This window comes from Hypomesus nipponensis, chromosome 9 (assembly GCF_054491055.1).
Source record: "Hypomesus nipponensis isolate SF chromosome 9, ASM5449105v1, whole genome shotgun sequence".
In the NCBI taxonomy this organism is placed as follows: Eukaryota; Metazoa; Chordata; class Actinopteri; order Osmeriformes; family Osmeridae; genus Hypomesus; species Hypomesus nipponensis.
This window is the reverse complement of record NC_140369.1, coordinates 11,370,091-11,634,868: the sequence shown is the minus strand read 5'-3', so window position 1 is coordinate 11,634,868 and position 264,778 is coordinate 11,370,091. Positions and strand designations below refer to the sequence as shown.

The 264,778-nt window shown below is 43.7% G+C and overlaps 10 protein-coding genes and 2 long non-coding RNA genes across 16 annotated transcripts; 6 read left to right on the top strand and 6 right to left on the bottom strand.

Moving 5' to 3' along the window:
• Positions 1-27,319: 27,319 nt before the first annotated feature.
• On the bottom strand, positions 27,320-60,604 carry fbln2 (fibulin 2). 2 transcript variants are annotated; one of them, XM_084705227.1, is made up of 18 exons: positions 60,495-60,604; positions 57,106-58,693; positions 46,087-46,204; positions 45,801-45,930; positions 44,617-44,812; positions 42,951-43,160; positions 41,633-41,743; positions 40,175-40,276; positions 38,705-38,845; positions 35,564-35,698; positions 34,087-34,224; positions 33,435-33,578; positions 33,003-33,131; positions 31,910-32,035; positions 31,135-31,251; positions 30,371-30,499; positions 29,542-29,665; positions 27,320-28,661 (listed from the first exon to the last, which is right to left on the bottom strand). In XM_084705227.1, exons 2-18 carry the CDS (start codon positions 58,595-58,597, stop codon positions 28,304-28,306), a joined length of 3,900 nt encoding a protein of 1,299 aa, XP_084561353.1. In that variant the 5' UTR covers positions 58,598-58,693; positions 60,495-60,604; the 3' UTR covers positions 27,320-28,303. The 2 variants fall into 2 exon arrangements, with proteins under 2 accessions (XP_084561353.1, XP_084561354.1); XM_084705228.1 differs by lacking the exon at positions 38,705-38,845.
• Positions 60,605-71,951: 11,347 nt separating this feature from the next.
• Positions 71,952-86,965, bottom strand: hdac11 (histone deacetylase 11). The gene is made up of 11 exons (XM_084705417.1): positions 86,696-86,965; positions 86,253-86,303; positions 85,935-86,083; positions 85,484-85,584; positions 84,372-84,488; positions 81,823-81,865; positions 78,941-79,017; positions 78,664-78,726; positions 76,221-76,317; positions 74,300-74,478; positions 71,952-73,742 (listed from the first exon to the last, which is right to left on the bottom strand). The coding sequence occupies exons 1-11, from the start codon at positions 86,737-86,739 to the stop codon at positions 73,506-73,508; spliced, it is 1,158 nt and encodes a 385-aa protein (XP_084561543.1). The 5' UTR covers positions 86,740-86,965; the 3' UTR covers positions 71,952-73,505.
• A 14,141-nt stretch (positions 86,966-101,106) lies between these two features.
• iqsec1b (IQ motif and Sec7 domain ArfGEF 1b) lies at positions 101,107-198,922 on the top strand. Of its 2 annotated transcripts, XM_084704709.1 has the most exons (16): positions 101,107-101,494; positions 119,654-119,683; positions 126,466-126,573; positions 185,254-185,512; positions 185,919-187,189; positions 187,802-187,963; positions 188,802-188,924; positions 189,630-189,796; positions 190,281-190,420; positions 191,422-191,451; positions 191,609-191,734; positions 191,847-191,946; positions 192,159-192,320; positions 192,504-192,680; positions 193,899-193,948; positions 195,087-198,922. In XM_084704709.1, the coding sequence occupies exons 1-16, from the start codon at positions 101,214-101,216 to the stop codon at positions 195,657-195,659; spliced, it is 3,759 nt and encodes a 1,252-aa protein (XP_084560835.1). In that variant the 5' UTR covers positions 101,107-101,213; the 3' UTR covers positions 195,660-198,922. The 2 variants fall into 2 exon arrangements, with proteins under 2 accessions (XP_084560835.1, XP_084560836.1); XM_084704710.1 differs by lacking the exon at positions 193,899-193,948 and having other exon boundaries at positions 195,087-195,192.
• A 601-nt stretch (positions 198,923-199,523) lies between these two features.
• acad9 (acyl-CoA dehydrogenase family, member 9) lies at positions 199,524-205,003 on the top strand. Its single transcript, XM_084705611.1, has 18 exons — positions 199,524-199,781; positions 199,966-200,059; positions 200,189-200,290; positions 200,371-200,477; positions 200,558-200,658; positions 200,864-200,942; positions 201,083-201,257; positions 201,377-201,450; positions 201,553-201,628; positions 201,719-201,789; positions 201,885-202,004; positions 202,090-202,218; positions 202,356-202,435; positions 202,528-202,654; positions 202,784-202,861; positions 203,377-203,505; positions 203,910-203,982; positions 204,248-205,003. The coding sequence occupies exons 1-18, from the start codon at positions 199,605-199,607 to the stop codon at positions 204,346-204,348; spliced, it is 1,893 nt and encodes a 630-aa protein (XP_084561737.1). The 5' UTR covers positions 199,524-199,604; the 3' UTR covers positions 204,349-205,003.
• On the bottom strand, positions 204,935-212,519 carry cfap92 (cilia and flagella associated protein 92 (putative)). The gene is made up of 16 exons (XM_084705610.1): positions 212,200-212,519; positions 211,654-211,951; positions 211,311-211,513; positions 210,726-210,945; positions 210,433-210,465; positions 210,047-210,181; positions 209,538-209,693; positions 208,706-208,890; positions 207,656-208,557; positions 207,352-207,546; positions 206,856-207,138; positions 206,608-206,772; positions 206,288-206,500; positions 205,664-205,817; positions 205,296-205,516; positions 204,935-205,153 (listed from the first exon to the last, which is right to left on the bottom strand). The coding sequence occupies exons 2-16, from the start codon at positions 211,937-211,939 to the stop codon at positions 204,935-204,937; spliced, it is 3,570 nt and encodes a 1,189-aa protein (XP_084561736.1). The 5' UTR covers positions 211,940-211,951; positions 212,200-212,519.
• Positions 212,520-212,917: 398 nt separating this feature from the next.
• On the top strand, positions 212,918-224,032 carry efcc1 (EF-hand and coiled-coil domain containing 1). The gene is made up of 8 exons (XM_084706413.1): positions 212,918-214,069; positions 214,223-214,662; positions 221,166-221,308; positions 221,427-221,562; positions 221,749-221,914; positions 222,471-222,629; positions 222,880-222,949; positions 223,147-224,032. Exons 1-8 carry the CDS (start codon positions 213,383-213,385, stop codon positions 223,272-223,274), a joined length of 1,929 nt encoding a protein of 642 aa, XP_084562539.1. The 5' UTR covers positions 212,918-213,382; the 3' UTR covers positions 223,275-224,032.
• A 381-nt stretch (positions 224,033-224,413) lies between these two features.
• ap5b1 (adaptor related protein complex 5 subunit beta 1) lies at positions 224,414-228,218 on the top strand. The gene is made up of 3 exons (XM_084705041.1): positions 224,414-224,771; positions 224,890-225,663; positions 225,780-228,218. The coding sequence occupies exons 1-3, from the start codon at positions 224,631-224,633 to the stop codon at positions 227,718-227,720; spliced, it is 2,856 nt and encodes a 951-aa protein (XP_084561167.1). The 5' UTR covers positions 224,414-224,630; the 3' UTR covers positions 227,721-228,218.
• Positions 228,219-228,492: 274 nt separating this feature from the next.
• c9h1orf50 (chromosome 9 C1orf50 homolog) lies at positions 228,493-230,385 on the bottom strand. Its single transcript, XM_084705044.1, has 5 exons — positions 230,206-230,385; positions 229,830-229,945; positions 229,659-229,745; positions 229,393-229,524; positions 228,493-229,038 (listed from the first exon to the last, which is right to left on the bottom strand). Exons 1-5 carry the CDS (start codon positions 230,252-230,254, stop codon positions 228,853-228,855), a joined length of 570 nt encoding a protein of 189 aa, XP_084561170.1. The 5' UTR covers positions 230,255-230,385; the 3' UTR covers positions 228,493-228,852.
• A 250-nt stretch (positions 230,386-230,635) lies between these two features.
• Positions 230,636-236,490, top strand: p3h1 (prolyl 3-hydroxylase 1). Of its 2 annotated transcripts, none has more exons than XM_084705042.1 (15): positions 230,636-231,524; positions 232,313-232,465; positions 232,587-232,776; positions 233,053-233,184; positions 233,286-233,425; positions 233,584-233,673; positions 233,761-233,813; positions 233,960-234,081; positions 234,164-234,291; positions 234,366-234,461; positions 234,640-234,790; positions 234,959-235,085; positions 235,171-235,246; positions 235,369-235,509; positions 235,629-236,490. In XM_084705042.1, exons 1-15 carry the CDS (start codon positions 231,066-231,068, stop codon positions 236,244-236,246), a joined length of 2,676 nt encoding a protein of 891 aa, XP_084561168.1. In that variant the 5' UTR covers positions 230,636-231,065; the 3' UTR covers positions 236,247-236,490. The 2 variants fall into 2 exon arrangements, with proteins under 2 accessions (XP_084561168.1, XP_084561169.1); XM_084705043.1 differs by having other exon boundaries at positions 230,637-231,524; positions 234,959-235,076.
• LOC146272927 (uncharacterized) lies at positions 233,935-235,514 on the bottom strand. The gene is made up of 3 exons (XR_014766580.1): positions 235,184-235,514; positions 234,090-234,814; positions 233,935-234,005 (listed from the first exon to the last, which is right to left on the bottom strand). It is a non-coding gene; the product is annotated as an uncharacterized LOC146272927 (long non-coding RNA).
• Positions 236,491-245,644: 9,154 nt separating the features above from the next.
• Positions 245,645-256,371, top strand: cldn19 (claudin 19). Of its 2 annotated transcripts, none has more exons than XM_084705586.1 (5): positions 245,645-246,542; positions 251,280-251,444; positions 251,955-252,039; positions 252,118-252,264; positions 255,272-256,371. In XM_084705586.1, exons 1-5 carry the CDS (start codon positions 246,320-246,322, stop codon positions 255,318-255,320), a joined length of 669 nt encoding a protein of 222 aa, XP_084561712.1. In that variant the 5' UTR covers positions 245,645-246,319; the 3' UTR covers positions 255,321-256,371. The 2 variants fall into 2 exon arrangements, with proteins under 2 accessions (XP_084561712.1, XP_084561713.1); XM_084705587.1 differs by lacking the exon at positions 255,272-256,371 and adding an exon at positions 254,706-254,932 and having other exon boundaries at positions 246,190-246,542.
• Positions 256,372-256,730: 359 nt separating this feature from the next.
• LOC146272924 (uncharacterized) lies at positions 256,731-257,829 on the bottom strand. Its single transcript, XR_014766752.1, has 3 exons — positions 257,749-257,829; positions 257,465-257,657; positions 256,731-256,813 (listed from the first exon to the last, which is right to left on the bottom strand). It is a non-coding gene; the product is annotated as an uncharacterized LOC146272924 (long non-coding RNA).
• Between the last annotated feature and the right edge of the window lie 6,949 nt (positions 257,830-264,778).

Here is a 264,778-nt window from a genome sequence, read left to right as displayed (position 1 = left end):
GCATGTATCTAAAATTACACTTCATGTATAAAGAGGCTTAGGATGGCTCCAACACTTGTGTCAACTTGCAATTCCTGCCAATATGTGGAATATGTTGAATAATATATACTTTATTTGTTATTGGAGCTTACATCACAGGAGGAACACAATCATGAGTAGTCCCTACAAAAGTTTACATCTGAAGATATTGCCCCCCCCCCTCTTTAACTGTAAAGGTGGGTGAAGAATGCAATCATGACACACATTGAGTCAAACTCACGATCTCCGGGACTGGTATATGGGAGTTAATAGAAGCTGTGGCCATTTGAACAAGAACATCATGAAAACATCATCCCAGCTCACTACTTCAATCCTTGTGTTCAGAAAAATAATTTTATCAAAGGATTTCTTGACAATTATGAATCAGTCACAGTGGATTATGAAAGAAACACCCATGTGTTTGGCGTAAAGCATGAACTTGTAGATTGAAGACAAGTTAGTCAACAAGTGATGCATTTCCTGTGATTGTTACTCCGTAGTGGTTTCTGGAAAATCCGTTAGTAATCATCGACAACTTATCCAAGGAGGACTGGAAGGTATGTGAATCTTCACAAGGTAGATACAGTACATAAATTAATTAAATTAATTTGCACACTTGTCGGTTTCGTCACCTCACACGATGTACAGTTGATTTAGGATGGGGAATGCAGTCAATCATCATTGACAGGGGAACAGCTAGAGAAACCTAAACATGGACAGAGTAATACTCAGGCATAAAGCATGATGACAGATCAACACTATCAATACCACTAAAACGATTGAGGCCTTTTCAAATGACTTAGGTTGATGAATGAATTGCATTCAGAAGTGCCCTAGTGCCTGAATCCCATTCTGATGGATTGATAAATTCTCATAGCTCACTGGCACTGCCACATGAATCAATACAACACAAATAGCTGATTTAGATGCTTTGACATTGGGAGACAACTGGATTGAGAGCTTAAGACATGAAAAAGTGCATGCATTCCATGCACACTCTACTGACTACACTGTTTACATGTTGCAATTACTGTCTGTGCCAAATGTAATCCATATTGTAGAATTCCTTAGTTTGCATGTATTTTCATAGTATTTTTTGTAACACAATTTATGAGCTCTAGACTTTACATAATTTTTGGCAAAGGAGATGATTCTGATGACCCTTGATGGAGTTCCACCTCCTCGCTGCAGAACTGATACAGTGTGACATGTTGAATGACTGGTAGCAGTCAGCGCTGACCCAGAGTTCACCCTGGTTCATGGCCAAGTGTTTGATTTCCAAACACAGGCACCAGAACAGCCTCAGTCACACATGACAGGTACAGCATCAAGCCAAGACTTTCAAGCCCAAAAGGCTTCAAGGGACTTTTTGTTGCCCCCTCACCTCCCACTGTCTGGTCCACACCCCTGAGATTTAAGAGTGCAGTGGAAACCTGAGCCTTGTTTTCCTCTCTGAGTTATGTGACTGCCCTGGACATGCTTACCTGTGCAATGCCTCTCTCTCAGCCTGATGTTCTGTCTTTCATTTGTGTTTCCATTCATCGACTGCACAATGGTATATAAGGTCCTCATCAAACTTACATTCTGATTTAATTGTAGCAATTGGATGTTGTAACAATTATTTGGGCTCATATAATATTACTAACTTGTACAAATGAGGATCATGATCATCTGCACAGAGGAAACACTTCTAACAAGAACAAGAATTTGTAAAACATGGATGTTTTTGCTGGTGTATATTCTGCAATTTTCTTTTAAAAGAAAATTTAGATAGGGCTTTATTCTCCTTACATTCTTTCACAAGCAATGTCAGAAAGCCCAATTGTTAAATGTGGAAAAAATGTTTCAGATCCTCCTCTTAAAAAAACCTCTTGATTTGTCAATTTGTGGTTCAGGGGCAGGTCACTGGAATGGCACAGCCTGATACAACTGTGGAAATGTGGAGATTAATGGTATAATAAGGATGACTACGTGGCTTAGTCATTGAAACATAGAAGCATCAGCCCAAAGACCGAAGCAATGAACTCAGAGCTCACTCTCTTTCTTTAAGCGGTGTTGCTTAAAAAAACAAGTTCCAACAAGTGACAAGACATGGAGGGATTCTGAAGGGGAAAAAGACTTCAGCCAAATATGCTAAATGTCTTGCTCTGGAAGCAATGGCAGTATTAAGTGGTATAGGTTTGCATCATATTAACACATACATTCTATATATGAGACAATGTGGCACATTAAAGACAGGATCACAAGAGCTCTGACAGGGTAATGATGGGTATTTTCACTAGAGGGAAAACAATACTGGCAAAAGTGTCTGGTTGTAGTCTTCAGCTTTGAAATGACTTTTCATCCACCCTCTGCATCTGATGTTCTGACAACTCTGGCTAGTGTTCTGACAAATCCATAATAGAATTAAACTTTGCTGCTTTGCTCAGGTTGCAATAAATTGTGGTTTACATGACCTGCTGTCTGTGTCAATAGATAAACACTGAACACTCTTTCAATATAATTCTGGCATATTTTGAAAAAACTGGGTTTGAGGTGGGATTGTAATTTATAAGGTATGGTATGGATGTGTACATAGTTTTAAAAGGAGAAAACAAGTATATTAAGTTTCTTTTAAATTAATACATTTAATTACACAATGTCAACAAACAGGAAGAACAGCATGGGCAACACTGGTGCATGACTCTGCACCTGGCACTTCCACAACTCAAGCAAACACATGTGGAATCCAACTTTTCAGGCTAAAGGAAAAAAAGTATATTTCTCTCTCCCCTTCTCTGGGTTAAGCATTCTCCTTTCCCATGGTTGCCTCATGTTGCTTGTTGCTTTCCCCCTTTATTATTGTTTAGACAGCTTGAGGCTTTTTCAAGAAAGGAAAGTTGATATTTGTGTTGAAACTTTCATAGTGACCATGCACAATATTATTAGTACTTGCTTAGGCAGCCTATCATTGATTAAGGTTTTTAATTCCAAGACTTAACATTGAAATGGGCAGTATACCCATACCAGTGCCTAGTTTAACAGCCTAACAGGTGGAACCTTCTCTAAGCTTTTTTGCTGCAGGCATTGTCGAACCAAACCCTCAATCTCTCCACTCTCACATAGTTTCCACAAATATGTTCGGGTGCTACAAGCCAGACCATTGATGTAAAAAGAAATTCCATCCCCTTTTACCCCTTGTGTTCCAGTGATGGTCGGCTGTACGAGCAGATCCCTGCCACAACTTGATTGGTTAAGAAGACAGTTCAGCATGAGGTCAGAGGTGTTGTTGTGTCATCCTCCTGTCAGAAAAACACAGCTGGTCAGACCAGTGATGTCAGACGGAGGATGTTAATTAAATAACCCATGCTACCAAGGCTGACTGACATAGAATTAAAGTGTTCAAGAGAAACAGAAAAATAAGACTTGCTGTAAGGTAATGAAGAGATGAGGGGGAGGAAGATACAGTATGTGAGGCTTGTGGACTCCTGCCGATCACTGGCACCCAACAGTTGGACAGTTGGGCATCATCAAATCAACTCGTCCACTGAATATTCATGTGATACTGAACTTTATTGACAATATATAACACACACATGTACACAAATGCAGTACATATGTAACCCTCTACATCTGATATCCTGTGCCCTTGGGCACACAGTGAAACTGAACAGAGTTCATTCCTGTGCTCCTTCCAACGCAGCACTGTATGCAAGGGTTCCCTGTGGGCCACAGCCACAGGATCAGCTCCAGCAGCATTGTGTCCTTCAGAGGGCCATGCTGTGCTCCCCGTAGAGTCAGTGTAGCAGTCTCCTGGAATGCCTATGGGGTCTTGGAGGCCATTCCCCATTCAGCAAACAATCACTGCCAGGTAATAAAGGAGGCATTTGTGTGATATGTCAGCGGTTTGTGCAAGGCTTAAAGGAAAAGAGATGGTGTGGCAAGATAGCATTCACTGCCTCTCCCGGAGGGGAAAGCTATACTATCATTACTGAAAGCCATTGTCACTGCTACCTCTTTGAAATAAAATGTGGCATGGCACTGTCAGACGATACTTGTGCGATCACAACCACCATAAATTGCTGTTCCACAGGAACATTGATCTCCAGTTACCAGGGCAGCTACAACAGTCAATCGCCTGTGACTAGCATTTACCCAGTAGAAGGAGCATTTGATTGGGTGCAATGAATTAAAAATGATAAATGTCACTGTGGAATGATCTGGTTCTTCAACTAGAAACATTTGCAATACTACAATAATGTACAATAAACATTAACCTCAAGAGGAGAGATGCATAGTACCAGGTTTCAGCTCAAGAGCTCATTTTCACCCGTAGTCCCTGGGCAGGCTGACCTTAACTAAAATACATAATACATCATACATACATGAATAGTGAAATTTACATTGACCAAATAGATCATATAAAAAAAGGTCACATTCACACCTTTCATGTACTCAAATCTACTCTTTTAGACCTCAGAACACACTTACACATGCGCACACATACATTTATCCGGTCACATGTGGGTACAAATTTGATTGGACAACATAAAACACAAACACGCACACCTGAGCACACACACATATTTATCTGCACGATTCTGCAAAACGTGTCATTTGTTTGCAAATGGAAACCTCTGTCATAGTACCACACAGACACATCCTCTATCAGTGGCACTGCCTTCTCTTTACATTAAGTGTCTACAGAGTGGGACTCTGGGCCACAAAGCTACTCTCTACATGTGTGTGGTTTTCATGTGCATTTGAAAACATATGGAAACACACCAGTTTGTTTTGTTTGATCTGTGTGGTGTAACCCTGAGCTACAGACTTATTAAATCCATTTATCATTCAACCTACCACAGACTGTCACGCTGTTGGTAGCTGGAGGATTGCACCAACAATATCTGTGGTTTGGAGCAATCAGTTTTGACTGGGGGCCCCAAGTACTCCCTTTTGTTAGGTCTGGTTTTTGGTGAAGTATTCATTGAGCTCAGTCACTCTTGGGTAGAACTTGCCCAAGTTCTACAACAATAGAGATGAATCAATGTTTCAATCTGATCTATTCTAGAGATCATAGAACTTTTCCCCTACAGTACATTTTTTCCACAAGTAGCACACATGGAATTTCTGTGACCAGCGCATCACAACTCACTACTGAACATTCACATCTGGAGCCTAATTAAGTCTCAATTAACTAATGACCTCATCATTCTGCCTGTACAATTATGGCTTTGGCAGACGAATGGGCGTTCTTGCAAACTAAGTCATCGGCTGAATAACAAACTGATGCTTTCCTTTGTAATGAAGATGGACAAAACCTTTATAGAGAGTAGATCGATGTCAGTGGAACAACCCAAGTGTGACCTTGGAAGAACTAGCACCCACTACATAAGACACCACAACCTGCTGGAGGTCCCTTCCACGTCAGCACATATATCAAGCTGTACTTTTTTCTTCTGTTTTTCCTTCCTGAAAGTTTATTAAGAAGTTTACGTTAAAGAACTCATCAGCAAGTGCACTTTCCCTGGGGAAACTGTCTCTAGTATACTCAAAGGAACCCATATGAATGTATATCCCTGTGTACCACAGTGGTTAGAGTTAATCCTCTTATCCCCCAACCAGCATTAGGCATTGACAATGAAGCTCTAGAATGTGGCCATATGGGCCAATCGCCAAGCAGCAAAGATCCAAACCAGTGTGCTGTGTTGGGTTAGGCCCCCAGAAGTAAAAAGAGGCAATAATTTTCAGATTGTCTGCCTGGTGAACAGTGATAAAGCTGCCTGTCACATTCTTCTCCCTGGCTACAGGGGCTCCCATTCAGAGGGACTGTCAAGCCCTCAGATGCTCACACAAGCCCCCTTCCGGCCTTGTTTGCATTCAAATATAATCAAACTATAGGTGACTTTCCCCCACAGCTAGGCAGAAAAACGGATTAGGTCAAAGTGACAGAGTTCTTGAAGATCCAACCACATCTTCAAGTCAATGTGAAGAGAAGGTTCTGCTGTGTGTAAAGGAGGCCTCACTAAGCTTCTCAGCTTTGGAACTCTAACGGAGGAAACTTGCCATCCCTTTCACACTCTCTGTGTTCCCAATGGCAGGCAGCCAGCTAGCCAGCCACGGTGACCCGCTACCTCACAAGGTTCCTTGGTGAAGTAGAATTCAATCACAATGCTGCCATGGCACTTCCTCTCCCCAATTTGTAATTACTGCGAGTGATTTTATCTAAAGTTACCCGAGGTTGAAGACAAGTTTGCTTTACTTGCATTTAACTGCAGTGGGATTTTTGGATCATCATGTTTCCAGACGGTCATCTCACAAACTTATCAACCAATCATTTTGGAAATAATGATATTGATTCCAGCCATTCAGTTGAATTCAAGGCTTTACTTGGATGTGTTAAAGACATGTTTTCAGGGAGACAGTGAAATGAGTGGCATAGTAGAATAAAGTATTTATTTCCCTCTGAACTGTTCCCTGATTTTTGCAGCTGTTGCCCCCCGATTATAACCAATGGGCCGACACCACAGCAGAGTTTGTTTAGAGGTCAACTCTCTGTTGATGTTGGCTTAATCCAAAGCAAAAGACAGGATGCTTCTATTTGAAAATAAACATGGACAGTTCCATTCACATACTGCGAACATCACAATGTCTACAGATGTACGGGTGACTAATACTAAGTTGGCTGTGTGGTATGTGAATGTTGTTGTGTTCAAGAATAGTATTTTGTATATTTTCCTAGACATACTGTCTTCCTGTGCTGAAAAAATATACGTATTAAATTAAATTAGTTAGTAGCCCACAGCTGAATTCATTAGTAGGTGTGATTCCAAAATCCCAGAAATTAACCAAACAAATCATAGCTCAAGCAAGGCGAAATGCTGAAACAGTCTTTTTGTTGAAGATAGATGTTTGCCAGATGAATTAATTATTGCTGGGCCCAAGAACATGAGTGCCATCTGCAGGCTCACAATACAGTTTTATGAGGTAGTTAAGGGTCCAGAGAGACTCCCCTTCCTGACCTACAAACTGTACAATCTGCTCACCTTACTGATAATAAAGCAGGGGCCAGGCAAGAAATGAGGCCAGGCAAGAAAACACCTGTGTCATTCTCAGAAGACGCCTCTGATTGAGGCTAATTTTGTTTTCAAACAGTATTGTTCCTGCATTTATTGGTGAGAACATGCTAGAGCAGGACAACCAGCACGGCTGTGAAAGACAAGCTGGGACATTAGAGGGTATCAGCCAAAGTTGAGTGCCTACTTTTACATCAGCATGGATCAAGGCACGAACATTGTAATTAATGTGAGATGATATTGAGGTAATGATTGAAATGTTTGGCTTTAGAAGACTTCTCTGCTCAATTATTACTTGGCAGGGAGGGCAAAAACACTGGGGTCAAAAAGAGGTTCTGCCTGTATTTCCTTTGTCTGATGACAGAGATGCCAACTCCAGAAACAGATTGTAAAGTACAGAGCACAGTCTAGTTTGATGATCAAAAAGGGACTGTGGCACTGTAATGGGAATTTTAACAATGGCTAGTCAATATGATAGCTATAACTGCACAATTTTGAAGAATACAGTATAAGCCAACCTAATTAAACAGAGAAAACATGTGAGCAATTTGTATTAGTTTGAGGTTTATACCTCATAATCTCTGCCTACAGTGCCATACCTTATAGATGGTTTTGCCCTGTGTTCACCAGTTTGGCATTAAAATAAACTCTTTGAAGAGGACTTTCAGAGGGCTAAGATATCTGAAGGCTGGTGTGATGTTACCTCACAAACAGTAGTGTGAACCCTCCAGCTGTCTGGCCGTGTGTGTCCCTGTCATCACTCACACGGTACCTGTGTGCTCCTCATACACACTTCACACACAACAAAAACGTGGCAAAGTTCCTCAGTGACCTGAAACATTACGTTTCACAGGCAACTTTGTTGAATAACTATAGTTCTCATCAGTTCTCAAATCTATAATTTCACATTGTAATGAAATACCTAAAAACATTACAATAATGCAATTTAACTTCTGAATTTGCTCTGAAATGAGAATTATAGAGAGAAACATTTTCACTTTTGGAGACAATCATTTTGAAGTATGTTCTTTCCAAATTGCCAAATACCTCAGCCAGGTTTACAAGCAACGCAACTCTAACCTGAGGGTAATTCCTTGTCAGTAATACAGTTCCATGAGCAATGAGAAAGTAGTAAAAATGAGATGATGGTGAGCATGATATATGTGCTGCTGTCAATAAAAACCTTTGCTCATGAAAATGTAGTTTGTGTGGATCAACCTCAGGTTGGTTAACTTGTCATCTGAATAGAGAACAGGGAGTGAAGGGGGAGATGAAAAAGAATCACGATTGACCAAATGTTTGGTTACAGACAGGAATAGCTTAACTGGGCACAACAGTCAACATTCACCAGAAGGGGCATCCTGTTTGTGCACTAGCCTAAATGCTGAAAGATTAATAGTCTTAACTTGAACTTCCCGGCAGGTAAAGTTTGTCAGTCAACAGTTGTAGTAAAAGCCTGCACAGTGCAGCACTGACACCTGAGATCTTTACTTCCATCAACCTTAGCTAGAAGGCCAAGTCTTGGTTACAGCCCTTTGATCCAAAACACGTAAAATGCAAGCATGTAATGTTTCAATAGTATGACTGCTTGTGATTAAAACATTCTTGCAAAGTTAATTTTTTGTTGTTCTAAATCTTGAGTAAAGAGTTGGTGCCCCCTAAATGGAATAGACAAAGAGTACGGGTTGGAGATTCAGAAGGACTATGAATACTATATTTCCTTACATACATCCAGAGCCTGTTGGACAGGTTTGCTGCCTTTGACAAAAAAATATTTCCTATCCCTCAAGGCTTCCACATATCTCCAAAAGATACCACAGAACTACAGTATGGGATTGAACATGCACAGCAACATACAAAAAAGACACATCTCTTCAGTTTGCCCCTAAATCGGTTATTTAAGACTTCACTGAAGATATACACGGACAGCCACTTCCTCTGGTGAATCATGCAAATCCTTACACAATTTCTCATAATATTTTTCTCCACACTTGTTTGAACTCAGAACTGGATGAGCAAAAATCCATACTACTGCAATTTAAACACTGACAACCCAAATCTCATATAATTGACGTTCTTAACTGCTTGAATGTAAAAAGTGCAGTTGAAGTCATGGAAAAATCTGTAGACATCAATTATCTCAAACCAATATAGAGATGTGGCCTCAGAGCGCCACACTGTCTGTCACGGAGGACAAATGCACACTAATTAGTAATTGGTGTTTTAAGGGTGGATTATAAATTGTTGCACTTATCCACACGTATTGAGTAAAATCCATTTTGGCACAATCATTTATGGTAGACGATATCCGAAAATAATGTTTCCCACATGCCTGTATGCATAGTTAGATTTTCTGTGTATTCTGTATTTTCTGTACAGTAGTAGGCTCTGCTCACAGTAGCAAGCCTAACGCACAGATATTGTGTGGGATCTTAGATGAGTTTGGGTGTGAACACATTCTGTCAAGAGCTCACTAACAATCATCTGCTGGCACATGTTTTATCAACTATGCTTTTATGGCTTCAAAAGTGCAACCTTGACAGTAATTATTGTGATTGATGTCCGCTTCTATGAAAGAGAAAAAGGAAAATCGTCATCGTCATCATCACCAGCAGCATCATCATCAACATCATCACAACATCATATAAAGCACGCACGCACACACACAGGCTTGCTGCCACAGTTTGAAAGATTTTTTGTTTACTTTGCAGGGTTCATCTATATATAGGTCTGCAACAGTTAGATACAAAACTACTTCTAAAATGAATAGAGCAAACACAGTATATTGAGTCCACCTGTTCCAGCGCATCAACATTGAAAGCACAGCACAAACATTTCTGAAGTTAATCCTGACATAAAATAAGAAGGCCGTCCTCTAGAGACTGACAATTTTACTAAAGATAAATCAACACCTCAAGACTTATGATGTTAAAAAAAACCTTGTCCCTAGAACATAGACGTAGAACTCCTGAAAACATGCAGCAAAGTAAAATATGATAACCCTCACACAGAGTGTAATACAATACAGATAAGTCCCAGTCCCAAACTGTCTTAAATGTTGCCATGTCCACCTGGATGAAAGGACTTCCACAGGCTCCAGAGGAACAACATGGTCCTCAGTTATTCCCCCTAGGGCTCACAACACAAGTATTCATATCCTCTAGTCTGGTGAAAGGTTTGGAATGGTGCCTCTGCTCTAAAGACTCCATATTATTGATCAAATGACACTCCAGAACGCATGCTAGCACACCAGGAACTGTAGCTATGATGCAACTGACCGTCTCGCCTGGAATGTACTGTACTGCAGGTACTTACTCATGGACTCCTGTGAATAGGCTCGGACAAGTAGAAAAAAAGTGACAGTCACTTGGAATAGTAGTAGTAGTAGTATGATCTAAACAGCCCTGTCATGTGACACAGTGGAGAAGAGCAAGAGCAGGGTCACAGATCACAGGTGCACAGGTGACCTGAAGGTTGATGAGAGCACATCATACTATGAGATCCAGCCATCCCACTTATTCCATCATCACATTTCCATATCTGGCTTTGGAGAGACAGATGCTGTCTCTACTGGTCATGCAGATTGAGCACTTTGATGGATAAAAGTTGACAAATCTCCACAGCTGACAATTAATCAGAATGAGGAATAACATTGATGTCCTGTATTTGTTAGATCGTGAATTTATTTAAATATATCTACTGGTCCGATAAAACACATGTTTCTATTTATATTTGATCCTTTCCACAATTTCCTTGTGTGTCCTTGTTAGAGCTGTCCACTCCATTACTGTAAAGCATGCAACTAATTATGTCTTCAGGAGTCCAGGCAGCAGGGAAATGACTGAGCTGTCCCCATTTGTCAGGGGCTGTCTGAGAGAAAGCACTACATCACTAGTGAGCCAGACAAGCCCTCCTCCTGTTTCCTGTGAGAGGCCAATGAAAGCACTGTCACTTTCCTGAACCCCCTGCCAGCAAAGTGCCTGAGAGATAAGATATATTATAGTGGGGATAAAATTGATACACACTGAGATATCACTGTCCAACTCAATGACAGAGGACAAGCAGAGGTGGTGGTCCCACTTATTAGGTAGACAGTTTCCTGAAATAGCATCAGTGTAGAGATGTACAGCCAAACACTAAAAGATTGAGGGTCATGACATGAATACTTCCTTCATTGGCTTTAAATCAAGCTGTGGTTCACCACAAATGAGTACTTCTGCTGCGTGTTGCAGAGATCAAGGCGTGTCCACACAGTGAGTACTCTGAGGTCGGATATGAGAGGGGTGGGACGGTCTGCGATGGGGAGCAGAGGTGACTGTGGAACTGACTGCACTAGGGAAACCTGCCGGAGGTATTTGGGGCTAATGAGAGGGAGGATGACAACCTCTCACAAACCTGGATAATATCTATATTCAGGATGTCCAACATCTGGTCTGCTTGGTTGGTTTTCAGTACGTTGTGTCTGCAATAGGTATACCAACTACCCGCGTGCCCCTGTCTCCTGAAATTATCACGTCTTCATCAACAGCCGCCCCATGACTGATCTCACGACCACATGTCATTAAGCTCTCAAACTCTCCCCCTGCCCAGGTTATTAATTGATATAATTTGGATTTAATTACAGAATTATAACTCACCACTAATAATAGGGCAGTGTGCTTCACTTTGAACCAAGATCCTAATTGTCTGGAAGATGGATTAGCTCCGGTGCTGGAGATCACATTGATAAGGATCTGCCTTTGAACAGCCTTCATGAGCAATTGGTGAACAACTTGTTCATCTGATTAATTCTGCTGATCTTTATGATGCATGCTACATCATTTACATCGACAGACACATACCAAATTGAATAGACATGTACAACTGGCTTGGTATCTGTCTCCTATTTATTTTCCAAACATTAGTATGACGTATGAAACCAGATATTTGTATTGTGTAAGTTAACTAACGTTTTTGGTGAAGGAGAATCCCATTTTTTCACAGGGTGAGAATACGGCGACTCTTTTGTCCGTGGCTAACTATGTGACACTATAAATGCTGGTAAAAGCCTATATTTCTCAAGTTTCTCCAGCAGGAGTCACTGTCACCAGTTGATGGATTTGATGTCAATGCATTATGAAGGCAGGCATAGTAATACCGTTGTGACTGGGACTACATTAGTTCACTTCCTTTTTGGTTTCATGGTGTGAAATGCTATGCTTATGATGTTGATGATACTGATGCTTCATGTTCCATGAGGTGTTTTATTACAAGGACACATGTTTTAATTAGACTTGTTTCAAAACGATCAATGAAGATTGTGGTTCGTATCCTATTTTCCCAGGAACGAAAGTGCAGTCATATACAAGATTCAAACAGTCTGGAGTTTGGAAGCTGCCTGCTTCTAACAATGTTGCCTTTCTCTCTTCCATAGTGCTCAGGTGAGGGTCTGTCAGCTCCCTCCCTTCACCTCTTTCCTGGCAGTCAGACAGCTACAGGTCACTCTCCCAGGTGAGTCTTACCTGCCACTGAACTTTCCATTACCTCTTGTTGTAGCCAACAGCGCTCTCTCTTATCCACTGAACAAACAGTGAATTCCAGGGACATGCCCCAAGGCACTGGTACTTCCACGGCTCAAAGTTCTAATTTATTTAATCAGTACAATCAGGATTGTTCCTCCACTGCACATCTCTTGGCTGAGATTTTGTTGACAAATTACATTTATCACTTTAAATGAGTCACTTTAATTGATGTAGATTACTCAACCTTGTCTTTTTTTTTTTTTACAGTATATCATTTCAATTTGATTAAGATTGGACACTAAGGGTGAATCTTTTATTTCTCTGTTACAGAAAGGAAAATCAATTTATTTGTCTCACAATTTGTGGAACACATACACACGTCCAGAGAGCCGCAGAATACACACACACCTCTGCCAGGGCGTCCACCGGAGAGTTTGTCCTCTGCATGTTTCCTGATCCTGTTGTCCTTCCTCCCAGGGCAACCAAGAAGACAGCCACAACAGCAGTGCACGGGGACCAAATCCAATGTTCATCCATGTCCTGACCAGGGAAATTGACAGTGAAGGCGATCTGCATGCTTTTATATTGGGTTTGGTGCGGAGGAAGCCTATGTGAGCCTGGGGAGAACATGCCAGCCTCACACAGAAAGACCCGGGAGATAGCCCTCCTGACCACCAACAGGCACCAAGCAAACATTTGATCCTGGACCTTCTTGCTGCAAGGCAATTATCTTAACCATGGAAGAAAAACATTTCTGAATTGTATACATTTTAAAAAGAAGAACAATGCCAGTATCTGCTCAAAGGGCAAATCCCCAGTAGTCCTGAGCTCTGCTTTGATGGGGTGATGGGGACTTGAGGATGCAATCCCCCCTAATCACCAGACAAACAGCAAACCACGTTTCATAGGTTCACTCTATTTACTGTGTTTGTTTCAAAGAGTTTGCCTTTGCATGATGTCAAGTAGACCGTGTAATCACTGATATGCGAGATTAGACGATGCAAGAGCCGACTGCGGAATCTCACATCATGTGTCAACTCAAGCCTGCAGTGCTCTGGAGATCCCCCCTCCTCTCCCCCATGATGCCAGGAGACCAGGATGTGATGTGTGACATCACAAGGAAAAGGGCAGTGATGAAAGTAGATTCCAGTATTGCAGCTGTACTGTATACTCTAGTGAGATAAGATATAAGGACGAGATGCTTAAGGTGGGTCAAGTTTCCCTGCCAGGTCAAGACCTTGGAAAATAAGCTTAGTTTACAGGAATGTGACAGAAAGCCATATAACAAATGGCCAATGAACGTTTGACAAATAATAATAATTACTGGCTGTGTTTGAAATGAAACAGGATCCACATGGTAGTTACACCATCAAAGAGGAAAACTCCATTGCACCTGGATGACGGAGCAACAATCTGAGAAAAAGGCTATGTAATTGTATGTGAGGTAAGCTAGACTGATGTGAAGCAAAACATGGAAAATGGGATAATTGTTTTTGATTCATGAGAGGAACTGTGCTCTTTCTTCAGAGCAAGATGAAAGAATCCACTTGAATGTAAAATGAAGCACTGTCTCATGAGACTTAGTTGCAGACCATGAGTTTGACTGAACCACTACTTAGGTTACCTTACATCAAAGTAGGACCGGAACAGCACAAATAAACAAAGTATAATTTTGAATTTGAATAACAATATCTAAGAGGGGAACGAACATCTAGAATGTACTGTTTTGTGTTGCCTTTCTTCTGTTTCATTCTGCTGTGGAGAAACATCGGGGTGACAGGTAGAGAGACCAAAAAAAACCACACTTACGTCTGTGTGTTCACAACTCCCACCACAGACAATTAAACATGCTGTTGTTTGAGGTTGAAGAACACACAGAAGCAGGTTTTACTAGTGAGGACAGGACCTGGGATGAATTCCTGAGGCGTGCTCTAAGTCCCCAGTAAAAACATGCTGTGGACCCATTCTGGTCTCCCACACACACACAGCTCAGTGTAAAGTGCTCATGCATCCCTAGAGATCTGTCACCAACTGCTTAGTGTGTCCCACAGCCGCTGACGGCCTGGTCCCGGCTCTTTGTCTGCCTGACTGCTGATACACAACAGAAAAGACTCACATTCCCAGGATCCCCGTCACCACTCGACTGCCTCAGAGGTTAGACTACCCTACGATGAACAGCCACACACTTTGTCTCCTCAATTTGTCATTAAATGAATGGGCACTCATTAGCTCCATGAAGGACATCACCTTGGCAGGAAACACCCTTGGCAAGCCTTTTGGAATTGCCAAGGCTGTAGTGCATACAGTACATTTTGACTCAGGATGATCATATGAGAGCTGCTTTTGCTGCTCTTGAGAGTGTAGGGTGTAAATCACCTTGGGAAGACAAGGGCTTCCTCCTCTAATTCACCAGAAGTTGAGCCTATGAAGAGGACATGTTGAAGCACAGTCTGAAACCTGATGAAGATTCCACCTTAAATAAGAAAAATGCTTTTTGTAATAACAAGTACTACATTGTTTTTCTTCAGGCAAGCCCCAACTCTTCATCATTATGAAACTCTGCCCATTACTCAGCGACTGGAAATTTATTACCATAAAATCAATTTACAACAGACAACATGCATTCCTAAGCTGATTTGTTACACAAGACCACAACAACTCACTGCGAGGTTCAGAGGAATGCCCCTGCCCAGCTGAGGAGAGATGAGCTGAATAGGTTTGGTTTTTCTGACTGTAGAACACACTAGTGAGGGAAAGAGAAAAAGAGAGACAGGGAGAGAGATGGAGATGGAGCGGGAGATGTAGTGACAGACACCCAGAAACAAAGACAGACAGACAGACAGACGGACAGACAGAAGGACAGAAAGACAGACAGGAGGACAAAGTAACAGTAACAGTGCAGTGCATAAAAGGTGTATGTGTGGTGAGTCAACAGAACCTTCCTCAACAGACAGGGCTGCTGTCCTCCAACAGTTTAGGAACCTAAAAACAACATCACAACATAAACATGCTGGGATGTTCAGAGTGAGGCATTTCAACAATGCTCTCCTTCCTCTCCTCTCCTGTGGGAACAAGTCTGGAGATAACCTATAAAGGAAGCCCATAGTAGGCTCAATGAGGCAGAGTTGGAGAAAAAAAGCATGATGCAGGTAGAGATTGGCCATCTGTACAGTGAAATTGAAGCTTGTACAGATCTGCAGCATTTCTGTTTGAAAGTTGGTCTCATAAGGTGATACAGATAGTCAGAGATAATCAGATCAACTGTGTGCCTTGAGGGCAATGAATCATAAAACGTACATATACAAAATAAAATGTTTCAGTGTGGCAAAGTTGGACTTCTATAAAGTCTGAATTAAAAATCCTGAGGATGTCAGGGTGAAAGAATGCCTTATCAGGTGTTGAGTAACTCTGCACGGCAACACTTGCTGGAATCGCCAGTCTTCAGTTGAACAGAACCTACAACTGTGAATAATCATGAGCCAGTTCAGTCTGCTTTCCTTTTCACAAACAGGTGAAGAAATCACACGGAAACTGCGTGTGACTCAGCACCATAACAAGCAGCTTTGATTGAGGGCTTAAGAAATGTAGCAGTCTGTGTTTGTGTGCACGTGTGTCAGAGCATTAACGCTCAGACAGACACAGACTGCATGCCACACAGTGAGACAGCACCACGATCCGTCATCAGAACCATTATCCTTTGTTGTAGCCAGACCCACCTACGTCAGACGATGACAGTTTAGGTTAAAGTGCACTTGTCTAAGGGGGGCTCTTGGCCTCTCCGATTTCCTTGATACCCGAATTACTTTGGTTTGATAGAACCTCCGTAAAGAATGGAAATTCTGCATGTTACGATCATTGCGCAGGGACTTTTGAGAAATGTAATTTTTAGCTGACACAGTTGTAGTTTGAGGGAAGATTTTAAAGGTCTGTTTGCTTAAACATAAATGATAAAAAGATGATGTGGAGAGTGTAGGGGTAAACCAAGTCAACTTTCTTGTGAGTTTGCATGTTTTTCTTTCAACCAAGTGCAATTACCACTCCGGTGCTTTCAGATAAAGAAGTACTCAGATCAACAGGTGCAGCTATAGTGGTGGGGATAGCAGAAATGACCACAGAAGAATTCAAACAGACTTCTCCAAGCTTTCTAACCACAAACACACTCTGGGCCACCCACAAAAATGTTTCTCATAACACAGTTCCCATCTCCACTGATAAGCTCTGAGCCAAGGTAAATAAGAACACGCTTCTCTGCCTGCCTCCCAGTTTACATTGTAAATACTGCAGGAGTGCCCAAGGCAGTTGGTCAACATTTCCTCTTTTATCTCTCTCACACCCAGGCCAGGTTTGTAGGTCCTCAACTACTGCCTTGTCACAGCACTCCCCTTTACATCTACGGAAACCTGCCTGGATTCCAATTATTGTATATATCTGTGACAAACTATTTTAAAATCTTATTCATAATCTTGCAAGTCACATTTTTTTTTCTTTAAATATTTGAGAATTTGTGGCATTCTTACAACAATGTGAGAAATGTTGATGTCCATACACATCCAAACAATGACGGCAAAAATACACACATCTTTCACTCTAGTTGAAGTACTATACTCACGTTTAAAACGTAGCCATTACTACAACCTGTTTTAGTGTCATGCTGATAACTGGACCGCACATCATATTAATACATTAACACAAAAATACTATTTATAGACAAGCAGTGCATTCGCAAGGATCCTTTTTGACACTGACAATTTCGAACATCTCCCTCATATATGGCCAGGGGTGATCAGGAATGTCTCTATTCTCAGTCATGCCGACATTGCTAATTCTGTCTCATCCAGAACGTTAGCCATTCTTCTAGTTGCCTTCTGCCTTGCTCTGTGGTAGCTTTGTAGACTAAGATAAGAAATAAACAGTAAAATACTGATACCAGAAAAATCCACTTCAGTACAAATACTTTGTTACTTCCCATCTCTGCACCTAAGGGACATGTTCTTGAGGATTGAGAGGTATGGCATGAAATGGATCCCCTCACTGTTTACTTATGGAACAATGAGGGAGCAGGCGTACCTACCTCTAACTTCTAAAGGGGGAAATTGTCTACCTTTCTTGAAGGAGAATTAAAGGAAACATCAAGTCATGTGTCGAAAGAACCTGAAGGCTCGGAAGCAGAGTACAGCTTTGTAGAGTGGTCGGGTGTCACCTCATCTGTGACCCGCCACTGACCCTGTCATAATCCACTGAGCTTTCAAACAGCCTGCACACCTTTCACTCATTCGAAAATCTGCCACTGGATGGTCATCCTGGTGCTCATCTTATCAATACCATGCCTAATGAATAAACCCTTGAGAAATATTACAATGTTTTGTCTGACCCATGTACAAAGTCTCAAAACATCAACCAGCCGACAATAGTAACCATGAAGAGATAGGCTTGTTGCATTTCATTGTTTATATGTTTATTTAATCCTCTTCTACTTTTTGTTTTCACATTAATACGTTTAGTTTGTTTTTTACTGAGGGTTCAGTCTCCCTGAAAGGCTTCCCTTATCGCCCTCTCATAGGAACACAAGAAAGACTAACCAGTGAATGAAGGGTGGAAGGAAACAGCACAGATAGGTCCATTGAGAGCTGCTCTAACCATGTCACTGTAGTAGATCGCTGTTAAACAATGCCGCCTTTCAATAGCAGCCAGGTTAGAAAACTTGAGGTGAGCAGTGATAGTAGCAAACTCTGGAGCCTGACGTCTAAACTCCGCCGTCCATTGGAGCTTTCAGGGAATGGCACATTGCAGGAAACCCAACATTCCTCATTAGGTTTTCAGCTTCCGAGTTCAAGACATTTTGCTGCAATCATATCTGGCCATAGCAAACTAGCTTGTAGTATAATGTACAGACCGTAAACCGTAACAAAATGTTTCACTTTTCCACAAATAAAAGAGTACGAATATTGAGATGAGTTGTGACTGTACATGTTTCGCTGAGCGTCTGAAAGATGCAGCAGGGCACCTGAGGCCATACTCAGCCAGCCATCACTCAGAGATTCCCCAGAATCTCAGTATGCGAACCTCCTTCCACAATCAACATTTAATATCTGGTTTGCGGGCAGAGACCCCTGAGGTAAATACTTATAGTTAATAGCTCCTAACACCTGAGATACTGCTGGAACAGACAGAAGTTGAAATGAAGAACTGAACGATTGACTGATTGAGGTTTCCAGATGGGAATTCCCTGCTCTGATGATGTTGTCCAGAATAGGCCAACTAATTGAAGTATTTAAAGATCAAGAGGTGCTGAGATGTGCCGGGGGTTTTCACCTATACCAAAGACAAACACCTGAGAAGGATTCAACATTTACTGAATAATTAGAGCTCTAGAAGATCTCAATGGATTTTGAGGACAGATGACATTATGGGAGAACAAATATTTGATTTCAAATATTTGACAACATGATTTCACAGTGTGAACCATTATTGAAGGCTGTCAAATGCCATCTGAGGAAAAAGAGGAAGTGAGACAGATAAAAAGGTTAGACTCAACATTCATGCTTGCATGTTCACATGAACAAGCACAAACAGGCACACACAGTTGCATAGAAGCAACCTTTTATCTTTTCCGTCCTTGGAAACATAGACCCATAGCATTCGCAGTGGGCTAGGTCTCTACAGTATGCTACCGTGATCTTGGGAATGCCCAGACCATTCCTTGTCAAAATCAGTGTCCAGCATAATCTCTAGCATGTGATCAATAGTTTGATTGACACACATGATGTCTGTATTGTGCAGTTTAACATCTTTGAAAATGAGACAAACTAATCTAGCTTTTTCAAATGGAAAAAGTTTAAATTCTAAATAATCTCTTTCAACATCATATGCAACTTGATACCTGTTTATCCTCCATCAGTGTTGTTGAAAACTGAGATATCCTTTGATGATTTGGACCCTTAGGTTTTTCTCACGTTGTGACTTGACAATGCACTTCAACACGTTGCACGCAAGAGTGACAGGCAGAGATATCTGACAAACATCAACATGAAGCTGGCTGTTGCTGTTCAGTGATTACAACACTTCTGTGATGCACAAACTGCCTGGTATGAAGGAAAAACTGACCGCTTCACTCTATCACATCTAACTTCAGTCTGACAGATGGTGTGAGGATGATTCCATTACAATTTCTCAACTCTACCATGCTTGAGATGTAATGGGTGTGTAAAGTGTCCACTAGCCCTCCAAATTTGACTTGTGATTGTAAATAATTCAGACCTATGGTCTCAGAATTATGATACAGTAAATGGGCTGGTCAAACGTGCTTGGTATTAAGCAGAGCAATTGACTGAGAACACACACACACAAACACGCACACATAATCGAACCCTTTTCTGTGAGTGATCTGCAGGAATCTCACATTTCCTAGATGTGATATGCCTGTGGCCTTTCAGAATAATTGATGGTTCACACGCCTGCAGCAGATGAGGAAGATAACGACAATATCTCAGCCTCGAGGAGCGGAATTCCGAAGGCTTGCTAAGGTGAGGCAGAGACAGGGCTTTGAACAACCACCACTGCATATGCAATGCTCTGTTATGCAGGGAGCAAAGAGTTCACTATTTAGACACAGTTCTTTAAATCACAACAGATAAGATGCCCTTCCCATCACGGCTATATTGAGAAGTAAAAATAGTCCCAGGATAGCCTGGACAGCGTCCTGTGCTCGCATGTTCGGCCGCTCCTAACAGGTGGTGGATTTTCCATGAACTGCTTTGGAACACCCCATCCCGAGGTCCTGGGAACAACGCAACTCATGGAAAATAACAAACCACATCTCCCAGGGGAAAACCTACAACTTTCCCTCTGAAAGACCTACAAGGACGAGTACATGGCTCGTCTTTTCATTTTCTCAAACTGGGTCCAATTTTTATTCAGAACTTTCAGTGTTTTCAGTTGGACAGCAGTGTTGGCCTTTGGTTGGTATCAGTATAGCTCCCCCTACTGTTTAACTTTATGACTTGATTCTAAAGGTAAACCTTTAAAGTTAATGATGTCATCCATTCTGTTATCCCATTAGAAAATCTTAATTCCAGCTAGTGCTGCTGCGACATTATGCAGTAGACAATCTGCAGTGGATACCTGAGTGACAACAGAATGAGAATATATACATACACTGTTTTTATAGTGATACAATAGTAGGAAATATTAAAAACCATTCATCATGAGATGGAAAAACTTGATCACAAGTGGTCCGGACATGAAACAGTCACATGGCATTCTTTGAACTTAATTACACTATTCACTTTCACAGAGGGTGTTTACACCACACAATGCATGCAAATTATCTGCCAGATTACCTCACGTAAAAAATGTTTTTTGGCAAAGCAGTTTCCTGATGGCAAGTTCTCATGGTGTGTTGATGCCTCTTCCACTAATTAACCAAGCAAAGTCAAACTTGCCTCATCTCTCAGGTGATTTCTCTACAGATAAGAATCCAGCCAGCCATCTATCAAACTGACAAACCTGACATGCTACGGCACAAAGCATTACACTAGGCCAGGGGAGCTGTTTGTCACCATGAATCAGGTTTGTGCTTGAGTTAAAAGATGCTGAAAATCCCTAGATATTCAAAATGTACATTCAAATCTAAATTAGCAGACTTTTCTGTTTGCCAAAGTGCTAAGGAGCTATGGAGCCGAGGTAATAATACAACCTCCATCAGAAAACTGGTGGGGATGTCCTTACAGAGACAACCACAAGCTTTGCAGGTGTCAACACAAAACAGGGATGTTTGACACAAGACGTACACATAATAAAGGTTATCATGCTACCAGCCAAGGGACAGAGACAGCCAGAATGATCCTACTGCCTTCCAGGTGTGTAGAGTAGAAATAGATTTAAGCCAACAGTAGTTTCATGTTGCCACACAATTATTTAAACACTTTTAATAATTACACCAGTTCACTAAGGGGCATGGAATAGAGAACCAAATTACAGCTGCAAAGTTTCAGCATTAACAAATTATAGTTTTAATTTGATCAAAAATACATTTTGGAATATAAAACATATAGACTATGTGATTGCTCATGTTGAAAAAATACAATAAAATGCTTGATGCCACACACAATACCATATCATATGTGCTGTAATAATATATTTATAGATGATTAACTTTAATGATTAACCTGGCAAAAAACAGTCCTGTCCAGTTTATCTTCTGAACCCTGCCTCTTCAGAGGCTTGAAGTGACCTGTTGGTAATACTCTCAACCCTAAGATCAAAGCACTCCACGGTGTACCTATTTGAGCATCACTTGGTGAGTACAAAGGCCTGTGCTGTCAGACAGAGAGGGCATCCTAGTGACCTCCAGCACCCAGACTGACTCTGGGATGATTTTCTCTGTCCTCACCAGCCCACTGTTGGAACACTTCAAAAACACCAAGCAGCTCTGAAGTACGCAATCCCACCACAGGCTCTCAACTTCATTACCCCACATGAAAGAGCAGAAAAGGACTCATCTTTTCTTCAGGAGCATCAGGCAACCACTGTAGCATGAGCTGGAGACATTGTTTGATGCAGTGAATGTTGGTCAAAAGGTGATATGGATATAAACATATTGGTAATGCTAAATTAAATACACTAACTGACATATAGTTTGGAAGATAAATAAATTACAGCACCCAATCCTTTTATTGACATGTTTAGCTTAAAACAAGTATGACTTTTAAAGTATGACTTCACCTGTGAAGAAGCAGGGAGTAACAGAAAAGAATATGGCTCCTCTTGTCATGGTTTTACTCTGCAACATCCATGTGATTCCAGCTTGTTACTGACCTGAAATGGAGGATAATGGCTATAAAAGGCTCTCCATCTTCATCAAAAATCACTTAGCGAGTGTGGAAAGTAGTTTGTTTTACAGTATCTCATCCTTAAAGGCACTGATCCCACACCTCTTTCCAGTGACTTAGTCAAAGAATGGATGTCTGGAAAGAATGGAAATCATTTTTCTCACTTTAAACATGGCAGGGCAGGGAGCTCTTTGTGCATGTATAGAATGAGGGCATGATGATGTGTCCAACCAAACACATTACACAGCTTCACTTTGTCAAGCCCCCAATCCTTTAACACAAGCTTTTGATTTGTTTTTTGCCAAACAAATAATCAAAAAGATATCACTAGCTGGCTCCAAATATGATGATCGTTCATCTTGGAAGCTGGTTTTATGGTGGTCCGTCAATCCTCACAACAACTTGGCTTTTCCGTCACATTTTCCAGTGGTTCAGGAATATTAGGTCATAAACAACAACAGATAAAGAGATGAAAAAAGAGAGCATCACTGGGTCAACTTTTGATCTTGAACCGAAACACACGGAAGCAGAATGTTCCAAGCTTTAATTAAAGTCCAGCGCACTGGCAGAATGTTAAGGTACATTGGGCAGCAGTGAAGCCTTGCCTCTGAAGTCTACCTCTGGTCAAACCTCTGTGGCTTTGGCATCTACAGCTGCAGACCACAGGAATAGAGGAGACAGAAAGCCACACTGAAGCAGATCCTCCCTCTTAACTGAGAGTTGCCAAGTCTCACCATTAATACACTCCATTACAGTCTGTTAAAGAAAGTCAACTTGGTGGGAAGTCCTGTTCCCTCCAAGGCATGACCAGCACTGTCCCCACTGCAATGACTGTTACCTTACATGGTCAGATTTAGCTGGACTCAAATGAACATTTCTCTAACACCATTTAGTTAAACACCTTGTGGACTCCACAAAGACCTCACCTCAAACCATAAGCTCACTAGGACAAACTCAAACACACACTGCTGCTAAAGTAAGCAAGCCCACCAATGGTGTGCTCACTGTTGATTTTCTGCCGCCCTGTTATTGTGGTGGGTGGCAGTCAGACAAATGTGCAGTTTCAGCCATTAGGTTTTCCACAAGTGGATGCTTCATAGACATGGTGTTTGTTTTTCTTTTCTAATTACATTTTCCAATATGTGTATCTATCCCCGTATAATTACTCCTTGGAGGTCATTATATCAAAAATATGAGGGGATTTTCCATAAATCTCGTTCCAAGAAAAATACCTGATTACTTACAATAGCATTTGCATAATTGCAGCCATGACAAAAATGTTAAATCATAATTTTGATTTCCTTGACACATCAGACAAGTCAGACAATGCATGCAATTGCATGGGTAAAAAGTTGAATGCAACATATTTTCTTTGGCAAAATAGTTTGATTCTTCAGTCCCTATACATATCTCATACAAGAGTTTTGTTGTGGACAATTAAACATAGCACCTCAGCACAGACCACAGGAAGAATACAATTAAAACACTGCCGTAAAATACATTTTGAGAGGGTAGCAGAAATGTTATTAAACAATGATTAGACATGTTGATCCCCAAATGTGTTTAAAAAGCAGAGCTACAATATCATTTTTAAACTTCACTCTGTATACTTTTTAAACTTTTCATTCAATCACTTTGGTTGCATTTTGGTTATCTTTTTTTCAGATCCCAAAGGTATAAAACGAGACTTAGCAATTGTGAAACAACCTGATTGGTCTCCATCCATCAGGTACCATCTTGCAAGTGACAAAACTCGATATATCTTGAGACATCAGGAGTCCATGGGCACAACATTCAAACTTTCACAAACTGCTTCAAGATCCAGGAGGGCGCCTTATGGGTTTTACCATAGCAAGTGATCCTGAAGGATGACACTCATCTTCTGTGGGCCTCATCAATTGTTTTCTCCATTAGAAACACTAGACCTGGGTCGGCTGCGGTTCTCACTTACCTTTCCACATCCTGCCAGGCTAACATGTCTGTCAGCATTTGTGGTATAGTAGGCCTCATGGCCTATGCTTTCAATGTTTAAACTTTTTACCATTGCATACCAAATCGGAAATACAATACTAATAATAACACATTGCACATCACTTTAGTGCAAAGATTTGTCATTTTCCTCAATACAGTCATTGAGCAATTCTTTTTTGAACAGCATTTTATCTAAATGTTTAGTTAAATTTTGTTTGGGGATGAATGAAATGGTGTGTGTTTGCTCCTCAGACATTTAAGTTTTAGGACCTCATGGTCAAACTTGGCTTGCAGCACAACAACACACAATCAATGAACTACTAAGAGTTTTTGGTTCACGGAGAAGTGTTATCGTTAGCCATCCAGCCTGCTGGAACGGAAAATGTGAGCATGTATTTGATGGTTGCGCAAGTGTATTGTGTAAGTGAACATTCTTTCACATACATACTGTAGTGTCTCCATTAGACTGCAACAATCTACTGCCTTCTACAGTTTACCTGGAACTCTCTCCTCATAAAAGAGATGGGGCACCATGAGAACATGCAGGGCTGGGGGGACACTGAAACAACGGATCTGTGATGGGGTTCAGCTCCTGCCCGGTTCCTGGTGCGTGTCCCCACTGTGTCCTGTCCTGGCGAGGGAGCGAGCCCTTACCTGCTACAGCTGAAAACTCACAGAACTGTTCAAGCTCCGGCATCGTCAGTTGGTGACCACCTGAGCTTTTAAGCACAATCAGAAGATAAGACAGACCTACACACCAGAAGATTTCCCTTTCATCACCCCAGTGCACACACACAAGCCTTTTCTCACAAAGACACTTTAGAGTAAATGTATTTGTTTGATTGTATGCTGTATGTATCAATCAGGCTCCAGAAGAGAGTCACTGTATGTACACATACATGAACACATGACCCACTGTACACTTTATAAGCTTGCTGGTGTGACACATTAAAGCAGGGGAGCTTGTTGCTCCAGCATGCCAAATAGACTTCCAGCATTGAAGCAAGATGTATACATGACATTAAATAATTTAGTCATTGTCTAATCAGCATTTAAATAACTAAGGAGACACCATCAAGCATAAGTGAAATGTGTACATCTCTTCACTACACTCCTGGTACTGTGCAGGGAGTTCAGTCGAGTTGTTATTCAGCTTCAGGCTTTTTGAAGTGAATTCAGGTTGATCAACCTAAGACATATTGGGGAGACCATGTTCCATGATGAAAGACTTTCTAGCTTGACCCAGTTCCCTATTCACAGGTAATGATTCTCCTTTTATCTCCATGTAGGATGAAAGCCAGCCAGAGTGAGCAGCATCAAGGTGTATAGTCCTGGGCTGCTAATCCGCTCCCATGATGCCAATGTCTGAGACTTCAAATAGCCTTTTAATTACTACACCTCTTAGCTTTTCTTTAATAACCCTTCGCTAGAATGGGATGGAACAGGCCCAACACATCAATCGACAACACAATGAAAATGCAGATTTGTAACTCAGACTACAAAGAAATAATATTTCATGAAACTTTATAGAAAAAGTCATAAGTCAGCTACTACCTGTAGTCAAACCAGTCTTTGGACACAATGCCAGTGAAGCAGATCTCTGCTAAGAAACAAAAGGCTTACCAAACAAAGACAGCCATAAATCTATGCCCCCTGACATCCCAGACAAATGTCTAACCTCATTCCCTCCTTCCCTTTATCTCCAGGTTCATAGCTTCCTGAGACTCTCTCTGTCATAGGGTCAGTGTTAGTGTGGCCCCTCCATTGGCCAGTGTGTAGGGTTCATCCTTTGGAACAGACTCTCATATATTCAGGGGAGCTGATAAAGCTTTCAAGGGAGGGAAGAGATAATGATGTCACGGGCGGCACACTCTTCCATGTGTGTGGGACGCCACCTCAATGGACGGAAGTGTTTGGGGTCCAGCTCTGTCAGCAGAGAGGAAAGAGGTCCACTCCCACACTACTGTCTACTGTAAACTGGGCGTGGCTGAGCCCTCTGATCATGGAACCACCTACACACACACAGGAGGGGAGACCCTGTGGGTCTCAGTTTGGGTCCTTGGTCAACGTATTGGAGATTTGAATGTGGAATATTGCTCAATTTTCCTAACTTTAACTTAAAAGTCAACTTTACTTTATATTTAATCATATTGGTTGGATGCAGATAAAAACACACATCCCACTCTCTCCCTGACAGTTGGATACTGTAGGTCCCATTATCAATATAGTTTCGTCTTTCAAAGTTTAAAATGTATACACAGTGATAACGGGTATGTATATGTCTTAATTCACTTACAATCAGAGAGAATAATCAAACAGCAATTCAGCTTCTCGAAATAGTAATGGTGTGTAATAGCGGTAAATTTAGCCACTGTGATCTACCAAAGGTTATCTATTGGGATGTCCCGCATGGGTTCATACAGTTGGAGCCAAACAATGCCCACCCTTTCCGTTGGGGAGTGTATCTTAGCTGTGGGTGTAACACACTCTGGACATGATATGAGGCCTATAAGAGGGGGGATGAAAGAAGCTGGGAGACAGTCCATCTGTCTAATCTGTGCTATATCACTTCCAAACAAGAACTATACATTAGTACTGTACTGTAAACAGGTTTTTGTTGAGTGCCTGTATGTTGGTAATACATATAGTGAGTCAACTTCTACACATTTGAAAATATATTCGCCACAAAAACTGCCATTTTCTATAAACCTCTCTTCTTCACCAATAGAGGGTGGTGTTGGTCTTCTATTTAGGCAGATCTACAGCCTACACTGTTTCAGTGCATCTGATGGCAAACCATGATGCTACAGTGTACATGACTCTCAAGTAAAATAAAATAAAAAAACGAATAAAATGGTTTTCTTGACCAGTATTAAAACGATTAATAATAATGGTTAGTATATTCTGCATATACACATTCCAAATAATTTCACATAAGTGCAGATAAAAGGAATTCAGTTTTTATTTAAGTGATAATAATATTATTGCAAAACTTTGTCTGATTGTTGACACAGAACAAAAATTGATTTGTAATCAGGTGTTCATTGTAATGGATTTTACCAGTTGATTAAAATGTTGATGGCTATTCCGGGATTGAGTGAAATAAAACAACGTGGACATGTCATAGGAAGAATAAACTACTCCTACACAGTTCATCATGATGAGTGAAATTATGATTTTGCCCTGAGATCATAATACAAAACAATATTATGTAACATAGAAATAAAACATTCAAAAAGATACATACAAAACAGAACATTGACCGTTGTCAGTGCTGGAATTTAACTCCTGCGAGAGTGAGATATTTTCTGGTATATTTTGCACTGAAATTCAACACACTAAGAAAATAGGCCTTTTAACAATAATATACAGCATTATGTTGTGGAAATGTGTGAAGATATTAGAGAAATCCAGCCAAATGTTTTGTTCCATTTTACAGGTCAGATAGTGGCTATGGACACAAGTGCCCACCCTTGTCTTTAGACTGCAACAGATTCCTCTATTTAGATCCGAGTTAACCCATTAACCACACATGAAATGTGGAAGGTCAAAGAGCAGAAGGCATATAAGAGAGTACATCTAAGCACCAAGCCAGACTTGTGCAGTAACCTGTGTCCCTTGGTCTACTTCAGAATGAAACGCAGCTTTGCTGGAGACATAGTAGAAGCATTGTACATGGAAAGCAGATTAAATCACACTTTTGTGGACAAATACAAATATCCTCAATAACATTGCCATACAGTCTGCCAAAACATCAGCAGCTTGACTACATAAAAGTTACATAAAGGGTATTTGGAAACATTGGTATAGGAAGGCATGAAGTGAAGAGGATTAGGCAGTTATGACTGCTGAATATCTAATACATTGAGAAATGTAGCACCATATGAACGTCTCTCCTTCTCCCTCCTTGTCTCTAACCCATAGGTGCCTAGAGCTTGTTAGATGTGATGAAAACGTAGATCCTGGCCAGAAAGGAGGTGAAAGTCCCTTGTCTCAGCAGCTTCATCTCCACATCCACGAGGAAGTCCTTGGGCTCACGCACCTGTCTCTGAAGGTAGACGGCACCTGTAAAGCTATTGAGCTTCCGTGTGCTGAAGTAGCCTTCCTCGTTGCCCCGTGTAATGCTGATGACGATTTGGTCTCCAGAGTAGGTGGGGGAGGGGCCGATGCGGAAGATCTGGGCAGGGATGATTATGTTGGTTTGAAAGCTGAGCTGGTAGTAGGTGATCCTCAGAGGAGAGCTCTGGCAGTCCAGGGAGCCGGGACAGCTGGTTCTCTCACAGCGCCTGCACGACACAGTCACAGACGGATGCCACAGTTAGACCACTTAGTAACACAAAGGGATGGAAATGAACTGGACCCAAACCACTTCCACATATCTTTCACATTGAAAACACACAATAGAGTCAGGATGCTAAAAGGTACAACGCTTTGGTCAGAATCACACACATTTGAAATGAAAACAAAGCCTGTGTCTCTCAGGTTACCCTTCACATCTGAGGGTGTAATGTGAACCAGTACATAAAACATTTGATCTTGTTTAAGTTCTGTGCCAAGCTGCCAGGCTCCTAATAGTATGATGGAATTCAGTTCAGGTCCACTCTGTAAGGCTGGGACCAAGCGCTTGACAGGGGGCTGTGAGTGTGTGGTGTCTATGCCCACCAGAGCGGAGAAGAAGGAAAATCACAACACCCCAGACATGGCCCTGAGAGCTCCAAACCTGATTAAACCAATCTGACTTCATCTCACTGCTGAATAGGAATCGTGCTTTGTTACAGACCAATCTCAATATCTGAAATGTATTTCCATTAACGAGAGAGTTCTAGGCACGGTCCTGCAACCTCAAGGTCATGTTGGTATAGGATTTCTTGTTACCAGAACACACATGCTGAAAGGCATATGGTCGAGCCCCAGGGTACAGACCCATGGCGGAGCATCAAGGTAGATCCAGCTGCCCACAAGGTCTCTGGTTAACTGGTATACTATTCAGCACTTGCAAGAAGTGAGGCTTCTGCTCTCTGGAACACATTTCACTGAATTGAGTGCAGAGAGCCCCATTTCCAATCGGCAGAGCTTTGATCAGGAATGCTCTGTGGAAACAGTTCTTTCTCTGTAAACAGGGGAGAAACACCAGGTATGAGGAAGAAGCAATGAAGTATTTCTTACGTGTCTGAAACTTTCTTGTAGTTCTGAGGACAGTCGAAAGAGAGGCACCTGAAGCCTCCTTGCAGATTGTAGCAGGTTTGACCTTGTGTACAGTTGTGGCCACCAGTGGTGCATTCGTCAATATCTACAACAGAGAACAGGATGCACACTGTTCTATTTCCATGTATCATTCAGGACAGAAATGACTGTATATTGCATCAGACAACCCCACTATACTCTACAATTGAGCTTTTATGTTTTATCATGGACAGGCAGAGCCAAGATGAACACGAAGGAATATCACAGTGTAGTGGGCGGCAGGATAAATGGCTTAGTCTTTAATAACAACTTTCAGGGACATGTCTGTCAGGGAGTGACAGAGCACTCTGTCTGCTACTGCCACAAGTCAATACTAGTCCCAAAGCCACCATTAATTATGCATCTCATTTTACAGACAAAGCACTCATTATAGCTCACTAGGTCCAGTTCTCCATCTTATTCATCCTGCAAATGTTAACCTTTAAGAATTTAGTCCTACTATCTTTTGGCAGCAATTTCCCCCAGTGCAATCTGGAGAATGTAGTCTATAGGTTATCTGTTCCAGCTTGAAGATAAGTGAGAGGGGCCTTTAACATTGGATGTTGCGTTCTGTCTCAAATTGAAAATAGATTTAAAAAAGATTTACTACAGTAGGCCTATACGGAAATGACAGAGGTTTTGATTCTAGGAGTCTACATCACATTAATATTTATAATAATTCCCTGGAGCGTAAAGAGCCATATGGCATAGTTGCATGTTGTTTGATGGTTGACTGCTCCTACAGTATCCAGAGAGGGGTGTCGGCTCCCACCTCGGCATGTGCGTCCATTGTTGGACATGGTGTATCCATGACGAGGACAGGCACACTGGTAGCTGCCCGGGACGTTGACACACTCGAAGGCACAGAGGTTTCCAATACTCTGGGAGCATTCGTCAATATCTATGAGTCAGACATACCAACAGAAAGACACACAGACAATCAGACACTTGACATTTCAGCCATCACATTGTAGACAGAACCTCTATCATGAAAGGCCACAGGCATAACACAACTATGAAAAGGGAGATTACTCCTGATCTCTGATAGAAATGTGTGTGCAGTATGAGTGTTTGTGTGTGTATGTATTTGTTACTTTATGTGCATGTATGTGTACATTATGTGAGACATACAGTGAGTACTGCACATGCAGGGAGGTGTGTGTGCGTATGTGTGCATGTCTGGGAGTTACTGTCAGAAGCTACCTTTAGGCCCTGTCACCAAGGACAGCAAAAAATCAATCCCTCATGACAAGAATCATGAATCTATCGATTTGCTGTCTGCACTTAGAGAAACATTGTATCATTACTTGGGTCAGTGGACACTGAATCTTTTCCTTCACATGCCTTTGATTTGTAGCCCTGCCTGATCATCATTTATAATGTAGACATACACACTGAGAGGTGACAATATCAGTATGGGATACTGTGGGTTGCACCCTTGAAGAAATAAATGCGTTTTACAAATATATAATTTAATTACATCCTTAACATTATGGAGAACCCTTTCTGTGAAGGGAAATGAGATGCTGCTCTTACCTTCACAGGAGTGTCCATCCTCTTTTAGGTAAAAGCCCTGGCGGCAGTAGCACTGGTAGGATCCATAGATGTTAGCACACTCCTGACTGCAGGGGTTGTTGTCACACTCATTGAAGTCTGTGAAAGGGCAAACCGACACACAAGATTAACCTAGCTTTTCTCAGATATTGTACCCTGAAATGTGCACCTACAGTACAGAAATGATGCCCATTAAGGCACTTGTGTCATTGAAAAGCCAGCGAACCAATGCAGAGAAGCACCCCAGGCCAAGTCTCTAAGCCAAGTCCTTGAACTAAACTCCCATTAATGGATAGCTTTACCTAAGTGTGTGGGATTGACAATGTTAGTGGCTTTATTAAGTTCGTTAAATAAAGCCATTGACAAGCCCAGCACAGTGTGAGCGATACTCCCTCCCAGGTTTGTTCCCTGACACCCACTATGTCCTCTACTCACTGATGATAGACTGCATGAATGTCGGGGCTAGTTACATATGCACCAGGCATCCCCCGACTCCAGAGATTGAGAGTAAATTAAATTCCATCAGAAAACAGTCCTTGTAGATAGCAGATACTTTGAATGCACCTCCTAAATTGTGTGCTATCAGCGTTATCTTATAAGCTACTGAAATGGTAGCTTATAATGAATGGTAAGCTTTTAATGCAGCAATTTGCCTGGAGCATTGTCACAGTTCCTGAATGGAACAGCAACACACAGTGTCTCTGAATAACTGTATACAGTGGTTTAAGAGTATCATTTTCCAAGGGGGTAAGAGCACCTTCACAGTTCTTTCCATCAAATGCAAGGGAAAAGCCCGCCGTGCAGGAACACTGGTAGGAGCCTGGGGTGTTTTCACAAGTCTGAGCACAAAGTCGGCCTGGGTAGCGCCAGCACTCATTCACATCTGTCAGTGGAAAAACAGCAGACATTAGGAGTAGCAGAGGAAACATGTCAGTGCTTCAACTCCGCTCAACAGCCACGTCCTCCCCTCAGGAGCATTCAGGATCATTATCTCTAAGTAACATTAAGAGACAGAGGTAGTTAGGAGAGTGAGGGGGAGTTAGGAGAAGGAGTAAGGAGAGTGAGAGGGAGTAAGGAGAGTGAGAGGGAGTTAGGAGAGGGAGTAAGGAGAGTGAGGGGGAGTTAGGAGAGTGAGGGGGAGTTAGGAGAGTGAGGAGGAGTTAGGAGAATGAGGGGGAGTTAGGAGAGTGAGGGGGAGTAAGGAGAGTGAGAGGGAGTAAGGAGAGTGAGAGGGAGTAAGGAGAGTGAGGGGGAGTTAGGAGAGTGAGGGGGAGTTAGGAGAGTGAGGGGGAGTTAGGAGAGTGAGGGGGAGTTAGGAGAGTGAGGGGGAGTTAGGAGAGTGAGGGGGAGTAAGGAGAGTGAGAGGGAGTAAGGAGAGTGAGAGGGAGTAAGGAGAGTGAGGGGGAGTTAGGAGAGTGAGGGGGAGTTAGGAGAGTGAAGGGGAGTTAGGAGAGTGAGAGGGAGTAAGGAGAGTGAGGGGGAGTTAGGAGAGTGAAGGGGAGTTAGGAGAGTGAGTTAAGAGAGTGACAGGGAGTTGGAAAGGGTGGAGTGATTAAGGGACAGAGAAAGACAGATAAAAAAGTGGATGCTCAGCCACCTTCATTTGCAAGCACAGACCTAACAGGCTCCCCGAAACGGCACTGAGTATCCTTCTTGTTTGTCATTGACCCTGTGTGTTGTAATATGTTGTTGGCTAAATCACTGTAACCACTAGTGGTGCCCCGGGTGCCGGCTGCCGGCTCTGTGGTGATGACATCTTCAGTAATGTTTGACCCTCAGTCATCTCAAAGCACGACTTTACACGTGATCTAGCTCCACAGTTTCTCCTAGCCTGGCGCGGGGGGACCTACCTGTGCACACCTGGCGGATGGCGTCATACTGGTAGCCCGTCTGACAGTCACAGCGGTAGCTGCCGGGCAGGTTGTGACAGATCTGGCCCTCGCCACAGCGGTGGATGCCCGTCTGGCACTCATCCACATCTAGATGGATGGGAGATACAGCTCCTCAGCAGAGGCTTGTGAACAGACAGTCTCTTTACCTTTCCACAACCTCTCTCTCTATCAGCCTCCTGGTCTCTCTTCATCCTATTCTTACCCATCCGCTCTCTCTCTCTTTCTCTCTCACACACTCTCACTCTCTCTCTTTCTCAACCACACACAAACCACCAACCAACCAACCACCCAACACTCACACACTTTTAACAGCATAGCGGGTGAAAATGAGTTGCCTAAGATGGGCAGAGTGGTTGAGTGTGCGCAGTGTTGTGTGTGCTCCGCTCTCACCAACACACTTGACCCCGTCACTGCTAGAGTGGTAGCCCTGGTTGCACACGATGATCTTCCTCTGGCAGGTGTAGGAGCCCACAGTGTTGATGCAATTAAAACCTGAGCTGCAGGGCTCACTAAGACTGCTGCACTCATTAACATCTGCATGGGACAGAGGGGGGAGGGGGGGTGGGGAAGAGAGAGAGGGACGAGAGAGAGAGAGAGAGAGAGAGAGAGAGAGAGAGAGAGAGAGAGAGAGAGAGAGAGAGAGAGAGAGAGAGAGAGAGAGAGAGAGAGAGAGGGAAGGAAGGGGTGATTGTTGGACAGTCACAGATAAGGCTCGATGACAAGTTTATTATTTAAATGGGGGTTTAGTCAAATGTACCCCTCAGGCCTTGGATTTCAATCACGTAATCAAATATTGACACTGGGGCTGATCTATTCAATATGTTGTTGTGACATGCAGTCGCTCCAGTCCTGATGCTACGGTTTCAAACCGGTCATGATCTTTGCGATTTTACTTAATCCTGACCAGTATTTCATACTACTGTATTTACGACCTTGAATATAGCTAGATGCTACCCAGGACAAGACCTGTGAAATATGTCAGGGGTCTACCTGTGTTCCCGCATGTACTTTTCCCAAGGGAGGAACACTGACTGGTTCTTACCAATGCAGTTGCTGTGGGAGTCCTGTGTGAAGCCAGTGAGACACTTCTGTCTGGGGTTACAGAGGAACGAGCCTTCTGTGTTCTCACAGTGAAAGCCAACCCCGCAGTTGTGAGTACGAACCATACACTCATCAATATCTGAAAGAGGAAAGACATGCATCAGGCTGACTCTGCTGTTGGGCAGAAGGATGCACTAAACTGCCTTCATGCACATTGAAGTCATCTTCAGTAGACCACAGACAGGGATGGCACTAGCCCCTTGTGTCTGTCTGTTAAGCAGCAGTTCAGTATAGTAGACAGTGGGTGGCACTGTGGATCAATGGCAGGACAAGCCTCTGAGTTGTGTCAGAGACGTTTCTGCCCTGATCTGTCAAATTTTGACTCTTCAAAACGTGTTGTGGTAAAAATACACTTTTCTGTGACTCAGCTTATTAATGAATCTTCTCAACTTAGTAACATTGTAGTTATTGCTAAACATTTCAAGCTATCATGACCAGGAGTAGTATAATGGAGCTGTGCATCCGCTCAGAAAAGGTTGTTTTATTAAGCCTGCTGAGACTAGTTCTTGGGAGTCTTAAACTCTTAATTTGTAGTTTTCTTGCCCAAACAAAATCCTACGAGCACATGTCCAGCATCAGAGCAGTGATTTCTCCTTGCTTTCATGCAGATCATTCTTTTTTTCCCCTGTAGCCAGTCCTCTAAATATTACCTTCATTATCCAGCTCCATTGATTAGTCGTCCCTGGTGCCAAGTGCTGACATGAGTCAGAGCATTTTACCGCATGCGCAACGTGGCACTTCAGGGTGATTACTGTATCACTTGGAGAACCTGACCAGCCGCTAATGTAGCCTACAACAAACATCTCCGGTGAGTCAGTGTGATGCCAACCATTCTGTCTCCCTGTAGGCTGTCTTATGACCTGCCTGGAGCTAGGGAGGAGCTTATGTTGGGCCTGACCCACTCTGGAGTCTCAAACAAACAAGTGTCTGGAGTCAGTAATACCTGTCTGTGTTTGGTCTTAATGATATCATTGACCATTTTGGGGGGTACGTTATAGAATAGCCATTTGAGGACCAGCAGGCATTTAAGGTTGTCAAGGACACAGTTAGATGTAGTGGAGTTGGGGCCAGATGACATCCTCTTTCTAAGGGTCTGACAGCTTTGTTTCAGAGTCGATTACACAGTGCTACAGTACACTCTGCAGCTGGAGACTTACAAAAGACAGATTTATTTTGGATCCAGCACCTCTAATCGAATTGCTGGGAAACAGGCTATTGAACATCACACACTCTGAGGTTTCATCATCCAACCCTGAGGTATCGCAAATGATGAGAGCAAATGTCAGACCTTATCACAGACGGACATGAATATTGTAATGGTTAATGGGTAATGGCATCAAATATTAAAAAGGGACTCCCTTGGGTACATTGTTCCTATAATGATGCCGTGGTGATGATGTCATTTGTGGTTAACTCACCCTCACAGACGAGGTTGCGAAGCTGGTAGCCTGCTGGACAGGAGATGTGCCTCTCACACACAAACGAACCTACTGTGTTCACACAGCGTTCGCTAGGCTGGCAGCTATGGGTGTTGGTCACACATTCGTTCACATCTGCAAAAGGGCATAAGAGTGGGAGTTTGTGTGTTTATGTTTTTGGAACAAGAAAGAAAGAGAGAGAGCTAAATAGAAAGGGAGTGAGAGAAAGAAAGAGAGCGAGATGGAGTGAAAGAGAGAGGGAGAGAGAGAGATGGTGAGCTGGAGAAAAGAGTGTGATGAAGGAATGATGGCAGCAAGGGTGGCTCCCAGGGTTAGGTTGTGGACAGCCCATGCATTAGGCCCATTTGGGCAGCCCCCGCTCTCCCGCTGTCACCATGACAAAGCAACCTGGGTCAGCAGCAGATGGGCAGAAGCAAATAAACACCCCATGAAACTCATAGGGAAGGCATTCCTACCTCTGTAGGTGCCATGTTTGGGTTTGGGTGGTTGAAAATCATGTGCCCGTTTACTTTACGAGCTGTCTTCCAGTCCCAAGCCAAGATACTCATTATGTCTAAAGATTTATTTGGTGCAATAACGTCAGACAAGGTTGAAACAAGTTATTCTGATGAACACATGAAAAGAGGAGGGTGGGTGGGGGCTTGGGGAGTTGGTGGAAAGGGGGGGGGGGGGCGGGGCATCAGTGGGACATTATTTGAGCTCAGAACAATGAGTGCTTTGTGGTCCATGAGCATAATCCAAAATGTCAGACCTGTGCCAAGAAAAATGATCTTTTGCTTGCTGGATATGTTTACTGGGTCTGTTTGTATGAAAATATTGTTGTAAAACCCCATAAAATCCTTATCAGTTAAACAACGTAACAAAGTGTAAACATCACACAGACCATGTGGATTCAGGATATTAGGGGGGCCCTGCAGATGTGGTGGATTTCATCCCAGCTGAGCATCATTGTTCTACCCTTGCAGTTTTTCCCTTATCGTGTCATCCTCATCACTGTGGATTTGACTGTGCCAGTAAGTGTATGTGCATGGCAAACATCCAGATTTGAAGATCACCCCTAAATGTGGTGCATTCCACTGGGAACCCCACAGAAAGGTCCTCAAATCTGCACAAGGGGTCTAGTGGAAAACAAAAAAGAAAAAAAGAAACCAGATTCTACAGTAGTACTATCTTCAGGCAGCCCTTCTCCTTGTTTTTTCCCCTGTGATTCTTTAGAGCTGGTACCACAGGGAATTCAGCTGAACTGTGAGCCCTGTAACATCTTCTCCAGCAAAGCAGAGACTGATCAGAGATTGTGAAGGTGCAACGGGGCTTTCCTCCCAGATTCAGAGTTTTGTCTTTGAAATGATTCCCCTTCCAAGGCTCCACATTCAGCCTATTTCAAGATTCACATACAGTATCAAAATATACAACCTCTAGAAAACAATATGTGGAACTCAGGCTAGGTAACACAGCATAATTCCCTGACAGTGGAACCATCTCTCACAAAACACAGCTCCCAACAGACGCATGGGCTGTGGCATTTAGAAAAACTATTCCTTTCAGGCAACATTTACAAAGGCTACTGTTGTTCCTAAACATGGACACATGTGTTTTCTTCACTGTGGCAAGTGTATTTCTATCAACAGATAACATTCAGCCCTTGTGTCCTTGGAGCCCTGCAGACTGTAGCCGGCTCCTGCAGGACAGAGACTGGAGATGTGTTTCATCTGAGCGTGTTGGCAGGGGAGGCTCAGTCTTGTTCGACGACCAGGCTTCAGGGACCTGCATTATTTCATTATTTCCATTGAGTCATCAGAGGGGAAAAGAACCCCCAACCCCTCTGCGCCCACCCCTCTGCGCCCACCCCATCCACCCACCCCATCCACCCACCCACCCACCCACCCACCCCATCCACCCACCCCACCTTCCCCGGTCCACTCCCCTCCCCTCTGCACCCACCACACAGACCCAGTCCCCAGGGCCCGCAGATTAAATTGTTGCTGGGAGCAAAGTGCTTCAACACGGGATGGAAATGGATCCTCCGTTTTAGAAAATACAAACCCAATTTGAGCTAACAAGGCGGGAGGAAGTGATGTTGGCAGCCTGTCATGGGGGAGTAGAGGAGGAAGTGGCTGTGTACAGACAGCTGTCCCTGAGGTAGCACAGCAGAACACAGAGGAGAAAGGCATGTTGGAAATATTTAAACACTGTTTCTGAACAAAGAACAGCAGAGAACATTTTCTACACATTGTGTCATTGCACATGTAATGGAGGCCAGATTGAGAGTGGATGGATTCAGCCCTGGTTGGCCAGCTTGTTTGTCTGCGTTACAAGCAGGTGGTTAGGCAGAGGCTGGACAGCGTGACTCAAGTGCAGGCGGTGAGGATTATAGACTGTGAGCATTATTTCTCAATCATCTCTATTACGGGCTGGATGCTGACAGCTGAGACTCAGGGCTCAGATGATCTCAAGTGTATAAAAGTGAGAGGGTTATCTTTGGTTTGCCAGCCTTTGCATCACAACACCTTGTCTTCAACTGTAAACGGCAAGAAAAAACCATTCAACTGTGATGGTGCAATATGGTCAAACAGAGTTAATCAGATTTACACATATTTGTGGATTCAAAATATATTACAGGCTAAGAAGCTTAATCAAGTATTGGTAAGAAGACAACCAAACTGGGGATATGGCAACTCATGGAGTGCTGACAGACTTGAAAGCTATTCGTTGCAGGGACCCATCCAAGATATCTTTCATTAAATAATGTGTGGCATCTGTGTCCTTTCAATTAACTGCAGAAGGCTGATCTTTCCACCATGTTTTGCGTAATGCAGAACAAATCCTCTACAACCCTCTACAGTTTGTTTTGTCCCCTGGGTGATCGAGACAATAGGGACACGTGGCGACCGCATGCATGAGAGCGACAAATCAGTAGGACTCCTGGCTCCGAATGTTCTCGGTGTGTGTGGTTTCTCTCTAGCAAATTGTGAGAATGTTTGTGTGTGCGTGTGACTGTGCGTGGGTGTGAGAGAGAGAGAGGGCTGGCAAACCACAGAATACCTGTTCACAGCTGATGGTGCAAAATAATGATGAGGTGATGGGTAAAAATGATGCCGCGGCACAGCATAACTGTCTTACCCAGACACTCCATATTCATGGTGTGCATGAACCCTTCTTCGCACATCTCATTGAGCGAAACACATTGGAAGGATCCTTCCTTGTTCACACAATAATCCCCACTGGAGCAATTGTGTGTGCCAGTGCTGCACTCATTCACATCTGAACGTTGAAGAGAGAGCCATGGGGAGACATAACAGTCAGGTCGTAAAAACAAACACACCACTCAGGGCTAAAATGCATGCTTGGTTTTGATATGGCAAATCTTCCGGAATATTGTATTATTTAGTTGACCCCGTCATCTGGGTGTTTCAGGGTAGTCAAACATTGACATTCATCCACTCACTTCCCTCCATAATGCTGGAGTGTAACCCAACTCTGGCTGTTTCCTTTGTTTCAGTCCAGACTAAATCAAATTCTGCCCACCCACACATTAACATATGGCAACACTTTATGGGAGAAAGTCTTCATCCAATCTCCTAAATTAACTGACAGTACTGTGGGGAAAATGCTAAGTCAGGAGATTAGTTGGGAGGTATTATGATAGCACTAAAGCTCTCATCATGCTGCCACAGTCTCCCCTAGTCTCCCCTTACTAACATACAGCTTCTACTAACATCACAGATATCCCATACCCTAAGTCACTTCCACCAAACTAGAATATATCCTTGACTACACATTCCTTGAACACACCATCACCACACAAGTGTTTGAGGGGATGGAATTTGAGTTGGTCACTGGACCTTGGGCGTACATCATGTTGTACATCATTTATCAACTAAATGATATAAAGAAACACTCTAGCACACCTGTGTCCATACATGCAGAGGGGATGAGAACAAAGGGGCTGTGTAAAACTGTACATTGAATCCCACCTCAATACTGTAGAAGAAAGAGGGCATATCCCTGTCAACAGTTAAACTCGCAAATCCAAACATCAGTTTACAAACTATTATTGCAGCCACATGTATTACCGGCCATACTGGCAAGAGAATCTTGGCATTGTAAAAAATGTTGGAAGTGGAGGGGAGAGTGTAACTGGAGATTGAGGGGAGGCCAGAGCCCACAGATGTAAAGCTAGTGTTTATTATTGCAGCTATGGCTGATATAAAATAATTGGCTATGGATCAGTCATGCTTCAGGCCATAGAATCTACTAGTAGGAAATTGGAGGCCAATCAGGCTATGCATTGTTAAGTGTCGCAAGACCTGTATTTTTCTCCTTCATGAGTGACTGCATCCAATTAAAAGAAAAAGTCGACAACCCCAGACAAACAGGAGGTTTGTTTTGTTGTTATTTGTGAGGTTGGTTTGAATTGGTGTGCATGTGTGTACATGGGTTTGTTTGTGAGAGAGAGGTGAGGTGTAGAGGACATTTGTTAGCCCTACTGGAGGGCAATAGCTGGAGGGATACACAAGTGATTTGTGAATCGAACCAATTACTGACAGCCTTGTAACACTGGCAACCCTGTCTGACAGAGGAGTCCCTCACCTTCACATGTGTGACTGTCCCTCATCAGAGAGAACCCTGGGAAACAGGAGCAGTGGGCCTTGCCTGCCACCACAGTGCACTGCTGCATACAGGGGCCATTTCCTATAGCAGGAGAGAGAGAAAGTTACCATGAAAACCTTCAAAATTCCTCTGAATACTGACCTGGGCCCTAGAGTAGAAGGACACAAAAAAAAGGCTTTGTTCCAGTTTCCTCTGCCAAGTTCCCCTGGTGTGGTGCTCCCCAGGCATCCCATCCTCAGATTCAAACCTCGTCTGAGCCATCCAGGCCTTATTCTACCCCCCAGCATCACAGCCCTTATGAGTCACTGCATTCTACGTAAGCCGATCAATGTTCCCCCTCTTTAAATGGTTGATACTCCTGACAGAAAGAGAAATGACAGAAGAACTGTTTATTTCCACTCATTCTTTTCCTAAAACCCTGATGGGGAGCTGCCTAGGATCTGATCAATAAATCAATCAGCCCAATCTTACAACTAACAGTCGCCAGCACTTCTATGAATGTGGACCTTAATAGACAGGTTGGGCTTAGAGGTGAGGTATAGGCCCAGCGGGGCATGTTCCTTACTAATGCTTTGAGTCAGTTTTCCACTTCATTGAAAAACATTTCACTCTTAAAGAACCACATTCCACAGTGGCAGGTCATCTCAGTTTAATCTGAAGTATCAGTATGCAGGGTAAGATCAAATATTCATGGCTGTCCCTCAAACAGAGGGACTGTCCCTATTTAATCCTTACACTTAAGGTGCCAGGCGAAATACAGACAGGCTCATTGGTCAAGCCGACCCCAGTCTTAACCTAGCCAAACCATGTTAAATTCAGCCCAGCCCAGTCGGCTAGATTATACCAGCAGGATTTTTTTTTTATAAAAGAAGAGCTGATGTGTTCTCCAGATGTATCCGGCCTACTGACTCCCTGATGTGGGACATAAAAGTGAGCCACCAGGGACAGCAACACAGCAGAGGACGCCTCATGAACCACATGCTCCAATACCATATATAAGACTCCCCTAGCCTTGAATCACTCTTATCACTCTTTCAACCACACAAGCTACTCCACACATGACCCTAGCCAGATGGATGGCTCTGAGGAGATCATGCTGGAGGTGCTACAAGGAGGCCAGTAGCAGACGCATCAATCGTTTTTGAATACTCTGGAACTTAGCTCAAGTACTGTACAGCTGAAGTTTGTTGTTTAACATCAGGTGGTGCTAAAAGCAATTATTTTTGGAAATCTTTGACAACTCCCTTTTGAGAACTGGAGTAGAACATTGGTTTCATAGCATCTGTCTACAGTTTATCCACAGCGCAAACTTAAGTAATTCTGTGGCTGGTGGGGCAGTTAAATGTTTTCAATAACAAGCCTGCAGGGCCACCACAGACAACTTAGTAGTCAGAATGCTGTCGATTGACGGGTATAGTAACAGGAGCAGCATCCTACCTGCACAGCGATTAGGTGGAATTGTAGAGATAGAGGTAGGAGCCGTGGTTGTAGACTGTTCGGTGATTGGTCTGTCATCGTCTCTTACTCGGTTGTCTTCCTCTATACTAGCTAGGAAGATACAAATATACACACATTTACGTGCGCACACACACACACACACACACACATACATTTAGAAGGGTGTCAGATGGCTGAGCGGTTAGGGAATCGGGCTATTAACCAGAAGGTTGCCAGTTCGATTCCCGGCCGTGCCAAATTACATTGTGTCCTTGGGCAAGGCACTTCACCCCACTTGCCTTGGGGGAATGTCCCTGTACTTACTGTAAGTTGCTCTGTATAAGAGCATCTTCTAAATTACTTAATGTAAATCTAGAAGGGAGGTTGATCCCTCCATTCATATATATATAGTGATCTATGTCGTTTTGTTAAGGGTATAATCTAGAGTTAACCATGTCAAAACAAGGCCATGACAGAGATGTCAAGCCTCAACTCACGTCTGACATTTTAAACCCTGTAAAATGAACTTAATGGATTTTGAATAATGTCCAAAGTATCTCTTTGTGAGACAATACAGTATTCACAGGCTTCGGTAAATATCTTATTTTGGTTGGATCTTCTCTCACTGCTGTTTTAAGGCTGTTGAACGTGCCTCCAAAATGCCAGGGATAGTTTCATGGTCTCTATTATAGTATTCATCATCATCATTACAGTCACCACAGCTTAACTGTTTTGAATTGACTATAAAGGGCAGATGATAGAGTCCATAAAACCTTTTGAAATATGGAAAATTAAATGAAAGTTTCATCATACAAGGGTTGTGCCACTGCCTCTCAGAGCAGCTCTGTCAAAGGGTGGTGCCACGTAACCAAGGGAACAGAAAAGACAGGGACACACATACCCAGCCAATGGATGAGTGTGCAGGGAGTAAACACCAGTTGATATATCTGGCAACAGCATCCCTCGTACTATGTCTATGTGTGCAGTTTACATAATGGGATAAGAATGTCAAAATTTAAAACAAAAAAACACCCACTGGAAGCTATTGTATGGGTCTTGTAGGTCTTTTCGAGGTCTAAATCAATCCAGACAATTTAAGAGTTAGAACATTCCACCCTACTACTGCAATTGAGACAGAGCAAGAGATTAAAATGTATAAGTGGTTAAGACATCTTGGTTAACTCTTTAATACATATAGTATTTAAAGTCTCCAAATGCAAAAATGAGCACAATTTTGTTCTGCGGAGAACAGATAACTATTAGGTAAGTAGACAGTACGAGTCAGTCACATGGATAGGTCCAGGTGAGCTTGCGGTACCTGGAGCACAGCTGTGTCTGTCCTGCAGCAGTGTGTAGCCCAGGTGACAGTCACAGCGGTAGGAGCCCCAGGTGTTGACACATGTGTGGTGGCACAGCTGGCCCCGGTACAGCTGACACTCATCCACATCAGGCTGCTCCTCCACCGAGTTCTCAGCCTCGTCTCCTCCTCCAATCGAGAAGGCCTCCTTGGGGAACTTGCTGTCAGAGACTGGCACAGAGAAACGGACAGGACCGGGATGCTCATAAAAGCAGGCTTGTACAGTTACCTCATTAAGATGACTCGAACACAAGACACAACATCTGTTATGCTACCTCTGGCAGCTGTTCCTGGTCCACCTCTGTCTACCACACTGTCAATCAGACCTGTTCATCATGTCATCTCTCACAGCTGAGAGTAATAAAGATCCTGTAGGATCCTAATTAGCCGAGCCCCAGTCAGATAGAACCAGGTCTCTTCTGAAGGGGCTTTGCCCAATTAGCAACCCACACAGTACACATAAACAGCAGCAACAGGGCCACCATCAGCTTTGGGTAAATATTTCTCACAATCATTACCTCGGTCTGGATACTAACCTTCTAAGGAGATTAAATCTTTTCCGCTTGAATTAATTATACTGGGCAGTTGTACGGCTCTAAACATGCACCTAATGGAAACATTTCTTCTTATCAATTTTTCTTAAAGCTCACAGGCTATTGGACACAGTGTTCTACTATAGGTACACATCAGCATCAAGAGAGAGGGGAAGAGAGAGGAAGAGTCAGAACCGAAGACGTTTACAGCCTGTGGTGCTTCTATAGCTCATTGCAGCTTAATTGAAGTTCAGCATGACATCATTTAGTTTCCCCATTATAGTAGAAGAAACTTAGAAGAGCTGTGTGGTAAGAACAGGGCCCATTAAATAGATTCCAAGATTCCTGATATTCACCTCATACAAATGGCGAATTAAAATAACAGAAGGTTATGGGAAGACTTATCCTACTTGACCTCACCATTAGTCTCAACACCAGACAGACAGACATGTCTTCTGAAAGTCTATTTAATGGGGCTGTTTCTATCAACCTGTCCCTTAGTCAACTGTACCGTTCCTTTCATCTAGGAAGGGAATTCAAATCCTTGATGTCCCTTGAGTTTGAAACAATAAAAGAACTAGAGGAAAAAAGCTGGTGCATAGTGTTACGAGAAATATTCATCTTACCCTGGCAGTAAAACTGAATCTATCAATGTAAGATGTCACTGCTATTAGATACTTGATGCATCAGAGACAAAAGAAAACTTTGCTGGCATCGATAGAGAGGCAACAGCCTGCACAACCATCTGGTCCTGATTCATCCCAGCTTGCCGACATCTTCCTCCATTACTCTCAATGGTAACACAACACCTGACGGAGCCGGATAGGGCATCTGTCTCTCTGAGTTTCTATCAGACTTGGCCCATAATCCACCTGTGACATAAACTCGAACAAGAAACAATAGCAATACTTCATCTACAGACGTGCGTCATGCCTCAACTCAGAAACACGGTCATTTTTAAAGATGTGTAAAGCATTTTGATGGTGATTGTAAACACAGTATACACACACACCACAGTTTTAACACGCACAGTAAACTACAACAACATGTTACAGTACATAGACAGTGTCCGTGAAGTCATGTTTCTACTTTACCTTTCTTTGGCAGGGCTGAAGGTTTAGGCATCTCCTTCTGCTTTAGCAAGGGCTGGTGGAGGCCCACCTCCTCATCATCATCCTCGCAGCAGGTGAGGAAGACGTGTCCGCAGGGGTAGCCCAGGTAGTTGTGAGCATCACAGCCGTGTCCCTCAGAGCGCATGCGCAATCCCAGCGCACAGCAGCTGCAGCACACCTGCCCATTCAGACAAAACAGCAGAGCCTATTAGGCCTTTTTTCCCACAAGTGTGCACTTCACCTTCCCACTCGTTCCCACTCTGTGCGGCTCTCCACATTGAGCCGTGTTTAGTAAACATGAGAGGCAGGCAGGCAATACGAGACTAAATAGGTAAGTATGGCTCTGTTACTGAGAGGTATTAGCTGCCAGACTCTGAAGCTGAGACCAAGGCAGAAGAGAAGGCCAAGACTGTCCCTCTGACAGACCCTGCTGGAACAGTGACCCCACCCAATGGTTCTGCTCTGCTGCCCGAAACACATGGAGCCAAATCAACATGTCTTCTCTGTGAGAATTGCAGCTTTTACTTTAACTGACATCAAGAAAAAAAAGTTAACTTTCCTCTCCCCGTATGGAAGTATTCTCAGGTTTCAGCGATGAACAGAGGTCCAATCGAGTATAAGGCCATTCGGCAAATAAAGTAAATTATCTCCAACAAACTCAAATAAACTCTCTGACCTTTCCACAAAACTTTGATACTGGCATCACTATCTGAAATTGAAATCTTACCGAGGCCAAACACCAATGTCTTCCAAGGCATGATTAAACAGTTCAGATTCTTATACTAACCACCTAACTTGTTTTTCATCGCATTCAGTACATTATCCAGAAGGAGCCAAAGAATGTCCAGTGTTTGATTGGACTAAATCAAGGGTGGGACTGCATGGTTGGAATTGTCTATAAGGTTTCCGTTCCATTTAACACAGAGGTTTTAGATAAAATATTGATTTAGTCTATCTTTTCACAGATGGTATGCTTGCCGAGAGACTTGATTGAAGGCAATCATGAGAATATCCACATAGCACAACATATCCAGTTGTCTGCGTTTTTTAAGTACCATATTTCTCTAGACATAACTATTACAGTTCAGTCAGAATGTAGAACTTCACAGTTTCTTTGTGGGCCTGTGGCTTAAGGCATAGCTGGGGGGCTGGAACACGTGACTTGCCTGGTGGGAGTCTTCTGTGCACTGGTCCCCAGTTCCCACCTCACACAAGTCTCCCCCCCTCGCTGCAGTCATTCCAGCTAGACACCTGTTCTCCCTCAGAAACCCTGAGCAGCACTGCTGCTGAGCAACACTGACACACACACACACACACACACACACACACACACAACAACAACAACAGAGTAGACATGTCAGTTTTGATGATTGTAGAACAAAGTGTTTACGTGTCAAAGTTCGCATGAAGCATATTGAATGAATCCAGAAACGGTGAAAAGATCAGACTTACCTACATACTGAGTATTTGTCATGTTTCAGCAGAGCTATGTGATTGCAGTGGTTGTGCTCCGCTGCCCACCTCTGGCCAACCTCACAGCAGCTCTCCACCAGGTCTTTAGCAGAAACACCTGGACCAGTTACACCACAGACACATACTTTCACATACAGCCTGCCGGATTTATGAAATCAAAACACATAAGCAGTAAATCCAACAGCTTGTATCATATTACACCCCAGTGCAGTGTTGCTATACTGCGGGGAGAAGCGAGACACAGTCCACAGGTACAGTGCGCCCTCAGACAGACACCTACTGTACTCTGTCTAGGCGCCACAGGCCTCTCTTCATGAGTTTGACAGCTGAGCGAGAATTCACAGCCTCGATGACAGAAAAATATTTTACAGTCTGTTCCATCCCTTGTATCTTTTTACTCCACACATTCCTAGTTTAAGATGACTGACGTCCAGGGAGGGGGATTTCATATTGCTCACATGAGAGGGATCAGTCCCATGACCAGACTGTCACCACGTAGATTGAGAGAGTATCGGTCTGGCGATGGGTGGTCTGAATCATAAAGGTTATATGCATGCTGCCACATCCTTACTGACAGGATTTCTGACAACTACAGACACATGCAGGGATTAAGGAGAAGAAATAAATGTATTTTGTGGAACTCAGGTTCACGTCTTGATGAATGCTAAATTTAAATGGGAAAAAAAGCTGTCACTGGGCCAAGTATGCTTTCAACCTTTGCTCGCTGTTCATGGAATACAATTTATAAATTGGATACTATTTGTAACCTTTCCAGAAATACCATCTATACTGTCAATGAACAAATGTCCAAAAAAAATGCCAGTAATTATCTAAATCGTTTCCAATTTGCTGCTGGATCTACTCCCTTGTCAACAAAAAGGGGAGCAAATTCAATGTAATCAATTTAGGCAAACGATAAAAGAGTGAGCCGAAAAAAAAGAAGGAAATCATTACATTTGTAATTAAATGAATACCTCCCATTTCTGAACCGTGTTGCTATGAATCACCCGTGTTAGTTTCAATCAGGGCTTATTTGAAGCAGGCACTGCTGACGTCAGCCTCAGCACAGAGGGACAATGACGTGGCTGCCATCCCCGAGCCTTCATCCTGCTGGACTGATCTGTGCCCTGCTGCTCAGGTGCCACCCGGCATGCTGCCCTGTTGGTCATCAGGGGTACAGACACACAGGCTGGTGCAGCGCTGCACTGTGGAGATCCTCACTATCTGTCTTTCTGTGTCACATCACACATGCACACACAGTTCTGTCAATCAACTATCTTAAGACTAGGAGTCAGGAGGAAACATTTTCAAACAATAATGGCAAAATTATGCAAACAGGCCACATTGTACAGGCCCCATTTTACCCTCATTTCAACATGAAAAAGGCAAAACGTCAGCAACGCTGACACCTTAATGCTTAATGGATTTCATTTTGAGCTTGTCTTTGAACATCCTTTTATTCTTCCTGCTCTTTTCAGTTCATTGTACGGCACACTTCCTTTAAAGCCGAGTAAATAATCATCCAGAGCAAAGAAAGTCAGCAGCTTACTTTGCATAATTTATAGGTTCTGTCTTCAGTAAATATGAAAGGCTCTGTAACAAGCACCCATTTCTTATAATTTACAAAAGCACAAGCCACATACTGTATCTTAATACAATAATATATATTACTTTGTTAAACTTAAAAAACTAATATATATTCGGTAAAGTTCACAATTCTCTTTAGCAAGAAAACGTGTATTGTATATTTGTATACAGCTGGAGTGTACATATCTACCAAAGTACATTCTCTATCTAACAGTGAAAGGAAAGACACACTGCCTATCCATCATTCAATAAAGGATGTTTATGGAGATACAGAGATTACAAGAGCAGGTACAGTGTGAGGTTAGAATGTACAAGGCCTCCTTAATGGCCTTCCATTTCATGCTTTTAAAGAGGGCTTTACAGCCTCAGTCCAAATAGATGGAAACATACAGTTCAACTCTCACCTAGGTTCAAAGGTTTTTCTTTGTCAGTTAAACCATGCGAGAGCTGAACCCAGTAGCATTTCCCAGTGCTATGTGAAGTATGTTCCAGGAGGGCTTGCCAGAGACCAAACATGAGGTTCAACCGGAGGGTCAGTTGCAGCTTAACATTCAGGAACAGTCCACTAATTACCAGAGAAACAATGGACATCTATTTATAGCTGAGACACCAGACTTTTGTCAATAACTTAATTTATGAGATACTAAAGTAAACAAAGAGCACATTTTTGATATATTTTCTGCTTCTGAAATGACCAGCAGGATTACTAACCATGTAGTTTCACCAAACCAAATCAGTATGTCTTTGAACGTCCTTGTCGTTATGTTACCTACAGCTAGATCACTTCTAGCTCTTACAGGCCTGGTCTAGAGCATGCTCACATTTATAATCATCTATTCATTCCAAGAGTGAAAACAAAGCATACTTACTATGTTACTATGTGTGACTATAACCATTTTGGTCGCCACAAAATGTACCATACAGTATGCACAGTATGATAGGTATTGTGCTATTGTAGAGTGTAGGTCGTTATATTGTTTGTGTCAATGTATGTAAAGTATTTGGTTATCTATTTTATAAAACTCTATTGTATTGTATGTGTCCAAGAAATATTTCATTCAGGACAATAAAGTCTGTCTTATCTCATGAATAAATACAACCAACAGGAAAGGAAGTCCTAGTTGAGGCAAGAGGGGAGTGGAAAGTGAACTTCAAACAAGTGGCCATACCAGCCCTGGGCGTACGTCACCTCTCTACCTCAGAAGTTCCCTTCTTTTAACAGACATAAACTTGACTGACGTTCTTCTTCCTGACAGGAATGTTTTTTTTTAATGTGTTTATTTGTGCAAGGCCATGTATGAATTGACTACGTTCTCATGTTGTTTAATGTGTGTCAGTTTAATACAACCATAAAAATGCAATGTCAGGATGTGGAAGTGTCTTGGCTCCCACCACTCTGACATGCATGTGAGATATTCTTGCCTCAAATCATTTAAAATGCTATCTATCAATGTTGGTCCAAGATAAAGAAGCCACACACATATCTAGCAGGGGAACACAGTATGTTCCCTTGTTGGACAGTGTCACCACACCAACACTAGTTTTGACATTTAGAGAAATGAACTTGGCCTTCATAAACATTCAAGTAAAAAACACATTCACTGTAGGTCACCATTTGAGTTAAGCACAAGTTGTCTGCCCCCTCAGCCCTGAAACTAAGATCAAATCAGCAGCTATGTTCTCATTAATATAAACTTGTCATCATTTACTCTCATATGCAGTCAATTTAAGTTACATGGCAGATGAATTTTGGACCAGCCTGTTATGCCTCTCCTTAACAATGACCTCCTCACACACACAGACTGTTACAAAGTTAAATGGCCACATGGCTGGCCAAGCAGTGTCATTTCTATGACTTTTCTCTTGTGGTTTAAGGAGCTCATCTGTAAAACAGATGGGAATGACTGGACTAAAGCATGTGCTCACCACCATCTCCAACTGACTGAAACAGGTCTGTCTTTGTGCCTGAAAAGTAGTATTTCAAAGTCAATGTGTGAATGGAAATGGTATACTGTCAATGACAAGTTTCAGTTTTGGCCGATGGTTTGTGGTTAAAGGAAGGCTCAAAATTACCTTCAAATTCATACAGCAACTTTTCAAAGGGACATTTTCATGCATAGTTCAATATAAATTGCATTTTTGGTGACACATTTGCAATGGGACCAGCATAACAAAGTAAATGAGCAATCCAAAGAGATATTTCATTATCAATAGGAATATGGTTAATTGGAAATAGTTTACTTCTCCATTTTTGGTAAAGCAGAAAAGTAATTGACTTTTCAAAAATCTAATAAACCTCAGAAGACATTCTACTAAGAGTGTCAAGTTATATTCCTATCGTACAGTTTAGTAAGTACAATGTCTATTCAAAACCACTTTGCATAGCTTCTTTCAAACGTCCTTTGAGCCTTCAAGACTCAACGACAAAGACAACATAATACACAGTCAGGAGTACTTTTCCTACTTGTCCCATTATGCTTTCTCTTTCTCCAGGGGAAAATACAATCTCTTGTAAAGGATTTGGAACAATGGAGCCATCAGGTTTGTTTGTGTTGCTCCCCACCATAATGAGGCTTTGTGTAGCAATGCTAATCTCTGCCGATGCCCTGCATGCCTATCCGGTCTCTCAGCTCCCATCAACTCCTTCATGTCTGGCAATCTATCACTCCCAGAGACACGTCAACACATCCCAGCCTCCACAGGCTCCCTGGGCAGCAGGACCCAGCTGGAACTGGCTTACACCAAATTCCAAGGGTTTTATCCTTCTGGATCTACCACATCTACTCTACGTTAGTATCAAAAAAACACCATGCTCTGTAACTGCAATACCGTATCACTGTTGAATGCAAAACTCAGTTTCTCTATGCTCATGAGATATTCCAGCCATAAATAAAGGTCAAATAGCATCAGATGGATTAACTGAATTTATAATTGGAGCTTGTACAGTAGTATATGGTGCTGGCTTGCTTTTGCAAAGGGATCCTTAAAGACCCGGTGACATGGCTGAGTTCAATAAAACGTTTCTGGATTACATCTGAGTCACTTATTTCATATCCTGGAAAGACTTTCCATCTGTTATACTCTATTATGCTTAATACCAGAACGTCAGACAAAATCATTCACTGGTCTGTTTGGGACCCTACCAACAAGTCATTCAGTTCTGAGCTATGGACCAGACAGGGCTTTGAAGTTGGTGTGTTTGAATGAGCGTTAGCCTCCTGGCAATAAGAAGCCTGGACTCTTTACTGAACCTGCTTCATTCAGACATCCATGACCAGGCCATTCAGAGTTTGAGTCTGAATGTAAAAGCAACTCTATGGAAGGCTAAACGTGAAGACAGTGGTTATCCTGCTTAAATTAGTTCTTGTAAATTATAACTGATGATAGGATAGTTAGTTATCTGTCTCAAACTAACAGTAGTCAGGCAACTTTAACTACTTCAATGGAATAATATCTTTCACCAGCTTTATAATTGTATGGATCAGACACTGTATCCAAACATTCACACTGTAAAACGATCCTACTAGAGAAGCTCATCAGGATATCTCTTTTGCAAACTTTTCTGGGACTCGGTACAATTAAATGCTACACACCCTACAACCAAAGTGTTCTTTGTTTCACATTCCTTAGCTGACAGAAATGTCATTGTTAGAAGTGAAAGATGATTATCTTGATTGTTTACAAAACTGATAGTGTTCTGTTACTGCAATTACCCAAGGGATGCCGGAAGAGCACTGCATTCTCTCTGTGTAAAGTTGGTGAGAGATTCGAGAACGCCTGTCCAACTGGAGTCACACTCATGTCCTAAACAAACACCACTACCTACCAAGGGCTTACATGATATTCATAGTAGACTAAGTTTCCTAAGGTTTCTCTAGTTATGCACAGGGAGGACACATTAATGGAAAGCAGTGGTGATTGTACAACATAAAACCAACTATAACAAAGGGAGGAAGGTTAGGCTGGGTGAGGTGAGGTGATGGAAAGCTACATTAATCATCAATACTTTCCCTTCACAAGACTGTCTTCCTGTCTCCTTTATCAAATTGGTTCCAAGTAGTTTTACTTCAGATAAGTAAAAGGCACAATCCAGTGACATCCTATCAATTTGACCCAAACTCACAAGTGAGGGCCTCATTTACTGTACATAAGATCATTTTCTCTTTTTTATAGAAGCAGGCACTCTCAGATGGCATTTTATATTCTTGTGAGGAATAATAAGAAAATCACTGCTGCATTTCTTAGAATTCAAGCCTCACTCTACAGAACCACATCATGTCTGAGAGAGAAGAACCCTCAGGCAATAGAAATAAATAAGGTATTGATGCCTTTCTTCTTTCCTAAAACACTAATATTGTATGACACAAATGGGATAAAGTCCAAGTCCGGTATTTTAGCAGATGTAATATTTATCTTGGCCATAGTTCAGATGTTTATGCAGCCTGTGATTTAGCAACACACAAGGTTTTTATGCGTGCAATGCCTCTAGTTCTTTTTGACCGCCGCGGACGTTTGTTCAGCCGCTACCCTGTGGAATTGTTTCTATGATGAGGGCTACAGGTCAGGTCTGGCGCTGGGATGTGAGTGTGAGGAGACCCTCATAGGAGTTCAGTTTACCCTGGGACAGTGGAGCCATAGGGAGCAGAAAATTGCTTAGGGCTTAGGGTGCAGAACATAGTCCCCGTCGGCTCAGGCTCAATAACAGGGCCCTCTCATCCATCAAATAGAATAGTGTTTTCACACTCAGACAACGACTTCAAGTAAAAGCCTGGAGCTCCTGAAAATCCCCCACTACAGTATATCACCAGGCAGTGGTCCCCTAGACAGACAGAGCAGACCCAGGGGTGCTTCGTAAGGGACCTACTTCTACATCGTAAATAACAGGAAGTCAAGCATCTTAACTGCACTGTGGCCCTCTAACTGAGCAGGACCTCACTAGTCACCTTCGGTCAACTCAATACCTGCGGTAATGCTGGTTATAGAGCTTGATGATTTGTGATCACTGCTGAGCTGGCTTGACCTCATTTAGGGGATTGTTGTTTGACCCTTTAACCTAAAGAGCTTGACCTAGTCAAGGTTAATCCAGCACAGGTCAAAAGTGCAGACTGAAGTCTCTGCCACAGCTCATGGGATATTCCAAAGTAAGCCATATATATAGATCTTGAACACCAGACATAATGCTATGACTGCCAAGAATAACAGACAGGTTGAGAGCTCAGAGATAGGGGTTTGAACTGTGATTACACTACCATCTGTGAGAGACAAATGATACACACAACGTGTTTACTGGTGTGAACTATTGCATTTCCATAAGTAATTTATAAATCATCATGCCAATAAATGACACACATTCACACGGACGAAGGTTATATACTGCAATACGTACAAGGTGACAACGTTTGTATTTAGTGTCATATTGCAGCTCTAGTAGATGCATTATCAACAACAAAAAAGGAAAATTCCCCAACCTACTTCAGTAATACTGTACAGTTCTACTTCCCCACGCAGGGATGTAAGGTAATGGAGCAAACTGAGAACAGACTGTGTCAGGGGACAACTCTCTGAAGCCAAACTGGCTTTCCCACCCAGTCTGCTGCATGAGGACAGGGGTCATACCGGCACATACACACGCTCCAAGGTCTGCCAACAACAACAACAAAGCACTGGGAGAGCAGCAGCCTGCGTCTGCATGAGCCGGCTCAGAACAGCAGTGAGCAGACGGCCATACATCTGGAACACTCTCGCACTGACTTACTAATGTTGGGCGACCATCGAGCCCCTGCAAGTATGGTGTATTCAAATGAGATACGGCCATTTTGAGAAAAAAAGTGGAGCTGATGTTTTTCTGACTGCTGCTAATGTGATAGCAGAGCAACACATGTGAGGGTGGCATCTGGAGCATTGTGACTCGGTGGAAAGATCTCCAGCTGGAAGGGTAACTAACATGGGCCTTGCACCAGACCCTCTCTGCTACTGGAGCAGCCCAGAGCATGGCCTACTGGGGACTGGCAGCTGAACTGAGACAGAGGCCTCCTGACTCTGGCAGGTGTCAGGGCTGAGGGGCCACAGGGACAGAGGCAGTGACAGACATGGTGGATTTCAATGAGTTGGTTCAAAATCAGGGCACTCTTTACCTGACACTGGTCTGGTTGGGTTAAAACTTTGGTGTATTTTTGTTAAGTTTATTCACTGACAATATTTTGGAAGCTATGTTAACAAACTGAATGGTGACAAACTGGGCGACTTGGATAATTTGTAGAGATGAAGGGTGTGAATGATGCACAGTGTTGTCGCTATTTCACATAGACTTTCATGATGAATATGGCTAAAGAATGCAGAGAGATAGTTTGAACACACTGAATCAATTTACCATCTTTACTTAAGGCTTGAACTCCCTCACTCACTGAAAGATAGTGATGCACCAAGGGAAAACTGCAACAGCGGAGACAAAGACATCCATCCACAAATTCAATAAATCTGTTCACAGTCAACTCTGGAAATGTAATAAAAAAAAAATAGAAAAAATATTTTTCATATGATATCATTGAATGTCTATATCCAAATGAAATCAAACTAATGCTGTTAATATTGGACAAATGAGAGGAAATTGCATTATAAAATTTAATTTGTAATGTGTGTTTCTATTTTTGTGTACTATTAATGTGGACATCCTCCAGATTGTAATTCAGCAACCTAATTTAACTTTAACGTTCGTAAGACCAGCCACGGAGTTTAACAAACAGAGAAAACTACATTTACATTTATGCATTTAGCAGACGCGTTGATCCAAAGCGACTACCAAGAGAGAGCTTTACATGTGCATAGGTCACTGATCATAACAACGAGATAGCCCCAAACATTGCAGGTAGCAAAAACAAGAAGCATACATTGTGAAAACCAACCAAGTCCGAAAAGAAAGAACCATAAGAGCATGTAGTTAAACAAGTTACAACTAAACAACATGAACCTCAAAAGTGCAAGGGTGTACCTGTGGAAAAAGCAACAATAATACATTTCACAGTACAACAATTTTAAGTCAGTTTCAACTAACCAACAAGAGCAACAAGTCTCTCAGTAAGAGTCATTGTGATCCTGGAGGAAACTAACATCAGGTCCAAAACTACATTAATTATATTTGTTTTACTTGAAATTTCATTTTGTTTGTGACCTCAACATTAGAGAAATTGAAACATTTAGTTTTTTTTCGAAGGCCTCATCCGTGTCCATTTCCATGTACATGATCCATGTACACCACCAGGGTACAAAGATTGTCTTTGGATCCTTTTTGATCCAGCAGTTATACAAAAGAGTTTACACACCACAAAAATCACCAAGACACACACACACACTATGATAAAGTGATATTATGTGTGCAACTGATTTTTCTAATACAGAGGCTTAAAAGGTGTGGCAGAATACAGTTTTCTCTTTGTTGAAGCCATGAGTGCACGTCTCAGTGTAAAAGTGAGTGTAAAATTGTGGTGCCAACTGATTATATGCATCACTGCAAAGCTGTACACCCAATGAGTACTTAGTGCCCCATGGTCTATAAGATTTGTTGAAAGTCAACTGACAGTCTTTGTGTCTGTTGATCCTACCAAACAGAGGCTGTATATGTCTGTCTGTGAGTGTGTCGGAAGCGCTTGACCAGTGTACCTGCCAGAGAGCAGACTGTGTGACCAGTGTTTTGATTACAATAGATCCCAGGGGATGTGTGGAACCCAGACTTTGTTTCCCACTCTGACCTCTGAGCCAGACTCAAGCTAATATAGAGTACTGGGGAACATATATTTACCCCAGACAATCCAACACTATACTATTCCAAAGCTGGTGATAATTGTGTCCTGACTGGGGCTGAAAAACAAACAAACCGGATCACAAAATAAAGTTGGGACAAAATGGCTGCTAAATTGAATACACAGAAATCATGTGTCCATCAAAACATCAAAGCAGAGCGCAGCAACAAATCACTACAGTACACTAGACATAAATGTCTGTTCCTCCAGATGTTCCCATCAGTCATCCTACATCCACAGTAAGGTGCAAGGACTAGTGGAAATGCTACAATATTTTTCATGTTGGAGAAAACTCTAACTTGCAGATTGTTTTGTGATGCTATGCCAGGGTGATCCACTGTCAGCAGGGATAAACTACAGCTCTGCTGCATATGTTATCAGAGGAGAAAAGAGGCCTACCCTGCCCTCGTATCTTCAGAAGAAGTCGGGGAGAGGCAACCTGTCAAGGGCCCTAAGTGGTTCTATCTACAGAAAGCAGTTTATCTTGAATTGGAGCCTCCTGGCATACTGCAAGATAAGTAACTCCATGGCTTATCCTCTGAAGCAAGACAAACTGGAAACATGTAATTTTGGAAAATGGTGCTGAAAATGTTCCCTTTATGTGGTCAGGGTATAATTATCTGACTGCAACAACCCAAAGGGATGCAAGTATTATCATTAAGGTTGAATGAGCAACATAAGTTGGCATTCCATTGTTTTATATATACTACATTGTTTAATTACATTGTATCACAGATAGCTACACCCTGATTATTGCTGTACATATTAGATACAACATTTATTAAAGTACATTCCACATCATATAGGAATGCTTAATGAATGTAAAATTACAAAATGCTCACATACAGAACACACATGCAGGATGTTTAAAGTTGTGGCAACTGCTGACATTCAGCCATTTAACCAATAATGTGTCAAAAAAGTTCCCCCCGTGAAAATGTATTAAAAGTATCAAACTTTCCCTACAAAAGTAAAAATGTATTTCTATGCCTCAACATTATAAAAACCTCAAAAGGTCTCTAAGGATGTGTTAGACAACACAGCCTCTCCAGCTACCTCTGCAGTTGTGTCCTGCTGCAGATTGGCAGCAGCACAGGCCACTAAAGCCCAGCGAGCCGCTGCCTGTTAGGTGAGTGGTGGTGTTGACTTATACGAGGCTGAAGTGAGGGGATGTCCACAGCAGGAGTGTTTGGCTCTATGCCCCAGACAGACCCCCTGTGTTGCATGTGCATACTTATGTTCATATGTATAGGGAACAGAGAAAGAGCCTCATTGATATGTTACGCTAGTCATGATACACATCCTGACTTTACCTAGTATTTATAAGCACAAGGGGGGGAAGAAGATTGTTTGGCAGTTACACTGCTATGTAAGTTGTGGGAATAAATATGGGCCAACTGGGCATAACTTTACACAAAGCTCTTGTAAACATGAGGAATCGTGGGACAAGTATTACGTTATTGTTGTCATTTTCAACTCCATGAGAATTCCTACAGATATGAAAAACAATCAGCAGTAGGATTATGGCCATTGAAAGAACAACTATTATGGAAAAAATGGGTTTTGAACTGTCAGTCAAAAAACAAGTTTTACAATACATAACTTTTCTACTTACCGCTTCCAGGCTTTGGAAGTAAAACAGGACTATTGTCCCTCACTTCCTCCTCCTTCTTCTCCCCCTTCAAATGTTCCGTGTCCTCACTATTCGGGTTAAACAGAGTCTGGGGCTGCTTTGTGGGACGTTGACCTCCATCTGGTTTCAGCCTCAGGAAAGGCTGGCTGGTGGGGCTGAATTGCACCGTAGGGAGAGTGTGCTGCTCAAGCTTCCTAGGGGATTTAGTGCTGGGCTCCACTGTGGTTCTTTCATGGTAACTAGCTGGCTCCCTGCCATTCCACTCAGCGTGGCTGCTAGGTGTATGTCTCTCCTGTTTCCCAACACCAATATCATAAGGCACATCCTTCCCCACAGGCCCACTGATGTTCCTCAATGTAACTACCCTCTCCTCTTCCTCCTCATCCCCCCCTAGTTTCTGAGGGTTTATCTGGCTTTCAGTGCTACTTGGCCAGATACTGGTGGTGAAGTCTTTGAGATGGGAGGTGGTCTGTTCCAATGTCACCGTCACTGGGCTGTTTGTCACTCTCTCTCTGTCTCTGCCAGTCACCTGTGCTCTGTCTCTAACTGTAGTGCCCTCATGAACTCCGTAGCTCTCCCTTAGCTCCAGTTTGCCTGCCCTGTCATAGCCCTGATGTGAGGAGGTCTTATGTGTCCAGTCTGGGTGTGACACAGAGATAACTCTGTTCGAAGTGGAAGACCGCGTGGGAACAGCCAAGTCCTTGGTATAGGGATCTGGAGTGTACGTGGGGTCGTAGTCATAATCCTCCTCCTCTCCCTCCTCCATGTGTCCCGGGGCCGGTTTGAAGAGGGGCAGCTTATCGCTGTGTGAAAGCCTGTAAGGTTTGGAAAAGTGGTCCACAGGACCTTGCTGACTGAATGTGTAGGGGTCATTGTGAAGCTTCTTGAGTGAGTTCTCGTCAGTGGTCGGGGCTAACATGGGTTTCTGGACATTGGGTGGGTCACAGTCTGGTACTGGGTAGCACATCAGCTTCCCTCCATCGGTGGGACAGTGGCAGACCTGACAGGAGTCCATGTGGAAGGAGTGACCAGCCTCATACTTCTGTCCAGTGTGGACACATCCTATACGCACACACTCCGTACAACCATCTACAGGCTCCGACACCTCGATACAGTTGGCGGGGATCTCAGGGCAGCTGATGAAGTGACAGCTGATTCTCCCTCCTCCTTCAGGACAGGAGCATTCAGTGCTTCCATAATCTACAAAGTAAGAGTCTCCCTCAGGTACCTTTCCGTTCTTGAAGCCAGCGTTGACACAGTCGTAGTATTGGTAACCCTCACATGTGCACCCCGTCTGGGCACAAGTGGCACAACAGGCACCGCTCTCTAAGACCTCCTCCATACAGTTGTTGAGAACAGGGCAATCCACTCCAGTGCAGTCTCTCTGGCACAAACAGCCACTTAGACAGAGTGTGATCAGCACACATTTCAACAGGGTCATTTCAGTAATAGTTAGGTGAACCAACTTTATCATACAAACATAAAACGTTCAGGTTTCAGCTCCCGGTATGCTTGTAGTCCTTAAGGACGCTGCTGCTGTCTTCCCTCATGAATCACCTTCTCTCAGGACCTATGTTTTCAAGACAGTGAGAAAGAGAGAGTGATAGTAAAGCTTCAAATTTAAGTAAACTGTTTGAGCCACTGTCTCAGCCAACATCCAGCTTCACAATTGAGCTCAGCCTTTCAAATTAATCCCCTTTTTACCACCGCAAGGTTGTCCACAGTCCTGACATTTTGATTGCATACTGTCACCCATGTTTTACAATGTTCTCTAATATACACAGTCCTAATAAATGAAATGAATGAAAATCTAAGATTAAGATGAGGAAAGCACTCATTCATAACTGCTTTTTGATGGTGGTTGAGGTTCATCAGTAGTTGATTATGCTCTCTAAGAACCTGGAAGATTGGAAAATAACTACTTGTATCATCTTAAACAAACCATAACATAGATTTGAGTTTTAACTGCTGAGATGTATACTGATGGCCAACTTCTTCTGTTAAGTCAGACTTGATTGTGCTACCCGTGGAATCAGGAATAATACATCTCTGTTTATTTTATTTAGGTTCTTAAATAGAACTAAGATGGTCTCCTTTATTTTGAAAGGACTTTCATAGTCTTAATTTCTCTAAATTCTTCAATGAAACCAAATTAGTCTCTAAACAGACTTGGAGCTATTTTAATGCAGTAACTGTTTCTGATTTACCATTATGAAAGTTTTGCCCAGGGATATGGCTATTGGTATATTCCACTATGAAATAGAGTTAACAGTGTGATATATTTTAATATCACATTTTAAAACCACCCACAGTTGAAATTCATATCCCAGATAGTTGTCAGGATTGGAAGTACAACATTAAAATGTGTTTTGCATCAAATATGGCATTGCACCTCACACCATGCATACGGTGTCCAACATCAACACAAAGAGCTTCCTGCTAGGAGCCTAGTACATTACTATCTGAAGCTCTGGCCAGATTGGCCTACATCATATGATACCCATAAAATTCCATAGAGTTCATTAACATTAATCTATTCTGAAACAGAATGTTGAGAGATGACTATGACATTCACTAAGACTATTTTTTTTCATAGCTACACTGCATGTACGAGAAACCAACTCAAAATTCGAATGATTTACTCACTCCAAAGACTAGCCATCACTTCTACATTTTGTATTCCTACTCACTAAAACTGATCACTGTAATGGCGCACTGAGCAAGTCATCAAACTTGCAGGCTTTCCCTCTGGCAAAAGCAGTAAGGGATTCCTCTGCATGCTCTCAGCTGATCTCTGATGACTCCCTGATGTCACTTAGTCTGCCAAGAGGAGGGGACACATTCTTCCAACAGTTCTTAGTCTGGCAACAGTCAGATTCACAAACACATTTGCCGTTTTATTGCCCCAGAGATTAAGGATGCATGTGGGAACGTATTTAACACACAGAAAATGCATCACAAGAAAACAAATGGGTAGCTAATGGCATTGTGCTTCCCTCAACAAGTATCATTGAGGGGAAAATAAGTAGTTAGCAATAGCTGATATATGGATTTCTTTTTACAATGTTGATTTATTTGCAACTCATCTCTGAAAAATTTCATTTGACTTATATTAAAGTGCACCACCGCTCTCACGTGTTGCTTTTGATCATTTTCATCAATCAAGCAAATACATATTCTAACGACTTTTGTTTTGATTTATTATAGGGAAGTTTATAGCAGCCTATAGGCTATCGATTAAACTGGTTCCTAAGGGAAAAGCATTGCTGTGTGTACACGTTGTCGCAATCTGTGTAGTTTTACAGAGCCACAGCTTCGAGTGTGAAACTTAAACATTGCAATATTTGAGATACTATTAATGAATGCGTTACCTTAACTTTGATTTGCCATGGGTTGAAGCGTGTCCGAAAAAAATCCCTCGCGAGTCGCTGTACAGTTGTCAGTCTGAACTCGTTGACCAATGTATTGCAGCTGAAACCTTAGCAGCTTGTATACTTAGTCAAGTGGGAGGTACAAAACTTTCTGAGATCCAAATGCTCCATCGGATGTCCCGTAGCCATACATTTCTTTTAGGCTGCTTTACAACTCTTTACCGTAGTAAAGAGTAAATATATAGTAGTAAATATACAGTAGCATAGGCCTTCACATTTCATGTTTATTTAGATCATGTACTCTGTCAAATAACTGGAATATATGCCTGAAAATGTGTTTTACACCCACATATTATTAAAATTACTGTCACTGTATACGTATACAAGTATATACTGTATGTAAAGTAGATTTTTAAAGATTAGACCAAATTCTTTTGGCTCTCCCTCAAGATGAAGTCCCTCTGAGAGCTGGGGGATGGACACTGTGGCAAACATCACTGATGTCCAATACACTTTCTTTTAGGACCTTGCATGTACCTATTAAAAGCAAAGGTCACAACCTTGGCCAAACAAAAGCCTTGTGCCTAAGTAATTACTCAAACTGTGTATCCGTTATGTTAGCCAGCATGACCAAGACCCCAGCTTCTGTCAGCTGCACTTGAAACAAGTCATACACTCACATACCTGGTTCTAATAGTCTTTTGATCCCTTTATCTGTTTGGATTTCCATGATCCAGAGCTCAAGACCAATGCGAGCGAGCTATGTTCCACTCAATCCCCTTAAAGATGAAAGACCTAGGTCTGCCAGGCCTCCCCATTGATACCATTGTTTAGCCCCATGGCTGACAGTCTTGACATGCTTGTCCATGTAGTATGATTTTCTATGACAGAATACACAGATCACAAGCTGAATTTTATAGAATAATTTTTACAACCAATACTTACACATAGAAAATTCTGTAGTCTATTTGACATTCAACATCAATTGAAAGATTAAAATCATTAGTATAGAGTATAGAGTAGACACATTATTTCACTACTGTGGAACATTTCTCCACGAACTGAGGCAGCAAATGGCAACTGACCAAATTACTCTCACTTCTTCAGTCTCATGTCTCAGTTTCCTGGTGCCGAAAACAGCACTCCCTCTCATTTGAAGTGCCATAAATTTGGCATTGAGCAGTGCCTAGGAAAGCCTGAAGTTCATAACACTCCATCCCCCAGCCCAAATGAACGCCGTCATGACCAGCTGTCAGGACACTGGATGTGTTGGTGGTTGAGGTGGTGGTGGTGGTGGGTGATATATGTGAGGTAGTCTGATCTCTGTCATAGATATACCACAGCAAGGGGTTAAAGCAGCCTTCCATATGGGCCTGAGGCAGGAGAAGGGAGGGGGGTAAAGGATATTGTGGTCCAGAGAAAAACATACACATATGCAGTGGACCCGTCAATCCAAAGTACTACCGCAACTGCAACTAAAAGATAGCAGAAGATAGCGAGCTAGGATATGCCTACTGAAGTAGGCATAGTATTGAATGCCATTATTAATAATTGTCAAGGTGTGAAGAGTCAACTTCCATCGCAGCACTTTGCATGTGTATAGCATGGTCCCGTTCACCCACTATGTTACCCTAAAAGTGGTATAGCTCCCGTCGCGAGGGTGAGATTTGTGATATCTCAGTGTGATCTCCGGGGGAAGTTATCAAAGACAGACAAGTCTTTGAAAGAGCCCCAGGGAGAATGGTTTATCTGTGGGATCATCAAGGAGCTACCAGCCTCACTGGTGTCCTACTTCCATTCAGTTGCAGGATGGGAGGAGCCGTGATTGCTGATGGGGCACACCGGTGACCAGTGCCATAGTCCTTTATAAGCGAGGCCTCTCTACTAATTTCAGAGACCTCCCACACAAGTACTGTTTTACTATCAAATTCAATGGTTTCTTTGTGAGAACTTCAAATTAAATACATATCTAGATGTTACTAGATGGAGCTTATCTCCTTCTCTGACACTGTGACATGAGGGCTGCCAGCAACATATTAACAGCCTTTTGATTCCATCAGAAGTTTAAGCACAACACACAAACTCTCTTTAATATGTCATTGAAAACATTAATCATAAGCAGCCTTCCTGCACAGATTCTGTCTTGACTTTTCCAGTCAACCACACTGCAGTATGTAACACAAACATCTCAAAGGCCACAGTAAGAGTCATGTAACACATCTTTCAAGTTGACATGTACTGTATATGAATTGTGGACAAGCATATCTTGCTCCTACATTGTGCATTTTAATCAAGGGGGATATCTTGCTTTCCAAGCTTTACAGCTGTAGGGCCCTTTTCTAGATTGGGAGAAAACTCTTCTACCCCGACTAGGTAAACTAAGCCCTTAGTTTGAAAACTACTGTGAGTCAAAATAGTTAAAGGATACATTATTTGTTGCATTATGATGCCATTAGGTCGGAAACATCATGTTTTAAAAGGCTTATCATGTATCAATTGCTTGTAAAAAGGGCTGTACAAATACATTTTGATTTAATTTAAAAAGGGAAGTTGCACAAATATTTGCTCCCATATTTGCTTTGGCAGACCTGGGCAACCCATTGTTGCTAGTAGGTTATCCCTAGGAGATGCAATTCAGTGAATTTCTGAACAAAGAGAAGGGTAGAGTGTGTAAAGCCGAAGGTATGGATTCCCCATTAGCATAGCACAGCAGGCTGTTTCTCCTCACACAGTGTTCGGTGGGCATGTGGCTTTCTGAAGCAACAAGACATTTTTTATAATACACTTATGTGTAGACATTTTAGGTTTTAGCTGTACAACTGAAAATGTGGACATGTACAAGCATTTAGGTGTCTTTATAATTTACCAAGCTGGTCAGACGCACGTGAAATAAGCAAAAAATAAATTCTCAGATGTGTCAAGACGTTAAACAAATATTGTTTTCCACAATAATGTCCATGGTGTTAATGAGACTAAATTAAGTGCTTCATCTTATTGTAAACCTTGTTGCACATAATCCTAGCCTTTGGTCACAAAGTCCTGAGTCCAGAAACAAGGTGTGCAAGACACCTGATTGTGTAAAAACGAGGCACTAAGAATCCCAAAATGCTTTGCTGACTCAAACCTGAAGCACTTAAGTCAGACACAGCACGTCATGAGGGGACAATGTATTATTTTCATGTGGCTTTTTGAGCTTGCTAGTGTGTCAGCTTGGGGCTCACCGATAAAGTGGCCAGCCTGTTTGGCATTGTGGTGTGTGTCACAGAACAGAGAGAAGGGGTTACAAGGGTCTGGAATGTGTCCTCTGACTACTCCAATCACTAGCCACAAATAGGACAGCACACTGGAAGCCGAGGACACGCTTTTAAGCACTGGATGGCTGGATGAGCTGGAGCCTCATAATCTACCTATTGGTGGCATCATGAGTTATGTTTGAGGATGATGACTATGTATTGTCAACCTTATCATGCTTGAAGATGACAACATATTTCTCTGACTCACCACTGTTTTACAACAACTAATATCTTTATTTTTATCACTGTCCAAATCAATGTAATCTGTTCTGATATTCTGAAGGATAATCTGAGGTTATGAATTTAGTGACACCATAAACCTTCATTTTTCAAAACTTGGGAAACAGCAGGCAAATTCACTTTGTATTCTAATGACATATCTGTCACGGCAGCAACATCAAGGCGAACACTATCTTTCCTCCCCTTCAGATCTCCATCCTGGCAGATCTGAAAGAGCTGAATGTTTCTTTTCGGAGGGATAGTTTCTTGAATACATCTATTTGCACCGCTCAGTTAATCAGTTCCTGATTTCATGAAATATTCATCTGCTACCTGCAGGCACTCAGCTGGGGTCTTTGTTTTCCAGAAGGGTGGCACGACACAGAAGAGGAATCCAAATTATGCAACTCTACAAATTGGCTTCCTGTGTCTTTGTCATTCTGGACTGCAGATAGCAAGCCAGAAGCAAACCACGACTCAATGTCATCACAACAGATGACTCGAAACTGTATTGCTGGGAAATAAACAGCGATTTATTCTGAATGCACTCCTATTGTGAGACCTGCAATGGTAGGTAACTCTGGCTGCAGTATACATAAGGCGTTATACATATACATTTAGTCATTTAGCAGACGCTCTAATCCAGAGCTACTTACAGTAAGTACAGGGACATTCCCCCCGAGGCAAATAGGGTGAAGTGCCTTGCCCAAGGACACACCGTCACTTTGCACAGCCCGGAATCGAACCTGCAACCTTCTGATTACTAGCCCAATTTCCTAACTGCTCAGCCACCTGACTCCCCTCAGCCACCTGGTGACTCACCTCAGCCACCTGACTCCCTTTAGTCATTTAGTCATTAATCAGACGCTCTTATCCAGAGCGACTTACAGTAAGTACAGGGACATTCCCCCCAAGGCAAGTAGGGTGAAGTGACTTGCCCAAGGACACAACATCATTTTGCATGGGTGAGAATCGCACCGGCAACCTTCAGATTACTAGCCCAATTTCCTAACCGCTCAGCCCCCTGACTCCTGTGTGCTTGTGTAGACTCTATTTAGGGTAATCAGAGGGCCGATACTGTACTCCATGCAACACAACTATCTCCAGTTACACAGCAATTTGAATGACCAGGTTCTGAAGCTCTTTTCAGCATAACACCATGGACTTGAGGTACAGTTGGAGAAGTAAGATTGGAAAGAGCATATCCAACTACACCATCATCAGCTCCCCCAGGTCCATATTGTTTTCCAGTGGATGACTCATCACTAGATAATCAAACCATGTCACAGTGTCAGTCAGTTTACTCCCGATGTCCTTTTTGAATCCAGATTGTCAGAGGCCCAGTAAGAAGAGACAGTGATGCTGTGAGAAATGGGACAAAGGATCCCAGGCCATATGGCCAGCAGATCCACAGGACCCAGCCTCAGGCAGGCTATGTACAATGCTGTTTAAGAGACAACTGCAGACATCCTCTCTTCCTAGATCCTGGATACAGTTAAAGTGATTGTGCCGTATCTGTATGTCCATTTAATAACCAATAACTTAATTATCGTTGCCATAATGGTTCTATCGTCGATAGATGAGCCTTAAAAGAGACTTCATGCACCTAGCCGTCTCTGGGTTTGTCTTTTAGTTTGTTGATCTGAAGTCCAATGAGAAGATGAATTTCAGACCTGTTTATCATCCACAATCATACAGACATACACACACACACAATGTCAGAACTGGTTTATACAACACGTGCATTAATCAGTACGCAGTAAAAGCTCCAGAAGACTGCTATCTGTGCTCGACTAAATAATGGCAAGACATTAGTCTTGTTACTTACTACTTACTTGTTACGTACTAAAATGTTACTTTGTTCAAATAATTAGCTGCTTAAATCAGAGAGAATTAAAGTTTGGCCTCTATGTCAAAACAACAACCTGGCTGGTTTAAAGTAGATCAACTCCCTTGACATTTGTGTTGTGTTTGAGCTCTAGATTATGCAGCAGGCCGTGCTTGTGCTGTGTGTCTTCATGAAAGTGGCCAGGGTCCTCCTGGGGCTGGCCAATGCTGATAAAGGTGTGTTTTAGGCCAGTCAGAGACTTTTTGATCAGGGTTAGGATGATTCAAACTTCAGACCACTCCCTCGGGCCTCTCTCTCTTTCTCTCCTTCTCTCTTTCTCTAGAGTAGTGACTCCCAGAGTCCCAGCTCTCTCTGGGACGACAGATGCCTCCGTCTGTCTCGTCAGCTCATCAGAATGCTACTGTTTCCCACATGATAACACCAGCAACTATCTGCACAAAAAATGCTGATGTCCCCACACTCGCCACACGTTAAGTGCTTTGCCTAGAAACAGCTTGATTGCCTGGGTTGGGAAACTCGTGTTTTTGATGAAAATTGCAGCAAATGCATCCAGGGAAAGTCTGTCAAGGCCTTTTCATTTCATTTACACAGACATACAACAATGTCTGTTTTTCTCATACCGTATGTTGCCTTTTGTTCATGGCATTACAAACCCAACTACTACAATCATTCTGACTGGTTCTACTTTCTGATGGTGAAAAAAGCCATTACATATGAGGGGGATCATGATTGTGTCTAAATGGTCCTTATACCTTCATTCTGTACCACAACTACAGTTTGTGACGCATAGCCATTGAGTCCACTTTATTTAAATGCTATTGGCAGACTCAGAGGAACACTTCACTATTATTTCAATCAGCAGCATAATCATCTGCAAAATGTGTATAATTTACATTGGGAATCAAAATACATATTGGGTGTGGATGAAGGAATGGCTGCAGATTGGAGCATACCAGCTGGTCTCACCCATCTAGTCACTCTCTTAAATCCAGCAAAATGATCTCCCCTTTTGCCATACAACCTTAAAATGTGATCTCTCTTCAGATCAACTCAATATTATAGCAGATATAAGCTCAATTTTAATGCTTGAAATTATGCTCTGCATGAGGTCATTTATATACTTTGACATACTGTAGCTCCAATTCATCTAGCCTCAGTTTAAGGTTTCTGTTTTGTCTTGCCAAGAATTCCTGCCTGGTATTAGAGAACATCTTCCAGACAGGGGGAGGTTGAAGGCAGCTGACCCATGCTTGGGCAGGAGGGAGACTGGAGAGATAGCAGCAACATCTGGATTAGTTTGGCTCATCTCTCGATGTGGCTAGATCACCAAGGACAGAAATCACTGGTATATCCTCTACACATGTTTCTGTGAAAACACTCAAATTAAAGATCCAATATGGAGGTCATATAAAGATACAAATGCAGGTAAAATACATTTGAGTCTTAAGATTTTGTATGAGAATGGACCAAGCTAATTTTGTGATATTATATTAAGGTGTATTGTACAGCATGTGCCATTATTTTAACTGCCATGTGTGCCTTTACATATACAGTTTCACATGACCACCAGACTGCATGGATACATGCATACACCCTCACTGTACAGTGCGAAAAACAAAACAAAAATATGAACATCAGTTCATTAGTCAGGTGGTTTTCTACAATCTAAAATGTCAGAAATCCCAAGACTGATAATGTGAAACATATCTTGTAAATAAACATCTAACAAATCATCCTGTAAAGAAATGCTGTTTTCCTGCTTGTTACTGCCCTGACTGAATGTAGATGCTTTGGTGTGGATGGTGGTTGTTTTTGAGGGGAACTCAGCCAGTTGTATCTGAGGTGAATGAATAAAAACCTTTGGTCTCTGTTTGTATCCTGTTTGTATCCGGTCGATCAAACAGGTCCTGGCATATGCCTTCTTTGTTGTCTACACAGCAGGCTGCCAATATCCAAGAGGAAGACTTTTCATGGGTCAGGTAATCAACATGTGGGACTTCAGTACTGTTTATGACCTCCAAAATGTCTTTCTTTCTCCTTTAAATGAACAATAAAGAACGTCTATCAATCAAATACAAAAAATAAAATCTGTTTGTTTTGTTCCTATTTTACAATAAGAATGGAAATACTTATTTTCTTTGAAGATACAATCCTTTCTTTGTATGTGTGTCAACATGATGGATTATTATTTGGTTTCCTTTCAAGGGCGGGCATATGTCTCAATGGTTGAAGAAGATGTAACGTGTGATCTGTCAGCTCCTCTGTGGTTCTGTACCTCTGTCTACGGCCCTGTGGTTCTGTACCTCTGTCTACGGCCCTGTGGTTCTGTACCTCTGTCTACGGCCCTGTGGTTCTGTACCTCTGTCTATGGCCCTGTGGTTCTGTACCTCTGTCTACGGCCCTGTGGTTCTGTACCTCTGTCTACGGCCCTGTGGTTCTGTACCTCTGTCTACGGCCCTGTGGTTCTGTACCTCTGTACATCACACGTGAAGAAAATAAAACAAAGATTCATGTTGTGCACATTAAAGCACTCATCAAAATCAAAATACCATATAAACAAGGGACTGTAATTTACTCATAGCATGTACTATATGTGCTGAAAATATTATAAACTATAGAGAGATACAATTCCAATATCAAACATGATAAATCAAAAGGAGGAGTTTTAACTCTGCAAAATTTATCCATACACTGATTATATCATTTGGCCCAAATGTTGTGTGCGTTTATTGCTGATGCTTTCACTGGCCACCTGCTGGTTGGAGGGCTATATTACAACTATAATTGATAATCCATGGCCATCTGTGACCAAACCGGACAACTAGAGAAGCAGCCAATCAGCATCACTGGGAGTCATTCTGGGGCAATCAGACCATCGCTATACCCAAAGCATTAAGGATCAGCCGAACCTGCAATGCATTTAGTTACATGTTTTTATGGATAAAAATGTCAGGCCTTGTAAAATGTATTTTCACTTTCTTGACAACCACGCATGACATTTTGAAAGCAATTGACAGCAGGAGAGCACAACATTACCATGGATAATTCAGAATTGAATCATTGAGAGGGATATGTCAACAAATCATTTCTGATTGTTGCTGCTGGTTTTTGAACATACTGCACATGAGATATATGTGCAGTATTAAGATATATGTGCAGTATTAAGATATATGTGCAATATTAAGATATATGTGCAGTATTAAAAGCAGTGATGCCATCTGCAAGAAGGAAGCTGCTGTTGTTGGGTGTTGTCAGGAGTTGTAATGTTTGGCAGGGCAATAATGTGATCTCATTGTTTTTGACTCATGGCGTAGGTCACTTTTGGAACAGACAGTTTGGAGCAGAGCCTCCTTTAATCAAGCTGCAGGACTCCCTTTGACCCTAGACCCTGGACAGACCAGCAGGATTCAACAGGACCATGTATGTGTCGAGCAGTCTTTGCAAGTGGCACAGTAATCAGAGAGAAATGCATATAAAGTAGAACAAAAGGCCAAACTCTTTGGGGTCTTGCACAATGTGAAATGGTTTGGTAACCAAGTTCTTTTTGTGTGTGAAGGTCAGTTTTGAGCAGCTGTTTCTCTATGTACAAACAAAAGCAGCCACATTTTTCAAAGAGTATCCCACTAAGGAAGGGAACTTCTGCAAATAGTGAGAGAGACCACTTAAAAAACGCTTAATATTCTCTTTGCAATGCAGGGGAGCTGATTCATAATCCATCACACGTCTTGGACCCCTTTTGTTGCAAGGCATACATAAAATGGGATTGGAGAAACAAAACAACTGCAGATAAATCTCCATTAGTCACTCCAGGAGAAGCCAGCGGGAGGTCTGTCTGACACACCATCAGTCTCAACTCACACAGAGGAAGTCATATTTGTCAGCACAAACACACATTCTGAAAGCAGCAGACCTCCTTTAAATCCTTTCAATTAGATGTTGAGAGCGGTAAGTGTTTGCTTCTTGTTGAACATAGTAGTAAACACAGGTCTACAACACTTCAACACCACAGCTGTCACTGTAGTGTCAGACGAGTGTAGCTGAACTTCCCTACGTCAAACAGAACGGTTCCCTGATCTCTGCCTCACAGTGCCTATATCATTTGCTCCTGACGCTTCTACTTTGGAAAATCTGTTTGTGAGTAAGCGTTTGGTTTGGATCACGGCAGGTATACGTCAGTCTGTGAGCCTCTGTCACTGCTGTAAATTCACTGTGACAGGAATTTTAATAACATCTCCTCCGGTCCAACTTCCAGGGCTCGTGACTTCCCGCGCAGCACAGGTGCCACTTATGGGAGGTAATGGGGCTGTCTGCTGGGACCCGATGAGGCTGGCTCCGGTCCCACTCAGATGAGTGAGTGATGGAGAGTCAGTTAGAATCTGGTCCAACATCACTCTGTGACTTTAATATTTGACTGGGAACGAAAAATGGTAAGAGTCTGAGAGAATGTCTGGCCAAAGTTGGGTCAACAGCTTCCTTAATGAGGCCATTTCAAGCAAAAATAAAGTGATTTTCCAACGTTACAAAACGTATGTTTGGCCTGGGTTCAAACACAGAAATATTCCACACAGAAGTGGTTGTAGAAGGACTGAGTTATTGGGAAAGAGGCAACTTTATGCACTCTTTTACAGTAAAATGTACCCTTTTACAGTAGAAAACATTTATACTGTACAACTACAAACACGAGTCTACTTTTTTTGCACTCTTTGACTTCATATAACTGTATTCTGGATGTTTTAAGGATGTTATTGCTGCTTCTGACATTTTTCACACATGACCAAAACTGTTTATAGATCACTCATTTGAGTGACAATCCTGTAATAAATTGCTCACTCATCAGTCATTCAGTCCTCAAGAAATGTCCCCAGGAAAATTCCCATAACATGGAAGGAACTAAACATCCTCTTGACTCGAGATCTTATCTAGACATTCTATTGAGTTAAGTTCCCTTCATGGCTGCAGGCTGAGTTTAAGCACCTAAGCAAACTCTAATACCTTCGTCTGATCCCATTTCCATCTATATTACAGTGGCATGCATTTTGGTACTCTTACTCTGGGGGAGAAGTAACAAGCACTTGAGGCCCCAAATTGTTTTCTTAATGATGTCAGGGCAGAAGAGGGTGGCACAGGAATTTTGTGGAGCCATGGCTATATGGCAAAGGTGATGGTAGGATTGAATAGGGGTCACATGATGAATCCCAAAATAAACATGTCAGATTGTGGCATGATGAAGGGGTGTCTGAGAGTAAACCTTTTCAAAGTGAAAACCATTAAAAGCACATTAAAGGCATTACCTCAGGCTCTATAAAAAGAATCATTATTGAACACAGTGTCTCAAGTTAGCTGCCAGTAATGACGTTGGTGTAAAAGTGGAACAGCATGGAGCGGCAATAAAATGTGTTTCAATCCTTTTGTAGTTTTTCAATGGCCAGCTTGTAGGAAGTACAGGTGCTTAGATGTTTATAGCTGTCTCACAAAGACACCACTGGGAGAACTCCATGACATCCAGTGGGTGGAGCTGCATTAAAATGCATCATTGTTTAAGCATATTTGTTCAGAATATAACTTTAGACAACAAAAAGTTGATTTGTTAGGATTTATGACATGTTATCATTTGTGCCATTTGTAATTTTGTCATAGGAGTACAATGACAATTTCTAAATCTTAAATGGACAATATGTTTTGGGTCTGTTTCATTTCATTTCCAAGATGCAGACAAATAACTCATTAGGTTGGTATTTAGATATGTACTCCGTATGAACTACCTATAGGTGCTATTTAGAGTTTTAACTAAATATAGAGATGATGAGCACACTTCTTAAAGGAGGCTTGAAATGAGCAATGACATTGTTTGTCTGATTAGTAATCCATCTAACAATATCCAAAACTGAGAAAGTGTACATTTCATGTTTTATGACATGTCCTTCTAATACAGGCTCCCTTCTCTGCCTTTCTTTACGCCTCTCATTGGTCGCGATTGACATTAATGTCGGATACCACATATCCAATACCTATAAAATCCTTACAGGCGTGACTGTTTACACTTCCTATTCCGTAACAATAAAGCAATTTACATAAAAATTATCTCAGGGATGTTATTCCATAACTTAGTTTATTGTCCATGTCATCATACGACTCTCAAACCATAGTACCAGCATTACCACATTTGGTCAATGATTTCCTTTTTGAACCCTTGACATTAACATTTGTCTCCTTTGGAAAACCTTCATGAACACTTCTCACGCTCAACTCAAGCATCTGGTACTCAAGAGGAAGATCAAAATGGGCCTGTGATTTCACTCCGTTTGTGAAGGATTGGTGCAGTCACTGTGTGTGTGGAAGCAACAAAGCAAGAGCCAAAATCTCTAATGGGTAGAATAACATTTTCACTTGAGCTAACCCTGAATCTGTGCTAGTACCTTTACCTTGTAATCAAGGCATGTTTTTTTTTGTCTAATTAATACATGAAAATGTAATTGACTTGACCTCAACAGAGTTGAAGAAACAGAAGAGCCGACCAGACAGTGTTATCTTAGGGCTCGACAGTGCAGTGAGAATCTCTAGCTCTCTGTGAAGTGCTCACTCTGGAAAATAGTTCCAGGTGCTCAATTATTCAACCTGTGGATACGTCAGTCAACCCCCTATCATTTATACAACTCCAGGGACATCTGCTCACAACCATGAGTGAACATGGCAAAAAGTAAAATACTAATTAAAGTTTGCATTGATGGTACAAAATTCACAGAATGGAGAAGGTACAGGCTTGTTCATCACCATTTTCATCTCAAGATAACAGAACCATTACAATCTCTTTTTTTAAACAATACGGCATTTTTATGAGAAGATTAAAAACTAAGAACAAGAACAACAATTGTATTTCGTTTCAGGTCCCATTGGAAAGGTCTTAGTCGTATCCTATTACATTGTCATAGGAGAGGCTCATATGAAACACAACAGGTGCAGCTACAGTAGAGATACTAGTAAACTGCTAAGTGCAAATGTATTTAAGGTTCATTAATCAAACACCATTGTCATTAGAAACACAAAATCAGTGATTAAAGACAGAAACATTAGTCATCCCTTAAATTTCCACTCACTCGTGTAATTACCTTGCTTTTAGACGGACTTGAATCAGGTAAGAAAATAATGAACTAAAGAAAATAAATCAAGTATACTGGTATAAATGTTGGGATACAGAGGATTACAATATGAAATCTTTCATTACTGTTCTGGTAATCTGATTTCATGGCATTTCTGGAATGTTGACTTTCTTTGAAATGAAACAAAAAACTAATTATTCTCTCATTATGAAATATTTATGAACCGTCAATATTGGGAAAAAGTCTAAATATCTGTACAGAAGTCATTATTCCCTTTGAATCCCTTTGCCAACTCATGCAAAATTGAAAGACCATCCACTAAAATTATTTCTGTTGTTGTTCTGTATGTGCAACAGGCAATGTGTAAACCCCCTCATATATATCCAATGAATCCCACTGTAGTGAAATATTAACAGGTTTAGTATCAACATAACGATGCACTGTCCCAGCCTGATATGGTAGCCCAACACTCTTGTCCTTTGTATCTGCACATCAAGTAAGTATATACAATGAAACTACTGCAGTCACAGATGTAAACCAGAATCAGACGCATTCAGATGGCATTGAGTGCTGACCCAGCAGACATGTGGGTAAAACTTAGTGGTCCTATCCCCTCTGCCAGCCCCGTCCCCTGGTCATCCCCTATGAGGCCCTGGCGCTGCAGGTTGAGTATGGAGTCAGCAATTATGCGGGCTGTCTTCTTCTGGTATCCCCCTGACGTCACCATGAGAATGGGAATGCCTCGTCTCCTAGCTGCCCTGAAAACAATCTCATCCCTCTTTACTATCCCCTGAAGAGAGGAGAGAAGAGGGGAGATAAGAGGTCTGTCAGTCTTTTCATGATCAATGATGGAAACCAGCTTGTCTAAATCTTGCAGGGCAGCTAATGTGATGTTTACATCTGTGTTGTGTGTTTATGTCCCCTAAAGACTTTGGCTGATCTTTCATGAATTCATGAGAGGGAGCAAAACAGAGAGGAGCCTGGGAGCAAAAGACAGATATTCTGTTCCTCTAGGGACTGGGTGGGATCTCATCTGTCATGATGAAATAAAGTCATGGGGCTGGTTCCTATCCAAAAATTGGGAGTGCACATTTTTCACAGATGAATAGCTTCTGGTCATTGTTACATCAGACAGAAAATAAAAGACAATAATTTCACTACTAAAATCTATTTCGGATGTTCACATGAAGTCCACTGTGGCTTCCAAATATATTGTTGACTTTTTATCTAAACCTTTATTGTTTACATTAAAATAATATCAAGAATACAAGGCAATGATCAAAACTAAGTGATGCCTTATCTTTGCTTCTGCAGTGTCTGCAGAAGCTAATTGTAGTATTGTAGTACCTGTGCAGAAATGGCCAGACCTCCGAGGGGGTCACCATCCAGGATATCTGTCCCAGCATTGTAGATGATGATATCAGGCCGCACCTCATTGAGGGCCCCCTCAGAGTGGAGCTCCACCTTTTGGAGGTACTCAGAGTCCTCTGTCCCCCAGTCCAGCTCCACCTTCCTCTTAATGGCCCCTGACAAGACATGGTTAGTCCTGTCCTGTCATGTCTTTTATCATGCACTTTTACTCACAGTAATACTGTTGGATAATGCAATAAACTATCCTGGCTTCCAGCCCAACTTAGCCCCGCCCACAACAACAATTTGGTCGGGAAGTTGGGTCTGTTGGGGTGAATTCGATTTCAACAAACAACATATTACGTTGCTATGATTGGTTGTAGGTCTATCCAATTGAGCGAAGAGGCATTTGTTTGAGTTCGGTTGAAACATGCCCCATAGTCACAGCCCAACGGAGAGTTATCAGACTCATATTCTGACTAGAATTATGAGTATGACAACGTCAGGCAATAAACAACTGAATGTCACAAAAGTTTATTGTAGTGGCTTATGCATTGCAGAAGGTGTAAAACAAAGTGAAGCTTTCTCTACAGGCTTGAAATGTAACTAGCAACATATAATTAAATCCTTAAACACATTTTAGATAAGCAAAGTGTCTATTCCCCCACTTAATTACTATATAAAGTACAGTTTATAAAATAATTATGTAGTATGTAATTTGCAAAAAAATGAAGTTAATTGGCTTTTATCTCTTCAATTCCATAATTAAGTAAAGAATGGGTAGAAACAATGCATTTGACTATCTGAATTGAAGATTATTAGCAGCTGTTTAACTGGCATTTAAGACTTTCAATTACATATGTGGACTTGTGGGAAAGCAGTGTCCACTACTATGGTGTTTTGTCTTTCAAGTTACTCAAACGCAAGATCAATTATTCTCTGCAAGAGAAAACACAAAGCAGGGGTAGGTTCTAAGGGCTTTATGATGAAAAAACTGAATTTGCATGGTTTTACGTTAACTTTGTCAAGGAGCTATATAAAACTATCTCCTATTATTCAAAGAGTACAGTAGCATGCAATTAAACTATAACATCTAAAGTTCATTTAATAAAGCCACACAACCATGACAGTGAGTTTTCTTAATGGTGAGATTAAGTCATTGTATTGTGTTCTCTGTCATCTTCACTGTACTGACAGACAAAGTGTGTTATGCTTTTATTGTTAAATGGTCTCTTAGGTGACAGATATACTGCAATTTGTGAGCTGAGGTGCTGCAGTAGTGTGGATGGATCGACATAATTTTCAACAGAATAATTAAGCATAATTAAAATGGCAGTCAGTGACATCTAGGGGCTGGAACAGGAGGAGACACCAGCTCTCCTGTTCAGAGCAACAGACTCTTCTCATCTAACTAGAAAGGCCGGAATTCTGTCTGTGTGCGTCTGTCTGTCTGTGTCTCAAGAACTGGGCACCGTATGAAGTAGACATTTTCCATGTGGATTGCTCGGACACAGGGACGTGCAGTGTCACCTCTGATTTGTTTGGATAAGGGGTTTGTAACTAAAAATATAAATATATAAACGAGTTTGCCGCCATGGAGAGCTGCACCAAGCAATGGAACCATAGATCTCACAAGTAATAACTGCATCTTGTTAGCCACCAATGCACTAGCATTTGCCGCCAGCAACAGATACCGCCAACATGCATCGCACTAATGTGCGCCGCCAACAGTATTAGTTTCATTAAAGCACAAAAGATCACTGGGTCACCTTGATAAAAAATATATATTTTTGATACTTATTCCATTTAGGTAAAATTGTATTTTGTAAGAAGTGTCATGTGTGCTTCCCTTGCACCAGAAGGGTTCCACATCCCATTGGAAATATGTAAGCGGATAAGATGTTGTGGTTTGACTCACTCTTGGCATAACCATCTCCAGGATAGATGTAGCGATTATAGACGTCCATGATGAAAACCCGTCTGTCTTCCAGGAAGTCCCTCTCATGTCCATTTCCCTGTAACACAGTGAGGAACATACGAACATAAAGCAACATAAAGTTAGGGAATAAGGATAAGAATAAGACCTGTAAACACCGGACCCATAAACTATTACTGTATGTCAGTGCCGTACGTCTTTGGTGAGCACTGGTGTACCCATTGGGGTGTACATGGAAAGGTGCATACAAATTACATGCCCATCCTATACATCATGTTACATTCCAGTGTTCACAGATTCCATTTGGAGAAATGTGTCTACCTCTGATGGCCTCTGAGAGTGAAAGGTAATATGGGACATACATATTGCTGGGATGTCCATGGGCATAGAAACTCATACCAAAGTCACAGCAACTCAATCCTTCTTTGCTTCTACCAATCCATTTGTCATCTAAAGTGTCTGGGTGCCAGGCTCAGTATTAATGCCTCAAAGACAGAAGAAATGGACCTGCTGATCCATTTGGTCCACGCCAGCCTGCAGGACTTTGAGGGATCCAGGGATGTGAAGCTCAGTACAGACATTCACATCCTCTAGATCTGAACAGATGTGTCCATAGATCTCTAATCAGACTGCTGAAGGCCATTCATCAAGCAGAAACAGGATTGTACAACACAGAACATCCTAAAACGGTCCTCCACATGGGAGACTCATCCATGAGAAATGACAACAGAAGACTTCCATCACTGCAATAAAATGATCAATCATTGCATAACCTGACTGTCCAGGGAGAGAGAGGGATTATCTTCAGTCAAACGTACATAGTTCTTAGTTTGGACACAGAGGAAAATTCCCTCTATTGGAATTTTGTAAAAAGGAATAAAATAAGTGTTGGTATGGTGTTTCATCAGGCATGCTTGGATATCTGCATGTGCATGTGAAGATACATGTGTACACTATGTGTCTTGAACACATGTGATGTTGCGTGAGATTCCACTCTCTTGGTGACCTTGTAATGTTTGTTAATCTTACCGGCTTGTCAGAGTTTTTACAGAAGCAATTGGTTGTCTCATTAAATGAGAAACACAATTTAGCCATAATCTGAATTCACATGTGCAGAGACAAGAGCACTCCAGAGTGTAATATGCTAGCACCTTAATTGGGATCTTCACAAACTCACCACCCCCAACACACTTCCTCCTTCCCTAAACTGTGCTGAGGGGGCATTTCAGGTAAATTTTTATGCCGTCAAGCAGATTTGGTCTTTTGTTTTCTGGACAGCCTTCATGAATTATTTACTGCATGAGTATTGATTGGATCCCTCGCATAAGTCAATAGTTAGAAACGATCATTAGGATCAAGCCATGCTTCAAAATGAATAAAGCTGTACTTTGGAAATTTGCCATGAACCTTGGCAACCTTGAACCACTGTCAATGTTAACAATCTTTGCAAGACTAATTGGTTGTGGATATGAGTCATCTTAAATACCCCACAAGTCAGACAGAAATATGCTAATAAGGCCTCCTAAAATGTCAACAAAAATGCTGGGCTGGAAAATCGTTAATAAGAACAGACTATTTATATAGCAACAAGATGAAGACACAGTGGTCCTTGAGTTAGCATATTACTGATGACAATACTGAACTGACTATCTCCACAGGGTCAGATAGGCCCTCTGAGATATTGTATTGACATTGAATACAGGGACGATTCCAAACCGGTACTTTAGAACAGACCTCTTCCAATCCAGAACGTTTTTACTTTACCACAGTCCTTCTGTGTGCTCATTGCACCAGGGAATGATGTGCCTGCTGTCTGGTTTGTGACTGCTAGTTATGTAGCCATGCTCTGTGTGCTCATTGCCTATTTGGTGGGTTGTTCTGATCTCATCCAGTCCCACACACACACACACACACACATACAAACACACACACACAATGTGACTTTGCCAGAGTGGTGGAGCAGTACAAGTACTGAAGCTTGGAGGCAAAAACATTGACTTTCATCTTGCCCTACTATGGAAAAAAGTTACACTCTTTGAGAAAAAAGTCAGTTTGAGCCCAATTTTCTCTTCTTAACTATGCGATATTGTGAAGTAGTCCTGAATATAAGACCATGGTTGAGGTAGAGTATATTCACAACTCAGAATAACATTTATCAGCTTTTACATTAGAAACTACAAACGTCTAGGTAGAAATTATATTTGTGATCAAAAGCTGCATACAGAAAATAATTCATTTGATGATCTTAACCCTTTTAACAAAGCTGATTTTCACAGCCTAGTAACTAAGTGTAAGAAAGTAAACTCTTGCTTGGAGCCAGTTCTGTGTTCTCATGGAGCAGCGCACTAAAATAGATGGTCTAGTCATCCTTTTCTGAAGAAGCAAGGATGTATTGACAGTCAGATAAGAAATAACTATGGCTCACCTGATGAGCATCCAGATCGATGATGGTGGCCATGGAAATACCCTCCACTCTCTCAAACAGAAACTGAGATATGAAAAGACCAGAAAAAAACATTCAGAATGAATTGTACCTGTTTTATTTGTAGATCAATGTAATTTCAATACTGGATAAGGTCTATTGCAAATCATAATTTCACCTCACACAGTACATTTGACACATTTCAGCATTCAGCCTTGATGCATTTTTAACAACTAGACTAGAACTTGACATAAAAGGACCTGCTCCCCTTTCACAGTACCTTTATCGCTAGTGTGACGTCTGCGTAGGCACAGAAGCCCCCTCCCTTGTCACTGGAGCAGTGATGGAAGCCCCCGCCTTGAACAAAAGGCAAAGCTTAGTGCCAGGGACATTAAACAGCCACTGCACTGTGTATTGCACACTTCTATTGTTTAAAACAACCATAATTTGCTTTTTTTTATTTGAAAACTTTTGAAAATAGGTGTCCTATGGAAGAACAGTATATTGTTAGTCTAATGCTCAAGAGTACCGTATAATGCTCAAGAGTACAGTCTAAAGATCCAGTAAAATGAAAATAATTTGATATCTTGCTCACAAAATGTATGTTTTCCCGCCATTTTATTTATGTCAGTGAGACCGGCTCCACCATGTGTTGAATAATTGAATCATTTTGGAATTTGGCTGGTCCCTATAACCAATAACGTGTCGACAGTACAAACGGGGGTTGTGTGAAAAAAAGTGAGTGCAGAGACTGAGACAACCTAACTCAAAAGGCTGCGATGGAAGTTCACCTACGTAGAGATAAAACAATATAAGATTTATGAAGACACTCGTCATCCCCCATGGATTGTAACTAGAACTGTGTGTGAGGATTTAGCAGTGACTGTCAGTGCATCTTCGTCTGGGGGCTCGAGAACACTTCAGCAATGCAGGCCAGGTTCAAATTGGAGGGATTGAGGCAGGAACCTCTCAGGTATGAGCTGTATCCAAAATATATTTCCTATATTGTAAAACTTCTGTTGATATGACACTCGTAGTTGAAACCACCAATAATTGTGTAAAGTCTTCAGTTAAATACATGTATGGAAATAATGTATCTTAGTAATTAATACACTTCAGATCAAATAAATGTGATTTATTATTTCCCATAGGCGCTTTGGTCTCGCCCTACAAGTCCAGAAGAATGGGTTTGACACGGACAAATTTGCATGCATGACCAATGGCGAACCTCTGTCCCATAACATGCCAACATTCTTTTCTGCTATGACGTCTATGGGCATTCACTTCCCAATTAGGAAACATCATTTTGGCCAAAGTGTCTCTATTTCCCTGGGCTGTGGGTGTGATACCCCGTTTTTTTGCCATAAAAGAATCTTGCTCTCCATCACATTGCCAACTGTCCTATAGAATCTACTTGTAATATACAGTACAAGTGTGTATCATATAGCAACATTGAGAAGGCATACAAATGTTTACTTTTTTTCTCTATACTTCCTGTCTAAATGTACTATGCCTATATGCCACTCTGTGTAAAACCAAACGTCTCTGGAAGAGGGGATCCCTCACTATATTGCTTCTCCCAAGGTTCCATACATTACGTTTTTGTCCTTCCTTGTCTTCCTTGAGGTTTAGAGGCACAGATGTATGGGCATAGGATTTGATTTGTGCAGAACACAACATTTCATGAAGGAAGCACTATAGTTTTGATGACTGTATTGTAGTCCCCAATCGGAAAGGCATTTTCATGCCCCCAATTCTTTCTATTACAACTAGGGACATTGACAGCATTGAATGCATGCTTGATGTCTCGAAAAGGTGGGGACTAATACTGTGTGATGAAACAGGTCTTTACTGGACCACTGTCTCCTATCCGCCACCCATCCATAGCTTCACCCTTGAAGGCAGAAGCTAATTTTGTAATATAAAAGAATCATGTGCCCATCTGGGGTAAATGCATACAGTAGACTTGAGTAACATGAACATAATAGAATCCCTTGATCTATGAATACATTTTATTGAATGACTGATCACTGGTATTTATACAAATTGTGGTTTTGGAAAATTGCGTAGTGTAAGAAATTGCTGATTAGGAGATCATTTGGGAGGAGGGAAAACGCTGTTCACGTGCAGCGCTCCTTCTACCAACACACCCATTACCAGCCCCGCCTACTCGATGGCAAACTTTGCTGAATCTATTCAAAACGCAGCTGAAGTGGCAAGACAAATATCAAATGCCCGGAGGCTGGAGCGATACCCATGAGAAGTTTGCATGACTAAAGAGCGGCAGCATGGTCACACCCAAAGTGACTTCTGGGTCTTTAGGGACAGTGATTATGAAGTGGCCTTTAAATTGGAGTCATTCATATGTATTCAGGTTAGAGCTACAGTCCTCTTTGCCCGTCTGTGGTAAAGCTAATTAAATAGTTTTGTGGAGCTGCATCTACTAATAAGAGATTGGGGGGAACTTGATTATCATACAATTTTCAGCAGCATAAAATAACCCACCAAAATGATCCTTTAGACATTATTCATCCACCTACAGTATATCCTTACTACTCACAAGTAGGCAAAAATCCATACATATTCGTTATGCTTTTAAAACACCTTCAGTTCTCTATTAAAATTGTGTTTATTGATGCAGAACAACAAGACTATTTTCCTGATTCATCAACAGAGTTTTAAGTGGCTGAGTAAGCAAGAGCTGCAGAAAAATGTCTGATGATGCAATTTCCTCTCCCAGTTGACACAAATCTGAAATAACTAACCTTGGTTAGTCAAAGACCTCCTGCTAATCACAACGAGATAAACCCATTTGACTTTAGATGGTTGTGTAGAAGAGAGACAAAGCCAGAAGCCCTTCTCTCCTGCCATTCTTCACACAGTCTCTGAAGTGACTGGTAGCCCTTTTAGTTACCTTCGTCCAATAAAGTGCCATATTCAATTATAAGACAAGTAATTTGGCATTCATTTTAAAAAGAAAAATGCCTTTATTACAAAGTTGGGAAGCATTAGATTTAATGTCACGGTGTAGTCAATGAACTGATAGAATACAGTGGGTATCCCAGTCCCCACATTAGAGGCTTCCCACTCGGGTGCACACAGATTGATTGTCTAATTACAGGTCTGGTCCGTCTATGAAAGAATTAATGAAATTGAACTTACCTACATTTATTGCCCATCCTCGGTCGATGGCCAGCTTTCCTGCCTGGAGAAAAGACAATATTTCTCTTCATTGCTTAGACAAACAGAAATATACATTGCTTCAATATTCTCACTCATGTTAGTCACGTCCTCTCATATAATAACATTAATCTTTAAATGGGATATCGAAGTATTTGTAGTGTAGTGTGTTGGTGCTCAGAGGATGTGCTTGATGTCATGACCTAATCTTAGAGAGCAAAACATGTAAAAAGCAGAGAGCAACTCTTCAGATCAGCACAGGTGGAGCAGTTCCTCCTTGACAATTACATCAAGCCTAATAATGAGTTTAGATACACTCTACACAACAATGGCTTATCCCAAGACTACAGGACTGCTTGGCTTTTACCACTCAGGTTCTGGCTTAATCCCCTGACTGTGATCCGTGTGTGGCTCTGCATGAGCAGCATGTTATCTAATCACAGTTGATGCCAAGTAATCATGTCTTTGGGACATATCTCTTTGGAACTACTTTAAATGCTTCGAACCAGTCATTTAGAATAAATCATTCTTGATCATAACAAATCAACTGTATGTTTTAAAATGTCTTTCTTAGGAATCTTGTGGATGCAGTGGAACCATCTAGCGGTAGTGCTAAAACACCATGCAAACCCCCCAAAGACAAGCAACAGAATAAAGTATATAAAAAGCCATACTGTTAGATGCTCCATAGCAGCTATTCATTTCACAGATGAAGCCTTTCTTTAGATTAAAATAGAGAGCTGAGAAGTTGCTCCCAGTGGCACTCAGTTTACAGGAACCCTGAAGGCAGGAGACGAGAGTTGAGAGGGCTGTGTGTAAAAGTCAATATGTCTCGCTGATGGAAAAGTAATAACACATATTAGCATGTATGCACGCACACTGCCTGGGTTGTGCCACTCAACCCTACCTAGGGAGAAAGACACTCACTCTAGTCAAAGGCGCAAGCACTTTTTTTTACTGACTGTATTACATTATTTTCCTGGAAGACTGAATTATACTTAACTCAAACTTTGCTTGAATCATAGGTTTCAAGGATTTACATGGCACTCGTGTTGTGTAATCCTACCGATTGGGAAGCAAATGAAAGAAATGCCGTAATCATATTTTTTTATCATACATAAAGTATATCAAAAGATTGGGCTGACACTAATGGTTTCATGTACGTAAACTACATTTCATCCACAGGTCCTCACTGTTTCTAGTTTGTTAAAGCTGACTCCATAATGACCTTTTTCCATTATTTGCCAGAGACACATCTCACATGTTCTGCTGAATATGCCGTAACCAGTACTACCAGAATATCCCCAATCATGGGTGTGATGCTGCAGCAAGAGAGAAAAAACTGAGAAAGCTCATCTCCATCACATTGACTACATGAGTAGGCTTTGCGATTGCTTGTGATAACGCAGAACTATCAGCAATTGGTGAATTGGATTTTGTTGGAACGGAAGTGCCAACCAAACCATAACTTGAGTTACAAGTAATATTGACAGCGCAACCAGTCTTGATCTCATCGCAAGTGTGTAATTAATAGAAAACTTAATATCAATACAAAACATTATATTAATATAAAACAGAAAATGAATACAATTACCAAATAACAAGGAGCAGAAACTCAGTAGAACTACACTTTTATCTCCTAAGCAAGAGGGGTACAAAGTAATTTGTGCTCATAGAGTTATTTGAAATGAGTACTTTTCCTCTGTGGTTTTGCTACCTGTACTGTTAAATCCCTGGGAGTGCCTTTATCCCAGATGTTCAGAACCATGAAAGCAGCTTGCTCTTCCCAAGGTTATGCTATCTCCCTCAGGTGTGGGCCCCAAATTAAGCTTGGCACCGTGTCCCTAAAAATACTGGCATTTTCATAAAACATCAAGTAGAATGAATTTTGCCAACATGGCTAAAGCTAATACTGTTTTAAAAAGGTAGCATTGGGTAGCTAAACTATTTCAGGAGATTATATGTAGAGTAGAATAGTACTGACTATTATGACTTCTATACACAATTCTGGAACAACTTGTCCTGGACAAGACAGGCACCACAACAACATAATCTTAAACCAATAGTCTCCAATATGGGAGATTAATCATGGTACAACTCCTTTAATCTAAATATTACAGAGCTCACCACCTCTTTAAAGGCATGAGTTCGATAATGTATTGCTGAAGAATTTCATAGCATAAATGTTTTTTATTATTACAAGTTTTAAGAAAGGTTAAAGAGTGTTTGGCAACACTTCCTACGAATGCTTTCTATAATAAATAGTAGAGACATGTACAAGGCCCTGCAAGGTACTTATGAGCCTCTTATGCTCTACTCAACGTTCTAGAGTGAGTCATGAGGAGCTAAGGTGTCATCCTGAATACTGGATAACTCAAATAGCTTCTCTGAGAAAAACAGCCCTTTTCACTAGAAAGCAATATATTTTTACGAGTGAATGTGTTTCTAATGCATTTTAAAGTGATTTATGATAGGAAGTGTTACTTCATTAATCTATGGTATATCTTTTTTTGATTCTATGCAAATCCTACCATTATTGTCCCTCCTGTCTGTGTCCGCAGAGGTCTCAGCACCTTCCTTTGCACCAAGAAATTAGGCAGGAACAGGAGTGGAGGGATCTCTGTGATGGTTGCCACTACTAGTGACCACTAAAATGCAAACAAAACCCCATAAATATGAAAGAGTTCACACCTTTCCAAAATGAATGGCCGTTATACAGTAGATTGCCACCAGCTGACAGTAAAACATATAATAACATACACTATGGGGAAATTAATTATGATGGATACTGTACATCTGGTTTTGAATATGGTGACTATTTTAGAAGGACTCTGGTGGCAAAATCATATTATCATGTCATGTCTCCCATCTCAAATATGATGCAAAGAAATATACAATCATTGCATTCTTTCACAGCAGAATACTGAGGTACCTCTCTTGGGCTCTCCAAGATCTGTATGGTTCTGCATGCATTAAAAGAAGAGAGAATAAATACATAGGTATTCTAGGACACAACTTCCTAAATATCAGTCGGTGGCATCCCTACATTCCTCTTTACGTACTTATGAGAGACTAGAGATGCTCAGCAGAAATAACTGATTAGGTTCTGCTTTCAATTTCTTATGCATTTCAACAATGATGCCTCCTCCACTGTGTCTGCCCCATCCAACCAAGCAACTCATTTGGGGTATTATTCATGGAGGCCGCTGAGAGAACTGAGAACTGCTCAACATACTGTGACCTGATTGATTTGGATGTGAATCAAGGCCCCCATGGGATAATCTGGTGCATTCTAATTGTGTACTCACTCTGTCCATCACTGCTTGAATAACAATATGGTAAAGGCTAGGGAAAGCACAATGAAGCCCTTTTAAAATCAAATAAAAAACTTAACTGGATTTCACGATGTACACATGAAGCATTAACCTTAATTCTTGTTCCCCAGAGGACCCTTAAACATAAAGCCTCAGGTCAATTCATCTGTTTATGATCCTTAAGCTCTGTTCCTGATTCTTCATTAGTGCCTTCCAGTGTGTGATGGAAAAAGGAGGAGGAGGGAACGGACATGTGGAGGAAGGAGAAAGGGATAACTGGGATTGGTGCCCAATGCCATGGTAAGATACAGAACAGCTACCTATAGTACCTTTAGTTTTCTGAGATATTGTTTGGTGTGAACTACGAGCAGGTCCTCGTCAGTAGCTTCACGGGCCTCTACTAGGTTCCCCTCAGTGATGAACTGCTCCTCTGAGAGGAAAAAGCATGTCACATGTCACATAACACAGTGTTGAAAAGTGCAAAAAGGACAGTAGACTATGTTGACAACGAGTTCACGTAAAGTCCTGCCAGAGAAACATTCATTCCTTCAGCTAAAAGGCAGGACAGCTTTGTGTATAATACCTGCAGAGGCTCCCTGAGGGAGTTCAACACTCTAATTATATCTGCTTCGCTGCTCAGATTCTCTCCTCTCAAGGAGCCTTTCCCACACCTTGACTCACTCCTCTCTAAGAGGAGATTGGAGTCATCCATAAATTATACTATGCCCTGCTCAAGAACACTTGACTTGTGGTCTGCCATGGTACATTTGTTGTGCCTACCTTTCAAAAAGTGAATGACTTTTCCCCACTTGCCAGCATCAAAGGGATGGAGTTTTTCAAGACCCATAAAGGTGATGTTGTAATCTGGAGAGTAAACTATGGGCATACACGTTGAAGGGACCTCAATGTACAGCTCAGTGCGGTGAAGGCTGAAAAAGCAAGTATGAACATTTCAAATTATTACGGTGCGTGTAATTATTGGAATACCAATTATGGGGATTTTTAGGACCTGCAATAATGACTGATTGTGAATAAAAAGCATTTTAATTAAAGGGTTATAACAACTTTTTCCAACCTCATTGATGTCATTAAACTTACCACTTTTCAGCTTCATTGTCTTCTTTTTGAGACATCTTTCCATGCTGTGTACTATTATTTAAAATAAAAATTAAATTGAAAAGGCCAGTTTTTTATTAGCATTTGCATGCATGCAAAAATTAAGTACTTTTGTATACTTTTGATCCATGCGAATGTTGAAATAAATCTAAAGAAAGAGACCTGCCTGATTTTATCGGACTATGATTATGCGACTGAAGAAAGTAAAAACTACATAACCCAGATGTCTTTCTCCCAGCAGCACATGCGCATTGGAATTTCTAAAGGCGTAATTCCAAAGGAAACAATTACTCTCTTTTGGTTTCGTTATCGTTATTTCACACATATATCTACATTATAAAACAATAATACGATTTTTTCTGCAGATGGGATTCAGCCAGCACTGACACAATAAACACTTTGTTAGAGCGATTAGTCAAACTCACCTGCCATAATCTCTCCTAAATCTATCGGGTAAACAAAGACTCATGCTTAAGATCTTCAAAGGTAAACTTGTAGGTGGTTAATGCGAGATAACACTTTGCATGTTGCCTTAAATATGTAGTCTGAAAACCGGGAGGCGATTTTTCTTTCACATAGACTTCCCCATCTCACGACCGCACGCACAACTGCAATCGTGTTACGTTCGCCGCGTACTGGTTGTACAGGCCCATTACATTATCATGAAGAGGATAAAACATGGTTAAATATTACATAACGACGCTAGTGCATTCTTTATGTTTTTGGTAGCTAGCTAGTATGTTCTACTTTTTGCAGAGACACGATATGAAAGCAGTTTTAAACCCATTCCTAATCCATGCAGGATAAAGGATTTGCAGTTACTCAAACTGACTAGCGCTACTCAAAATCACTGTTTCCAAATGCAATGCATATACCTTATCTGGTAAACATCAGTAGGCCTACGTAAACGTGACTGTGCAGCCCAATACTGTAATATGCAAATACAAAGCAGAGTGACGGCCAAGAAATAAATAACTTAAAAACTTGAATTATGTGAATTGCTTCTAATCCTGCCTCTTGGCGGATGCACCCAAAGGCAATATTTCTATAAATAGTTCTCCATATTGGGCTTGCGTAATAATGATGCGGCTTCGTCTGTTTCATTGATGTGCTAAAGCTGGATATCTTCCCATTGCGTGGTCAACAAATGACGAAGAAGAATAACAAATTGAGCGGATTTTAAATTGAAGGTTAAATCTTCAACACTCATTGCTCAAGACAATAGCCATACCACACACCACTTGCTGGATTTGTGTACCAAAAACCCATCCTTAGAACATCAAACAAGTATCTGAGTAGTACTACTATCCCACCGAAGAAAACACCATATGGACACAACAGTGCTGTAGCTGTAGGCTGTTTTGCAGATGGTGCTAAAGCACCTTCAAAAACGGGGACGCTTATGTGTTTCTCCCAGTTTTTCAAAACACACCATTATCTGCTGTGTATCAGCCAGAAGGAGCAATTATCTCATGCAAATGCAAAGGGGGTTATTCCTTCGAAATTGATTATTGGGATATTCTAGATATCATATTCAAATATGCTTTTCCCTTTGTGCAGCAATATTGTTCTAAATCATAAGTGCACTGGTACTTTAAGCCCCATCCAGGCAGTTTGTGTGATTTATCTTGCTGCTGTAAAATGTTTAGAATAATTCGTAAAACATTTTTGTATGTCATGTTTTATTAAAAGCAAATGTTAAAGATAAAGTTTCTAAAATGGCTATTTTTTAATAGATGCCAAAACAACTGTTTTAGTCCATCTGGCATGTAGTTCTCTGGATGCTATTCACAGAGCTAGGGAGTGATGGAGAGAATCTAGAATCAAGCTGCAACAATAGCTCTCAGTTCTTATCTGTTATGTGTTTCAGTTTGCCAGAGCCTGGCAGTAATCACTAGAAGCCCTCTCTCTTTTGTCACCCCAGATCGGCCCCTCCCTCAGGCTGTCTCTCCATACTCCGGTTCCTGTCTGTACCAACATCTGAGCTAGCCCTCCTTCATTCCAGCCATGAACAGCCCTTGATCTAAACTACGCATGCCCTTGTTTCAAATTCAAATACAGTATTACAATACATGATAGTCATATAAATAGTTGTTTTTCATTGGTTGAGCATTCAGCATAATTCCTGTGACAATTACTTTGACTCCAGACCATTAAAGTTGAACTCTGCCTCAGCTGCTATCCCACAAAACATGATATACATAGTGGTAACATTTGACTCTATATTGAGGAAAGTGAAAACATGAGAATTTGGGAGACTTGACCCCTGTCACTCAAAGGGGTATTTCCATGACAGGCCTGGAGATGAGAGTGTATTACAGAGCTTGGGGAGGGACCAGCAGACAAACTGCATGGCCGTCACAGAGCTATTCCCACACACAGAATCCTTATCATCCTGCCATCTGACAGCTGGCCCCACTTCAACATAGCAGTCACTCACCTGGCAGGAGCCTTCAGGAGTACATGACAGTAAAGGTAGCAGACTCCATTCATAAACATGTGCTTAATAATGCTCTTTATTTGAAGGTGGAAGGTCCAGGGCTTTTCCTCCTGATCCACATCAAAGCACTACATGTGCACTTTGTTCTGAGAACTTTTAAACTTGATTTAGCTCAAATAAAATTCAAACTGTCTGCCTTCTCTAATTCAAGCCCACACCAACATTGATTAGTTGTAATGTTTCTCTTGCCTGCTGGGAGTGAAGGCTGTAGCAGGAGAGTGGTTGGTGTGTGATGTATGAGGCCTTCTGTTGGCTATGATGTTTGCCCAGCAGGCAGAGGTAATGTATTGAAGAGCTAGAGCACTGGGAAAACATATTTTATGCAAGCAAAACATCCCAGAGAGTATATGTATACATACACACAATAATACAAAATCTTTCCATTTTTTTTGTGTGTGCAAACTCTGTTTGTTTTCTTAAACATAGTGCATAATGTGTATTCGTTCCTGCCTTGACAAGGCTCCCTACTATGCATCGCTCACTGGCCATTTGTCAAAGAATGCACTAAAGTGAATGATTGATCATGTTTACACATTGCGTGTGTGTCTGTGTAATTGATGAGCTTACATTTGTGTTACATGCTATGGGAGAATCTTAGCCCCAGCCAAGACATCTGGCTGAACAGGGAATGGCCTACCCATATAATTTGGTTATATTCTCCCAAGACAATCTGACATTAAAACTGGTATTCAGTCAATGATGGTGATATGTAGACAAGTGCTTGTGTCCGAGGTTTTAAGAAGTGCTTTTCACATAAACAAGCCCTTTACTCTTAACCTCCCCATTCCTTCAAACATTTTACTTCTTTGTTTATTTTGGCAGATATTACTGCCAGAGAGAAAATGTACTTAAGGCTTATTTTGCATTTACTGTTGATAAGAGATCCAGTGTATCAATTAGGAAACTCTGAGGCTGTTTGTGTGATTGATGGTATGGAGTCGGGTGGTGGGAAAGAAGCTCTTGGTGGTTAATGGATGTCATCTGTATTAAGACACAAAGAGAGAAGCAACTGAGAAACATCTTTGCTGTTCTTCACTTCACTTGTTATCACTCTCAGGGTTTCTGGTTTGACAAACATCTAGCTCTAGAACGTTCTTAAGAAGCTCTGAACGTTAAGAGCTTCTTAACGAATCTGGGAAACCCTGCCATTGTCTGCTATATTGTAATCATTTATCTCCAATATTGCAGCTCAAAGTCCCACCCTATTCTCAGTGGATATATTATAATGATCCTATTTTAATAGAAGAGCTCACTGTATCTAATAATTGCTATATGTCTAATCCTGAGTAGTCTGTGTGGCGTATGTGTCACTGAGCTCTCATATATTCCTATATTCTAGTGCAGGAAGCCTTTAACTTTTGATGTTTTTGTCAGTAAACTACGGTTCGTACAGCAGCCCACAGTTCACTGCTGAGGAGATATGCACAGTGTATCATGTCCAATTTACATCCGTGGACAGGCAGATTTTATTGTCACACCGCACAGCACATTGTCTTCAGGTCATCTTCACTCAGTCAGTGTCGTCATATCATGTTTTTAACATGAGGTTCTGTTCCAGGACGGGGGGAGGGGTGTATTTATGACATAGACCAAGGAAGGTACCATGCTAGTTTGGCAAGAGGTAAGGTTTTCAAATGTGCCACCTGGGGACGTTACAATATGTTTCCCCCTTGCATCTTATGTTCAACCAAATGAAGATGGGGCTTCATGGTTAAAATGTACTTACAAACATTCTGTAAGGGGTACATTCAGTAATGTCCACCCGGAAGACCAAACTAAACAGCTAAACAATATATGTTCCTATAGTAGATGCCTGGTATCATTACTGCATACATGTTGTTGCTGAAACCTTGCCAAATAATTTTTTTAATTTGACATTCCACTTGCACTGAGCCATCTGTGTTGCTAAACAACTCTCAGAGGGTCATATTATCTTGCACAACATGTTTGTAATAGGCAAAACCTTTGTTATTTTACTGAAGATCATACCTATTGGACCATAAAGTAGGTTTAAGGCATACCTATCTCAGCATACAGAGCCTGGACCTCTAAGGTGCATAACAAAGGTAACACTAAATAAAAACAATTTGCTCTGGTCAGCCTATGCCAAGCCTAAAGGGCACATCCAACCGGTGTGCTGTCGTCCATTTCCCCTTAAAGGGACAGTACTATCAGTCACACTAGCAATGAAACTGACACTGAGCATGGAGAGTTCTAGAACTGGGCTCTCTAACTTATGGAAGTGAGAGAAGGGGGGGTGATAATGCACCAAGCAGCAGATTTGTTTAGGGAATGTCAGCTGACTATAAATTGGGCAGTCACTCACTTTTATAGTTTAAATGCTGCATACATTATGTCAGTGGTCCCAACACAGTACTTTGATTCCAATGAGAGCTTTTGTTTCAGGCCATATGATGTAATTTAAATGAACTTTATGGATGTATCTATGGCACTTAAGAACATTGGTTATCTGTTTGTCACATATTCAGTCACCACCACCATAAAAATACCTAATTTTCCATCTCTTTACCGGTACATAAAAGCCCATGCATTGTCAAAATTGTAACATGTTTCAGAGCATGCACTTTCCCATTCAATTGTCAATACGTAGGTAATTTACAGGGTGGGTGATGCACTCTGTGCATAATCTATGGTAAGCAGAAGCAACCAAGTAATTGCTACTGAAAGCTGAGCCCAGGTTGTCAGTTATTGCTTCTCTAGCCTTAATTGACTGTATTGCTTTGCTTTGTGGAGGCTCATCAGAAGGCTAATGTGCTGTTTGTGTGTGTGCAGGGAGGCAGCCAGCAGGAGGTTGTGGTGCAGTAAAGAGTCTCTACAGGACACTAACTCGCAACCACCAGCACACTGGCCCCCAAGCTGGGAAATGACTTCTCTTTCACACCCCAGTGGTCAATTGAACCACCAGAGACCCAGCAATTAGTCTGTGTCCACTTCAGAATCCTCTATATTGGACTGGCATTCTGTTATAGTGAATTTGAAATTGAATCACTTTATTTAACATGTGTTACATAACAGCAGTGAAAACCCAATTGCTCATATTATGGGTCAACCTTGAAAAGAGTATTTGACTATCACAACATAACAGCAGTGAATATTCAATCATCTTCTGTGATCAAACATAAAGATTGCTTTGGTTAATAGTTTTTTTCAGTAAGTAGTGTGTCTAATGAACCCATTTCACAGGGACAACTAATTTGCAAATGCATACTGGAGCCAGCATTATGTTGAGGCACTTCCTTAATGCATTAAATGAGAGTGAGGATAGAGCACTATCGTATCTTGGATGGATGTAACTCCAAATGAGATAACCCACATTTATTGCCATGTTACTATATTCATATTGGATTACACAGAAGCTATTAGTTTCTTCTAACGAAAGTCTCATAGAATACTGCATGCAATTACAAAGGTTAATCCAAAATACCCTCTTTACGGTAGACCTAAGCTCGGCTGTTGCAGACAGTTTGATTTAGTTTTAACCTAATTTGTCTAGCTTCAAAATGACCTTTATTTCCATTGGAGACGGTTAACTTAAAAATTCACTAGATATTCTTGATTTTATAGGATTCTCTACTGGGCCACCACAGAATGCATGCTAACAATGTGTTCCCCCATGGGTCTACTGCGGTTTGTTTCCTAGGTGTTTGCCCTGGAGCTCTTTATGTGGGTTATATGTTGTGTTAGATCAAATCATTAATCAGAATCAGAAACATGGTCATTGCCAAGTACCTTTTCACATCTAAGGAATGTGCTTGTGTCTGTGCACAAAACTAAACATACAGTGTGAGAGCAAACACAGACTAGAACCAAAGTGCAAAAGCGGTCATCTTCATTGTCATCTTCATTGTGATCTTCAGAAAATCATTTGGGAATAGATTCACTTTCTGAGGAATCACATTATGGAATTTCCCTAATATCTGAGGTCAAACCATGTTAAATTTGGGTTGTAATGTAAATGATGTTGCTCAAGCATGAATGGACAATTTCTTTCTCCCCACCCACCCACCCACCCACCCACCCACCCACCCACACCGCACTCCCTGTCTTCCAAGAGCCGAGCCCAGTGTTAGACCATCCTCAAAGAGCTCTACTGCACATGTGACTTTCATATCAGCAGCATATCTTAGCCAACTCCCTTCAGTGCAGCCTGACAAGGTCTCTTGGAAAAAGGGTCTTGAAATGGGATTAATTAGCTCTGCTTTCAGGAGTGAAATTGAGCCTTTCAAGAAAATCGAGGTGTTTTTTTTGCAATTTATGTCACTGATAGGAATAAGCGGGATCAAATGTATTGTGCACATGTTATCTTCAGATTGTAAAGTGATGTTTGCTTTCTAAAAGTACATGTCTTACAGATGTGTCATCGATCACATTTCCTGTGCAGTCTACCATAAATGTTTCCATCCATTCATAACTCACCCATGCATAGCCATCCCATTCATAAGTCATTATGCATTGTGCAACAACCTTGAACCTAATTACTATTGCAGGTTAAAGCTAGGCTAATGGAGGCTCCAGTGAGATGTTGTCACCTTTACAGGTTAATACCAGAGAGATGCATTCTAATGAAAGTAGAAGGGCTATTACAATGCTACAATGCTATTACAAGCCTTACAAGGATCCATCTCAGAAGATCTCCCTCCCCCTTCCAAAAAAGTACAATAATTTAAAAGAAGGTGCTGTAGGACATTTTCCATCAAAGTTTTACAAAGGACTCACAAATCATTCTCCAGTCTAGTTCAACTGCTTCAGGTGTTGCACTTTTATTAAATTTTTCATCATGTGAAACATGAACAAAGCGATGAAATTAAAACCATTTCAAACTTAAAGCATATGACAATTACAGTTGGGAATCCATTATATATATTTTTTTATTGAATGTATTGACTTGCATTAATATCTTTTAAACTATTGATTTTTGATTGTTTTTTTGTTGTGTTATCAGCATGTGGTTGTTATACCTATAGTGGCAAGTAATCCATCTTCACCTACAGTACCAACGTAGCTGTGTTTCACTAGTGCTGGGATAAGGGGCTTTGCCCAGTACTGTACCACCATTTCACCCTCCTCTGTAGATACTGCTGACCAGTGGATCACAATCAGAGGTCTGTTGATGAATATTCTATACTTAACAACTCCGTAAAGTACAGCTGGTCTATCTGGACCAAAAACACATGCAGCCATTTCTACCTTGACTGGTCTGTGCATAGAACTTCCGGATTTCTGGCAAACTGCCCTTGGGTGTTTGCACACCTCACATTTAGTTAAACAGCCACTTAATCTTTGTCCTTTTCCTGCTTACCTTGTACCTATGTGTACATTATCATCCCTTTTGGTTATACAACTGTGGCATATTTATTTTAGTATTCAGCAGGTGTGAAAGAAAGACCATGATACCAGCACAGACAATCTAAGATAGTATTTTGTGTGGAAATTCATGAAGCACTGATAATGATCAGCCTGACTCTGGTTTAACACGTTCCTGTTTTATCTTTGCATGTTGCAGAACTTACCTGAATCTGTGCCCTCACCATTTCCATCATAAAGTACAGAGCACAGCATAAATAGATCAATAAAATGTATGCTTCCATTTCTCCTTCATTAAAGGATGAGGTTCTGAGAACAGAACAAACATGGAGGTCTATGAAACAGCCGGACCAGAGAGACTTGATGGTGGGGAGGGTAGCAGTATAGAGGGGCTAGATGGTGGGGAGGGTAGCAGTATAGAGGGGCTAGATGGTGGGGAGGATAGCAGTATAGAGGGGCTAGATGGTGGGGAGGGTAGCAGTATAGAGGGGCTAGATGGTGGGGAGGATAGCAGTATAGAGGGGCTAGATGGTGGGGAGGGTAGCAGTATAGAGGGGCTAGATGGTGGGGAGGGTAGCAGTATAGAGGGGCTAGATGGTGGGGAGGGTAGCAGTATAGAGGGGCTAGATGGTGGGGAGGGTAGCAGTATAGAGGGGCTTGATGGTGGGGAGGGTAGCAGTATAGAGGGGCTAGATGGTGGGGAGGGTAGCAGTATAGAGGGGCTAGATGGTGGGGAGGGTAGCAGTATAGAGGGGCTAGATGGTGGGGAGGGTAGCAGTATAGAGGGGCTAGATGGTGGGGAGGGTAGCAGTATAGAGGGGCTAGGTGGTGGGGAGGGTAGCAGTATAGAGGGGCTAGATGGTGGGGAGGGTAGCAGTATAGACAGGCTAGATGGTGAGGAGGGTAGCAGTATAGAGGGGCTAGACGGTGGGGAAGGTAGCAGTATAGAGGGTCACAGATTCCAGACTTGCCCTGGATCAGCAGATAGACCAGGATCATAGTCCAGAACAGTAATTGGCTTCCCTAGTCTTGGGCTTAGTCACACACTGACAGACTAGATGGCTGAAATCCCTAAGTGTGGCTCACAAAGTGTGACCACTGGAGCAACACCCTGGGACAACATGATGGGGGCAGGTTGTGTTATTCATTAGACTGCATGTTGTGGCTCTTCACTGCTATTAGCTTCAAGCCGTGTGTTCCACCATCAAAGCATGGTTTAGCGTCATCTAAATGACTAAATGGTTAATGGTGCTGGCAGCTCCGTAACACTTTACCCTTAACAGTTGAGTGTCTATATCTGCAGTGCATCTGGAAGATAATTAAGGTCTATTGAATATCCTGTAAACCAATACGTTTTTACCCCATTTAATATGGGAAGTAACACTCCATTTAAAAGTGTGCTTAGAACAGATATTGTGAGATTGGGACATTATTTTTACTCATTCCTGTCACAGTTCTACTGAGTCATCTGCATAAGATGGGGAAAATAGCTAGCCTAACAATGATTGAGAACGAATGAGAACAAAGAAAATTAACTATCACCAAAATTTAAGTTTAGCTGAGTGGTTTTATATTTTACTATTGTATAAAAAAAGGTGAACAAAAGGAAAAGGAAACAAATGAAACAATGATAATTCCTCTCGGTGAGAATAATGTGCAATGTAAATGAAAGTGCAATAAACCCCCATTTTACAGACGCAATCAATGTGACAAAGGTTTTCTTTCTTGTGAGGAGAGGCAATATTTCCTTCTCCAAATCAGTGTGATAATAATCTCTGTTGTGACCCATTGTTTATTTTCTCTTTGCTAACTTTTTTGACTGACCTATTAGAAGTCAAACAGAACATGAGCAAGGTTATATAACAAACAGTATCCTGAAGTTCAGTGACTACGATGAAGGATCAGTCCAGGGACACCATCTTGATGCTACTAGAGGAAACATAGGCAGTGATTCCTGACCCCTGGTGTATACATTGCTGTGTGTACACTGCTTCCCTACACCGGCCTCGGCCTCTCTGGGCCTCTCTGGGTCACTTCCTGTGTCTGCTGTGGCTCCCTCACACGTTGTCTGTCAGCTCAGGGTCTCGCCTGATTTATGGCCATGATGGGAGGGGCTTTATTCTTCCTCAGCTTTAAGAGATAGCAGGCAGCCACATATTGACAGTGGTGGTATGTTGGCGAGACAGTATTGCACATTAAATAGCAGAGCCTTACACCAAAGTCATCCTGTAGAGCTTGGAGATGTCAACAGGCTATATGTCTATGAATAACAACTTGTGCCAGAAGTCTACATAATGAGACTGCATGAAGGAAGGTTGAACAGTGCTCAATCATTATGTTCCTCTAAATCTGATTTGTAAAGCTAGAAGCCCAGGAGAAAGAACAGTATGGCATTGTTGAAGATAAGAGCAGCCTGTTTAATGTATTCACTGAATCAATCCTCCTGTGATGAAAGTATTGAACGCACACAATTTGCCGGTATATCAAATCTGAAAGGACAATGTTTATAACCTTTGCATTACTAGATAAAGTAGTTTTGAAATGGTTTTCACAACAGTTACATTTCAAAATATGTCCTACTGTGATTCATTTTCAGATGTTTTTACTCAAAAATATTCTATTATGTTTAACTGTCTCTTTCTTAGGTTTTTGTCCACTCTTCTGTATCAGTGCATGATGAGTTTTTATCTTTTTTTATCAGACGTGCTTGATTTGAAGCCTGACTTGACCCACCAAACAAAGTTATTTATTTACATAATATGATGCCACTGATATAAAAATGATAATACTAAATATCCTATGAATTCTCTGTCAACAGATCTCTGGTTTGTTGATTTGGTGTACGTTAGTGATCTGTTCCATCATTTCTTCAGCTGCAACAGAGTCAAGCGTTCTACTAACAATACAGCCAGGTCTGAGTGCTGCCAGAACTGGAGGGCAGCCTAGCCGCAACAAGGCAGAGCTCCTACATTAAAGGGCAAGACAGCTTGTCTTTCTTTAAGACCCTAACTCAGTGGGAGCATTCACACAAAATCCATCAGTTTGTACAACACACTTCTTCTTTATTCAGCCTGTGGTGTGACTCTGCTAAGGGGCTTGTCTGACACACATCGATCACACCATGTGTCTAAAAGCTACCATGTTAGTGAACAATGGTCAAATACAGTTTGCTGCACAAATTAAGGTGTCCTACTAGTATCTATTGTTGATTTATCTCAAAAGTTTGCTTTGAACAAAATACCATCATATGCTGGCTCAGACACTGCCTGATAAACCTGTGCAAACTACCTGTGCTGCTGTAGTTCATATGAAGCATGACATTTGAGAACAGCTTTGAAATGTATTCATATTGTATAAAGCCATGAAAGCTTGTTTTCCTGTGTTGTTTTATTGAGGAGCACATGCCGTAGGGGCTTTTTGACACCTGTCTTCTTCTGATGACAAGCCCACTACAGATGCTAATAGTGCTGGCTTGCATTCACTGCCATTTTGCCAGCCAGAGCACTGGCTAGGTAGGACACTTGACAGTGTTGACTGAACATAAAAAGATTAGGCAGGAATTTATTCAATATGTAATGCAGTATTTTTTACTGGGGTTCTGGCCAACAACAAAATGGTTTGGAATGACGTAAACGTATGCCACGACTATCAGGTATATCGAAGGTATTGTAGTTATGCTTCCAGGTTTGAGAAGACATTTGTGGATGCAGGAAGTAGGCTGCTTTAAAACAAAAAAAACAACAGCGAAGCTGTCACATGCATCTTTGATCATGTCCCAGTACAATTCCAAGGCAATGCCTGTCAGTGAGTTACAGTCAGAAGGGATATAACTGTCAGAGTACAATGCTCTCTGGTGAAGACAAAGAGGTTTTCTAAAAATGCTTTGTCAGCCACACAAAGGAATGGACAACACATTTCTATTTTGTTTCAATATGCACTGTATTTATTCTACCTCTTGCACTTACCCTGTGTATCTGGGTATGACCAATACATGTTGGACAATCAATACTCCCAATATTCAAGACCTGACTGAGAGAATGTTCTTATACGGTTTCCAATCCTGATCGTAGCAATTACACTAATGTGCATAGACTGTCAAGGAAAATGGCATCCTACTTTTCATAACAATAGGTCCCCCTAACACTGAGTTCAAGAAGGTGAACGAATAAAGAATGTTTCTCAAGCTAGAGGGGGAATATTCAGGATACAGTGGAAAACAGTGGCAGGATTTTTTGTACAGCTAAAATGGGAGAATTTAAATGATCCTTTGCAATCAAAAGAGAAAGCCGACCTAAAGATCCAGTTCAAGATGACAACGCTGCCGTGCTAAAAGCCGGTTGACTCCTCAAAAGCACAATGGCTGTACACAGTTTGAAAGCCTCTGTCTACACGCTCAAGAAAAGACACCACAGACACACACAGCTTCCCATCCAACAGAAAAATGAAAGAGTCCCTGGCAGTGATGAACTTGATTAGCAAAACCACACTGCTTGGTTGAAATATAGCTCAATTATTTGTAAATGCAATGTTCAGACATGTATGCCAGACTGAGTGACTGCTGGAGGAATGGAGAGGAATGGAGGGGCTTGTGATGAGCGTGAAGAATAGACAGTAGGCAGAGTCACGCAGCCAGAGAGGGCAACACAGCCTGAGGCTTCCGTCTGCTCACACTGACAAACTGAGGAGGCTCTCCACCAAAAGAAGATTTGGAGCATAAAGAGGTGATATGCCAACCACAGGGTGTGGCTTCTGATATTACAGTTGTGTACAGCATCTGGGGAAACATCCCATGGTTTGAAATGGTATCATCAGAGGTTGATTTTGTATCACAAGGAGCAACATATTACCTGCAGTAGAATCCAACCACTCCCCACTGAAAATACGAAGCATCATTTGTAGAAGACTACAAAGAAGATTGTGTCTAACATTGTTCAGCACAGACTATCCCTATTAAGTTTACCAATTAACAAGTCTTGCTGATAGTGAGAGTTTGATCAGATTTTTAAGAAACAGCAAGGGTTTGATAATACAGTGGGAATACATCGGACAAGGCTAGCTCATTGTCAAGACAGGAGAGGTACATAATGGGTTGATAGATTGCATCTCGTACCCATGGTTACTGTAGCAAACTTTGGCCCAATGGTCCCTTATGTATTTCCATTCTGAGATGCTTCAGAGAGGGTTTTCTTTTGATATAATGAATATACTATCTACATTCTCAGTACACCCTACGTAGGGGTCTACCAGCTGGCAACAACTACTGTCACAGTCCATGCAGACCACTGACCTGTAGAAGTGTGCAAACCATATACTGTGATGTCATATCAGATGAATCTGTAACTTGATGGACATACAGGTCATATGGTTCCACATAATATGCCCATTACATTAAGAATAGCACAGGTCTAAAAATATCACTGAGAGAACCCCCCCCCCCCCCCCCCGCAAAAAAAATCCCCTTCAACTACATACCTCCCTCTTATCTTGCTTTGGCTTTGATGATTTTGATATGTGAATGATCACAGAAGCTGAAGTGTGAATTATGCACATTATCATGTCCCACTTTATTGGAGATATGGTGCAATATTGTACTGTCTGGCAGGGAGAACGATAAAGATAAGGATGTTGTTTGTAAATCAGTCAATGAAGTGATGGAATTGTCAGTGACATTGTTCACTCTTCGCTCTTTCCTATGTGTCCTTTGAACACCCTGAAGGTACACACATAAGTGTACATCCGTCTTGAGATAAAGTGTCATATGTACATGATATGCAGCTGGCATAATACATTAAAGAGGTTAAATGAATACACCCCAATGGTGCCCTCGACAAAGCATTTGAGGTTTTGCCCTCAATTAACATTGATTTGAATGTTTACCACAATCAACCACAAGAGGGCAATCCCTCTAAACATACTTTGCCGACAGAATCTTCAATCGTACCTCCACGGACGAGTGTCCTCTCTGTATTTGTAAAGACTTGTGAAAATGTATGGACATTTTTGTAAGAGTTTTACCCTACTTTGCCCCAGTTGCTCAACAATGTTATGAGGTAGCAAGTGTGTCTCAATAGAATGTATCTGTTATCTATTCCTATCACCCCAAGCTTAAGCTTGCCATGTTGTCAATTTGAGCTAAATTCTTAAGTCAATTTACTTTGAATCAGTCTTTACTGATTCATTGACTAAATGATTGATTCCTTACACAGTAAACAATATGACTGACAGGGATCTAGAACTGTGAACTATAACGTGGCAACATGTTTGATATTATATGCGTAGTTATGACATTTACAAGAAGTGAAGGTAAAGCGGTTTATAACCAACTTTGCTCATAACTGTAGTTCGCGGAGTTTCAATTAGAAAGCTTTCGTAAGGGTAAGGCCAGTTTGCCCTACCTGTTGAGTATCTTTATGGTCGGCTTTCCGGAGTTGTCCCCAAAAGTGACTTTCTGCCAACTAATTGCCGTCCTCTGGTTCCAAGTATTACACAAGGATTTTAGACGAACCAAATGCAAATATCATTTTGTTGCCTATAGGCCTAAATTACGCTACAAACGGCAAACATTTATTTTGCCATAGTTGTGATGATTAGGTTACAAGAACCATTAACATTTCACTAAGACATATCTTTGCTACGGACTTAAAGTGATGTGTATTTGCATATTCTGGCTGTTTGATCCAAATAAAAGCAGAGTGGACGTAGGCTAAACCGACCAGGCAATCGAATCTGCGGTAGGAAATCATTTTCAGTCAGAAAGTTACTTTTTGGCACGGGAATAGGACGGAAATCAAAATGAGAAACATTGTAGTCACTTAATAACCATAAGCAGCACAAGTAAAAAAAAAAAATTACAGTTGTAATTGAAAACGTTGCTAAAATGAACGTACCCTACAATAAAGGGTTAAATGGTTTTCCACGCTCTGAGTGGTTGACGGGGGTTAGTTATTGTGGTGCAGAGGCTGTGGACGACGCTCTGCAGCGGACATAGCCCTAACCAACTTCTTTTACTCATCCAATCAGCACCTAACATAAACAATGGCGGAGCAAAGGAAGTATACCGAATTGGAATTTGACAGCACATTAAAACTGAACGAGTGAAAAGCTTGCGTGGATTGTCCATGGACGGGCAACAGAGATACGAGATGGAAAACCCGACTGAAAACCCAAGCAAGGCGACGGAATATCTGAAGGAGCTCAATAAAATTATCGAGACTCAACAGGAGTTACTGGAAAAACAAAAAAATCGAATTGAAGAGCTTGAACTACAAGTCACTGATCTTTGCAAAGAAAATGCATGTCTAAAGGATCAGCATCAGCGGCACTTGGTCACCTGCAGACTCCAACAGGGCAATAGTCTTTCCACGTTAGGAGCCATAAAGGAGAATGTAATACAAGAAAAGTAAGTTTACAGAATTCATACTTGCAGGTTTATTTATTCTGTTAACGAGCTACATTTATGTCACGACGGTCAAAGGGTAACTATAAGTCATAGTACTAACGCCTCAGGAAAAGTGAAGAGTATGTTTATGTTGATATGGGACACTACGTGCGTAGGCTAATGCACTACGTAGCCATGCAACTTTGTACTATTTGTATATGTGTTACTGCATATAATTAAATTTTCTATACGAACACAGAATTTCGAGTTGTGGAGGCTCGATGTCTTCCCGTCAGTTTAATAGCAAATGTGTTTTTGGATACCCCGCGTAATGAGTGGTCCTTACGCGCGCCAGCACCGTTTCACAAAGCATGCGCCAATAATACTCCCTGAGCCTATGGGATGAGGCATCCTATACTGTAGATGTTAAAAGCTTACTGGGTGAGATTTAAACTCCAATGTAATAAACCAAACAGATTTATACACACAGCCTATTTACCATCTTTGTAGACTAAAGTTAACTAGGACATTTTTGTAATATTCTAATAGAGTTTATGGACGATATTTTGAGTAAGGTTACAGTACATTCCCTGCTCAGATTTTATTCCATAGGTTACGTTTGCAATTATTTGGATAGTGTGGTTCATACTGTATGATATTCTCTAACAGCATTAAAATGTAATACAGATGAAAATGTACCCGATCAAAAATCACCCCACCCCCCACGAGCAGGTTGAGTTTACGGTAGAATAGATGGAGGTAGTCCATGACAATCAGGACCTATTTCTCTATAGCCTATAAGTCAGTGAATCCTCTATGGATTTATATACAGCTGTACACATAGCCTAGTACTACATTGATTGTCTAGTTTAATCTTTGGGCTATTTATTTGATTGCATGTCGTTAAACACCTGGTATATGCCGTTTATCCTGTGTGTCAGTCTGAGCGGATTTATTGCAAAGATAAGTATCACATCCAGTACATTTATGGAATGGAACATAAGACAAGGGTAACTAAATACATTTCACCCGATTATTATCCGTTTGCTGTATCAAAGCAAGCAAGATGATGGGTGGACATTACCACACAGTGTTAATCGTAGCCTGATACAATTTGGCAGTCACAAATGCGAAACTACTTAATTGTAAAAAATGTGATTGACCTAGAATTTATGAATAACTGGGACAATACACACATATCCCAAGGCAAATAGTTTTCATCGTATTGGACTCAATAAAAGACAGCAAATCATAGGCTACATAAGTTAGAACATTTCAGTTAAACTGGAGCTGTCTTGTCACGCAATCGTGTGTGTCAGTGAACACGTTTTTAAGAACAAATAAGTAGCCTAAGTTCTTTGAAACTATTATTTCAGTTGGTAATTAAGGTCATTGTAACAGCCACATGCAGTGAGATAGGTTGCATGGTTAGGGAGATGCTATCTGTACAGATCCTTTATTCTAAAATTGAAAGGAACAGAAATGTGCATTTACAGTCCTGCTTACAGCTTAGTGTGCCATTTCGATCAGTGACCTATTGTGTGTTCACTTATGTCTTTGTAGTGGACAATGTATAGTTGTCTTTGCAGATCATGTTCTGTATAAGGCAGTAGCTTGTAGTTAGCAGATTTTCCCAGGATGTCCTATTTAAGACTCAACCCACTTTACCACATGCCTAGATTTACTACAGTAAAGTGTATACATTTAGAGTTGTAAGTCTCAAGAGACATGCACATACACACAGACACACATGCTCACACATACACACCAACATACTTTGGTGTAGTCTGTCTATGTGTGCTGAGACAGAGTCCTGCTCCTTGTGTCCTGTCAACTTTTTGCCACGTCAGCCATTCTCTTTGTGCTGACCACAGTCAGCAGGCAGTCCTGGCCTTGACTGGATGGCCAATGAGGAAGCTGTTCACATGGACTCCCCTGCATACAAATATCTGAACAGAAAGTACTGCTGCTCTAACTGTAGGACGCCCCATATGATTATGTCACACTAACGTGGTTTCAGATTCATTCATAAAAAAATATTACTAATGTATTCATTTAGCAAGAGCTTTAATCTGAAGTGACGTGCAAATAGTGCATGTAAAAGTGCAGAAGATAATCAAGGCCTACTGTAGATGTGCAGTTCAAACTGTATTATATGGCTAAGGCATTGTCTGTATTTTTCAAGAAACAGTGCATAGCATTATGTCAACTATTATAATTGTAAAATTCCACAGATAAGACAGTACACCACAAAATAGTAAGAAAATCAATTACAATGTCATCATCATATCTCAAGCATAAAATTAAAGATTTTGCAGATGTCTGTAATAAGAATCGTTTATAGATTACAAAGCCTCATACTGACAATTGTAACGACAAATGAACGTAAAAATATAGTTTTAACAATAGCATTTAACAGTACGGCCTGTTTGTGTATAAACTGCTTCCTGGCTTGTTTTCTAAGGTGTTACTTGCCACCTAATTAAATTATTAAACACTTTATTTACTGTACACATACTGTGTACGTACATGTGTGCATGCACACAGACACACACACTGACACACAATGCAATACATATTACCTTCAAAGAGGTCAAGCAGTATTAATCTTTGTTGTGACACATGTATCCCTAATCAGTTCAAGTGGAACCAGAGCTATCCAGTTAATAATATTCAGTGCATGTTTTAACAATAAATGTCCAGCATGGCTAACATGGTTAGGACCTGTGACCTTACAACTTCTCTGTTCATTGATTTATGCAAGCTTGACATACAGAGGAGGAGATCCCTTTGATCACATGGTTGCATGGCTGTGTGACTCCATTGGCCAATGTATATTACAGAAATAAGCCCCACCCAGTGTACAAACACAAACATGACCCTTAATTAGACCTGCAGCACCCTGCTTAAGGAAATAACCCAATCATTGTTAAAGTTCTTTTCAAGAGCTCTTCAGAATATGCTTTCCATTGAAAATGTTGTTGGGCAGACCAGGCAGTGCTGTTTAATGAGCATTTGGACACCTCCCAGTTTCTAAGAGTCAGAATAATCCCTCCACCCCAGTTTATATGATGTTGTAATGTGTGGCTGCATTTGTTTATCATTGCCTCATTCCAATTTCTCTTTTATTGCTAGAAAGAGATTCCCTGTTTTTTGTATACTGTATTGCTTAATGATATTAGCAGTGTACTATTGCACTTTCATAATACATCTAATGTACAAGTTATGGCCTTTTTCTGTTTAGGTTCAGTGATCTACCAGCAGTTCCACTACAGAAATTCTGATCATTTTCTGTTGGTTAAAGCCCTGGATAATTAACTGTATAAATAAGAATGCACAGTAGCCTTGGGCAAGTTTGAAATATGCACTGCTTGGGATGCATTTAAGGCAAACACCATTTCACATGCTGGAGAATCCTGTAGTTTATGAAACCCCAGGGTAGTTTTGTCAGGCTGCCATTTGAATACAGAAGAAGATGAGAAGAGTAAACAAACTTTCAAAAGAAGAGAAACAGCTCTTTGGTTATGAAATATTTATTGCCTTCGTGGCACATTAATATTCTCTCATGTTATAGAATCTTAATGTCAATACATGTAGATGCAGTTGAACGTTTTCTGGTAGTGGTCTGAGCTTATTATTCTAATGCCGCAAGTTTAATTGAGATAGATGGGAGGACAAGATATATAGGAAAATAATTTATGACTCTGAAAAGGAAGGTAAATTGTATGTCAGCAGGTACAATTAAGATGGATACAGGAATGAAGCAGTGAGTGGGTTAACAAGCATATTCAGTTTATCATTGCTTTGACATAACCTTTGACAAGCTCAGCTTGCCAGTTGCACATTATGCAGATTATTTATTGCCCTTTCTTCATTCAACTCAGTGTACACTGTAAACTCAACAGGGCTCTTTTTTTAAATAATTTTTATTTTTTCTCTCAAATAACATGCCCTACTGTACAATTCTGAATGTTTACCTCATTGTAAAGTACAAGCGGTGCATTAACATCAGAGATGGCAATAGTGGAAGATGAATGTACTGAAGGTTACTGAAGAATCAACCAGCATCATGGGGATATCGTGCATTCCCTGTGTGGAGTATGGGCAGTAGTTTACATTGAGTCAGAATCGCAGAGGGGATTTGCTCCCACCATTTGTGAGAGGGTGATATTATTTTCCTTGGGATCTTATCAGTTGTGTAAATGGTGGCCATCTATCATTCAGTAAAGGCTGAGGCCATCACTTTACCTCTGGCTCCCAGCTATCTGCTCCTCTGGCCTCCTGGTACATATTGACATGGAGCTTTCCTCAATAGTATGCAATAGGGATGCTTTTTTTCAAAATGTAATTACCATATTACATTTGTTATTTATTATTGTACCAATGATGTTTTCAGTCTGGGAGGTTGGCTGGAACCATGGAGACATGGAGTTGCCAAATACAGTCTGTAATTTAGCATTATTGTAAGAAAAGTTTTTTTCTTTGCCATCTGATGCTATTGGTGACCGTATTTTCTATAATCTTTTAAACACACTGCTGATAAATGTTCAGCTAATTGGGGCATCAATGCTGCTGTTGACATGATGTTAGTTGAATCTTTATATTTATACAGACCTGACAGATTGTCTATTTGAAGTACAAGGAGAATGCCATGATGACTGATACATAAAAGTTGGACACTTGTATATAACATATTTTATAACTATCCAGAGATTCATGTTGAGTTACAGGAAACACGCATCCAAGTCTTACATTATGTGTTCTGTGATGAAATGTATTACATTAGGAGAATGATGTTACGACTGTCAGCCTGTAGGTTTGTTGTCTGTTGTTCATGAGGATATTGTCAATACAGTCAACAGATATCTCTCTCAGATATCTCAGATATCTGACTTGCATTCCTTGTAACAAAATAAATTCAGACATTGTTGACTTTACATATGAGTCTAAAACATATACTCTAAATTGTTTCGGCAGATACCAGTTGACTGTTCCTGAAAGTTTAATTATAAATCTGTCCGTTAAGAGTTGTCATCTGGATGTGTGATTCGATGACATCACCCAAGAACGCTTATCTTCTAAGGCCACATGCTACATCTTCAAGTATAATAGAAATCTGAATACAATATCATACATTTAAAAAAATTAATTGAGAAATGTGCCTCCATGGCCTTTGCTATCTTATAAAATAACATTTTAAATTTATATTTTACATTTATTCATTTAGCAGACGCTTTTGTTCAAAGTGACTTTCAAGAGAGAACTTTACAAAGTGCATAGGTCACCCATAATAACAACAAGATAGCCCCAAAACATTGCGAGTAGCCAAAACATGAAGCACATATTGTGAACAGCCAAAGGGAAGAACCATAAGAGCATGTATTTAAACAAGTTACAATTAAACAACATAAACCACTGTAAGGGCAGGTGTGCCTGTAGAAAAACAAGCAACAATAAAAACACATTTTACTTGCCTATAACTTGTTATGTAAGTTGTAAACACTCGGTGAATGTCATTAGGGACCTGGGCTTCATGAGAGTACAGTAGCATATATAGCTTGAGTCACTAATGATACAATACTCTTGAATTGAATTAGTTTTTTGTGTCAAATAAATGTAAAACACTGAAGAATTTTTACAATTGGAGTCGAGTGCCAACGTTACTTTGGAAACATTTAGTAAATGTTACTGTAATTCTGAGTCTGAGCCAGAATGTGAGGGCTGTGTGGGAGAACAGACTAGAGACGGATTTTATTTAAGCATACATTGATGTTGTGATTCAGAAACATTACAGTGTGACAGAAAATAGAATTGTCTAATTGTCATGTTTTACTATAGAGCACTCAGACAGCCTCAGCCTTTCATTCACTCTGCCATTTGCTAATGCTAGACTATATTGTCAATTCGCTGGTTACAATGGTCGTAAAAAGCTGCTCTACGGTTTTAAAGCTGTATTTCAAAGATGACCATGGCTTTGGCATTAAATTTGAATTATGTGGGCTTTGATCCAAGCCATTGACTTGTATCAGGCAGAAAAAGAAATAATGAATCTCATTTTACTTTCAAAGCAAAATAAATGAATCAATTGACCTGTGAGTAGCAGTGAAATGACACCGTAATGTGTGTTTTGACAATAGTAGCATGCCCTGGGTGTGACACTGTGTGTCCTTTGAGAAGCTCGACACTGGGCATCCCTATCAATGTCCGAGTTCATTTAGCATCAGACCTGTTGCTTGTGCGTCAGGTAAGCCTGTTACACGTTCTGCGTTGGAGGCCTCTCACGTCCGCCCACAGTGCCATAGTAAGCACTGCTTCTCTTGGCTCTAGCAGCCTGTCTGACAGATGAGAGGCTGTCCCTACATCCTCCACCAGGTGATAATTTGAGCCAGAGCTAAACACTGCTGCTCAGCTGTACTGTCCTCAGATTTCCTGGTTCCCCCACCTTAACTCTCCATGTGGGAGATTTCATATTGACTCTCAGAGGATCAGCAAGTCGGACATTCTGTTCCGATTAAGCCCTTCGTTACTTTGCAGGTCTGTGTTAAATTGATTTTCACTTTTTCAACCATGTACTGCTTTTATGTTAGACTGCCGTTTACAGTGACCATACATCTTACTGCTTAGTGTTAAATCATTTAAATGAGTCCTTTGGAAGTTGTCTGTCTGTGTGTGTCAGTCAGTTGGTCTTTTCAAAGACCAATCACGACTCATTTCTAAGCAGCAGCGATGCAGCATTTCACCATTAGGCTAATGATATAAGAACAACCTAATTAGGGAGTGAACTTGACCCTGCTCTGTCCCCCTCCAGCAGCCATGCATGCCGTCGAGGCTGCTGCTGAGATCAAGGCTCACACCACTTCTCCCGCACACTCTTCACAGGGCACAGACCCTGGAGGTAGTCACACAACACATACATTCTAAATCAATCCTGGAATAGATCAACTTGATCCAGTGTTGTACCATATATAGTGGATGATGCATACTGGATACTTGGTGGATGGTGCATAGTTTCAAAAAATCTCCAGTGAAACGTCAGATAGGAAGTGTCTGTGGAATAGTTGCTTTCATCTACAAGAAAAACATAAACGCATAAAGTAATGAATGTGTATTTTGCCGAGAAACATCTGCAGCTCTTAGTACACCTATTTATTCTCCCCCAAAGTAATATCTGACGCCAGCTGCACCCCTCTTCCTGCGAGTCTTCTAAGCCCAGATACTGAAGTGGGATCTTTTCAGGATCAGGAGGATTTAAATGTGTTTTCATTATGATGAATGTCATGTCTGTGCTGTGACATGAATATAGAAGAAGCAGCTCCTTGTGGTTCTCTTTGAAGAAGGAAGCCCATTGGCTCATTCACAACGTGTCACATCAGTGCAAATGATGACTCATGTTCCCCCTCATGTGATCCCAGTCCGGCTGTTTCTCTCCCAATTAAAACCGAGTGTATGAAAAGCCTCAGTTAATGCTTTTATCTGTAATAGGTGCACTCAGCGTTTTAATGATCTCCACTGACATGGATAACAGACATGATGATAGACTACAGCAGGTCGTTTTGCTTCTTTCAACAAGTTCTTATAGTACCATTGTCACATGCTCTGGGCCTTCTGCACCTTCCTCACCTGCTGTCAGCAGCACGCAGGGCACAGGGGCCCCAGCTAGGGCTTCAGCTGGGGCCAAGACCTGCAGTGGACCAAAGCCCATGGGAAATAGATTGTGTTGATCCCCTAACATCTGCCTAATCAGCCTTGCAGCACCAGTAGGAATCTATCCTGAGCAGTCTTCTTCTCTCAGCATTTAAACCACCTCTGTTTACATCTTTGTTTTTAGACGATTATTAATATTGACAATTTGATTTTCTGCAGTCAGTGTAGTTACATTTACATTTATGCATTTAGCAGATGCTTTTATCCAAAGCGACTTCCAAGAGAGAGCTTTACAAAAGAGCATAGGTCACTGATCATAACAACGAGGTACCCCCAAACATTGCAACAGCCAAAACATGATGCAGTATGAATTGCAATACTGTATGCATTACCTTTCACAAAATATTGCTATTCAATATGATTACTTGTTATTTTTGCTTGATGATATTTTCACCAATACTGCCAAGGGCATTACCAAATACTAGGGCACTGCCTGTGTGAGTAATCTATGACTCTGAGCTTACCTGACTACTCAGATGGTACAGTAGATATTTCAGATTGTGACTGGTTGCTCGCTCATTTCTTGTGAGATCCGTTCCGTATAGCTACCTTGTTTGTTGCTGTGTTTTCAGCAAGTGCAGTGTCTGTGGCCAAACACTAGGATGTGAACGCTAGTGCAGTGCCCTTTGGTGGCAAGCGCATTTACATAAAATGAATTGTTATCTGGTTACAGGTGTGCATTTATTATTTATGAGTATTTACAATGGCTTCGAGCCAATCACAATCAAGGACCGGAACTATCCCATTTATAATGACATGTATTTGTCACAAACTGCTCATCCAAACCACTTCCCACACGTCACTGCACATTCATGGGTTCTGAACAACACACCTGGCAAATTTCAACTTCATACAATGCTCGATTCTCGAGACAATCACTCTACTAACAGACACACACTCACACACACACAGATTCCTGACTGTATAGTTAGATAATGAGTCAATGATTCTCATTAAAATTCCATCAGTCCTCCTTTTCTTAAAAACGGCAAAGAAAGGCACTTCTATCATGGACATTATGCCTTTGACTTCTATTTTAGTTCAATGCAGAGCATTCTACCTGCCACGACTGATGACTTGCTGAGCGCTTTTTAATTCATCCTTGACTGAGTATGCTCATTATTTTAGAATGCATGCTTTTCTTCCAGCTTCCCCAACATAGGCCATGAATGCTCCTTGGACGTGGAATACCTCTACACAGGAAGTGAGACTCAACGGAACACTGTGCACATAAAGCCACCAGCTCAGTGTTAAACCTTGTCTCTCTGTGGACTAATGCTGTTGAAGAGGGCTATGACAGATACAAGAAGCTTAGGACGGCAGATCATTAGTGACAGCAGTGTCTCACAGGAGGCTCACAGAGAATCCATCAAAGGCGCCAGGGGTGCAAGGCCTCGTGTCCTGGAACTACTGGCATGGCAAGGACAGGGATTCTCCGTATATTTCCTCACATCCCAGCCAGGAAATGAAAGAACACAAAGCTATTTCCCATGATCTTCTGTAATAATATCAGGATTGGGAGGCGTGCTTAGTCATGTCCAATCCACCTCACCCCCCACCCTCCACCCTCCCTTGCGGTTGAGGTTCTGTCACAGATGTGAGTATGGGTATTGTTGCACGTCTGTTCCTCATTGGCCCTAATCCGCAGGTTCCCACAAAGCACGTCAGGTTGCCTGCTTTGGCTGGCCTGAACTGTGATGAACTGTTAAGTCCACTCCTCCACTCTAGATTTAGGCGCTTGTTTCCAGAGGGGGGAGATTATGTCAGCTCTTCCTGCTTTGCTATCTTACATAATGCTGTGTTGTGTGGCTGGAGCAGAAATAAGTTTGCTTTTTATTACAATTTTTTTTTTACCCTTGATTTGGACATTGTGGATTTAATGACGTTTTTATTGCAGTTAATGTTGAGTCATCATCAACAGAAATACGTCTTTGGGATGTGGACTTGATTTGCGTTTTTCTCCTCATCTAATTCTGAGTGAGCACAGCAAGAATACACTATTTCAATCTGCCAGGACCCATCGGGATAAACAGCTGCTGAGGGAATGATCTTTGGCATCTTTCCTCCCCTCCCCTCCTCTTCTCCTCTCCTCTCATCTCATCTCCTCTCCTCTCCTCTCCTCCCCTTTTCTCCTCTCCTCTCCTCTCCTCCTGACCATGGGCTGTGTGAATTTGTGACACATACACTGAGCTGGCTGCCCCTCTGCCTGTGATTGATAATGCACCTCATTATTTGTGCCATTTCATCTGAGGCTTCCTGGAAAAGCCTCAAGCTGTGACTGTCTGTCTGCTTGGAATACCTGCTAATGACTGCCCCATCCCCCAGACACACGCCCGACGAGAGCACACGCGCAACCTTGGCTGAGAGGGAGGGCACAAATGTTCTTAAGCCCACACATGCTTACACACAAGTGGTTTATATGTGTTGGCACACGCACATATACGTTAGATCAAATGCCTAATCAACTAGATGTGCTACTTTTTGAAACCATTTTGACATGCCTCCAACAGCACACCCACATACACTAACTGACATTCAAGAATGATAAAGTATGGGTTAAACCCATGTACTGTTGTTCCAGAGTGCCTCACCTGCCCTGACACTGTAAAGGGGTATTCAGTAGAGGGCAGGAAATGGTAAAGGAAGGGAGGTCACAGCTGCAGCTTGCCTCTGGAAAGGGACTGAATGACAGGAACAGAGAGGGGACAGAGATAAGGCAACAGGAAGAGCCTGGGATGAAGACATGGGAAGAAAGGAAAATATATTTTCATGGACTAATTTTCTGTAAAGAGAGCTGATATTAGTACATTATTAAAGAGGTTTCTTAGTTCTTACAACAAGGCTTTATTTATTGTCGAGCTTTCTCAGCAGCACTCAGCACTGAAATAAAGCACGTAATGCCTGCAAAATAAACTGAACATAATGCCTGAAAATCAGGTCTTTGTCATTGGATAATGCAAAAATGCTTTTGATTAGTGCTGTATTACAGTTGTACCATCATCATCCTTAACCTACCAACCTTCTTTATATTATAATATCATGCAGTCATACTTTTCTCAACATTATGATGCTCATATTGATAATACAAACAATATCCTCTCTAACTCTAACCACACAGGCATAGCGTATCTTGCTATGGTCTCAAAACATCACATTTTAATCATTTTAAAATGTACACATCAGTTAATGAAGGTCAGCACTTAACTTGGGTGGACAGAAACTGTGTAAATGATATGTAAATGCTTGTTTATTAAACTTTCTCACTGATGGAGATGGCTACCAACATGCTTCTAATGGGCCTCTTCACTGTTCTGCCGAGGTGTGGTTTATTCTAATAACCACAGAATGTATCAGCACTGGGCTTTGTAAGGAAATACAGTGGTACAGGTCGGTCCAAGGTCTGCAAATTAATTAATAGACTGAAAATATTGATTTTTTGGGAAAATGTTACTGAACAAAAAAAGTTTTAAGGCTCTAGCACCTCTATCAAGGTATTCAGTGGTGTTTTACTGTATGTGGGCTAGCGTCTTTCAATTATACAAATGAAATACCAGGTAATTAGTACTGTAGACAAGACGTTTCCAGACGCATACGGATTGGTTATTGACTATGTTTCAGTTTCAAATGGATTTTATGTTAATTTCTGTAGGCTTGTGCTTGGATGCATGTATATTATCAGTAGAGATATTTAATTTTCTATATCGTAGCTGTGCTTCTAATTTGATCTGCCATGTAAGCCCAGTCATAATGGTCAATGCCAGTAGTAGGGAAACTCATCTGACCATGTGTTTAATGACCACTCTTCATTCCTCACGCTGGCTCTCTAATGAGGCGCCTGGATTTAAAACTGTCAAATGATCCATGTGGTTCATACCGTACATCTAGATTTTTGTCTCAAAATATTTTAACATTTTGCATTAAGAGCTTATGCATATGCGGCACATGGACATGACTACGTAGACAGTCAAGACTCATTAGAAAATATATTATTAATATTTATTATTCAAGAGTTGTTTTCTATTTTCATAATGTTGGTATTGATAAAGATTTTCTCTCTTTTGTCTTTGTAGCCAGTGCCATTACTACATTACATTACATTGACATATTGATTGAGATATTGATTTTTACTCATCAACTTCTTCAATCATGACCGATTTCTGCACCCACCAGTCTATTTCAGGTAGAAATGACTTTCCTGTGGTCAGAAATGTAATAAGTAAAACTATCTGTGCAGATCTAAGCACATATTCAACTATTTCCTAAGGGTATCAAGGCATTAGTGTTCATACCTCAAATCCTGGCCTTGGTAGCTTTGCTGTGGAAAATACACTGGGGGATTTTATTACACTACGCTAAATTAAAATATTACAGACATTAAGGCCAAGCAATTGAAAGACTTTGTGCTATGGATTTGATGAGTTTCTCCTACTTGCCAAGTCTAATATGCTTACCTCACGTATCTCAGGGTCTGTGTCAAATACTCAACATTTTAGAACATGAACAGAATGCTTTTTTAATGTATTGCTTTCAGGTTATAGCCTCATTTATATATAGCCAATGGCAACTATTCATTAGTTGTCTTTGATTTTTTAATGATTTATGATATTTGACAGGCTCACTTCTGTCCATTTTACATGAAAAATCGTACAATACACTCAAGCTGCTGAGAGACATTCAAAAAGAAAGACAGCCTTGAGGTGACGCTCTTGAAATAGGACAGCATAGTATCTTTGCATTTACATTTACATTTTTTGTCATTTAGCAGACGCTCTTATCCAGAGCGACTTACAGTAAGTACAGGGACATTCCCCCGAGGCAAGGAGGGTGAAGTGCCTTGCCCAAGGACACAACGTCAGGCGGAAGAGAGTCCTTGTTTGGACTTTAACAATGGTGTTGTAAGTTCTAATTGAATCACTTGTGGGAAATGTAGTTTTTTTTTTTTCTGCGTAATTTCAGGGATTGCAGAATGGGTTGGAATTCAGATGTTACACTGGATTTAGCCTTCATGTCCTGTAAATCAAATGCTTTAAGACCAAATAAACGTCCACATTCCCATTTTGTATTAGCCATAGTACTATTACGTTTTTTCAAATGCTTCCACTCTAAGAAGAGTTTGAGCCAGAGTCAAGCATGCAGATAATCCCTGTGCTCAGAGGATGGCTGTGACAAATACCACCCTTAGAGATCGCATTTTAAGCTAAGAGTCATTCTGGCTTCAGGATGAAGTAGTCCTTAAATTGCTGATGCATTGACTGGGTTTTTCAAAGCTCTGTGTAACATGCTGAGGACGTACCCGCTCGAATCAATGGAAATCCAATTGACATTAGATGAAAGCTCTGGAGTCTTTGTGTCTCCCTATGTGACAGTTAAGTCCTGCCATCATTGCATGGTCACACACATCCAGCTTTAGGAGAGAGAAGCCCTCGATGGACTCGCTTGCCTTATTGTCACATCAGCTCCCTAACAAGATTGACAGAATATCTCCTTTTGTTATTTACCATTTCCAGCTCTCCTCAATGGTTTGTGTACTGACTGTTTCATAAAAATACTGCTTTGTTTCACCAATATAGTGTGAAACATTTCTGGCAGGTGAAATAGCCATAGGGTTGTTGATTGTGGAGCATAGACCACCAGAGTTTTTGTTCAGTCCCCTGTGTGACAGACACTAAAGTCTGTATTTTGCTAGCTCAGGTTTACCCCAAGGGTTCAGTTGGAGGCCAGCCTCCTTCCCTGCCTCCCCTGTAACTCCATGCCCCTCCCCAGCTCTCCCCTGGATACCCTGTCTGAACATACACCTACTGGCGTGGAGCCAATACCGCTGTTTTAAAGTCCAGTCATAGGACTTGCCATTATCTGCAGTAATATCTTACATAACAGAAGAGGGGGGCGGGGGGGTCATTTTAATTCCACTTTGCAGACAATAGATCTCAGAGACTGCATAACACTGAAAATACTTTATTGACATCATTAACTACTGCGTGTGCTGGTTTCTCTTCTCCAAATTGTTGTCAATTTTGTCAGTAGTTAACTTAGGGTGGTTGGAATTACTAGGGGAGAAGTCATCAGTTAACATCAATATTTGATGTTATTGATGTGTGCATTCATTAGACCAACGGCAAGGGTTGGATTGCTTAACCTTCCCTCAGAAATTGAGTTTTCCCTCAAACACTTCTCCTGACAGGAAGAATGTGTGATGTTGTACAGTTGACTTTTGAAACACACAAAAGGGAGGAAGGAATTCCTCTCTCATGTATAATAAAAGTCTAAATCCAACCCTGAGACAACACAACAGTGTTCTTTCATAACAGCAGAGCAGTGATGTAGAATGCCCTTGAAAATGTGTCGTGTATTTGGTCAAGTCTGACTGCGTGCCCGCTCAGTATGATGGTGCCCTAGGATGCTGCGAATGCTCTCCTTCTCTCACTGCAAATGTAATTGTGCTCTTTGGCTGTGATGTATAGCCTGGCAGGCAAAAAGGTTAATTTCATTACCCTGCTGGATTAAACAATCATCGTTTAATTGGTAAAGGGAAAAAAACTGCACAAAACGTGAACAGTCTGTTCTTGCTGGTGCCCTAGCACACTGTTATTAAAGTGTGAGAGGAGGACTCAAATGTGAGAAAAATACACCTTTTTATTAGATTTTCTCAATTATTTAATACTTTCTTATATTGAGGTACATGACGTGTTTTTAATGACATACATTTACTTCAGAGTGACATAATTCTGTATTGTAGGGTATGTATATAATTAATACATAATTGTATTGTAGGGTATCAAACTATAATTTGCCAAAATGGTTTGTTATGACACAGATCCAATTGAGGTTGATGCCATTAGTACTATATCATTCACACCTGATTTCAAGATGATTATAAAAAAATGGCACAGTACTGAACAGTACAGTCCACTTCTAGACAGTGCCAATATTTATCTTCACAAGTGTATAGTGCGAGTGATAGCTTGCGATAAAATGTAGTCTTCATGACACCATTGTAACCCATAGGTCTCATCCAGTCATGTAATGAAAACCTCTTTAATTGGTATTTAATTGGTTTTGCTCTGACAATTTCAGAATGTTGTCTCACAAGTAAAGAGTCCACTTCTTCTCTTGTGTAAGAAAGGTTTCTTACTTCTTGCTTCTAGTCTCAGCTGACCTGTACGTTTTGATCAAAACATAGCACAACATTGAGAATTAATATTTATTTTTCATACCAAGCTAAAAAATGTTTGTCCGGAAATAACGATATACTGTATAAGCACCACCCCACTATTTAATATCTACTTTAAACTGCAGTAGATGTAAAAAAAAAGAAATGACTAGAAAGAGATACTTGTAGTATTAGGAGGAGCTACTGAAAGCATGTGGAAGAGACCACATGAACTGTTCCCAACGTACTTTACATGTAATTTGTTTAATTTGTGTATACAAATGTTCTTTTTCTATCAATTAAAATACTTTGTTTGATCTTTTATGCTCTTCACATTACTTATGCTTTTACGTATTTCTATAAAGTATTTATACAGCATAACTCCAATGTCCTAATTATCTGACGTCAAATTAATCAACGATTTAAACACTTAATAGTTGATTGGAAAAACTCTTGCCCTGAAAAAAACATGAATTACTCTAATCCCACCAATAATTGGACTGACAGCTGCACTATTAGATGGGCAGAAGGGAATTCTACCTGCTTTTTATTATCTGTGCGTTTTTTTGCGTCATTGGTAAGATATTAAATAATTGTTTCTATTCTCAGTGTGAGAAGAGACACTCAAGAGTAGGTGTTAACACACTTGCTTAATATTACCTTTCGACTAACTTTGTACATTCTCATTCTGTTATTCACCACACGATGAACACAGTTTCACTGACTGAATTGTGACGGCAAAATACTGTACCGATATTGCCAAGAGGGTCAAAACAAATTGGTTTTGCCTAATACCTGTGCCCATTACTTATTTTGTAATTAAGGTTGGGCTAGTGGTGCTTTTATAATTCATTTTTCAGCTGAAAAAAATTATTATACTAACTCCCATCCTTCAGGAAGGAGGGAATAGCTGGAATGTTGCTATTGTTGATGACACTGTGCTCATGTCCTGTTTGGGATGGACTGACCTGTACCACACCCTTCCTACTACATGGAGTCGGAAGCACATTCCAAAGATATAGGATATAACAGACCATACTTTCAGATCATATTATGGTCCACTATTGATGTTATCATGTCATATTAGTAATGGAGAATGAATCAGTGTGTCACCAGTAACAATGTATTATTGTGCAAGAAGCTCCAGTCAAAGCACAGAAATGTTACCATTATGCAGCTCTGCCATACACAAACTTCCTGATCAATTGCAGAAATATCATAATAGTGAGTTATGCAAGTCTTCAGCTGCTCAGACAGATTTGAAGAACTGGCAAGTCTTTGCCACCTTTAAACTGTCAATATTATCCCCTTGGCTGTGTACCAAGCTTGTACCTAGGCTGGAGCAAGCATTGGCAGTCCACCCTGGAGTAGCAGTGCAGTAATTAAAGCTATTTAAACGTACAACTTAAAACATAAAAATACCACCTTGGCCTTCCACATCCAACAAATGATTTAATGACCTTGTTTTCTAATAGATCTGTTTTGTCTCAATCTTTGCAATGACTGACTGTCAGAATTGGAAGCATATGGCTTCAGGAATGGAGGAATGCATCTATATATCATTGTTTGATTGACATTTATTATTAAACGTCTTTGTGTTAGTATCTTGCTTTTAGACAGTATACTGGTCTGTTATTATACAGTTTGCCCTTTCTCTTGATCACACCACATAAGCAGGGAACCACCATACCATTAGCAAATAGGCCTAGATATGCTACACTTCAAGTTGATTTGAAACAAGATTGTGAGAATGAGCGTATCACATTCCTGCTACTGCCTGGGTTTCATTCACCCACTCTTAGGGTGGCATTTAATACAGACCACATATCACTCTTTAGTTTCTTATTGAACACCAAGTGCCAAAGAGCTGACAAGTATTTCTGCACAGGGGAGAGAGTGAGACCAGAGGCTCATTAGTTTGATGTCCGGGTTATGAAAGACAACCTAAAAACTTTGGTGGAGTCAGTCAAATGTATGAAGTTTGGCAAGCTATGCCCAGGGCTGCCAACTATCAAACATTGGCCGTGAGACACACGCATTTCAACCAGTTCACACGCTCTCTCGCCACACGTTGTATTTCTCACGCTGAGAAGACAACGCCAACCAAGTAGTCCTGCTAATGTAAAGGACGAGAGGCAGGTAAACAGAGTCAAGAAACATAGACGCGCAAATACTCGTGAAAGCTCGTCTTGGGGGGGGGGGGGGGGGAGTGCAAACACACGTGAAATGTTGTGTCACAGCAAAATGTTGGTTGGCCCCACCAAAGTTGGCAGCCCTGCTATGCCTCCTCAAGCTCCTGGGTACTGGTTACATTAGAAAGTCTGTTTCACTCCAGGATGAAGGGATGCAGATATTATGAACGATTTGCTCTCCTGACTTTTTCTCTCAGTACCCTAAAGATTTATTTCCTTTCTCCCACTTTTCAGCTAAATTTAAATAATCTGACGAGCCATGTGAGCCGTTTGACTGCGGGCTTGATGTGACATTCCATAGTGTTTGTGGCTAAAACCAACAATGCAAGAGTCTGTCATTAGACACACATACCACACATCTACCAAAGGTTAGAAACTGAAATGGGTGCTTTGCTGCAATCAGCCTACAATTTTCAAGGAAGGACCAACATATTCAAATTCTATAAACAGGTCAGGTACAGTAAGGTGGCCTAAGACACATTTCTTTACTTTTATCCGTCCTTGAATTTGTAGACATTGGCCATAGACAGAAACCATAAGTCACGGTTGAGTGAACTACTGTATAAAGTTTTTGACATTACAATAGCATAATCTTTTGCACACAGCCTTTTGCACAATGTAGCACTCTTGTAGTTGGGGAGCCTGAGGGTAAAAGAGTGTGTTGTGGATATTAGCTTGCTCCATCACGTAGTAAGGACTGAACACGACTGCCAATGTACTGCTGTCTGTTAGTCTCTGGGATTTTACAGCCTTGAAATGTGTGGCAAAATCCCCTGAAAAGCAAAGCTTGCTGTAACTGTAATTGGTAGCTCAGTTTTGTGTAGTGCAACCCTCTCTTCTACACTGTGCATATATGTACAATATGAGAGCCCAATGTGATTATATGCTTTGAATGAATTTCCATGTGTCTCTGTGACCTGTACAGAGATTGAGTTACCATGCTAATGTGAACCATTGTACAGGATGTTGACAGAAGCCTTAGAAGCTGAGAGTGGCTTAGAAAAGACAATAACAACATTTGTTTAATATATATTTGTCTTTTTATTTCATATGCTTGAATAAACTTTTTTTTTGTCTCTTCTACCTTTGATACTATTTTTAAGTTTTAACCTTTAGTTATTCTTTGTCTTGCAGGTCGGAAAGTGAAAGTTCAAGATGTGTCAGGTATGGTAAAAAAAAATATTCTATGCATTCATAGACTTCAGTAGATCATGTCTTTATTGTCAGTATTAATTTATCCATGTCAAACGATTTCCCTGATCAAATCACTTGCCATAGTATGGATATTTGTTGAGGTTGAACCTCCATTGCATCTATCACCTGACCCGATGGCTGTATTTTCTCTTGTTACATTGTGTGTGCGTGTATATAGTTGAGCTATCAGAGAGCTGTGTGTTTGTCCGGCAGGGCATGCTTAGAAACACTAACAATATTTCCCGCCTTTTCACTTTTACCACCAGTATTTGTTTTGGGACTTGCCTTCTATGAACTGGCTCTTAACAGTGTCTCAAGGACATTGTTGTAGTTGATGGATGTTGTCCTATGTTTAGATAATGATGTATTAAAGCAATGTCAAATGCCTTTTTCTGTGGTTTTGAAGTATATCACAGCTTTCTTCTGTCGGCCAAAACCCGAAAATCGATATTCTGGAAGAATGGTTTTGTAATAGCCTTCTGAGCATGAGCTGCTCATGGGATGAGAGAGCAGCACCTGCACGTGGACTGTTGACCTGCATCCATCCCAGGGAACCTGGTAGCTGTCCTGAGAGAGGAGATGAATGTGTTGACCATCTCTCTTCTACACTCTAAAGTTGGACACTGAGGACCCTTTGTTCTCTCAGAGTAAAGAGTTGGATGTCTACATCATTGTGATAGATGCACAGTGGACTGGTCTGTGTCAGTATTAGGATTTAGCAGTAGATCCACTGGCGGATAACAATGTACTTGAATGCTTCACTGACAAATGTAACAGCAGGGATACGTCTTCTCTGTTACAGTCAAAGGGCTGGGTAGAAAGATACAGTGAGCCTGAGTGATATTGTATGAGATAAGAAATATATAAGTAATATTGTATTTAGTCATTGTGTGAGTGAATAATCTCCACAGTAAGTTTTACGCCAACCACAGTGTCATCTAAGGCCTTTCTTAGTATGTTCTCGGTAACTCTGGGGATCTCCTGAGATGAAGCTTACTCCTGGTGCTAAACACAGTGTTCCAATGCTCAAGGATGCAATCACCTCCCACACTGTGTGTTATCAGACTTTGGTTCCCTTCAACAAGACACACTCTCTCTCATTTACGTCTGAAGTCTGTTGTTTATCTGTGGTGCAGACTTGTCACTGCTCCTGCCCCACCCGGACCTGCCCCAGCCAGACCTGTCCCTGCCCGCTGCAGCCCCAGACAGACTAGCCCCTGCCCCAGACAGACTAGCCCCTGCCCCAGACAGACTTGCCCCTGCCCCAGACAGACTAGCCCCTGCCCCAGACAGACTTGCCCCTGCCCCAGACAGACTTGCTTCTGCCCCAGACAGACTAGCCCCTGCCCCAGTCAGACTTGCCCCTGCCCCAGACAGACTAGCCTCTGCCCCAGACTGACCTGCCCCTGCCCCAGACAGACTTGCCCCTGCCCCAGACAGACTTGCCCCTGCCCCAGACAGACTAGCCCCTGCCCCAGACAGACTTGCCCCTGCCCCAGACAGACCTTCCCCAGCTCCTGCCAGACCCGGCCCGCTGCCCCAAACAGAACTGCCCTTGCCCCAGACAGACCCGCCCTCGTTTCCTCCCTATCATCCTGACACAGGGACAAATGAGAGAGCTGAAGCACACCGCTAAAACCAACACTTGCTAGATGTCTTACAGTTTTTTTCCTCCAGCTGCAGTATACCAATGCTCCTCTGGAATGCATGCAGTATAGGGCTTTCTGTGCTGACGTGGCACTCTGTTAGAAAGGACATGCCGAGGTTAAGCGGAATTTGAATGACCAGTGGTGCTTTTCGATGTAATGCACCAGGAGACCTATGCAAGAATATTCCCCGGGACTTGGAGAAAAGTCATGCATATTAGGAGCTTTTTACCAACCCAATAAGGGGACTCCAATAAGGGGAATGTATTAGGAACATCTGAAGATATATCACTGAAATGGTCTACAGAAGTGATAGGTAGAAAACTTTGAGGAAATTTGAGCTTACTTCACTCCACTCTCCTACAGTCTCCACTGGAAATGAGAGGATATAATAGTGTAAAGTGTGTTCACAGGATGTTGTTCAGTGCTCCTCTCCAGCACACTGCATCCTATAGGAACGGGAGAGCAATGCTGGCCCACATTCTGATATGTGTTACAAGGCCCCAGCTTGTTTGTTTTTCCATTTCCTTGATCATCTCCTTGGGGATGAGAGATATAGGGCACTTACACTCTGCAGAGAGGTTCATTTAGCCTCTCACACAAATGCCAGCTGGAATGTTACTGTAGATGTGGCCCAGGTGAAGAGAAGCGTACTCCATCCCCTCCTCCCTTCCTCCCGCCCTTTTTCCTGATACCTGTCAAATGAACTGGCAGCACCGGATCCAGATCCAACTGTTGTATCCGTGCTTGGTGAAACCTTGATGATCTGCTATAATGAATAGCTTGTCCTATTTGTTGTTAATATGCCTTATTATGTGGTGTGAGCTGACAAAACCAATGACCGAAAATCATTGAATTTACATCTGGATCTTATAAATCAGCAGTCCCCAACCACCGGGCCCTGAACTGGTAACACGCCATGGCACATTCACTGCCAGACCACACCGAAAGGATGAAAAATGAACAATTATTTTGATTTCACGTCAAATAAAATTCTAGCCTAATAATATATAAATAAATTACTATACGAATTATACACTTATAGGCTATTAGTGCAGTTTCTACTCTTGGGTCAGTCTGTTGGTCTTTTTGGCCACCACATGGCCACAACAATGTACAGATTGTGAACTTGAGTAACATGCCGTGAGTTCATCAGTTTCTATGGGCTGCCTGAGCTGTGTTGCCTGCCAACTCTGCTTGCCGACTGAAATGAAGAACAAAAAAACACATGTTTCTGAAGAGCTTCTTTGGAAGGGATATGGAAGATTAGGATGTTATTATGAAGCAGCCATACTAAAAATATCCCTTATCAATATTCCGGTCGTCGTTGTCCCCCCCTCAACGGCCGGTCTGTGATGTAAAAACTGTTGGGGACCGCTGCTATAAATAACCCATCCCTGGAGATCCCACTGGTCTGATCTGGATTCATAAGACGGCCCTCACAGACAGGTCACTCTAGGTGATTGAAATCACTAAGGATCTGTGTAATATCACTGACACTGAAGATATTTTAAATGGCTTCATGTCAAGGTACTAAAGGTTAATTGGATTCTGTCAACATAATATCATACGGAAATGTTATGAGATCTCAAAGCATCATTATTGTGCTCTGTATAATATTTCTGTTGAAAGAATCATTCTGCCTGCTGTCAGAACCAGTCTAAAGCTTTAGTAAGACACAATTTAAAGATTTGGGATAAGCAAGGGCATACCCTAAAACTTTAGTAAATGTCTTCAAACCAGAAAATTTCTGATTACCACATTTAAAGTGGTACATGCATTTTTATGCATGTCTGTGAATTGTGAATTCTTCACACTTCCTTTCCGTTTATGTCAGATATGGTTTCAGTACATAAAAACCTTCAAACGAAGGTTACAAGAGGATATACCCATTGTTGTTCCCGTTCAGTTGTGCAACTCATTTCCAGTACATAGTAAAAAAACAGCAGCTTTACTTCTCAGAAAATAGATGGTAGATTTGGTATTATGTAAACCTGCTTAAACCTGCTTTGGAGTACAGTGAACAATGTATTATGTAAGCCTACCGGAGGTGCATGATAGACAGCAGTCTGTGTGTGATGGGGTATTTGTCAGTGGGATTTGTGTACAGCATGCGCGCATGAACGTTCTCCATGGCTTAGCCCAGTGTGCTGAAGTCCTTGCATCTCGATGTGGGCTTGTGGTGGTCTGATTGATGGCTCATTGCTGGCTGTGGTGCACTGGTGCAGGACTGTGTTGCTGGGTGGACTGACCTTGTTATAGCTGATTCTAGGGGAAATGTATCAAAGGCAAGCTGGTCCTGCTCTGTATGATGTTGAAGCAGGTTATTCAGGGTTATCTAAACTGACTGGAGCTCAACTCATCATAGAAAGCTGCTCTGTGAGAGGTGAATAAATCAATGTCTAAACTTCAGTTGGAGGTAATGCCCTTGATTCATTTCTGCTGAGTAAACTACTCTAAACACATTTTACAACCCTATTAATAGTAGAAAATAGCATATTGCCATTCTATAGCTGGACACTGATCAGTCAAAAGTGACAGAAGTGTAAAAAGGTTAGTGCACAAAATGCTGCTGAGGATTTCTGCTGACACAGTAAACAATCATATTCCTTTTTACATTTTGTATTGAAGTGTTCAAAGGATTATTCCTTCCAACTATGTCAAACGCTATGCTATTGTTAGATACTGTACTGTAGCTGAAGGTCATCTGTTTGTTTGTCTTTTTAGTGAGTGTACTTTGGAGAACTAAAGTAGATCATACATTTGCAGTTTCCCACAAATGTAGTTCAGTGTTTATTTTTGCCTTAGTATCATACGGTATATGCAGGAACTCGCAGGCCAATCCTGAGCCCAATTAGTCCTTAAGAGTGCTAATCTGAGGCTAGTGTTGTGAATTTGCCAGCCTTTAGACAGTTTTGAAGTTTTGGGAGTGAGGGTGTTTAGAGATTGTGGTTATGTAAGCAGAGAACCTGCTCTCCAGTGATAACAGGAGGCTTATATTCGAGGCAGAGAGAAAACTCTATAGGACTTAACCCCATGGCATGGAAGATTAGTACTGGCAGCTCTGGGTCGCTACGGAGCACAGACCATTTGTCCTTGAGGTGCATTTACCCATAAGGCGCACTGCTGCTTTTAAATTTGCATGTTGAATGTGTTGCTCACATCCCAAAGCTAGTCCCATCACATCAGATGTGTTTACTGTACAGAAACTCTTCTACCTACGGGAGTAGCATCCCATGACAACTTTGTCATTTCCTTTCAGGATCAATAAAGTACCTATCTATCTTTCGATCCATCCATCCATCCATCTATCCATCTATCAATGACCCACTACAGTTTTCTGCAGAATGTGTACATGAGCATACACTGTGTAGCAGATAATAATCATAATAACAACAATAATAATACTAAAAAAACTACTAATGAAACAAATGCTGCTAAGAATATTATGGTTATTAATAATTGTATGTCAATATAATTGGTAAAGTATATTTCACTAAAAAGACTCTGTGTATAGTCGTTACATACTGTTTCAAAGCTGTTGTTTCCTTCCTCCAGGTAGGTATCTTATCAAGCATTAATGCTGCCAGATTGACCATGTATGTGATGCTGTGCGGCTGGTTCTTTAGTGATACACCCAGCTTTAACAAAACAGGACCACAGTGGTGAGGCAGGCCTGAAAAAGGTTGCCTCTGATGTTGCTGTCCACTAGCGCTGTGCGCGCGTGTTCTCATCTCCACAACCTTGTCCTGCTGTCACTAAAGTACTCTGCCGGTCGTCAGAGCATGACATCCCATTCTACCCTGTGTTCCTGTCCTACAGCTTCAGTATCGTTCATCCCTGACACCAGGTGGCTTTCATTATTACCCTAGAATGTTCCCTCCTTACCATGATTGGAAGCCTATTAAAACAGAACTCTAACTTTATACAGCCAGAGATCTCTACACTTTTTTGGGGAGATCATCCAATTTGAAGTTAGAATCTGGTATCCACAGGAGTCCTAGTGAAATGCAGCATGCTGTGAATGTATGAGCTGAGTGAGCAGGTTCATCATGTAGATGTCTATCCAGGTAAGGGGTGGAATTTTAACCTTCAAGTACTGTGTGTTAGACAAAAAAAAACTAAACCTATCAAGTTGTGAATCATCTATCAAGTTGTTTGGTAAAATTGCTAATGTTAAGATAGACGAGAGTTTCCCATCGTTCAAGGTTTTTAATGCCTACTGTGTGGCAGTAGTGAACGTGGCTGTTACTGTATCTCAACGCAGCAGTTGTAGAGCTCACAGCTCATTATCTTGTCTGGCAGTCAGCGTCACTACTGGAGAATATCGCAGAGATGAGTGGCTGCTTCTCCTTCTAGTCACCCAGCTGCAGCAATTAGGCCCAGAGAGAGGAGATGTAGAGGCTGTGTTGTGGCCACCGCTTTCCGCCACTCTGTTCAGACTCCAACTCTTCTGCCCTCTCCTCTCTCCTGGCCCATGTGTGAATGGTACTAAAAGGTTTGGCTTTGTTCTGTGCTCATTACCTGTCTCCCATTCTGCTGAATTTGACCTATTCTCGTCCTGCCTCTCATCCGTCCCTTTCCTTCCTACTCTTCTGATCTGTTAATCAAAGTGGCTGTTGTCCTCCATCATGGTGTCTATCCCAGACATTCCACTGCCTCTCTTCCTCTCCTTTTGTACTCTTCTCGGCTCTCCTGGCACACAGCCCTCAAAGCATATTCAGCCAGTGGTGATTATGAATATTTGAAAGTTCCCAGTCATGATTTGAAGCCAGTGAAATGCCAGGAGTAGTGGACAGAAGTCATGAATAATGTCCCTGTGGTGAATGCCACGGACAGCTCAGTTGGAGGCTCTGTGCTGATGGGTTTTGGCGCCGGTTACACTCATGGCAGGGTGGCATCTCTCTCAGCAGAGGAAATGTCATATTCCATTCATCCTCCATGTCCACAATCTCACCAAACAACAAATGCACCTAACACCTTCCATAGAAGCAATAATACATGATTTGTTTTTAACTGTGTTTTCTTATGTATTTTTGAATTGATTAATTGTCTTTGTGAATTCAACAGAATATCAGTTAACTGTCCCTTCTGCTTATTTAACAGGCGACATGCTTCCTTGCCTATAGATGTCACAGAGAGCCCAGTAAGCCTTATTGCCCCTCCGTGTAGACGAAGTCACCCCTCTCGCCAGTGGAAGTCTGCATCCTTTGGGTAAATTCAAGTTTTTAATGAGAAACACACCCTTAATATGCTATTTATACCGATTGTGGCCTCACAGTCTTTCTGGGATAGTTCTGCTGGTTTGTCTTTCACATCTGCTATACTGTCTCGACATCACTTTCAGACCTCCATGTTATTGGAATGGTACAATTATTTCTACGGTACATTCATCTTATGTGCAAGCAGTAAAGGTTTCCTGTTGTTGGGGGCAACACGTCGGAGATGTATCTCCTGTACAGTACCTGCTGAGACTGGCGCTGTGGGAGGCTCGCTCAGGCTCCAAATCCACTCAAACAGAAAATGAACAAACCCAGGCAGCAGCCAAGCTGTGAAGAAGTGGCACAGTAAGGGAGGAAGTCTACCCTGCCTGAGCTTTACTGGGCATATAAGACCCCTGGCATCCCCCATCTATGCTCAGTGTCATATTCTGTAGTCACAGTAGTTTATCAAGGTCGATTTTTATCTCTTTGTGGACCTGGCAAAGCTCATCTTGAATGGGCGGCTGTGTCTGTGTGCCTACTTTCTAACATGATTAGTTTACAGCCAAACTTCCAGAGACGCAATTGAATTATGTGCGAGGTGTTGAAAGCTTTGGATGCTATTGTACTATATTGGCTTGTTCATGCTCCCTAGTTGTCACCATTGTTGCCAGCCTGCCTTGTGTCTTATCACTGGCACTGAGGTCTGCTTTGTGACAGTCAGGCATGCAGACCAGGAGGAAGGCAGGAAGTACTGTAGGCAGCCAGGCAAAGAGGCTGGCAGACAGGCAGTTTTACAGTACGTTTGAATTCATTACAGCTGCTTGGCTATGCCCTAAGAGCTCCGCAGCAAATGAGGAGAAATGGGGGAGATGAAAACGTGCAGCAAGGCGCAGCACTGGGACGGAGGCTTCAAAAGCTGGATGGGAATTTCAAAGGGTTTTCTTGATGCTGCTCTTCCTGCATCCAGCTTCCACTGAGCTGATGATCGGAGAGCCTACGAGCAGTTCTGCAGCGAACAAACTCAGGAAAACTTGGGCCATCGCCTGGGGAGGCTGCTGATTGTTAAACTCCTTAATGAGTTGTGTTGTCAGCCATGTTTGTTGATTCTAATTAGTTTCAGAGAAGATGAAAGTACAAAGCAGTGCGGTTAAACACTTGTGATTACAGTGTTGTCTGGAGCTGTTCCAATCTATTAGCAGGTATTGACCAAAGAACAGCCATGGTTTTGACAACAAGCACAAATTAGGGATTGTCTGTCAATGGAGTTGGGCCTTGGAAGGTGCTTGGGGGACTGCATGAGCCCACCAGGGACCAGCCTGAGGAGGACCTGACTGGAGACTGGAGGTGGATGGTAATTAAGGTTTACCCCTGGGAGGCCGGGAAGGTGGCATGTTTTAAATATCCAATATTTCGTATCAACGTATCACGGAACGCGTCATATTCATGAGAGATAGTAGACATGTGAAATGAGCTCCATTTACATGCTATCGATTTCTTTGGAGCGTAGTGCAGATGTGTCGATGGAGAGGGGTGTCAGTGCAGGTCGTGGCAAGACACACAACCCTCAGGGTGGCCCGGCTGTCACACATCATTTGTCTACCCTTACTGTTCTGTCACTGGGGCTCAGATTACAGTAGCTTTAACCACTTTAGTTACTGGATGAAAATGCAAGCTGAAACATTTCAGCAAAAGATGGGTTCTGATCAAGGCAGCAGACAGTCTCCGAGGAAGTGCTAGTGGGTGCTCGTGCCTCTGCCAGGTAGCCAGCAGCGTGCATGTGCCTCCTCGTCCTCATCCTCGTCCTCATCCTCGTCCTCGACCTCAGCCCACAGCCCTCCTGACAGATGTCTGAGCAACGCTGCTTCTGAAGTAGTATAAGAGTGGCCGTTTTCATGATCAGTATGCAGGCAGGGTAGAGGGAAAGTTAGCCCCACACCAGCCACTCAGATGACTGTGCATTTACTTTGAGGCTTTGATGTCTACTGGCTTACGGATATATCCATCTTCTCAATCTCAGCCCTACATCATTGAACTTGTCAGCAGCTTATGTTTCCATTCTGTTCCTGCTTCAGTCTTGCAGCAGCTCTTCTTTCTCTGAGTAGAAAACATATTATTGCAGCTGATATGCTGGAGGGCATTCACTGAGTCAGAAACCTGTTATTGCTGGTATTTATTTGTTTTGATACTGTAAAATGGATGCTTATGATGAGGCCACGGTGGCTCACATTCCCTCCCTTAGGAAATCATTGTGTTGTTTCTCATTGAAAAGAAAACAAAAATGATGTTCTATTGCACCTGAATTGCAGCATTTTCTTCCTTCTCAGGTTTTGTAACATCTTGACAAACTGAATAGCTGTTCTGACAGAGCGCATACCGTATATAGTACTGAAACTCAAGAAATGTGTGAACCCTGTGCTATATGCTTTACATTGCATACAGACAGCTAGGGGTGGGCGATATGGCCGAAATCTTCTATCACGGTATGAGTAAATATATATCACGGTTACGGTATATATCACGGTATAGTAATTGTTCTGTAAATTCTATGAAGAAATGGTACAAAATAACCATACCGTACTTCATCATCACACTCGATTATTCATTACAAATGAAATCAACTGCCTCACATGGGACAACACTTCAGTTAAAAACAAATGACTCAAAAAAGTTACGAGTAGCGTTCCGATTGGCTGATGCGCAGTCATGCCATCCGCGTGGTTACCTACAGACAGCTCAATACGGATCCGTAATGCCCTCCGACGAAAAATGATCGAAAGCGAAGAAGAAGAGTTTTACTATCCATATAACTTTGGTTTCGGCGTATCAACCTCGTTAATGCTCGGTCGATACGTTAAAGCCTCAGTTTGATGTTTCCCGGCATGACCTCACTCTCAGTTAGTAAGTAGTTAGCCTTCACCAGTCATCCTAGATCAAGAATGCTAGCAACGCCACCAGTGTAATTTTACAACAATAATTTTACAGCATGAGACATAAATCTTGAACAACAAATCGAATTGGTTACCTGCAGAATGGGTCATCAAATATATAATTAACATCGGCATGAATGTGGTCCGCTTAGACAAAATACACTCCACATCGAAAATTCCTTCAGACCAAAGCAAATGTGCTTCAGGTCAAACGAAAATAGCAAATCAAATAAAAGTTAAACTACAATTCTAAATATCGCAAGAATGTGATTTATATGATGGCTTATATACAATACAACAACCAGACATTTAATTGACACGTGTAATACAAAAATATAGTATAAAAGTATACCGCGGTTGAAACGGTATAGCCAAATCTCTCCCGGTAGACACATTTCTACCGTTGCACGGTATATACCGTCATACCGCCCAGCCCTACAGACAGCCATTATGTCTTCAACTGTCCAATGCCACTGGTCTAAGCACTAAGTCCACTTTTAAAAGTGTGGCTCTGTCTGTCCAGAAAGTAGTGCTGTGGGGCTGGGCAAAGGGAGGTGGAGCGTGGCCCCCAGGCCCTCTTCTGTCAAGACCTTGATGGTGAGGTGGGAGTCCTGTCAAGGCCCTGCTCCACGCTTAGCTGAATGCTGGTCAAGGACACCCACTGGAATGGGCCAATCTCTGAAGACCTGGGACCTCAGCACCCGGCTGTGCACATAGCACAGCTTCAGTTTAAGGAGCCACCGTTATCCAATTTGATGACAGGGAGAGGTTTAGGTCTACTTGAACCTTTTGAGCTGTTTTGATCTTCATTTCGACCACATGTAGGAAATATTCAGCTGGAGTGTGGAGAATAATACAGTGTGGGACATAAAGCATTTTGCAACATTATCATCCTCTTGTCTCAAGAGGAGTGTATGTGTTTTAAATGAGAAACTGATTCTTGATTCCCACTAATGAGGTTGTTTGTATTATCAAAATTATTGTGTTCCTGTCTGTTCATTTCCCTTGGCGTAAATCTATGCATTTGGCATTTGTCTGGGGTAGGTGATGTACGAGGCTGGGGGACCAGGGAGACAAGCCCCTACCCCTAGGCTCGGCTTGCTATGATGAGAAGAAGGCGCTGGGAAGGGAGCACTAATTCATCACTGTTAAAGACTAGGTAATAGGACGTAGCCAGTGCCCAGGCTGTCACAAACCAGCCGCCTCCAAAAGGTAGTTAATGAACTTTCCACTGGCTTGGAGAAGGTGTGAGTCTGTGTGCACCACGCAAACCGACATCACTGAAAGGAGCTTTTCCTAGTGTTGCTGTGTGTGCGGCGCCCACAGTCACTGGCCAGAACCCAGGCAGAGGGGGAAGACACAGGGCTGCACCACTAAGCAAGTCTGTCACTGTTTGTTTTCTGGTAATCATACTGTTGTTGTTGACTTGAGGAGGTTTTCTCTCAGTTGGTGCTTTAACAGCTACTCTGTAACAATGTTGTTGTGGTTCTGGTATCTGGTGACTCGAGACAAATGGCAAGTCATTTTCAATTTAATAAACAAAGTGACTTTTCTACAGAAATCCTATGGAATGTGATAGTCTATAGCCAGGGATACTTTCTCTTTAAATCTGACTTTATTTTCATTCAATCATCACCGCTCAATAACACGTATGACCAGTAAAATGCCTCTTGCTTTGTCGCTTCTCTGATCTACAAAATCATTCTAAAATCAAGTAGTCTGGGTTAGAACTATTCATTGAAAACCATTCCCAATTAGCCATACACTAAGCTAATGTCACTGTATGAGTAATAATGTCTGACTTTGAGAGTGATTGATGATAGAAAAGTTGTAGACAATTAGTTTTTCTGTTGAGATAACCCCTCCTTATATGAATAAGGTCAACATTTGGATCATTACTCTCATCCTAGTCTGCACTGGCACTGAATAAGAAATCCTCTTCACTTAATCATTCTGATAATCTTTTTTGAGTTAGGCCTCATGGTTCAGGTATTCCTTTTCACCTGGACTCATTTGACATACTCTGATGTACACTAGCATATCAATTCAGGTTTTGCCTACTGTGAAAGTTTTTACCCGGAACCTCTCAGGGATTATGTGCGGTTCGTTCTGAGGGCTTTAGGAAGAAATGAGAAGATGCATGCAGAGTTGTTCCACTGGCTGAGGGTGACATTGAACCATATCCCTCCTCGCATTTGCCCTTGAACTAATAAGCATGGTGAAAATGCTTGTTTTTCCCCAAATATTTGCAGAGCTGTCAGATGTAATTGTCCTGTTTCATTGGAAACATTTTTAGTCTAGTCCATTTTTTGTGACAGAAAGATAATCTATTCCCTGTGATGTGTCTGAATACAGTAGGGAAAATGCTAGCACGCATATTTTTGTTGCAAGGTTATTACAAAAGCTATTCATTTCTGTTTGCTGACAAATGCTGCTGAATTCATTATTGGTCTTTTGAGAATGTATTTCTGGTCATTTATTCCGGTTTAATGCTGTGAGAGGTTAGATTGCCTACATCTTGTCATGTCTGATTCTGCACCCTGCAAGGTCTAAAGGTTCAGGCTCACTGCTCGCTGCCTTCAGGATTCATTTCAGTAATTTGAGATTAGGAGCCATCTGGGAGGGTTAGGCTGAAATGTAATCCCAGAGTATTCACTTACTCTTTTTTAGCAGAGCTTTTGGAACAGAACAACATATTGGATTTTCCTCCAAGCATTGTGTATTATTTGATGCCAAGCCATGTACAGAATGTCAGAAGGACTCTGACTCGAATCTCCACAGGGCACCTGCTGTTATTTAATGGCGATGAGTGTGTCAAATATTCACCATGGGCAACAGCACTGCAACCTCCACCCAGAGCCAATGGATATGGGATGGAAGCAGTAGAGGTGTAGAACCACGTCCTCTTGTTCCACCTTCGCTCTCCCCTTCCTGGGCTGTAAAGCACTGTGTGTGAATGCGCTGACATTGAGCCTCTGAATACTATTGTTGAGAACAAATTAAAAGTGCTGTTTTCCTTTACTGCTACTATTTGTTTAACCCTGGCATGCTGTCATGGGAGGTGTTGGCTAAAGATCAAGACTGGCTGGCCATGCTGGGCCCATGGCCCTGCCCCACATGCAGCCAGGCCTCTCTGCTGATTCACTACTGCCTCTGCTAATGGCTCCTCAGCCCATAAAGCTCTCACTGACGAGAAGGGGGGATTTGGAGTGGGGCTCAACTCTCTGAGTGCTGTGGGTCCTCACTATTCACTACTCTAGTTCCTAAGCAATGGGCCCAGTGCTCTAAAAGAGCCTCTTGCTGGTTTATGCACCGGCTTTTGTGACGTGGTCTTAGCTTGCCAGGGGTTAGCAAATCAATTAAGTGAATCGGAGAATTGGGTGGTTTTAGAGCACTTCAATGCATCTGTATTCCCCAGTCTTAAAGGCCTCTGCTGTGCATGGCTTTGGAAAGAACACTAAAAAGCACAGCAGCTATTGATTGGTTACATGGGTTCCAAGTGATTTCACACTGTGTGTGTGTAATATCAGAGCCGTGCAATGTCATCCTCAACCAAGGCAACAGTATCTATAGTACTGCCTCAACTTAATCAGCACTCTTCACAAAGAAGACAGTGCATTTGACCCTGGACACTGTGTCACATTACTAATTCCAGACAGTTGCTGGATGCCCCTCGCCCAATGTTATTGTGGACTTGGCTCCTTGCCACTCTGGAAGGTATAGATAGGAACTCAAAGGGTACAGTTGGTTTTATACTTATATTCTATTCACCCCTTGACTGCAAATGCAGAACTATCAACAAGTTGGAGAATTTCATCAAATGTATCGAACAATAAAACTATGAACAAACACAGCATATTCAGTGGCTTGGAGATTCTGTAGTTTAAGCTTTTAGATTTGGATTTCTCCTGTCTGAGATGACTTATACTCTTCCAGGGCTTCTAATATCTGGGGTAGAAATTGCCAATTTTCTCCATGCATTAATCATTGTTCAGGGCTTAAGGCACAGTGTCATGGCGTCTATTACAGCGGTAAGCTGAGGCCCAGGCTTTTTCAACCAAAGCGGCTCCCCATCAGATCAGCTATCTTGTAGGCTGATGAGAGGGCCTCGCCTGCATTCAGAAGACAGAGGGATGGGAACACTGCCGCTCGGGACCCTCCCTCGGTTGACGCTCTGTGTTATGTCATTAACACATTGGGCCTCGTTTAATGAGCCCAAGGTGTGTTTCCCCTCACAAAGCAGGGCATACTCGGGAACCATTTCAATCCAGTGTGGATGAATGAGCAGAGCTGTATATTGCCCGGTCTCAAGACAGTGGAAGTTCTGAACCAGACTGACTTTGTCTAAATCAGACTTGCGTCCTCTGGTGCTTTTCTGAAATCACAGATCCCTGGCTAGGCAGCTGGTGTTGTTGGCGGGTCTAGACTTTGTTTGTGCGCACAATTTTCTCATGTCAGGCCCTGCAAGCTGTGGGAGACAGGCGAGACAACAACAGACAGGAGGTAAATCACACTGGATATCTTCATTAGCTTATCAAAGGCTAACTCCAATGATAGGACGCTAACGGGGCTGTCCACGAGTGCAGTGGGAGGGACACTGGGTCAGACACCACCACCTGTTAGCCCCCTGTGCCTGCTGCAGAGAGCAAGGTTAGAAGTGACACCAGGACCCTCTCTGCCAGACCCTTTCTGTAGTTGATCAGTCTCTCATCCCAGTGCTTTTGTTTCACCTCCCTCCTCACTCCATACCTGACATGACACTGCATTGTTAAAAAAAAAAAGAAGAAATTGACTGGCTGACAGTTGTGTTGTTGCTGCTGTCAATGCTCCATGACTAATGTAATTATGGGGATGTTGTTCATCAGAAGAGGGAAATTGTGAGATATTACCACAGAAACAGCTTGAGTGCCATGACTCTCCACCTCCCGCTGCAGGAAATACTGGGCCAAGCATGTGACTGCCCTAATGACAAGGGTGTGTGTTATTGTGTGAAGGGCTGTTATTTTCTGACACCGCAGCAATTTAACACATCACAGCACATTGTGGATTAAAGTAAAACAGTCGTTCTTTCCTCAGAACAAGAATTTCAAATCTGACACTAGCCCAGGTCTCTGTGAAATGACCTTTTCACAAGACTGATTTGCTTTGTTCACTTCTGTCCTCCGTTTTGAAAGTCCGTTGAAAAGTTGTTTTACCTCTTCTGGTTTCTACGTGTCTACCTTAGAGTAACCCCCCCTTCCCCCACGGGTCCATTCAAAGCCGACAGAGCACACTACTTCCTCTAATGTGGTCCATCTCATCAAAGGCTAAAGTTTAAAAAGAGGGATTTGGCAGCAGCTCCTTAGCTGTAATTATCTCTCCTACCTTTATGACTCTCTTGTCAACTGTGTAACCCTACATAAGATGATGGAGGAATTAATTTGCCTGTAGCCAATGTAACCTCGTCCCTCTTGGCCCCATTAAAATGAACCCTGTTACAGTGGATAGGCCAGGGAGTTACTGGTTGTGTTGGACAATTGCAAATGTATTACTTACTTTTACAGCTCTCATCTCCTCTTTACACCCTCCCCTCACGCTCCCCTCTTTGTGGAATGGACCACCTAGCTGGATAACCCAGGCTACTCCATGAGGGCGGCCACCTTGGTGTGCCAGGGAGAGAGGAGGCTGGGGGAGCTTACTGCTGGGGGCTTGGGCAGGAGGGGCTGATGGAGGAGAGAAGACAGCTGGCATTTGATTGGGAAGCAGCTAGCACATCTAGACTACCCTCTGTTTATGCACCGCAGCCTGGGGAGGGACAGTCACATAGATTCCCCCTATGACTGGCCATGAGCCAGCCAGCCAGCCAGCCAGCCAGCCATGAGCCAGCCAGCCAGCCATGAGCCAGCCAGCCAGCCAGCCATGAGCCAGCCAGCCAGTCAGCCATGAGCCAGCCAGTCATAAGCCAGCCAGCCAGGGCCTGTTTCTCTTGGAGCGTCAGCAGTAGCCTACCGCCCAGGGGGATATACTGTCAAGACACCACCCTGTCACGTTCTTCCCAGCGGGTGCCATTGAGAGTGTGTGTATCGCATGAGGCTGACATTATCAGGGTTTCCCGCAGCACTGTGCGGCTAAGGCGGCCGCCTAAGCAACACATGCCTGCCGCCTTAACGACGTCGTCGTCGTTGTGTTTTTTTTACAATAGCGATATGTGTTGCTCTGTCCTGATTTTGTCCCTTTCATTCCAAACCTTGACTAACGCCAGTCTCCCTTCTCCGCATTAGTCTATCGTACAAACTAGCCCCCCCCCCCCCCCAGAACGCATTAGTCTATCGCACAAACTAGCCCCCCCCCCCCAGAACGCATTAGTCTATCGCACAAACTAGCCCCCCCCCCCCCCCCCCCCCAGAACGCATTAATCTATCGCACAAACTAGTCCCCCCCCTATCCCACCCTACCACCTTAACTAACACATTTTCTGCAGGAAACCCTGCATTAGTCATCCCTATCACCCACTATTTTGGTTTCCTGCTGTTGTGTTGTAAGCCCTACTCTGCTGTAGTGGGAATTGCTAAAGTGATTATCACGTTATATGATTTTAATTGCGTCATTCAGAATACAGTTGGTGAGCCCTTAGCTTCTTCTGATTATTTAAGACTCACAGTTATTTCTTCAACAAAGCGTGTGTGGGTCTTTTGAGGGGAACTCAGAAGGAAGACGTGTGCTGTTTTGCCTGTGGGCTGATATTTTCATAATTGGTGTTAAGCTGCTGCTCATGCTTTACATATTGAATACATGTTTTGTTGTTTTTGCTCCGATGTTTTTAACCAGTCATCTATGCTCGCATTCACACAAGACATTTAAGAAACTTTAAAAGCCTCTTACTGGGACGCCTCCTCCTCAAAGAGGTGTGCAGGAAGCATGTCTTGCTGCACCAAGAGAGGAGGGGGAGGGGTGACAAGGCGTGCAGCACTGGAATTGATAGATTGATAACTCTTCCCTCAAGTGCTTAAGCATAAAGCCACTCCCTCCTTCCCACTCACTGTGGCATCCCCAGCGATTCAGGGGCTTGCAGCCCTCCAGTACCAGGGAACGTGGACCAAACCGCCTTACGACCAGGTTGGGGATGGCCACTTGAACCTGATTCCCGCTCCCCACTGTTGCGACTCGTTTGCCAATCAGCACCCCGCTCCTCAAAAGCTGGGCTGAGCAGGCTCAGAGGGGAGGAGAGTCTTGAGCCGGAGGGAGACGAGAAAGAGACAGACAGACACAGACACAGAGACAGACACAGAGACAGACAGACAGACAGAGACAGACAGACAGAGACAGACACAGAGACAGACACAGAGACAGACAGACAGACAGACAGACAGAGACAGACAGACAGACAGAGACAGACAGAGACAGACAGAGACAGACAGACAGACACAGAGAAGGAAACGGCACAAATCGGAAAAGATCTCATTGCTTTGCAGTAAAATGTAGCCTACAGTATATTTTCAATAACAAGTCAGTAAACAACCTTATTGATTTCACCTTCCCTGTATGGTTGTGGAGGTTAGTCCTTGCTAGCTTCCAATCAGGGCTTGCAATTAGCTAATGGCGACCAGCTTGTTGCATTGTGCTAGTTACAGCCACTCTTTCAGAGAGCCTCATAATAGAGGTGCTCTTTCTCATCATTTTCCCCATGCTGTGATTGCTGTTGACCAAGCAGGAAAAGATAATCAAGCATTGGCATGAGGGCAACGCTGTGAGTGGATTGGTGGCTCTGCATGTATTCATTCAGGATCCATGCTGATCCATACAGGCACCTGGGATTCAGCAGCTCAAACACCTTCCTAATTGTCTACCAGAGGCAGGGCTGTGTTTCCAGGTTACAAGAGAGCTTCTCTTGATCTCACCATATAGGGTCTAGTTGAGAGAATGTACTTTATCGTCAGTATATGTCACTGTATTCAGTTCATTGTATTCAATAACATCTCATGAGTAGGTGTGTTGTTGACTGTGTGTGGTAAAAGGTCTGAGGAGCGCAAGGTAGCGCAGTTTTAGGCCCAAAGTGCTCCTGAGGATCAGCAGACACGTGACGCCGACACTGCCCTTTTGGGATATTTGATCAGTTGTGTAGCCATGGTTACTGCGGAGACATCTTGGAGTGGTTTTAGTGCTTGTGGATGCAGCTGTGTAATTAAAGTTCAGCAGAAATAGAGGCTTTTATAAATGTATCAATAAAATAGTGCGTTGATACAGTATATCTTAATATGTGTTTTATATAGGATGTGAGTCGCATCCAACACATACACAATGTGTATATTTGAATTTATTAAGTGGATAATGTTGTTTTATATTTCGAGTGCAGCTCCACATCACCCACAGCTGTCACGAGCCAGACAGCCTGGCAGAAACAGAGGTACTGACTGATGCTCGTCTAAACCCACCACACACAGTAGACCAAGTCGGGCCCTGCATTCCAGCTCCAGCCACACACACACACATATACATACACATATACATTCACACACACATACACTACACACATTACAAATGTTTCTGTTGGCCAGGTCCTTCTCTCCGTTCTGTGAGTCTTGTATTCATTCTCTGAACTTCCTCCCCTGCTTACTCTGGCCCAGTTTACTTCCTCTTACTTTGTTGATGATTTGTTCCCGTCATGTGGCTTCGTCAGCCTCTACCAATCACTGACTAGACCACATTCATTTCAATGACAGGACAGACTGGTTCACAGAAGGCATGACAGACTTTACGGTAAATGAAATGATTTGCCGCGACAGTATTTTTGGGATCCATTTGAGAACCTTTTAACAAATGCAACCAGATCAACAGGGGCATCGTTTATATCAGAACAGAGGAGCAGGGGGGTGTAAAAATGGCAGGCCTCATTATTTTCTGTGTGTCCCCAAGTGCATGAATTTAAAGGTCACTTTCAAAATTCAGAGACGCGGCAAGTGAATTTTGCGTGTGGTTGGGATGCGCCTGGCTTGGGTCGACCTTTTCCATCAAATAGTATACAGAATTATGAGTTCCTTTAAAGATATTTTTGACGGGTTGCCGTAGGAAGCGTTCGGCGCAGCCCACGGGACACAGCCTTCAGAGGTGTGCATGCAGCCGTCAGCATGCAGTGCAGTACGGCACAGAGGTGCCAGGGGAGAGAGAGGGGGAGAGAGAGGGGGAGAGAGAGGGGGAGAGAGAGGGCTGCTCAGGAGGAACATCACAACCACCCTGACAGGCAGGAGCGTCAGTGCAGCGCACACACACACTTGCCTGCTCCATAGACCCAGACAAGAGAGGAAGCAGCATGTTTGACCCATGTGGGGGGATGGGGAGCTCTCTGTGTGTGTGTGTGTGTGTGTGTGTGTGTGTGTGTGTGTGACTCTATCCATGTCATTCCCCAAAAATGTGGGTGAGCATCACCTAAAAAAATCTTCTGATCACTAACCACACTCTCTACTGCATGAGAGTCTTGGATAATATGTCCATATATCCAATCTGGCTACTATGACAGATGACTCGTCACACCTGTTTGTCCTCGCCACGTGAAGTTAAAGTCCTGTTTCCAAGGCAACCAGTCTGGTATGTAGCATGTTCAGTCACATACCTAGAACATGGGTGAATACTTATTTATTAAGGTATCTTAATGAATGCTGGAAAATTCCAAGTGGAAATTCCTTTCCTTATTCCTGTACACAAACCCTGGTGTATAATATTTTTTTAAGTTGATTAAGCTTGCAGGAATGAGGAGATGGAATACCATCTCAACTATGTGGTTTACTGATGGACCTATTGTACTGTGTATTTTTGAGTTGGGACAAATTGTACTTCAAACTGCAATGAGTTTCACGTACATGTGAGATAGAATGTGTGATTCATCGTGTATTTGACTCCAGGCTATGGCCATCTCATTCTATATGTGAGTCAAGGTACGTGAGTGTGTCCATTTGTTACTGCAGCTGTCAGTGTTTGTCTCAACAGCCCACACCCAGTCTGCCTTTGTGTGTGTGTGTGTTTGTGTGGGAGGCCCATGGCAATAAGTAGTAGAGTGGAACAGACCACCACTGTGAGCTGAGGGCATCTTGGTATTTATAGCATATTCTAGTGTCACATCTTGTTTACTGTGCCCCTGGCCCCAGTGTTCACCAGGCTGTTGATGAGTGAGGTCATCTCCGCCAGGGTCCATGGCTGAGGAACTGGAATCTACAAAGGCCTTTGTTCTCCCTGTTTCCTGTCCTGTCTGCACACGCTCCGTAGAAGGCTGTGAGCGCGTCCGCTGGGGGCTGAGGGATGGTGGGAGGAGAGCCACACACAGCCTCAGCCCAGATTGATGGGCAGCTTGTGTTAGCGAGTGAGCGATGATGATTCCCTTCTCGGGCAAGGCCGCACGCCTGCCAGAGGAGCCAAGGCCAAATTGGATTAGGTCCCGTCTAGATTAACTTGTTCGTGCTGTTGACCTCAAGAATTGTTCAATTGTTATTCAATTCCAAGCCACACAGTCCTCTCGGCTTATACCTATACACATCAGACAGCTGTCCTGTTCCGAGCATGTTCCATGTAACATCACTGACCATCTACATCTCCATAACTACGAGGCCTTTCAGAGATGTGGTTATTTCCAGTCAGAAGGAACAGTGGGATTTATGGTTGACCTAGGTTATTGCTCTTTCTTTGTTCATTTAGTGGTGACAGCTTCCTGTCACATTTTGACTGCGGTGGAATGGAGATAACTATAATTAACTCTAATGATAATGGAGCCGTTTGCAATTTCGATTAGAATCATTGTAATCATCATTACATTGTTGTCTGGCTGTGACATGGCATTAATGGGATGTGGTGACAGTGTTGTACATAGGGGCTGTGACGGCAGCACACTCCAGTCCTGTCAGGGAGGAAGAAGAGCTTCTGAAGCAGAGCCCTTGAAACATACCCAACCTCCTGACTATAGATCTGATGCTGCCGGTTGACAGCACAGTATTGCTACTGCCATGAGCAATGGTCAACCAATTGGAAATCATTGGATACAATCTATCATCATGTGTTGTGGCTCTGTCGTAAACCATTGCTTTTAGAGGATGTTTTGAGAGTGCTTCTATAGCATGATCCACTGAGGAATTTGTTGATTACATTGTCTCTGTGTAACAGGTTGGAATTACGTTTGTACATGCTTTGCACCCTTCACAATCTACACAATCTGATAAGATAGAAATGTGATTCACATTCGCGGATATTTATTTGAGCCTTTTCTCAACAAGGGTTTTCCTTTGGGACACGTGGTGTGTTTAATGCAAGGACACTGCCCTCTGCTGGTGATATTTCTGATCTCTACTATTTCCTGGCCATCACCAGCTTCCTCTCGTCTGTTCTCACATCCTCAGAGGAACTGACAGCAGCAGATCACCATATCTCACCAGGCCATTTCTATGCACATTACAAATGTATTCAAAGCCTTTCTTCAGTGTTGTTTGGAAAGCATATGTCTTTTCCCCCTTCGAAATAAGACAACAATCAGTCTGCTGATGTACTTTTGGTAACCCATAGCTTGACTGTCAGGCTTTGTGGAAACAACACATCCTTTCACATTGTCCCTGGTGGATCTTTGACAAGCACACTGAACAGGTCTGTCCAGATTGAAGACCACATGAGGTGGCAGCCAGATGGGGGAGACAGTGACCATCAAGACTGAAGGACAACATTTTAGGTTTAGGGTCCCAAAAATTAAACAATTGTACAGCAGCAAACTAGAGACACCAACCCAAGTGCTTTACCATTGCCTGCTGTATCTTTATCTATCCTCTCACACTCTCCCTCTCTCTCTCTCTCTCTCTCTCTCTCTCTCTCTCTCTCTCTCTCTCTCTCTCTCTCTCTCTCTCTCTCTTTCCCTTGCTGTCTCTCTCTCTCTGTCTCTTCCTCTCTGTCTCTGTCTCCCTCTCTATCTAATGCCAGCCCATTATTCATACCCACAGTAGCCCTGATCCTGTGGAAAGCGCTCGTGTTGGAAACAGATATAGTGGAGAAGTGAGACATGCATCCTAATGGCCAAATGCTGAGCTCGGCATCTCTGCTGGCTGGATGTAATGCCAGACCAAGCATTGTGCTGTGCCACCTGTGATGACCTGCTCGAAATTTAAAGTCGAGACACGTGTTCTCTTGTTGGTTTGCAAAGCACTGCATCAGTAGTCCTGTCCTCAATTTACTAGCATAAACTTCATCGTCATCTTTATCATGAACTTTATAAACCACTTCCTATTTGGTTTTGGTTTTTACACGGCTACCTGTCATGCTGTGAAAGTTTGTTTGCAAGGCTGTGAAAAAGTATAATCATATCACAACAACTAACTGGAAATAACCTTTCCAATGAAGTGTAATCACCATGCTCTCCACCATATTGCAAGTGTCTGTACTCCAATACGCAGCGCTCGCTAAGCTGGTTATGAAACGTGCTGTTGGACTTCCTCAGCCTGGGGATTAGGAGTGTACAGAAACCCCCATCCTAGAAGAGGCCGCCAACATGTACTGCATGCACCAGCTCACACGAGCACAGCTCAATCCAGGGTAAAGCCCTGAAGGGTCTTCCTCTTACCTGCAATGAAATGGAGACTTAGGTACAGCATGATTGGCAGTGTTACACCCCCCCCTCCCGTGTGTGTTTGTGTGCGTGTGCGATAGGTTCCCTTGAGACTTCCTCTGGCAGGGAAATGAATCAAACCTATGTTATGGATGGATGGGAAGAGTGATTCAGAACTAAGTCATCAAAATGACAAGCATGCCTCCACCGTGTCTCCCTGGGTCTCTGAGGCCCTGAGCAGACTAACATCTTCCTTCTGGCTCTGCTCTGTTCCTGTACACTGTGAGTGGAGGGGGCCCAGGGCTCACGGTGTTTGAACGTTGAAGAGACCTCTGCTGAATGTTGAAGTCCCCATAGACAGACAGACAGCCTACGCTTGTATCTGTCACTATTGTAGTGTCTTCACCTGTCGCTATGTTTGGGAGGTGTGTGCACATGCATGACATTGCCTTGGAGTCACTGAGTGAGTGTGGAGCTGTTGTGCTACGGTATTATTTTAAAGCCTCACCTTAATATACCCATTCCACAAAGCAGGGTCCAAAACCCTTCTTACTTGTGGAAATATACAGTACATCCTGAAGCAGCCTATAATGGATTTGGTCTTGTAATTCTGTCAGTTGAAGACATGGCTCTCAAACCTGTGTATCCACGTCATGTCGGCTAGAGGAAGCCCATTGTTTTCCGTGGATCCTAACAGAAAAGAGGATGCCCATCCTACTGGGTTAAACGATGTAGCCAGGGCAACCATGTTCCTGAGTGGTAACTTCCTGTTACCCTCAATTATCCTGTTTGTAAGTGACCGCTGCTACCTATATCTGTCTTCTATGACTGACAAACTCCTAAAGTAAGTCTGCTAGCAGACTCTGTAGCTGCCCCCCTAGACTACTGGAAAATTCGAGAGCTTCAGTTGCCACTGCCTCTCTGACCAATCCCTTAATTAATTTTACATCTGCTTACTAAAACCCTATTAGAGTGTTTGCCAGAATGGCTCATTGGAGTCAGGCGGTCGCTGCCAGCTACGATCCCAATTTAATTCAGTTTCATACCTGCCCATTTATTTGCACAATTGAGTCTATTTGCAGTGCAGGGCTCATCCCAGCAGGCTGTGAGGAGCAGGAGGGATGTGATCTCCCAGAAGCCCTTGGAGGAGTCTCGGACCTGCCGGCCACACAGACCGCTGTTACCATAGCTACCAACAGACCAATCCCCTCCGAGCTCTTAAAGAACATACTACTGCGAACAGATTAGAGGTGCGGAGCACAGCTCTCGGGACTGACAGATAATCCCTAGCATGGCATGGCCAACTCCCTCAGCATGTCCCTGATTGTGTATATACGTACACACAAACACACACACACACAAACACACACACATGCACAAACACAAATTTGGACAGGCAGGCATGTCTTGAAGAAGACAGTTGGTCTATTCAAAACAGCCCGGTGCGTTGAAGGGTGAGCAGGCTCACTGTACAAGCTTCTTTTCCACTTGGCTCCAGCTAATGAGATGTGTGACGATGCTGGTGACATCACAGGCTGCTGTTTGCCTGCCGCCCCTCGGTGACCAAGGCTGAACGAGCGTGTCAAGCCAGTGGGCGAGCGAGGGTGTGTGAGAGTGACAGAGAGAGTTTGACTGCGTGTTAGACTGAGTGCTTCGCTCCTCTGCTCTGCCTCTTTTCCTCTGACTGTCAACTGAAGAGCCCCCTGCTCCACCATGGCTCAGAGACGCTGGCACTAGTGAGTACCTTTCTAAATGTTTCTTGTCTGGGGTGCAGGGGGACCTTATTTTGTGTTGAGAAGTGTCAATACTCAGTTGGAGGGAAACCGCCGATGAACATATTCCAAAGTGTTTGAGTGATGGTGTGTGAAAAAGTGTTTAATACTTTCCTTCCAGATGCAGGAATGTCACACAGTGGTTCTCTAATCCCGTATCCGTTATCCGGTCAAACAAGTCATCTCAGAAACCGTACGCAAGTGAGCCTGAGGCAGCAAGAACACTTCAAACTGTACAAAATATGCATTTGATATCAAATATGATACAGAAAACTGTCCTCGGAGGAGGCAAATAGCTTCCACAGGGAGTTCTTTCTCTCCATATACCTACGGAGACACAGAGATAGGTGGATAGGGCTTGCGTAGTAGTGATGACGTCACACCAGGGCTATTTTTAGGAACTGTGTGAGGCAGTGTTTTCTAGCTAAAACAATTTAATTGCTTTTAACTGCCTTCTCCAACTCTTACTTACGGCTCAGTTTAGAGACCGCAATCACAGGCTAACACAATCCTGTCATACCCAGTATGGGTCAATATCTTCTCTGACATGAAGGCTAACTCGGTATCGAAGGGGGTAATGCATCAGGTGTTTATTTGCTGCTTTGAATCGTGGTGTCTTTTCTCCCGGTCTCTCTGAGGGAGGAGAGCTGTTCCATGGGGAAAACAGCCACCTCAGCCCATCTGGCTCCAGTCACATCAGCCTTTAACAGGATTTGAATTTCCTGTTTATGCCATTGGACAGTCAATGGAGCCACATAAAAGTCCTGTCATTGTGTGCCTTGAGTCTGCTTCGGTGCCTGTAACGAGGGAGCAGCTCTCTCTGTCTTTGAGAGGACTTTTCCCACGCCACGTCCTTCTCTGTCTAGCCAGGAAACCCACGCCACAAGGGGACTGCAGTCCTCCCAGCAGGCTGGTCATGAGGCCCTGGTTTAAGGTCCCTGTCAAAGGAGAACTTCCTACTGACAACCCATGCTCCCCCGTGCTCCTCGGGCTGCTCCACACAACAGATGACACCCCACCACGTTTATTTCCAGTTTTTTTCTTCTGTCTGGTTGGTTTGTTGATGAGTACAGTAGCAGGCATGTTTCGAGGGGGAAGGCAGGAGCTAGCTTGTGTGGTTGACAGTAATGTATTGTGGCACTTGGCTGTTGCATGTCGCAGTAGGAAACACACACTGGCCTTCTAGAGAGGGGAGAGAACAGCGTTCAAGAGCCTTGAGGGAACGATTGGATGAACACCCCATTCTCACTGGCTCCTGGTGTTAGTGCTACCTGGTAGTTCACACACGGTGCATGTCAAGGTGCTCCCCAGTCATGGAGAAGTCATAGCCTGGTCTCCAGCTGCTGCACGCAGGGCCGCCCATTCCCTCTCCACGTGATGACTGTCTGAAGTCTACTTCTATGTCAATGCAAAATGAAGATGCTTATATCATTTGATACCCGTAACACTTTGTGGATCTTAATCATTTAACAGAAGTGTCATGCTAGTGTGTGGATAACCCATGGCCCCATGAGAGGCATACTGTTGGAACCGTGTAACCGACAACATACTGCGTGTGTTAGATGAGGTGATGAAGCAATTCATGGAAAGCAGTTCATTTGAGGTTAGTTCTAAACGATTCTATTTAAATGAGTGTTAACTGAGCAACTAAGCAGTTTGATGATATGTGGTCCTCTGGTTTATAAATTCGATTATTCTCATATTTTACATGTTGTGGTTGTCTATAACGTGTCTTGAATGAATGAATTGCGTAGTTTAGGCATGTGTGTGTGTGTGTGTGTGAGTGTGTGTGTGTGTGCTTTGCATGTAACTACTATCTCAGCCTGGGGTTAGGTTCCTAACCAAGCAGAAATTACCTTTGTGGAAGTATAGTCCAGAACCAAGATTCAGGTTACTTTATATGTGTACCAGTACGTAGATTTGGTCTAACACGGCTCTGGTCTAACATATTTACATTCAGGTAAATACTGTCACTGAAAAGCATCCTTTGCCTTGTCTACTGTTGCATGTTATCACAATGACAAATCAGTCCAGAGATGCCCTCTAGCTTGTTTATAATTCATGAACAAATCACTAAATTATTTAGGAACCCCCAACAGTTAAAGTTTAATGCATTGTTCGCATGGTTGGACGGCACAGCTTGCCTTTGACAGTGTCTCTTTAAAGGCAACTCAAGAAGTCTTGGCAGGCAGCTTAACTCCTTATTTTAGACTCTTTGTTAAAGAGTAAATAACTCTGGAATATCACTACCTACACAAGGTATACATTAAAAGTTCAACAATGATTTTTTTTTTTTTTTTTACATAATCTGAAAAAAACAGTATCAGAACCAGTAACAACACTGTAAAAACGACTAATGATAGACTAATATCTAATCAATACAGTAGTAGTGAAGTGTGTGTTAACCTTTTCATCCATCACTGCACAAATACAATGGCATACCGGTCGTGGTTCACAGGACCATAGCTGTATTTACAATCTAAGCCTTGGTAATTAACAGCAAATATGCATGAATGTGAACCTCTGCAGATGACTATTGAGTAGAGTAACCTTACATAATTGTTGTCATCATGTGTGTAAACAAGCCATAAATAGCACAGGCTTTGCGTTCGCTCCCCTCTTCCCCCATTGATTGTGGTTAATTGATTTAATTATAAAGTATCACTCAGGGCAGTGGAGGCTGGGTTTGTGTGAGAGTATAAACTAATACAAGGGCTTTTCAGATCAAAGAGTGCCCTGCCATCAACAGTCAGACAGCATGGTGCAAATAGGCTGGCAGAAGCAAGGACAGACATGCTGGCTGACAGGCAGACAGACAGACAGACAGACAGACAGACAGACAGACAGACAGACAGACAGACAGACAGACAGACAGACAGACAGACAGACAGACAGACAGACAGACAGACAGACAGACAGACAGACAGACAGACAGACAGACAGACAGACAGACAGATAGACAGACAGATAGACAGATAGACAGACTTACAAGCTAACAGGCAGGCGAGCAGAGACATGGACAGACACACAGACAGGCAGAAAGACACACAGGCAGGCAGAAAGACAGACAGACAAGCAGAGATGCAGACAGGCAGAATTGCGTCCACATGAAACAACCGACCTCTCATCATCACAATCATGTTGTGATGATTGTCTCGGTCTGTAGCTGCCACTCTTGTCTCGGTCTGTAGCTGCCACTCAAAGTCCCTCTCTCCCATCCCTGGCGTAATATGAGGGGAATCATGTGATGGGCTTTGACATTTCTTACACCTCACACCAACACCACTGTCACACTGTATGCACCCTGGCTCCCCTGTAGTCTTCTAACAGAGAGTCCTCTAATGCAATTATCCTCCTTTCCTATACAAATCCATTAATCCCCCATTCCAATCCAGCATGTCTTATTTCATGCCTAATTAAATGAGCATGGGTTTGATGACACATCCCAGAGACTGGTTCCTTAATGCTTATGTTCCTTGTGTGTGTTTGGACCCAGACCTGCTTGCGACATGGCTAAAATGTTTGGGGCTTGGCTGGGACACAACTGGAGCATAGCTGGAAAATGCTAACTCCCCTCGCCATTCTACTGCTACTTAATGTTTCTCTCTATACAGTAATGTCAGTCTGGCGAATGACCCGGCTAACTCAGAGAGACACAGTGTCTCTGTGGCTACTCTGGAGTGCCACCGTACTCAATGGAGATGGATATATATATATATATATATATATATATATATATATATATATATATATATATATATATATGAGAGGGAGAGAGAGAGAGAGAGAGAGAGAGAGAGAGAGAGAGAGAGAGAGAGAGAGAGAGAGAGAGAGAGAGAGAGAGAGGGGGAGGGGGAGGGGGAGGGGGAGGGGGAGGGGGAGAGAGGGAGAGAGGGAGAGAGGGAGAGAGGGAGAGAGAGAGAGAAGCACAATGGATTCATCATTGAATTTTCACACTGTACAGTAACTAGTAGAGGGAACGTAACCCGATTTTCTGCTTACTGTAGAGGACGTGTGTGTCATATTTATGAAGCCAGCACTCCAAAATGTGAACTGTGTGTGTAGATCAATGATTGTTTCGGAAGAGGAGAAGTGCTGGGGGGCTGCTAATTGGCTGTGGGATGATTTCCTCTGCGGAGCAATGAGATGAGGTGGTCCTGTGGGATCCTGGTGCTCTTACTGGGCTGTATTACTGAGACTCCCAGAGTGGGCCGGCCCTCCAGGACACCGGCCCTGTCCGCCCAGGCCACGCACTTGGCTGACTCAGGCCTCCGGGGAAGTAGTGCAGTGCAGTATATGGGCATCTTGCTCTGCACTTTTTTTCTGGCTGCGGTCCCAACCTCCGGGGGTAATGGCACTCATGAAGATGATTGATGGAGCGCTCATGTTGATTCCCATACATTTGCGTGTTAGCAAAAGCCACTATGCTTTCATGTTTCTGTAATTACAGTACTGGAGCTCTCACAGAGAGAAAACTGTAAAATATTTAAAAAATACAAGGAAAATGCCTTTCAACCAGTTTGGCAACGTTATTAATCTCTCTTATCCCCCTGCTCTATGGAGTGCCTGAGTTTGAGCACATAACACTGTCTGACGTCTGCGCCTCACTGCTTGACCTAAATTGAATATCATCTCTTTTTTTTCTCTCTTGAAGTGCCAGCTCTTAAAAGCCCTCTCCCAGAGTCCAGCAGCAGTCAAGAGATCAGTCCTTGAACATCATGAATGCAGTGACATTTGATTTACCTTTCATCTTGTTGTGGCATCATCTAATTCACCTACTCCTCACAAGTACTTCAGAGCAGCGATCAGACCAGTGAGCCTCTTGTGTTCTGCTCTGCCAGGGGAACAAAGAACACGTTACAGTAGGCCTCAGCTCTGCTGCAATACTACACGTGTGTGTGCCTCTTCACCGCTGACAACACTGGATCACCACCATCGGACACAGTCACATCTCAAAAGTTTGCATCTGTGTAGCCTTCTCTTACCTGGCTCCAGTGCTTTCAGAACGTTCTGGTGAACGATGCGTGTGGTTCCAGCTCTTTCAGAGCTATTGATCAGTCTGGTTACTTGTGGTGTTATTGTGTACGCGTGTTGGGCTGCAGGGCGGAATCCACTAGAGGGTGCACAGCTCTAAGGCATCTGTAATGGGTTACCCTGGCTTCGGTCAAGCATCACATGACTTTCGAGGCTGTAGCTCCTGACAGGGAATACATGATAGACCTAGAGATGTCTCGACATCACTGCAAGAGCTGTGATCAAAAATGGGGTTGACATAAGTTCATTATTTACAGAGTTGACTGAACTGCAGCCTATGGCACACTGTAGAGATGAAACTAAGGCTCTTTCCACATTGTTTTGACTGAATTAAGCTCAGGGGAAGTTGCTGCAGAGAAGCATTGTTCAAGCCGAGAAGGAGATAAGGGAGCTGATGGAAAGAGAGCGATTAGAACATTAGTAGAAATGTCCTGAAAACCACCAGAGGTTCACTGCTCCCAGCAGTTCAAAGACCAAGATCCAACTAATGACTATCTTGGGAGTCAGAAACATGCCACTGAGGGTTAGCACTTTGGCAACGTTGTTTTGTCTCTTTGCATAATGTTGGAGGAGAATATTTACAGTAAATTACTCCAGTCTGTGTGCCAATGAGTGGTTAATTTTTTATGTGTGACTGTCATCATCCATGCCGCTCGCAACTGACCTTTCTCTGCATGTTTTTACTTGCCCAGATCTATTAGTAGGGCTTGTTGGTTACCACAGGAAGCTAGCCTGAGGAGCTTTAGTCTGCAGCCCTACAGAGCTGCAGTGCCCTGGGCTGTTAGGGACTTAGGCTGTGGTCTCCCACTCTGCAGGCGACAGATAGCCATTACTCACTGTCTTGTCTGAGCCAAGTGAGGACACACTAGGCTGATTCTCATCACTCCATCCTGGACCTCAGCTGGGCCCACATGCCCACACAATAGCTGCAATTACAAGGGCAGCAGTCTCCAAAGGTTCAGGTGGACTCTGGGGGGCCGTTAGGGCCGTCCTGGGCTGCTCCCTTTCTTTCTCTTTTGGCTTCCTGGGTATCCTTGCTCGAGGGGAAGATAACCAGTCTGCCCTGTCGCTATCACTTGCTACAGAGGCTATTCTCAGTGGGGAATTAGCAGAGCGTCCTCAATTGGGTGAGATGGCAACACGCTGCTATCTGACAGTAAACACAATATTAAACAGCAGTAATGAACATAGAGGAGGGAAAGGGAGGGAGGGAAGGTGTTGCCCTGAGAGGGCAGCTTTCCTACTGGGTCTCAATCAGGCCTGTCTGTCTCTAAAAGCTTGTCATCGACCGAGAGCAACATCACAAAAGACCCACATGTTCTTTTGCTTGAAGAACATTGCAAATGTTTCAATGGGGGTGTACTCAATTAGTCTGACTCTAGAAAGAACGTGTCGATTGTATGGTCATATGAGTTTAAGGTCATTATAATTGAGGATAAACTGGATTATATAACCTGTTATGACTCCTGCATCAGCAAAGTCCTGTGGCGATGGGATAGGGCTTTGTTTGTGCAGCTGGAGAATGTAAACAGGCTTGATGTTTCTGAAAATAAGCATTTTGGTACCCTATGCGTTAAAAACTAGAACATTCTCTTGAAACATGAAACGGGTTGGGCTCTGTGTGTGTGTCGTGAGGATAAGGGATGTCTAATGTGATCATGTGGTCTACAAGTCTTGTCTGATCCAGTTTTCCCACTGGTATTATGCGCAGGCTTAACAATCTGAAAAAAACAGACATTCTAGCTGTTTCTATTTTGAGTTGTGCAATTGTACCTTTTAAACATTGAAATTACTTTTACCTTGACTAAAGAAACATTTTCTATTCGGTGTAACAAGGGTTATGGATGTTACACAGAATGAAAAGAGAGAAGAAAAGTCTACAAAAGCAGTTTCATCAATCTTCAAAGGGATGAGCCCCCACCATTCTAGCAGTTGTTCACACTTTTTTCATCTTTTTGTCCCAGACTTGCATGACTGCTGAAAGCTGCTCACATCTCGTATTGATAGCTGTAAATAGTGGACTTGGGGTGAAGCCATTCTCTGAAATTGCTAAGCAGCGGTCAAACAGCTCAGCAGGGGCTTAGATAAATGTTGCTGACTGAATCTATTTCACTGCTCTTACAATATCATCCAGTCTCTCTTTCTGGAGCTCCGCGCTGCTTTCTGTAGCGAAGTCGGCCTGTATGACCTGTGCTTGAGAGACCTCTGCTCCTCAGACACAGAGAAGGTGCATATCAACTTCCTTTTCTTGTTAAACTACGGAGGCGTTGGTTGAGTCATCATATTGCATAGGGCTTCCCCTCAGTTTTGAACACTCTCACTCCAGCTCTGTGTCTGCTTAAACAGTCCTAGGCTATTGGCTTCTGTCAGTAAAAGTGTTTCGATTGGTTCAGACCGAGAGCTCCCACCATGCTATTGAGTGGTGGCTAAAAGGCTCCCTGCTCTGTGGTGCCTACCCAGGTGGTGACTGCACTTTCTCTGCACTCATTAACATAGCTCCCCCCTCCAGCTCGTTTAGTAGGAGGCCACAGCTGGGCACTTCCAGTGCTGCACCTGGGGTACTATCATGGTGCAGGCTGGCAGGAGATGTAGCGCTCGTCCCAATAAGATGTGATCAAATGTCGGTCGGGATAGCCAGTAATACTCTTGCCTATGTCTGATTGCCAAGCTTATCTCCAGAGGAGTGTGGACATATTATTGTTCATTGTTTTGAGGGAGGAGTGAGTATAATACTGTCTGACAAGCATAGTAATCTTCCTGTTAAGTCTGAGGCATTGGCTGTGAAGTCTGTAATGGGCTGTTCATCGCTAAATGGGGGTCAAACACTATTCCAGTTAAAAGGGCTAGGGATGGAAGCTCCTTTGTCTATCTTCCTTCTGTACAATCCCATTCCGTTTTTCCATTTCAGTCCCCAATCTTCCTGTAAATTGCCAGAGAGGTGTACCCTGGGTAAAGAGGTGATCAGGCATTGATCGCCCCTCTATGCTTTCTGAAATAGGATGGCAGACCCCCAGCCCTGGACTGCACATGATGAATTTGGCAGCTCCATCTGTTCAATAGTCCTTGGCCTAGCCCCCCTGAAGAGGATCCCCCCTCCCCCCAGAGTGTCAGAGAGACAAAGGAAAGTGTTTCCAGGGCTCCTTATTAAGGCAGAGGGACTTTGTGGCCCACCTCATGCTCGTGTCTGTTATAGTCCTAAACAAATAAAACATACATTAAACCACCTGCTACAAAATTGCAAATTGATGAAGTGCCAAACTCTTACACTTTTAGCCAACCCTGACCGTTGTGGACAATATTAGCTTTTACTGAGAGATGCCTGAGAGATTCTCAGGGAAGTATCACATCTACCGTGCCTTACAACTCTCTGTCATAAATAAGGGCTAAAGTTTAATTGGATCTTTTATTACTTTTAGCGTATTTAGCATTTGTTTTAATGTTTTAAATCCAGTACTGGTTCATACCCAGTTGAACTGCAATAAAACCAAATCCTGAGATTTAGAGAAAAAAATATTTAAAAAAATTACTGAACTTGACGAATGAAATGACAATAATGGAAGCTACATGTTTTCGTGGAAGAGGCTAGTGAGCCAGTCAACACTGATATTAAACATACACTCACATTAGTTTCTCTCTGTGTGGTTCACAGTACTGGTAACTGGCCAAGAATGGCCTACTCTGTTAGCATAATGCTAATTAATATTGGTTGTCTTTCATTTGAGAACAAACATACATCTTGTTCCCTATCTCTGATTGCGTACCTACTCTGACATTAGCAATTTGTTAATAAAAAAGGTCTGTGTATTTAATACTGTGTTGTCTACAAATTTTAGCTCTCTCAATGGTAAGTTAAATTGCTTAGTGGAGAGGCTATTTTTCCATGGCCCTTGTTCAATAGCTGAGTTCATCACGTTATGCTAATGTGGGGAGCACTCTGAATGGATTCTGTTTGGATAAACTGATTAGCTGACACTGAAATGCAGACAACATTGTTGAGGGGTTACTCCTCACCACAACCATGGCAGTCTGTTCTTTTCGTCACATCATGTCTCTCAGTTCCTCTCTGTCCCTGCTCCCAAACCAATCACCAATGGTCATCAAGGTCCTATTTGTATTTTTTTTTCCAGTTGCCTCAGCAACCAGCTGGGCACTGTATGTGTTATAGTGAGTGGTTGGGTGTGTGTGGGTGTGTGTGTGTGTGCATGTGTGTGTGTGCGCGCGTGTGTGTGTGTGTGTGGGGGGGGGGGGTGCGGTGCAGGAAGGTGGTTGGGTGTGTGTGAGAGGGGAGTGTGTGGTGGAGTGAGGCGGGCCCCTCTGGTGAACTGCCCACCCCACTGTGCACCATGTGCTGCTGGTGATTAGCGTCTCTCTAGGCGGGCCTAGCTGGCAAGGACTGCGCGGCATCTGATAAAACATAATTGATACAGCCATGGTGGGAGGCCTTTGTGTGCTTTGTCATCTCAGCGAGGCGTGCCGTGGCTGGACCTTGTCTTTGTGGCTGATGAGACAATGGAAGCAGCTGTAACTCAGCTCAGAGCAGCACATGGACAGAGGAGCCTCCTCTTCTGTGGACAGACTGACTGAGACTTGTGATAGAGTGAGTCTGGAGGAGCGGGACGAGGAGAAGAAAGCAGCCCGGCCGGGACAGAAGAGGAGGGGGACGTTTGTGGGGGACGCGTGGGGGAGGATTGGTCCTCTAGCGTTCTTGCTCTTAAACACACACACACTGTGCCTGGAGGAGCAGGGCAGCAGAGCAGAGCAGCCTGCTGACTCGCTCACGGGCTGACGGCTGCTGTGTGACATCTCTATCAGAAACACCCAGGAAGCTAAGGTGTGACAGACAGAGGACACCTGGAGTCTGGTCACATCCTGGGTAGGAGAGCAACATACCTGCAGCTGGAGAACGGACGCTTGCTCAGCTCTCTCGACCATGTGGCTGACTGGCAGCCACATGCCCTGACATGGGACTGTGCCATGTGGGGGTGTTTCAGTTAACCCTTCCACGTCCTTAACAGAGCAACGGACACACTGTAAACACAGGAGCTCTGATGAATGGCAGCTTTATTATCTCTGGAAGAACCATCATTCCCTTATGGAGCTTTTAACCCCTGATCTGTGAAGCCTCTGAGTCCATCAGGAACAATGTTGAAGTTCAAAGCCTTTTGTTTGGATTACTGGCAGTTTCTTTGTCTGCAGCCTTTGACTGGCTTTTACAGAAGGTAAGGCCAAAACACCCCTCCTACTTGACAGTGTTCGATGTTATGGGACATTTACGCTACAAATCTAGCCTGTGGAGTTTTTCCCTCACAATTTAGTATACATCTTACAACTTTTACTTTTACTTATTTACTTACTTATTCATTTAGCAGACGCTTTTATACAAAGCGGTACAACTGAGTAGTACTGCATTCGTGTACATGCTGTAACTGTGTGTCTGGACATAATGGAGATGACAGTGTATGGATTCATGTTTCACAGTCAACTGTGGCAGCTTGACATGACACACACTGTTGGACTAGCCCAGTTTGAATGGACTTGCCAAAGGGACATAACTTAATAACTTTGATGGAGCTTCCAGTCAGTGTCACTCACTGTCCGGTCAGAGGCCCACCCAGTCCGTGTCCGGAACCAGGCTGCACCAGGGCTGAGAGGGGGATAGGGATGGTGTGTCAGCAGGGTCCACCCATCTGAATGGGGGTTTGATTGTGTTACTGTGACCTGATAAGAGACATCAGCTCACTTTATCCCCTCTATTGTGTGTGAGCTCACAGCCGTGAGGCCGGGTTGCATGGGCCCTCCCCCCTCCCTTACAGGATGTCTCTGGGGTTCTAGGATGTTCTCCTTCTCACACCACTGGTCCCTACTTATCCTCTCTATTAATATTCCCAACTGGTCGGTTGTGTCTGTTTGCAATAATACATAGCTAATTAATTATGTATTGGATGTGTTTTTTTCTTTTTTTGGGGGGGGGGGGGGGTGATGCAGCAGCATCTGAAATTAAATCATTTTTTTGTTCTAATTTGCTCTGGTGAAATGCTAGAGGGAGCTGGTACATAAAGAACTTAAAATGACATAGCATTTTACATCTCAGTTGGTTAGAAAATCAACTGCTTTCACAATTGTGTTATGCATCTATGCACTTGAACTTTGTTTTCATCATGACAATGAACCCATCTGTGGTTTGTCACACAATGTCGTACTTTATTTGCCAAATAAATGATCCCTGTGTTAAAAGCCTGAGTTGACAATAATGTCTATTGTTGTGAGGGCTGCTGAGATGCTCTGGGTGTGGAGGTGGGCTTTGAGGCAGTGAGTGAAGAAGCTCTTATGGTGTGTTGACATTGAAGCTGTTAGGAAGCATACTGCCTTCCTGTCACCGGACATATTTCCCTCTCCATGTGTTTCTCCACCTCCGCTTCATCCACTTTCCTCAGGCCCACCTGACAAGACACCCACATACTGTATATGATCATAGGGATGGCAGGGGGCATGATAGCGTCTAAAGGGTCTTTTTTTACGGACAATCCCTCTGATCACAAGAGTTTATGTATGCTGTGTAGTCAGTGTGATTAAAGCTTTCCTATCTGATGTTAACAGACAGGCTCTTTGACCCGTCACACTTTAATGTGCGCTCAAGGAGTGTGCCCATAGGATTTCAGAGGAGCCATCTGAAGTCATGGAGCATGTTGTTGGTTTTCCTTTGAGCTGCCCTTGTGGGTGGAGCCCTACTCTTCAGAAGTCCCAGACCAATCACAGAGAGAGCTGGTTAGGCTCAACACCCACTTACCCATCTCATGGGAGTGGCTTTAATACGATTAATTTTATGAGAGAATGCATCACTTTCCATACAGCAGTGCAGAGATGACCTTGCATTTAGAGGAGTGTCTTGCATTGTGTGAAATGCAATGTTGCAGTTATAAGGCTTACCTATATTTAATGAGGTGCTAATTGCATTAATGTTCAGCTCTAGTCCAGCAAAGGCCTGTAAATCTGTTTGCCTATTGGGTACACAGAAACACACACACGCATACAATTCCTTCTCTCAGGATCTTCTCCAGTTTCATTCACACTCATAGCTGGAGGCTGTTTATTGTGTTAGCTTGTTCCAGGGATTGTAGTGGCAGACATGTCTAGTAGCAGACAGTTTGATCCCAGTCACTCTCTCTATAAATCCTGATCTTCCTGAGTTGAAATGGAACCACTCTTGTCTAAGAGTGCCTTTTTCTGGGGGTGCCATTCATCCCTGTGATCCCAAAACTTTACAATCTCTTATCATTGAGGACACTTTGTTAGCTGTCTACCCCACTGTTGGCACCTTTATTTTCTTGTCTCTATTCGGTTGTTATTCTTGTTATGTACACCATGTTTATATATAAGCCCTTATTATCTGTGGTATTAGGGTATGTGGCTGGTTCTATGTGGTCACAAACTTTTTTAGGAAAATATATTTTCCTATTTTCCACATTGCACACAATCATGTCAGGGGTGGAATGTGGAATGAATGATGTGTGTGTGTGTCTGTGTGTGCGTGTGCATGTGCGTGTGTGTGTGTGTGCGTGTGTGTGTGTGTGCGTTCCAGGCTGGCAGCTGCTCCGAGAAAGGCCACAAAGTCTGACCATGAAGGGAAATAGACACATCTATTCTTAAATGTCTAAAATAATAAAGGCAGCCATCCGTTAGAAGCATGCCAGTGCCTTTGCATAACCATGTGTCAGCAAACCCATAGCATGTTATACCTTGCTTTATCAGTCAAGATACACAGTGGCATCATGGTTGGTAAAAAGAAGGACCAGTTCCTATGCAAGCATTGTGTGGTCCCTCAGTAATGAAATGGACATTACACACTGAAGAGAACTGGATCTTTCATCTCAGTGGACAGTATATCACCTCACGGGCCTCCTACTGTATCTTATAGATGAAAGGCACCTCTCTCTCCTTCCTGTCACACCGACAACCTCGGTGGGCCTCACTGTATTGCAAATGAAAACATAAAACGTTCATGTGGCCTGACCTTGCTAGAGGCTGGCCATGGTGGTGGGCTCCGTGAGAGCTGACTGGGGTTCAGGCTGAAGATGAAGTAAACAGAGCTGCTGCCCAGTAACTGGCAGGATGGTCACTTCCCCTGGGGTCTCCAGGGACATCTGTGGTGCCTGCAAGGGGATCTGGACAAATAATGAGAGAACAGACAGCTCCTGATGTTCTCCGCATCCTCCAGGGCATCCTTCCGCCCCTCCTTCCCTCCCTCCCTCCTTCCGTCTTCCCATCTCTGAGGAGGTGTCCTGCGCCCCTGCCTGGATGAGAACCTGGCCTACGTTGGCACAGTACACACAGAGGCTCAAAGCTCAGTGGACGATGGAAGAGAGACCTGTAGGCGATGCAGCTGTTCCCAGTTCTAGGCCCTGAAGGCTGCATCAGAGCCCAGCACATCATGCACACATACACACACACACGTGGCAGGCTTTGAAGTGAACTTGGAATTTGCATTTTCACTCAATGTAAAATTCATAATTCGTTTTCCGTGGGATATTCCTTGTTTGATTTTAAGTGGTTGAGAAGCTATGCTGTGGGGTGAAGTGTATCCACAATTGAGATGTTATGCCTAAAAACTGTTGGTTTTGGGTAGCATGGTTTCTAAATTCCCCTCCAGTAAGTAATGTATCATGTATCTTCTCTCAACAAAACAATATAATAAAACATGAAAGGTTCTCGGTTGGGTGGTAACATCGTTCGAAGCCCCCTTCCCCTGCCCTCTTCTTTAGCCAAAGGCAATATTTGGTGTATTTATCAGTTCACATGCCCTTTATCATCATATCATTATCTTTACATTTTGAAATAGTCTGCTCTTTTCTTCTTCCCCTCTATTATTTTAGTCCAGACACTTGTTCTCAAACCCGTTCCTTAATTGTGACCTGACAGCTACTGAGTGTGTCTCTGATCTGGGGGAGTACAATACTTTCAGACCCACAATGAGATAACGCAGATTCCATATTTTTTTCACAGCCATTTCAGTGAGGCTGATTATGACTATCGGACACATATGGGATTTTTCCCCTTGCCTGTGTGCCATGGGTAGACTTGTCACTGATTTCTAGAAAATGGGACAAACAAGCCGGCCAACCAGCCCTCCGGTAGTGTAGTGGGGAACCCCAGACCAGCATGTCTAGATGATTTAGAATGTATTGTAGCCAGAAGAGGGCTGGAGAAAGTGATCCGCTACAGAGTTAGGGGTTGCAGTGGGCTTCTGGAATGCGACCATGTGCTTGCATTACAAGAGTAAACTGACGAGTGTGTCTCTGTGTAGTCCACTTAGCAGCTGGCCTTACTTGGTAATGCTGGATCAGACCAGGCTGGGCTCTCTGAGGGGAACAGTTTAGTCTGGCTGCTCACACTTTGCTAGACAGAACACATGGGTCGCTGCTGTAACCCAAACCCCGGTAGAGAGAACTAGTCATTTTTCCACAGAAGTCTGGAAAAAACTGAGAGGCATGTTTGGTGCTCAAGTAAAGGGAGAGAGTAGTGGCATGGTTGGATGTTGGTAGAGGGATCGTTTGTCATGCTTGCCGTTTTACATTCTGTTAGTCTGGCCTACTCATAGTTTTTAGTTCTCAAAAACAAGTCTGAAGTCTTCAGCCAAGCAATGTCTGTGCCATGTGGAATCTAATGTGGAAGTACTGCATTTCAGTGCGGACGATAAGGTAGGAGATCTTGTTACAGGAGTGCTACTGGGAAACCCATCAGACAGGGCTGGTGCATGCAGGCACAGCCAGGGGAAGGGTCCTCTTCTCTCTTATGCTGTTTGACACACCTGGGCCAGACGTTTATGGCTTTCACATGGACAACCACGCTGTTTGAAAGTCAGGTTTATTTTATTAATTTAATTTTTGAGATGGGATGGTCCACAGTTATAGACTTTCTATAGTTGTATTAATATGGTTTTATGACAGTTTACACATGGTGTATAAAGATTCTGGTAACTTTTTTAAGAAAATACATACAGTACTAATCCGAGACTAACTTGGATTTGGCAGATACTGCCTGGAGATTTTATTTCACAATACTAATCGCCTTCAGTATTGCTTGATTTGTTTATTCAAGTATAAACTATTTTTTTAGTTGAGCTGCAAAGCAAGCCTGCCTGGGCTGGTGTATCACAGAGTTGCCATTAGATAAGCAGTAGAAGAGGAGTTAAAGCAGTAATGGTTGTAACTAGTCATTTCAGTACTCCAAGGTTCAAATTAGTGGCCAGGGAGGCTAGAGCTGTCTTAGTCAGCATCAGCCAATCGCAACCCAACATTTTAAAGGTCTGTAATTTAAATCTTTGAGGTTAGCCAACCGCAGTTATGGTTTGGGTTTTCATACAGAACTGTTCCTCTCTCGTACCAAGTCAAACCGTCATTTTATTGAATTTCGGATTCTGTTTTGGTATTTTTCCATCTCTGTTAATTTCCCATGAAGCCCACAGTTCCATGTTTTCCTCTCTCGTTCCATCTTGTGTTTGAGGCATGTTATCAGTCCCCAGAGCCAGCACACTCATGGGAAGTCACACCCATCCTTACTCTGACTCACAGTGTGCCTTGACATAGTCTCTGTAATGTTGACACTCACATGCAAACCACAAGGCCAGGGTGTTAGACATTTCTAAACTTGGTAAGGCTATTAGTGAGCAGAAACTACAGGTATGAGCTGCTGTCATGTCTGCTGTGTTGGAATCACGTGACCTTTGAACTGTAGTGCAGCCTCTCATTTAGGACTGGCTGATAGCAGTCTACTGTCCTCCTCGTCTCCTCCACAAACCTTTTACACTGTTTGTTTGAAATCGCAAAACGGCCCCTTTGATGTTCTTTCTTCCTGACAGAGAAGATCGTCTCTTCAGTTCTCCTAGCCACAGGCGGGCCTTTCCTGGGATGGAACATTCCTAAACAGTCAACAGTCATACCTCGGAATGTTTCAAATTGTTTTACATCCTGTGTCATGTTCAGCTGTAACCAGCTGTGGCTTTGGTTTGGTAGTAATACTTGTCTGAATACGTGCTCTTTGTGGTTGTGTGTGTGTTAGTCCCCTGCTTACTGCACTCCCTGTTCAGCCCTTCAGTAGTAGGCTTGGAGCAGCTGCTGGGAAACAGCTAACCCGCTTCACTTGAACCATTTGTAATAAATTCTCTTTAAAGGGCCTTCTATGGGGGTATGTCTTTGATAGTGCTTGGTAAGAAACATATTCAAAGGCTGATTCCAAAGCTTCCAGGCGCTTTAAAAGGACAGCAGTGAAACAGTAGAGCCCGGGGAACCTGATCTGGCCATTTCAAATGCAGGCCAAGGAAGCCGAGGGTATTATTAATGTACTCAGAGACACACAGTGGAGCCAGCCGCCACTGGAGGTGGCCTGTCTGTCTGTGTGCTGCTCTGACGGACGTCTCCCTGAGGAGGGGAATCATATCTCTGCCGCTCACGGCACAACGCTGGCCTCTTGCACAGGACCTTAAGGAGTCTCCCAGACGCAAGCTGCTTCCTGCCCACCAGACAGACTGTTAGGGGAGCAGAAAGGAGTCAACCGTGAGCCCACAACAGATCTTTGCTGTGTCTTCCACGAAGACCGCCTGGCCGACATCATCCGTTTGCTTCAGTAGACGCTGGAGACAGACCCAGGCTTGAAAGGTAAAGTCATTTGGCTCAGCGCACCCCGTCCCCTCTAACCTGAGTGGTGTCAGTGGGTCTGATGTTCATGGTTGTCTTGGTCCATGGAGCCGTAAACACAGTAGCGGAGTCATGGTGGTTGGCCTGACAGGACTCTTCTGTTTTAGCAGCCGCAATGACTCAGGAGAAAACGTGTTTCCGCTCCTGCTCCAGCACAGGAGAGACAGAGTGAGAGAGAGACAGAGTGAGAGAATGAGAGAGAGAGAGAGAGACAGAGAGAAGAGAGAGAGAGAGAGAGAGAGAGAGACAGAGACAGAGACAGAGACAGAGACAGAGACAGAGACAGAGACAGAGACAGAGAGAGAGAGAGCATATGACAGGTCCCTGAGGTAAACAGGAGGTAGTCAGTGTTTACTACATAACACAGGTCTACTGAAATAGCAAGTAACAGAATAGCAGTGCCTGACAAGCCATCCAGACTGGCCACTGGTTTCCACCGAACTGTGGGTGAGTAAGGCTTTCAGTCTGTCTAATACAGAGATAGTCAGCTTGGCTCTCTAGGAGAACAGGTTATACAAGCAGGGTTTCTACCCAGGATTGAGGTTATATTTAGCCTCAACAAACTAGGTGCTCCCAGTCATGTGGAACACTGTTTTCCTGGTTTGGAGAATATTGCTGCTCTCTCTCTCTCTCTCTCTCTCTCTCTCTCTCTCTCTCTCTCTCTCTCTCTCTCTCTCTCTCTCTCTCTCTCTCTCTCTCTCTCTCTCTCTCTCTCTCTCTCTCTCTCTCTTTCTGTCTTGCTCTGGTTGGGCTGTCCGTCAAGAAAGTTGTTATCTGTGTTGAATTGATTCAGAAGTTGTGTCCTTTAGCAATTGCTTTCTTATGCCATTCCCAAGGAATGTCACGCTTTGGTCTTAACTATGTCTGGAATTCTTTTCATCATAATTGAGCTTGTGTCTTCTGGTCTCTTGGTTGTGCTGTGTTATGTAAAGGCTAATCCGTCTCAACTGCTTGTCTCCTGAATGATGGAAACAGTCGTGCATGTAGGTCTTCTGGGAGTGTTTTGTATACAGCTGCCTGTACAACACTCCCGAGATGTTTCATTGGACGTCTTCCTGTCTTGTTTTCTCAGTTAATTGAAGTAAAGAATAGGCTGGTAGCATTCTCCTGCTGTAAGTTGCAGCTTGGACACTATCATAGTGTCGTAATTAACCATGTCATTACAATTTTAACATTTCAGGTTATTTGAAATTGATGTTTTTTCTTGAGATTGTCCTAGCTAAAGAAAATGGCATGTAGGATCCATTAGTAGGTCTTAAGTACAGCAGTGTATTGGCTTCATTATCTCTGTTCAAATGGGAGTTTTATGGTCAGAATAACCATAAATATTATGTTTCAATTGGTGAGTTAGATATAAAGTATCACTTAAACAACCACTTGTGTGTTATAGATAAGATTCTAATGAACGTAATCTCACGTAATAATTAATGAATGTTACTTTAATAGGTAATTTCACGACTGCAGAGAGGGCTCTACCATAAGTTTGATTTAACAGAACTTTAATGGTATGTGCTGTAATAGGCTCCTATCCAGCCCAATGGTGCCCCTGTGTCATGGCCATGACTTTGAATGCCACAGTGATGGCCGGTCAGAGCTGCCTCTCTGCTCTGCGGTCAGAGACCTCTCCACCACCTGGCCTCCTCTCCATCTCCATCTTTTATGCATTTCCAATGAGCGCTGGCAAGCTCCCCAGCTCATCCAACATTCACGGCCAATGTGACCCCGGTGTTGAGAGAGGGCAGGTCAGCGTGTGGGCCCCACCAGTGCCTGCAGGGCAGATCCACCAGGGCTAGCCTGCCCTGTGGCATCCACAGTGGGCTGACACCACTCTGAGACTGGTAACAGCCATGCGCCGCCAGCTAATGAGAGGCTGATAGAGTTGAGCCTGGCTGCTTTTCTCTTCACTCTTTTCTTCTTTTTAAAGGTAAAAAAAAAAAAGGAAAAACCTGTCATTGCTCTCGGCTTATCTGAGGTAGGACTTCCCAGCGTGTCAAATGAAAGTCCATTACTTTCTCGGCAGGGAGCAAGGTCTCTGCCACCTTAACACATCTCTAAAGGGCCCCATGGCAGCCGTGGGAGGGAGCCCTCTTTATGTCCTGTCTAGTTTATGTAAACCATTCGAATACAGAACATGGGAGAATCCCCACACAGGGACATGGGATTGAGGATGTTGTGATTCTGTGCACCACAGAGCAGTGCTAACAGCTGGCTGCCTGGTCACATGCTGTTATGTCATCCATCATTACTGCTGTATTATTGCCCCCAAACCACACCTAATTGAGTATTATTTCATATTTTGGGCACAATCTTCTAAAAACACACAGATGGAAGGAAATATATAATGAAGCAGAAACAAGTGTTTATAGACTCATGTAAATTGTTGGTTATTATCATACATTGTTCATTGATTGGAATATTATGGACATCATGCACAACTTTACACAGAAGTATCCTTTTCAGGAAAGTGCAAACAGCACACAGAGGAATCCCTCATGCAGCAGTCAGGGCCAGCCTTGGGTGGAGTGTTGTGTGTCAGATTTCTGATGGGTTGAAAAGTTGAAGCTTTTTCTCATCAAACATGCCATCTGGAAACCCTGATCTACATCCCCAGAAACTGCCAAATGCAGTGTGGCTGAACAAACATGTAACGATGTAGCCAATCACGGAAGGCAACAGTGGCCCCGCTGTTGCAGAACACCTCCTGCAGCTTTCTGCTCTGGGTTCAGTGCCATTCACCCAATCATCGACATGACGGCATGGTCTCAATTGTAATAAGAACCATAATGTTCATCTTATCTTCTGTGTGGATTATGATATGGAGAATGATCATAATTAAACATTTTATTCATAGTGCACCCTTAATTGTCAAGGCAATTTTAGTTTTTTAGTTTTTTAAGTTCTCTTTAAAGAGAGAAAAGTAGAGGTCAGTGAACTCTCCTGGAGCCCCCTCTGGGCTGTCCTCCCTGTGTCTCTCAGCCCTCTGGGCTGTGCTCCCTGTGTCCCTCAGCCCTCTGGGCTGTGCTCCCTGTGTCTCTCAGCCCTCTGGGCTCCCTGTGTCTCTCAGCCCTCTGGGCTGTGCTCCCTGTGTCCCTCAGCCCTCTGGGCTGTCCTCCCTGTGTCTCTCAGCCCTCTGGGCTGTCCTCCCTGTGTCCCTCAGCCCTCTGGGCTGTGCTCCCTGTGTCTCTCAGCCCTCTGGGCTGTGCTCCCTGTGTCTCTCAGCCCTCTGGGCTGTCCTCCCTGTGTCCCTCAGCCCTCTGGGCTGTCCTCCCTGTGTCTCTCAGCCCTCTGGGCTGTCCTCCCTGTGTCTCTCAGCCCTCTGGGCTGTCCTCCCTGTGTCTCTCAGCCCTCTGGGCTGTCCTCCCTGTGTCTCTCAGCCCTCTGGGCTGTCCTCCCTGTGTCTCTCAGCCCTCTGGGCTGTCCTCCCTGTGTCTCTCAGCCCTCTGGGCTGTCCTCCCTGTGTCTCTCAGCCCTCTGGGCTGTCCTCCCTGTGTCTCTCAGCCCTCTGGGCTGTGCTCCCTGTGTCTCTCAGCCCTCTGGGCTGCCTGTGTCTCTCAGCCCTCTGGGCTGTCCTCCCTGTGTCTCTCAGCCCTCTGGGCTGTCCTCCCTGTGTCTCTCAGCCCTCTGGGCTGTCCTCCCTGTGTCTCTCAGCCCTCTGGGCTGCCTGTGTCTCTCAGCCCTCTGGGCTGTCCTCCCTGTGTCTCTCAGCCCTCTGGGCTGTGCTCCCTGTGTCTCTCAGCCCTCTGGGCTGTCTTCCCTGTGTCTCTCAGCCCTCTGGGCTGTGCTCCCTGTGTCTCTCAGCCCTCTGGGCTGGGCTGCCTTGCACCCACACACCTGCCTCTAGCTCTTTACTATTCATGACGGGAGACTGCCAGGGAAGCCAACAATCAATTCTTCTCTGAACAGAGTGAACAGGCCCAATCAATCTCGAGCTCATTTGCAATTCCCCTTTGTTAACACACTCTTTTATTGCGATCATCATAATTATTCACATAGCTCTGTTTGACAGGTGATGCAGACTGTGTGTTCGTTTCAAGCTAGATTAACTCATTGTCTTCTGACTGTTTGACCTCCAACCTCACTGTGGTCAAACAGGGCTCCTGGCCAATGACACACACTGTGGGACTGTGTTTGTTGTAAAGTCTTCCCTCACCAAATAACCTCAAGTCTCTATGTATTACTCTCTGACTTATCCATCAATTTTTCTATCTTCCCCTCTCTCTTTCTCTCTCTCTCTGTCTCTCTGTCTCTCTCTCTCTCTCTCTCTCTCTCTCTCTCTCTCTCTCTCTCTCTCTCTCTCTCTCTGTCTCTGTCTCTCGCTCGCTCTCTGTTAGAATTGTGTTTAACATAAAACTGTGCAATTATCCCCTAACCGTGCCATTAGCACTAAAAGAGACCCTCTCAGGATTGTTTCTGCCCTCCACTGATATCATCTCTCTGTCTCCCTTTGTGTGTCTCTCTCTGTCTGTCCGTCTCTCTCTGTGTAATGTGTAAACTATCTCTGTCTCTATGGGCATGTCTCTGTCTCTTCATCTGTCTGTCTAGTGTTGCTGTTTCTCTCTCTTTCTCTCTCTCCCCCTTGGATCAATCAGCAAGTGAGGACGGTGCATATGGTGCCTGTGTGGTGATTGGGTAAGGGACATTTAGGGAGGTAGCCTGTGGGGGAGGTTTGGCTATGTGTGTGTGTGTGTGTGTTAGAGAGAGTGAGTGAGTGAGTGAGTGAGAGAGAGAGAGAGAGAGAGAGAGAGAGAGAGAGAGAGAGAGAGAGAGAGAGAGAGAGAGAGAGAGAGAGAGTGTGAGTGAGTGAGTGAGTGAGTGAGTGAGTGAGTGAGTGAGAGGGCATGGCCTGGGCAGCTGGTTGACCTCAGCTCCTGGTGGTAATAAAAGGGTGTGGTCCCCACACACCAATCTGTCTTCCCCAGCCATAATGACAGGGATTTTAACATCTAATTAGCTTTTAATGTTAGGATGGCAAAGTTTATGGAGAATTTGGTATCATAGATAGAGATATGTGGCACAGTTATTAGTTGTGGGTATATGAGGCTGTATATGAGCAGGAAGGAGTTTCAGGGATGGATGAGGAGGATGTTGGGTGTGCAGGCAGTGCAGCCCACAGATCATCCCCTGTTTGATAGATGGGCCAGGAGGACTTATGTGATGTCATCAGAGAGATAGGCCACATTAAAAATGCATTGCAGATTGTTCATTCAAGTGAGCTGATAATAGGTGTCAAGAAGATAATGGATGTAGTCTGCATTTTATATCCCTTGGCGCAATGTCATTTTAGAGCTGCTTTGTTGCAAGGGAACAATAAACTGTTCATTTTTTTCATTTTTGCAAAGCTCATAAGAGTTGCTGTCAGAGCTATTGGCAATCGGTCTGCTATCAGTCTCATTGTCTCATCCCTTTTTCAGAAGTTCTCATAATTGAAAGAGACCATCCAAAAATGAGCTCTGGAATTTCATCTCTATGACTTGGCTTTGAAGCTTTAGTTTTGTACTGGCATGCCACTAGAGCAATTGACAATTGCATAGATCTACAGTCTCCTACAGTACACCTTGAAGCACTATGTTTGTCTGTTTCGGGTGGTTTCATCTCAAACTTTGAAACTCAAGATGAAAGAAAATATATATATGGTTTATTTTTTGCATGACAAACAGTATCTGAAGCATACATTCACCCTCTATCTATCTATCTATCTATCTATCTATCTATCTATCTATCTATCTATCTATCTATCTATCTATCATGTCCTCCAGACTGACCCAGGGAAACAGACCCTCTGTTGTCCACTTCCAATTTTAGGACCCAGGCAGCAGAACCACTGAATCCCCCCCATGGCTGATCTGTGTTGGCTCCAGCCAGCTCTGAGCAACAGGACCGTTCCCCTGGCCTCTGTCTTATCCGAGAGAAGAAGAGGAGTCAGACCCTGCCACTCTCAGCAGGAGGGAGGTCCCACCAAATTGGCTATTGCATGATGGGTAGGCAGAGAGATGGCAGGGTTGTAGTGTTGTGTCAGCAGGGCGGGTGGGAGGGGGGGGGGGGGGGTCTACCTCTTCCTGGCTTGTAAACAGTTGTTAAAGCCAGGGCTCGCTTGATCTAGCGTAAACAAACAGTGGGTAGTGTCAGGCAGGGCGGAGCAGCTCATCCAGGGCAGGGTGGTCTACAGGGGGCTCTCTCCGAGCAGGTACCGGCCTGGCACGCTCTCATCTATGCCATGCTTCATTACCTTGGATGCCAGCTCTGGTAGCCATCAAAGCTCCACTCAGCCCCTCCAGTGCATGTGCTACCATGTGGCCTGGATGACGAGGGGAGCCACAGTACAGCTCACTGCTCCTGCATACCTCCTCGGGAGCATATGTTTAAGTGTTTAGGCAGGGGCAGCCAAGAGGCCGCCACGTTTTTCCAAGTGGAAGACTCCCAGCAGCAGAGAGGCAGCGGTGAGGCAGCAGAGAGGCAGCGGCGAGTCAGGAAAGAGGAGAATCTCACGAAGCAGAGGAACTGTCAATTACAAAGCGCACTTTTCGGTTTTCCAAGGTAATTATGCTCTCCTGGCATGTGTGAAAGACGCTCTCAGACTGTAACGCTTGTAGCCAGTATTTCTTACCTGCAATCGTACCCTCTGATCAGTGAGAGACCCAAAGAGATAAAGGGAAAAAAAGGGTCTTGAATCCTTTTCATCAGGATTTGAGTCAGTGGCGTTGTGAGGATGGAGGCTGGAGTCTTATTTATTGTGTCTGGGCTGGTAAACACGGTGACAGGCTGTCAGGAGTTTGAGTGGAACGCTCCTGTTTGGCTGTGTGGGATCCAGTCATCAGGCAGAGGTGTCGTCAGAAGGCGAGCCAGCTAGGAGTTCTCTCTAATGAGCTCCCCTGAGTGGCCAGCCTGAACGAGACACCTCAACTCTCCCTCCCTCCATCGCTCGCTCCCTCTCTCGCTCCCTCTCTCACATGTTCCCACTTTAATTGGTAAGAGAAGAGAGATTGACGATTTACAGGAGACTATTACTTTGTCAAAAATCCCTCCCTGCCTCATCTGTGAGTTAGCTTCTCACCCTAATTAGGAACTTGGATTGTTGGCTCGTTCCAAGAACTAGATATCAGTATTGTAGATCTTAAAGATATGGGTCGAGCAGTCCAAACCAATTTCCATTTGGTCTTTTTAGCCAAGACTTCAGGGTCATGAATTCTGAAAGAGTTCAATCCTCAAAGTTGGACTAGCTGCGCTGTCAGCATGGTCAACATCCAACAGGGGAGCAAAGAAAAGAACTTGGGCTCATGGCTCCCTCTACTGGTCTGGTTCCGTCCGAGCAGGACTGCTCAGCCCTCCCCAATGTCACCAGGGTCTTAGCAGGGCTCAGAACAGCGGACGGCGCAGCTGAGCCCCCTTTGATCCCCACAGCCTCTTAAACCCAGCCCCCCATACCCACTGAACAGACAGGAAGTCACTGGGATAAAGGTAACATTTCAGCCCAATGATCATGGATCAAGCTGGCCATTCTCTGATGTTGTGGTTGACGGTAGAGGATCTAGTCTGGGGTCTGGGCTGGTGTCTGAGAACAGGAAGGGATGTCCTGTGATGCCCTGTATGGACTCACCCAGAGCGCTCACGCTCAGACGGGACCCTGCCAGACTCTCTGCTCTGTGTGCAGCTGTCTGACTCATCTTTTACGATACAATCATTGATCGTACTGGCGCACGGAGATTCAGATGGACATTCCCATTAACTTTGATCTGTGCTTTTACTAACCAGAGGCAGTAAGGTATTTCAAAAAAATAGTTTTATACTATTCTTGTGGATCTCAAACAATAGACAAATTGTAAAAACCAAACCAGCGACCTTTTCGTCTCAGCTTGAATTCCTCAACACGGCACCATGTTGCCTCACAGTGTGTGAGACTAGAGCCATCTTTGTGACGGTGCATCCAGGTGTATCCTTCTTTCAGCCACTTATGTGGAAGGGACAAGCTCTTCTAACCGCATTAGCATCATCACAGAACATTGTGACACGCCCCCCCCCCCCTCCATGGTGGCCCACCCCCTCTCCCTCTCCTCCGCCCCCCTAAGGCGTTTGTGTACAGTAGAGTGTGTGATGGCGTCTCACGGTGAGGCGCCGCGCGCCGCGCTGAGGCAGACGCAGGTAATACGCGACGAGGACACTTGGAAGCGGCCGAGTGGGACAGAAAGAGCCGAGGCCGTGGTGAGGAGTGAGCGCGTTCATCCACCAGGCCCCAGCTGCTCCTCCTGCATCCTGCCCCACCTGGCCGGCTCCTTACGGAGGCACGGCGCCACTCCTCCCACCTCGCCTCTCTCCAGTACCTCCGTGAACATCACACCCCGAGGCTCACTTGTCGGTGTTCAAAGATGAATACCCACGGGTGGAAAGAGACTCTTTAAAGTTGAAAGTGAAATTTCTCCATCTGCTGTTGGGTTAGAAGGATGATCTGGTGTGTGTCTGTGTGTGTGTGTCTGTGTGCGTGTGCGTGTGCGCGTGTGTCTGTCAGACAGTACGTGGAGAACAAGGAAGGGCTTTGGGGAAAGCTTTTAACCATCTGATATTTTTATAACCCAAGCTGAATTTGAGCTAATCGGGGACACCACCTGTCAGAAGAGGCCACTCGTGGGAAATCCCATTAGGTCTAATCCCAGCTGTCTTGGAACAGAGTACAATACACACCGCTCTCCCCTGGCATTTCCAGCGCTGCTTGATTCCGTCTCGTCGTGCGAACACAACGCAGTGCCAGGGTGGTCTGGCCCCCCTCTGCCTCCTCCTCCCACTGGAAGGACACCTCTCTTGGATACCCATGCCTCTCCATGCCAGCTGCAACCTGCAACTGCAGCAGTAAGTTTGGGATCGTTGCTCACATGGGGAAGAGGACAGCCGTTCTGTTGCGACTCGTGTGAGTCTTTAGGATTTCGAAAAGGGTTAGGGTTAGCGTTCTGCTTTTCTGTAATGTGTTGTCTCATGAGTTGGGGGAGTAGCGAAGCCGACATGCCAAGCCTTGTGTTTATGTCGACTTATATAAGTGGGTGGTCAGACCGTGTGTGTGTCAGTGTGTCTGCTGTTCTGCTTCTTCTGGCTCTGTGGAGCGCTGCGAGGCGAGGAAATAACAAACCCTGACCTTGCAGCTCTGCAATAGAGGCCAGGGACATGGCTCCCCCTGTCGCACACACAAGGACACACATACACACACACACCACACATGCGAAACGGGATATACACAGACTTCATCACCAGATCCCCCCCCAGCTCAGGCTCCCAGTGCAACACAGAGGGGGAGGGCTGGAGAGGGAGAGGGGCGGAGAGAGACAGAGAGGGGAGGGGCTGAGGCGCGTGTGGAGAGGGTGACAGGGGGAGGGAGAGCAGCTCAAGAGAACAAGTCAACGTGAAAGACAGAGACAGGGACGCAGGGAGAGATGCCGAGAGGAGGCGGGGGAGCCCGAGGGCCCAACCCACCGTACTGACGCTGTAGGTGAATCTCCTGTGGTCCTCTGACGGGAGCTGTTTGGGCCAGTCCGCCCGCAGGACTTGTCTTCGCTGGGTTGTTGTTGTTTTAGTTTTGGCTGCACAGAGCAATTCTGGGCACGTTCCCGGGCAGATACAGTTCTACCTGAATGCTACTTCTTGTGGTGTGTCTGGCTGTCCGGAACGGCAATAGTACTAGAGGTAGGTGTGTGTGTGTGTGTGTGCTCATGCTGCATTGGTCTGCGTTTAAACCCGATGTCTTAGCAAGTGTCTGGCAGAGAGATCTGCAGCAGCTGCAGAGCGCTGCCCACCCCGGGGCTATCTCTCTCTATCTATCTCTACCCACCCCCCCCCTCTCTCTCTCTTTCTCTCTTTCCCCTCTCTCTGCCTCTCTTCTGTGGTCTGATGTCATACTCATACCTACTGATGTAGCAATGCTGGAGGACACCCAGTAGTTTTTGCCAAGTAAGCTGAACAGATATATTTAACCTTAACCACCACTGGTGTCATTGTACCTCCATGTCTCTGTTATAAGAGGGGGTTGCTCTCCCTATCTTTTTTTCCCTCTCTCTCTCTCTTTCTCTCTCTCTCTCTCTCTCTCTCTCTCTCTCTCTCTCTCTACGTCCTCACAGTGGCTTTGCAGGGAGGGTCATTGATTTTGTGCTGATGGTTGACAAGGTCTTCAGTCCGTGGATGACTGTGGATGACTGCTCAGAGGGAGGCAGCCTGGGTGACTGATCTCTTGAACAGAACCTGACAATCAGCTTCATATCCAGCTGCTCACTTCCAGTCTGGACACATTCAGCTGGGGATCATGCAAATCAGACACATCACCTATCTTTTGAGTTGATGTTGTCTCCCATTCAGGACTGAGCCAGTGAGATATATCTGATCTTGACAGACACGTTTTGCTAACCAAGGCCAGACTTGTTTTTTTGGCTCCCAGTCTCGTCCTTGGGGGAAGGATTTGCCAGATTATGGAGCATTAATCTGTTTGGTATCAGATAATGCAACTACAATGAAAACCTCTGTGATTGGGATTCTGGACAGATTCAACGGACTTGTTTCCTGTTCGCAAAGACACCTTGGTAATGTCTCTCCATAATACATTCATGTGTAGTGCAAGTCAGCCATTCAGTTGTCTACAGTATCATGATCTGTTCTTATGCAGTATTTGCTGGCTGGGAGCTTGGCAAACCTTGCATTTCTTTATTGGAAGTGCACCTCCCTCCTCTCTTTATATTACACTAACCGTAATGCATGCAAATAGGCTGTTTCAATGCAAAATAAATAAAATGAAAAATGTACTGTATGTCGCAAATAAACAATGATAACACACCATCTGAAGCACTGAGAATGAATGTTCAGAATAGTGGGTTAGGGGCTCTGAGTAGACGAATGATGACTCATCGGTGTCCTAGTTCAAAGGCAGCATGACTGTGCTGTGTGTGCATTGTGGGCGCAAGGCTCCCCTTTTGTGTAATGGTCATATCACAGCCTGACAGGAGAGGAGAAGAGATTGGGAAAAGCGTGAAGAGGAGACTGGAGGAGAGGAAAGGAGGCAAGAGCAGTGGAGATGAGAGGAGAACTGAAGAGAAATAAGGCTAATTGGAGCTCCATCGAGCTGACGAGAGTGGAAGTCCACGGACAGAGTCTCATCATGAAAGTGCGTTTGAGGTGTTCTTTAACGCTGGCCTTGCATTGGTTGTGTCAGCAAATTGTGCAACTTGGAGAATAGGAGCTGATGAGCTGATCGACGACATCTACAGTAAAAGCATGCGTCTCATCACCAGAGGTTTGATTCAGATGTTGGTGTTTCAAGGTGTTTGAACCCAGCCCAGGTGAAGGCAGTCGTCTTCTGCTGTGGCCACAGTGAGCTTCTGTCCTCCCCTCCTGGCATTGTGAAAGCAGCCAGACACACCTGCTCTTGTGGATGTGTTGTCATAATGAGGATCATGGCTAAAGGGCTCCACCATGCAGGGGTCAGGGGCTCAGGGGCTTCATGAAGGCGGGCTAGGACCGGGGATTAGCAAACACATGTTGTATACCCCTTCCCGGCTAGGCCTATCAGGGGCTGAGGATCGAATTGGTGTCAACAGGTTGCCATAGTCACACCCAACATGTGTCCGGAAAAGCTGTTTGGGGTTATTTTGCTCCCTTCTTACGGAAATGTATTTATCGCTACCGTAATTACGGCTCCGAGCACAACAACATATAGTCCACACTGTGGAGGAAATGGGATTCCCTATGTGCTTCTGGAAATCACAAGCAGTAGATCAGAGTGAATGATGGGAGGCTGTTTCTTTCCACATACGTAAGACAGTGTCAGGTACTCGCTGCTGTCACATGACATTGTGGAGGAGAGCTATGATGAATGGTAGAGAGGGGCTCCTGGCTCACGGTGTGGAGATGGACAGGTGACTGATGTTTGCTTCTGTCTGGGAGGACCTAATCAACGTGAAACAACCTCGTTGGAGTCTCTTTCAGAGGAATTATTTTAATGTGGCTGCTGGGAAAAGTACTAACTAAGACACGGCCAGACAAATATTGACTGTAACTCTAAATGTTTGCTGTCATGTTTCCATGATTGAACGATACGTTGAAAATATGAATCTGTGTGTTGTCATTTCTCCATGAGGTTGGTACTCTCATAGTGGACTTCCTGCTTCTTGAACCCTTCCAAGAAAAATTGAATGGTGAGCTGGTTCTTTCCCCTAGACTGCATGGAAAAGATAACTCTACCAACATGTTCTCTGTGTGTGTGTGGGGTGTGTGTGTGTGCGTGCGTGCGTGCAAGTTTCCAGTGAAAAGTAATTACCTTACAACTCACCTCAAGTTCACCTCAATGAAGGTAAATACCTCACCTTGCATGACCGTTCCCTGAGAGGACCCTGCAGTGTTTGAGGACAGGGGATGTCAGGGTCATCTTGTGGAAGGTAGCAGCTCAGGCTAACAGGGTTGACATGCCAGGTCTGGGAGTTTGCTCAGTTGTTTTCTTTGAGTCAGTCCAGGACAACTATAGAGCTAGCCTGAGGCAGGGCGTGCACTCCAGCTTGTGTGATTTACAGCACCACTCGTGAACTGGGGTTTGTGAGGTTGCACAGCGAGGCTGTAGAAGTGGGCTTCAGCATGTTTATGTGAACTCTGACAGGCGACATCAAGTCCATAAGTCTACTGCAGTATTCTGGATATTTTCCTGCTTTGATCGGGATGAACAGTCACTGGTGGAATGATATAGAGCCCAGTCACATGAGCTGGAAATCTATCAAGAGACTGGAGGCATAGCGGGCTTTAAAAGTGCTTTCTTGACATTGATAGCCAGTAGTAACAATGTGTTTCCTTTTTCTTGAATAATTTTAGCTGACTGACATTTTAGTAGAACGGAAAGTTTCCCTGATTTAACTGTGTTTCCAGGACATGAATCTCAGGCATCCCTCTAGCCATGCTGAGACAGTGTTTCCTGTGTCTCCCAGGTCTACTCAGCAATTACTTAGAAAGGAAGAGAGTAGGTTAGTTGTGATGCTGTACCAGACTGCCAGTTCTTCTCTGAACATTTATCGATTATGTTTATGATTATAGTTTGGGCCTATACTCTATTTGGAAAATAGGAGTGTGTGGTGTCTCAAACCTGTTACACTTACACCCTGTTGAGAGGGAATTGTAAACTTCTGTGGTAACCATTATTTCAGCAATGTGTCAGCACGACTGGCATGTTTGAACAGCGCTCCACTTGTCAGCTTTGATTTGTCTTGTTACTGAGGTGAAAAGGGGGCCTTTACAGCAGGGCAGGATATCCTTGACAGGCTCGCAAATGCCCGACACTACAACTTGTCCAGACAGAACACAGCACGTAAGGCCTGGGCAGTCTCGCTCTGTTTAGGCAGCCGGCAGGGGAAACAGGGGTCACCTCTGAAGAGCTCTGCCCATAGGGAGGTGTCCTGTGTCCTGGGGCTGTCAGGCTCTGAGAGGAAGTCAGCCAAACAACTCTTCACGCCTCCTCCTCCTTTCACCTTGTTTGTCTTTAGGCTCAAGATCCAGAAATACTGAGTCAGACTTTTCAGAATCGGCCTGACACATTAATGTTGTGATAGAGAAGCATTTTCCTGAGAAGCTGCTGTAACCACATATTCACTGAGTTGTAAGGAACATACACAGGAACCATTGCCAAGGACAAAACATCTTTGTGGATGCTGTATTGTGGCTTTGCATGTTGTTCTAATCTACCTCTCCATATTACCATTTTGTTTACACATGATGGTATGCAAAAGACATAGGTCTTGCTTGTTTGTGAACCTTGTAAAAATGTACATTGACAATTCCCAGATGGGTCTAACAATTAGTGTAATTACAAATGTTCTTGATAGAAAGAACTTGAACAAATTGATCGTAAATGTAAAACTAATGACTGCTTTTACAGGCTTTTGTTCTCAATTTCCATCTCATGTTGCTTAGCATGGTTTAAGAAGCCCCTCTTTATATCACACTATTATATTGGATGAAAAGAGACTCTACATATGAGCATTGAAAGAGTAGTGGTGAACTGCTCCTCAGTTCAACATCTAGATAAAGGTCACTTCACTGAAGCCATTAGAAGCCTCCCTGTTTGTGCCAAGAAAAGGCTATTTGACATCATTACTCTGCATATGTTAACTATCATAAACTAATGAAAAAGAATCTGTCTGGGTGCCATTGTTGTAAGCTGTTACCAAGCGGAGACCATCAATGTTGCACGGTATGATCTTTGATGTACAGCCCATTTCAGAGTCCATTATAGTTAAGTAATAGATAGTATAGGCCATGGGTGTAATCTCTCTCTCACCCCCTCTCTCTCTCACTCTCTGTCTTTGAAAAACAACTCTGAGACTAAAGGTGTGCAACCCTTTATTTTACTTTCATCTGGACAGTCCCCACAAAGTATCTTCTACTCTGGAAGATACATTTAACATGGCCTCTGTTACTGTTTTTCTCTCACAACTCAGATGAGGTCAATGCAATTCAAATGTGTCCATAAGCAGCTTTTGCTACTAGCTGTACTTTGCGGTTGACAGTTAAGAAACTTAGGTTAATTAGATTAAAGTTGACATTCGGAAAACACCTTTAGCCTTTCATCCTATTTAAGTCACTCTTACAGCCCTCTCTGGCACACTGAGCTATTTGTGTTCCTTCTTCATATTTAGAGCTCGCTGAGTGGTGGGGAGTTCCCACGTGTTTAACACTTCTCCATTTTGCCTATACGTAGTGTGCTCTTCTCACACAAAAGGAGATGGGTGCTTTACACTTAGTCATAGGCTAGTTACAGTATAATGGAAATATTCCGTTTCAGTATTGGTAAGGGCTTTTGTTGAAGTCAAATGTTTCAGGCTATATGCTGTACCCCTAGCCACATAGTCAATCTAGTCTTATTCTATGAGAAGAGTGAGCTATTACAGGCCTAAAATTGTTCTTATTCAGCAACAGTAATCAAGTGTGTCAACAGCCACTCCCTTCGTCTGACAGTGTCAGCTTGTGACATCATTCAAGCACAGAGAAGTTCTCCTTTTTAGAAGTTTCACTCTGTCCTGGGAGGAGGTGAGAGCCCCCACAGCAAGACAGGCAGGAGAAAGGCTGTCTTTATACCAGGTGCCAAGGTCAACAGTGCCAAGGGCTGGTGCAGACGACAGGACCAGGAAGTGTTCAATAGCCTCAGTGTGCGTGCCATGTGGCATACACCCTCATACAGGGCCTGAGGTAGAGAGAGAGAGAGAGAGAGAGGTAGAGAGAGAGAGAGAGAGAGAGAGAGAGAGAGAGAGAGAGAGAGAGAGAGAGAGAGAGAGAGAGAGAGAGAGAGAGAGAGAGAGAGAGAGAGAGAGAGAGAGAGAGAGAGAGAGAGGTGGTGCACACTGCCCACTCTGAAAAATCCCCCAAGATCCTCTGACAGTGCAGTAGTGTTTGATGAGAGGTGCTCTATGGAACCAGACTGGACACTGTCCTGGAGAACTGATCTGAACAGTAGGTCTGCTGCTAGCGCTGCTGTGACGGACTTCACATATTCCTCTACGGTAGGTCCAGAGCTCACTTATCTTTTCCTATTATGTACCATACTCTTGAAGTGTGTGTATGCACAGTGTGTGTGTTTGTATATATTCTTTGCCAAACCTTTTTCTCAGCCAACACATTTCCACATAACAGCTTGGTACTTTTTAGTCATAACATAATCATTACTTTTACATTTACATTTAGTCATTTAGCAGACGCTGTTATCCAGAGCGACTTACAGTAAGTACAGGGACATTCCCCCGAGGCAAGTAGGGTGAAGTGCTTTGCCCAAGGACACAACATCATTTGGCACAATCGGGAATCAAACTAGCAACCTTCTTATTAATAGCCCGACTCCCTAACCACTCAGCCATCTGACTCCCCCTTTGTTTCGAGAATCTTAGGGACTTTCCACTCAATAGTGTGGCCATACATTGACTAACTCCCTTTGGATTGTCTGTATAGCTATTTGACAGACCACAGTCACTGCCATGGATCACATGCCCTTGAAACCATAAGGGGCCGCAGACCAATCCATATCACGTCAGTTTCTTTAAGCCCTTAGCTCAGGAGGCTTTCATCCCTCTCTGATGGCTGCGATGGAGATTGGACTGTGGAGGGCACTACCCATCAGTCTGTGTGGCAGACGCAGTGGAGCATCGCACTGTGTGTCAGCGGTGAGCGATGAAGAGAGAGAGAGTTTAGCTCCATTCATTTGAAGTGAGTTCCCTGCTCGTCCAAAGTGATGGCTGGTCCTGGATCACATATCAGACAGCTGACAGCGCTGCGGGTAGGGGTGGGATGTGGACCTTACTTAGACCACCAAATTCTGGAGCCCTGCCTTCCTTGAGCCATCCTCATCCTCGCTCCTTTACCAGTCCACAGAGCCTCCAGGGTGACCCCGACGCAGGCTGGCTGGCTGGCTGGCTGCTGGGTGGGGTTTCAGTTATTCGATTAGGCTGTCCCTTCTTTTTGTTTACGATGTTCCATCTATCCTGGGGTTGGCTGCAGCCAGAGCCAGATGTGCTCAATCCTCCAGTATGAGCTGGCCACAGTCCCCCCCCCCACACACACACACACACACACACACACACAGATTGAGACAGTGTCTGGGCACGCTCTGTACGGCTGCTGTTCCAGTGACAGCAGGGTGTTCATGTGCTCACTGGGGCAGCTCTCTGTCGCTGTGTGGATGACCACATGCTCTTCACACCGCACTAATTGCTACTTCATGACAACTTGCAAGCCATTGTCAGTTCTTTGACTGCAGAGACTTAAGTGGTAATATTCTTTTGTTTTCGGCAGCAGAGGTGTGTACTCGGGTGATATTGAGTGGTACTGGAACGCTTTGGTGTGGTTTAACTGGAAAGTCATGTTCAGACTGTGTCTCGTGTCTGTCTGTTAACCGTTCCAGACGGGTGATTTCTAATGTGTTTTAATGTGCTTCCTGTGTTCTCAGTTGGCTGTTGCTAACTGCTCAGTCTGAACTAAACAAACATGGAAGATTGAATAATGATAAATCTACTTTACTCTGCTTCGCTACCCAAATGATGTCCTATTTAACTACACCTCTGTGTTGTGACTTGTGTTGATGTCTAAATGTACTGGGTGGATTATTCTTATTGTACAACAAGGTTCTTATTGTGATTTTTGGGGGTTTATGGCATTGGGACTGTATGCTACCAGAGTTAGAGAGACAAATCTGAATTAGGATGTGTGGATTGTCACATACTGAGGCTTAGTGGAGATAAGCTGGAGGAACTAGACCTATGGCCGAGGGGAAGAACTACTAGAAGATAAATATTAAAAGAAATATGCCATATGGCAATCAACAACAGCATATAAAGGCTTATCTTTTCTATTTTCAGGATAATTGGTAATCTGGTATGCGTGAGTCTACATATAGGCATGTGGGTTGTTTGCATATTAATATGTGTGTAATATGTGTGGGGTGTACAGTATGTCTGTCGTGTGGTCAGCTGTCTCCACCAGTCAGATATTACACTAGTGTTCATTCCCTGTCCTGGTGGCAGGCAGGCAGTGGAGGACAGGGGCAGGAAGGCTGGCCCAGCCTGGCTGGGGAGGAGGATAGGGAGGCTGGCCCAGCCTGGCTGGGGAGGAGGATAGGGAGGCTGGCCTGGCTGGGGAGGAGGATAGGGAGGCTAGCCCAGCCTGGCTGGGGAGGAGGATAGGGAGGCTAGCCCAGCCTGGCTGGGCTGCTCAGCCCACACGTGGGTGGGATCCCAGGGCTCAGGGATTAGGGGACTGGAAAGGAGCCAAACAGCTTTACATGGTGTGGCCAGAGAGCTGGTCATACAGCATGCATTGGCCAAGCGTAAGGTGTGGGTGGAAAAAGAGGAACTGAACAATTTTTTTCCATGACCAAATAATAAAAATAGAAAATAATTTCAGGAGTACAGGAAATTGTTTTGTATCTGGAAATATTGCAAATGTGCTCTAGTATTGCTGGCGCCTAACGATAACAGTTTAAAGATTGTGTAAACATACAGGTCTCCATGCTGTAGGGGTTAGGAAAACAACATTTATGACTACAATAAATGCCCTGCCAAGTTTTTCATTTGTTCGTACGCATGGAGAGCAATTAATACAGGCTGTAGTATTTTGTTGTAAATGCAGTTTAAACAATTACAAACTATATGTTCTGTAAACATGGAGTTGAACACAAAGCACTTTAACATACTCCATGTACTACAGGTACATGGAGTATGTTTTATGTGTAACCAGGGGTTATCGAGTAGGTAGACCTTCTACAGAGATGCCCTGGATGGCAAAAGCATTTGTGTTCTGGTGTTTGTAATCAGCATTCTGGTTGTTTTCAGACATCTGCAGTAGAGGTCCTCCAAACACATTTGTCTCAGTCCCTCTGACTCAGACGCAGCAGATTACTTACCAAGCAGAGCAGAAAATGAAATGCCTGTCAATGCAGCTATTTTGGTCAACATTCCAACAAAACAGCAGTTTCCTGGAAACGGTGGAAGGCTTCTCTATCAGCCTGAGAGGAGAGGATGTAGAGGGAGGCGCTCCTATTGGTCAGCACTGACTTCTGACCTCACTCCCCCAGTGCAGAGCTGTCACTCTCCCTGCAGCAGCTGGGATGGATGGATGGAGGGATGGATGAAGGGATGGATGGATGAAGAGATTAGTACAAGGACACAGATGGAGAGAGAGTGCGTGAAAGCCAGTCAGTCTGCTTTTTATATGCCACCCTGTTGGGGATTCAGACAGTGTGTGACAGGTGTGTGTGTCTCTTAAAGGGCTGTCTGGTGGTGGGGTTTCTCTGAGAAAGACCAGTTTGACTTTCAAAGCAACTGCCTTTCAGTGTGTTTCTGTGTCCCTAATATATACCCTATAAACTATTCTTGTAATTCTGATTGTTTTACACTATATGTAGTAATTAGAGGCAAATCAGCTGGAAAATATGACACATGTACTGACTGTACCTCAAAATACCATCTTAACTATGATCTGTCTTATCTGTCAAGGGACAAAAACCATGACAGACTGCACGATGAAGTCGTAGAAAGGTGACCTGTAATAGACGTCTCTCTGTTCCTCTGTAAATATAGAACCACAGCACCCTGTAGGAATACAGTTGTCTCTGAAGCCACTACAAAACAAATCAGCTGTCTTATAATCACTTCATACGTCTAGGACTGACGTCACGCCACTCCTAAAGGATTGCAGTGTTGACAGAGAGGAGCAGTGCGAACAAAACCCTGAGCGAGATCCCTCTGACAGACATCCAGCAGCCAGCTGCCTGCATGCGACATGAGACAGATGTGGAGCGTGCCGCCGCGGGCTGGCTGCCTCTCAGGCTCACCTCGACGAGGGGGCAGTCTCTCAGGCTCACCTCCACGAGGGGGCTGCCTCTCAGGCTCACCTCCACGAGGGGGCTGCCTCTCAGGCTCACCTCCACGAGGGGGCTGCCTCTCAGGCTCACCTCCGCGAGGGGGCTGCCTCTCGGTCTCACCTCCGCGAGGGGGCTGCTTCTCAGGCTCACCTCCACGAGGGGGCTGCCTTTCAGGCTCACCTCCACTTCTCCGCAAGGGGTCTGCGCTTCTGGAGGACGTGCGCAGGGAGAGGTGAGGGGTTGAGTTATGTCTCCCCAGGGAGAGAGGCTTAGCTCCCCAAGTAATTGCAGACAGGCACCACCCCCTGTTCAGACGGATGTGGAGTGCTCCACTCCCTGTGAACTCCCCCCAGATGGGAGCCATTTTGCTATCTTTTTTAATGTTCTGCCATGATGGGCCATATGAGGTATGTTTTGGCCCAGCTCCATGCACAGTTATAGCCCAGCTTTCACAGTATGATAGGATCTCCACTCCGGCGGACCTACGCCCATTGTTTTGGTAATGATGTCATTATGTGGAAATGCGTAAAGCCCAAGCCACCCTCTTGATGGGCGGAAATGGGGGGAGGGTCAATCTAAATATCAGCACACTGAGATTTTAGCGATCCAACTGACACTGGCCGTCTGTTCATGTTCAAGTCACATTATCTGCAGCTGTTGCAGGATGGAACGTCATTTTTGATCAAATGACTCAATATTTGGACTTGTCTCTTCAGTCTCCTTGCTAAAGCTGTGTTTGTGATGTAACATCTGCCCGACATATCCAGTATGTATGTCAGCTCAGGTCTGTGGTGCTGTGGAGCCCATGTGGCTGGGCTCTGCCGTGGGGACCCTGGTCTCAGGTTACTGCGGTGGGACTTCCACGGCCACAGGAATGGCAGCTGAAGTGTTAAACAAGCGAGGGGCTGCCTCCCACTTACTCCCAACCGCCCGCATCCTCCCAGCTACTAATAACCCGCCTTGCTTGGGGAACGCTTCCCACTCACATTCCTGTGCGTCCTGGAGTCCCTTGTCCAGCCCTGTGACCCTGTCTCCACTGGCAGCACGCGCCCCGCTCCGAGCTCCCAACCTCCTCATCCCGGGTCATCACCTTCGCTGCCAGACGACCCAATTTCCTTCTGGAAGAATTCCTTCCCTCTCTTCCTGGGCAGCGCGCCCCTCTGAGCCGGCTCAGAGAGGAGGGCCAGGAGGAGGAGAGGCAGTCTACAGCAGGAGGGGAGAGCCTTCACTGCCGGGCTGAGCTGGATGAGTGGTGTTGGGACCGCTGCTGTTCTGGGGCTCGGTCTGGGCTTGTGATGGAGCTTCAGTGATCTGGTCATGCTGGTCATGCTGTAGACGTTCACACAGAAAAATGTGGTGTTTACATTGTGCGTCAGACAGGAGTCAATCCTTGCTGGAGCTGGAACTAAACAGCGGGTAAGCAGTGTGTGTGTGGCTGTGTTGGTACATGCGGGTGTCTGCTTGTGGGGAATACACCATTCTTTTTTTCCAGTCAGGCATGGAGCATGCCTGTGGATGTGTGATGTACAGCACATGTCAGGTCCTTACTGAGGCCTGGCTGCCAAAGTGCCTGAGACCATTAGAAATAAGGAACCAAGGACATTTTCCACTAACCTTTATTAGATATTAAATTCCATTTATTAAAATGCGGGTAGCGCCCGGACACAGCGTGTGATGAAATTATAAAGAGGGAGCTTTGTGTAAACAAAGGGGGCTTTATTTATGATGCCTTAGCTTTTCCTGCTCCATCAGTAGGCTGCAAGTTGATCTTCCTGCTGCGTGCTGCGCATGTCAATGCAGCTTAGTCACATTTAACTGTTCATTTATTAATACGCTCTAACTCACACTTAATCAACTCGTTTGTGAGAGTAATTAACTTGTGAAAGGTTCGATGTTGTAGCAGGTGGAAAACATTCAATGTGGATAGTGACAAACATCAGTAAATCAATGGAAACAGCCCGAGGGTCTGTGTGTGCATGTGTGTGTGTGTGTGTGTGTGTGTGTGTGTGTGTGTGTGTGTGTGTGTGTGTGTGTGTGTGTGTGTGTGTGTGTGTGTGTGTGTGTGTGTGTGTGTGTGTGTGGGTGGGTGTTTGTGTGTGTCTGCGCGCATGTGAGGGTATGTATTTATGTTTTTTTTGTAGACAAACCCAGTTTCAGCCCTGCCATTTCCTGTCAGATGATTTACTGTAATCCACTAGTTTAAACCTTCGTCAGCATGAACCTTATCTGCTGATTTCCATTGGAATTGCTGTAATATCATTAGTGACTATTACTGGCTTTTAACAAAAAGATAAAGTTCTAAATCAGTACTAATGCATAACTGACATAGTTTGGCAAGCATGATCCCAAGTTTTTCGTCATGTCATGGTTGCAAGGGGGCGATTGTGGTTTGATATCTGACATACATCAATATCAACTGTGCACAAGGTAGACTTTGATAAAGACAGCCTTGACATTAGTGCACACCGATACCTTCCAGGGGGACAAACTCCTCTCTCCTGAGTCAGAGAGAGAGACAGAGACAGAGAGTGGGTGTGGAGGGGGTGAGGGAAAGCATAGGAAGGCTTGCAGTAGAAGAAACAGCTGTGCTATCACTGGGACATCTTCAGTCAAAAGGCACGATAACCCCCCAGGCTCTGTCCGGGTGCCAGTCAGACGCTCATCCCCCTCAGTGTCTGAAAGGCCTTCATCTGAATCCCCACCTTAGACCTCAATACTCTTTCTTTCCTCATTCAATTTCATATAAAACACCCTTTTGCCTCTGAATATTCTAATGACGGTGGTCTCTGACCAGCCTATTCACTCTCCTTTGCCCCTTTTTCTGCATTTAAATGGGATTTTAGAACGTTATTAATTTTCAAGAGGCTTCATGGCTGCTTGGCTCTAGAGAGGTGATGGGTCTCCCGAGCTCTCTCTCTCTCTCGCTCTGTCTGTCTCTCTCGCTCTGTCTCTCTCTCTTTCTCTCCCTCTCTCTCGCTCTGCTACTATACTGTTGAGATTGATTCTATCTGCCAGCCAGGGAGAGTGACTACATTCGTAACAGCATCTTCAACAGCAGAATGTGACAAGCACCATGGTTTAAATAGGGCCCCGTCAGACAGGCCAAGGCGCTTCAAAGGTTCTCCATCTCTTAACATGTGTCTTACAGTGAGGCAGGAAAACACACAGGGGCTCCAACAACAGAAGCAGCAGCCAGCAGGAAAGGAAATGAAGGCCAGTGAGGCCAAAACAAGCCGGAGTTGCTGCTGGCCTTCAACACTCACTGGCTCCATTCACTCCCTGAATATTCCCCATCTCCTCCACTGACACTATTATAGCATGGTCTCCTGTCCAATTAAGAACCGTCTTTCTTCCTCATTAGACACATTTATCTTCAGTTCCTTGGTGTAGTTGGGTCTAATGGGTTCTGCTTGGGTTGTGAGCACCTTGCTGAGGGCTCCTGGAAATGGGGTAAAGGCCAGGTCCTGTCTGTTCCCCTGGGACATCTGACTTCTTCTAGATAGGCCCTTTTCTTTCTCTGTGGTTCAGTGGAGAAACACCTTACTCACCTACCACATCTAATAACTTAAGCTCTATTGCATAACAAAAGCTGGGATAGAATAGAAAGCTGGTGCTAACTAATTCTGGCTTGCGTAATGCTCCATAATGAGGTTTTATTAACACTTTCATTTACTATGCATAGCATTTACAACAACATTAGAACTAGAGGTCAAACCATAACATGACCTGCAGACTTCTGATTTACTGGCGGACGTAAAACCTTCCTATTACACTTTTTTATTCAGCTTTTATTATCTAACCTTGACACACAGTGAAACAGTATTGCTTTGCAAGGTGAGTTGTGAGATGTTGTTGCCATCCATCATTTAGGCAGCCTGTGGAGGAAATCTCTCTACTAATAATAGGTTTCTGCAGAGAACGGTGAAGCATAGACACGGAATAGAAAATAACTCATCAAAATCATCCTCTAAAACAACTCAGAGCTCAGGCCCCGAGCTAAGATAGTTAACTGTCAGGAAGAACACTTTAAATTCCACTGTGACCTCACATCTGTCTTTGGAGGTTAGTTAACCTGACAGAATGTTTTAATGTTAATGTTGTACTTTACAGACGAGTATTCAGAAGACAAAGTCTGTGATGCAAGGAATCCTAACTGATATATGGGAACCTAACCTAACTGACAACAGGAAGCACTGCCCTGGGACAAGCTTCCTCCTTGCTGACTCGTGTCATTATTACACATTGGTGCATTTCATAGTTGAACAGCACTGTCCGTCATACGGATGATCATTGTGATTTCTTGTGATAACCCACTCACTGCACACCACACAGAATGGCATTCTGGGATTTGTCTTTTTGTTGTGTGATTAGGCAACGGCTTTATCCCTTTTAGCTGCAGTACACAAGCCTCTCACAAACACTGAGCCCTTAAGTCCTGTACCGTTTGGTTGAAACCCTGTGGGAATCATGGGACATATTTTCTGGCCAAGGGTCAGTTTTTTTGTAGTTTTGTTAGATCTCAACATGGTACACAGCATTTACTGAGGCACGAACAGTGGACTGAATATGCTGTCAAAGCACTAACCTCAGAACATATTTAAACAAGCCCTGACCTTACCTGGCAGTAAACACACATTGTTGTTGTTTGATAAAGACCATATGTCAATGGCGGTTGTGGTTCAGGTACAGAGCCGATCCAGATGCATAAACAAAAGAGTTCTTCAGAATAGATAGCTGTTACTAAGGTCCCCACCCAACATGACACATGGTTCATTCCTTAAAAGGAGTTTATTATTGAATTACCTAAAAGCACCTCTACTCAGAGCCACACTGTCCCAGGCAGAGCTCTGCAGCATGCTGGCGCTGCAGAACAGCTCCACCAGCTGATTTATGGGCCTGTGCGGAGCTGCGTTCTGAGATCTACAGCTTGATGGAGTTTGAGCAATGATCAACATGTCTCCTCCAGTGTTGGAAAGCCTAAATGCAGATGCTTTATACGCTATTAAAGTACTCTGAAATGAATAAGGCTCAACTGATCCTTGAATCGGTTTACACATCTGATGTGAGCGTTCGGAGAGTGTGTTCGAGGAGGATCTTGTGTGTGTGTGTGTGTGTGGCTCGAGTTGTTCATACTGGTCCTATGATTGTCCTCGGTCCCTTTATACCTGTGTACAGTGCTAAAGTTCACCCGGTGTACCACGTGCCTAGCTGAGAAACAATACTGCAACAACAACTTGGACTTTGACCCAGGCAGGCTGGCCGATCGACGTAAACACTATCTTCACGGCACTGTAGTAAGCCATGCTGGCGCTCTGCGAGGTGCGTGTGCAGTGTGGTCTGATGTAGCGTCTTCGGTCGGTTTGTCCTTGCAGTGTGGAAGGCGACGCGCCCGGTGTCGAGGCGGCCACCTCTCTGGAGAGCAGCGCGGTCTACGGTCGCCCTCCGGTCAGCCACGGCCTGGGCCCTGACCACTTCAACGCCCACTTGTACGGACACGTCCAGCGGCCACGCAGGCCCAAGCTCCAGCACTCGCAGTCCATCCTCCGCAAGCAGGCCGAGGAGGAGGCCATCAAACGCTCCCGCTCGCTCTCCGAGAGCTATGAGCTCTCCTCAGACCTCCAGGACAAGCAGGTAGGACAGGGCTTCTCTGTTCTCTGATGGCGTAGGTGGGCGTTATGTACACTGATGAGTGAGTTTATCCAATTAAACTTGGTTACACTCGCCCGACTTTGATCCATTGAGACCTTTTTATGCGCCCTATTGTTCACGAACTAATGATTGATATTCTGAATAGCATCCTTACAATCCCATCCTTAATCAAAATCAGAGCTTTCAGTCACAGCAAAACGGTGAATACGTAGTTTAATACAAATCTCCATGAGCATAATTGTATCTCCTCTCATTGTATTCTATAATAGATCCTGTATTTCTCAGAGTATCACCCACTGTCCGGAACATAGAGGGAGACAGAAAACCATTAGTCATGGTTTGTAATACTTGTGTGGTCTTCTCATCACATCTGTTTGCTGTCTCTTAGGTGGAGATGCTAGAGCGCAAGTATGGGGGCCGTTTTATAACCCGCCATGCAGCGCGCACCATCCAGACCGCCTTCCGCCAGTATCAGATGAACAAGAACTTTGAACGGCTCAGAAGTTCTATGTCAGAGAACCGTATGTCCAGACGAATCGTCTTGTCCAATATGAGAATGCAGTTTTCCTTTGAAGGACCTGAAAAAGTCCACAGCTCCTACTTTGAGGGAAAGCAGGTCTCCCTAACAGACGATGGCTCTAAGATTGGCGCACTCGTGCAGTCAGAGTGCGGTGACATGGGAGTACCTGCCATCATGACGTCACCCGCAGCCCAGAATGACTTCACAGACGCCATTACAGAACTCGAGGATGCCTTCTCCAGACAGGTCAAGTCTCTGGCAGAGTCCATAGACGACGCCCTGAACTGTCGCAGTCTGCACGGGGACGATAGCCTTCCGGAGCCCTCCAGGGGCCTTCCAGACATGGAGAGGGAGGTGACCTACAAGGTCAAACCCTCCCACAGCTCCTCGGAGCACCGCAAGCTGGACGAGATGACGGCCTCGTACAGCGACGTAACCCTCTACATCGACGAGGAGGAGTTGTCCCCGCCCCTCCCACTGTCCCAGTCAGCCGACCGGCCCTCCAGCACCGAGTCGGAGCTGCGGCTGCGCTCGCTCAACTCCTCCCAGGAGTACTGGTCACTGGCCCACAAGGACGACAAGGGCGACACGGACACCAGCTGCCGCAGCACGCCCTCTCTGGAGTGCCAGGAGCAGAGGCTGCGGGTGGACCACCTGCCCCTCCTCACCATCGAGCCCCCCAGTGACAGCTCCGTGGACCTGAGCGACCGCTCCGACCGCAGCTCCCTGAAGAGGCAGAGCGCCTACGAGCGCAGCAGCCAGCAGGCCAGCCCCAAGCACATCAGCCACGCCCTGCCGTCTCGGGGGCCGTCCCGGGACGACGAGGCGGTGGCGGCGGTGCCGCGCCACCGCCACCGGCAGCTGGAGAGCCACCTGGCCATCAACGGCACGGCCAACCGGCAGAGCAAGTCCGAGTCGGACTTCTCCGACGGCGACAACGACAGCATCAACAGCACATCCAACTCCAACGACACCATCAACTGCAGCTCCGAGTCGTCGTCCAGGGACAGCCTGAGGGAGCAGACCCTGAGCAAGCAGACGTACCACAAAGAGACCCGCAACAGCTGGGACTCGCCCGCCTTCAGCAACGACATCATACGCAAGAGGCACTACAGGATCGGACTCAACCTCTTCAACAAGTACGTGCCCCACTGCTCTCAGAACACCACTCACACTCCCCTCCTCACACACAGAGCTCCACACTAAGTCGATGGCCCAGTGCTTTACTGGCATACCTATGACAATCTGCAATCAGTGCTCGCAATCAACTCTCTGCGAAAGACTGGGAAAGATTAAAGACCAAATTGCTATTTATTTAACGATTGAGCAGGGCTCACTGAGTTGGACCCTTCCACAGAGTACAGATTAAAGGCATGTCTTAATGAGAGCCCCCTGCATTAAATGTCCTTTTACTCAGAAGACACGGATGTCGTTAAATAGCGCCTTCATTTTTGTTACACAGAGAATTGTATAAAATGTGATAACAGTGATTAACGAGAAAGCTCTCTCTTTCTGTCGTGCAATTTTGTTTAATCTTCTTCAGATTGTGGATTTGCTTTTATGTTGTAGAGGACCACATCCATTTTAATCATTTGTGCTTGGCTTTGCTCGAATCCAGGCTGTCGCCCACCCCTCCCCCACCCCAAATCCTGTTGCTCCTCTGACACACATTTCTAATAAGACATCGTTTTAGCAGAGCAATGAATTTGGCAGAAAGTCAACCCTTTCTCCTCTCCTCCCTGTGTCTGTAGGAAACCAGAGAAGGGCGTCCAGTATCTGATTGAGCGAGGGTTTGTTCCGGACACACCTGTGGGTGTGGCTCACTTCCTTTTGCAGAGGAAAGGGCTGAGCCGGCAGATGATTGGGGAGTTCCTGGGAAACAGACAGAAGCAGTTCAACAGAGATGTCCTGGAGTGAGTTGGACTATAATCAATATGCAGCAACAACAAAGAAGAGCACAGTTGTGCACAGAGCATGTTATTTCTATCTACAAACCAACTCTGTAAAACTCTTATTTAGTCCATGATCTGTCTAAACAAACAGCTCTATATTGATATTTCCGCCTGCAGATATTTGAAAATAGAGGTGGTGCTATTAAGTGTGTTTTTCTATGAATAATTTCATCTTTGTGATGTAGCTGGTGAGTCATTCCTGTTATTTCAGTACATAGTCATGGCTCAAACGCTTAAGCAGACACGATCTGCACATAGAGAATTGGTCTGTGTCCAGCAACTCTGACAGAATTCAAGTGGTCCGGAGCACTTGACCTCGCTGAGTGTTACTGATGGGTCTTTTGTGGCCCTAGTCCTGGCCACTGAGGCTGGGAGTCAGAACACCCTCCAGTAGAACCTATCAAGATTCTGGGGAGGATAACACCAGACATGTTTCCTCCGGTTCAATTTGACAGGAATTTTAAAGGGTTATTTTCCTCGCATCTGTAGATCCGAGCGAGATCTCATCTTTTCTGGAGAGTCGATGCTATCTGCGCATCAAAGTCGGCATCGCTGTAACCCACTTATGCCTCGATTGATTTTAAATGAGATTTTTAGGACTTTACTGTAGCATATTATCACACTGCCAGGAGAAATGGCTCTGTGTGTCCGTGTGTGTCTATGCGCTCATTTGTGTGCCACACTATGCTTGTTCCTGTTTTTTTCCACTGAGCCTGTGTGTGTGTGTTCCTGTGTGTGTATGTGTGCGTGTATGTGCATGCGTACGTGTGTGTGTACGTGCGTGTGTGTGTGTGTCCAGCTGTGTCGTTGATGAGATGGACTTCTCAGCCATGGAGCTGGACGAGGCCCTGAGGAAGTTCCAGGCTCATATCAGGGTTCAGGGGGAGGCCCAGAAGGTGGAGCGCCTCATAGAAGCATACAGGTAAGACTGAAGGCATCACTTGCTGGCCAAGAGTACGTTCTGACAGTCCTGTGGGTGGAATCCATCCAACGATTGTCGAAAAACCATCATAGCCCCACAGCAAACTGAGGCGCCGCTGTTGTTGGCCCTGGTTTAATTAATCTCCTAACGACCTAAAAAGCCTTCTCATGCCCTGAGAGAATGCACTTCGATCTGTGCTGAGTAAGAACAACTTTGTATCAGTAAACACAGCAGGGGCTGATGCATTTCAAAGATGTGATGATACAAGTCAAGTCTTTGGGTGCAGCCCGTGCCCATCAGTAATATGATCATGGACTCACTGAACAGTAAGTTCTATTATTTTCCAGTCGACTGCCTGAGGGCCAGAACCAGTGTTTTGAGACAGAGAAAAACTCCTCAGCCAGTTGGCTCAGATATGAGGAAGGTCATCCTAATGACCACAGACCGCACTGTTGCCCAATATCAATATTGACACCCCTGCGTGTAAAAGGAACCAATGGCTCAGGGCAGATATTGATTTACTTGTGGTTGTTCTGATACTGATGCTGTGTGTGGTTTGATAGTCACCATCTGTTCTCAGAGAAAGTTTATAGATATTTGTGTAATGTTGCTGCTTCTAATAGAATAATCTTCCTCTCTCAATCTGTCTCTCTCTCTCTCTCTCTCTCTCTCTCTCTCTCTCTTTCCCTCTTGTTCTCCCCCCAGCCAGCGCTACTGCATCTGTAACCCAGGTGTGGTGCGCCAGTTCAGGAACCCAGACACCATCTTCATCCTGGCCTTCGCCATCATCCTCCTCAACACAGACATGTACAGCCCCAACGTCAAACCAGAGAGGAAGATGAAGCTGGAGGACTTTGTCAAAAATCTCAGAGGTATAGTAGCACCATTCACTTCCCAGTGCTGTCAGACAGACCAAGGAGATTGCTCCTTTCAAATTAAGCATGTGCATCCATGAGTCATGGTTCCCCATTGCAATTTATGCAATTTATTTTACAATTTGTTTAGTTGCCCTCAATAAAAATAGATATTAAAGCTTTAGCAGGAGTTCACAGCATGCCTAATGAAATGATCTGCCAATTGAAGTAGTTAAAATTGTAAATCGCTCAAAAATCTTTTTGTATTTATGATGCCACCCCTTTGTCTCTCTCTCTCTCTCTCTCTCTCTGTCTCTCTCTCTCTTTGTTTCTCTCTGTCTCTCTCTCTCTCTCTCTCTCTCTCTCTCTCTGTCTCTCTCTCGCTCTCTCTCGCTCTCTCTCGCTCTCTCTCGTTCTCTCTCGCTCTCTCTCTCTCTCTCTGGCTGTCTCTCTGTCTCTCTCTCTGTCTCTCTCTCTCTCTGTCTCTCTCTCTCTCTCTCAGGAGTGGATGATGGGGAGGACATCCCTAGAGAGATGCTGATTGGGATCTATGAGAGGATCCGTAAACGAGAGCTCAAGACCAACGAAGACCACGTTTCTCAGGTCCAAAAGGTGGAAAAGCTCATTGTGGGGAAAAAGCCGGTACGTGTGTTCCTACAGTACAGCACAGCACAGTAGAGCACAATACAGCACAGCACAACACAGCACAGCATAGCACAGTACAGCACAGCACAGCACAGCATAGCACAGTACAGCACAGTACAGCACAGCACAGTACAGTACAGAAGGAGTACCCGAAGCTCCATTCCTGCCGCCCTGCCCACTCAGTCCACACAGAGCCCTTCTGAGTGGACACAGCACACGCTGCAAGGACCGGAGCAACCTATCAGGATCTGTCATACATGGAAAGGGCTTGCGTTATTCATATCCAACAGTGTCTAAATAAGGAGCATTAGAGAGGGGTTTTAACAGGACAGGCTTTTCTAGTTGGAATTTTCCTCATGACAGGAGGCCTTTATGCTGGGTGATTCCATTTGTATCTCTGACCCTTAGCATCAGCCCAGAAAAGACGTGTGCAGAGGTACTTTGCTGTAAATACAGACACACTGCATGATGAATAAAACGATCCAGTTGTAAATATCACACAGACAGAGATAAGTTGCACGGTGGGTTGTTTACTTTCTGTTCCCGTCTTTCTCTCCTCACTCTTTACTTTCTCCCCTCTCTTTCATTCTCTGTCTCTCTGTCCCTTTCTTTTTCTGTCTACTCATCATCATAATGATTGTGACTTTACCTTACTGAGATGATTCAGCAAAATATAGGGGCGGGGGGGGCAGCCTGATTCAGAACAAGGCACACAGAGATACTAATTATCCAATGGTGAACATGCACACAAACACTTCAGGAGATATAGAGGGTGTGGCAGTGCTGGCTGCTCTGACATAAAAGGTTAAAAAATGTGCAGTGTCACAGCAAGCCCAATCAGGAAAAGAGCTCAACAGGAACACCGATAAAAACAATAGGTCAAATACCAAGGCAGGAATACATGTCTTTGGACACCAGAGACAATGGTAGACAATAGTAAATTAATCTTTCTCTTTCTCTCTCTCTTTGTCCCTTACTTTCTGGTTCTCATGTTTTAGATTGGTTCTTTGCACCATGGTCTAGGATGTGTGAGTATTGCTTTTACTCGACATAAACATACATCGAAAATACCTAGTAGGTTTGGCACTTCTAATATGCATATATATACAGTATAGACAGTATATCAAAAGTTGAGCATTGACTGGGGCTCTGACTTGTCTGTGACGGGTGTGTTTGGGCCTGCAGGTGCTGTCCTTACCTCACCGGAGGCTGGTGTGTTACTGCAGACTCTTTGAAGTCCCCGACCCCAACAAGCCTCAAAAGCTCGGTCTGCACCAGAGAGAGATATTCCTCTTCAACGACCTGCTGGTGGTATGTCTCCAGCTGAGATAACTGTCTGCTCTGAACTGTGACGCAGGACTCTCAGGAATGACAGTTCATGCAAACCTAGATTTTCTATCTTGCATCTTTCATTCCTTCCCAGGTCACAAAGATATTTCAGAAGAAGAAGAACTCGGTGACGTACAGCTTCAGACAGTCTTTCTCTCTGTATGGGATGCAGGTGCTCCTGTTTGAGAATCAGTGTAGGTTGACCCGCGGTGTCTCCACTTGACTATGCACCTGTTAACCGTGATTCAACATGAATGTGTGACCCCATCACTGTGGGCCCCTTCTCATGATGACATGGCCTGTCCCACTCCCCAGATTGGTTAACATGGTCCCACCAGTAACAAGGGCTGTTAAGAACTAGGAGCATAACAGTGAGATGTCTGGAACCTGTGCTGTCCTTTCTCAGATTATCCCAATGGAGTGCGCCTGACATCTGCCATCCCTGGAGCGGACGTCAAAGTCCTCATCAACTTCAACGCCCCCAACCCCCAGGACCGCAAGAAGTTCACAGATGACCTGCGCGAGTCCATTGCTGAGATCCAAGAGATGGAGAAGTACCGGATAGAGTGTGAGCAGACGTCCCCCACCAAGCACATCATTTACCTACCCTCCAGACATGACAGTTGAAAGACTAAAGTAGAAAAAAGGACAAGGAAATACACAAAATGTGCTGAATTGAATTTGGATTGTCAAAGGGGTAAACCCATTCAAGTGGTAAAGACTGTTGCAAATGTGTGCTGTGCTGGTGCAGCGGAGCTGGAGAAGCAGAAGGGGGTGGTGAGGCCCAGCCTGTCCCAGAGCTCTGGCCTGAAGAAGGAGGCGGGCAACGGCAACCTGAGCCGTGGCAGCCTGGACGACACCTACGCCATGGGGGAGGGGCTGAAGAGGAGCGCCCTCAGCAGCTCCCTGCGAGACCTCTCGGACGCAGGTGAGGTCAGGGGTCGCCAGACCAACTTAGAGCCCTGCATTTACATATAGACCCATGTAGTCCTCATCCCCTCTGTAGTGATAGGAAACCGTGAGCTAGGTTCTGGCATGATGTTCTTCTCACTGGCAGCTGGGAGCAGTGTTCAGGTGTGCAGATGAACACCTTCTATAGGTCTGTTTTGGCCCACAGCCACTGCAGGCGACCAGCCAGGCAACAGGTCTGTCCTTAAGTTACCTCAGTAGCATCTGTAATACAGAGAGGAGTTCAGCAATAGAGAGCTTCTTGTATGTATGGGGCTCAGGGAGAGATGAATGTTTTCACTAATGGACCTGGGTGTAATTGACTGGGCACTATTGACTGCTAACCCTGGTCGTGGCAACAAGGGAACAGAAGGCATTATGTAGTTGGTGGAGATAAATGACCATGTGTCTGAGGGCTGGGAGGGGCTTGTTGACCCCTGCAGCCAGGCTCCACAGTGTAGCCACAGGCCCTGACTCTGTCAGACGCTCTCCACAGCCTGAGGATACATCTGATGGAGGAACACTCTCCCCTCCTTGCCTTTTCTTCTGTGTTTCAATCAAAACAAATGGTTCTTTTGCCTGGGCATTGTTAGTACTCATTTCTCTTATTTTTCTCTAGTTGTTCTGGCATTTTCAGTTTCTTAACTTTCACAATGATGTGCCTTTGATTGAAATGAGTTTGGGTTGGAGTTGCTGGTGCATTATTCCCTTTGTACCTTTGGGAGGCTTATCTAGAACAACTGTTTGTGTTTCTTGTCATCTGGTACTCCACACATTGCACAAGATCGATACGTATTCATCTTTAGGGAGGGCAATTTGGTTCCTTGTAAAGAATTGCCTTGTTTGAACAGATTGTTTCTCCAAGTTCATTGGATTGACCTATTCTGCAAGGCCAGATCTCTGTTGGAACCATAGAAACGGTCTGCCAGTCCTGACTCATGGTGTTCTGTACAGAGGTCAACCTTGGATGGAGCCCGTGGCCTAGCTGAGTGCAGTAGGAGTGCCCCGCCCTCCCTGTTCCCCTGCTCCCCCTCGTCCCCTCCTCCCCCTCCTCCCCTCCTTCCCCGTAGAGCTGCAGATAGCTGGCTGTGTGTTGCCGCTCTCCTCCAGAGCACTAGAATAGGCGGAAGGGTCTAGATTCCCCTCTCGATCTCCCAGGTGTGTTGACCTGTCTAATCTGTCTGCATGTCCTGGGCAGGCAAGCGTGGCCGCCGCAGCAGTGCAGGATCTCTAGACAGCAATATGGAAGTAAGTTGGAACCGACCCATGTCTAGCTGCTCTTTGTCATGTTGTGCATTTTGAAACGCAATTCTTACTTTTACTTTTGCCCCCGCACCATGTTACTTTGCGGCATTTATTTTTGTTGGTGGTGTTTGGTGTTTTATGATCACCTGCCTGTGTTGGTCGCTGTGCATGCATGGCTGTCTGGAAGGGACGGCGTTAGATCGCCCTCTTAACGTCCACTGGAGCAGCACGCCGGGACTAATACGACTAACTCCCCGGACACTGGGCTCATGGTGGACCTCCATTATACCGGTTTCTTTTGTAGTTTTTAGTCATTTTTCTTCACTCTGGTGTTCACTGGTTGGGATGCTTTATTTAACCCATTATTTGCTCGGTTTACTTGAGAGCACAAAGGCAGTGACGCTGTGTTAAGAGCCTGTGTTACTCAAGTTTGTGAAGTTTAAAGGGATCATGTCTGAAAAATCTGTTGAACCCCCCATTCCCACCCACATGCCTGTCTCCTTTCCTCTTTTCCTCTCTTCTCCCATCCCTCTTTCACCAGAATGACCAGAAATCCTTATCAGCTGACAGACAAAAACACAGCATCCTACTAGCTCACAATCAGAAATAAGGATGTATAATAAACATCAGGTTTATCTCACTAGTGTTTAATAACAACCAAGGTGGAGATTGAAGATGAAACCAAGGTGTTTTATTAGAGCCCGGTTCAAGGCTGTACCTTATGAGTTACAGATATTGTTTGTCAATGTGCTTTTATCAAATCACAAAGCTAGGGCCTGACATGAAATTAAATTATCAGGATTCAATTTTGACCGTCATATGTGTTCATATCTCCACTCAAACTGAAGCACTGCATCCATTAATCTTGTTGAATGTCAACTGTGAATGGCATACCTTCCTTTCCAGCTTCTGCATGTTTTGCATGACCTGCTTCGTTCCTTTGAAACACACTGGTAACTGGTAGCATCCATTTTCCTTTTTCTGTGAACTGTGCCTCTTTCCTGAGTATTGTATTCTGTACTGTATGCGAAAAATGAGCTACAGGATTCTCAGGAACAAACGAGTTTGTGTGTGAGTGTGTGTGTGTGTGCAGACTGGAGGATGGTCTACTTTGTGATCTCACTGTGCGTGTCCTCCGCAGGGCTCCATCATTAGCAGTCCCCACATGAGGCGGAGAGCCACCTCCAGCCGGGACTGTCCTTCTCGCGGCCAGCAGTCCCTCCCCAACTCCTCCTCGCTACTGGGATCCATCTTCGGCTCCAAGAGGGCAAAGTCTCCGAGCCCCTCGCCCCAGCCCCAGCACCCCACACTCATCTCCCACACCCCCCACCCATCCAACCTTCACCACACGGCCCGGGTGGAGACAGAAACCCAGGCCCAGATGCACCCCCATCACGCCCAGTTCTGCCACGTACAGCAGAACCCCCCGCCCTATCACCACCACCACCACTACCACCCCCCTGCCCACGTGCAGCACCCACCCCACCAGTATCACCCCCCTGCCCCCCACGGCCAGCAGGCCTCCTACCCCCCTCACTCCACTCATCCCCACCCACAGCATGGCCACCCAGGCCACCCCGCTCACCCTCCTCACCCTCCTCACCCCCCTCACCCCCAGCACCCCTCCTCACACCACCATGGCCAGCCTGCAGCCCCCTCCCCGGCCCCCAGCAGCACCAAGCCCAAACACAGTGGCATCAGCACAGTGGTTTGAGCTGAAGGACATCAGCGGGCTGCGGGGCTGTTCTTAGTTGGGAAGGTGTTCTTCCTGCTGGAGTAGAAAAGCAACGACTGAAGGCGCCTTGACTGAACTCTCCTTCCTCTCACAGACCCTTGAGTAGAAGGTGACTGGGCATGTCTGATGTCCTCCTCCAGGGTATGGGAGAGGTTTCTAGAACCGGACTGGTCCTGTGTCCCATCCTCATCCTCCTCACAACTGTTTGTTAAGCAGTAGGTTGCCAGAACAACTCTGTCTCACCTAGGTGGCTCCTTTAATGACTCTACTTACCAACACCTGTGTTTCTCATCCTTCAAAGAACAGTGAAGCATGCAAAAAGGCCATGGCTACTCTTTCCATTGACTGGGCAACCTAATAGCATTATCAAATCACTGGCTTAGTAGCATTTTTTCAGAGGCAAATTATGCGTCTCAACAGTTATGTCTATTAAGGTAAACTATTTGACTCAATGGAACAGTAACTAAAACAACACAGTCACCGGTAGACAGAGAAGTCTGTCACAAAAGTAGTTCCAGTAGTTAATGTAGCTGTAGCTTACAGTCCACTGTGATATCCGTTAGCTGTCATAATTGTGCCAATTATCCAAGCATTTACTAATTTACAGTAGTCACAAGATTTGCTTTGTGTATATCTTGAATATAGTATTTTGTAAATGAATGATAATTATATTAGCAACAGTTATTATTATTGTTATAGAGCAAAACAGTCTAAGACATCAACTAAAATCTCAGTGTAATACTCTTACTTAGGTGACATACTGTAGTTTTACTATTATGAAACCTATCCAAGTGTTTCAGTTGGAATTGATCTGGTTGCCTTTGGATTAGAACTCTGCAGTGGTTCTATCATTTCCTTCACTGCAGATGTAAGTGTACCTGCTCAGAGCGGGGCATGTGTTGGCCTGGGCCAGGGAGCCAAGCCTGGCTCTGGAGCTCCCGGGGAGACAGGGACCTCCTCCCACTGGGCCTGGCTGCTTGTCCACCGTTGTTTCATTTTTTTAAACTATTTTTTTAGAGAATAAAACAATAATGAATACTATACAGATCACTGTAATGGGACTACATTGGTGTGCTTCTGCCAGATGTATTTTTAGGAAGAGCCTGTTTTACTCTGAAGACTATTCTTTTTCAGGAGTTCCTGTTGTAGAAAGAGAAGGAGCACATCAACTAGAACCCAGCAACATGACTGTGGCAGTGTCTCGTATGCTGCTGGAGCTCTCAGCGGGCTGAGTGTGCTCAGTCCTTCAGTGGTTTCAGGGTGTGTCCTGAACAATGGGACAGTCGCATAGTGTTGCTACTTCTGTCTACGCAGCATGTTCTACCAGTACCTCCCTGGACAGCACATACATAGGTATTATTTGGTGATGGCGATAGCCTCCTCTAGCCTCACTATGGGCCACATACAACAGTGCTCCTCTTTTTATACAGTACCATATCACCACCATTCTTACTGTGCTTGTTCTGAGCTGACAGACACTCTCTGCCCGTCGGTGTATCATATCTGTTGTGTCACTGGAGGGTGAGGAGTGAGGATGAAATACTCGTCATTGCAGAAAGGTTTCTTGTATGTTGTGCTGTTTTGAAAGGGATTGACACAACACTTATCATACATGTTATCATACAGTTTATTTTATCAGTGGAATGAGTCTGTATTGAGAGTCAGATCTGCAGCTAAGATGAAGAGATTTTTTACTCATTGTATGTGCAATATGTATGTACGTACTATTTTGTAATAGAGCAATTGCAGTCAAGTGGTTGTTCTGTTTTGGTTTTGTTTAGTTCATATGATTGTGTTAGTTGTGTTTCCCATGGTCTTTGTTCTGTCTCAGTGATTTCTGTCTCAGTGACTCTCAAGTCTCCCCATTGTTCAGAAGGTACTGTATGTATTTGCCTTCCAACAGTGACGAAGAATGTCAAGAACATAATCTTGCATGCAACATTGTATTTTGAAACTATTTTCTAAATATTATGTATTCCCAAACTATATCAGTGTTACAGTTGACAATTGTTGAAATTGAATGGTAACATATTTAAAGTGCATCGACTTCATCTAATACAGCAACACTAGTAATTGAAGTCTTTTATGTACAGTAGCAATGTTGCACCAGGGGATAATCAATTTGATGACTTGACCAAGGTAGCTTACATACTATCTACATATGGTAATTAAAAGCAGCAGTCATGTTTAATGGAAGCTTTATTTGCCAACATTTTGAGTTAACAATCAACAACAAATTTGTGTTATGTCTAGATTTGATATGACTTCATGTGTACAGTATCGTCATAGGGAATTGGTGGTTTACAATGTATTACTTAACAAAACATCCATAATTACTTGTATTATCACATACAATACTTATATTTTTGATAAATTCACAGCCTTGGCCAGAAACTTGCACATTAAAGTAGTCGAGGGATCTCCACATTGCGACATGCAGAGGGATGGTCCATGTCACACTTGTAAGGTCATTTAGTAGATTGAAACATGCTTAATATCAAAATGGCTTTGATTCTAAAAGTTACTCATCTTCCCTTCACTTCGTTGGCACAATGATCTATGGTAAAACCTTTCAATAAATCATAGACTATTCATTGCATGCACACATACTGTTTCAAATGCTATTATGTCATTGTCATTTTTTACTGGTTAATGTTTGTTTAGATTTAGTAATGATGCTTCTTTTCCCTACAGTTTAAATTGTCATTATACTCAAGCATTTATTTCATCCCCATCCCAGCTGTGAACATATGACTTTAGTATGCTGCTAAATGTATATAACAAACACATCGGAATAAATTTAAGGAAACCATATATCTAAAGGCAATTACATAAAGGGAAGGAATTTGATGGGGTGGGACTTCCTCAAACTGGAGGTGATCAATTGTACATAGTCTGTAAATGATTAGTACTCAATGTCTACAGTTACATTGAAGGTGCATTCCTACAGCCTTCAAAAGATCCATCAACTGCTTTATTTAGCCTCCAACTGTATCAAATTGTGATAGGATCTAGATCTTAACAGCAGACTGTTACATAATTATCACTGCTTCTCTTTCTGTCCTGAGACACTTCTGTTTTCTTACACTCACAGACCATTTTATAACTTAAAGGGAAGAGAGGAGAGCTTTCATTTTAATATGCATTGTTTTTAAGTAGATCAAGAGACCTTATTGATGTAAAACTATTACTGTGACCATGTTGAGAACGCAAAATAAAACAATATACTGTTAAGTCCATAATGTGTTTATCTGTTATTGTCTTAGGTTGGGGAAAATCTGGCAATTTTCAAAGCTTGTGTGTGTGTGTGTGTGGGGGGGGGGGGCACCTCTATCTATCATAACATTGTCATGAAGTTATTACTTGGGAAATTTGAGGGTTTCATTACTCCTATTTTTGCAGTCCACGCTCAAGGACAGGTGTTGTGAGTGACTGTGTGCCTCTTTTGTCTGTCTGGCCCTTGAGTTTATGGACTAAATATAGATCTCTGCTCGGAGGGGCATGACCTCATTGTAAGCAGACCTGCCTGCTGTGTCATCATGAAGGGATTGGCAGAGAGGGTACGGTTATTGACGGTTTTATAACAGTGGACAGACGATTAAAAAAATAGCCTAAAAAACGTTAGGCCTACTATACAAAAACTGGACCACCTTGGAAGAAAATGTTTGTTCGTGTTAAGCCCCAATTCAATAGTGTGCTCGCACATTGTGTTCTGTTACATACATATATTTTACGTTCCATACCAGGTACAAATACTGCCACCAAGTGGTATGAAATAACAGTTGCATGGACCGGCACTTTATTTAACATGTAATTACGTCATATACGTGCGACAGAATGAGGGGAAAGGTCTCCGGATACTTACGTATATCCATTTTCCGAAACTAGCCACTGAAGGGTAGATGAGGGCACACTTTTAGAACAATGAATATAAACAGACTTATCATTCTTTCCAAATCTGTCAAATTTGGAAAGAGTTTGCTTACATCTAATGCACGGCATACTGGAAAACATACTGCATACTGTCCTCATCGAACCTTCAAAACAAATGCAAGGAATCTTGCCTACGCCAAGGACCTGTTCCTTGGAAAAGTAAATAAAGTAAGAGAATATCTTTGCTAATATTTGTTGTCGCCTCATGTGTACCTGATGTCTTATATCTAGCTCATTAAGTTCAACTGGATTTCAAACAGTGTCATATTTTCTCGGAGGGTTATCAGAAAACCTACTACTTTACTGAAAGGAGAGGTTGTCAAAGTGATCTCAATCAGGCAATCTCTTTCAGGAAGAGGTGTTCCCGTATCCAGAGATAGGAAATGAAGAATTGGAGGAGATGAATATGTTTGTTGCACCAGTAGAGAAGTTCTTCAACGAGCAAGGTAAGAGAAAAGTTGAAATGTCATCAAGTCAAATAGATGTATCTCACGTTGTGAATATTAGGTCTAAACGACAGAACATGATTACCCTATGATTAATGCAAAATATACATATACATATTTTTTTCTTAGTTGATTCAACGAGAATTGATCACGAAGCCAAGATTCCACCAGAGACCTTGAATGGTTTGAAAGAGCTTGGGCTGTTTGGGATCCAGGTGCCAGAGGAATATGGTAAGTTTTACTGTGAGCATGGGATTGCCCTCCTCTTTCCTCACCTTGTAAGGGAAGTCACCATAGCCGTGTGTTTCCAGGGGGACTTGGCCTGTCCAATACCATGTATGCTCGCCTTGGAGAGATCATCTCCTTGGATGGCTCCATTGCTGTAACACTAGCAGCCCATCAGGCCATTGGTCTTAAGGTAAACCCACATGTGCAATATTACCTTTTCATCACCTTATAATGAGACAGTGAATTCACAACATTTTGGTTGTTTGTTAGGGGATCCTGATTGCAGGGAATGAAGAACAAAAGGCTAAATATCTGCCCAAACTGGCCTCAGGAGAGCATGTAGCAGCCTTCTGTCTCACTGAACCTGGAAGGTAGGGCTTGGTACCACTGTGGGATCTCATCATTACAAATGTCTACTCTTTTGATTAAACTCCACTCCTTCATTAAGACTGGCTATGGCTTTGAACAGACAGCTTGAGTAATAATGGTGCTGTATCTACTACCATTGTTACTGCAGTGATAACATAATATCTTGAATTTGATCAGAAATAATATCATGGTGCTTTTTAATTTCAGTGGAAGTGATGCTGCCTCAATACAAACCCGTGGCACTCTTTCTGAAGATGGGACACATTACCTTATCAGTGGTTCCAAGGTGAGGAGAATGAATGCCTGGAGTTGAATCCATGATATATCTGATTTATTGTTGTGGTTTGCATTGATATCTGCTTTCGTTTGCATTGAATTGTACATGGTAATAAAGAGAAACTGTATATTGCTTGATTTGTGTTTCAGATCTGGATATCCAACGGGGGAATGGCAGATGTGATGACAGTTTTTGCAAGGACCGAGGTGGTGGACAAGGATGGTGTAAAGAAGGACAAGATCTCAGCCTTCATTGTGGAGAGGGCCTTTGGAGGCATCACCAGTGGCAAGCCTGAAGACAAACTAGGCATCCGAGGATCCAACAGTAAGAACAATTGTTTACATGTACATTTGACTTGTGATATTTCCTCAGGAACACTATTTGCTGGGACAGATTGGGCACCTTTGAGTGTTGTCTTGTAACGCTTGTGCTCTTCATCCCAGCGTGTGAAGTGTCCTTTGACAGCACCCCAGTGCCAGTGGAGAATATTATAGGAGAAGTTGGAGCTGGATTTAAGGTCACTTTACACGGCCTCTCTGTATCACTTACTAAGTACAGTATCATGATGATGATGTCAGACTAAACATTTCCTTTTTGTTTCTGTGTTCTGTTGTCGCAGGTAGCAATGAATATCCTGAATTCGGGCAGGTTCAGTATGGGCAGTGCAGGTGCTGGAATGATAAAGAAGCTGATAGGTAAGACTACTGTTCCCTGAGTACAGGGCTGATCAAGTTGGAAATCTATGGACTTTTGGGACTGTTGTGATTTGATTCTTCCCCTTGCAGAGTTGACGGCAGAGTATGCTGGTACAAGGAAGCAGTTTAACAAGAAACTGAGTGAATTTGGAATGATTCAAGTAAGGAGGGATAGAACCAGGGTTATGGGTTACCCAAATGGAATCATATGAGATAACTAGTGTATGAAATGTTTCCGTCATGTTCCTTGGTATAGGAGAAGTTTGCAGTGATGGCCCAGAATGCCTTTGTGATGGAGAGCATGGCCTACTTGACAGCAGGCATGATGGATCGGCCTGGGGTTCCAGACTGTTCTCTGGAGGCTGCCATGGTCAAGGTGAGACGGATACCACAAGGGCTTCCATGGTGTTATCTTAGAGTTGCCTCCTGGTCAACGTGTGTGTGTGTGTGTGTACGTGCAGGTGTTTAGCTCAGAGGGGGGCTGGGTGTGTGTGAGTGAGGCTCTACAGGTACTGGGAGGCCTGGGGTACACCAAGAACTACCCCTACGAGCGATATCTGAGGGACTGTCGTATCCTGCTCATCTTTGAGGTATCACGTTGGACTGCACAACGATTTCATTCTTCTGACAAGTAATATTATAAGAGACCACTAGAGGGCATATGTTCAACTCGACCAAGTACCAAGCTGCGATTTCATCTTATTCTGGATGATCTGTCCTTTCTCAGGGGACCAATGAGATCTTGAGGATGTACATTGCTCTCACTGGGATGCAGTATGCTGGCAAAATTCTGACAGGGAAAATAAAGTGAGCGTTAAATTTTCCTTGTTTGGAAGACTTGCGTTGGAGACCGCTCCAGATGCACTCCTTCACACCCACTGTGTCTCTTCTGCCCCTAGAGAGATGAAGAAGGGCAACGTTGGTGTGGTGGCAGATATGGTTGGGAAGAGGCTGAGAGAGTTTGCAAACATGCCCAGGGACATGGGCCTTACTGGGGCAGATGGAGTGGTGCACCCCAGTCTTGCGGTACACTGCCCACCTGTGTCAATACTTCAGACAATTACGTTCCAGAGACTGTGTTTTAACTCTGGTTTAGCTTGAGCTGTTTTTAGAACTGTGTTCTGAGAGCTTTGCTGGATTTTTCATTCCTCACAGGAAAGTACAAAGAAGTTGGAACAAAGCGTTATGTTTTTGGGGAACACAGTGGAGAGCTTACTCTACAGATACGGCAAGGTACAGTACTGTTATTTACTTCTTGGTCATACACTTATATAGCTAGCATTTACAGACATATTTTGGGGACAAATATAAATGAATCCCTCTCATATATTTAGAATGTCATTAGACAAATGTAGCAGGAACATGATGGTGTACGTTGTTCCCATAGTGACTGCAGACCTAATTATTCTAAGCCAGTTTAGTACAGTTGGGACCTCTTCTCAACTCCCTCTTTTCCTGTTGGGGTGATGTAATGTTCATGTGCTGAACAGCTGCACCTAGGTAGGGCCTGTTCCCTAAATGAGCTTCTATTTGGCCATGCTATTGTAATCAGCCCTCCACTGGAGCAGCAATAAACCACTTGCAAACACTGCAGATTTCGGAATGCTCAATAATGTTCACTAATTCTGTGGTATCTGTGGAAATATCTGTGGACTGGAAAATACTGTAAAGAGTATTGTAGTGCAAGACAATATACTGTAAATGGATTAGGTTCAAGTGTGTGTGTGTGTGTGTGTGTGTGTTGTCAGACTCTAGTTGACGAGCAGCTTGTCCTGAAGCGTGTAGCAGACATCCTCATCAACCTGTACGCCATGACAGCTGTTCTGTCCAGAACCAGCCGCTCCGTTAGGATTGGCCTGAAGAACCACGACCACGAGGTACAGGACCACACACACACACACACACGCACACACACACGCACACCTGGCACCCACAGCGGCACTGTCTCTACGCGGCCAGACTCTCCACCACAGTGTACCAGCATGGAGCTGTTGCTCTGAGTACTGCATTGTAGACTCCACTGTTCACATTGTGCTTTGAGGGACGGGCCGACACAGGACCTGTAGAGTAGTAACTGGATGACAGTCATGCCAGCCCGCAGGCTGGTCCTCCCACTACTGTGGAAGGATTTCATTTTACTGACATGTGAGACAATACAAAATCGAGATAAATGCCAGGATTTGTTTGGCAGCTTTTATCGAAAAAAAAAAAAAACTCATACCTGCTGGTAAATGCTGTTGTCATTTGAAAGAGTGAAATAGTATGTTTTCTATTTTTCTAGGTTCTGCTCACAAACACTTTCTGCACAGAAGCTTTTCACAAAAACAATTACTTGATGTTCCAGCTCCAGAAAAGTAAGTACAGCACACAATGGTTATTGAAAACAGCTCAATGCAGGTTTTATAGGCTAGACCTTCAGTACCAAACACTTGCATATGTTGCAGAATACATCCATTGACCCCACAAACCATTAAGCCAAACTTCTGTGTTGTGTGTGTATGTGTGGTGTGATTTCCACACTGCACAAGTTACTTTAATGATTGTGACATGGTGTAGAAAGAACATATTTCAGATGTTTTTATGCATCATACTAATTGCTTGTTTGCCTGTGGGTTATAGATAGTCCAGAGAACAACGATGCCAACATCAAGAAGATAGCTCAGGCTGTTCTGGAGCAGAGGGCATACATCTGCTCTCACCCTCTGGACAGAACCTTCTGAGGCCCCACCTAGGAGCTCCCTGGCACCGCCCCCTGTCTTCTGATTGGGTGGAATGGGATGCCAATATTGCACTCATCCAGTTGTGCACGTGCCCTCACTCAGTTGTATACTAAATATGTCATGTTAATTAAATTGTGTATATAACATGTATTACATCCATGATTTTCTCATTGTTCTAAGAATGTTACTGACAATGGAGAGGTGGAATTAACTTGTATAGTATATTGGGGTGAATACATGTTGAACACTGTTATTCAAAGGGCTTTTTATCCTGAGTACTGAGATACTGATCTTGCACATGCCTTTACGTGATTGTGGACGTGAACAGGAAGTGGTTGTTCCTCAGTGGACATGCAGGGTGACATCCTTGTGGGTTCTGGTCTCTACGATGTTGCTGCTGTGCTGGGGTAGGACAGGTGTGGACAGCACTCTGATGTTGGGGGCTGCTTTCTGGAAGACGTGCACACACTTCTCTTCCTCGGTTAGGCCCACAATTGCCCTCTTGTGCTGGAAATGGTGTGGCCTCCAGAACTCTCTGCAATTATCAGAATGGAAAACAAAACTAAACATTGTTTTATATAAACAACTATTCTACTTCTCTGTTGCATTTATTCTGTGGGTGTCTTTCATAATAAAGCTTGCCAACTTGCCTGAAGTGGAACTTGCTGTACTGGGAATTGTGTCTTGGTATCATATTGTTATCCTGCATCAGGCTTTGGTCCTGGAAAAGCCCTGGCGCGAATGCGATGTTGGTCTTCCTTTCTGAAGATGGAGGTCTCTGAACCACAGACAGTGAAGGCACAGGCTGCAACAAAAACAGACTCACTCAGTCTAAGCCCCCACCTCAGGTTTATCTCAATTACTCACTTGACTTAACACATGTAATGTAATAATCTATTTTGATATATCTTTACATAATGACTTGACTGAGATGTTCAGAGCCTTACCTTGAGGGCCATTCCTGGCTTTCTGAGGGAGTACTTCATGGGCCGATCCTTCAGCAGGTTCTGGAGCTTGCCTGGGAGCTGCCCTGGAGCTCCCCCCATGTAGCACCTGAACTCTGGGACCCGCCTGCCAGACCCGGTGCTGCCGCCTGGGAGCACCCTCCTCCGCCACCTGGAGTACTGAGACCAGGCTGCCTGCTGCTGCTCCTGCTTCAGCCGCTCTCCTGGAGGGGGACACACACGTCTGGATGAGAAGGTCACCCCACGGGTCTTGCTGAGAGACACACACTGTCAAGCTTGAACTACCCTCGTGAATGTACCCTGGAACTAGAGCTGTAGTTTGGTCAGCGTGTGTATGGAGAGGTTCTCACCAGCTAGGTGGATGGAGACAGGGTTCCCAGTACTGAGGTCCTGATCAGTCTGGGTGTAGAGCTGAAAGTCCTGGTGGCGCTCACTCCAGGGCCATCTGTCCCGTGGCAGCGTGGGCCTCAGAGTGTTCTCATGCAGGATGTTCTCCCTCCAGGGCTGGGGGTGAAGGGCACTATCAGCCCCCCTCTCCACACCATTATCTTTAATATAGTCTTACTAATGTTCTCTAAACCATCAAATCAATTATATTAAAATATAATATGTTGAATGATCATGTACATTTAGGGGACCATTTTTACTTTGAAACCCCTAACTGTTGTAAAAGTTTGCCAATTGCGTTTGTTAAAGTAGGACGAAATAGAATAGAATCATGAGCATGCCAAAACTACTGTTCAAAAACGATCAATCCAGTAAGCATTAAGCATTTCACATTATGTGTAACCCTATCCATTAAGCTCAGTGGATTTTCATGGAAGAGAAGCCCAAAAGTAAACAGCAGTAAAAACCCAATCTCTTTGCCCCAATGCTGAGGAATGCCCATAAAATATGGCATTTTCATTCTGCTGGGATTTGGGTGAAACCTGACTCTGTGGGTGATGGAGTTCAGCTCCTGTCGGTGACATCACCTTTCTCAGGGCCTCCACACGAGCCTCATCAGGATGTCCTGGGTGCTCATTGGACTCGATGCTGCTCTTGAAGCCCGGGTATATGAAGCCATCGGAAGTGCGCCAGGCCGACCTGGACCTGGCCTCGGAGGTTATCATCTCAGACTTCACATCTCTGGGATCCACTGTGGCTGTGTGGTACTGCTGGCTGTAGGTGAACCTCCGAGTTGGTTCCTATCCATAGGGGTGAACTGAGACATGTTACACCATCTTCCAGTCTTGTTCTTCGATTTTTCCTCTAGACCAGGGAGTTAGCATGGCATTACCACAAACGTACTTACCTTGGCCATCTGCTTACGCAGCAGTTCCCTAGCCTGCTCAGTTGAGTTCTTGGTCTGGATACTGTAGTTGTGGGCTGCACTGTCTTTAGCCTGCTCAGCAACTAGTACTGCTACCTTTGGCTTCTTTACTTGAAGACTGGCTTTTTGCACCTCCTCGATGTTAGCCTGAAATACATTTGGTTTATTGTATGACATACGGTATTTCCTGATCTAAAAACCTCATGCATATCTTCTGTGGACACACCAACCTGGATGAAGTCTTTGGTCTGATTGAGCAGCTGCTTGTCGGCAACGTCTTGTTTCCATTGAATGTAGCGTGAGTTGTAGGTGCTGAGGGGTCTGCGTGTGTTCTCAAAGGCATGCATGGGGGAGAACTCAGGCTCCTTTTGGGTCTTTGCCATCAGCCTTTGCTCCCATTTCCCAGGAACTATTCCAAATTCCTTGCTCATGCTGAGAACCATCTCGGCTGAGGGGAACAGGTTGTTCCTCACCACATCTTTCAGCTTCCGCAGTTTACACAGGACGCTTAATCTAAACAGTGATGGACACTTTAAGTGAAGTTCTACTCTATATATTAGCAGCTAGACATGGCAATGACCTGTAAATATATCTCTTATCTCTAACGGTATTTTATTACTGTAAACATTGCTGTCAGGCTCCTAGATTACATAATAGTGCAGGTCACAGAGGTTAACTGATGGTACTATCTTAGAGGACAGATGAGTTATGGTTATGAGCTAATACCGTGACATGGCTTGGAAGCAGGTATGGGGGACCATGTCTCTGACATAGACCAGAGGCTGTCTCATGATGGCCTCCAGTGGCTCGTGGAGGTGAACAGGACTCAGACTGATGTCCAGGGTGTCATACAGGCGTTTGGAGAAGCTCAGATCTGAGTTGTAGAGAACCATCACCTGTTCCTCTTCACTCCCCATCAGCCTGCAACATATCACAGCAACCTCAAGTTCCACATAGGAATGTGACCTCTACAATTCAACCCAATAAACAACACAGCTGACAACTGTTAAGAGTGTCTTCGTGGTCTTACTTTATAGGGACTGTTTTCCAGAGCCTTTTGATGGCTTTATGTTTTAGACCTTCAAGGACAAAAAGGTGTATGTGCTTATCCAGCATATGGAATCCAGTAACAGTGTCCAGATCAACACTCCCCCTCTCCGGGGCTGTCATTTTGTAACTGGAAAGGATTCGTTCAATGGTCTCGTTTGAGTGGGAGTCCAGCTGGAAAGCTGCTGCGTTGATCTTTTGAATCTCTGACCTCAGCTGGGCCACGACAGACACGTTGGTGTATCTGAAGATGTAAATGATGCGACCAAACGGGGAATATAGCGCCCCCTCACTGCCGCTCTCCATGTTGAAAGGGCAAGCTATTTCAACCTGCACTTTGAGCTGGGAGTTGGCATCCAAGTAATGCCCCATTGGCATGGCGTGATCTGGGGCTCCTTCAACCACGCCTGGCATGGCCGTCAAGTTCTTCTCCCACTCATTCCTCTCATTTCCCAGCAGCTGTGGTGGACGGCAGCATTCGATAGGTATGTTGAGCTTCACACGGCTCTGGCCATGGAGCAGGCCAGACAGGTTCAGCCTGGCTATGCCGTATGGGTTGTACTGCTTGGTCTTTGCCCTCAAGGGGTTGTAGGTGGTGCGTTTGCCATTGACCAGGATCACGCTGCTCAGTTTGTCATCATTGGGCTCAGTACCAAACAGGGCGGGTCCGGAGGAAGGCTTCTCCACCTTCCTGTCCCGGTCGTGGACCTCTATCTCCAGCGGAGGGCCTTGGAGGAACTCCTGCAGCTCCCCAGGGTTCAGCAGGCCAGTTAGAATCACATTGACGTCTTTGAAGTAGATGTTGGAGCGGTGTTCTCTGCCTTTAGACCTGTGCACTTTCAAGTTGTGGAACTTGTACTGGCAATACACCGGAAGACACTTCTCCTATGGAAAAAGAACAACATGTGATCTTATAAACATGTATATTGTTTATAAACGTCACTACTGGAAATGTATAATCAAATGTAGCTATTTGAGCGCATTATGTAAGTACTGTAATTAATGTAATTGACTTGTGTTGTGGGTACAGTACCTCCAAGACTTGGACGGGGACAGGAGTGGAGGGCAGGGAGGAAGCAGACAGGATTGTGATGACCAGTGGGTTGAGCTCAGCTTTCAGCTCCTCTGAGATCAGTGGCCTGTCCACAGTTATGTTGCACAGGCCCTCATACACTCCCGACGAACAGGTGACCAGGCAATCAGTCAGCGACCTTTCTCCTAACATTAGATATAAAGGGTACTGAAAATCATGTAAAGATACTATAAATATATCTATAGGTATGCCATGTAAATGATATTATTGAAACAACTTATTTCAGTATACAAGCATAATCTCTGAGAATGCCATAATTTAGTACTGTCTGACAGAAACATCCTCATTTTCTAAACAAATAATGATGGGGTGTGGTGTAATGGAGGTCCAACTGTGGAATCTCTGTCCCAGCAAAGTTGCTATGTGTAATTTGTCTGGGTCCAGTTTATAGAAGAAAAACCCAAGAATTTCCCAAAGGTAAGGCTTTCATCAGGGTCTCCCACTGTGCCTGTTAGAGGAACACATCAAATGCAGCAGACTGCCTTGTGCTGGTGCCATACAATAGCCAATTAAAGAGCTGAGCAGTGTGGCCCCTCCCAGGTAGCAGCGGAACCCCCAACAGTTACCGTGCCATAATAAACAGGAAACAGTGCCTTCACAACACACACTGAACAAACCTGAGCTACCGTTGACCAACATTTAAAATGCTTGCTGACATTTTTTGCAACTGGCCCTATGTTTCTTGACAGGGACCACTTGTGCATGTTAAATTGGACTACATTTGAATTGGTAAAAAAAAAGGTAAATCTTTATCAATTGTTTGACAGTTTACCTGTCAGCAGATGAAGAAGACTGAGCTCCACCAATGCTGATCCGTTCTTCTGGATGTTCTCCAGATAAGCAGCATTGTCCTGAGTGGGTTTCTGAAGAACCTTCTTTCTGAAAACCCCTAGGTTCTTGTCTTTCACCGAGCTGCTATTCATAGCAGCTGAGACAAATTGAGGAAAGCATGGTTTGATGAGCACCATATTGTATAGTATGAATAGATTAAACTCACTCCTGAGTTCTATACAGACTCCCAGCACCAAATTATTTTGAGGCACAGCTACATGGTTGTTAAAGTGAAGGTGTTCACTTGCACGTTTACTGTGTACTTCTGAGGACCCAAGATTGAGTCTAGTGTGGCACATTGAGGGCAGAAGCAATATGGAAGAGTGATGCCATCACACGATAGCAACAACAACAAACTCCTCACATTGAGAGGTTGGATTTGTCAATGTACAAAACAGATATTAAAATTGATTTATTGGACTGGAATTCTTTAGAGAAAAGACGATTCACCTGTTGCACAGTTCATCTCAGAGTTCTTCAAATTTATTGATGGTGCATTTCCACGTCTCTTAGAAGATAATCTGGTCCTTGGGTTCTCTTTCTCAAAGACAGATCTCAGCTTATACACTATCTGCTTAACACCACCTTCAAATTGACAGGAGTTCATCAGAGATAATCAGTTGAGGATTTCATCTGAAAGTCTGAGGATTTCATCAATTAGAAAAACTGTATTTCACACAATACTTCTGAAACTTATATTTAGATTTTCTAATTCAATCTGAATCTAAGCAGCAATAGACAAAGATGAATGGGACTCAGTGGGGCTGTCAGCATAATGATCTCCTGAAGACAGAACAACCAACCACATCACCATACCAGATGTGTAACAGGATTACCGTATCTCGCCGCCTCACAGTCTGGGGTAGCCCCTGCCATCACAGATTCCACACAAGAAACTCATTAGCACATTCTCACATAACACAACAATCATAATGAAGACATAGGAAATGGAACATCCTTTAATCAGACCACAGTGTAAAGCAAAGCTGAAAGGAGTAACATCTGATTACTATTGTTTCGATCTGTCATCCATTAACAGAGGAGATAATCCAATAATAGAGGACTTGTTCAAATTACTCTTAATAGTAATGTCATGGCAAGATAGATATATGGCTGTCAAAGTTCCTACCTAAATGATCGTTCTCCTCCCCACTCCTGGTCTGTGGCAGTCTGAAGGCTTTGGGTCGGTCATTTCTGGCTTTGGTAGACACTCTGTCCTTTGTGTCCCAAACTCTAAATGTGACCTTGTGGGACGCTAGTTTAATCAGTAGCTCTCGAGTGACTCTGACTTTGACAGACTGACACCAGCCCAGCCACACCTGGTCTCCCTCATGCCATGGCTTTAACACCTGCAGAACAAACACATGCAAATGAGGCCCTCCAAAATAGTTTAAACGGTGTTTTAAGTATACAAAAGTCCTTGAATTCCCACAGCAATAGTTAACAGAGGGAGCTAGCAAATGAGCAGGATTACATTCCCATACGAAATCAGTGCCTGTGTGTTGTGAAGTGTATAATAATCCTGATCTGACATTCTAAACCCTCTTGTCTTTGTACAGTGACCTTTAGTCCTTCATACATACTTAAGGCAAGTGGAACACAGCCAGACAGTAAGCTGGCCTTAGTTTACAACACTGTTATAAGACACAATGTAGTGGTCTACTGTATCATTATCCCTTTTTTTGCACAGCATGTAATCACATCTGCTTGCCACCTTTGCTTCATTGTCGATGTAGATTTTAGCTGCGAGCCCAAACATCACAAGGTCCACTTTGGTTGGCTCTGGATCATCTGGTAGCAAGTTATATTCTATGTGATAGTAGCCTTGAGCTTTGGGAGCCTCAAAAACACCACTGGACAACACTTTCTTTGGCCTGTTCTTTTCCTTTTCAATAGCAACATGATCCTCATCCTCTCCTACAACAGGAAGCAGCTAAATATGAGATCTGTACAATAGGTGACATCCATCACAGAATAATGTACCAGTTCAATAATGTATCAAACTGTTAAATTCCATTTAAATTTAAGCTAAGGATTTACATAATAGAATGACTTACCTTTTGGAATTGCTATAACAATGCTAATTTTCCATGTGACATTATGTGAATCATCTCTGACTTGCTGTGTGGATTTATCGAGATGTGATTTTGACAGTGAATTTTCTATGCCTTGGTCCATATGTTGCACTTCACTTGGGGAATCCAACTGGTCATTTTCTGTGTCTCTGTCATGGACACCATTGTCAGGATAGACTCCAATGTCAAACTCGGCTGAGTGACACTGTATAGACACTTTGCTGCTTCCCTTTGAGTCTGAGAACTCACATACTTCTTTGGCTTCCATTAAAGAGTGTGTCTATTGGCAAAATTTACATAGAACATCGGTACTAGTCTGACAAGAGGAGCATAGTCTTACAGAAAATACAAAACAAAAAACAAGTTTTTACAAAATAATTTGCATTGTATTGTGATAAACTTACAAAGCACAATTTAATAGCCTACCTTAAACCTTCAATACAGATAAGTACTATTCAGTACATGCAGAATTCGAAGATTTTAAAATACATTTTAAAACGTCCTTTAAACTTTAAAACACATTCCTACCGTTTGTTTTCTGTTCGATACACGTACTGCTTTGAAGTGCCGACTGCAGTGTTACAGGCTACTGTAGCCAAACAGATTTTCTGGAAAATGGACAGGTAAAGTTTACTTTTAATCATCCTTCCACAAAACCGTGAATTTAAAGATACTTCCGCGGCATTAAATAGTTCTATTTGACTTTCAGAGCCAAAAAGACAAGTTGTCATGTGTTTTGTGCATGAGGACCTCAGTTTACCCCATAATATAAATTACGTTAAATCAACTGTGTTAGGCTAACTTGTTTAGACTATTTTGCAAATAACTTGTCACCAAATGAACTGGCACATTGCATCTCGTCGCCTTGGCAACCAGCGTCACAATGTAGGGCATGGTGGTTACTCTAACTTCCTATAAAAACTAACAGTAGTCAACTGTTTAGCATTGTTAAGCTTACTGCATTACTGAGTCACAGTACGTATTTGTCATTTATACTTATGCTCTTTCAATAACGTTGAAAAAAGTAAGAAAAACAAACAAGTAGTCAACTGACACATGGTTGCTATTGTTTATCACAATGGAATTAAACACGTTGCAGAAGTTATGATACACCAATAGAGTGCAACAATGAATGTTATGTCACAAACACTTTTTTTTTTTACTTACAACTTAAATTTGCCTACTTTTGTTCAAACCCTTTAGATTAAAGAATGCTCAAGACTGGGTCTTGACGGACACAATAATAAGAGACTTTAATGCAGTTAATTATCTATTTTGGGCATAACCTCAATTACGGGCATAACTTTAAGGGCATAACCTTACGGGAATAACCTTACGTTCAAACTACCGTCTATATATTTTGCATAGCCTATTATTATTTTATCATTCAGTTGAGGTTGTAACAAATGTCTAAATATAATATTCAATTGTCAATAAATATTTAGATTGAACTCGATTTATACTTTTACGAAAAAAGGTCAAGAATGTCCTTTTAATTAGAAAGAATTTGGGGGGCAGTGCTAAGCATTACTTCAAAGAAACGCCCCGTGTTCATAGAACCACTTGGATAGCTACATTCTCAAAGTGAATGGTCAGAAAAAGCAGGCTTTGGCGTGGGATGCATCAAGTGCTAGTAGACACCCAGTTTTATCATCCAAACACAGTTTAAAGAATATCGTAGGCTTCATGCAGAGTTGATAGACAAATAAATATGGATAATGCCGATACCAACGATCCATACAGCCGACCCGCGCGCAGGACACAATGGATAGTAAGTACTCTGGCTTACCATTATGGATTGGATCGAGGAGTCGAGAACGAAATAATAGTTTTGGCCACAGGTTTGGATCAGTACTTGCAGGAGATTTTCCATCATATGGACTGTCAAGGAGACGGCAAAATTCCTGTCGAGGACTTTAATATTTTATGTAAAATCTTAGGACTGAACAAAGACTCAAATGTGGAGGAATGTGTTGGTATATTGGACAATTTGCCAAACGAGTTTACTTTTAGACAATTTCATGCAAAACTATGTGGATACTTCAGCACTAAAGCAGGGTGCCAATACGATAATGGAAGATTGCTCGTTGGGAAGGAGAGCGAGCATATAGAAACGCAGATCCGTCTCAGGAGTCCTTTGCGGAGGAGAGAAAGATTATACTCTGTAGGCGTAAGTGGACGAAGGGGCCAAGGGTCTTCTCCTACCTCGGAAAGACATGCTTCGGGTTGCAAACAACTGGGGTCGTGCCCACGGGAATGTTACGAAGAAATAGTGGCACTTGAAGAAGCTGAAGACAGGATAACCAAACTGGAGGAGGAAAATGCAAGTCTCAGAGAATTAGTTGAGGACATGCGTGCAGCTCTTCAGAGCAGTGATGCCCGGTCGTTGGCCTTACAGGTAAGCGTAAATGAATCAATGGAACCAATATAGAATTCACGTCGCTGTCTGCCAGGTACGCTACTGAACGATTTCCTTAGCATCAGCAGTTTTATGACTTATTTTATCACTTTGTTCATGTAACTAAGTGACTATATTTCTATGTTGTCACAGGTGGGACTTTGGAAAAGTCACTCTAAACTCAAACCAGAAGCTGGCTGTTTCATTGTCCACAAGAAACAAACTGCTCAGAAAAAAGGCATGTATGGTTGCACTAAAACCAGCAGATATGACAGCCAGAAGAGCCTCAATAGTTACCTCCACGAGGTAGAGTTGATCTGCAGCTCTCAGGATGGCCAGATTGAGGAGGCCATGCTGTGTAACCAGAAACTGGTGCAGGAGCTGCGGAGCTCCAGGGAGACTGTGGCTGCCTTGGAGGACTGTAACAAGTCCTTGAAGCAGGAGCAAGTGGACATGAGGAAAAAGGTGGAAGAGGCCAGGCAGGCAGTGCTCAGTGGCCTGGGCAAGGTGAAGGAGCTGGAGGCCAAAGCAAGCCATGTCCCAGTACTCCAGCGACATGTTCAGCAAATAGAGTCTCAGCTCCTCTACTACAGGTAAAACTGCCCCAGTACCTAATTGGTCATGAGAGAAAAATCCATTATTCAAATGCATGATAAAAATGCATGATGATGAGGACATGTTACTATGGTATTTCAGGAGAAAAGCAAGCTTGGCCACTTGTTTTTCTTGAAAGAAATACTGCAGTGATACTACACAACAAAGGCATATTAAATCTAACATCCTTGGCATTACTAAAACATGTAGCTCACACCATACGTGGTTCTACCTCTGATGTTTGTTATGTCTTATGAAAAAGAAGATGTAGTTTTGGTAACACATTGCATCATAGAGCTCTTAGTGGTTAAAGTAAACCATAATGAATTTTGAATTCCCCATGAATAAAATGACTCCCTATTTACAATTGGCTCCATGCCTGGAAAACTCTACCATGCTATTTAAGTAGTTAACTATTCTTGATGTGGTTTAGTATTTCGATTTTCAGCCTTGTTTTGTTTGGGTTGGTTTAACAGACAATGTGTGTGGTAAGTTGTGTCCTGTTTGTGTGCTGCTACTGTTGGGAATTATTAACTTTGAAGAAAGGCCCAATTTATTTGTTCATAATTGCACTGGAAACACAAAGCCTTGTGCCATGAACGTTTATTGTGTCTGTCCTTAGTGTTTTGGTCTTGTCTGTTTAACACATTAATAATGGCAGAATTGGTATACTGTGTAGATGACTGTGTAAATAGCATGTGACAAGATTCAGAGAAGAGCCGTTCTTCATATACAGATCTTAGACACTTAGGAAACTAAACACAAATGCAAAAAATTGGCTTCTTCTTTAGTGAATGGCACACTGAAACATGTTTTGCAGACACAGTACCACTTTGTAACCTTAAACTTACAAAGCTGTGCAAACTTTTAAGGCTGTGCCAATAAGTCTTTATAAGACCCCCGTCTATTGATACTCTTCAGCCAAATAATGTATTCAGTTCCACAATAGGCTCAACTCTCCATTGAGCTAGGACCTAAGCAGACTGAATGTTCCCATCAATCTGCAGAATACTCAACACCCTCAGATGGAGCCTAGCAACAAGTCTCCAGGAATACTCTCACCAAAGTATTGCTCATTGAAACCCTATTGACAGAATGTGTCAGATATTCTACTCAGTGTTTGTTGCTTTGTTTGCATCTTTCAGAGCACGTTGTTGTCTTTTTGAAAGTCTCCCAGATCAGGATACAGGATATTGACTCTTAAGCAAGCTGACAAAATCAGCGGGATAGCTTTCACATTTTCAGGAGCACACAAATGCTGTATGTATTTGTCACTCTATTATTCCCATCTGTTATTTTACTCCATCTACTTGAGTTGTCTGACACTTTACCTGTCAAGGACAGGGTTTGTGCAATCTGCCTCAGATTTTCGCACCTTTCCCACCCGCATCAAATAATGTGTATTAGTTTCATGTGTACTCACAAAATAATTTTCAAACAGCAGTTGTCTGGAACGTGATAGGGTAATTCATTTTTCAACGGGCCACATACTGAATTGGCTGCAGTATGTCATATCAGATGTCCAATTTGTGGTACATGATTGGTGCAGTGATGTGTTGCCAAATTGTACCAAAGTGACACTAGCTGCTTTGGATGGTAATACTAGGATTAACTTTTGGGATGCTGTCAGAGATTAGTTAATTACAAAGGTTTCACATTCCTTGGGAATAACTGTAAACAGTGTCAACTGCTGAGGGGAGTTTCGCCATGACATACTGCATGCACGTTAGTTGTTGAAAAATGTTGCACTACTGGATCTGCACTCAAGTTTTCCATGACTGGTTGAATTGGAACAGACTTGAAGTCAATGTGGTCTGTAGTCTGAAACTCAAGAAGTGAGAGTCCTATGGCATAAGGTTTAGATCATATGCTAAAAGAGAGCGGAGGGATTCAGATGGGAGGGAGGGAGCCGCCCCATCAACAGGAGAATTGGTGGGAACAGGAATTAACTGCTCAGTGTATTACCATGAAAAATGAGAGAGCCAACCGAGTGTAACTTTTAGCTCTGGGTCTTTCTAAACTCCAAAAGGTAGTGAGGATCTAAATCAGTCAGTTCAGCCCATAGAGTGCTGTGGACCAGACCCAGAGACAATGGGGAGCATAGCCAGAGGAACAAAAAGAAAAGAAGGCGGAGGAAAACCCACCATCTGGAGGAAGAAGCAAACACTCAAGTGTTTGTTCATGGAGCGGAGGACATGTTTTTCAAGGCTCACATGAGAGGAACAGAGTCATCCATCTTTCCCTCCTCTTTGTCTGTGGTTCAACATTCTAGTATGATCCGGAGTGGAAATCCCAAATCACTCACAACACTGGCACAAGTCTTTTGTCTTGTGTTATTGTCTAAAGTGTTGCCTCAATTTGTGTCTTGGAAGCTCCACAACCTGATTCCTTGATATTTTCTGGTACTCTTTACTCTTTTAGTACTGAGCATATTTAAACACACTCTGTGTAGAAGCGACATGTACATATGTGTGTGCCTCTAACCCTTGGCCCTAAGATGCTGGGCTCTGGGGAGCCATGATCTGCATGGCTTTTCATGCTCTCTACGTGGGGCCTGAGAGAGGAGGAGAAAGGAGGGCCCAGTGGGTCATTTATCTGCCTTCATGTGAGAAAAGCAACACTTGGAAGAGCAGGTGCTGCCATTGCATTCTTGCTCCTTAAATAATACGGGCAGGACTCACTCAAGGGATGTCTGCAACCAAGGGCATTATCTTGCCTTTGTGTTGTTCTTGAACAGTCTTCAAAAACCACACAGCCAAGTGGTTTCCCTTTCAGTTTGGAACCGTTCCCTCCTCTCCTCCCTTCCTCTGGCTTGGAGTTATTCTGACTGTGCAGACATCAGCACTAATACATCATACACAAGAGATGTCTTATATAACATTACTGCCTTCCACCCTTGTGGATTTTTCCTTTTATGTGTTTTCCTTCACTCATAATTAATCAACACTTGTAACTCTAGAGGTTTGTTTGCACCTTACTTGCTGGCTAGAAATGTAGGGGCTACTCACACAACTGAAAAGCAAATTTTCCACTGAATGTGCAATTCAGCCCAGAACCAAGTTTTTTGTTCCTCAAGAAACCACCCAATACGATAAATCTGACCATGTATCAACAGACTTTTTGGATTTCAGTGGATTAGATGTATCACAGGTTTTCCAAACAAACCCCCTCACATAAACACGTCTTTCTCAGCCATAATATTAGGCCCCCTACTAAGAGAGCACTCTACATCAATCCCAGGACTGCTGCCTGCCCTCACTTGTAACCTCTGTGGACAGAAGACATGGCCACTCACAGTGACGGATACCACCTGAAGAAAGAGAGACATTTCTGCTGAGTGGGGGATGGGAATTTGAGGTCTGAGCAAGGATGGAAGTTCACATCGGCCCTCCCTGTGATAAACACAGGAAGTTCTCTAGTGTCCTGACTCTAACCATAAACAGCTGAACTTACCCTGGCCTGTAAGCAGTGGTCCAGTGTTTTATAAATATGTTTGGATGCAGAATAATTAAATAATAAATAATCCAACCTCACTATCTTTGCAATGTGCAGCTACTTAGCAATGATTGGCTTAAGGTAAACTGACTATGGCTGTAACTCATCAGCTAAATACCTTTCCTTGATAGTAAATGTAAGATGTCTGGACAAACATGTCTCTGCATCTTACAGATAGCATGGTTGCTTTAACATTTCCTGATGAATGCTGTGTGGAGATATCAATTTTAGGACAAGGCCCAATATTTTTGAAAGATTCTCTTTCAATCATGTTAATTCATTATAAAAGGCAAACGTCTGGAGAAATATGGGAAAAGTGCAGGGAAAACAGTTGAGGAAATGTTATATTAATTATCCAACTCTGCTTCACTAATCCAGGAGCCCTGGAATAAGAAATGGTACTCTATTTCAAAAGCCATACCTTTGAAGCCTTTCTCAGGTTTCCTTTGATACTTGTGTTTATAACTCTGCTTTGAATCTCCAGATTCAAATAATCAAGAACATCAGAAGTATGTCATAGTGAATCAATTTCCACCAGTTTTTCCATTTAAGTCAATCACCCTCCACAACGAAAGAACGGGAAAATACTTCCTGTCTTTTGGGGCTGTTTCAGAACACAATGCTTGATAGGCTGGTTTAGAAAAAGCTTGCAAAGTAGAGGTTGCATAGATGTGGACCGCTAACCTATCCCACATGGACTGTACGATGTTGCTTCCTATTTATGGCTGTTATTGCCAACAGTGTACAGTATGTACCCCCAGCATACACTATGTACCCCCAGCATACACTATGTGCCCCAGCATACACTATGTGCCCCAGCATACACTATGTGCCCCAGCATACACTATGTACCCCCAGCATACACTATGTGCCCCCAGCATACACTATGTGCCCCAGCATACACTATGTGCCCCAGCATACACTATGTGCCCCCAGCATACACTATGTGCCCCAGCATACACTATGTGCCCCCAGCATACACTATGTGCCCCCAGCATACACTATGTGCCCCAGCATACACTATGTGCCCCAGCATACACTATGTGCCCCAGCATACACTATGTGCCCCCAGCATACACTATGTGCCCCAGCATACACTATGTGCCCCAGCATACACTATGTGCCCCCAGCATACACTATGTGCCCCCAGCATACACTATGTGCCCCCAGCATACACTATGTACCTCCAGCATACACTATGTGCCCCCAGCATACACTATGTGCCCCAGCATACACTATGTGCCCCAGCATACACTATGTGCCCCAGCATACACTATGTACCTCCAGATGGAAAAGTGACTTCATGGTCTTATATCTAGGGTTTGCTTTTTGTATTTTAGTTGGATTCCGAATTTCTCTTTAATTTCTCACTCATTGGCTGTGTCTTGTAAAATGGTAAAAACATGTCTCCTTTACTGCACTCCAAAACCCCTGCTGCTGCTTTTCCACCATACGCTGGTGGGGGATTAGTCCCCAGTCCATGTCGTAGAGCAAGAGGGCCAGGCTGTCTCCAGTATGGCTCTTGGATCCCACAGTCAAACCACCATCCAGGCTGTCTGGGCTGATCCCAGGTGTCTGGAGAGCTTCACACACTTCCTGCAACTTCAGTTCCAGCTCTACCTCTGAGCTCTTTCTCACTGCTTACAATGTATACATTTAATTCTGGAACTACCTGATGAAGATGACTCTTCAAATAGCATTACCCACAAACACAATAATAATCCCACTCAACTAACCTAGCCCATGGTCTTGGCCTGACATCCAGAAAATCCATTATTTTTCCCTCAAAGGGGGTACTGACTGTTTGTACAAGCACTTTGTGTCTGCAACCAGACAAAGCTGGCACCATTTTTCTCCCCCATGTCAAAAGCCAGAGCCAGAGGCTTCATGTATATGTCCGTGCAGTGTTCACAGGAGCCTGGCCTCAGCTCCGCTGTAACAGCTACTCTGTCAATTAAAGTGCAATTAGTCACACCAGGCTCAGAGTTTGAAAAGGCCCTTGGCTCGCTCATTCCTGCGACCCAGGGTATCCATGACAACCAGCTAGGATCTGTGTTTGTGTGCCCCAGCATCCTCTTCCCTAGGCAGCTGGGGGTCCTCAAGGGTTTGAGTCTACTCCGACAGCTACCTTGACTGTGGCCCCACATTTCAAATGTATCAAGCCTTTCTGATTGGTTGTGGAAACCAGACCTTACACTGCACATAATTCCTTTCTGTGTTTTGTACTTGAATAGCTGTTTCCCTCTAGTCTATATGCTGTTGCAGTGTTATGTCATTGGTCTAATGGTGTGCCTCGTCGTGCCAGCAGGATATAAGCATGAGTGCTTCTGGACAGATTTTTTCACAGAGCCAAGCTGAAAACCTTTTTCTAGATTTTTTTCGCCTCGCAAGACATTGTCATCTGGAAACACTTATTCAGTGATTCACGAATGCCCCTATCGGATTTCTTACAACATAAAGGCCCGACAGCAGAGGAAAGCAGAAAAATTCACATGATAACAAAATGATTGATCTGCATTCTTACAACAGTTAAAAAATGTAAACTTTGACTACAAAGATATGCATGACTTTAATCAATATGTTTTTCATCTAGGTTACAAGTGATGTTTCAACTTCAATATGATTTTATACTTATGACTTGACTTTCTTCCTTCCATGTCTCCTCCTTCATGCCATCACCATCATTTTATTCTGCTCAGAACTTGTAGCCAACTGAAACTTGAGGGGTAATTCTCACACTGTCCCACTTTACTGTGAAAATGTCTTAAAGCTTTCAGTGCTCTAAAGATGCAGTGCCTGGCTTCAATTACTTAATTTAGAGAACTATATCACACAGCCCCCAATAAAATGATCTTGGCGGTTGTAGATGTTACACACTCATGTTTGCAGTAAGTCTTATGTCTCATGTTACACATGCACTTTTTAAAGTCAGACTGTGCTTGGATAGGGTAGAAGTAGAATGCATTGTGAATGCATTTGCAGAAACAACATGCTTATTCTTCTCCAGAGCTGAGTTGTCCAAACTACAAATCCCATGCAGCACCAGGGCAAGGCAGCAGGTCACGGGCAGACCAGGACAGGAATTCTGCCTGGACTCCCAGCATGACCGGCGGTCTCCCACTGGGCGAGCCGAGACCACACTAGACAACAGTACGCCATACTGCTCTTTATTCCTTACAGCCTAAACCATCTCACCTTATTAAACCTCAGAGTTCTATCTAGTGACGCTGGCATGTGTAGCCTGATGATTTGTGTTGTGTTGTGACAGTGGAGGAGCAACTGTTCCGCTCTGTGGAGGGCCAGGCTGCGTCAGACGAGGAGGAGGACAAGTGGACGGGAGAGCAACAGAGACAGGTGGACGAGGTGAAGAGGATTCTCACCAGGCTGTCCTGCTGTGGAGACAGGTACAGCACACCAGCTCTGAACCCTGCCTCTCACACCTGCAGCGTGCACACAGCCACACAGGCACAAGTTGGCCTAACTGGGCCGACACGTTTAACGAGTGTAATAACAGGATGGAAATGGGCTTCATTTGGCCTGTTGGGTTTCAGAGGGAGGTTTTAATGAGGGTTTGCCCTGGTTCTCACCAGGTGTGAAGATAAGGCGGTGAAGAAGCTGCTGTCCCACTTTGGAGGCTCCAGAAGCGAGGAGAGCCGCAGCGCTGTGGTGGAGCTCCTGGAGAAAGTCACCAGGCTGAACAAGCAGCTGGAGCTCAAGGAAAGTCAGGCTTGCAAGGCTGAGCTTGACATGGACCAGGTACAGAACACCGATGACCACCATCACTACTGCGCTTCCTGATACGGCTGGAGAAATCATATTTCTCTGGATTATGTTTTGTCTCCCTATATATAGTCATTTCGGGGCTCTGGTCATGGTGTAAAGTTGGATTAGAGAGGACTGGTATAAGTTGTTATGAGAGTGCAGGGCTTCAAAGTCAAACCACAGTGAGTGGCACAGCCCAGCGCCCAGCCGGCAGCAGTGGTCACAGAGCCACCCTGCGTGTGCAGCTGTTTCTCACTGAGCTGACCACAAAAATACCCTGTAGCCCTACATGGCACTTTGGAATATCGTAAATTAAACCCTCTGGATCCAGCTGAGTAACAGCTCACCAAACAGCAACATGTACAGACGGGCACCATGACGTCGTGGGTTTTTGTATTTTCAAAATGTTCAGCCGCTCAGCTAAACAAACCTATGAGCGAGAGGGCTTATTCACATGGAAGCCTGGCCTTAGTCTGCGTGTGGGGGGAGACCTGTTCTGTGGTAGTGGTTATGACCTGACAACAAGCCTGTTTTTGTCTCTGTGTCCCAGATGAAGGACTCTCTGGTGCAGGAGCTGCAGCAGAAGGCCGAGGAAGCAGAGCTGCTCCAGATGGAGCTGCAGATGCTGGAGACGGAGAGAGTGAGACTGTCCCTTGTCGAGGAGAAACTGGTGGATGTTCTACAGCTCCTGCAACAGCTGAGGGACCTGGTCAGTCAGACCCCGGGGGCCTATTATGCAACAGCAGACTTCTTTGTTTATAATCAGCAGTTGTATATAAAAGGTGTTACCTATTTGTGCCTTGGTGAAACATTACTATTGCTGAACTACGTGGTGTTCTCTCAATTAAAAGGTGTTAGAGTAGCTGATAGTGTTTCCCTCTCACTTATAGCTTTTTTCCTTGTTATTACATAGCCTGCTGCTAGCGTGGTAGCCAGTAAAAAGTGTTCTCTGGTTTCAGAATGTGTCCCGGAGGTCTCTTGGGAAGATCTTGCTAAGCACTTTGGAGTCCTGTAGCGATCCTCAACATGGTAAGAAACACCACTTTAAACAGCTTTGCAGTGAATCAGTAAACTACATATGGACGCTGTGTGAAACATGATAATGAAGAATTACAAAAGACCCCCAAGTTGTAAAGTTAAAAATAGGTTTCAATTAGATTTTCTTATGGATAGGCTTGCATGTAATGTAATTATCTCTATATTCACGTCTGTTACCTATTATTTAGGGAAAGCCCACATACTGGAGGTTCTCAACGCTCTGTATCATGAGCTGGCTGCGTGTGAGATTCTGTCTTCTGGAGCACCACAAGAACAAACTAGCCAGTCCCTGAACGCTCTGGTCATCTCCTGTTGATCAAGCTTGCCACCTGCTGGACAGAATATACTTGAGCTCAAAGGAATCATACTGCTTTCCATGTTAAAAACTATATTTTAACCTTTGTGGTCATGAAACAATGTACATACTGTATTATACACTTAGCTAGCTCTTATTTTCCTCAAGTCTTTATCTGTCAAAATGGTTAGACTTAGAAGATACATTGTCTGTGAGCTACACATGCACTTCTGTTAGGAATTCATAACTTTCTTATTTTCTCCTTGTCAACATACAATATTGTATGTAACTGCATTAACATGGTAATCATGTACATTTCTTTTTACAAAATATATTTCAATAACTATGTTAAAAATCTGCATTATGCAAAATGAAAATGTTTATTGGAAGCAATCCATCTTTGTTTTCTTAACACATTGGGGGGAGGGCGGGGGACAGTTGCTGGATGTTTTAACTAGGGCATTACCTTCACAATGGTGCTATCCAGTCTGTCAAATCCCACAGTCACTCATCCACACCAGCATGCAAGCTCATTTTCAGTGTGTGCCATTTGATTGTACTCAACGTTAAAAAGTGAACATTAATTCTAAATGTAATTTTGCTTATATTTTTCAAACATAGAGTGAATATAAGTGCTTTTGACAAATTTGCCTTACAAAGGCTCCTCTTCAAAGATGTTGTGGGAGTATGATCTATTTTCATGTATACATCTGATGTTCTCCTGGACAAACACTCAATCTTGAGTTTCCTTTGGGGTCAATAAAGTGAATGAAATATCATTGAATTGTAACGTGATGACTTCTACTTGTGTTATAGTGTCTTTTATTAACGAGTTGTGAGACAGTAATACAAGACACTTGAATAGATAGTAGCCTAGGAGTTTTATTTTTTCATGAGGTATTCCTTCGGTTTCCAATCTTTGCATTTATAAAGTATGACATCGTTAAAGTCCTGACTGAGTAAGAAAAAAACACTATACAAATGGCACACCAGAACAAATCAGATTTGCCATTTATTTGCAGCCTGGGGATGTTCCTTTATAATTTCCGCCTACAAAAAAGGAGCCGCCTACACACTCCTAAACAATAGGTGGCGGTAATGCTCCTCATAGCCTACATGTTGGTTGCTATGTACCATTCAATTTAGAAGACGAAGATCCATAATGTTGGGATAGTACCGTATTACAAGTAGGATGTAAAAACTGAATAGTTGTTTGATTTTTAAAGAAATATATTTATTTGAATAGGATCCATGTTACAATGTCAGTTAAAGGTGCTCCGTTCGACGACAAAAGACATGTATTTAAAGTTCTGAGTTGTTGATAAAGTCGGGATTAGATCACCAGTCACTCACTGTTGACAATTTAGCTTGCTAACCATGGCGGCGAACAACTGGCCAGAGAAAATCGTCGCGTTCTTACGCAGTCCGTCTCAGTTTTTGTCCTGCACTACGCCAGATGCTTTCCTCGCCGAGTTGTTGCGCGAGCTGAGAGACGACAGAGCCAGTGACAATGTCAAGGTAAAACATTTAACATCCAGATTTAAAAAGGACATTCATTTAGTTTACCTGCTTTGCTTTCCAGGCAGCTTACTAAATATCACGACATTTGAACAGCACCATTTCCCCTTCTTCTCAGATCCTCCTGCTGTCTCCATTGTGTGAGCACCCTATGCTGTTATGCCCTTCAGTCACAGTGGGTGAGGAAACAGCTCTGGAGCTAATGTCAGTGTTGTCCTATTGTTCGCCCAAGGCTCTTTCACTCCGCTGCAACCTCCTCCTAACCTTAACTTCAGTGCTCCTCTGCTCTTCGTGTGTGAGTACACACTCTCGTGCCTCTCAAGACTTCCTCGACCTCCTCCTTGAGACAGTCCAAGACACCAATGACCACAGAAGTGGGGCAGTGGTACGCCCCCTTCGGGCAACAGCCTGTGACTGTCTCAGGGAGCTGGAGGCCTGCTGCCCAGGTTTGCTGTCCCAACATCTGGAACTCCTGAGTGGTCTGAGGCAACAGGAAAACTCTAGGCTTCACCAGGCCTATTCTGGGCTCCATGCTCTGGGGCTGAGGAACGCTGTGTATCTGCTCACCCAGCAGGCAGGAGCTGGCGCTGGGGAGCTGAAAGCTGTGCTGGGGGGGAATGAGGGTCTTGTGTTGGAAGGCTCCCACGCGGACAGAGCCCTTTTTTCCCCTCTCACTCTTAGTCCCACTGGCAGAGCCCCTTCCCTGCAGACCGGTCCAGACTGTAAGGAGCTACGGACTCTGCTCTCCTCGCTTCTAGAGGAGTCTTACCTTCTCACGCCCCTGGCCCAGGCTACACTGCTGAGAGGACTGGTAGAGGTTGTTTCCATGGTGCCGGCTGTTTCCCCGGTGATCTTCAAAGCTCAGCTGCTCCGTCTTTTAGGCACGTCTGAGGTGGGTCTTCAGAACATGCCAGAACGTCAAGACTTGCGACATACTTTTCAGATTCAATCATCAGAGTATGGTTATGCTGTGTAATCTAATCCTTATCTCCTCCCATCATCTTGCAGGTGTGCCTGCTCCATGCTACTCTGCTGATGAAGGCTGCTTTCACAGACAGCTTGTTCAGTTCTGAGGACGAAGCCTTCCTTCTCAAGCGCCTCGTCGGTCTATCCCAACACCCCCTCGTAAGCACGCCTGAGAAGCTCTTCTACATGGACTGCATCCTGCACTTCCCAGAGAACCGTCCAATCAGCAGTGGGGATTGGGACGACAGCCTGCCTGTGCTACTGACCCCTCGACTCGCTGCAGCCCTGGTGCCAACGGTGTTCAATGACAGCTCCAGCATGTTGGCCAGACTCAACCTGCTCTCCCTGGTCTACTTGGAGGAAGGAGAGGACGGCGATGGAGAGGGAGGGAGGGGCCTAGCCTACCTGTACGACCACCTGACATCACTCCTCCGCATTGTGGAGAACCACGGCAGCAGGGAGATGGTGGTGACCTTCTTCCGAGCCTCCCTCCTCTTCCTCCTCCACTTCTCTCACGTGGAGCGCCACTGTGAGGACCTGACCCAGAGACTGTGTACGCTTTACCTCGGACACACCCGGCTGGCCCCACACCTCATCAACCTGGCTGACCGTGCCCAGGAGAGGCTGGAGGAGTCGGGCTGGGCCGTGGCTCTCCTCAGGGCTCTGCAGCGAGCCATCACCGAGGCCCCGCTGGCTGTGCTCACCCTGCAAACCCTCCGCTGGCACCTCAAGGTGCTGGGACGCGTGGCTGAGGAAGGGGACGTCCCTCAGAAGAGCACCCTCAGCTTCCTGCTCAGTGTCGTCACGTCGCCCTCTTTGTGCGTGGGCGGGGATTGGCGCTTAGGGAACGGCCTGCTAGGTGTGTGTCGCCGTCTGCTCTTGCACCCCAGCTTGGATGTCCTCCTCAACCCATTGGCTGACCTCCTGCAGCACCTCACCTGTCACTACGGCGACACGGACATCCAGGACCACGCACGTCTGTACTACACCCTGCTGACCACCCTCTCCAGGGAGAAGCTGGGGGCCGTGTTAGGGCAGGGGCGGGCTCAGGGTGGCCTCCAGGCCAAGGTACGCTCACTTTCCGCAATCATGTCTGAGAGTGAGGAGCTGACTAGCGGTCTGACCGTGCACCGAACACAACAACCCCTGCTGAGGCTGGTCAAGATGGACAACACCCTGAAACCAGAGAGAGAAACAAAGCCCACTCCCAACCAAGAAGCGCAGCGTGACCTGACCCAAGATCGAGTTCGAGGGGAGATGCAGGAGTACAGAGCCCAGTTCCAGAGCGGTGCCTTTGCCTCTGAGATCATCCTAGACTACCAGCTGACCTACACTGGAGTTCACGAGCCCAGATTTGATCAGCTCTTCAGCATCCACCTGCACTTCGACCTCACGGACCCGCACTACGAGGATGTGAGTGACATCAGTGTTCCGTGCCTGTTCAGAGAGCGGAAGCCTCCGCTGGTGAGGCTGAGACTGAGGCCCAGGAGGCCGTACCCCACCACTTTGAAAGCCAGTGCTGTCTTCACCACCCAGGATGGGCTCTCCTGGCACACTGCCCTTGCAGACCTTCAGGTTGCCTTCCCCCAATTATTTCTGCCCCTGTCTGCTCCCCTGCTGTGGGGAGAAGAACACAGGTATAGGCTCTTCGAGGTCATGTGGAAGGAAATTAGCTCGAGAGATTCAGAGACGGATTTAGCTGACAATGCTTCAAGCCTCTTCTGCTGTGAACTGAGTGACTCATCCTTAGTTAAGATGATAGAGAAGCACTTTCAGCCGTTTGTGATCTCAGAACTGTCTGAGAAAGACCCAGGGAAGTGCAAAGTGCTGTTCTTCCTTCCGCCCCAGTCTCATGTTCTTTTGAAAATCAGCATGGAGGAGGACGCAGTGCAGATCATTATAGCCACAGACAACTGGAAACTTTTGCCTTTCATTAACTCTTACCTGCAGATGATTACCAGAGAGCAGCAGGCTGCAGCTTAAGGGGCAAGCAGATCTGTAAGGTTTAGTTAGTATTTTAAATGGAAATAACTCACTTTTAACCGTTTTTGTGTTTTCACAGTGCCTTTCTGGTCCAAATGGTAATGGTCTGTTAATGTATTTAACTCCTGCTTAACTCCTGTAATGCTAAAACTTGTTTAAATCATGTATTGTTCATGTTATGCATCTTATCGATTTAGGGAAATCTCATGTTGCATTCCAAAATGCTGTATTGCACTATTGGAACAAATTTGTACATTTATGGTAGGAAATATTGACACTTTATTGAATCGTGTTTCTGAAGTTACAATCTTCACTCATCAAATGTAGTATGGAATGTTAGTTGATCAAACGTTTCCACATGGATATAATAATTTGGAATCTAGAGCTTCAAATCAACATCTGAAGTGTATGTGCCTGTTTAAATTAGGATTTGTCCATGTTTGTTCAAATATAGATTGTCATTTGTCTTCCAAATAAAGTCAGAAATGTTTGACAATTTTTCTCCTAGCTGTTCCTTTAATGTCAGCATATTGGGCATCAATAAGCTGACAACTAATAATGGACTTTTCTTTTCTCTGCACAAGCACTTCTTAGTTCTCTGGCCTACAAGTTCCTCATTCCTTACTCAGAGTACACTAAAGCAGGGAAGCGTTGAGTGCTCTGGAGAAATAGAATACCTTCATGATGACTAAAGGCCAATGTGTCCTATATGCCTATGGAAAGTGTGCTTACTTCCCAATGCAAGGCTGGTTAATATACAGTTAAAGCAAGCTTGTAACTTTAAGATACTTTATTCTCCTTTCAAACTGTCAGAATAATACCAATCTTGGTTACCACCTTGAAGATTCCTTGTTCAATTAAAACAAAACAAATATGAAATAACTACAAACATAGCTTGAGATAAAAGGCCATAAGGGCTTAAGAAAGTTTTCAGTAAAGTCAGAAAACCACATCATTGAAACATGTCATTAAATCATGTTGGTGCCAGTGGGGTATAGTCCAAACAAAGGCAATGATTCTGAGGTGGCCCAGTAATCTAAACCTTCATTTTAATTAAGACCTTAACAGCCACCCTGGGTGGCCACAAACAGCTGCTCCAGTTCCATTCTGATCCAGCTCCTTATGTCATCCTTCATTTAGTCAGGCCCTCAAAGTTAGGCTCTGAGCAGGGTGGTAAGGCTGTCTGCTGGCTGAGGAGTTTGTCCATAATGCCCATCTCTGCGTCCCTCTTCTGCACCTCCTCCAGTGGGGTCCAGGACATGTCGTACTGGAGCTTGTACGCAGCGATAAACTTGTGAGGGCAACTGGAGCCCCATTCCTAAAGATGAGTTGATAGCTGGTTAAATATTGATCACTCAAATCTTTGAAAACATCCATGTTCTCATGGTTGTTCTAGCTACCAGTCAGCTCTGACGAGAACTGGCTCTGTTTTCACCAGGTGGACATAAGCTATCTAAACTCAGGGTCACATGCAGACTTTGGACATCCAATTCTTTTAACTCAAAACATATGGTGCAGTGCATGTGTCTGCCAAGTTGTAGTGTCTATCTCCTCACTACAGAGAGCTTATGTACTAAAGCACTTTACAAATGACACTTAATAAATGCATTAAAAAGGTCCTTTCATTCCTAAATGTCTAGTTTATTTTGTCTTTATGGTTTATACTGCTTACCTGTGGGGAAAGGATGGAGAAGTATTTCTGTCCTGACGGGCGTTCGTAAAGGTAATACATGTTCCCTGGCTTTTTTACAACATTACATGCAGCGTGATGGAGCTCAGCATCCTTTTTAGCGTCTTCTAAAACCTACAAAGAGAGACAGTTCAGCCAGGACCTAGCACAATCAATACACCCCCTGCCTCATAAATCTGTTATGTTAAATCATATTCTGTTCATTCATATTTACCTTAAAGGAAACGTTTTAGATTTCTCAGGCTTACCTTTCTCGCCTGTTCCTGCAGGTATCTAATCTGATCCGCAATGACAGTTAATCTGTTGCAAGCATTAGCTTTGACAAAATCGTCTCCCTACAACAACAAAAAATTAAGAGCATGTTATTACCATGTTTATAGCTGAGAGTGTAACTTTTTAATACTAATTTATGGGCTTACCTTCTGTACTTGTGTTGCCAGGGCAACCAGATCCATGGGGTCCCCCACCCTGTGGGTCTGGTAAGAGCTGACCAAAGACAGACCATTTGGGTTTGCAGTGTTTTCCACTAACGTCACTGAAAACACACAGAGACACTTTGTTACATGATATCTGGGTTCACTCGAAATAGAACTGCGCTGAATACGTTAGGTTCTAGCCTAATCAGTGTGAACCGCTTAAACTAGCTTGTCACCACATGTCCTATCCATTATTGTTTCGCAGAGCGGCTACTAAAAATGTATCGTGTGACTGAAGAAATATTAATCAACCTTTGATAAATACATTTGGGGTCTCCTGGCATAGTTTAGGCAATAAAGAGATTTCAAGTAGGCTTACCTTTGGTTGTTTTGTCGGGTTGGTTAGGTAGGGTTATTGTTTTATCCATTTTGCTTTGTTGTTAGGATTCTACAATGATGAACGTTACAATTTCACATGTGTCCTAACACATTTTGTAACCACTGCTTATCTAAGTTCGAGTTCAGCCAGTCTTAAAAGGGGAGGTTCAGGGTCTTACGTCTATTCCAGTCTGTTATTGTACGTCATAGTTTTGCCTGTGTGAAATTAGTAGGCTACAAATAACAGTCTGATTTGATAAATATTGATTCTACAAATAAAAATGAATATATAAAATAATACATTAGCATACATATGAACCAAATCAGATATATATTTCTATATAATTCGTGCCAATAAAGCATTTATTCTATGGCTTTCTCATTGGCCACGTCAAACGACAGACGAGTTGTGCAACAGCCAGTCGCATAATTGTCGTCATATATTTAGCCTACAAATTGGGAAGGGATTTATGTAATTCCAGTTCACTATGAAATTATGAGTTTACGTAACATTCAAACGTTTCATCAATGTGACCAAAAATTATTATCCCATGTGCTATGGTGATTTAGACTAATACGTTGCATGCAAAGCCTAGACAAGGAACAGTTAATTGCTGTAGTCTTTATCCTGTCATTCTATGTATTTTAATTTAATTTGTTAATATTGTTTACCTGGCTGGTTTAGGCTTCGTCTAGTCTAGCCTTCTCTGAGCATGCATAAAGCAACTGCCCAATACAGCCTCTTACACTCAAACTCCACCTCCAGAAAACTTTGCAACCCCCGGCCAAACTTTCAGCCCCACTTTCAACTGACTGCTCAATTCCAGACCACCATCTCATGTAGGGGGCCGATTTTCTAGAATGGAGTTCCGTTTAGTATTTTTAAGTGCTTTCCTCATCCCACTTTGCATGTCTGACATGCAACTGAGTAGTAATATTATCCTGGAGCCATATGATATTCTATTTGATACAGCCGTGGAAGCATATTATAAAGGGGACTGGATGTCGGTTATCCTTAATATGGAGAGGGCGCTTCGGAACAAGGCTGCTATACGAAGGGTGAGGGCACATTGTCGGATAACCTGTGCCAACCAGAGTGCATTTGGCGAACCCCTGCCCGGCTTTGGGGTTCCAATACCTGGTGCTGGCTCTGTGGAAGACCTTGGATTCTTCCAGAAAATTTTGAAAAGGGCTGACTGTGTTCATTCCTGCGAAAGTGAAAAGATTGGGCCATCTACTGTCCACAAAGTCAGCGAAGATGTGGAACTTGAATTTAGAAAGAGGACCCCTTACAATTACCTTCAAGTCGCATATTTCAAGGTAAATCTAACATCCACTGTCATCCATTGTTTTGAATAAAATGGATGCAGAGACAAGTAATGATTTAATTCCATGTCTTAGGAAATGAGTAGGCTACTATTTGCAATTAACTCTGACCACAACATCATGTTTATGAACGTTAAATCTATGCTATAAAGAATGCTTTTGAATGAGGCCATAAATAGGTCTACTTTCGGCTTCCTTGCATATGTCTTATCTTACATTTTGCAGGCTATCATTTCATTCAAACTTCTCCCTGCAGGCTACATTCAGCAGCTTAGTCTACTTCCCCAACCCCCAAGACAAGGCAGCCCGTGCCACGTCTTTAGGTGGAGTCTTGCAATAGCAGTCGCAAATTTGGAGAGTCATTTAAAGCCATAGCACCTTTTTGGCCAAGTTGAAAACTAGAAATTACATAGGCTAACAATATATTTACTATTGTCAATATAGACAAGTTTAGATTGAGAGCATCACATAATTTCAAACTGTGAACAACCTTTGCTTTGGCATAGTGTTAATAAAGCCTAACAGCCTTACAACTGATTCATATGCTCAACACCCTGTGCATTGTTGGCTACCCTTGCCTTAAAGTGGGATAAAGTTGGCTGAAAGTTGGTACATTTTAACATAGGTCCCCGCAAGATAACAAATCAAAACAAATGACTCTTAGGTTCCAGTACAGATGGGTATGTATTGCAGACACTATTGTGGGGGTATTTTTATGTGCACCCTTTTAAGGGTTCACATCTTAATAGCTTCATAATGAAACCTTACTGTGGTCTGTGTAGATCAATAAACTGGATAAGGCAGTGGCAGCAGCAAACACGTTTTTCTTGGCCAACCCGGACCACATGGAGATGAGACAGAACCTGGACTACTATAGGATGATGGCAGGGGTACAGGAGGAGGACTTCAAAGACCTTGAGGCCAGGCCTCACATGGTGAGATATAGACCAATCAGCACAGACTCACCCCGGAGCCCCGAAACGTAATGGGACTTCTGGTCCCACCAGTCTTTACTTTGTAGTTCAATAACAGTGTATGACGCTCCTGACCTCCTAGGCAGAGTTCCTTGAAGGGAAGCGGGTCTACAGCGCCGACACGTTTGCTCCGGCCATCGACCACTTTGAGGCGGCCGTAGAGGAGTACTTCATCGCCGACAAGGAGTGTCGAGTGCTGTGCGAGGGTGCCTACGACTACGATGGTTATAACTACATGGAGTACAGCTCCGACCTGTTCCAGTCCATGACAGGTACGACAGGAGGTAGAATTAGGATTAGGGACAGTAGGGATCAAAACGACAGAAAGGTCTAGTGAATCTCACCAGTACAGATGAAGGGGAGGAGCACAACACCGTTACAGGATTTCTTGGTGATGAGAAGAACAGAGCCAGCTCTAGGATCTCATGAACACATTACAGCCACCTGCTGGTAGAAAGTTGTGTGCACGTCTCGTCAGCTGGATGTTCCTGATGTGTCTTATTTCCCAGTGAACTGACCCATAGACTGTATGGTTGTGTGTATTTTAGAGCACTACATGCAGGTGCTGAACTGTCAACAGCGCTGCTCTGTAGAGCTGGCCACCACGGCCGGCAGAGATAAACCCTTTGAGGATTTCCTCCCCTCCCACTTCAACTACCTCCAGTTCTCCTACTACAACAGTAAGTCTCAAACAGTGAGAAACACTTTCATCATCAACAACCTGCCGCTAAAAGGAATATCATTGTAAGTGCAAACAATTGCTCGTGCCACCTTCACTCAGGTGAGAAGTATGCAGAGGCTATAGAGTGTGCTAAGACTTTCCTGCTGTTCCACCCTGATGATGAGGTGATGAACCAGAACCTGGCATACTACTCTGCCATGCTGGGGGAGGACAAGGCAGCCACCCTCTCTGCCAAACAGGTACGGCCCACACACACACACACACACACAAACACACTCGACAACTGTTATAGACAGGGCATGAGCCCCGTGCTTTTACCCTAACCACCTGTTTGTGTGTGTCTGTGAACATGTATCTGTCTGTCTGTCTGTCTGTCTGTCTGTCTGTCTGTCATTAGGTGGTGAAACAGCACATCCAACAGTCCCTTCTGGAGAAAGAGCTGCTGTACTTTGGCTATGAAGTGTTTGGAATCACTTTTGTTGATCCGGTGGGTAAACCTGTCCTGCATATTCCTTCATGAAGGTATTATTTCAGATTTGACTCTTACTCAGTTTTACTCTCAAAACTCTTTTAGGATGCATGGACCCCTGCTGAGGTCATGCCCTTGAAACTGAGAGAGAAGCAGAAGTAAGATGATCAATCAAAGCCTGTGTCCTTGATGGCCGCTGTTGATTCATGTATACACACATTGTATTTGTACTATATCCTATTGTGCTCCAGATTCCATACATAGATCTAGTGTGCTGTGGGTTGAAACTCTCCATCTCTCCCAGGGCAGACAAGGAGACAGCAGCGAGGATCACAGAGGAGATTGGAAATCTGATGAAGGAGATTGAGACTCTCGTGGATGAGAAGAACAAGGACTCAACAGACCTGGCCAAGATTATACAGGAAGGTGCGTACCATTTCGAGAAGACGTGTCCTAGCTGCTCGATGGCGAGGGACTCTCAATCACGTTCTCTCCCGACCGTCCTCAGGTGGCCCGCTGCTGTACGATGACATCAAAGTGACCATGGTCTCCAAGCAGCTGAACGGGTCTCAGCGCGTGCTGCTGGATGGAGTCATCACAGAGGATGAGTGCAGAGAGCTCCATCGCCTATCTAACGTGAGATACCACGACAGGCTGCAGGCTTTGTGTGTCTGACGGGTGTGTTGATTGTGTGTGTGTGTGTGTTCCAGGCAGCAGCGCTGAAAGGTGACGGGTACAGGGGTCGCCCATCCCCCCACACTCCCAGTGAGATGTTCCAGGGGGTCACTGTCCTCAAGGCTCTGAAGGTGAGAAAACACTGAACACTGACCCCCTAACCAGCATGAATACCTTCACCATAGTCTTAACCCTGACCCCATGGACCCCACTAGTCTACCACCACTCTCAGTCGGCCATCAGAAGGCAATCTGTACATTCCTACCACTTCATGACTGCTGTCTGCCTGGTTGTCATCATGTCATTCAGCTAGGGCAGGAGGGCAAGGTGCCCCTGAAGAGTGCCCGCCTGTTTTTTGACCTGAGTGAGAAGGTGCGTCAGATCCTGGAATCCTATTTCCGCCTGGACAGCGCTCTCTACTTCTCCTACTCCCACCTGGTGTGCCGCTCCGCTATTGACGGTAAGCCAGGGAGCTACGGTGGCCCTAAGGGGTTCAGAAAACACAGAAAAGCAAAGAACCCTTATAGAACTGTGGGTTATCACATTTAGAGCACACCCAGTTGTTTTATGTGCCTACTATGCTAGGTTTGGTAACAGCCAGATGTTTGTGTGTTATTTGGTCATGCAGAGAAGCAGGAAGACCGGGAAGAACTGAGTCATCCAGTCCATGTAGACAACTGCCTACTGATCTCAGAGCTCAACGAATGCATCAAAGAGCCCCCTGCCTACACACACAGAGACTACAGGTACCTACAGTATGTATACCGATGCATACACACACATATACACACACACACACACACTCAATTTCACATGAACACTCTCCTATTTCCCCTGTAGTGCCATTCTCTACCTGAATGATGACTTTGAAGGAGGAGACTTCATCTTCACTCAGCTGGATGCCAAAACTGTCACTGTAAGTCGAGCGGTTTGTGGAGAGGTTGTTGTGAAGCAGCTTAGATGACTTCTTATTGTGAATTTGAGCTGAAAATCAATGAATCCATTTCCAATGTTGTCTGTGGTTGTCTGTGGCCACAGGCGGAGGTGCGTCCCCAGTGTGGCCGTGTGATTGGCTTCGAGGCAGGAAAGGAGAATCCCCATGGTGTCAGAGCAGTCACCAAGGGCCAGCGGTGTGCTGTGGCCCTCTGGTTCACTCTGGACCCCATCCACCAGGAAAAGGTACAGACACTGTGAACAACACTGTGATTCTGGCCTGATACATTTACTGGTTTATCTGTAAATATTTGTGCCGTATGTGTTCATAAGTACTAAATGCTTAATCCCTTTTTCATCTACAGGAGAGAATCCAAGCTCAGGAACTGCTGAAGATGTTTTCCAGTCCTGTAGATGCAGAGTTTATGGGAACAGGGACTCCAGACAAGGTGGAGGAGACCAAATTAGCAGCCCAATCAGAGAGCTCAGAGCCACAGGCCACACCTCCTGACCAGGCCACACCCATAGTCCACGACCAGCCAGAGCAAGAACAGGGGGGGAAACCAGAAGAGCAGAAGCCTCAGGAAACTAAAGACTCAAATACTGAAAAACCAGTTGATAAACCAGTGGACAAGCCAGAGGAGAAAACAGTTAAAGAGGAAGAAAAAGCCAAAGTGAGGGTTACAAGCAAAACGAAAGCCAAACCATCCTCTGCATCAAAGCCTAAAGCTACAGCTAAAACAACAGCCAAAGTAGTAAAAGAAGCAAAGCCCAAATTGTCTGACAAGACAAAGGCAGCTAAACCTGCAGTAAAAACAAACAGCACACAGGCTGTCAAAACGAAACCCAAGCAGGTGGACAAGAAGGAGCAGAAGCCAAAAGCAAAGAAGACAGAGAAAGCCTCTGTCAAAGACGACCCCAAGGCCCCTAAAACTGATATCAAACCAAAGTCCGACTCACAGAAAAACAAAGTAGAGCTGTGATCCAAGCGGCACATGTGACTGTTACAATGAGTGGTACATTTGTTTTACCTTTAGAATAAGTTCTGAAGGTTTACTCTGTGGATTTATTTCTAGTTATTTTCTAAGAAACCATAAGTTGTTGATAATAAAAGCCATACATGGACTGCAGTATCATGGCTTGCATGGTCACAAAAGTGCCTTCAGTGATGAACTATCTTTCAATGGCAATCATGTCTATCACAGACTCCTAGACTATCACTGTTTTTTATATTTTGTCATGTCTTCAGCAGTTTTTGTTTATGAAATGCTTGAAATGTACTATTAGTACAATTTTCTTCCTGTTTCAGGAATTAATACAATTGTTATGATGCCCACTCTGGAAAATAATACAAAAAACATGCAACTTCATCAAAATAAAAGCCCTGTTTTTAACTTCTTGTTGTTGTTTTGACATTCTGTGCAATACCCCAAAGTATCCCTGGGTGGCACCATGGAGCCACATTAACCTTCCAGCTTCAGACAGACGCATCCGGCTCTGTCCTGAAGAAAAAAGAAAAAGATTGCTACTTATTTGCTACAGAGTAAGTGACTTGTACATGTAATGGATGTTCAGTTTATTAAGTATCAAACTTAAATGGACCTCAAATACTCTTATGAAAGGACTTTAGGTGACGGCTCACCATATTGTCTGTTACATACCATTCTTAGTTTTTTTGATGTGTGTGTGTTAGTGTGTGTGTGTAGTTAAATGCTTGTCTTGTATTCTCGAGGGAGTTTTAATTTGGTATCCTGTTTATCAGATAGCTGCTCCACCCAGAAACTATACTAGCTTCACCAGACACATCTCCAGCTGAGAGGATCTATTGGTATGTTTTGGGCTGTAGAACATTTGGATCTCTACAGGGAGGTTTTCTGCCCTGTGTGCTTCTCTGTTGTCCACAGCTCAGAGTCTGTGGGTGCATCTGTGTAGGTTTAGCTTGTGAGTGAAGTCATGCCTAGTGTGAAGCCATTACACACACTACACACACTACACACACACACACACACACACACGCACACACACACACACAGCCTTGCCATTTCCTCAGCACATGTAACAGTCATCACCCAGCTCAGCTCCGCCGACTGAAACATCCAAGTGATTCAGGACCACATGGGAGGAGGCCTTCCACAATCCCATCCATGCCCTGCATATAGAGTCCATGTAGCTTAGCATACAGTATGTGTACGTGAGTGTCTTCGGCATGCATACATTTGACGTCAACCGCTTTGTTAAACATTCCTTCGACTCTGTGCAAACACCGCAAAGGGAACTCACATGAAGCCTTGTCTGTCCTTAGCACACATACGCTTACTCACACACCAAATCAACAATGTTTAACCCAATAGGGTCTACGTCTACAAAATGGACACCGACTGATGTTGATGAGGATGGTGCAGAGGTTAAGTTGTTATGTTGCAGTGTCCTCTAGCTAGAATACAGTTTGCACTGCCATTCTGTCAGTGTTGTGTGTGTGTGTGTGTGTGTGTGTGATTGAATGTCCGTGTATCAAGAATATGTGTGCATGTCTGTGTGTCTTTGTCTCTGTGTTTCTCTCTGTGCTTTCTTTGTGTCTCCTTGTGGTCTGGTTAGTGTGGTTCTGGGCCAGCGAGGGAACACAGACTACTTTGTGTTCCTGTGTGTTCGTGGTGTATAGGTTCCACCATTGTTCTAGAAGGAGAGAGTGGGAGAGAGAGAGAGAAAGAGAGAGAGAAAGGGAAGAAGAAAGAAGGACAGAAAACGAGAGAATGGTGAGTGATAGAATACAGTAGCCCAAACAGAGAGTGGTGCGGATATCTCTGAATGTCACCTTCTCCACACACACACACACTGTTGAATGTACCTGCTAGACAAGGCCCAGGGAAATCGTTCTTTGTCAACTTCCAGCATACACTTACCTGTATGTGTCTGAGTGTGTGTTCATGCGTGCCAATGCTATGTCCGGGAGCACATACCTCCTACCCCATGACAAGGCCACAGTTGGAGATGGTGGTTGTTGGTTGCCGTGGTAGCTGGATAGGCATGGAAACGGCGGTGTCAGTGGCGAGCTGGCCCAGCAGGGTGCAGCACTCAAATCAACTGGGACTCTGGGACTCTGAGAAGAGGAGAATAAAACAGCATTCTAACAAGCTATGACACAGCCTCCCTCAGCCTGCCCCCCTGGCACACACTACTCTACTGAAAGGAAACTTTTCATTGTCGACTTTTTGGCTGTGAGGCCTACTTCAGGATCAGCCTTTTCCTTATTTTGTAGAAAGGTAGTGCAGTGCTGACCTTGGCTACAGGTCTTCCGCTAGTGTCTTTTTTATCCACAGTTTGAACTGTTGGCAGCCCAATGAAATATAGGGGTTTAATAGAGCATGAATATGTTGAAAATCTGCTTGTTTTTGTGCTTAAATAATAATTGTATTATGGTTTGAAAACACATTTTAGCTGACAATGAGTGTGTGTTTGTGAGTGTTTGTGTGACCTGAGCCTCAAACTGTTTCTGGAAACTGTTTGCAGTTACCGTCAAAGACCAGGGGGCAACCATCAGTCAGCCCATGCTGTTCCATGTCCATACTTTCCCTGTTCAGCCTCTTGTCTAAACCAGCCTTGTGCCTGCAGGACAGAGCAGCTGATTGTTGGGCTCGCTGTTCTGATGGATGCCTGGCCTATGACTTCAACTCTGCGATGAACCATCTCCTTATTCCCCTAAGACTGGGATCACAGCCGTGCTGGCCAGGGGATGGAACCAGTTTAGAGAAGCTGGGGATGAAGAGGCTGGAGGCTGGAGGCTCGGGGCTGGAGGCTGGAGGCGGGGGCTGGAGGCTGAGGGCTAGAGGGTATTCCAGTTTAGTCAATATAATCCTGGCCAGTGTAGTCTTTGAGGATGGGGCTCCATTGGACATGCTAGACAGCAGCATTTTATAGGACTTCAATTGGTTTTAGACTGGGCAATAGAGGATAAGAGTGTAAATTCAAGTACATTTCTTTTCCCATGATCTGTGCATGCATGCATACACAAAACAATGAATGTATCTTATTTGGAGAGGAGCTATTTAACACTTTAGGTGCTTTATGCCAGTCATTTGATAGCACTGAAAATAAAAATATGTATATTTGCACAGTCGCTCAAATTCAAGGACCCTGCTTCTTGATTTTTCCTAGATACGTGCGTCTTATCAATCTGCGATTTTTAATTGTCTAAATCACAGTAGTAAAAGCATGTTTAAAGCTGTTTGTATTTAAACAGTGGACACAGGTCGATAAAGCCTTTCTTATTTTAAATTGTCAAACAGTAAAATATGGATTTAAATAAGGACACCGCGAAGATAAAAGACAGAACAACCTAATGAAGCTATTGTGAACCTATTTGCTATTGAGAGGGACAGTGCAAAGTACCTTTTTGGGGAATGACTGTACTCTCTGAGGGTGTTTTGGGGAGGTTAAGTGCCTGTGTGATATACTGAGCCTCATTCCAGGAATAAGCCCACATAGGCCTAGTGCTAAAACAGGACAAAGTACCCATACGCCTGTGGGAGAGCAGCCCTGATTCCAAGGGCCCCTTTGTTCTGTCAAATGAAGATGTCACTGCTTGTTGTCATGGTGACAGCGGGCAGAGCGGTGCAGCCCAACCACCAAGCTACAGAAAGACAGATGCAAGGAAAATGGTGGAAAGAAAAAGGAGAGGAGTTGCAAGGGTGGGGGTGCAGGAGAAGGAGTGTGAGGGAGAGGAGAGAAAAGGACACGGCAGAGATGAGACCAGAGGTGTGTGTGTGAACTCAGCTCTGTGGGAAGGAGAGAGCCGGCGGCTCAGACAGCGTCTACTTGACACATTTTTGGAATAACAGCCAACAAAAAGGCCGGAGATAGTGTGAGAAAGTCCGACTCACAGTTATCTCGTGCCGACACGATCAGACAGATTGACAGACTGTTGTGTCATTGATACGTGTCATTTGAGAACAGGGAAACAAAGTAGTCAAATGTACATGCTTTTACATGAATAAAAAACGTTTTGATAACCTCAATGGAACTCAATACTAATTCTGTAGTCTGTTGCATCTGAAATGTTTGGATGTTGAATGTTTGCTGGAAGACACCTATCTGCTGTATGAAGCTGCAGCGTAGGCTGTTTAAGACAGGTAAACCTAGTCTTATGTTTTCTTTGATTATTAGTCATGAAGTTTTGTCTATATAGTAGAACTGTAGCTTACATGTGATCCTGTGCAGCCCTCTGAGAGAGCACCACTGGATTTGAAATCCTATATTTGTTCTGGATCTCCAGTCCGGGTCACCTCGCTGGGGTCATGACCTCTGCTGTTTACATCCAACACGAGTGTGAAATCCTTGCACTGGGATTGGTGGATCTGTGTGAGAGGGCATGGTTCAGGTAGATGACACGTACATGAATATGGACACAGAAGAACATTTGAGTTGGGGCTCGGGGGGCAGGGGTAGTGTTATGATGTGGGGAGGCGAGAGCAAGATGGTGGGGTGGAGAGTGAGAAGGCTGTGGAAGAGGAGGAGGAGAAGTGGAACGTTTGAGTTGGCGAGAGTGAGGTGGAGGATGGGCGGCCGGGTGCAGGAGCATGAGGAGGGGCATCAGTGGGTAAAGGGCTCGGGCCTGAGTAGGGATGGCTCTGGGGTACAGTGGGTGAGGCCTAGAGGCAGCCCAGTGTTTGGTTAAGAGCAGATGGCTGGAGCGTTGGGAGCCCCTGGTCTGTGTGCTCTGTGCTGGCTGCTGAGGCCTGTGAGGAATGCTTGTCTTTTCTTTGCTCTCTGGCTGAGTGGAGCTTCAGAGGGTTGCTGTATAACGCTGGATTAGATTCTACATTCCCTCTTTAATCTCTCCTTTCTCCCCCCTCAGCTGGTCACCCTCAGGCCTCTGCCCTCCACCTCCCCTGCCCGCCTGTTGATGTTGTACTCGCCACACACACACACATGCGCGGGTGTGTATTTGTGCACACACACACACTCACTCTCACGCACAAACACACACATGGACCTGCTCTGCACCTCCGCTCCAGTCTAGCCATTTGACTAATTATCCAAACTGCTTTCAAAAGAAACACTTGCTTATCGCAAGCAGAAATGGGATTGTTCAAATGACTTGATTTTTGATGTGCAAGTACCTCCAAGACTCCCCTCTTTCCCCGACGTGCTCCCCCATAGTCCCACTTGCCCCGGCTCTCTGTGTGCCAGGTGTACCCTCTCCAGGGGGTGTAGAGGGGCTGCTCTGAAGAGCGCCCCTCCAGACTAGAGAGGCTTTTCTGGGTAAAAGGAAGGCCCTGGAGCCTTTGCTGTGGGCCACAATAGCTCCATCCGGCTCCAGACAAATGCACCTCAACTCCCCTAATAGAGGAGCTCTATTAGAGGACATTTCCTCTCCCATCTACTGCCGATGAAAGAACCCTTCCGCTCTCCTCTTCTTTCCTCCGCTCCCTTTTCTCCCCTCACTTCGCCATGTCCCCCAGAGACGCCAGAACAGCGCATTACTCTCAGGAATACTGGGGCAGGAATATAGAGTATGAGGTGCTTTGCGGTAATTAGTTGTAGTGGGCAATGGTACATGTGCTGGGAACTGGATGAGTGAGGTGATGAGAGGAATGAAAGGAAAGGGGGAGAAGGAATAAAGGAGGGGAGAACGGTGGGAACTGAAGAAGGACAAGATGTTAATGATGTTAATGAGACGTAGAGGGAGGAGGAGGATGTAACAGGAATGGGAGATAGGAAGGAGAGAGAAGGAGCAGGAGAAGGAGAGGAAAAGGAGCGGCGGTGGGAACAGCACCAGGGTCTTTCCCATATCAGGGGCCACCTCAGAGTGAAGCTGCTGGCGGCTCGATCCAAAATAACTGGAGCAGCCATTTCTTATTTCTCTTTCACATTTGGTGGCACATGAAATATATGTTCTCACTGTAGACACAGAAGGTTTACTAAAGAACCAAGTCAAGAACTGAGAATAGTTATCTCACATCACAGAGTACATGACTGGGTGTCCATTCTAGTGTGAACAGCTATGTGGCACCAGAGCCCCCTGGGAGGTCCTGTGTCGTTGGGAACTCTCGTCTCTCGTTAGCCACTACACAACTCTGGTCTTTGATCAGCTCAGCTGACTCCTAAGCTCAGCTTAGTACTGGAGGGGTCTGGAAAATCTGGGGAGAGGGAGTGAGGTAGGGAGACAGAGGGATGGGGAGAGGGAGTGAGGTAGGGAGACAGAGGGATGGGGAGAGGGAGGAAGAGGTGAGAGGAGAAAAGAGATGGACGCGTCGAGAGTGTGAGAGTTGAGGGAGCCTACCCAAGAGGTGGAAGAAAGGATGGGCATACAACCACACCTCCGCTTAAGGGAATTCTGTCATGAAGTCCATGCCCAGCTCCCTGTTCATGCTAGGTCTAGAAGAACTAAAAGAGGGCCGTCTATGAAAGTTAGCCACATCTTCGGAGCTTAAATGTTTGTCAGCTAAATTAATAAATGCACATGTATTGTGAATGCACCATTTTTTCATGCAACGGTGCAGAATGGTTCTGAAAAACATCGACCATCTGAAACACAGAGCTCATGTATATCTAGCTAAACAGCGACAAAGCACTGCTTGACTCTTGAACCAAATTCAAACGGAGAAAAAGGCAACATTATCAAGACAATTATGACATCAATGAATGGGAAATGCATGACTAATGACTCAGGTCCTCTCCTGTGGATGTCTGTGTGAGGCCTGAAGCTCCGGTCAGCTCTCTCCACACTCTGCAAAGCGAGGGGGACCTCGTTTCAATTCCTCAATGAGCCGAGCCAACAGTCTCCTCAGAGCCACTTGAACTTGGCCACTCAGTTGCAGCTCCACCAGGGCACTGCTCTGGAACTCACTCATGCATTATTCACCTCTGCTTCATTACCATTCATCCTAATGTGAGTTCCTGCTCTTATCCACAGTATACAGTCTGTGTAGAAAAGACGAGGCAACATTCCAAGGAAAACAGCTTCAGTATTTGTTGAAATGTACAAATCGGGATGTGTGATGTGTGTCATTGCACCCCAGTTGAAAACTGTGAAATATCGACAAAATTATCTACATTTGTCTTTGGTGCTGAAGAGTTAGTAGAACTAGCCACTGTGAGTGGCGGAGCTTGATCCAGCTCAGCTAGTCCATCACCCTGAAACTCCTGACCTGCTAACAGCCACTGGACAGACAACAAGATTGGACGGGTTGGCAACGCTACATGAATCCACCCCTATGATGTTTACATGTACACACACACACCTTGCAATGAACCCGACCCTAACAGGCTAATCTGATCAAGGAGAAATGCGTCAAGTCTGTGTCTGACTGTGCTAACCTCATTTGGTGATTCCTGTGTGTGTGTGAATGTTGTCCAATTATATACGGTTTCATTTAAGAGAACTAAACCTCCAACACATTTTCTTAAGAGGAAAGGCGCATCAATCTTTGAGAACAGTATCATTATACATCCATGATGGCCTACAGTGAGTTATTCATCTGATGGTTTTGCTTTGTTATGTGTTCGCCTAAATACTTCCAAACTCGCCAAAATTCCTCCAATAGAAAAAAGCAGTGCACAGTTCACCCAGCCGCCGTCAGCTTGTCCCCTCTCTCTCTTCTTTTCCCTTTCATCTCTATCTTTCCACGTTCTCTCCATTTCCCAAGCTCAGCTGACCCCAGTGATCTGACCACATCTTCCCCCAACATCACTCTACTAATTAGACACCAGTGAACCTGACCACAAAGCACTGGTTACCATGGACACCGGCCTACCCTGGAGGGTCAAGGGTAGAGGAGGGTGCAGGGGGGAGAGGGGGGGGGGCGGGGGTTTAGCTCTGTAGGAGAAACTACAGGGAGGTTAGTGAACTATTAACACTACTGATCAGATGGTCAGTCTCCATATATGGATCACAGTTGATCTTCTGACAACTGTCCTAATATGGAGGTTCAAAACCATGGTGTGGAATAAGCGAGATCACATGCATGTATAGATGTTCATGTATAGATGTTTGATGATGAGAAGGGGTGAGAGCTGGGAGGAAAAGGGGGAGGGGAAGAGGCAGAGGTGAAAGCGACTGCTGGGTTGGGGTGAGCTGAGCTGGAGAAATGCAGGGAGGAGTAGGGGAGAAAAGGAGCAGGTAGAGAAGAGAATGGAGAGCTGTGTTTCCATCCCAGTCCCCCTCATCCACACAGCCCAGTGACCTGTACTGACACGTAAACACGGAGCGTGTGTGTTTTTGTAAGATTGAATGTGTATGTTGGTCAAAAACACTGCTCTTCATGATTTAAGGGGTTACTTCCACATTACCCCATTACAACCAATCCAATAAGGACGGAGCGAGGGCGAGTGAACTTTTTAAAGATGTATTTTGGTGTGAATGCACTACCTGTGTATGTGAGGAGGAGATGTGAGATGTCTCTTAGTGATGTGAAAAAACGGTTGCTCCCCTGACAGCATGTTTCACAGCAATCTAATTGGTTGTGCTGAATTATTGGGTTAGACTGAAGTAAATTGAGGCAAACTGAATCAGGTTCAAAGAGGAAGAGGGGATCCTGTGGGAAGCGTTTAGCCAGAAGGACTACAAAGATAACAACGTGCGATTAGACAGTTGTGCCGCTCTTGCAAACTAACTGTATATAGAAAGCAGTACCCCTCCTCCCTCGCTTACCCTCTCTTTCTCTTTCTTTCTCTTCTACTTGACTTGTTCAGGTTACCATGGTGATGTAGACCCTTGGTTGGTCAGCCCATCATTTCCAGAGTGGTTGTCTGGGTTTGACACGTCCTTTTGTCTCTGTCTTTGTTCAAATGCAGATTTACAGTTGTTTGTTGCGCTTTACAGCCATGTCCAGTCATGAGGTAGCCTTTACTTAGTCAACAGGAGCATATGCTATTCGAGAGAGCCACCAACAAAAACTATTGTCTGACAAGTAATACTTTAAATTGTTTATTTGCAATGATAAAGACTTTCTGGTGTTGACAATAATTCAAAAGTCCAGTTATATTTTAATGTAGGACTGTCACTTTGTTTGTGTTGGGATATGATGCTCAAGGTTCTTTCATGACCTGTTTTGCCTTCTCTCTCTCTCTCTCTCTCTCTCTCTCTCTCTCTCTCTCTCTCTCTCTCTCTCTCTCTCTCTCTCTCTCTCTCTCTCTCTCTGTCTTTTTTTAGTTCTCTCTCTCTTTGTTTTTTCTCCATCCCTCTATTTCTTCTACCCCACCCCTCTCCTCTCCTCTGTCCCAGTTCCCCCCTCTCCCATCCCAGTGGGTGTTTCTAGATCCCTAAACTACCCAATCACAGTGCAGTGACCTATCCACTCTATGCCCTGCCTGTCGGGGGCTTTTTGTGTTTGTGAAGTTTTTCTCTTTTTTCCTCTTATCCCTCGTTCAGCGGCAGGAGCTCAGAGCAGACGGAGAAAGTGTGGAGGAGGAAGAGAGAGAGTGAGTGAAAGGCAGGAGAAGCCATGCAGAGTGATAGGCAATCTAGCAAGATAGCCTGACGATTAAACCAGAGACAACCAGGACCCAGCATCGTACACACAGCAAGCAGGCCAAGCCCAGCTCCAGACACACACACCATCAACTGTGTGAGACAGAAGAACACAAGGATACTCTCAGTTGAGAGAGAACACAGAAAAACTAAAGAGAGACAGAGAGAGAGAGAGAGAGAGAGAGAGAGAGAGAGAGAGAGAGAGAGAGAGATAGAGAGAAAGAGAGAGAGGGAGAGAGAGACAGAGAGAGATAGACAGAGAGAGAGAGAGAAGGGAAACACAGAGGAGAAATAAGGAGAACACCAAAATATTTAATCACATAACTTCTTGGGACTTACGTTTTTTCCTTGGAACCAACAGAGAACTCCTGTGCTTTTCCAGTGCCCATCTGTGTGGGGAAGCAGTGCGCTTCAATATAGCAACAGGTGTTACTGAAGAGGACTGCATGGTCAAGAGAGGACTGAAACAAGAGGATTCTATTCTGATTCAATTAGACGGCTAGATACTGTAACAAGAAGACCAGTTCAAAGAGGGAGAAAGTTGGAGAAAAACCCCAGAGGACGAGAAGGAAGACAGAGCACTACAGGATGGCAAACTCAGGTTTTCAGCTCCTGGGCTACTTCCTGGCACTGGGTGGTTGGATTGGCATCATCTCCACCACGGCTATGCCTCAGTGGAAGCAGTCGTCGTATGCGGGCGATGCCATCATCACAGCTGTGGGTCTGTATGAGGGGCTGTGGATGAGCTGTGCCTCCCAGAGTACAGGACAGGTGCAGTGCAAGGTGTTTGACTCCATGCTGTCTCTGGATGGTGAGTAGCACAGCACGGGGCTCTGGAGTCCTGTTACATTGAACTCTGTCTGTCTTTTGTCGGTTGGTCTTCCATCCTCTCTACCTTGGTCTGTCACCCACCCATGTTGGCATTCCTGTTGACATTCTCAAATGTAGGCTATGCTCTGGTGTTTTAATGAGGGGAGTCAGGTGGCTGAGCGGTTAGGGAATCGGGGTAGTAATTAGAAGTTCGCCGGTTTGATTCCAATGTCAAATGATGTTGTGTCCTTGGGCAAAGTACTTCACCCTACTTGCCTCGGGGGGGAATATCCCTGTACTTACTGTAAGTCGCTCTGGATAAGAGTGTCTGCTAAATGACTAAATGTAGTAATCAGAAGGCTGCCGGTTTAATTCCCGGCTGTGCCAAGTGATGTTGTGTCCTTGTATTGACTGTAAGTCGCTCTGGATAAGAGCGTCTACTAAATGGCTATATGCAATGAGCTCATTGCTTTCTGAGTTGCTTCTTTGTGGAAGGGTTCTACAAGAGATGGTCAGACAGCCTTTAGATCAAACAGGATATGCCTCAGTGATTACTGGGATGTTTGGTGTGTTTGGCACTTTATTCATTCCCAAACACACACAGTTCTTACAAGGTACAATAGGGGTCTTTCAACAACATCACTTGGTATTGTTAATCATATCCATTACACTGAATCTTCAGTGTGGAAATTGAATGCAAAAACAATTCCATAATTCCCTCCTCTGTCTGCGTCACATTAAAATCAGGGGCATAAATCAGAAAACCATTCAAACTGCTGCTGTGGGCGTGTTTAATTGAAGGATTTCTTTAAACTCACAAACATCATTACTAAGGGAGGGGGGAGAGGGAGCGCGAAAGAGAGAGAGAGAAAGAAAGAAAAAGAGAGGAATGTATGGTTCAGACATAAATGAGTCTTGAATATAATGCTGCTGTCATCTCAAATCTGTTTAGTGAGAACTACTGACTCATAATTAATGACACACAGATTATATGCATCCAGAGGGCTATTGTCTGCTGAAACAAGCTCATGTTGGTTTCTAAGGAAAGTCCAACTGGTAGGGGGATTTGGTCAGGAGTCATTAAGACAAACTGTTTTTCTTTGTGGTTTTCTAATAAACACTGATGACCATATTAATCCCAGTGACGCATGAAACCCCAAAACAACAAACTCTGCACTCTGCAAATGTTTGCCGACTGTGCAATCCATGATATCAAAACATTTTCTGTGGCTTTTTCTTTGAGGAGTGTGCTGGATCTGGTGTCTCCTCTGGCTCATCCACTAATAAGAACAGCTGTATTGTCCCTGACGATGAATAGGGCTTGTTTCGAAATGAAAAGCCCAGTGTTGAGCAAAACACCAGAGATATTCTCAGAATGCACTCTCTCTTCCCCACACACGCGTATTGTTCCTCTGTAGATTACTGACATATCCTGGGTGTGTAGACAGAATCAAGCAACCACCAAACAGAGCAGAACCAAACCCTAAGTACAGATGATTCTGAAAGGGTACCCTCGGAAGTCACAGACAAGGAAATCAACCCAAAACAGTGACCACAAAGCAATCAATTATGGTGACTTAAACATGATTTGGCTTTCTGAAGGAATTTATTCTCTTTCCGTCTATTAGAACACGGCTAAGTCGAACCACGTTTTACGAGCGTTTGACATTGTTTTACAAGTGGGTCGGGATCTTTCTCAGGTGGTGGACATGTGTTTGGAGAGGAGGGTTGGCGGGTGGTTCTCCTGTCAGGTGGGGTATCGGTGAACACTCAGTGTACTGCGGCATACTGTGTTTCTCTAACTGGCAGGTTCTAAATGTGTCTCTGGGCTGGGTCAGCCCCTGCAGGTGGGCTTTCATGACCTCTCCTTTCTCCCTGGCTTCACAGCATCACAAGCATGTGATGAGGCCTGATTGTTCACCAGACTGTGCTGTACTGGACGGACGCAGCCAGCCAATGTGCTGGAAAACACTGACTGGGTTTGAGGCTGCTTCGGTGGATACGTCCAAACTCATGTCTCCTTGTAGTGAGTGTTGGGTCATGGAGCTGTCGTTCCTGTCTGGTGGGGAAGGTGAAGCAGATCTGAGAGAAGACGTCGACAGAGGCTGGCCCGTGGTGCTGAAGGGACAGTTCTACTCCATGTTTGGGTTCAAACGTAGCATCAGAGGGGATGGTGGCGGTACTGACAAGCTCGCAGTTCTCTGACCTCAGTACTGATCAATGAGAGGCTTGTAGAATGAACCTGCTGACATGCTGAGGACCAGGATGTCATGGCATTCTGTGACGTCACTGTACAGAGTCATTCTGTCTTGATGCAAACTTCCAGTCAGACATGCGGCTCATTCATTGTTCCCATGTATTAATGGGACATCAGTGTGTCATGTCCATGTATTGAGGCCTTGTCTTGGTGCATTCACTTTCAAAACGACCAAAAGGACTTCATCCACCGTGCTGTATATCAGTTCACAGTAAAAGTTTTGCTTACTCACTTTCCATCATGGAATGTTTGGTGGTATAGCGTCTCCAGTGTCGCACCCCCCACCCCTTACATCCTCCCCCTCGTCACCTCCTCTGCTCCCCCAGTGGCCTGCTCTTCTGTTTCCAAGGGTGAGGTCACCAGTGGGGATAGTAGCAGAGACGTACTGGCCTGTGGATGTACAGGCCTCCTCCTACTGACACCTATTGTTACTTTCTGTGGGCCTCGGCTCCGACTCAGAGGCCGGCTTTGAAGGGGCACACTGTGAGGAGGGAGGTTTCAGCCCTTTGGGAGTTACTAGTGTCACACCAGTTTATCCCTTTTTGGACAGAAAACAAGAAATAACTTTTTGTGAGTTTTACAACAATGGAACATGTCCATACACACACACACACACACACACAGAGCTTGTAACTGGCACTGCCAACCTTGGCAAAGATTAGAGAAGAGTGGGAGAGACAACCAGCCCTCCAGCCCACCCATAGATCCCCTTTCTCTATTCTCCCTTTGTTTTTCTTTCTGCCTATATCACATGCGCACGCAGACACACATACACACTTGACTCTGTTCATCAGGATGGTGCGATTTGGGGCAGTGCAAACTCCCCACATGCTTAAGAAGTTGGAAGAATAGACATAATGGATGAAAGAAAATAAGATAAAACCTCTTTCTCTTAAAAACCATTCAAATCCCTTCATCAAAGGGACCCCTTCTACTCATAAATCTAACTTCAAAAAGGCTCTCCTACCCTTTTCCCATCACAACAGATCCTGAGATGGAACTTTATTACCAAACTATGAATGCCCGTGTGTATTAATGTCACAATGATAGATGCCTACTTATATTTGCTAGACAGATCTTTGTTCATTAGGCGTTTTCATCAATGTTTTGGGCAAGATTTTGAACTTTTGGGTTACATTAAGATGTCACTATTAATACATTTCCTTTTATTGGACATTGTTTTGGTTATTGTTTTGGTTTACTCTACAAACTTGGTCACGATGTAGAAGCTCTGTTCCAGTATTAGTGTTTCTGTTGTCCAGGCTGCTGTGTTTTAGGCAGCGCTGTCTGATCGCCGTGGCGACAGCCCCAGGAAAACAATCCAGCTTTGTGACAAAGCCACACTAATCCCACTGTGTGAAACATGTACCAATGGCCCTCCTACGGCTTGTGTGTAAAAGAAAGAGAGTTGTGTGTTTGGTCTCCTCCTACAATATGTATGTGTCTGTATGTGTCTGTATGTGTCTGTATGTGTCTGTATGTGTCTGTCTGTATGTGTCTGTATGTGTCTGTCTGTATGTGTCTGTATGTGTCTGTATGTGTCTGTATGTGTCTGTATGTGTCTGTCTGTATGTGTCTGTATGTGTCTGTCTGTATGTGTCTGTATGTGTCTGTATGTGTCTGTATGTGTCTGTATGTGTCTGTCTGTATGTGTCTGTATGTGTCTGTCTGTATGTGTCTGTATGTGTCTGTATGTGTCTGTATGTGTCTGTATGTGTCTGTATGTGTCTGTCTGTATGTGTCTGTATGTGTCTGTCTGTATGTGTCTGTGTCTGTATGTGTCTGTCTGTGTCCGTATGTGTCTGTATGTGTCTGTATGTGTCTGTATGTGTCTGTCTGTGTCTGTATGTGTCTGTCTGTGTCTGTATGTGTCTGTATGTGTCTGTATGTGTCTGTATGTGTCTGTATGTGTAAATATGTAAAATGTTCCTCCCACTAAGTTATGAGTGAACTAAAGTCTGTGTGGGTTATCCATGGAATTCATTGCGGTGACACCGCTGTGGAATGATCCATCACGGTCAGGAGAAGGTCTGGAGTAACAGGAGAGCCATACTAGAAGCATGTATCACCCGTGTCTTGGGCCAGGTGACCTCCAGGCTGTGGCTGGAACAACCCCAATATGGGACAGTGGTGGATCGTTGATATTCCATGGACATCTTCCATCAGTGTCCAATACTATTGCTGTGGTTAACCACCACAAGATGGGCATTCCATATCCTCTGGTGTACACTGTAACAGCGTCCATATGTCTATGTCGAGTCTACAGTTCATGCAGTGCATCTGGAAAAGGAAATCCTTTTTAACCTCCTTGCCATTAGTTAATTTAGAATGGACCTTTGTCTCAAATTGAACTTCTCCTTATTGCACATCCTTCCTCTCTATTTCCTCTATTTCCACCCTCTGTAATCTCTCGCTTATCTGTGCTCTCGTCCTTGTCCTTGTCCTCCTGCTCTCTCTCTCTCTCTCTCTCCCTTTCTCCAGTGCACATCCAGACGTGCCGAGCGCTGATGGTGGTGTCCGTGCTGCTGGGCTTCATCAGCATCATTGTGAGCGTGGTGGGGATGAAGTGCACCAAGGTGGGAGACAACAACCCCTCCACCAAGACCCGCATCGCCGTGTCTGGGGGAGCGCTGTTCCTGCTCGCAGGTGAGCCCGCTGTCAGGTGGCCTGGCGCTGCTACGCTACTGTGACACAAAGAGGCGCTCCCCCTCACGAGGTCGCCGCCACTAGACATGCTTCTGAACAGCAGAGCACATTGTGTTGTGTCTTGCTCTCCATTATTCTTTCTATCTGTCCAATCTTAAGTCTCTTAGAAAAACAGACTCATATCTGGCATTCCTCTGACCAGAGACTCTCACCAGGGGTTGTCTGGGTAATTAGTGGCCCCTGCTGTAAACAGGAAGTGGGGGGTTTGGACACATTAGCTGCTGACCTCAGACGTAATTATTTCTGAGAAAGAAAGCAGCAACCTCCGAAATCATTAGAAAGTGTTTGTGTGTGTGTGTGTGTGTGTAAGTGTACTTTTGGGCCACACTTTTTGTGTGTGAAGAAAGTTAGCTCTAAAAAATGTAGCACGTGTGAAATGTGTAAGAAAAATAATTGTGTACGTGTAATTGCATTGACAGCCTCTCACTTGGTCTCTCTAAATCTGGGCAGGTCTGTGCACGCTGGTCTCTGTATCCTGGTATGCCACTCAGGTGTCCTATCAGTTCTTCAACCCAAACACACCCCTCAACGCCAGGTAAATACACACCCAGACACCAATCCTCAGGAATAGCAAAGTCACACCATTCTTCTCATCCCATCTTTCCCTGTGCAGGTATGAGTTTGGGTCTGCTCTGTTTGTGGGATGGGCGGCGGCCAGTCTGACGGTACTTGGCGGCTCTTTCCTGTGCTGCTCCTGCTCTAACGAGGATAGACGAGGGCAGCAATACTACCGCCAATCACAGCCTTCCACAGCAAGGGAGTACGTGTAAACCCCGCCCTCTTCCAGCAGCCACCCAAACAGGGAGCAGAGGACACGCTTGGCTCCACCCTTTTACCTTGATATCATGTGTTTAAAGCTTGACTATTACACAAACATACACACAAACACATTGTCCATCGAGCATTTTTAAGAAGTTAGAAACTCTTAAGAAAACATTTCTTCTCATGATTGTGCAGAATTATTCATAACTTATTCACAAGAAGAAAAATATCATTGACAAGATTGGGATCTTGCTCGATTGTTTTTTTATAGCTTTTCTTATGGATGGAAACTTTCATGTGCCTTAAAAATATGAGTTATTCTACTGGATTTTGACACAGCTGCTTGAATCTGACCCTAAGAAAATAGATCCAGCTGCTTGCTTGCTCTGTTTTTACACAATAAGAGATGCGACAAACCAAACAAATCACTACAAACAGTGGCTTGTACAAAATACAGTCTGTGTATTTGCACGGTATATAAAAAGACTAACATTTAAGCAAAAGCTATTAAACCTGGATCCGGGGCATCCTAAGTTATTGTTCATTAAAGAGCCAAAGAGGGTAACCAATAGTTCAGCTTGTCTGATATGAACACCTTATCCACTCATAATGGCTCAGATTAATGTAGTTTGATTACAATACATTTATAATCAATAAGTGATTACATTTGTGAAAACCGACCAAATTTAGCAACACAGCACATGTGAAAGCATTAAACAGAATCAAGCTTTTGTGTTTCCAAACAGCCCGTCCTGTGCTTCCTGGTTGGAGCTTCATGTGTGGAGCTTTCATGTTTCCAACTTTGGAGCTGTGCCTTTAACAGAGACAGAACTGCAGTATCAGGCCTTTCATAGTCTACTGGTGCAGCTCTAAGTGGCCTGGCCTCTCGCCACACCATAGAAACACACAGCATAAATCACCACCTCGCTGACTACAGACAGGGGCTCCACTCATTCTGAGGGAAACACAGAGCTTACTCACCCCTAAAAATATTTACCCCCAAACACATCGCTCAACCAGGCAACACAGAAAAGTAAATAGGTTAATAACAGTACAGTACAGTCATTTTCAATGATCACTGGGATGTACTGTAAATTCACAGAGGGAAGTTGGTTATGATACAGGTGCCTTATGACAAAGCTAAATGAATGGAACTTCAATGCAGGAGTGGGATTGGGAAAGGTTTGTCACTGTCCGGGAGGTGGTGGTGCCGCGAGGACAGGATGCATGGTGAAAGCTAACGACCATCTCATCTTTCAGTTTTACTGAGAGATGTGACCATCATCGCACTTTTCATCATGCTCCATTCACAACATTCATGCTGAAGTGTGCACAGTGGCGACAGTCTTATCTATAGTCAGCGAAGGTGAATATCTTCATTGGTTGAACTTTAAACTTCTTAGTATAGCACTGTAAGGTCAGTTTACATAGAACTGATGGCCAGTTGTATACCTCAACTACATTCAATATCCTCCTGTTACCATGAGCTACAGTGACAGTTAAGGTAAATGTAGCAATTTTACGTGTTTAAGTGTCAAATTAAAAAGGGTTGAAGTATAAAGTTTAAAATAATAAGCTAAAAGGTACAACTGAACAGGCACAGGACTATTGTTACAAAACCTCCGCACTCCAGTGCCTGTAGAAAGGATGTGATGCTTCCAACAACCCTTCATTCAGACAGAAAGAGTTCATCATTCTTCTGGGCAGACAACCCATTCACGTATTCTCAGAATACTTTCCTGTTCCCCATTTTTTGGTCATTTGGACCCTATTCTTAGTAATGTCATTGTGAGTGGAGCATTCCTTTATACCTTGTGAGGGGGTGGGTGGATTTGAAGGACTTTAATGAATGGGGGGAGTCAAGCCGACTGTCAACAGCAGATGTTCTTTGAGGACCGTTATTCAACTGAACTCGTGACCCAACCCCTAGAAAGCTTACCCATAGATAAAAAGTGAAAAAGCAGTTTTCTGTAACTCCTCTGAACATAAATACACATACCACACACAACATTTATTCCAGACACAATTTCCTGCCATGAAAGTAAACACAACTAATTGTTTAACAATTGATGTGCGTCCATTCACCAGATTACCATTGCTTTGCTCCCCATCACTACCTTGATTTGCAGCAAATATCTTCACGGGGTTACTTTCCATGGAGCTTAATGAATGCCATGCAAACTATTCACACAAACAACACTGCAATGACATGAAGCAAAAAACGTATCTCCACTCCGCACATTAACAACCTAGCATGTAGCTTGAGCTTCTAATTTGCTCGCACTGCACATTCCTACTGTAGCACTTAGCATCAGGCGCTCATTCACTCAGTAACACCTCAGAGTTGTTGGGAGAGTCAGTGAGGACTTGATGTGTCTGTCCCCTCCTCTTTGTTAATTCTGTTCTTCTCTGCCTGTCTTCTTGTCTCCTTTAATTCAGGGCAGAGTTGTTGAGTGAGACTAGTTTTCCTGACTGACCAACCCCCCGCCTTTTTTCGAGGACTGTTCGAGTTCCGATCACTGTCTTCCCTTTCCTTGTTTCTTCCTAGGTCCAACCTCTGGACCCCTGTCTCTCTGCTAAAGCACATGTCGCTGCCCCCCCATCCCAAACCTAAATATGTCTGCTACACCTTATTAGTCTCTCACATTAAAGTTTGGGAAAGCAAAGCTTGCCGTCTGCCGTTTTTCTTACCCACTGAGCCTGTTTGTAAATATGGACTATTAAAGGTTAAGTATAGTTAGGTGGCCCTACACTCTCCCTTTAAGAAAGGAGGTGGGCTCACCTATGACCTGTGAACCCTCTACTAGAAACTCCATCTTGTTCTTCTATCTTTAATTTACTCAGTGTTAAGTGTCAGCTTAAAATTCTCATCTTGTGTTAATTCCTGCTTCACTGATATCCTATGATTTCTGGTTTTGTGAATCTGCATTTTTGTTTGGTTTTTGTTATCTGTAAATACAACTGTACATTTACTGAAATATGTTTTTTTCCCTTTTAAATTGCAGACCAAATGTTAAAAGTACCCCACCAGAGAAAAGGGAGCAGTACTTGTAGTATGGGAGAGTCCTCTGCCTTACCATGGTTTAGATCTGGCAACAGACAAGATGCTCTCACCCAGAAAAGAGAACCAAACACCCCACTAGACACACACTCCCAGTCCCAAACCAAGAAAAGATACATATTTACACATGTTTTGAATTCGTATTACACCTTTTGTAAAGAAAGACCAAACATCTTTCATTCTTTTCTTTATTTTTTGTAGCTGCCTCGAGTTGTACAGAAGTCAATTTCTTGGTGAAGTGTTATGCAACATGCTTGATGCTTGAAACAGTAATATTTGTATCACTCTATAGACAGTGTTGTTGATCAATTGTTGGAGATACAAACGGACATCTTGTATCTTGTCTGTTTTCTCTGGGGGACAGTCATTCAGGGTATGCTCTATAACATGTTAAAGTGCCCAGGGCATATGTCACCTACAGTCCTTTTACTACATATATAATGATCTACTACAGTGCCTTATAACACACGTGTGTGTGCACATGTATGTTTTTGACAATTGTACATTCCATAGTGTCACAAAGCCTGAGTGTATTATAAAAGTTCCCCCTTTTGACAAATGTATCTGTACTCCTCTATCTCTTGCCCTAAATGTTTTGTTTATACCAGCTATTGCCAGATATCTGTACACTTTTGCAGTACTGTATGCCTCTTTGACCAACCAAGTGAGATCCCTCAATCTCCCACACTGATGTCAGATGCCACTCTTTCTAAAAGTTGTGTATGTAGCCTGGATTGAGGATTTATCATCTACATGCATTCTGTTTAGGTCAGTGCTTGTGTGATTTGAATGAGCAAAGTGTTGTATTGCTGATTCTGAGGGTTGTACTGTACTGTGTGTGCTTTAAGTGTCTTCAGTACAGTTCCTGTACAAAGGCACAGTCAGATTGCTTAGTGTGACTGGTTCAAATGTCTATTTGGTTGCTTACATGTATTTACCATGCATTTTCTCTATCTAATATTCATCACCATTATGTTACGTTATCATCCTTTAAAGTATACTCCTGTTTGTTTCTTTTAGAATAAAGTAAACTGAGAAAAACAATATATTGATGAATCTCAGTGAGATTGCGGTGGTCCAAATAAGCTGGTTGGAGGTCCCACACATGAACACCAGCACGTGGATACAAACCCAGAGAGAGAAAAGGGAGGGTAGTCATCAGGGGGGGTCGGGTTAGGCTCTCAATGTTATGTTGCACCTCTATTCCCAATCCTGCCCAGCCGCCACCCCTTCACCCTCTGAAATACCTGTCCTGCTCCCTGTTGTTCCATAATTGCAGACAGTTGAATTCCAGTTCTGCTTCAGCAGACCTGGCGCCCTCTCAAAGTCTTCCTAGAAGCTCACATCAGGTCTGGTTTGGATGTGGTACCACTCACAACATCAACTTTGTGAACTGTTTGACCCTCTTTTATTCCAGCCCATCAGAAGGGGATCAGTAATGACAAGTTGAACACGTACATGGGAAGACTAGAGTAGAAGTCTTAGCCTGGCATGTGAGAGAGGGAGAGAAAAAGGACAGCTGTAAGCACAGGAGTGTGGGTCAGTGGGAGAAGTGAACGGATGTGAAATCTCACACAACCCTGAGATGAGCAGGGGGACTAGTTGACCATGACTCATGTCAAAGGTTTAATTTTTAATGACCAGACTTGCATGAAGTTCTATGAAGTTCCATGAAGCCACATATGAAGATACATCAAATTACATCAGGTGACTAAGAACAATTATTGTGGATTAAAACAGCAGACATCCCCTTTTCTCATACTCAACATTAGATCCCCTAAATCATAAAGCCATCAATGTAGGGATGACGGGTTGCATTTGTGTAACACACACGTCTCAAATCAACCCTTTGAGCACTAAACGTTGGACTGATACTTATATAGTGTACTGTACTGTAGGTTTTTACATTGACTATAGTGACATAAACAAAGACTGTAAGTAAAACTATACCTTGCTATTTTTTGCTATATTAATAAAACACATCACGTTTCTGATAGCGTGAGACTCTAATTAAATGAGGATTGTGTGTGACAGTCTAGACAGAAAAGACTAGAAGCTTTATTGATTTACTTTGATACTTCAATAAGTTAGCTCAAAGAATGACACTGATTCAGTATTTATATGTAGGTCATTTCACCATGGGACCCGGGTTGGGTGTTGGTTGGAGTATGGCTGTCCATGGAACCAGATTCATCCCAACCACATCTCTCCTCTGAGACGCAGGTCTGATGGTCAGTGGTCGCTGAGGTCAAAATGCAGGCCACGCCTCCCACTGCCAGCCAATAGGAAAGGCCCAATTCGTAGGTAATCCCAGGTATACCAAAAGCCACCTATTGGAGAGTGGTGCAGAGGAATGGAGAGTTCCTGAGAGACATGGTGAGGGCTGCTGGATGATAATTTGTCCTCAGAAACCATACCCACCTCCTGCCTGTATCTGGTGAAGGTATCCACGGCAAACCACAACCGTCCTGCTGTTCCACACACGCCTGAAGGGAACAACACGTCTGCTCAAAACAACCCAAGGTATTTGGAGGTTATTGAACACACGCCCAAACAGTAACATGTGGGCAGCGGTGCAAAGATATGTGTAAAGCTTAATATGATTTTAATGTTACTCAGCTGTCAGCATTTAGGAATTACTACCACCACCAAACTAGTAAACAACTTGAGTGGAGTTGGAGTTCTTATTATTGAGTATGAGGTGGGGGTTGAGCTGTAATACTCACCTCCAACCAGTAAGAGGGCACCAGAGGCCCTCATCAATCTGTTCTTGTGGATAGAGTCACTTATTAACCTGGTGCACCTCAGGCTAGATGCCAGGATGAGGTTAGAGATAGCTGACACCCCACATATTAACACCAATGCAACCCTCATAGATAAGATATTAGCTGTGAACACAGTAAAAAAAAAGACAATATGTAAGTACTAGGTAAACTCTAATCAATCACCAAGTTAAATAGGTTAATCCTGTCTAATGTGTATGGTTGCAGTAGCAGTAACTGAACAGTAACTGTTCTAGAACATAGAAAATGAGTTATAGAAAATAATCTACAGATGATTGACAGTTGCTCGGCATGGCTTGACCTGGCTGGTGTTCCAGGTAGGACAGAGTGACATCACAGGTCCACATCCCAGCCACGTTGTCACAGATGCACTTTCCCCATAGTCCTCTACAGCGATAACTCAGGTCCACCGAGGAGAGAGGATCCTTAGCACCCCGCTGACACACACACACACACACACACACACACACTGTATGAGGATGTGTGGAGACTGCAGACTGGTGGCTACTGCTGTTCACTACACAAAATAAACTGCTACTGTTAAAGGAATGTGTGTGTGTGTGTGTGTGTGTGTGATTAGTGGAGGTGTCCTACCCTCCAACAGTCAGAGAGAGCTGCAGACAGCAACATGGTCAGAGACATGATCCCAGAAGCAGAGCCAGCACCTCAGTTCCAGCCCTGCTCATGTCCCTGGTCGAGCCACAGGTCTTCTCTAGACGATACACACATGCACACACATGAATACTCAGGAAAGGCTCAAATGAAAAAAGACAGATGAAATAGAAGTATTCAGATTTAGAAAATTGCTATTAAACTTTATGATATTTTACAGTAAAGTCATTATAAACTGAGAGAAATGTATCCTACCTTTTTATTTGGGGTGGAAGTCTAATCCAAATGTCGGTTTATCCACATGAAGTATACTCCTTGTGTCATTCTCTGAAATTCCTATTAGACCAACAGTGCGTGTGTGTGTGTGCATATTGCAGTGGTTTTTGTATTAGATGTGTTGGTGTTGAAGGTTAAAGTTGAGTGAGTCTCAAGGCATTATCCATGCATGACCTTCTCAGGAACAGGAATTAGTGTGTGCTTCCATCCTACTCTGTTTCTGTTTTGTGGTCTCTCCTCTGTGGTGCCTCCCCTCTCCCTCCCCCCCCCCTCCCCCCTCAGTTAGAATGGTGACTTTGACTTAAACTTTCCATCATCAAATAAAGAAAATACGTAGACAGAATTTTCCCTTTACAACATTTCATTTCAGAATGTTCAAACATGGTGAGATAATCTTTAAGTTGAGATGATCAGATAACACAAAACAGTGCATTAAAACACATCAGAGAAAAAGACAGAGAGAGAGAGAGAGAGAGAGATACTGTCTGAGTAGAGATGTTATGATTGATTACCACTGAATTATTAAAATGTCATCTTTGTCTGTGGACGCTGTGTGTTCCTCCCTCAGCCTGACGGGGGCAGTGTTTGTTTTCAGAAGCCCACAGACAATCACTGGTCTTCTTCACAGTGACTTAGTTCATGTGCATTTTATGTGAAATTCATCCACTATCACAGAGCTGGTAGGCCAGTAAGCGAAATACCAAATGCCAATTCTAAATTTAATTGCATTAGGTATGATATGTCTTACTAATGTTTTCTCTCATTACTAAAGATTTGGACTCCTGCCTAACGGACCCACATGCAAGGCAACTCATTGGCTGAGCTCGGAAATTAGGAAATGACACTGTTAATACACAGTGTGAGCTTTCACTGACAGGGTGCTGCCTATACTGGTTACCTAGAGCAACCAGCCGCGTGTGTGTGTCTGTGTGTGCATGAGTGCATGTGTGTGTCTGTGTGTGTGAGTTTGTTTCGCAGGCATTTTAGCTACAGCTAAATTGGTTTCTTTTTAAGTACACTGACCGTGTGGGGTTATTGCCATACTTACTTCTGTATAAATTGTTTGAATGTTAGGAGCAGAAGAGATATGTGAAAGGATCTCTGTAAGGTTTTGAATTGAACAAAGTCAAGGATTGATTATGTTGGATCTAAGACAGACAACAGCACACCTCCACAGAGCACCCATTCTGGGTCCCTGCTGGCTGTATTCAGGACAGACAGACAGACAGACAGACAGAGCGCTGCGTAGCAGTGTGTGTGTGTGTTTGTGCACTTGAGCATTTTGCACTTGGACAATGCCTATAGAGGAAGTTTGTTTTGTTTTGAGAATGCCCCCAACCCCCTGCCCCCCCCCCACTGCTGAATGCACTTGAGCCCATACACTGAAGCACCAATCACAACAACTATCCCACATATAAGCACCAACCTCTCTCTCTCTCTCTTTCACACACACACACACACACACACATTCACACGCATGAACAACTCCCATAGATACATGCACACACACACACAAACACCCACAGACAGTCGGTAATGTGCTTAGAAACTATCGTCAGCTGTACCAAGTCCAGCAGCTGACAGCTGGAGGCACCTTGTGTGTTTGTGTGTGTGTGTGTCCGTGTTTGTGTGTGTGTCTGTGCCTATGTATCTGTGTCTTTGACATTTTATATTGAAACCAAAGCTGTCATTGGCTTGGTGATCCCACCTGGCCAATGCTCTTTTCAGCTCTGACACACTCATATGCACACACACGTACATACACAAACATTTAGTATATCCACACACCCATTCTTAATCGAATCTGTGTTCTTTCTATCTCAATAATACAGCTGCCTAATTCGCTCTGACAACTTGGCCGTCTCAATTCCACCCAGCTTCTTCCAGAATGCCTCTCTATGTCTCTAATTAGGTCCAATCAGTCCGGGTGATATTTATCGATTCACCTCATCTCTCTTTTTCACTTGCTTTCCAACACACCCCCCCCCCCCCTTTGTGTGCAATGTCTCCTTTGCTCTCTCGCTCTCTCTCTGTCTCTCCTTCTCTCTTTCTCTCTCTCTCTCTCTCTCTCTCTCTCTCTCTCTCTCTCTCTCTCTCTTAACACACTCTCGCTCTCTCTGTTCTGTGTGAAGGAGACTGTGTTCTCTCTTTTGCTAATTTTAGCATCAGTAAAATAATTATGATTGATGTAGGTGTCTCTCTCTTGCCTCAAAGCCTGAAATGGATAAAACAAAAAGAGCCTTGAAGCTAATTAGCGTGCGAGGATGAGTGAGGAGAGACCCTTATCAGCCAGGTATCAGCCCGCATGGCCCACAAGTTTAAACATCATATGAGATATCTTAGTTAATTCCAAAAGGAGTCAGGGACAAACTTTCTAATTTTCCTAGTCAATTGATGTGCTATATTTTTCTCCCTACGGTTATCTTTTTTACAGACACAGCCTTTAGGAATGCATCAGGAATGTGTAATGTACTGATTCATCTGCTGGAACTTTGTGTCGTGTTCAGAATCTAAGTCTCCATATGGGAGTCAGGGCATTAATATCAGACCATTCCATTGAAGATAGAACTGCCTGGAATGACATTGAAGCTTAGTGTTCATGGGGTCCTTCTACTCTTTGATTGTGGACTGGAGAGATAAAGACAAATGTACTCTGAAGGAAAGCAATTCTTTTCTGCTTTGAAGACAGAACCAAGCACAGACTAACGTGAAAATATTATTCTAGTATTTAGACAACTAGAGTGACACATCTTAACCTGATTCTACAGCAGGGGAGAACTTCAGCTCTTCTCTTGGATTGAAAGTGTGGAGATATTCCACATGGTCCTCTGCCCTCTCTATAACCCCTGCTCTTGGTTAAAAACAAACTCTTGCTCTTTGATCAATCTTTCTCATCCTCCTCCCTCCCCACCCACCCACCCTCTCTCTCTCTCTCTCTCTCTCTCTCTCTCTCTCTCTCTCTCTCTCTCTCTCTCTCTCTCTCTCTTACTGTTCTCTGTGGTGTGTGTACTGGCTGAGTGTTTGGGTAGCTGCAGACTGACAGACTGGGCTTTGATCTAGTCAAAACCCTAGGGGCGGCTCACCGCAGGCCCCTCTCTATCCACAAACACCTAATACACACATACACACACAGCACGTAACACATAGACATCCTTACCCAAAGAGGAAGCATATTGTGTGTCTGTGTGTCTGTGTCTGTGTGTGTGTGTGTGTGTGTGTGTGTGTGTGTGAGAGAGAGAGAGAGAGAGAGAGAGAGAGAGAGAGCGAGAGAGATAGAGAGAGAGAGAGAGAGAGAGAGAGAGAGAGAGAGAGAGAGAGAGAGTGAGAAAAAAGTTGTCAAATCTATGGCCATACTTTATGTATTCATTTTCACATTGAGTCCAGAGGTGAAGGCGTGAAGTAACAGTTGATTGAAACTTCAGCCATGTCCAGGTTAATGGGTTTGGAGGGGAAAGGGCAGGCTCTCTGTCATGTCTGTGGCTTGTCAAGACTGGCATCGTCTGCTCCCTGGCCTTCTGTCAGATGGACATGATCGTCTGAGTGGGCACCCTGCTACCATGATTAGTGCTTCCATAGTCGTGTTTGAGTGTGTGGGCGCTTGCGTAAGTGTGTAGTATAGAGAGATTTTAAGTGGTTAAATAGGCTGTTCGGATGCCCATGTCTCGACCCCAGAATTAGAGTGGGCAGAGAAAAGTGTTTGTGTACAAGTCTCTGTGTGTGTGTGTTTGTGTGTGTGTGTGCGTGCGTGCGCCATGTGTGTTTAAATTAGGTGCAGAAGGTTGGCACTTGAGTCCATTAAGGCTATCCTAGCCATGTTAATGATGTGCGCTTGGATGATTCCATCTGCAGTCTCCTCTTGGCTCCCCTTCTAAGCTGAGCTCTTCTGCTACAGACACATCCCCGGCCGGAAAGGTCACTCAGCTCCGAACACAACCAATTACCTCATCTGCAAACATCAGGAGTGACAGACAGCCATCTGTTTTGTCATCAATACATCAACATACGTTTCTTAATAAACACACCATCCGCTGGGTGTCTACATCAAGAACTCAAGTCCAAACAGCAAATCATCTTTTCCAGTGGGCATTTCACAACTTTACCGTCCATCCAGCGAGTGGGCCTACTCTGGCTTTGTAGAACTGTCATGGAAGCTACCTTGTGCACTGTCAGGCTTCCAGACCTCGCAGGCTCATGGGGCCTCAGTGATTCTGAAACCCATTGAACCATCCCCCTCCTCCTCTCCATGAAGAGCAGGAAGGAGCCCTGGATCTGATACAGGGGCTGGTTTCCTGCAGAGAGAGCCAGGCTCCATGAGGTCCGACCGGGTGATTTTCCTGCTCAGTCAGTTCCAGGGAGCCCAGCCAGATGGGAGAGAGCCAGTGTGTTTTCCATAAGGAGATGAGCAGGTGCCTGGGTTTCACGCTGAAATAACAGAGTCCTCTCCCCAACAATTACAAGCAGTTCTGCAGAGAAGCTTTGTTTGCAAACAATCAGAGACTAATGGAAGGGTGTCGCAGCCAAACAGTTGCAGATGTGAGACCATCCATTGTATTATCTTTAGAGGACCCTTTGGACATTCGTCAAATCGCATATTGTTTAACCAATGTCCACAGCGCACAATGTGGTCACAATGGTCCAGTTGCAACGGTAAGATTAGAGGCAGCGTTTTGACATTGCCCTCATTCAGCGGCATACATCCCTCTACTGACCACTGAGCTGTGGTTTGTGTCGTCAGAACTCGTGAGCCTTGTTGTGTTGCTGACAGTGGGTGTGGAAACTTTCGATGCTGGACTCTAGACCACAGCTCCCAGAGAGAAGCGTTTGCTTTGGGATGGATGGTTCCCATGACTCCTGGGAGGCCTCCATCTGCCCCGTTCTGGCCCCAGTATTCCTCAGATGGAGGGGGAGAGAGAGAGAGAGAGAGAGAGAGAGAGAGAGAGAGAGAGAGAGAGAGAGAGAGAGAGAGAGAGAGAGAGAGAGAGAGAGAGAGAGAGAGAGAGAGAGAGAGAGAGAGAGACACACACAGACATGGATGGATGAATGTCAGAACAAAATAGCAACAGCATGGTGCAGGTGTTCAGTGGTGATGCCCTCCAAAGCAGAATCAGAAGCATTGTATTTTACAGAAGTACCATGTGTCTACTGTGTGTTTCAACCACAGACTGGAGGCTTGCAGTGGGATATTCATTCACCTATGTCCAATTCACCACACTCCACACTGCAGCTGTGTGTTTCCGATAATGCATAGTATTTACATGTGCTATGTAACAGCTTTCCCATAGAATCAGGTCACTATTGATTGAGGCAGAGATTTATCCTGTTGGCCTAATCTTAACTGATCTTGGCTCCCACTCTATATTTCAGTGTATAAGAGAGATCGGTGTATCGACACTCTACCTCGGCTGGAAACATCCCTGCTGGTGGCCTTGACTTTATTACAGTTCAGACATCTGACTGACAACTCAATGCTCTTAATACTCATCCCTCAAACACACACACACACACACACACACACACTACATTCACAACGATCAGAGTCAGAAACTCCAGAAGTGGCACATTTTATCCACTTGTGAAGTTCAAAGTTCCTTGGAAAAGTCCAATGAAGATGTAGGGGGGAGATAATCAGATAATCCAGCTCTCAGCCCTGCTCTCAGTTTCTGAATCACTCAGACCAGACATCGAGTACACCTTCCAGAAAAAAGGTCCCTTGCTCATTACAGGAACTATGTATGTGATGGCAGTTGTAGCTAATTTAGCATCTCTGCCAGCACACTTTG

Coding starts and splice junctions, on each gene's coding strand:
- iqsec1b (XM_084704709.1), top strand. CDS start 101,214: ATGGACGGGCAACAGAGATACGAGATGGAAAACCCGACTGAAAACCCA. Junction 187,190..187,801: donor GGACTCAACCTCTTCAACAA/GTACGTGCCCCA, acceptor CTGTGTCTGTAG/GAAACCAGAGAAGGGCGTCC. Junction 190,421..191,421: donor TCATTGTGGGGAAAAAGCCG/GTACGTGTGTTC, acceptor CTCATGTTTTAG/ATTGGTTCTTTGCACCATGG.
- hdac11 (XM_084705417.1), bottom strand. CDS start 86,739: ATGAGTCTTTGTTTACCCGATAGATTTAGGAGAGATTATGGCAG. Junction 81,866..84,371: donor AGACAGGAGGGACAATAATG/GTAGGATTTGCA, acceptor TCTTTTCTCCAG/GCAGGAAAGCTGGCCATCGA. Junction 76,318..78,663: donor TCGATCTGGATGCTCATCAG/GTGAGCCATAGT, acceptor ACTGTGTTACAG/GGAAATGGACATGAGAGGGA.
- ap5b1 (XM_084705041.1), top strand. CDS start 224,631: ATGGCGGCGAACAACTGGCCAGAGAAAATCGTCGCGTTCTTACGCAGT. Junction 224,772..224,889: donor GAGCCAGTGACAATGTCAAG/GTAAAACATTTA, acceptor CCTTCTTCTCAG/ATCCTCCTGCTGTCTCCATT. Junction 225,664..225,779: donor GTCTTTTAGGCACGTCTGAG/GTGGGTCTTCAG, acceptor ATCATCTTGCAG/GTGTGCCTGCTCCATGCTAC.
- acad9 (XM_084705611.1), top strand. CDS start 199,605: ATGAATATAAACAGACTTATCATTCTTTCCAAATCTGTCAAATTTGGA. Junction 202,219..202,355: donor GTATCCTGCTCATCTTTGAG/GTATCACGTTGG, acceptor GTCCTTTCTCAG/GGGACCAATGAGATCTTGAG. Junction 203,983..204,247: donor GATGTTCCAGCTCCAGAAAA/GTAAGTACAGCA, acceptor TGTGGGTTATAG/ATAGTCCAGAGAACAACGAT.
- c9h1orf50 (XM_084705044.1), bottom strand. CDS start 230,254: ATGGATAAAACAATAACCCTACCTAACCAACCCGACAAAACAACCAAA. Junction 229,525..229,658: donor TGCAGGAACAGGCGAGAAAG/GTAAGCCTGAGA, acceptor CTCTCTTTGTAG/GTTTTAGAAGACGCTAAAAA. Junction 229,039..229,392: donor TCTCCATCCTTTCCCCACAG/GTAAGCAGTATA, acceptor ACTCATCTTTAG/GAATGGGGCTCCAGTTGCCC.
- cldn19 (XM_084705586.1), top strand. CDS start 246,320: ATGGCAAACTCAGGTTTTCAGCTCCTGGGCTACTTCCTGGCACTGGGT. Junction 251,445..251,954: donor AGCGCTGTTCCTGCTCGCAG/GTGAGCCCGCTG, acceptor AAATCTGGGCAG/GTCTGTGCACGCTGGTCTCT. Junction 252,040..252,117: donor AACACACCCCTCAACGCCAG/GTAAATACACAC, acceptor TTCCCTGTGCAG/GTATGAGTTTGGGTCTGCTC.
- efcc1 (XM_084706413.1), top strand. CDS start 213,383: ATGGATAATGCCGATACCAACGATCCATACAGCCGACCCGCGCGCAGG. Junction 214,070..214,222: donor CCCGGTCGTTGGCCTTACAG/GTAAGCGTAAAT, acceptor ATGTTGTCACAG/GTGGGACTTTGGAAAAGTCA. Junction 214,663..221,165: donor TCTCAGCTCCTCTACTACAG/GTAAAACTGCCC, acceptor ATTCTTCTCCAG/AGCTGAGTTGTCCAAACTAC.
- cfap92 (XM_084705610.1), bottom strand. CDS start 211,939: ATGGAAGCCAAAGAAGTATGTGAGTTCTCAGACTCAAAGGGAAGCAGC. Junction 211,514..211,653: donor TGTTATAGCAATTCCAAAAG/GTAAGTCATTCT, acceptor TTCCTGTTGTAG/GAGAGGATGAGGATCATGTT. Junction 208,891..209,537: donor TCTTCTTCATCTGCTGACAG/GTAAACTGTCAA, acceptor ATCTAATGTTAG/GAGAAAGGTCGCTGACTGAT.
- p3h1 (XM_084705042.1), top strand. CDS start 231,066: ATGGAGTTCCGTTTAGTATTTTTAAGTGCTTTCCTCATCCCACTTTGC. Junction 232,777..233,052: donor CCTGTTCCAGTCCATGACAG/GTACGACAGGAG, acceptor TGTGTATTTTAG/AGCACTACATGCAGGTGCTG. Junction 233,426..233,583: donor CCACCCTCTCTGCCAAACAG/GTACGGCCCACA, acceptor GTCTGTCATTAG/GTGGTGAAACAGCACATCCA.
- fbln2 (XM_084705227.1), bottom strand. CDS start 58,597: ATGATAAAGTTGGTTCACCTAACTATTACTGAAATGACCCTGTTGAAA. Junction 45,931..46,086: donor GACAAATACTCAGTATGTAG/GTAAGTCTGATC, acceptor TGTGTGTGTCAG/TGTTGCTCAGCAGCAGTGCT. Junction 33,579..34,086: donor CTCCCACAGCAACTGCATTG/GTAAGAACCAGT, acceptor TGTCCCATGCAG/ATGTTAATGAGTGCAGCAGT.